General features: G+C 40.1%; 5 protein-coding genes across 26 annotated transcripts in view; 3 read left to right on the top strand and 2 right to left on the bottom strand.

The window, feature by feature from the left end:
• Hmcn1 (hemicentin 1) overlaps nucleotides 1-39,581 on the top strand; it is a 457,385-nt gene extending 417,804 nt beyond the window's left edge. Inside the window, 14 exon segments of one of the 2 annotated variants that reach the window (NM_001271292.2) lie at nucleotides 3,916-4,065; nucleotides 4,645-4,782; nucleotides 5,876-5,997; nucleotides 6,820-7,057; nucleotides 10,917-10,979; nucleotides 12,838-12,957; nucleotides 13,423-13,557; nucleotides 19,696-19,809; nucleotides 20,539-20,664; nucleotides 22,808-22,936; nucleotides 25,506-25,856; nucleotides 29,596-29,715; nucleotides 36,547-36,673; nucleotides 38,194-39,581. In NM_001271292.2, the coding sequence (NP_001258221.1) occupies nucleotides 3,916-4,065; nucleotides 4,645-4,782; nucleotides 5,876-5,997; nucleotides 6,820-7,057; nucleotides 10,917-10,979; nucleotides 12,838-12,957; nucleotides 13,423-13,557; nucleotides 19,696-19,809; nucleotides 20,539-20,664; nucleotides 22,808-22,936; nucleotides 25,506-25,856; nucleotides 29,596-29,715; nucleotides 36,547-36,673; nucleotides 38,194-38,560 (2,300 nt within the window). In that variant the 3' untranslated portion in view covers nucleotides 38,561-39,581. 2 annotated transcript variants of the gene reach the window in all.
• A 100,975-nt stretch (nucleotides 39,582-140,556) lies between these two features.
• On the top strand, nucleotides 140,557-157,682 carry Prg4 (proteoglycan 4). 8 transcript variants are annotated; one of them, XM_087580183.1, is made up of 13 exons: nucleotides 140,557-140,611; nucleotides 141,162-141,264; nucleotides 144,670-144,792; nucleotides 146,202-146,321; nucleotides 148,697-148,840; nucleotides 149,387-149,506; nucleotides 150,665-153,088; nucleotides 153,672-153,749; nucleotides 154,842-154,978; nucleotides 155,240-155,396; nucleotides 155,940-156,140; nucleotides 156,485-156,610; nucleotides 157,295-157,507. In XM_087580183.1, exons 2-13 carry the CDS (start codon nucleotides 141,189-141,191, stop codon nucleotides 157,390-157,392), a joined length of 3,804 nt encoding a protein of 1,267 aa, XP_087436309.1. In that variant the 5' UTR covers nucleotides 140,557-140,611; nucleotides 141,162-141,188; the 3' UTR covers nucleotides 157,393-157,507.
• Tpr (translocated promoter region, nuclear basket protein) lies at nucleotides 157,441-220,766 on the bottom strand. Of its 2 annotated transcripts, NM_001107185.1 has the most exon segments (52): nucleotides 157,443-157,637; nucleotides 158,130-158,225; nucleotides 160,378-160,496; nucleotides 161,473-161,629; nucleotides 161,748-161,843; nucleotides 163,029-163,135; nucleotides 163,999-164,093; nucleotides 164,175-164,243; nucleotides 165,423-165,607; nucleotides 167,146-167,236; nucleotides 167,477-167,608; nucleotides 168,679-168,873; nucleotides 170,361-170,444; nucleotides 170,909-171,057; nucleotides 171,902-172,174; nucleotides 174,060-174,268; nucleotides 175,056-175,117; nucleotides 175,314-175,519; nucleotides 176,736-176,934; nucleotides 177,112-177,255; nucleotides 178,228-178,435; nucleotides 179,565-179,695; nucleotides 181,055-181,186; nucleotides 181,287-181,424; nucleotides 182,296-182,443; nucleotides 183,241-183,425; nucleotides 183,534-183,737; nucleotides 184,095-184,211; nucleotides 184,596-184,748; nucleotides 185,502-185,668; nucleotides 193,638-193,803; nucleotides 195,568-195,708; nucleotides 196,091-196,225; nucleotides 197,330-197,492; nucleotides 198,249-198,397; nucleotides 198,484-198,617; nucleotides 199,223-199,386; nucleotides 199,932-200,158; nucleotides 200,983-201,090; nucleotides 203,624-203,821; nucleotides 204,576-204,667; nucleotides 205,021-205,161; nucleotides 206,342-206,429; nucleotides 206,504-206,584; nucleotides 207,374-207,466; nucleotides 209,876-210,040; nucleotides 210,207-210,310; nucleotides 211,570-211,666; nucleotides 215,622-215,695; nucleotides 218,511-218,615; nucleotides 219,927-220,223; nucleotides 220,556-220,714. In NM_001107185.1, coding segments are annotated over 52 exon segments (7,251 nt in total). In that variant the 5' UTR covers nucleotides 220,578-220,714; the 3' UTR covers nucleotides 157,443-157,581.
• Nucleotides 220,767-220,816: 50 nt separating this feature from the next.
• Odr4 (odr-4 GPCR localization factor homolog) lies at nucleotides 220,817-250,316 on the top strand. Of its 13 annotated transcripts, none has more exons than XM_087580836.1 (15): nucleotides 220,817-220,876; nucleotides 222,927-223,047; nucleotides 223,339-223,550; nucleotides 225,159-225,293; nucleotides 227,249-227,344; nucleotides 229,245-229,351; nucleotides 230,567-230,603; nucleotides 231,236-231,376; nucleotides 232,044-232,139; nucleotides 233,053-233,118; nucleotides 237,647-237,775; nucleotides 238,382-238,472; nucleotides 240,826-240,996; nucleotides 247,590-247,697; nucleotides 248,265-250,316. In XM_087580836.1, the coding sequence occupies exons 3-15, from the start codon at nucleotides 223,542-223,544 to the stop codon at nucleotides 248,330-248,332; spliced, it is 1,254 nt and encodes a 417-aa protein (XP_087436962.1). In that variant the 5' UTR covers nucleotides 220,817-220,876; nucleotides 222,927-223,047; nucleotides 223,339-223,541; the 3' UTR covers nucleotides 248,333-250,316.
• Nucleotides 250,317-273,079: 22,763 nt separating this feature from the next.
• Nucleotides 273,080-286,584, bottom strand: Pdc (phosducin). The gene is given in 4 exon segments (NM_012872.2): nucleotides 273,080-274,057; nucleotides 276,095-276,246; nucleotides 279,452-279,536; nucleotides 286,511-286,584. Coding segments are annotated over 3 exon segments (741 nt in total). The 5' UTR covers nucleotides 279,513-279,536; nucleotides 286,511-286,584; the 3' UTR covers nucleotides 273,080-273,529.
• Nucleotides 286,585-288,358: the final 1,774 nt, after the last annotated feature.

The raw sequence follows: 288,358 nt of genomic DNA, 5'->3' as shown, positions 1-288,358 counted from the left end.
CAGATCAAGGAGCGTGAGCTGATAGTGGGGCTGGCCTCATACCCTAGTCCTTGTAAGGAATGGGATGATTGAGTGACAGGCCATGCCTTAGGCCACCAACTAGAGGAGATAATACTCTTATCAGCCCCTGTATCTAGAATTCCCGTAAAAGTTTTCCCTTCTATATTCAACTCTAAAGAGGGTTTGGAATTAAGGTCCATCATTAAATAAGCAGAATCAGTCCCGGAAGAGCCAAACTTCGCGGTGCCTCTAGGGACCCCGGAAGAAGGAAAATGATCATGTAAGCTTGGAAGAATAATCAACTGAGCAATCCTGTCACCTGAGGAAATGGAAAAAAACGCCTTGAGGGCAAGAGCAGAGAACTTGAAGTTCTCCCGTGTAATCTTGGTCTATTATTCCAGGGTGAACAATAAGTCCCTTTAAGGTTAAGGAGGATCGACCCATAATAAGGCCGACACTTCCCATGGGTAGGGGGCCTTTGTAGTCAGTGGGGACAGGTTGCACAACCATCAGTGGCATTAATATGAATTGGGTGGTGGAACAGAGGTCCACTCCTGCTGAGCCTTTTGTGGCTCTGCGAACCGTGGTGTCCGTCTGTTGTAAGCTGGAGTCCCATATGTTTTGGGGCCCTGAGACTTGGGGCCCAGATACCCGTTTTTTGGAGTGTTTTCACCCCCTTCTGCCTGGGGAGGCCGGGGCTGAATAAGCCTGCCTCTGATATCTTTAACTGAGTGACACTCACTAGCCCAATGATAGCCTTTCCCACACTTAGTACACAGTCCTGGTGCTCTCTTCCTTGTGAGGGCTTGACACTCCTTTTTCAAATGTCCTGGTTTGTCACAGTTATAGCAGACCCTGCGATCACCTGTACCTGAGCACTTTTGGCCCTGTAGGATAGCAGCCGCGAGGCCAGCATTAGTAAGCGGGCCTCCAAGTTCTCGGCAAACTCTCAGCCAGTCCTGTAATCCTTTGCTCTTCCTAGGTGTAATAGCTGCTCTGCATTCCTGTGTGGCTTGCTCATAGACCAACTGTTCCACTAAAGGCATTGCCTGTTCAGGGTCTCCAAAGATCCTGCCTGCTGCCTCTGTCATCCTAGCCACGAAGTCTGAGAATGGCTCCTAGGGACCTTGTATAATTCTTGTTAAGTGTCCCCCGGACTCTCCCTTCTTGGAAAGTGCCTTCCATGCCTTAACGGCGGCCGTGGAAATTTGAGCATATGCTCCCCAGTCATAGTTAGTTTGATTATTGGCATACTGCCCTTGTCCTGTTAGCAGATCAAGCGTCCAGTCTCTCTGATTGCCTTCAGCAATGTCATTGACTTTGGCCTGTGCCTGAGAGGCATCATACCACAAGGCTTTCCATTCCATATATTGTCCCATATTAGGGAGTGCAGCCTTCACTGTTGTCTGCCAGTCTCCTGGAGTCATGGCCAGAGTGGCAAGCCTCTCGACTTGAGCAATAGTAAAATTGGCACTAACTCCATAGTTACGGACCGACTCGGCAAGTTCCTTAATTTGAACATATTCTACTGGTGCGTGAACATGGCCTCCATCGGCGGTCTCAAACACCGGGAATGCCTGCTGTATCTTTTTCTGTTCCTCTTTAGTGAGGAAGGAATCTGAGTGGAATCTCTTCATATAAGATGGAGGGGCGCTGGGGCTTATAGGCTGGGAAACCGCATGGTTTCCGCCTTCCACTTCCTTTTGTTTACCCAAGCTGTTAGCTCGTTGTTCATCTGGGTAGTATCATTCTTTTTCATAGCGAGCTGCCTCATCTTCTAAATCCTCTTCCTCAGAGGAGCTAAGCTCGTCTGTCTCTGAGCTATCAAGCTCTGAAGTCTTTGAATCCTTTACCAGATAAAGACTTCTCCTTTTCAAGACCTTTTTCTCCCTTCTCTGTTTTATCTCTCCCGGGGCATTTTTTTCCCCACTCTCTCGCCTCTGCATTGGAGGGGACTGTCTTGTTATTTTTCCTTGAGCTCTTTAATTTTTTATCCATCCCTGTTTCTGACACGCCACCTTGCCCCTCCTCCCGTGCTCTTTGCTTGCTGTTACAGCTGGGCGGCTCCCATGCGACCTCTGACGCTGCCTGACGGTAGCTAGAAACTCAAAGGCCAATAGAAAAAAACCCGAGGGCTGCCAAAACAATAATAGGGGCTTCCGCCGCATCTAGCAAAGGAGTGAGGTGGAACAGATCAAGGCTAAACATTGTCTCTCAGAGTCTCACCCACGTCCTGCAGCTTCTGGACCCTTTCCGTGAATGGAGGCTCCCCTCGGCGCCGGCGATGGTGAGGCGTTTGTCCCGGGTTCTCGGCACCAAATGTCCCGCGTGACTCTCACCAGCAAGAAAACACGCGGGGACATACGAATTCTTGCTGCAGCCAAAACTTTTATTGAATCTTAAGGAGAGCCCTGCGCACCGGCATGGCGCGGCTTATATACACCCTGGCGCGGCACATCCACACCTGATTGGTCGCTTACCCATGATCTCATTAGGCACGCCCCAGAGTGGGCAAAGACCTGGCACGAAGGCACTCTTGCACATGCGCACACAGTTAACTTCCTGAAAGGAAGTTGGCTGGCGCAGCGGAGGCCAGCGCCATCTTGTCTAGCTCGGCCTTCCACGTGGGGCGCAGTGGAAGCCAGCGCCATCTAGTGGTGGCGAATGTTATTGCGGCCCTCTACATCTAATAAAGAATGCTCTAGCTATAACTCAAAACTGCTAAGACTCTCCCACCTCCAAAGGAAGTAATACATATATACATACATACATACATACATACATACATACATACATACAACACACACATATACATACATACATGCACGCACACACTGATTTAGACTGGACAGTATATCACATTTATGCTGGCAATGATCTGTAACAAGGACCAAATTAAATTTTGTTGGTTGAGATCTTTCCCTGCTTTATAGATGGAAACAGTAGATTAGAGAACACAGGTTTGTATTAACAGTAATGACCAGTTCTACAGTAGATATGCTTAATTGTATTCCTCTTCTCTAAGTTCTAAGCCCTGACCAGCATGCCCCCAAGCCTCTGCCCTCACCCTTGGTCCTGGTGACCTCTGTTCTTCTGTGTCTACTTCCGTGTTGTATTTCCCCATAACTGTACATCATTCTCCAGTGATAACAGAATAGGTTCTAAGTATTGTCCCTACAAAAACAGTAGGCAAGGAGGTGACAGGTAGGCTAACTGGCTATTTTTGCCTTTCCCTTAATGTATATGTATTTTTAAAACAACACATTATCCACATTAAATATACACAATTGTAAGTTAGCAATTTAAGTGGAAAAATAAGTCTCTACTCTAAAACATGTTTTAAAGCCAAGAAGATAGCATGTTTCAGTCCTCTCTCTCTCTCTCTCTCTCTCTCTCTCTCTCTCTCTCTCTCTCTCTCTCTCTCTCTCTCTCTCTCTACCTGTGATGATGGTAAAGTTACATTATTCCTCTGAACTTTGTCTGCCCAGTCTGAAATCTGCCTGTTGGAAGCTACTGCCTAGTACTGTTGGCAGGGTCAAAAGAGTTAATGCATATGAAGTATTTACTGCCACACATGACTTCGTAAATTCACTGTAGTCATGGTCATCACCACCAACAAACACATGCTTTATTTGGGCTGTGCGAATGGACATACTGTATTCTTTGGCTTATGAAACAGTACTAAGATGTGTACAGATTGGAAGGATACTAGATTTATGGGGACGATGGGTGTCATGTAAAAGTGGAATGTTTTAAAAGCCTATTAATTTCACTTTCGAACTTGGATGCCATAGGACTCTTTTGATGGCTGCGAAAAGATTTGTAGCATCTCTGCGTATTGGCTTTCCTTTCCCCTCAAGTAATGTTGATGGAATTGCTGCCTTATCCAGGGTTTATATTTTCTTCCCCCAATAGGTGGACCCCAACGAGCCAGAGGGAGTGTTATTGGGAATATTAATGATATTGAGTTTGGAATCGCTTTCCTTAATGCCACAATAACAGATAGCCCTAACTCTGATACAAGAATAATACAGGCCACGATTACCAATGTGCCTCGCAGTCTGGGTGAGTCACTGTATTTATGAAAATTTTAATAAACAGTTATTACATTTAATTAATGAGTATTTGTTATTCATGTGTGTGCATTCGTGTGCATACATGGAGGTCAGAGGACATCTTATGGGAATCGGTTCTCTCCTCCCACAATGTGGATTCCAGAAATTTAACTCGGTTCATCAACTTGGCAGCAAACAGCTCAGTCCACTGAGCCAACTCGCCAGCCTTCATAAACGTCTTTTTAAAGACATACTTTATTCTCTGCCTTACTATTTTCACCTAATGATTCTAAAAGATGATGTCTCAAGCCATTGATAATATGATGTAATACATGTGATGGGATACATTGTTCATCCTTATCCCAAAGAGAAACTGTTGGGGAGAGCATCAAAATACATCAGTGCATGTATGCCAATGTTATGGTGAAATGCAGTCATTTTAATAGCTAATATATGCTAGTAAAAAAGATACAAGGAGATTTATTGATTTTGCAATTACTCAACTAGCGCTCGCCCTCGTGAATAATATACTGTGACAATAACTGACGAAATATTTTGCTCTGTCGCCCTGTTTCTCCTGCTTCTCTAGGTCCAGCAATGAGAAAGATCATTTCTATCCTAAATCCCATTTACTGGACCACAGCAAAGGAAATAGGGGAAGCAGTCAATGGCTTTACCCTTACTAACGCAGTCTTCAAAAGAGAGACGCAAGTGGAATTTGCAACTGGTTAGTGTCAGATGAACGTAATATTCTACTAGATACATAGTTACAGACATATAGACAGAGAAGTCAGACAGAAAGACAGACCCACAGACACAGCTATAGATAGATTGCCATACAGCTTGGTGACTAAGAAAAATACGGTGCATGCTTTCATGGAAAGTTATTACAAGTATTTGGTATACTCTTACACACATAATGGAAAACGGTTTTATATTTTCCTGTCAGTGAATGCTAGCACAAGGTTTGTAAGAAACCATGTGTCCTCAAGCAGAGCGGTAGTATTTATGCCCCAAAGACTCCTTTCTGTGCCTTCCTTTCTTTAAACCTTAGAGAGCATTTAAAACATGAATAAGGAAGGAAGATAAGTCATTCTTGTTATTAATTAAAGCTTTGTCTTTAACTGTGAATCAACCCATTTGTTTTACGGTGATTCTCTAACAGACGAGAGCAATGCTGACCACACTAACGCTTTCCACTCTTCTTCTGTCCTAATCATTGGGCGTCCCCTCTTTGGGGCCCTTCCAGTGCCCACAAAAGTGCTTACAAAGCTCCATTTCAGCCTCCTTGGGATGAGCCAGCCTTGGTACAATTGACCTTTGACCTTTGGTGAAGAATGATGAGGGAGGGTGTCTCCTTAACCAGTGTTTCATCAGCACAGAAAGCAAGTGGGCCTCTTGCTTTCTGTGCCATGTTCGAAGATGCCCTTTCAATATCGCTGAAGCTCAGGCAGAAACAAAACCCCGTAGCTAAGTCTGTGGGTATCGCCGGTCCCTGGTGAAGTTGCCTGGCCCATCTCACAAGCAGTGATTTTGTAGAAATACTTAATTATTCCTTGAGATTCTAAAATACGGGGTCTTCTGCCTAATCAAATGCTATACTTCCATTCTTCCTATGGCCACATAGAAAGACTTTGGGAAGACAGTTCAATAAGCCTGCCTTTTCTTAACTGGGAATCTTTCTCTGACATATTTATTCACATTTGAAATAGCATTATATTAGATCAGTCTTCTTGATCTAACCTTCCATAAATCATATGCATAACAGTAATAATGGCTTATTATCATCGCTGAGGAAATGAATGCCATGTCGTTCCCAGGAGAGGTCTTGAGGATGACACATGTGGCTCGGGGCTTAGATTCCGACGGCGCATTGCTGCTTGACGTCATTGTGAGTGGCCATGTCCTGCAGCTCCACTCACCTGCTGAAGTTAGTGTGAAGGTAACGTATTACAAGAGCTTCATGGTTAGTCATGTGACAGTGAGGAGGACGAGCAAAATCCCTGTAGACAGAGCCGAAAAATCTGAGGTTCTTACTGTTTGCTCCAGAGATAAATTACTACTCCCACAAGGTCATAAATAACCATCTGGTCTTTACTTAAGAATCTCCAGGGCTGAGTTTTTAAAGCTCTCTGAGTAGTTTTATTACCTGGTGTACTAGAGCCAAAACTGCTGCTGTGCTGATTTAAGCCACTTGTTAAATTTTCCTCTGAAAAAAAACAGAATAGTGATTCCTACAATATGCTTTTGTGCACCATCCATTAAGAGGGGGAGAAAGGAAATGGATGTAATTATATTTTCACTTCAAAATTATTTTTTTTAACTTGAATGAAATGAAAGCAATACTTTGAGAGCTTCGAGTGATGAAAATAGCCCTCCTACAGCTTGCTCAACTCATGGCCCACAACCTCAGTATCTCATTAAATTACAAATTATGACAATAAATTATACACCTGATTCTAATGATGAGGATCAGCCTAAGAGTTGTGTCCAGAACACTACTGTGTAGTTACAGTCTTATCAAGAACTCCATTGTAGGGGTTGGGGATTTAGCTCAGTGGTAGAGCGCTTGCCTAGCAAGTGCAAGGCCCTGGGTTCGGTCCCCAGCTCCAAAAAAAAGAAAAATGAAAAAAAAAAAAAAAAAAAAAGAAAGAAAGAACTCCATTGTTAATCTCTTAGCCCCCCCTCCCCGCCCCACATCATAACTCAAGTACACTGTGAAAAACGCCAGGCGCACTGTTGACCCTCAAATCCTTTTCCTTAGGATTACACAGAGGACTACATTCAAACAGGACCTGGGCAGCTCTACGCCTACTCAACCCGGCTGTTCACCATCGATGGCATCAGTGTCCCCTATACATGGAACCACACCATTTTCTATGATCAGGCCTGGGGGAAAATGCCTTTCTTAGTAGAAACACTTCATGCATCTTCTGTAGAATCTGACTACAACCAACTAGAGGAGACACTGGGTTTCAAAATCCACGCTTCAATCTCCAAAGGTAACGTTATTAAGGAAAGCTCCAAACAGCTGTGCCGTCATCTTCATTCTTCTCAACAAGATAAAGACAGGTGCCAAAGCCATTCAAATTAGGAGTCTGAGTATGGAGGCCCAGAACAAATGTGCGAGAGTTGGGTTTTTATATGTGCTGTATTCTTTGTTTTGGTAAAACTTGTTCAGTTGCATTTAGTTTACTAAGGTGCCTCTTCAGGCCACCTAAGCAATCAGGCAAAGTTCTGTCCTCTTGACCTATGCTTCCACAAACCATCTGCATAACAGTAATAATGACTTGTGAGAGGATTAAATATTATCCACCTGGACGATTTTTTTCTTCAGGTAATAAAGTTCATTTTTAAATACTGTGTTTATTGACGAATTTTCAAAATTCCTGAGATATTTCAAAATTCAAAATTACTGATGTAAAACACATCCCAGCTTAAACTAATCAGAAATTTCTAGATTTTTCAAAGCAGCTTCCTTTTAAGTGCTTTGTTCTCTTTATGGAATATATTGATGTTTTCCATTGGGAAGGCTCAACCAGCATGGATCAGGCAGAGCTATAACACAGAGAAAATGGGGAAACAAAGGAATTCACATTGATACGTCTTAGTAGCCACTTAGGACTTAGTAATGTAGCCGTAAAGTTTATCATCCAAACCAAGACTCCCATGAGAAAAGGGTCAGTCTTGCAATGAATTTTTTTCCAGGAAAAATGAGAAAATCTAGTCATCCTGGGTGAAGGTGGCTATCAGACACTGTGGAGCAATAGTTATAATGCTATCATTCCTTATTCGTGGAAATCATTATGTAATATGTGCCTTCTGAACTGCTCACCATTGTCTAAAGATAGCCCCACATCTCCATCCAGGTGGTGCCTTGTGACATGCACTTGCATGAAGCGTCTGGTCCCCAGATTTCCTTCCCGACCACTGCTGTAGTCAATTCTTTGGCATTTGAACATTTATTGACTTTTTTGGTAACTCAATTTAGTTATATACATATATCTTTTTACCCAGGTAGGATGTTAACTACCTTTTATTTTTCATTTGAGTTAAGCTTAGCTCTTCTCCACTGCATGACCGTAGTAGTAACAGACTACAAAGTAGCTCATTCCTCACAGATTTCACTCAGCAGTGCCCACAATGTGTTTACAACTTTCCTCAAGTGTTACTTTGTAGCGCCAGTACTCAGGTGGGTTGGCTGCAGAGCTCTTGATCACAGGCTTTGTAGAGAAGTAAATCGTGTTGCAGCGTCAGAAGGTTGGACATGCTGTAAGGAACTAAAACCATTGCTGATATGGACTTGTCTGCATATTTCTCCATGTTAGGCTTGCTGACGTTTAAATGCTAAGCCTAAAGCCAAGTGAACATCTTTGTACTGTCTCTGAGATTGTTACCAAGCCATCTACATCCCAGAATATAAGGAAACACATCTAAATTTTGTTGTGGTCCTTGCATGTATGTTTCTAGGATATGTGAGTTACATTTGAAGATGGGCCCTATGAATTTCAAGTTACGTGCCTGCAGTTTCCCAGTAACCACCAGGGGGCAAGCTTGCATTCTTGGTTGGTCAATTTTTTTTTTTTAATGTTCAAACTCTTTTCTAACAAAATCACAGAAATAGCCTGACATGACTATTTTAGAGGTTTCACCTAGTGTTCTTTATAATAGAAAAATAATAAATAGATATCTTAGAAACTAGAAATAATAAATGAAATAGTAAATTATGACACGTGTTTAATAATCTCTTAAAGAATCATTGAAATAATTTTCAAGAAATAGTTAATTCATTTTTTTACAGACAGTGGTTGGGTGCCTGTCATGTACTAGGCACCACTGCAAGCTCACTCAAGGGATAAGGAGTACATTTATGAGTTTGGGTCTCCAGAACCCAGTTAAATGCTAAACACAGAGGCACATGTGTGTGCCCCTGGTAGAGAAGATGCAAGAGAATCCTGGAGGCTCCCCAGTGAACTAATGCAGTAAAAATGGCAAGCTTTTGGTTCAGTAAGAGAGAGACCTTATCTCAGAAAGAAAGAAAAAAAGAAAGAAAGAAAGAAAGAAAGAAAGAAAGAAAGAAAGAAAGAGAGAAAGAAAGAAGGAAGGAAGAAGCTAGCAGAGGTTGACAAAAAACATCATAGCACCAACATCTGGAATCCACACACATAAGCACAGATGAGTATGCCCACATACTTGTCTGTGGAAACACATATATCCACCACACATACACATGAAAAGAAAGGAATAAATACGTGAAAATAATTTGTAACGAAATAAATATCTTGTCTTAATGTGAGAATTGTTGGAAAAAGAAGACTAAACCCAGGCCTAAACTTACCTGTAAAGTCCTGCTTTAAGTGGATGGGTAACTTAAAGTAGTTCTTTGTTACATTCTGAATAAAATAGAGGATAATAAGATACAAATTTGCATGATTTTTGTATTCTAAAAATCGGGTAACGTATTTAAATCACATGAAAGCATTTGCTATGTGGGACATACATTCAAAGCTTTTATAATTGCAACCTCCTTTGTGCATCAAAATCTCTCAGAGGAAGGAGCAAATGGTCAGGTCTTTCCTACGCACCACAGAATTGTTGAAATCTGTCTCCAGGCCTTCCCCCATTCACTGGGCTTGTTTAAAAAATTTTTTTTTCCATTAGAAATTCCCTTTAATGGCCTGGGTTGATCTCAGATAGACAGTTCTGCTTCCTCACCCTCTCAGGGGCTGGCAGTGTGGCATGAGTCACCACACCCAGCTCCATGTACTGAACCATAATAGTCAGTCCTCTGTACATGGTGGCATACAAGAAACCTCCCCCTGCAAAATTCCCCAAAGGCTATCTAATGAGAAATATCTCTCTTGATTAAATCCAAAAATGCAAAGCTTCTATTGATAATTAATTATGTTTCTTTGACATGATTTTTTTTGCAAGTTTATTCCCAACATGGTACCCTACACACATACTGTTTAAGTTTAAAGAGCGTAAGAATGTATGAATAACTGAACATAAGTTGTAATAACCAGTTCAGCAGATGAAAGTCCATAAGGCTGTCCTCTTAGGCCTGCCCACAGGAGCTTTTGTTCTTGAGCACCTTATAAGATGTTACTCTCGGAGTCTTCATCTGAAAACTAGGTATGGTGACAGCAGTAGGGATGGCATGTGTTTGAATAAATGAAGCAGAAGGTGACCTTTAAACCATCACATACTACATGCGGAGAATGCTTTTGCTCCACCCACCTTGTTCCCACTCCTTTCCCAGTGGCTGGAATGCTCCTGGGAAAGAGTCTTTCAATGATCATTTTTCTGCCATCTACTTCATTTGCTCTCGCTCAACCTGCCTGCTGCCCTGGGTTCAATTGCTCAGAACAGTGAAACAGTCACACATAGAATTTTGGCCACGATTCTCAACATGGCAAATGGAGAAGACACAGGGGAAATAAATGGGGACTTCTGCCTAGAATGTTGATTTTCCACTGAAGCAAAGGCCTTAGGGTACTTGCACATTACGTCCTTCCTCCTTCAGTGAAAGTGAGCCAGTGGTTGGAACAATGGTATGCACCTATAGCTGTACCCAACACACAGTTACCTTGGGTTCTCTCTAACTATTACAAAGTAGCTCATTTGGTTTTCTTTTTATTGCTTCAAACAGAAGATGTTTCCAGTCAGCTTGCCAACAATATCTGGACTAGGTTGTTTACCTCTTGGTTGAAAAACATGAAGGTCTCCTTTCTTGCTTGTTTCCAATACTGTATTTTTCATTGTTCCTTCTTTGATATATCTTCCCAGGGAAGGCCATGCTGGAATGACAAGTGCCCGTGTTCTGACTGGTCTAATGGTTAATTTTTCTCTCTTCGGTAGGAGATCGCAGTAACCAGTGCCCCTCTGGTTTTATCTTAGACCCAGCTGGACCCTTCTGTGCTGGTAAGAATAAGAATGGATAAAATATTTTCATAAATGGTGTCAGCAATGGTTCTCTCTCCTTTATATTTATTTATTTACTGGGCAAGAGGGCATGCCATGGCACATGGCTCATGTCAAAGCCAAAGGAAAACTTGCAGTTGTCTCCCTCCACCATTTCGTCCCAGGGATCAAACTTTGGTCATCCGGCAAGCAAGCGCCTTTACCTGCTGAACCATCACCCTGGTTCAAGTAATAATTATCTTTTAATAGACATCTGCTGCCTTTGCCTAGGCATTTAATAATCACACCTGCCTACTTGATAGTTTAGGAACAGAGATGTAGAGACGTTACAGAAAATGCTGAAGATTGCCTACGAGTGGCAGACTGCATTTGAGGTTAAGTGGGATGACAAAGCCCATGTGCCTTCAATTTGGACACAGTCTCTGCGACCAAGTACAGAATAGAGTGAACAGAGACAATTCATCCAGTGGCTCAAAGGGTGGGAACTATCAGTGAACTATCCAACACAAACTTGCCTAACCACAGAATTGCTCCATCCTAGGACAGAACAGGATTGTTGATCCATAAGTAACCGTGAATCCAGCTTTGTCCCAGCAGGCAATCTTGCAAAAGACTCCCTTGTGGTAAACCACAGCTTAGTCAATGGCTGAGGATTTCATGTTGACATTCATAATGCCAAGGTGACCTTTTGGCTCTCCCACTGACCTGTATAACGTGGTGGCTGGTGAGAGGTGGTGTTTAGACTGCATGCAAGTCTCAGCTCTGGCAGTAATGGCATTGGCGACTGAGAGCATTCCCTTTACCTCTGTTCTCCAGATTTGTCATGCAAAAGGAAGATAGTCTCTTAAAAATTCTGTCTTTGCAAAGTGAGTTGCAACTGCATTTAGAGTGCAGTAAATGTACATGTAATTTAGTATCGTTGCTGTTTTGAATAAAGACTAAACATGTTCAGTAGCAACAATAAGTCTGAGACCCCAAGTTAATTTCTTCACAGCAGTTCCATTCTGTGCCACTTAGAGTATTCTCTGTTATATTCGATCCAATTCCTCAGTATCTAGAAATGACTATTTCCATGCTCTTTAACAGCTCCTAGGAAGCAGGAGTTGTGCATACTTGTTGTTGTAAAAATATAAAAAGTAAAAGGGCTGTCTTTTATCCCCCACTAGGTCCATCACCATGGTGCCCAAGATATCTGCTAGATAGCTTAAGTCTCAGTCAGCAAAGCCTCTCACTCGCTTTGCTCCATCCCATATCACACTGCCGAAGGCCTCTCTCTGAGCCTGACAACAATCTCTCTACCTATCTAGTTCCCAAGGCAGGTTTCCATGCCAGACTCACACATCCCAACTCTGTAGCGGCCCAGTGTCTCTAGCCGCCGCACACTTTCTTACACTTAAATCACTACATGAAAGAATACACAAACCTCTGATCCAATTGATAAGATATAATTGCCCACCTAAACATACAAAGCCCAATACACATCCATCCCTTAAGAACTTTCATAACAACCTATAAAGGTACAGTGTGGAATCTTAATGTCAGCTTCATATTGTCCTGCCACAGCTTGTCTCTCTGTCCCTCCTGTCTCTTCCTCCTTTCCATTCCAGTCTTCTCCTCTTCCTTCAAACTTTTCTCCTACTCATCCTTCCTTCTCATGCAATGACAGGCCTCCTTCTATCCTGTACCTGCCCTCACCTATATTTTACAAACTAAATGGGGAGAAGGTTCTGGTGAGGTCACCTGAATCCTGAGTACATGACTAGGCAGCTGTCCTTGGGGCAGTGGAATTAGCATCGAAATACAGATGATTCCAGGCAAACCACAACACATACTGACTGGCCTCTGTTTCTTCTCTCAGATGAGGATGAATGCACAGCTGGGAACCCCTGCTCTCATACCTGCCACAATGCCATAGGAGCCTATTATTGCTCCTGTCCCAAAGGCCTCACCATAGCTGCCGATGGGAGAACCTGTCAAGGTAATATCAAAACTATATCCAATGATGAAGACAACCTTGCCTAGGAAAGACATGGTGGGCCAGTCTTCCTCCAGTATCCTCTGCTTACAGCTTTGCAACAAACAGGGATGTCCTCATTGGGTTGAGAAAGTAAGAAAGAGAACCCTGGCCAGCCATTGCCTTTGAAAGTCATTCAGAAACTCGGGATGCTGGGATAGTTCATTGAAGATCTGAGAGAACTGACTCGTTAAGTTACCTGATAGATATGTTCTCTAATCCAGTGATTGGGTCGTAAATTCATCACATCATGCTGCTGTGAATTCTTCTCCACTCTAACTCATTTTAAATGACTCAACCAAAAAATTCAGTCTTTTTATTCTTTGATATTTTCAGATACCATATAGTTTCTAACCTTCGCTTCACAGCAAGTTCTTGAGTTAGTTATGTTTACAACTCACCTCGATTCCATGGCTCCCTCTGTTGTAGACATTGATGAGTGTGCTTTGGGTGGACATACCTGTCATGCTGGTCAAGACTGTGACAATACCATTGGATCCTATCGCTGTGTGGTCCACTGCGGAACAGGCTTCCGGAGAACCTCTGATGGGCTGAGCTGTCAAGGTAGTTTGTGTGTGTGTGTGTGTGTGTGTGTGTGTGTGTGTGTGTGTGTGTGTCTGTGTCTGTGTCTGTGTGTCTGTGAATGTATCTGTATGTGCCATAAACATCTATGTGTACATGTGCTCACATGTGTGTGGTTATACTGGTGCCTGTGCACATGTGTACACAGATGCATGTGGAGCCCAGTGGTTTACCTTGGGTGTGTTTCACAATTTCTTGACACTTTTTGTTTTACTGAGGCAAAGTCCCTCAGTGAACTTGAGCTCATTAAATTAGTTGGTATAACTAGCTGGCCAGCCCTGGGGACCCTCTGTCTCTACCTTCCCAGCACTAGAATTTCACGTGAATGCCATACCAACCCACACCACATTCACCCAGCTTTTATGTGGGTACTGAAGATCTAAACTCCAGTTCTCAAGCCCTTCTAACCCCAACAGTTAGACCTTCTGAATCTTTTAAAGGAACAGATGCCCCATAAAAGGGGAAAAAACAGGACCTATTAAGATAGGGGGACTCCACTCTCAGAAGAACTTAAATATGCATAGTCACAGTTTGCACGTCTTTTCCATTAACTTTTTTATTCATTCACATACATCTCAATCACAGGCCCCTCTTCCCAGTCCCCCTCACATGCCTCCCCTCATGTCCCCCCCATTCATCTTTGAGACAGGAGGTTCCCCCCTGGGTACCAATTCACTGTTACCTCTAGTCACCGCAGAACGGGGTTCATCCTCTCCCACTGAGGCTAGACAATACAGTCAAGTTGGGGGAACAGAATCCGTAGGAAGACAACAGAGTCAGAGTAAGGCCCTGCTCCAGTTGTTGGGGGAACGGCACGAAGGCCAAGCAGCCATCTGCTACATAGGTTGGGGGGCTAGGTCCAGCCTGTGAATACTCTTGGGTTGGTGGTTCAGTCTCTGGGGGCCCCCAAAGGACCTGGTTAGTTGACTCCGTGGGTCTTCCTGTAGAATCCCTGTCCCCTCTGAGTTCCTCAGACCTTGCCTCAACTCTTCCACAAGACTTCCCATGTTTCCGTGTTTTGTAAGTGGAGATTCTTGACAGGTTCATATGGAGATATGATATTTCATGACTGTTTATGATATTTTTAGCACAGTACTGTTGAGTAACTTGCTTATCACCATTGGGGAGAACAGATTATACAACACAATTTAATAGTATCCATTCCTCAACACCCCGTTGCAAAAGATTCAGTGCAGACTACGCAATGTCCGTTATGTTATTTTTTTTTCTTTTCTTTTTTCAGAGCTGGGGACCAAACCCCAGGGCCTTGTGCTTGCTAGGCAAGCGCTCTACCACCGAGCTAAATCCCCAACCCCTCGTTATGTTATTTTAATAGGCATTTTGTTTTTAAATCATTGTGAAGTTTAAAGGGAAACTTAGTTAAAGACTAAGAGCCATTAAGAGCCCCTACTGACAGGAAATAATCAAACTCAGAGAAGAAATCAACCAAGTAGAAACAAAAAGGACCATAGAAAGAATCAACAGAACCAAAAGTTGGTTCTTTGAGAAAATCAACAAGATAGATAAACCCTTAGCCAGACTAACGAGAGGACCCAGAGAGTGTGTCCAAATTAACAAAATCAGAAATGAAAAGGGAGACATAACTACAGATTCAGAGGAAATTCAAAAAATCATCAGATCTTACTATAAAAGCCTATATTCAACAAAACTTGAAAATCTACAGGAAATGGACAATTTCCTAGACAAATATCAGGTACCGAAGTTAAATCAGGAACAGATAAACCAGTTAAACAACCCCATAACTCCTAAGGAAATAGAAGCAGTCATTAAAGGTCTCCCAACCAAAAAGAGCCCAGGTCCAGACGGGTTTAGTGCAGAATTCTATCAAACCTTCATAGAAGACCTCATACCAATATTATCCAAACTATTCCACAAAATTGAAACAGATGGATAACTCCCGAATTCCTTCTATGAAGCCACAATTACTCTTATACCTAAACCACACAAAGACCCAACAAAGAAAGAGAACTTCAGACCAATTTCCCTTATGAATATCGACGCAAAAATACTCAATAAAATTCTGGCAAACCGAATCCAAGAGCACATCAAAACAATCATCCACCATGATCAAGTAGGCTTCATCCCAGGCATGCAGGGATGGTTTAATATATGGAAAACCATCAACGTGATCCATTATATAAACAAACTGAAAGAACAAAACCACATGATCATTTCATTAGATGCTGAGAAAGCATTTGACAAAATTCAACACCCCTTCATGATAAAAGTCCTGGAAAGAATAGGAATTCAAGGCCCATACCTAAACATAGTAAAAGCCATATACAGCAAACCAGTACATTAAACTAAATGGAGAGAAACTTGAAACAATCCCACTAAAATCAGGGACTAGACAAGGCTGCCCACTCTCTCCCTACTTATTCATTATAGTTCTTGAAGTTCTAGACAGAGCAATCAGACAACAAAAGGAGGTCAAGGGGATACAGATCGGAAAAGAAGAAGTCAAAATATCACTATTTGCAGATGATATGATAGTATATTTAAGTGATCCCAAAAGTTCCACCAGAGAACTACTAAAGCTGATAAACAACTTCAGCAAAGTGGCTGGGTATAAAATTAACTCAAATAAATCAGTAGCCTTCCTCTACACAAAAGAGAAACAAGCCGAGAAAGAAATTAGGGAAACGACACCCTTCATAATAGACCCAAATAATATAAAGTACCTCGGTGTGACTTTAACCAAGCAAGTAAAAGATCTGTACAATAAGAACTTCAAGACACTGAAGAAAGAAATTGAAGAAGACCTCAGAAGATGGAAAGATCTCCCATGCTCATGGATTGGCAGGATTAATATAGTAAAAATGGCCATTTTACCAAAAGCGATCTACAGATTCAATGCAATCCCCATCAAAATACCAATCCAATTCTTCAAAGAGTTAGACAGAACAATTTGCAAATTCATCTGGAATAACAAAAAACCCAGGATAGCTAAAACTATCCTCAACAATAAAAGGACTTCAGGGGGAATCACTATCCCTGAACTCAAGCAGTATTACAAAGCAATAGTGATAAAAACTGCATGGTATTGGTACAGAGACAGACAGATAGACCAATGGAATAGAATTGAAGACACAGAAATGAACCCACACACCTATGGTCACTTGATTTTTGACAAAGGAGCCAAAACCATCCAATGGAAAAAAGATAGCATTTTCAGCAAATGGTGCTGGATCAATTGGAGGTCAATATGTAGAAGAATGCAGATCGATCCATGCTTATCACCCTTTACAAAGCTTAAGTTCAAGTGGATCAAGGACCTCCACATCAAACCTGATACACTCAAACTAATAGAAGAAAAAATAGGGCAGCATCTCGAACACATGGCCACTGGAAAAAATTTCCTGAACAAAACACCAATGGCTTATGCTCTAAGATCAAGAATGGACAAATGGGATCTCATAAAACTGCAAAGCTTCTGTAAGGCAAAGGACACTGTGGTTAGGACAAATCGGCAACCAACAGATTGGGAAAAGATCTTTACCAATCCTACAACAGATAGAGGCCTTATATCCAAAATATACAAAGAATCAAGAAGTTAGACCGCAGGGAGACAAATAACCCTATTAAAAATGGGGTTCAGAGCTAAACAAAGAATTGACAGCTGAGGAATGCCGAATGGCTGAGAAACACCTAAAGAAATGTTCAACATCTTTAGTCATAAGGGAAATGCAAATCAAAACAACCCTGAGATTTCACCTCACACCAGTGAGAATGGCTAAGATCAAAAACTCAGGTGACAGCAGATGCTGGCGAGGATGCGGAGAAAGAGGAATACTCCTCCATTGTTGGTGGGATTGCAGACTGGTACAACCATTCTGGAAATCAGTCTGGAGGTTCCTCAGAAAATTGGACATTGAACTGCCTGAGGATCCAGCTATACCTCTCTTGGGCATATACCCAAAATATGCCCCAACATATAAAAAAGACACGTGCTCCACTATGTTCATCGCAGCCTTATTTATAATAGCCAGAAGCTGGAAAGAACCCAGATGCCCTTCAACAGAGGAATGGATACAGAAAATGTGGTACATCTACACAATGGAATATTACTCAGCTATCAAAAACAACGGCTTTATGAAATTCGTAGGCAAATGGTTGGAACTGGAAAATATCATCCTGAGTGAGCTAACCCAAACACAGAAAGACATACATGGTATGCAATCACTGATAAGTGGCTATTAGCCCAAATGCTTGAATTACCCTAGATGCCTAGAACAAATGAAACTCAAGACGGATGATCAAAATGTGAATGCTTCACTCCTTCTCTAAAAGGGGAACAAGAGTACCCTTGGCAGGGAAGAGAGAGGCAAAGATTAAAACAGAGACTGAAGGAACTCCCATTCAGAGCCTTCCCCACATGTGGCCCATACATATACAGCCACCCAATTAGACAAGATGGATGAAGCAAAGAAGTGCAGACCGACAGGAGCCGGATGTAGATCTCTCCTGAGAGACACAGCCAGAATACAGCAAATACAGAGGCGAATGCCAGCAGCAAACCACTGAACTGAGAATAGGACCCCCGTTGAAGGAATCAGAGAAAGAACTGGAAGAGCTTGAAGGGGCTCGAGACCCCATATGTACAACAATGTCAAGCAACCCGAGCTTCCAGGGACTAAGCCACTACCTAAAGACTATGCATGGACTGACCCTGGACTCTGACCTCATAGGTAGCAATGAATATCCTAGTAAGAGCACCAGTGGAAGGGGAAGCCCTGAGTCCTGCTAAGACTGAACCCCCAGTGAACTAGACTGTTGGGGGGAGGGCAGCAATGGGGGGAGGGTTGGGAGGGGAACACCCATAAGGAAGGGGAGGGGGGAGGGGGATGTTTGCCCGGAAACCAAAGAATTATTATTAAGTATTAAATAAATTTAAAAAAATAGAAAAAAAAGAGCCCCTACTGAGTAATTCAGATGGCTCAGTGGTTAAGAACACTGACTGCTCTTCCACAGTTCAGTTCCCAGCAACCACATAGTGGCTCGCAATCATCTGTAATGGGATCTGATGCCCTCCTCTGGTGTGTCTGAAGACAACTGCAGTCTACTCACATACATAAAATAAACAAATAAATATTTTAAAAAGTATTAAAAAAAAAGCCCCTACTGCTCTCTCAGAGGATCTGAGCTTGGATCCCAGCAATAATGTAGGGCAGCTCATAACCTCCCGAAGCTCTAGCTACAGGGGGACCTGATGATTTTTGGCCTCCCTGTGTACTCACGTGCAGGCATACACTCATAAACATAAGTAAGACTTAAAGTGAATCATTTTTGGCTAGCAGAAAGAGTTTCACATGCTTCCCGAATCCCTCATCACTTCCCTGCACCCGGCTCCACTGTAAGCATCCTGCTGAGCGGTGCTGCGCTGGTTACATTTGATGATTTACACTGATGGTCTTAGACACCACCACTCAAAGTCCGTGCTTTACGTAGGCACTTACTCTCAGCGTTGGCCATTCCAGGAGTCTGCTCAAGTTTGTACTGGCAAATGAGTTTCACGATCCCCCAAACCCTCTGACCTCCATGCGTTCATCTCTGCCCCTCCATCCCTGATTTATTTACTGTCTCCACGGCTTCCCCTTGTCTAGAATGCTATCTTGCTGGAATTCTTCAGTGCGTAGCCTCTGAGACAGGCTTTTTTCTTTTGCTTAGTTATTAAAGACCTCCACAGACCTTTGCACAACTTCATAATGCATTTCTTTTTGGGTAAAGTAATATACCATGGTTTAAATGTATCACACTTTGTTTTTTCCACTTACTAAACAACATGGTTAAACCATGGTTGCCTCGAAGTTTTAGCAATTACTAATGAAGCTAGTGTCAGGATTTTTCACAGAGGCAAAATGAGTAGATCCCAAAGTAAGTGGTAGGAAGAGAAGAGGGATGGTGATTCCTCTATGCCATAAACCGTTATTCAGGAATGAGAAAAACAAGCTTTTAAAAAAATACATGTATAACTTATACAAAATAACATGAATAGAAAACAAAGAATAATCAAAGAAGGTAGAGACATGTGTGCACAGAAGAGATATGTTATTAATTTCTGATTCTTATTGGCATTTGCCTTTGCTGTCAATTAAACAGATATTAATGAATGTCAGGAATCCAGCCCCTGCCACCAGCGGTGTTTCAATGTCATAGGAAGTTTCCACTGTGGCTGTGAAGCTGGCTATCAACTCAAAGGCAGAAAGTGCATCGGTAAGACACTTGCTTTGAATTTACAGTGATGATGTCACTGTAACTCCGTGTGTGTGTGTGTGTGTGTGTGTGTGTGTGTGTGTGTGTGTGTGGTGTGTGTGCACATGCACACACGCATGCACATGTGCGGAGTCCAGAGGAGTCACAGATGACTAGCCTGGTCTACCACTCTCTGCCTTATTCCTTGGGATAGACTCTCATTGAACCTAAAGCTCACTATTTTTCAGCTAAACCAGGCTGCCAACAAGCCACAGCAATCCTCCTGCCTCCACCTCCTTGTGATGATGATGCTGTAGGAACACATTCAGCCATACCCAGGATTTTATGTGGGTTCTGGAAATTCAAATCCCACTCCATATGCTTGGGCAGCAAGTACTCTTGCCCACTGAGCCATACATATATCTATGTATGTATACATATCAAGTTTATATATACACATATGTATCTGTGTGTATGTATATATGATATATGTTATATATCACTTTGTTCTTGCAGGGACAGTTGTAAGCATGGCTAACAGCTCTATGAAACGTCATTGTGATTTAAAGTAAAGCGAGTTAGCTCACCTTGTTAGACTTAAGCACTTTTAGTATATGCAGCAATTGTGCAATACACATATATATTGATTTTTGTAGAATCACCTCAAAATTCTAAAAAAAAAAATCTTTTCTCCGGAGAAGTGGAATCAGTCCTTTACTTTGTCTCTGTTACCTTTATTCTTTTATCAAGATGTGAACGAATGTAGACAGAGCGTGTGCAGACCAGACCAGCACTGTAAGAACACCCGCGGTGGCTACAAGTGCATTGATCTCTGTCCAAGTGGAATGACCAAGGCTGAGAATGGGACCTGCATTGGTGAGTGCCAGGCTCTTTCCCTGACAGGGACCTCTTTACTACCCACAAGTTAAAGAAGGAACCTATTCTAGCATAAGATGGTGATGTTAGACAACAAGAAAATCGCCATCAGTTCTCAGCTTGAGCTCGAGAATCCTAACCTAATGGTACACAAGGAAATAGAAACGCAAATGGAGTTATGACCGTTCTGAGCTCCCATCCATCCTACAGTTTCTGTAAAGTTTAATACCCTCATGAATTAGTATTTGTGAATCATGTCATTTCTAACTTTAAATTTAGTATATCTGCCTAGAAGTTCACAGCAAGGTGGAGAAAGGTATATTTGTAAACATTTATTCAAAATATTTATATTATGTTGTCATATTATAAATTATTATATATTATTATATCATACATAGTCTATAATATGTAATTACAAATCCGTGTGTGTGTGTGTGTGTGTGTGTGTACATGTGTAGAGTCCAGAGGAGGTCATCAGATGACTAACCTGGTCTATCACTCTCTACCTTATTCCTTTGAGGTAGACTTCATCACTAAAAAAGTATAAATATGATATTCTAGAACTGCTTTAAATATTAAATCAAGAAGAAGAGAGTAGGTTAATTATATTTACCTCAACTTTATTCTTTAAAGTCTATTCTGTAGCAGTGTACAAAAGTCACCAGGTGTCATTGGTTGCAACTTAGAACATAAGATAACTTATATTTCTTCTAAGTTTCTCCTTTGTGAATCTTTTCTGTGCCAGCAGACTGCATGAGTTGGTAGGTAGAAACTGCAGACAAATAATTAAAAGACAAAGAGAGTGAGTAAAATGGATCAGCAGATCAAGGCTCCTGCAGCCGAGCCTAACCACCTGAGTTTAATCCCTGGGACTCACATTGTAGAAGGAGAGGTCTGACTCTCAGAAGTTGTCCTCTGACTGCCACATGTGTGGTGGCATGTGAGTGCCCTCCACACAGACAATAAGGAAGTGTAATAATAAATAAAAACAAGGAGTTCATTTGCTTACTCTACTATCAAAAGTAAGGGGAAAACTCTGCTATTCAAGGTAAAAGGAAGCACCGTGAAAGATAAAAATAAAATTGAACAGTGCCAAGAAAGTGCTCATATATAAGAAGCATGGCTATCAAAAACATTGTAGAAATGATCACTTTTAAATTGAGGTGTGACTGGACTGTTAACTGTGTTGATGGCAGGAAGATGAAGGCAAGAAAGTCCTATATTCAGAAGAAATAATTAGACATGGAATATTGACCACTTGCTGATAATTTAAGGTCCCTTAAGGCTTTGTATACTTAAGAACTTCTAGAGGAGAGTATTGGGCTACCACCTTTGAAGTAATTTTTAGCTCCATTTTTCTTGAGTGGAAGAGCACCTAACCTGAGTATCACATGCTGTAGCATGCAGTTGTGTTTGTTTTTTAGGAATATTGACTCTATAATTTGGTCAAAGACAATTAGAAATAGGATGAACTGAAATACTAGAAAAAAAGCAACAGAACTCTACCCAATGACAATGGATACATGTAGATATAGAGATTTATGGCTTCCATTGATGGTTACAGAACTACCCGGTTGCAAAAATAACTCAAAGATAAACCTGGTCTTAGCAGCCACGGTGACTTCCAAGAAGTGACTTAAAGATGAACCTGATCTTAGCAGCCACGTGACTTCGAAGGAGTGCTGTTGCTATAGATAAGGGAGTAAGAGTCAGATCGGCTTCGCAGTGCAGGTCAGAAGATGAAGTGGACAGCAGTCCTATTGGCAGCTGCAACAGTGAAACTGGGGATCAGAAACAGTGTAGCACTCTGGCTGCAAATCTACCTGGGCACTGACCTTTAGGACAGATGAGGTAACAAAAGGAATTGTAGAGAAGAACAGAGAAGAAGCAAAACCAAAAACAAAGATATGAGCAAAATTCTTTCCACAGTAGGAAACAAGCAGGTAGGGAGGGCCAGTTAATAGTGGCAGTGCTGAGATTTGAACCCAAGTTTACAGCCTCCAACTCCTTAATCCTAATTTAATATAATCTCAATGACATGGTGAGAATCTCAAACTTTGGTGACCAGCAGAATGTGGATTTTATGTGTGATGACTTCAGGTTTGAGAAATGTTGCTTTTATTGCCTCCGTGTCTATCTGTAGACATTGATGAGTGCAAAGATGGGACCCACCAATGCAGATATAACCAAATATGTGAGAACACGAGAGGCAGCTACCGGTGTGCATGCCCAAGGGGTTATCGGTCTCAAGGAGTTGGAAGACCCTGCGTTGGTAAGTTACCAGAAACACTGTTAAAGTAGCTGATAGAGTTCCCTAACCTTACCAGAAGCTTGTGGTCATGCTCTCCTGCTACATGTAGAAGATAGATAAGTCTATTAAGAAAGTCATAATACAGTCTGCTTACTTACTACTCTTAGATTTGACAATAAGTTCAATTTATATTGGCATTTCAAGAAATATTCTAGCCATTACCTGAGTGCCTCTTATATAATGCTTATATCAAAGTGAACTTCCAATATAACAGCCATGGCAGCTTGATCCTCATGACTACCTTATGATTTCTCTATGCACAGGACATAAACATCTGCATATGTACATTTTATTTCTTTGCGTATATGCATTAAATATATTTACATGTAGTATGAAATTTATGCATAAGAGTAAAACATGAATCCAATTTAAGTAAACATAATTATTGCATTGTCTACAGTGTTCAGTTCATTCAATTGCCTGGTTGTTTCCATCCTAGTTATGATGGACAATAAAGTAAGGCAGATGGTGGAGATTGTCTGTAAGAAGGGAAATCATGCTGGGGTGATACTCAGTGGGTAAGGGTACTTGTGTGGGCAACCTGGAGATCTGAGTTTGAATCCTCAGCACCCACATTAAAAAAAGAAGAAAAAGAAAGGGAAGAAAACCAACTAGACATGACCATGTTTGCCTCTAACCATAGAACTAGGGAATGGAAACAGGTAGGCACTGGGGGTTCACTGGACAGCCTGCCGAGCCAAAATCATGAGCTTTAGACTTGTCAGGCAATAAGATGGAGTAATAGAAGAAGACACCTCTTAATTTGTTCTGGGTGATGTTCTCGGTTGTGGTAGGTTAACACTAAATAGTGTACGGCAGGCTTCTACCTTTAAGGTGTTTACCTCCCACAGGGAGCAAGGAACTCCCGGAATAAATGTGGGTACAACTTCAGGTCATGATAAACAATGTAATAAAATGAGATAAGGCCAGGGAAGGAATGAGGCAGGCCAGGATGAGAGGCACCTCTCTGGGGATTGGAGTGACAGGCTAGACAGTGTGAAGGTCTGAGCAAGTGCTTCAGGTCAAAACAGGCCCAAGTCCTGCAGACAGCAGCATACTGGCCACGGCTCAGAGATGGCCGCAAGACCTGGGCTGTCAGAGCACAGCAGGGCAGAAGATAAAGAGGCCAGGGGAAAATTCTTAGACCACCTTTAAACTGCAGTGAGAAGACAGGAGGGGTGTGGTGTGAGGCAATTCTCATCTGGAAATGAGCCCTCTTGCAGCCATGGAGGGAGTAAGTGATGGGGGCCATGATCTGGGTGGAAAGACAAAGCTCATGATATAAAAATAAATAAATATTAATTATGTGTAATAATAAAAAGTAAATAACATATTTATTTTTGATCTTTATGGATTCATAAAAACTAGACCTAAACATACTAGTGTTTCCCTCAGTGCCAAGCAACCAGGAAAGCCAGAAATACATCTGAAGGATCAGTTAGTCAAAAGAGAAAAAGAAAGGGACAGAGAGATGGCTCAGCAGTTAAGAGCACTCATTCCCCTTCTAGAGGACCCAAGTTCAGTTTCCATCACCCACATCAAGCCACTTGCAAATGCCTGCAACTCCAGCTCCAGGGGCCCAGCACCCTCTCTTGGCTTCTGAGGGCACCCAGAAACACAAGTGTACACAAGTAAAATTAAGAGTAAAGTAAAATAAATCTTTTTAAAAAGAGAAAATTGTTAAAGTATGCATATATCATTTTATTAGAAGAGACAAATATTTAAATAATTTTTATTCCACTAAAATTACACTAGTTTGGGGGCTGGAGAGATGGCTTGGTGATTAAGAGCACTGGATGCTCTTCCAGAGGACCCAGAGCAGCTCACAACTGTCTGTCACTCCAGTTCTAAGGGATCCTACACCCCCATACAGGCAAAATTCCAATGCACATATAATAAAAATAAATCATTTTTTAAAAAATTACACTAATTTGGATTCTATACCTTCTGCACCTTTACTCTCCAAAGAAGGTGAAACATTTCTAATAATGTAGTAAATCCCTACCTACTTTAGGAAAAGTAGTATTTGGAAAGTTGAGTATATGTGAGTTATAATATTTCCTTAATTAAATCCATTACTGTATATGCTAGCGTAAAATAAGATTAAATATGTAAATGGAAATCTTGTTAAAATGTAAAATGTAAAAATGTGCGTCAGCTTACCCCAACCAGATACACATCCAAGCTTGGTTTTGCTTTGAAGTCAAGGGGACAAGGCTGAAGCATCCCACCAGGCCTCAAGTCCATAACAGGAAAGCAAAGAGCAGATGGATTCCCAGAACTAGTTAGTGTCTTGCTTCCTGGGCCACCTGCTGAAGTGTGAACGTTTAAATGAAACAAATGCAGATGGAGCAGTGCTCAGAAAGGGGCACAGTGTCTCCAGAACTGAGTGGGTCAAGCTTTGGCATCAGCGTCGGAGAGTAATACGATGTCTTGACTTGGTTTCAGCAACTGACTGTTTATCCCTGTTTTGTGTGTGTCTATTTTTTCTCTCCCCCTCTCTCTTTTATGTATCATGGCACACGAGCAGACATTAATGAATGTGACCAAGTACCTAAACCTTGTGCACATCAGTGCTCCAACAGCCCCGGCAGCTTCAAGTGTATCTGTCTGCCAGGACAACATTTATTAGGGGATGGGAAATCTTGCGCTGGATTGGAGAGGCTGTCGAGTTATGGCACTCAGTACAGTAGCTATGACCTTGAGCGGTTCTCCCCTGTGAGAAGTGGCTATCAACCTCGGCAGCATACCAGACAGCAGTCACAGCTCTACAGCTCCTACTCAGAGTATAGGAACAGCAGAGCATCTTTCTCCAGGAGTAGAAGGACTATTAGGAAAACTTGCCCTGAAGGCTCTGAGGCAAACCATGAAACATGTGTAGGTAAATGTCGGCCATATTGCATTTCCTTTCTGTGAGCTCACTTCTTGTCCGGAGTACTAAGCCTTTATACAGCACCTGTGTTTGGTGCACCGAACCACCTCTGATCTCCAGGCTGGACTGACTCAAAGGGTTTTTTGGGTTTTTTTTTGACATTTATTCTGGCACCTAGGGTGATGACAGATTATCCAGATAAATGATGTATTTGCATGTGTGCATTCTAATAATGTTACATTGTTTCTCTTTCTGGGACCTGTTACTGAATTAAATCCTACATAGATATAAAGGTCAGTGCTATCCATGAGGTGAGTTTTTTTAGAGAGATACACACATTGTTGCATAGTATGTATGGTGCAAAAGCTGGGGCTTAGAAATGAGAGTTTTGACCCAGTCAGCTGTTCTTTGTAACAGCCCACATTCTGTCAGCCATTGTCCCCAGTCTTCCCATGAAATTGTCCAGTCAGGTTATTTTGTATGTTTATGGCTAAAGATAATGCGATCCAGAGCAACTTGGACCCATTGCTTCAAAATATGTGTGCTCGGTATCTTTATCTAAACTCATAAGCCAGGAACTTAATTTACAAAACTTATCTATAATTTCCCACCAAAGACTCTAGTCCTTATTTTCAGCTAAGTTGTAAACATTGCCATCTGCCATAGATTTAACTCAGTTTTGGTCGATGTCTACAGTTTGCCTGTCATCGAGCTAGACAAAAAGAGGAATTAGCAAACGACAGTTAGCCCCACTATTTTGTTAGATGGCAAAAGGAAGCAAACAGGAAAGGAGGAAGGCAAGAAAGAACTCTTATTCAAAGGCCATTGGACTGGACCATTCATCCATCCTTAAAGCTCTCTTCAAAGACCATTGGAACATCTCATTCTAACAGTGTCTAACATGTTGTTCATACTAAGTGATATATTCTCTCTCTTTAAGCTGTTTTAGTGTCTTGAGGTTTTCTGTATCCTCTGACTTGATAGTTTTCATTTACTTTCTGACTCGTCCCCATCCTGTTACCTTTTCTGATGCACGTGCCCAGCCAACTGTAGCTGGAGCCAGATCCTCCTATCGTACAGTCTTAGCTGTGTCCACCGGACTTCCTGAAAATTTGAACTTTATACCTTATTATTGCATTCTTATTGATCCAATACTTTTCTTTCTATTTATCCCAGGGTAGCTAATGTGTATCATTATGAATATGTTAACTTTGCTGTGTAATGGGCTCTCCAGAACTACAGACACTGTCAAAGTCTTACGCTTTAAACTTCATGCATTTATTAGCAGGGCCCTGCCTTTGGTCGAGTGTGGACAAATAACACATGGTCACTGCTTCTCTGCATCTCCTGTCACTCTGAGTGATTGACAGCTTTCAATGCCTACAGTTTTGATCTGGCTCTTTGCTTACCTAAATGTTCATGATTCGTTTAGTAATATGTTGTCTTTAAAAGTGTCTTCTGAGTAGTTACTCTGACTACGGAGGGCTTTGTAGCCTGCCATCCTCCCACTTTTGGCTTCATTTTGGACAAACTCATTACTTCTAGCCTTCTTTTATTCTTTTTACCTCAAAGTCATTGCTCGTGCCCATGCTATAACTGAACTAAACCACGCGCTCACACCGGGCATCGCCTGACTGCTGCCCTCTAACGACTGAAGCTGCACACAGCTTTAGAAAGATCCTCTTACCAACAACCCAACTCCCTGCCTTCATCATTGCTTAGGGCTGCAGCTCCACCACGCTAGAGTCTAATGGAGCTTTGCTCTCTTGATGTCTACCATACACCAATACTGTGGTGCATCAAAATTACCTTCTTCCATAGGCATGCATTGTTCAAGACTATTTTACAGTGAGTATCGATCCTGTAAAACCTAAAGTCAGCATTTATAACTCACTGACCTGTGGCCTTCCCATTTATTGGTGAAACAGTGAGGAGTCTTACATATTTCTTAAAATACGGTGAATATTTTATTGGGGCTAATGAAGTTATTCACGCGAAGGTTGCAGACAGCTCTGGAATCGTCAAACAAAAGCAACTTACAACAAACACTGACTGCCTTTAATTAACCATCTGGGGCAGACGCGTTACAAAAGGATTAAATTGACATTGTGGAATCTTGTTAGATTTGGGCAGATTTTTAGTTTTTAAAGAGTCAATCCCAGGGTTTAACAGAAATAATGAACTTTGCTCCGGTTCTGAGAGCAGAAATCACACATTGCCATTTTAAAATTCATATGCTTGGAAGCTCCATGTTAATGACTTCGAGTTCAAAAATCATTTGAATTTCTGTTGTTGTTTTAGATTAAAGCAAATATTTAAAGAGAAAAGACAAAAATAACTCATGCAAATTATGAGATGAGTACTTTGGCTAGCTAAAACGGTGCATAAACATGGGAAGTGAATATTTGCTGGATATTGTCATTAACAGGTTTTGAATCGTTACAATTATGTTTTCAGCATGTGCTGAGCAGATTCATTAGCTGAGTCATCCACCAGAATCACTGTGTCTTCGCTTCATTCTACCCTTCCTCCTCCTGTTCCCCTTCATGGCATATTCCTTGGTGTCCCACTGGTTAGTGTATTCTCAGTGACCATTAGAGATTTGATTAAAAAAAAAAAAAGGCCATCAGAATCCAAAAGCAAAAATCGAGTTTGAATTATCATCTAGTCTCACTGTACTTTACTGTGTATGATTTTTTTCACATTAATGATAGTAGGCAGCCTCCCCACCCCACCCCCTCTGTGGTTTATAAAGTGTTTTCTCACTTACTGCAGTGTATGGATCTCCCAACAAACCCATGAAGTGGAATAGATGGTTTCCATGCTCCCTTTTAGCAGAAGAATTGACTGAGATCTTGAGAAATTAGATGAGTTCCCCAACTTAGCACAGCTATAGACATGTATCTGCCACTAGTAGTTTGATATAAAAAGATTGAGAAATATTTCTCACAAATATGGGAACGCTTTCACTTGAAAATATCTGCATATGTGAAAGCTTTGTATAGATATTGTAGGGGGGAAGAGAAGAGGAGAGAGAGAGAGAGAGAGAGAGAGAGAGAGAGAGAGAGAGAGAGAGGTATCGAAGTTCACATGAAATAAAACTGAGGACTAAAGAGATGGTTCAGTAGTTACTCACACTGGCTGCTTCTCCAAAGGAGCTGTGTTTAATTCCCAGCACCCACACAGTCTGTAACCCCTGTTTCAAGGGACTCAATGCCCTCTTCTGTGCATATGCACTGCACAGCCATGGTATACAAAGGCAAAATACTCATGGACACAAAATAATAAAGTAAAAGTTTTTAAAACAGATACCTCCTTTCCCAATTAATAGCAAAAGAAATTTCCAGGTAAACTTTACCATTTTATCAAAATGTTAGCTTTTTTTTTTTTTGTGGTTTCAGATCTTATGCAGAGCTGCCCCCCCCCCAGTCATTTTAATGTAATTTAGCAACACAGGAAAAAAATGGCAAAGTTGAGACTTCAGGTCATAGATATTCATGTAAAATAATAGAGAAATGCCCGTATATTAAAAAGTAGTATAGTGCATCTTATAATACAGTTAGTATTTATGTTGCTAAAAACAGGCTTGGTGTATAATAGCTCTAAACACTTCTAAGAGCATGAATGTGAAGCCACCATGAATGTTTCTATGTTATGCCCGCCACGTATATTGATAGCAGTGTCACGGATCCTGCTCACATGACTGTCCCTTTGGCATGACTATGTACTCTGTTTTCTTTCTAAACAGATATTGATGAATGTCAAAACAGAGATACTTGCCAACATGAGTGTAAAAACACGATCGGAAGCTACCAGTGCGTCTGCCCACCGGGTTATCGACTCATGCTCAATGGGAAAACATGCCAAGGTGAGAAAAGACACGAGAATATTCATTGTCCCAGTTTGGCATCAAAAACAACATTGAAAGACATAAGAAAATGTTGTAAATAATTATTCCTCTAGCTGCTCCTCTTTTCCCATTCTTATTGGTCAGATGTGTGTCTAAACCAATAGTTCCCAACCTGTGGATTGTGACCTCTTAGGGGTCACATATCAGATACTCTGAATATCACACATTTACATTTATATTACACATATCACATATTACGATTCATAACAGTAGCGAAATTACAATTATAAAGTAGCAATGAAATAATGTTATGGTTGCGGATCACCGCAGCATGAGGAACCGGGTTAAATGATTGAAGCACTAGGAAGCTCGAGAACCATTGATCTAAATGATACTTGTGCAAGTAGGAAAAACAAGAGAGAGGTGGCTCAGTGAAGGAAAATGACCAAGGCACATACTTGGTGTGGTCTTCCTTAAAGAATCATTAACCCCTTTCATATTAAAGACCTTTATAGCTTAAAGGAAACTCTTCTTTTCAAACATTTTTCACCATGTGGTGAAGCTGGAAGGGGAAAAGAGAAAGATGATTAGTATATATACTGACTGCAATGTGAAGGACTACTCTCTTTTCTCTCATTAGATTTATCTCTAGGAGTGTGCCACCATGCCCTGCTTTCTTTCTCTAGTTCTGTTTGTCCTTTTGTTGTTGTTGTTGTTGTTGTTGTTGGCATTATTTTTGTTTGGCCTTCCTTCTTTAAGAACAATGAGTAGAATCAGAGGCCACAACAAAGGATCAGTCTCTAGATGGATGAGAGGAGAAATGGTGATAATCTCTTCACTCTTTGAGTCTGCAAATGAAGACTCTCGACCATATACTAGTTCTGTTGGGGGTAATAGTAGTGCTTCCCCTTAAGAGCCTCCATTCTAATGCAGACAAATGCTAATAAATCAAAAGACTAATGCATAGGTTCTATAGCGAAATGGAAGGCAAAGCACAGTGAAAATAGGAAGGAAAAATACTACCAAAATCACCAGATTTCCTTATTTTGTGTGAAAACCATGAAGAGAATAGCACTTTCTTGGTTATTATGATATACTTAGATTAAAAAGAAATGGCCTGTCAATCTCTTCTGAGAAGAGAATTTTACCAATAAAACCTAAGCATGGTGTATGCCTCTAAAATTTTGTTCTTTTCTGTCATATACAAACTATATCCTTTTGAAACATATGCCAATAAAATCTTTATGAGAACATTTTACAATAGCCATGAAATTGAGATTGAATTTTTCTTTTTCAACTTCACAAAGACTTGTGGAGAATGTAGTCTGTAGGCACTGTATCCTGGAAACCAAGACCAGTAGAGAGGATGGCTTTACCTGATGTATCAAAAGGTAGTCCTTTCCCAACTCTTCTCACTGTCCAAGGGTCCCCATGTACATTTTGGGGGCTGGATAAGAAGCTTGAACTCAGTAGAAACTTTGCTGTCATCCATCAATCACAGAACATTACTAAGAATGTACCTTACATGAATAACTTGGGTCAGAAATATAGATATAATTCCCACTCACGTGAATAAATGAAACTACTACTTGAGGTGACTATATGAACCCCAATGCCCTAGGGTCTCAAGACTGAAGGTAACACTATCTCAAATTGTACATTCTCCAATGGCCTCTCATCTTTCCTAAGATACAGTGAATACTGCAGACAGCACATGCTGGATGGGGGGCGGGGACGGGGGTGGAAGTGCTGACTCTCCGTACTTTAGAACTGACTCAGCCCAAACATCTTTCTAAAAAAGCACCAAGGTCACTAGGGTTGATGGCAAATGCCTTTTCTTCCCAGCACTCTGTAGGCAAAGGCAGATAGACCACTGTGAGTTTGAGGACAGCCAGGGCTTTATAATGAGATCGTGTCTCAAATATGAGAGAGACAGAGACAGAGGCAGAGAGACAGAGACAGACAGAGGCAGAGAGACAGAAAGACAAACAGAGAGAGACAGAGAGACAGACAGAGACAGAGAGAGCACCAATGCCCAAACCTACAACTACCCTTCCTACAGCTGTCTCAGGAACCAAAGAAGGATGCAGGGCAAATACCAAAGCATTTAGAATTATCAACTGAACCACAAAATCTTTTAAGCAAAGTTAAAGGGTTATATGATACACTCATTAGAGAGGTTTTCCTTCCCTTCGAAATCTTGCCAGTTTTCTTTTAATTGCCCTCATTTAGCTCAAAACATTTTTCAGCCTTCACTTGTGCCACAGAGTGGAAAATACTGTGAACAAATCAGAAACAGGTGTCGTGGAAGTGTTTGCAATTTAAATGGGTTACATACTTTTGTGGTTTTAAAAAGACATGAGAGAAAACATTTCTGACTTTTTAAAGAATTCTTTATTCTAAGGAATAGCTTAGAGTCTCTTTATAGCTTTAGAAAGGCTTTGAGGCATTTACAAGGAGCAAGAGACTGTTTTCAGCCCTGTTTTTTTTTTTTTTAAGCTTTCTACATTGCTAATGGCCGTGTCAGTAAGAGCTGGGACGTTACAATGCACAGTGTCATAGGGAACAAAGACAGAGAATCCTGTCAAAAGTGGAAATCACTGGGCTGTAAAATTAAAAACAAAATACAAAAAGTGTGACCAATCAAGATTTGACTGAGAAGCAAAAAGGAGAAACTACAAGAAACTCAGCCTGATTTTATGCTCCACAAATATTTAAAAAAAAAACTCAAATAGAGTTTCATATATGACAAATAATGCATTGTTTGAAAAATACCAGTAAGAGAATAAGCGTTTTAAAGGAAGAAAATTTAATATTGTATAGCATTTGAAAGTTCTGTCTTCTACATTTTTAAACACATGCTGTGTATTTATCAAGAGTCCAGGTTAATTACTTTGTATTTTTTTTTGAATATTTTATCCCAGTCCCCCCTCCTACACTTCTTCACCCCATGTACATTCCCTTTGCCTCTTAGAGGGTGCTCCCCAACATCGTTCATTCCCCTACCCTGGGCATCAAGTCTACAGGATTAGGCTCATCCTCTCCCACTGAGGTCAGACAAGGCAGTCCTCTGCTACACATGTACCAGGGGCCACAGATCAGCCTGTGGGTGCTCTTTGGTTGGTGGCTCAGTCTCTAAGAGCTCTGAGAGGTCCAGGTTAGTTTATACTCTTGGTTTTCCTATGGGGTTGCCATCCCCTTGAGCTCCTTCAGTCCTTCCTCTAACTCTTCCATTGGGGTCCCCGGCCTCAGTCCAATGGTTGGCTGCGAGTATCTGCATCTGTCTCAGCTGCTGGTAGAGCCTCTCAGAGGACAGCCATGCTAGTCATTACATGACTCAGTAATAGTGTCAGGGCATGGTGTCTACAGATGTTCCAAGAGTATTTATCCCGAATTAATTTTAAAGTATCCAGAAGCAATTGCTTAAATCTATCATATTTTCTATTGCTGTTGATGTAAAATCATTTCAGCTCAGTTTGCTCTTCTAACAGGGATATGTATATAATAGCCTGCACTTTGATTTCTCCAATAATGTTTTTATGATGTTTATTAAAAACCGGACATCATCAGTTAATCCATTATAGAAGACAAGAGTATTAGTCCTCTGATTTTTCTTTCTTTGAAATAAGGTCTCATTGTGGACCACTGGCTGGACTGGAACTCACGGTAGTTTGTTCTACCTCCCAAGTGCTGGAATTAGAGGGGTGGGTGTGCCACCATGACCAGCTCTCTTTATTTTTGTTTGTCCTTTTTGGTATTGTTTGTGCTTGGTCTTCCTTTTTTAAGAACAGTGAGTAGAATCAGAGACCACAGACGGAGGAGGACCATCTGCCTACAAGCTTGCCGAGTATTAAGTACTTCCTCTCGGAAAGCAGACGTTTATCATGGACTAAAGACAGAGGCTTTACCTCAACATAGACTACAGTCCTGCAGGCCAATACATAGCTCTCACATTGGCTTGAAGCGTCCAACGACCTTAGCAAAGTACAAATGTTTCTGAGGTAGCGTTAACTTTCGACTGTTTAGACTGAATGTATAATGTGAGGAAATATGAATAATTCTCATGTTTAGGAAATAATTCAATGGGTACTTTATTTTTTTATTAATTTTAGTCTGCAAAACAGTGGGCTTGACTATGATGTTTTCATGAACACATGCCCCTTGCTCATAGTTTCCCCTCATTAGCTGCCCCCACCCCTCTTCCCTTCCCTTAACCGATTCCTCTCCTTTCCCCTGAAAAGTCCCCTCTGCTTTTATGTCACACACATAGGCATTTATAAGCTCTTCTGTACAGACCCGTACTGAACCAATGAACCTATGATAATAACAGCTCTTAGTATACACACACTCTGTCCCGTAACGTGATTCTTGTGGCCCCCATGGTCTTCTAGCCTCCATGCTTCTGGGTAAGATCAGTATACAAAGTTAGAGATAAAGAAAAATTTTGAAGCTGGAAAAAAATTAAGAGAAATGAAGATAAATAAAACTCAGGCTAACCGAATTTCTTTCACATTTTCCTCAAGGTCTTTTCACTCCATCTTTAAGACGATCTCAATTTGTCAGAGATAAAACACATTCCTCTGATTAAAAAATAAATAAAGAATTAGAAATTGGCTCACAGAGATGACAGACAGAACTGCTGCAATGAAAATGTTTTATGCTGGAATTCTGTATCGTAAGAAAACCAGTTGTCAGGAGCACACATGGCCAGTCACTTATATAGCAGAGGTCTGCCTGGTCTGGACCGGGAGAGGGAGGCAATGACTGGAATGTAGATAAATAAAATAATTTTTAAAAAACAAATAAAAAGGAAAATATAACCAAGAAGAAGGAAGAGGAGGAGGAAGGAGAAGGAGAGGAGGAAGAAGAAGAAAAGAAAACCGGTTGTAAAGTAAAACGGGAGCAGAAAACACCACCCCTCATTGTCTGCACAGAGACAGACCATTATTAGAGTCCAGGCACTGGTGACACTTTTGTTGCTGCTGCAGCCTTCTGCCAACACTGCTGTTTTCAAGACAGGGTATCTCTATGTAGCCCTGGCTGTCCTAAAACGCATTCTGTAAACCAGGTTGGCCTCAAACTCAGAGATCTGCCTGCCTCTGCCTCCCAAGTGCTGGGATTAAAGGCACGAACCATCACTATCCAGTTAAATACCTTTTTTAAACTCTATGAATACTATTACTAAATTGTAGATAACTGCATAGAAAACAATGTGGTTGTAATGTAACCTGAACTGCCCACTTGAATACAAGACACAGACAGTAAATAATGCAACTTTGATGGTGGTGGTCTATGACTCACACGCTGCCTCTTGGAATTGCCTCTCAAGAGTTCACAAAACGCACTTCCCAGCTTGAACCCGAGTCCCGTGTAAATGTCATGATGCACTTAGCTGCTATAGAGAGACGGGGCAGGCGGGGGTTACACACGTAGACAGCTGAGTACCACAGCCCTTCATTTGGCTTGCAGAGACCACATCATAGGAAAGCTATGTAGAGTCACTTGCTTGTCATGCCTTCGGCACACCAGGATAGTCTCGGTTATCCTAGAAGGAAGAATGCTGTATCTTCCATGTCCAGGCAGCTGAGAAGGACCAAAACATTGAATATCAAAAAAACACTAAAGCTATTTTTTTGCTAAAATAACTAAACTAAAATCTAATTTTAAATTGCTAACGTTTGTAGCCATAACTTTTTAAAAAGGCATTGGGTTCTTCAATATGTATTATTTCTGTACAGTATATTTATATATTTGCTCTAGGATTCATGTAGCCTTTCTCTGGAAGGTAGATGAAGGGGGTGGCAGACTTCCAGACCATGAATTTCTCAGGCAGATATGGGAAAAGTAAAGTTGGGGGAATGAGGATATGAACATGGATTTTCTGAAACACCTGTCTCCTTCTCTGTACTCAAATCCCCATGTACCCCCGGGCAGGTGAAGGCTACCCATGAGGAGATTAAACAAAATAATAACTTAGATTCTCAAAAATACCTCAAAATATTCATTTAATTCTATGGAATCAATCTCTCCTTCCCCTCTCCCTCTCCCTCTTTCCCTCCTCTCCCCCTCCCCTCCCTCTCCCTCTTCCTCTGTATGCCTGTCTGTCTGCCTGCCTGCCTACCTGACTTCCTCTGGTGCTCAATTAGAAATACAGAATTAAAAAATTATGGCACAAAAGCATCTTCAGAAAGCTTGAAAGTTTTCTTCAGATCTGTGCTACTCTTCTAAAAATCCGATTGCATCAGTGTTTCCATTAAATAACTCTGAGGAAACCACAGAATACAATGTCCTTTACTGGCACCCACCCTGCTCTTGCCGTTGCTCCAGGGAGCATCCCCATGCCACGATGCTGGGGGTCCACTCTGCCAGCAGCACAGTTTGATTCTGCCCCGTTTCTTCAAACTTGAACCGTGGTTTGGGGATAATTGCTCATATTACTAAAGATTCTTCAGTTTGTAAAGTATTCATGGGTGTCCCTTAATTTTTAGCTTGGTCAGTGTGTATCTAAAATCTCATTTGCTTGACAAACTCACATATGCTCTGCTTTTCAAACAGAAGAGACACGTGCGTGCTCTTAAAAGCTGCCCCTCTACTTTTCCAGCTCTTATTTTCCTTTTGACGTTTCACACATATCAAAGAAAGAAATGCCCTCAGAGCAGTCAGGGAAATAAACAGACTAGAAATCATACTCCTCTTTTTTGTGGCTGAAGCGTGGGAATGACAAATAAGCCTATTATGGGACTAAGGACAAAGGACTCTCTCTATATTCCAGGCGAAGGCCAATGACCACTACAGTGACCCTTATTGACCCCAACTAACAATGCTCTGTATTCTTTGTGTGGTCCCTAGATGTCGATGAGTGCTTGGAGCAGAATGTACGCTGTGGGCCGAATCGCATGTGTTTCAACATGAGAGGAAGCTATCAGTGCATCGACACACCCTGTCCACCCAACTACCAACGAGATCCTGTTTTGGGGTATGTTTCTCCTTCTTCTCCCAGACATGCTTCTGGAAACCCTGCCTTTGACCAACATAACCTTATTAACAGTCATGCCTAACTCATAGAACGTCAGTAGCCCTGGGGGGATACGTGCTGATCATGTGTTCCTTCTTCTATGAATGGACAAGAGATAAACTCATTAGGCAGCTGCCACTGTCAACCAAACCATCACTCATGATTGCCAAGCCTTCCTGGATGAGGCTTCCATTATGGAGTCCAAAGCGTAGCATCCAGGGCTCTCCTACACAGCAAGTGTTCTATGGGATACAGAGCCAACCTTTCTTTCTTTAAAAGTTCCTCATTTCTATTTGTACTGTCTCAAGCTGATAAGTCTTGTAAGCAGGTAGACTGAAGTCCCTCTTCTGTTCCTGTGGTGACTCACCATGCATCCAGAGAAGGAGAGAAAGAAGGATGAGTCAATAGTCTGACCATAGGTGGTGTCTTGCTCACATTTCCTGGTGCCTGACAGTCTTCTTGCTTCTGGAAAAACTATTCTAGTTTTTCCCACCCTGTCTAGGTACCAAGGATTCTGGATGTTTGAAAACAAGTGATAATGTTTATCTTTGGTGTCCCTGTTCATCACCAACTGCTCACTGGACTCACACTTTATTTTCCTCTTGGTAATGCCTCCTTAATGTAGCATGGTCGAGTGTGTATTGTCAAGGACCTACCATAAACCTGCTTGTGATGAATCTTGTAAGGATGGAAACAGGAAGAGGGATTTAAATTATGGAGACTTATAAAGTATCTAAAAATGATTTGACTAAAGAATCTATATTTTCATAAAATAGTCCTTTGCGGAGTTTTTTTCCCCCATCTAGATCTCTAGAAAAAATAATTTAACTGTCATTATGATTTAGTGTGGGCTCTGAGAGTGGGAAATCCTTTTAAATGTAAAATAATATAAAGAAAAGTTTAAAAGGAAGTCATCCCCTAGAAATCCCAAGTAGCCTTTATTCTGAAAAGAATAAACGAAATAGCTGTATAGCCTATGTTAACCTTCAACCAGCATTAGGATGTTCTAATGTCGCTTATTGTCCTCTTTCTGGGAAGTATTATTTTCCAAGATACATATGATGCATTTGTTTCTGAAACTGACTTTTTCATTTTAACAACAGCTCTCTTAGGAGTGTTCAGGAGCTGTGAAGCACAAGGCCAGCATCCAATGCTAGCACCCCACCAAAAGAGAAATAAAGCATTAATGTATTCTTGCTTACTTCAGGAACTCCAATCTTCTGATTTTAGTAGAGCAAGAATATTGATACTTGACTGTAGACCAGTTTTTGGTTTTGTTTGTTTGTTTGTTTGTTGTTTGTTTGTTTGTTTGTTTTGCTCCCCGGTATCTCTTTTGAGCCAGTGATTTAGGACATGGGGAGAGCCACATTTGTAGGTTAACAAATGACTAAGAGTCACCGTGGGTCATGATCACTTGTATTGTAGCCTATCTTGTTCCAGGGTGTGTAACTCTGTGCATCTCATTTATTATTTAACCTTAGGTTCTGCCTCAAGAACTGCCCACCCAATGACTTGGAATGCACCTTGAGCCCCTATGCCTTGGAATATAAACTTGTCTCCCTCCCATTTGGAATAGCTGCCAATCAAGATTTAATCCGGCTGGTTGCATACACACAGGATGGAGTGATGCATCCCAGGACAACTTTCCTCATGGTAGATGAGGAACCAGCTGTCCCTTTTGCCTTAAGGGATGAAAACCTGAAAGGAGTCGTGTACACTACACGTCCACTACGAGAGGCAGAGACCTACCGCATGAAGGTGCGGGCTTTATCCTACAGTGCCAACGGGACCATTGAGTATCAGACTACATTCATAGTTTATATAGCTGTGTCTGCCTATCCATACTAGGAAGTACTCCAGAATTGAGTCCAAATATTTAAACTGCATTGATCTAGCAATCAAGGACCTCTACAGTTTACTATCTCTTGAACAGTTGCAATCTTGGCAACTTGAAAATGGTGCTGTGCTGTTATGTATGTGTTCCTTGGTACTGCTGAAGTATCTGTATGATCCCACTGTGGTCATGTATCTTTTAGTACGTTCTAGAAGAGTCCTTTCTTATTGTCTTTATTTATTACACTGGAGCAGTTACTTCCCAAGGATTATTCTGATCAGCTCACAGGACATGTCAGTGATATTGTATAGTAGCATAGTAGCTAAGATCATTTTCTTGGAAACAATATAGAACAAAACAAAACAAAAAACTAGTTCAAATACTTTTTGAACATTTTGGCTATTCTTAAAATGGTAAAAACCAGCTATTATGTGTTTTGATAAAAGCTTATGCCATATTATACATTTTTTAAAATATTGAAATAACACTTATATCTTTCATTTTAAGGTTAAAAATAAGAAACATCACTTTTCTGAAATATAGTGCAGATACAAGAAAGTTTGCTTGATCCGAAATGGATCTTATCTTTATTAAATACTCAAGATACATTACCTGAGGTTCTGCGAAATCATGTGAACTTTGTACTATGTTATCAGAAAATTACTTTCCCTTTAAAGAATTGCCCATGGCCTAGGCCTTTGACATTTTGGTATTCACTCAGCTCCATAACTTTTACATTCCATATCTATCTGTCAAATAAAATTATTTTAATACATAACAATAGAACAGATTTCTTGATTATTGTACTCATGTATGTTCAAGTAACGTGTTAAACGTCAATACACTGTACATGGTGGTAACAGACTCTGTAAGCAATTGTCAAGATGTATTCTATTTTTATGAAATGTATATATTACCTTAGTGTGTATTTTCCATATAATATCTTGATGGACTCTTTTATAAAATTATTTTATAAAAAAATTACAGTAAAATAAGCCTAAATAAAATTTTCACCTTTTTCTTAATAACCTAAAATGTGTTTCCTTGTAGATTATATTAGTTCCTTTTCTGTTGCTTTGATAGATGTTCAGAAGAAAAAATTAGGAGAGAATGGTCTTGCTTTGGCTTACAGCTCTCTAAGGACAAAGTTCATAATGGCAAGGGAAATGTGATGTGACAGAAGTCATGGAAGCTAGTTGATCACATCGTATCCACACTCAGGAAGCAGAGAGAATAATCTGGGTCAGACCATAGAACCTCAGATTCCTTCTTGGTGGCTGGTGCTACCTACAGGTGCTGAGGGTGTCGGGAAGATGACAGTTTTAGAGTGTTAGAAGTGGGTTCATTGGCTTCTGTGGGTGCTAGGGTAGTCAGGCAAGGGAGAAGCAGTAAAGAAAGGATCTGGCCTCCTAGAGTGCAGAACCTCAAGACCAAACCCAGCTTCACTTCATGTGGGCTAGAAGTCACAGGGAGATTCTAATATTAGGGCATCTTAGCTCAGGGCTCAGATATTACAGCTGACAGTGACGGTGATGTCATGTGATGATTTAGTGAGGATTTTTTGACTCTGGGAAGAGGCTAGACAGCTGCATAACCTTATCAAACAGCATCACCAAGTAGGAGCCAAGTGTTCAAACACAGCACATTTCATATTTGAACCACAACACAGCTATTATAGACACTGCAGTTCTAGGAGTAAACATAAATGTATAGGCGTCATGACAGCCCAAGATACATGACCATACCATGCACCCTTCAAAGGATGAGGCACATAGACCACTTGTGCAACCTTGAAGAACTCATCCTTTTGTACTTTATGACTATGAATAAAAGTTCTCACGACCTTAGTTTCTTCATCTATCTATACAGTCTTCTAATATCTCATCTAATCAATAAGTCCCTTAAAGAAATATAGGAAAACAATAACAGTGGAGGAAATGAACAAAACAGTTCAAGACCTGAAAGTGGGAAGAGAATCAATTTTTAAAAATTCAAACCGAAGGACATCTGGAAATGAAAATGTTTAGAACTCCACCATCAGGCCTCTATTTTGCTAGCAAGCCTCACTAACAGAATACAAGAGACAAAAGAGAAAATCTCAGACATTGAAGATACAATTGAAGAAATGGATACCTCAGTAGAGAAAATATTAATCTACAAGAATACTGGCATAGATCATCCAGGAAATCAAGGACACTATGAAAAGCCCAAATCTAAGAATAAGAATAGGGGAAGGAAAAGAAACTCAAGTTGAAGACTCAGAAAATATTTTCCAAAAAATTCATAAAAAGAAATTTCCCTAACCTAAAGAAACAGATACCTATCAAGGTACAAGAAACATTTTAAAAACACACCAAAAAGAGGTTGGATCAGGAAAGCAAGTCTCTCAGCTCATGATAATCAAAACATTAAACAAAATAAAGCAAGAATATTATACACTGCAAGGAAAAAAGACAAAGTAACATATAATGACAGACCTTTAGAATAATGCATGACTTCTTAATGTAGACTCTAATAGCCAGAAGCGCCTAAAGAGATGTTAAAAAGACTTTAAGAGACCAGAGATGCCAGCCCAAACTACAGTACCCAGCAAAACTTAACAAACACAAGAGCTGGAGAAAATAAGACATTTCATAATAAAATCAAATTTAAGTTACCTTTCTTCAAATCCAACCACACTGAAGGTGATAGAAGGAAAACTCAAACCTGAAGAGGTTAACCACACCCAAGAAAACACAGGAAATAAACTATTCCAGACCAGCAAATCAAGAAGGAAAACATACATGCACACGCGCACATACACACACCACAGTAACAAAACAGTATTCAAAAGACACTACTCATTAATACTTCTCATCATTAATGGTCTCGGTTCCACCATAAAAAGACACAGAATGGATGCAAGACCAGAATCCTTCCTTCTGCTCTATCCAAGAAACACATCTAACATTAAGAATAGACATCATGGTATTCCAAGCAAATGAACCTAAGAGGAAAGCTGATGTAGCCATTTTAATATCTGACAAAACAGACCTCAAATGAAACTAATCAGAAGAAATAAGGAAGGATGCATCATACCCATCAAAGAAAAAAATCCACCAATAGGACACTGCAGTTTTTAACACCCATGCTTACATGTGGATATTAGCTGTTTAGTCGATGATTCCCAAGCTACAATCTGTAAAACCATAGAAATTAGGTACAAAGTGAGGTACTAAAGGATACAGATAGATATTCTTTAGGAAAGGGAAATAGAATAGATAGTGATGAGTGGATGGGTCAGAGTTGGAGTGGAAAGATCAAGTGGGAAAAAAAGAGAGGAGAGGAGGATGAGAGAGGGAACAGGAGGAAAGACAGCTAAAATGAAGGGCCATTTTATGAGTAGTACAGAAACCCTATTTAGTAGAAGCTTCGTGTGTGTGTGTATGTGTGTGTGTGTGTGTGTGTGTGTGTGTGTGTGTGTGATCTAAATGAAACTGCCAAATAATAGGAGAGAAAAAGCCTCAACTAGGCATCCCTTGTCACCAAATGAAGTTTTCACTATTAGGATTGGGTTACATCTAGTTAAGTTGTTGGCCAAAGGCATCCCAAGAAAACACCCCCAACAAACCAGGTTGTTGTCAAGACTAGAGGTTGCTCTCTACAAACTGGCAGCAAGGTGCTGTTGCTGAAGACAGCACCTACACGACTCACTGAACATGGAGAATCCAAGCTGGGGCCTACAAAGAACCTTCGCCCCTGTGTGCTAGCATCTTTGATACAGGAGAGTACATACTATACAAGGAAAAACGTAAACACCATCCCAGCTACAAACCCTTTCATCCACCATGGTGTCCTGCCTTACTAGTAAAATGGTGCCACAAAGCTTGTGGGAGAAACTAACCAATATCTAATTTGACTTAATGCCCACTCCACAAGATGGAAGCCATACGTGATGTGTGACCAAGAACCTGAGACTAGATACTCCAACAACCTAAGGTAAAACCAAATACTACTGTTCTGCTAATGACTGTATGGATAAAATTATTCCTGCTGACATTCTGCTGTACTCATAGATCTATGAGTATGATGGTATTTTAGGTACCATCAGAGAAACTTCCTCCTGCAGCAAATAAGAGCAAATACAGGGACCCACAAGCCACACATTATTCAGAGAATGAGAATGTGAAGCATTCTGCCATAAATTTTAATAGTATCTTTTATTCATGTAATATAATTGTTGTCTCAGAGGATTCTTGCCTCCATCTGCAAATCCAGGCCTATTTCTGGAAGTTTCTACTCTCCATACAATATAATCTAGGCCTAGAATGTTCTCAGTCTTTGAGACTTGCTACTGAATAAGCTCACCCTTTCTAATTCTTTCTGAACTCTGTTTGGCTAGTTCAACTCAGCTGTTCTGGCTCCAATCCCTCACCAAGCTGAGTCATTCTATCTGGCTTCTCTCTCAGCCTCTTCTGAATTGTTATGCTTGGCTTCATACTAACTTTGGAATATATTCTAATCTTCTAGCTCCCTCTCATTCTCTGGCTCACTCTCTCTTCAACCTGTCTCTGTAAAACTCTCCAGTTAAAACTCCCTTTTTCTCTTTGTCTGCCTGCTCTCTCTCTCTCTCTCTCTCTCTCTCTCTCTCTCTCTCTCTCTCTCTCTCTATTGAGTATTTCTTATTTACATTTTGAATGTTATTCCCTTTCCCGGTTTCCGGGCAAACATCCCCCTAATCCCTCCCCCTCCCCTTCTCTATAGATGTTCCCCTCCCCATCCTCCCCCCATTGCCGCCCTCCCCCCAACAGTCTAGTTCACTGGGGGTTCAGTCTTAGCAGGACCCAGGGCTTCCCCTTCCACTGGTGCTTTTACTAGAATATTCATTGCTACCTATGAGGTGAGAGTCCAGGGTCAGTCCATGTATAGTCTTTAGGTAGTGGCTTAGTCCCTGGAAGCTCTGGTTGGTTGGCATTGTTGTACATATGAGGTCTTGAGCCCCTTCAAGCTCTTCCAGTTCTTTCTCTGATTCCTTCAACGGGGGGTCCTATTCTCGTTTCAGTGGTTTGCTGCTGGCATTCGCCTCTGTATTTGCTGTATTCTGGCTGTGTCTCTCAGGAGCGATCTACATCCGGCTCCTGTCGGCCTGCACTTCTTTGCTTCATCCATCTTGTCTAATGGGGTGGCTGTATATGCGTGGGCCACTCTTAAGTAGCCTCATTTTCCTCTCTCTTCTCATGAGAGTTGGGCACATCCTATTCTGTCAAATCTTTCCCTGATTCTTCACTTTATCTGCCACTCAATCGCACATCACTTTCAAAAATATGTGCTTCCTTCTACAAACTAACTTTATTGTTTGGGATTAAAGGTGCATACTAAGGGCATTTCTGTATTTGAGCCAAAGGAATTAAAGTTGTGGGCTAAGGGTGAGCCACAGCACAACTCGAACAGGTTTTTTTCCCAGTAAACAACACAACTGGAGGCTGACAATGTGATCAAATATCCCGCAACACTAAATAGAATGTCTCTATCAAATCCACATCCCCACCAGGGCTCAGAAAACCCTGCTAAAGAAAAGCTGGAAAGAGGGAATTGAGGTCACCAAGAAAACAAAATCCTTAGAGTCAGCAGAATTGATTGAATAGGATCTCAGGAGACTGGAGCAGCATGCATGTAGAGCCTGAAGGGCCTGCATCTGATGAGGTTCTAGAGCTAAAGGAGAAGTGGGCACATATACCTACCCAGAAGCAATCTTCAACTGATACCCACTCGCTAATGAAAGTTTGATTTTCCCCAAGATTCTCACCAGAAAAAAACAAACTACTTCAAGGGTAGGTTGCATGCCCAGCACTAGAACCAACAGAAAAATTATCTTTGGAGATTCCTAGTCTCATAATGTTGTGTCAGGTTGTTTTGTCTTTTATCTTATTTTTATTTTATGTATGTTTTGTGATGTGTTTATATGTATTTATGAGACAAAACACTTGATCATGGCAACTTAAGGGAGAAAACCCTTAAATGATGGCCAACTGTTCAAGTCCTAAGTCTACACTCAGTTGCTGAGTTCTGAAGGTTGGCAATGCCCACACTCAGAAGGCTCCACTACAATAACCAACACTAATACCGAATCCAGAGAAAACATCATAGCTGCAGGCAGGACTGTTTTATTATTTTTAGATACAGGGCCTGTCCATTCAGCTTTGATTGCATGATTTAAGATCAATGGTACCATCTTCCATCTGTGTTGTAGTAGTTGGCATTATTTCCAAACCCCAGAAAACCAGCCACTCTACTCATCTTTAGAACACAAATTCTCACTTTCTTCTTTTTGGTTATTGCCATCTATCTAGATCTACTTATGGTACAAGGCATCTAGGTCTTTAAGCAGCCCAAGTCAATCTCATAGTCCAGGATACTAAACAATGACCAAACACCATAACTTATCGAAGTTACCCTAAAAATATCTGCCATTTTTCTTCAACCCTCCCAAAACCCTATCTCTATCAGGATATTCTATGGCCTTCAGAAATCTATTTACATTCAAGCATCATAATTACTGTATGGATATGAACTGCAATTTCCCACCATGGTGTTTTGACAAAGTATCTTGAAGTTCAAGGCCTTGAAATATGGTCTCAGATGCCGAGATTTTTGACCTTGTTAGCATATTCATCCTTGAAAATCACCCACTGGACTCAGATTATGAGTACATATAAGTTGTCTCTTCAGATATCTCACTAGCACTAGCTTATGTCCTCTGAAGGGACTGAAAAGTTGAAACTTGACATCACTAGTGGAATTTAGCTCTACTTTTTTATGCAGAAACTTGAGGTTTTTTAATCAGGAGTAGGTCAATTAAGAAAAAAAGATAATGTAAGTAATTGTTTATGAGAAAAGTCTCAAGACTTAGGACATTCTAAGTTGTCATGAAAGATTAAGCTGTCTTTCCTGTCAAGGAAGACAGAGTTCCTGGTGATTGGATGCACTGGATCCTTTGTGATGTTTATTGTACGTTTTCAGTTTTCCATGCAGTGGTATCACCCACTTTCCGTGGTCATTTGCCACTCTTTTCACCTATTGCTACATTCTTCTTTCCACTCTGACCCTCCTTTGAGCTTTATTTAACTCCAACCTCCCCATAATCCTCCTTGATTTTATTTTAAACAATGAACCACTTTCCACCTCTGAATGCACACAGCCCTCCTCTATACTTGCCCTGAAGTACTTTTCTTCTGCTTTGCAAGATGGCTCTTTAGCACACGCACTCATCTTGTTCCTCTATACTGGATAAAAGAGTGGTGATTCAGGCTATATTTTTCCCTCAGAGATTCCACTTAACATGCACTTTTGAAGATGGAGGGTGATTCTGCTCCATCAGTTTGACCCACAGATTAATAATGCCTTATTCTCTGGAGTAGAAATATATTACACAATAAATTTATAGGGGTGAGTTGGAACTTGGCATACATGGATATATACAAATTAGGTCAAGAAAATAAGACCCCGTTCCTGGTTGCTGCCACCGCGAAGAGCTCTTGGGCAGCACCCCGCGAGCAAACTTGAGCCTCGGGACCACAGGTAAGACCAACTTTTCTGCTGCAAGAGACCTGCCTGGTGAGATCGGGACACACAGGGGCAGAATTCCTCTAGGACCGGGCACCTCCTGTGTTTACTGGGAGTCCCACACCCGCGGATCCCGGCCCGCAGCAGCTCTCTGCTCCCAGAAACCGTGGGAGAGAGACCCCACTGCCTGGTCAGGTGGGCACTCCTGAGGCTGCAGAGCGGAAGAGACCACCAACACTGCTCACCCCTGCCCACATCCCTGGCCCAAGAGGTAACTGTATAAGGCCTCTGGGCTCCCGTGGGGGAGGGCCCAGGAGCGGCAGGACCCCTGCCTGTGACACCGCCGGAACCTGAAGGAAACAGACCGGATAAACAGTTCTCTGCACCCAAATCCCATGGGAGGGAGAGCTAAACCTTCAGAGAGGCAGACACGCCTGGGAAACCAGAATAGACTGCTCTCTGCATATACATCTCGGACGCCAGAGGAAAAAACCAAAGGCCATCTGGAACCCTGGTGCACTGAAGCTCCCGGAAACGGCGGCGCAGATCTTCCTGGTTGCTGCCGCCGCAGAGAGCTCAAGGGCAGCACCCCACGAGCGAACTTGAGCCTCGGGACCACAGGTAAGACCAACTTGTCTGCTGCAAGTGACCTGTCTGGTGAACTCAAGACACAGGCCCACAGGAACAGCTGAAGACCTGTAGAGAGGGAAAACTACACGCCCGAAAGCAGAACACTCTGTCGCCATAACAGGCTGAAAGAAAACAGGAAAACAGGTCTACAGCACTCCTGACACACAGGCTTATACGGCAGTCTAGTCACTGTCAGAAATAGCAGAACAAAGTAACACTAGAGATAATCTGATGGTGAGAAGCAAGCACAGGAACCCAAGCAACAGAAACCAAGACTACATGGCACCATCAGAGCCCAATTCTCCCACCAAAACAAACATGGAATATCCAAACACACCAGAAAAGCAAGATCTAGTTTCAAAATCATATTTGATCATGATGCTGGAGGACTTCAAGAAAGACGTGAAGAACTCCCTTAGAGAACAAGTAGAAGCCTACAGAGAGGAATCACAAAAATGCCTGAAAGAATTCCAGGAAATCATAAATAAACAAGTAGAAGCCCATAGAGAGGAGTCACAAAAATCCCTGAAAGAATTCCAGGAAAACACAATCAAACAGTTGAAGGAATTAAAAATGGAAATAGAAGCAATCAAGAAAGAACACATGGAAACAACCCTGGAAATAGAAAACCAAAAGAAGAGACAAGGAGCTGTAGATACAAGCTTCACCAACAGAATACAGGAGATGGAAGAGAGAAACTCAGGAGCAGAAGATTCCATAGAAATCATTGACTCAACTGTCAAAGATAATGTAAAGCAGAAAAAGCTACTGGTCCAAAACATACAGGAAATTCAGGACTCAATGAGAAGATCAAACCTAAGGATAATAGGTATAGAAGAGAGTGAAGACTCCCAGCTCAAAGGACCAGTAAATATCTTCAACAAAATCATAGAAGAAAACTTCCCTAACCTAAAAAAAGAGATACCCACAGGCATACAAGAAGCCTACAAAACTCCAAATAGATTGGACCAGAAAAGAAACACCTCCCGTCACATAATAGTCAAAACACCAAACGCACAAAATAAAGAAAGAATATTAAAAGCAGTAAGGGAAAAAGGTCAAGTAACATATAGAGGCAGACCTATCAGAATCACACCAGACTTTTCGCCAGAAACTATGAAGGCCAGAAGATCCTGGACTGATGTCATACAGACCCTAAGAGAACACAAATGCCAGCCCAGGTTACTGTATCCTGCAAAACTCTCAATTAACATAGATGGAGAAACCAAGATATTCCATGACAAAACCAAATTTACACAATATCTTTCTACAAATCCAGCACTACAAAGGATAATAAAGGGTAAAGCCCAACATAAGGAGGCAAGCTATACCCTAGAAGAAGCAAGAAACTAATCGTCTTGGCAACAAAACAAAGAGAAGAAAAGCACACAAACATAACCTCACATCCAAATATGAATACAACAGGAAGCAATAATCACTATTCCTTAATATCTCTCAACATCAATTGCCTCAACTCCCCAATAAAAAGACATAGATTAACACACTGGATACGCAACGAGGACCCTGCATTCTGCTGCCTACAGGAAACACACCTCAGAGACAAAGACAGACACTACCTCAGAGTGAAAGGCTGGAAAACAACTTTCCAAGCAAATGGTCAGAAGAAGCAAGCTGGAGTAGCCATTCTAATATCAAATAAAATCAATTTTCAATTAAAAGTCATCAAAAAAGATAAGGAAGGACACTTCATATTCATCAAAGGAAAAATCCACCAAGATGAACTCTCAATCCTAAATATCTATGCCCCAAATACAAGGGCACCTACATACGTAAAAGAAACCTTACTAAAACTCAAAACACATATTGGACCTCACACAATAATAGTAGGAGATTTCAACACCCCACTCTCATCAATGGACAGATCATGGAAACAGAAATTAAACAGAGACGTAGACAGACTAAGAGAAGTCATGAGCCAAATGGACTTAACAGATATTTATAGAACATTCTATCCTAAAGCAAAAGGATATACCTTCTTCTCAGCTCCTCATGGTACTTTCTCCAAAATTGACCATATAATTGGTAAAAAAACGGGCCTGAACAGGTACAGAAAGATAGAAATAATCCCATGCGTGCTATCGGACCACCACGGCCTAAAACTGGTCTTCAATAACAATAAGGGAAGAATGCCCACATATATATGGAAATTGAACAATGCTCTACTCAATGATAACCTGGTCAAGGAAGAAATAAAGAAAGAAATTAAAGACTTTTTAGAATTTAATGAAAATGAAGGTACAACATACCCAAACTTATGGGACACAATGAAAGCTGTGCTAAGAGGAAAACTCATAGCGCTGAGTGCCTGCAGAAAGAAACAGGAAAGAGCATATGTCAGCAGCTTGACAGCACACCTAAAAGCTCTAGAACAAAAAGAAGCAAATACACCCAGGAGGAGTAGAAGGCAGGAAATAATCAAACTCAGAGCTGAAATCAACCAAGTAGAAACAAAAAGGACCATAGAAAGAAACAACAGAACCAAAAGTTGGTTCTTTGAGAAAATCAACAAGATAGATAAACCCTTAGCCAGACTAACGAGAGGACACAGAGAGTGCGTCCAAATTAACAAAATCAGAAATGAAAAGGGAGACATAACTACAGATTCAGAGGAAATTCAAAAAATCATCAGATCTTACTATAAAAGCCTATATTCAACAAAACTTGAAAATCTTCAGGAAATGGACAATTTCCTAGACGGATACCAGGTACTGAAGTTAAATCAGGAACAGATAAACCAGTTAAACAACCCCATAACTCCTAAGGAAATAGAAGCAGTCATTAAAGGTCTCCCAACCAAAAAGAGCCCAGGTCCAGACGGGTTTAGTGCAGAATTCTATCAGACCTTCATAGAAGACCTCATACCAATATTATCCAAAATATTCCACAAAATTGAAGCACATGGAGCACTACCGAATTCCTTCTATGAAGCCACAATTACTCTTATACCTAAACCACACAAAGACCCAACAAAGAAAGAGAACTTCAGACCAATTTCCCTTATGAATATCGACGCAAAAATACTCAATAAAATTCTGGCAAAACGAATCCAAGAGCACATCAAAACAATCATCCACCATGATCAAGTAGGCTTCATCCCAGGCATGCAGGGATGGTTTAATATATGGAAAACCATCAACGTGATCCATTATATAAGCAAACTGAAAGAACAAAACCACATGATCATTTCATTAGATGCAGAGAAAGCACTTGACAAAATTCAACACCCCTTCATGATAAAAGTCCTGGAAAGAATAGGAATTCAAGGCCCATACCTAAACATAGTAAAAGCCATATACAGCAAACCAGTTGCTAACATTAAACTAAATGGAGAGAAACTTGAAGCAATCCCACTAAAATCAGGGACTAGACAAGGCTGCCCACTCTCTCCCTACTTATTCATTATAGTCCTTGCAGTTCTAGACAGAGCAATCAGACAACAAAAGGAGGTCAAGGGGATACAGATCGGAAAAGAAGAAGTCAAAATATCACTATTTGCAGATGATATGATAATATATTTAAGTGATCCCCAAAGTTCCACCAGAGAACTACTAAAGCTGATAAACAACTTCAGCAAAGTGGCTAGGTATAAAATTAACTCAAATAAATCAGTAGCCTTCCTCTACACAAAAGAGAAACAAGCCGAGAAAGAAATTAGGGAAACGACAGCCTTCATGATAGACCCAAATAATATAAAGTACCTCGGTGTGACTTTAACCAAGCAAGTAAAAGATCTGTACAATAAGAACTTCAAGACACTGAGGAAAGAAATTGAAGAAGACCTCAGAAGATGGAAAGATCTCCCATGCTCATGGATTGGCAGGATTAATATAGTAAAAATGGCCATTTTACCAAAAGCAATCTACAGATTCAATGCAATCCCCATCAAAATACCAATCCAATTCTTCAAAGAGTTAGACAGAACAATTTGAAAATTCATCTGGAATAACAAAAAACCCAGGATAGCTAAAACTATCCTCAACAATAAAAGGACTTCAGGGGGAATCACTATCCCTGAACTCAAGCAGTATTACAGAGCAATAGTGATAAAAACTGCATGGTATTGGTACAGAGACAGACAGATAGACCAATGGAATAGAATTGAAGACACAGAAATGAACCCACACACCTATGGTCACTTAATTTTTGACAAAGGAGCCAAAACCATCCAATGGAAAAAGATAGCATTTTCAGCAAATGGTCCTGGATCAATTGGAGGTCAACATGTAGAAGAATGCAGATCGATCCATGCTTATCACCCTGTACAAAGCTTAAGTCCAAGTGGATCAAGGACCTCCACATCAAACCAGACACACTCAAACTAATAGAAGAAAAACTAGGGAAGCATCTGGAACATGTGGGCACTGGAAAAAATTTCCTGAACAAAACACCAATGGCTTATGCTCTAAGATCAAGAATCAACAAATGGGATCTCATAAAACTGCAAAGCTTCTGTAAGGCAAAGGACACTGTGGTTAGGACAAAACGGCAACCAACAGATTGGGAAAAGATCTTTACCAATCCTACAACAGATAGAGGGCTTATATCCAAAATATACAAAGAACTCAAGAAGTTAGACTGCAGGGAGACAAATAACCCTATTAAAAAATGGGGTTCAGAGCTAAACAAAGAATTCACAGCTGAGGAATGCCGAATGGCTGAGAAACACCTAAAGAAATGTTCAACATCTTTAGTCATAAGGGAAATGCAAATCAAAACAGCCCTGAGATTTCACCTCACACCAGTGAGAATGGCTAAGATCAAAAACTCAGGGGACAGCAGATGCTGGCGAGGATGCGGAGAAAGAGGAACACTCCTCCATTGTTGGTGGGATTGCAGACTGGTACAACCATTCTGGAAATCAGTCTGGAGGTTCCTCAGAAAATTGGACATTGAACTGCCTGAGGATCCAGCTATACCTCTCTTGGGCATATACCCAAAAGATGCCCCAACATATAAAAAAGACATGTGCTCCACTATGTTCATCGCAGCCTTATTTATAATAGCCAGAAGCTGGAAAGAACCCAGATGCCCTTCAACAGAGGAATGGATACAGAAAATGTGGTACATCTACACAATGGAATATTACTCAGCTATCAAAAACAACGACTTTATGAAATTCGTAGGCAAATGGTTGGAACTGGAAAATATCATTCTGAGTGAGCTAACCCAATCACAGAAAGACATACGTGGTATGCCCTCATTGATAAGTGGCTATTAGCCCAAATGCTTGAATTACCCTAGATGTCTACAACAAATGAAACTCAAGACGGATGATCAAAATGTGAATGTTTCATGCCTTCTTTAAAAGGGGTACAAGAATACCCTTGGCTGGGAAGAGAGAGGCAAAGATTAAAACAGAGACTGAAGTAACACCCATTCAGAGCCTGCCCCACGTGTGGCCCATACATATACAGCCACCCAATTAGACAAGATTGATGAAGCAAAGAAGTGCAGACCGACAGGAGCCGGATGTAGATCGCTCCTGAGAGACACAGCCAGAATACAGCAAATACAGAGGCGAATGCCAGCAGCAAACCACTGAACTGAGAATAGAACCCCCGTTGAAGGAATCAGAGAAAGAACTGGAAGAGCCTGAAGGGGCTCAAGACCCCATATGAACAACAATGCCAACCAACCAGAGCTTCCAGGGACTAAGCCACTACCCAAAGACTACACATGGACTGACCCTGGACTCTGACCTCATAGGTAGCAATGAATATCCTAGTAAGAGCACCAGTGGAAGGGGAAGCCCTGGGTCCTGCTAAGACTGAACCCCCAGTGAACTAGACTGTTGGGGGGAGGGCGGCAATGGGGGGAGGGTTGGGAGGGGAATACCCATAAAGAAGGGGAGGGGGGGATGTTTGCCCGGAAACCGGGAAAGGGAATAACACTCGAAATGTATATAAGAAATACTCAAGTTAATAAAAAAAACAAAAAAAAAAGAAAATAAGACCCCAAGATGAACTAAACATAGCGTATTAAGGAAAATATGTAGCTCCCTCACCTTCCTTACTGAGCACCTAGTAACAAACTATTTCATGACACAATATGATGAAGGACCAACAGCCAGAGAAGTCCCACTGTTCTAGTGCTTTTGGCTCAGCTTAGATTCCCCTCTGGATTTAGCCAACTTGAATTTCCATTTGCCCATCCTCTGGTTCACCTATATCGATCTATTGTCTATCCATCCAACTGGTTATCTGTACCTGGTCTTGTCTTTTGACTCTGGAGCTGGACTCAATTCTGTAGCCCCTGAAACATTCCAATTCATATGACCCCCCCCCATACTAAATAGAAGTATAATGGTCAATTGGAGGACTAAATTTAGATTAAAAGGAAGCTGTGGCTTACAATAATCAGACCTATGCAAGTCAATCATTCATTCATATACTTATTCATTCATTCAAAAACTATGTGTTAAATTTCTACTGTGTTAGGCTCACTAAAAGACATGAGAAATACAAAAATAAACACATTTAAAGCCCAGAGAGATGTCATTTGAATATAATCATAAATCATTTGATGGTCATTAAAATGTCTATGCAGGGTGCTAAAATACAGGAGAAGATAGTCTTGAGTCCAACTGGAAGAATGAAGAGAAAGCATACACTTCATATAGCAAGAGGAAGAAAGAGTGAAAGGACATACCCCCTCTGTTAGAGGAAAAATTTTCAGACATTCCCACACATTTAAGTCTTACCATCCTGAACTTAATAGCTACAAGGAAAGCAACATATAAATATATTAAAGTGCATAATAAAACCATGAAAAAGAAAATGAAGCAGAAATCTCTTTCACAAGGTACTATGGGAATTAGCAGTAGAAATGGCGAGAACAGGATCTACCTTGTCCTGCACAGCTTATTCTGAAAACTCAACTAGAGGAAGCAGGGGAATAAAGAACAGACACATGTACAGAAAAGGTGGGGTTAAATGGGTTGTGTGTACCCCAACAAAGTGGTACTAACTATGCCACACAAGCCAGAATCTTAATGCTTTTTAATATGTACAGCACAAGGGTAAGTGTTGGCTAACCAAGACAGTTCTCTTTAGGGGAGCAGTCTCAGGCTTGTAAACATGCCAGATAAGGAAGCTGCCGTAGCTAGTGTTTGTACACATAGATCAATCATTCATAAATACTCATACTTGGGCCATAGGAAGACTTTGTCCCTCCCATGCGTTGAGGCATCAGGTGTTTGATATGGCCAAGCCCATGTCAATACTATACATCCACCCAGGACTTCATCCAATCTTAACATATTCACTGAGGAATTCTCTCCCAATCCCCATGGGGATCCTTTTCCCAAAAGTTGTGATAGAAGGGTGGTGTGTTTGGTGACAGAAGAAACACTTATGTGTTACATTCTGCCTGCAACAGGACAAACAGTCAAAAGTCGTCTGTGGGTACAGATAAAGGTAAGAGAACTGGGAAAAGTCAGGAGAGCCTGTGCTGTAGAGCGCAGGATGCATCTAATGCAGTGGTTCTCATCCTTCCTAATGCAGCTGCCTTTAATACAGTTCCTCATGTTATAGTGACCTTCACTCATAAAATTGTTTTTGTTGCTACTTCTTAAATACTTTGATACTGTTGTGAATTGTAATGTCAATACCTGATATGCAAAATGGTCTTAGGCGATCCCCGTAAAAGGGTTGTTGGACCCCCAAAGGGACCATGACCTACAGGTTAAGAATGGCTGACCCAATGGACAGCCTAGGAGAGAATAAACAGATAAGCGAAACTTGTGCTCTCTGTTCCTCTAGGGGGTCCACAATGAAAGACAAAGTGGCTTAAACAACAGAAATGTGTTTCTCACCGTTCTGGAAGCTAAAAGTCCCAAATCAAGGTGCTGGCAAGTCTGGCTTCCCCTGAGTCCTTTCATGGAGTTGTAGGTAGCCATGTTTCTACAGTGTCTTCACTTGACCCTTCTTTTGTAACTATTTCTCAGATGAATCTTCCTCTTCTATGAGAACCCTGGTTTTCTTCAAGTAGAGTCCACCTTTGTAGCCTTATTTAAGCCATATATCATCTTTATAAGCTTTAACTATAAATGTTAGTATACTGGTAGCTGGACTCCAGGATAGAAACTGGTGAGAAGAAAATTCAGTGTACAAGAGTGAAGGGCAAGTAAAATCCATATACAGCAAACCAGTTGCTAACATTAAACTAAATGGAGAGAAACTTGAAGCAATCCCACTAAAATCAGGGACTAGCCAAGGCTGCCCACTCTCCCCCTACTTATTCAATATAGTTCTTGAAGTTCTACCCAGAGCAATCAGACAAGAAAAGGAGATCAAGGAGATACACATTGGAAAAGAAGAAGTCAAAATATCACTATTTGCAGATGATATGATAGTATATTTAAGTGATCCCAAAAGTTCCACTAGAGAACTACTAAAGCTGATAAACAACTTCAGCAAAGTGGCTGGGTATAAAATTAACTCAAATAAATCAGTAGTCTTCCTCTGCACAAAAGAGAAACAAGCCAAGAAAGAAATTAGGGAAATGACACCCTTCATAATAGACCCAAATAATATAAAGTACCTTGGTGTGACTTTAACCAAGCAAGTAAAAGATCTGTACAATAAGAACTTCAAGACTCTGAAGAAAGAAATTGAAGAAGACCTCAGAAGATGGAAAGATCTCCCATGCTCATGGATTGGCAGGATTAATATAGCAAAAATGGCCATTTTACCAAAAGCAATCTATAGATTCAATGCAATCCCCATCAAAATACCAATCCAATTCTTCAAAGAGTTAGACAGAACAATTTGAAAATTCATCTGGAATAACAAAAAACCCAGGATAGCTGAAACTATCCTCAACAATAAAAGGACTTCAGGGGGAATCACTATCCCTGAACTCAAGCAGTATTACAGAGCAATAGTGATAAAAACTGCATGGTATTGGTACAGAGACAGACAGATAGATCAGTGGAATAGAATTGAAGACACAGAAATGAACCCACACACCTATGGTCACTTGATTTTTGACAAAGGAGCCAAAACCATCCAATGGAAAAAAGATAGCATTTTCAGCAAATGGTGCTGGATCAATTGGAGGTCAACATGTAGAAGAATGCAGATCGATCCATGCTTATCACCCTGTACAAAGCTTAAGTTCAAGTGGATCAAACCAGATACAATAGAAGAAAAACTGGGGCAGCATCTTGAACACATGGGCACTGGAAAAAATTTCCTGAACAAAACACCAATGGCTTATGCTCTAAGATCAAGAATTGACAAATGGGATCTCATAAAACTGCAAAGCTTCTGTAAGGCAAAGGACACTATGGTTAGGACAAAACAGCAACCAACAGATTGGGAAAAGATCTTTACCAATCCTTCAACAGATAGAGGGCTTATATCCAAAATATACAAAGAACTCAAGAAGTTAGACTGCAGGGAGACAAATAACCCTATTAAAAATGGGGTTCAGAACTAAACAAAGAATTCACAGCTGAGGAATGCCGAATGGCTGAGAAACACCTAAAGAAATGTTCAACATCTTTAGTCATAAGGGAAATGCAAATCAAAACAGCCCTGAGATTTCACCTCACACCAGTGAGAATGGCTAAGATCAAAACCTCAGGTAACAGCAAATGCTGGCGAGGATGTGGAGAAAGAAGAACACTCCTCCATTGTTGGTGGGATTGCAGACTGGTACAACCATTCTGGAAATCAGTCTGGAGGTTCCTCAGAAAATTGGACATTGAACTACGTGAGGATCCAGCTATACCTCTCTTGGGCATATATCCAAAAGATGCCCCAACATATAAAAAAGACACGTGCTCCACTATGTTCATAGCAGCCTTATTTATAATAGCCAGAAGCTGGAAAGAACCCAGATGCCCTTCAACAGAGGAATGGATACAGAAAATGTGGTACATCTAGACGATGGAATATTACTCAGCTATCAAAAACAATGACTTTATGAAATTCATAGGCAAATGGATGGAACTGGAAAATATCATCCTGAGTGAGGTAACCCAATCACAGAAAAACACACATGGTATGCACTCATTGAGAAGTGGCTATTAGCCCAAATGCTTGAATTACCCTAGATGCACAGAACACATGAAACTCAAGAATGATGACTAAAATGTGAATGCTTCACTCCTTCTTTAAAAGGGGAACAAGAATACCCTTGGTAGGGAATACGGAGGCAAAGTTTAGAACAGAGGCAGAAGGAACATTCATTCAGAGCCTGTCCCACATGTGGCCCATACATATACAGTCACCCAATTAGATAAGATGGATGAAGCAAAGAAGTGCAGGCCGACAGGAACTGGATGTAGATCTCTCCTGAAAGACACAGCCAGAATACAGCAAATACAGAGGCGAATGCCAGGAGCAAACCACTGAACTGAGAATGAGACTCCCATTGAAGGAATCAGAGAAAAGACTGGAAGAGCTTGAAGGGGCTCAAGACCCCATATGAACAACAATGCCAACCAGAGCTTCCATGGACTAAGCCACTCCCCAAAGACTATACATAGACTGACCCTGGACTCTAACCTCATAGGTAGCAATGAATAGCCTAGTAAGGGCATCAGTGGAAGGGGAAGCCCTTGGTCCTGCCATGACTGAACCCCCAGTGAAGGTGATTGTTGGGAGGAGGGTGGTAATGGGGGGAGGATGGGGATCAGAACACCTATATAGAAGGGGAGGGGGAGGGGTTAGGGGGATGTTGGCCTAGAAACCGGGAAGGGGAATAACACTTGAAATGTAAATAAGAAATACTCATCCACATACCATCCTCCCTAGGACGCGCCACCCATGATCTCCAGTGTGCTTTAATTCTCTTCTATAGTGCCTTTTTAGTACCTTTATAAATTCTCCAACTGGGCTGCATGCTAGTTTTACCATCAAAGTCACGTACCTCAATGTGTTCAGTCAAGGTTTCTGAAAGATCAAGGGGACATCTGAAGATGCTATGATACAAAGCTGTCTCAAGCTGTGACCGCCCCCTTGCTACTGACACTCCTTTAGCTCTCAGACTATTGAGACAACCCATCCCAAGGAATTGAAATTTCCCGGGTGCCTTGTGCTTAGAGATGGACAAGCCTGAAAGCTTATTCCAGCTAGGCAAGTAACTTGTGTTCCAGAAAGAGATTCCACACAGTTCACATAACTAGTCTGACCATCTTGTAGGAGTGAGTAGAGTGGAGAGAAGGATAATAAACCATCTGTTGAATGTGACCCTCAAGTCAAGACTGCAAAAATGAACTTGGAGAGCCAATGGACTTTCTTGTTCCTGTTCCCAATTTGGCCATGTTGAATAATAACCTTTTTTCTGCTTTTCGCTAATTTCTTTTCTTTACTTGGCCAACTGAAGATGGGAGACTGAGCCTAGCTTGCCAGGGCTATCAGGGCCCATGTTTTGATCCCACATAATGCAGTTAACAGAATCCCCCTTGTTCTTGTACAATTGGTTTGTGGGCTCCTGCAGTGTCTGTGAATCTTTTAGTCTACAATGTCCTGATGTTTCCAGGCACTTCCACCCCTGAGTCAGACAGTGGGATAGAGACCAGATCATTGTACTCTGGCTCAGGCCCCTACACAAAGTCTTTCCATGTGTACAGGCAGTGCATGACATGACCCGTTGGCCACAGGCTACTTCAACTCTGTAGGGACACTGAACAATGCACCAGCAGATTTGCTTGGGTATCTAAAACACATTTTCAAAATGTCAAGTGACCCTCAGTGACCAGCCTGCTGAGTAACTGCTGTGCTCCAGGGGTCCTTAGTGGGGATGCTGCAGCCAAGTTTTCAGAGTGTGATTACCTCTCCACCTAGTCAGAAAATTCCCTGCCAAGCAAGCAGCAGGAGAGCATGTAACTGCTCGGAGTGACTGTAGTTTTCCAACTACCACATTCTGCCAAGGCTCTGTTTCAAATTTGCTATTCTCAGAGAAGCAGCCCAGGAATCTGTAAGTTCTTCATCATGGATTCTGGGAGAACTCCTCAAGCCCCTTTCTATAACCTCAGCCTTGCTGCTGGTCACTCACCTTAGCTGCATTAGCCTGCAGGCCCCCACCCAACACTCATCTTCTGCCAGGATTTACCAGTCTTTCCTTGGGGCCTGTAGTAGTGCTTATTAAGAACGTAGATATGATACTAAACCAACAACCAACATCTTCGATAAACTGCTTGCCATTTAACCCATTTCTGGGGACAGCGTTAGAAAATTAAGGCAAATTCTTTATTACTAGTTGGGGATTTTGCCTCAGTTACTCATACTCAGTGGTACAACTAATATTCAGAGTTTGTGTAATATCCAAATCCTCCCTAAGATAAGACTAATGGGTCTTTTTTACCTCCTTTTCTAAGCTTTTCTAAGAAAATTACATTGCACAGTTACGTGGAGAATGTGTTTCAGAATTCAAGATAGATTATAATTATAAAGGGAGAATATTCAAAGTATAAAGAGGCCACATCAAGCAGACAAATTTACCTCTTCTCTACATCTCACTAAATATCTCATTGCTTATAATCAAGATCTACTAGCATCTGTGTACTTGACCATCCATATCAGCAATTTCCTCTCATCAGGCTCAGTCAGTAGGAACAGACATAGGATCTCTTAAGAATCAACAAATAGAAAAGATTCAAGAAGAAGAGGGGTGTGGTCCTCTTATTAAGGTCCGGTCTTGATCTCTTTCTACCTGATGCCTGCAGACCAGGATGTAAAACTCTCATCTTTTGCTCCACTGCCTGCCTTCCTGCCTGCCACACATGCTGCCATGATCATAACAGAATCTGAAACTGTTAGCAACCCCCCAGTTAACTGCTTCCTTTAATAAGCTACCTTGGCCATGGTGTCTCTTCACAGAAATAGAACAATAACTAAGATAACAAGCAAATACAATGTATAGACAACACAGTCATCAGGTGGTAATAAAATTTGAGTAGACATAGGAACACAAACCAATGCTAATGAAGGACTCAGCATCAGAACCCATAGGCTGTTTGGGGTCAATATGTAAATGGAAAAACAATGGGGGGGAGGAAGAGACCACAATCCAAACTTTAGAGAAATAGCTGATTTCTAGCAGATATAAAAAGTCACTGGAATTAGAAGATCTCTGCTATTTTTGTTTACTGAACAGCTCGTGTCTCCTTTCAGAAATCTATACACACATGGCCTCTAGAATAATTTATAGCTGCCCTATTGTTCTGTTTAACCCTTTGAATATTATTACTATTCTAACCAGTTTTTCCCAACTCTCATTTCTATGCCACTCTCTCCTTTCAATTGTTCTCAAAACACCTGCCTCTAGGAGCACACTTTACTGCAGTGTCAGACAGCACAGGGCATTGTTGAAACCCTGGATCCAAAGGTCAGTGCCTCTGGCTCTGCTCTTGTTTCTCTCTTTTAAGTCCGTTCTGTAGAATAGGCCAGGTGATCCATAATATCCTACTATAAACCAAGCACATGAAAAGTTCACTTCTTTTTTAAAAATGTTTTTAAGATTTAACTTTATTCATTTTATGTGTGTAAGAGTTTTGTCTACTCATATGTCTGTGTCCTATGTGTGTGCTTGGTGCCTGAAGAGGTTGTCATGATTGCTGGAATTAGAGTTACATATTGCTCTGAGCTACCATATGGGTACTAGGAATCAAAATCATCTAGAAAGCAACCAATTCTCTGATGTTTCTTGTCATTGTTACAGCCTCAAAAGGCCACCTCTGTCGTGAGAGCTGATCCATTCTGAGTAAAGAGGACTCAGTACATGCTGCGTCTTCTTTAACATTTATTTATTCCCCTCTGTCTTCAAATTCCATCTCATTTATTTATTCCCCTCTGTCTGTCTTCAAATTCCATCTCCAGATCAATGCAGTTCAGGTTCTCCTCCTCTGTCCAGGCACAGAAGCCTGACCGTGCGCTCAGCAACCGTTGTATTCTTTGTCTAAATGTGTCAGAGCAAAATGGCACAGGTTGGGTGCCTTAAACATCATAATGTTTTCATATATTCTGGAGGCCATAAGTTAAAGAGGGAGAGGAGACGTGGAGAAGCCATGGTAGGTGATGTTCTGCTCTGTGTATTTACAGGTTGTTATCAATGTTCCTAAGGGATGGATGGTACTGGACTTTGTATGTTTAACTGGGCAATTATATCTTATCAATTGGGTCAAAGATTATTGTGTCGTGTGTTCTTTTATGTGAGGGTTTGAGTGTAGAAAAGTGTGCAGCTGGGATGTGTTTCTGCGGTGCGGACCTAGTGGGGTATAAAAGTCACCATTACTTTTTTATTTTTATATTTTTACAACAACAGGTTCATGCTTCTTTTTCTGGGGCATAAATTTGCATGTATGTTTTACTTTGCGCACACCCAGAAACAATGCAGCAAGTTGACCGTGAAGTGAAACTTGCAAACAATAAGCGAACTGAACCTTTCCTCCTTTGAGTGGCTGATGTAGATGGAATTTGGAGGTGGCTCTGACTAATACAACCCACACATTTCTGAGGTCTTTTAAATGTCCCATGTTTTGAGGACTCCAGTCAGGTTGGAAAAGGCTCACACAAAGACCTTATTGTAACTTACACCTCTTCAAAGCCCTGGCTCCTAAATAGCCACTTTCTGATGATCAGAGATTTGAAATTCAATACACAATGCCCTCAGAGACTGCATCCAGGGAGTGGACACAGGAATATCAGAAGCTTAAGATCATCCTCTGTGATGAAGCAAATCCAAGAAACCCTGTGTCAAAGAAGCAGAAAGAGGAGGGGCTGAATGTTTGGCTTCCTCCTATATTTCTTCTGTATGTTCAGACACAGACCAACATCTTCAAATCTTACCTCCCAGTACATCAAGGGTAAGAGAGGCAGTCAATTACTTGCACCAAAGGATTATAGCTGCTAATATATTTTATGCACAGTCTTTCACATTTCCAATATGTGCTTAATGACGTTAGAAGCAATAGTAAAAGATTATTGTAAGAGAGATGTACCTGTCTAAGTGGTACATACAGCTGACTATAATCACCACTGGACGAAATGGAAAGGGGCCTATGGGAGAGAGAAAAGACTATTATAATGCACTCAGCAAAGCATATATATTTTTGAATAGGAGAAAAGAAGAAAAAGAGGAGGAGGAAGAGGAGGAAGGAAGGAGAGAAAGGATGTAAGAAAGATGAAGAAAGGAAGATGAGGAGGAGGAAGGAAGGAAGGAAGGAAGGAAGGAAGGAAGGAAGGAAGGAAGGAAGAGATGGAGACAGAGGAAGAAGAAGGAGGAGGAGGAGGAGAAAAGGAGGAGAAAAGGAGGAGGAGGAGGAGAAGGAGGAGAAGGAGAAGGAAAGAAATGTGAAAATGTGTTGTGTGTCAGTGTGGAGTATCTCCCATTCATTATAGTGAACTGTGTGGGAAAAGGAGCCCCATTAGCCTGGAAGGGGGAAAACAGAATGTTCCATGAACGTGACTTGTATCTCCTCATTTCAGAACACTTATATGGTATCTTTAAGGGCTACTTATTTAAGGCTTTAAAGAGAATTCTTTAAGTGACTGGGCTGGACTAATCAGTTTAGCAAGTGCTGGGGGGAAGTGATGGACTGTAATTCCTCCTTGACACAGGACTATCCACCTACAAACCAGATCATTCCAGCTCTTGCTGTTGTAGCCTCCTTTCCCAAAAGACAACATTGTGTGATAAGAGACATGATAAGAACACGGTACAATTAGGCCACACAGGGCACTAAACCAGGGCTAATGTGTTTGTGGGGAATATGGCAGCCAAGCTGGCACCCGTATCCTGATAATATTAATTAACCTTCATTGAGCCAGATACAGGCTTTACATGCACAACCTGTGTTAGCTCATGACCTGTCTTTGAAACAGGTACTGCAATTTGTCCCTAGTTTACAGCAAATAAACAGTGATGCAAAACCAGTAATGTAATCTTCTCAAACTTAATAGGGACAATGTCAGTGCCTTAGTATAAAATCAAGTCACCTTTGACTTTTGGTGTTTGTGATCTACAGTGTAATGGATGGTCAACTGGTGCAGAGCAAGCAAGGAAGGGAACAGGCTAAACAAAGAAATCATGGAAACTATCCTTCTCTGAAGAAATAGCTAAACTCATAGGTGAGTGAGTGGTTCCGTATGCCTAAATGCTGGAGAACAAAGCAGATAGAAAACACAAAGCTTCCCATAAATTGTTTTAAGGCGTTGCAACATTTCCAGGGTAATATGAAACAGAATTGCTTTTAAGAGACTGAGAAGGCTGAACTCAATGAGCTCAACCCCTATTGAGTGGTTATAGGAAACTTAGGAATGGGAAGTTTACTGATGTGATAGAGTTTTTTATCTCCTGGTAAAAAGCAAAATGACTGACTGTTGCTATTTTAGGCAGTAAAATCGGATGAGTTTGAGTCTCCTTCTTCCTAAGTATGATTATTATAACAGGAGACTTATCAAGGGGTCTAGGAGAGCAGAAGTGGAATTCCTGGCACCACAAACCTGCACTACATGGCTCAGGAATTTGGATCTACTTAGTACTAGAGATTACCTTGCCACTGCTTCTTGGCAAAAGCCAGAACTTGGCTACTGAAAAGCCAACATGGTCCATGCCCAGTGGATACACAGGATGTTTGCTTTCAATAGAAATTTTTATTTCTCATCAAAGGCCAAAATTGACAACAATTGTAGAAGAATTCTAAAAGGAAAGAAGGTTTGGCAGTATTCAGAAAGTCACCGTTATAGGCAGGTAAAAATCCTACCCTCTCCTAGGAGAGCTTAAAAGCCATTGTAGAACTTCCTTAATTGGCATTATCAAGTTAAGCATGTCCCAGCTTTGAAAAGGAATTACAAGTAGCTTTATCCCTGGATAACAGAGAAGCCGGCTTTTATTCAAAACAGACAATAAGAATGAAGGGACAATCCTTGTAGGCATTCTTTGAGCTCTCTGTCATCAGGGTGTTACTGCTCAGACTAAGGTGAAACATGGAGAGTCTTGAACCTTCCTTAAACCTCAGAGCTTCAATCCCACAAGCCAAGTACCACATGTGGTTTCTAAGCAAAGGAAATGGGTGCTTCTTATCCTCTGCTCAGACAGGCAGGCACATGCCTCCGTTCTCTGCTGACACACACCTAACTCAACCTCTGCAGCTTCCATTGCTCCCTTGACCTTAAAATCACATTCTCCTGGCTCACTGGATCCATTCGATGCAGGAGTGTCTCTGTGTTCTTCAGAACAGCACTTCGTTGTTTCTATCTCCTTGGCAATGTGGCATAGTGATGGAAAATATAGGCACCTTTGAAACCCAGTGGAAACAGTGACCAGATCTGGAGGCTGACCTTGGCTGTGTGCCTGACTATTAAGCTGTGGCTTCTACAGCTCCCCTGCTCTGTGGGAGTTGCTGTAGACACTTGGTTTGAACAGACTGGAAAGTGTGAGCCAGGAGCATGACAGGAAGGTGCTTGGTGTGTCCACTCTAATAGAGAAATAAAGATGCAGCATGGTTTAAGTTCAGGTCCAAGAGTGCCCAATGGTAGAGCATCTGACTGTCCTGCTCTTTGGCCCTCAGCTTCTGCTTCCAAACTGATGGATCCTTTGGTTTAGATAATGTGGTTGTTGATTTTTCAAGCCATGTAGTACAGACATTTTGCACACAAGAAAGCTAAAGTCTGGAAAGAAGGAGTGATTTACAGACAGGCCACCGAGTGTTTAAGTTCTATATTAAGCAGTACACAAATCTTTTATTTTATTTCATCTGTCGATTTCAAATTCTATATTGGGTCATTCACATATGGGAAAGATCATTGTTTCTATTATTACTACTAAAGAAAGATTGGAAGCTATGAGTTAGAGGTAGGGTAATTGTAGAAGAGCAGTATATGAAATGGAGCAGAATCACAACTACATTGTAGGACTGATGAGAAGACTCAGCAGGGAAAAGTTTAATGACTCAAGTTCAATACTCCCTATTCACCTGGTAAAAGAGAACTGACCACTATGAGTGTCCTCTGATGTTCAATAAATAAATGTAATAAAACACTTTAAAATATTTTATTTTTGAAAGTTTCATACATATTCATCTACTACAACCTTGTTCCAAGTCCCCCTTATTGTTCCTACTTTATAGACTTCCCAGATTCATGTCCTCCTTTTATTTCCTTTGTTTGGTTTTTAATACACTGCCCCCAAGCCCAGTTAATGCTGTCCATATGCACATACAGCTGTCTCCTGGGTTGTGAGCAACCTACTAGAGACCACACCTCCCTCTCAGCAGTCATCAGCTCTTGAGAGCTTCTTCAGTAGGCATGAAGCCTAGGAGCCCTTCCCCTGTCCAAGCTAGAATTTTGACTGGCTTGATCTTGTGTGAGTCTTGTGCAAACAGCCACAGCTCCTGAGAGTTAGTTCCTGCAGTAGTCAGTCGTGTTCTGTCCAGAGGTCAGCATTTCCCAGCTCTCCCTACCATCCACCTTTGCTTGCATTGCTTCTGACCCCCTCCTCTGAGAAGTTCCTTGAGCCTTGGATGTTGCAAGACTGAGATAGATGATCCATCCGAGCTGAGAATTCAGTTTCTATGCTGGATACTTTGTTATGTCTCCACAGTCACCACTACTTACTGGGGAGGGGAAAAAGAAGTTTCTGTGGCCAAAGCTGAGAATAGCACAAATCTATGGCATAAATAGAACTATTTAGAATGTAAATTTTAAAGCTTAAAAGAGAAAATAAAAAGAATTAATTATAGAGAAGAAACTAGATACTGTAAAGAACAAATATGGTATTGTTATGCGTGGAAATATGCCCTCTCTCTCTGGCTGCAATCTTAGTCCTTGGCTTAGGGATGTCACCTGATTTGGAAACTGTCTTTTCAGATATAACTTAAATGTTATTGGGGTGGGGGTGCTACCTCAAAATGTGGCTGATGTCTTATAAGAAAAGGAAAACCTATGAATAGAATGAAACATAGTGGGGAATGCCAGTGACAAGAGGCAGGAAGTCGTTCTGCTCTGAGCTGAGAAGTGAAGCCCCTCAAGAAGCTAGAAGATAAAAGTGGCATCTTCTCTGCAGGTTGTCAAGGAAGTGTGGCCTTGTTTGCACTTTGATTTTGAACTTCAAGCCTCCAGAACTGGACAAGGACGGATTTCCATTGTTGCAGGACATCCAGTTCATGGCATCTTATCCTGACAGTCTTGGGAGACTAATATAGGATTAAAAGAAGGAGAATGAACCTGATTTATCCTCTTACCTGATAACAGGTTGAGTTCAGGGGCTTCTTTCTCCATTCAAAGGCCAATACTGTCAGACTCTTCTTTACCTTTTTTTTTTTTTTTGGATATATTTCTTTATTTACATTCCAAATGTTATTTCCTTTCCCAGTTTCCTGTCCATCAGCCCCCATCCCCTTCCCCTTCCCCATAAGGGTGTTACCCCCACTCAGCCCCCTTCCCACCCACCCCCACATTCCCTTGCAATGGGGGTCCAACCTTGGCAGGACCAAGGGCTTCTCCTTCCACTGGTGCCCAACAAGGCCATCCTCTGCTACATATGCAGTTGGAGCTATGGGTCTGTCCATGTGCACTCTTTGGGAGCTCTAAATTGAAGTGATCTTTACTTCTGAGCTGTGTCACAGCTTTCCAGGTCTTTTGCCCAGGTTTCTGAAGCTGACTTGGTGAGTTCACTTCCTAGTTCTGTCAGCATCCCAGGACTGAATCACTGACTTAACCTAGCAAGGTGATCTTAACAGCCATGATATTATCCCTTCAGTTTAACAACACCCTTGGCTCAGAAATGAACCTCAAGTCAATCTGATTAGACTTTAATCAGCTTAGGGTCTACTACACAGCCTCTCCCCTAGTGCATTGTGGGGAGCTATTCTAAAGTGACTTGTCCATACCCTCACTCCAAATGTCAAAGGGATGATAACTCATTTCTAGCCATTTTCCTCTCTGGAAACTTGCACAGAACTCAAGTTACAGAAGCAATGCAAAGGCCCCAGGATTCAGGGAGGATACTGTCCCAGGGTCAGTCACTGAGGTAACCATGTCCTACTACAGCTCCTAAGAAGGGGTGACTACTATTTATCCTCTTTGTTCCTTGTTATTTTTCTCCAACATATGCAGGTCTCACTGAAGCTCTCTTTATATACATCTCTGTCACCTAGATGATTCCTAGATGTAGAATTCATGAGCCTTCTAAGACATATCAACACATTGCTCTAAGAAGTCTGTGCAAACTTAGATATCTAAGAAAGAAGCACTTGATTTTGACAATATCTCAGTAAATTTTCACTCTTATAAAATGATAATGTGTGTATTTTATTATAAATGTACATATTTGTACCTAGAAACTAGAAACTAGGCAAGGATAATTTTGAAGTCAACCTATTTCTTACTAGTAATCTCTGGGACTCTCTTGAAAATAGAGTGAACTTGATTCAACACCATACTGGTACCTCTGTAAGTTCTAACAAATAGATAGATAATAGATATTTCACTATTTGCAGATGATATGATTGTATATTTAAGTGATCCCAAAAGTTCCACCAGAGAACTACTAAACCTGATAAACAATGTCAGCAAAGTGGCTGAGTATAAAATTAACTCAAATAAATCAGTAGCCTTCCTCTACACAAAAGAGAAACAAGCCAAGAAAGAAATTAGGGAATGACACCCTTCATAATAGACCCAAACAATATAAAGTACCTCGGTGTGACTTTAACCAAGCAAGTAAAAGATCTGTACAATAAGAACTTCAAGACTCTGAAGAAAGAAATTGAAGAAGGCCTCAGAAGATGGAAAGATCTCCCATGCTCATGGATTGGCAGGATTAATATAGTAAAAATGGCCATTCTACCAAAAGCGATCTACAGATTCAATGCAATCCCCATCAAAATACCAATCCAATTCTTCAAAGAGTTAGACAGAGCAATTTGCAAATTCATCTGGAATAACAGAAACCCAGGAGAGCTAAAACTATTCTCAACAATAAAAGGACTTCAGGGGGAATCACTATCCCTGAACTCAAGCAGTATTACAGAGCAATAGTGATAAAAACTGTATGGTATTGGTACAGAGACAGACAGATAGACCAATGGAACAGAACTGAAGACCCAGAAATGAACCCACACACCTATGGGCACTTGATTTTTGACAAAGGAGCCAAAACCATCCAATGGAAAAAAAGATAGCATTTTCAGCAAGTGGTGCTGGTTCAATTGGAGCAAATCGATCCATGCTTATCACCCTGTACAAAGCTTAAGTCCAAGTGGATCAAGGACCTCCACATCAAACCAGATACACTCAAACTAATAGAAGAAAAACTAGGGCAGCATCTCGAACACATGGGCACTGGAAAAAAGTTCCTGAACAAAACACCAATGGCTTATGCTCTGAGATCAAGAATCAACAAATGGGATCTCATAAAACTGCAAAGCTTCTGTAAGGCAAAGGACACTGTGGTTAGGACAAAACGGCAACCAACAGATTGGGAAAAGATCTTTACCAATCCTACAACAGATAGAGGCCTTATATCCAAAATATACAAAGAACTCAAGAAGTTAGACTGCAGGGAGACAAATAAACCTATTAAAAATGGGGTTCAGAACTAAACAAAGAATTCACAGCTGAGGAATGCCGAATGGCTGAGAAACACCCAAAGAAATGTTCAACATCTTTAGTCATAAGGGAAATGCAAATCAAAACAACCCTGAGATTTCACCTCACACCAGTGAGAATGGCTAAGATCAAAACCTCAGGTGACAGCAAATGCTGGTGAGGATGTGGAGAAAGAGGAGCACTCCTCCATTGTTGGTGGGATTGTAGATTGGTACAACCATTCTGGAAATCAGTCTGGAGGTTCCTCAGAAAATTGGACATTGAACTACCTGAGGATCCAGCTATACCTCTCTTGGGCATATACCCAAAAGATGCCCCAACATATAAAAAAGACACGTGCTCCACTATGTTCCTAGCAGCCTTATTTATAATAGCCAGAAGCTGGAAAGAACCCAGATGCCCTTCAACAGAGGAATGGATACAGAATATGTGGTACATCTACACAATGGAATATTACTCAGCCATCAAAAACAATGTTTTTATGAAATTCATAGGCAAATGGTTGGAACTGGAAAATACCATCCTGAGTGAGGTAACCCAATCACAGAAAAACACACATGGTATGCCCTCATTGATAAGTGGCTATTAGCCCAAATGCTTGAATTACCCTAGATGCATAGAACACATGAAACTCAAGACAGATGATCAAAATGTGAATGCTTCACTCCTTCTTTAAAAGGGGAACAAGAATACTCTTGGCAGGGAATAGAGAGGCAAAGATTAAAACAGAGACAGAAGGAACACACATTCAGAGCCTGCCCCACATGTGGCCCATACATATACAGCCACCCAATTAGACAAGATGGATGAAGTAAAGAAGTGCAGGCCGACAGGAACCTGGATGTAGATCACTCCTGAGAGACACAGCCAGAATACAGCAAATACAGAGGCGAATGCCAGCAGCAAACCACTGAACTGAGAATAGGACCCCCGTTGAAGGAATCAGAGAAAGAACTGGAAGAGCTTGAAGGGGCTCGAGACCCCATAGGTACAACAATGCCAAGCAACCAGAGCTTCCAGGGACTAAGCCACTACCTAATGACTATACATGGACTGACCCTGGACTCTGACCTCATAGGTAGCAATGAATATCCTAGTAAGATCACCAGTGGAAGGGGAAGCCCTTGGTCCTGCTAAGACTGAACCTCCAGTGAACGTGATTGTTAGGGGGAGGGCGGCAATGGGGAGAGGATGGGGAGGGGAACACCCATAAAAAGGAGAGGGGGAAGGGTTAGGGGGATGTTTTCCTGGAAACCAGGAAAGGGAATAACATTCGAAATGTAAATAAGAAATACCCAAGTTAATAAAAAAAATTAAAAAAATAGAAAAAAGAGATAATAGCTATTCAAATTAATGAATCTGAATTAATGGGTGAAAGACCTTCTGGAGAATAAAATGCAATGGTATTATCATTTTTTTCCAAAAATAAGAATTTCATTAATCAGTAGCAGAACAAGTAATTCAAAGGAAAAATGTTTTTCTAGATTTTGCCAGACAAGGGTTTAATCTCTTCTTTAGAATGGGTTATTTACTAATGAAGAAAAGAAGTAATAAAATGACACATACAAAAGCAAGAAGTCAATATCCTTCCCAATCCTGCTCGACCCCCTGCTTTTCTCCCTAGAGATAACTAGTGCACAGCCAAGCAACATTTTTTAATGATGTTTGAATTCTCTGAGAAGCATGCTCTAAATTCCTTCAATCAAGGACCGCCATCCCCATAGATAAAAGCATGCTTTTTGGAGCTTTCCACAATTGCTTTACACTCTTGGATGCAAATGTAGCCAGCAAAACTCTATGATGAGGAATGTCATCTGGAGACCGACCTCCCTTCACCATCTCCAGGAGAGCAGGGAACATCTGTGGAGTGAGGCCAGGCCTCAGAGGAGTATACCAGAGCAGTTTGTGTGTTCTGATGGCGACATCTACTGGTGATTAACACAACATTGCATATCAGACCTGAGAGCTGCAGATGAGAAATTCTTGAACCTGAACATTTGACTAAACATTGTGTTCATACAGTAACATAATATTTCTATACGTCATAGGCAGATTGCCTATTCTGAATACCAGAAGAGATATTATAGTGAAGACCATACCTAGGTATGCTATATAAGGAAGTGAAACATGCCTCTGGGCATTCATTTAGGCATTTGTGTCACAAATGCTATATTCAGCATGAAGGCCTCACATGACACTCAGAACAATGAAGGCAGATAATAGTACCGCCCTCAAGGACACTTTCAAACAAAAAATGGTGAAAATAGACAGTTAGAACTTGCCAATAGCGGTACATGGGAAATTCTGCTTTTAGGTCTATACTTGTCTGAACTTGATACCTCAAAAATCCAAAGTTCAAAGCCAAACAGTGATGGCACATGCCTTAATTCCAGAATTCTGGAGACAAAAACAGGCAAATCTTTGAGTTCAAGGCCAGCCGGGTGGACAAAGCCAGTTTCAGAACATCCAGGGTTATACAGAAAAACACTGACTCACAGAAACAAAAACAAACAAACTAAACAAAGGCTCAGAGAGACTAAGATACTCATACAGGATTCTGTAACAACTGTCTGGATCCAATTTGGCTTGAATCCAGTGTCCAGGTATTCACTACCACCCAAGGTAACCCAGCAGCGTACCTCGTGGTTTCACAGCAATACATGGTGCTTGTCCAGGTTTTCTAACCCAAGTCTTACTTTGAATTTGGACTTAGAAAGATATCGAAGTCTAGAGAGAGAACTCAGGGGTTAAGAGTACTTGCTGCTCTGCCAGAGAACTGGGTTTGCTTCCCATCACCTACATTGGGCAGCTCCTAACCATTTGTATCCTGAGTTCCAAAGACTCTGAGGTCCCTGAGGGCATCTGTGCATACATGTCGCACAGAGATCATTGGTTATGTGCACACATGAGTCCATGCACATGCACACACACACACACACACACACACACACACAAATTTAACATCATTAATTAGTAAAAATTTAAAAAATATATCTCTATCATGAAAGCATTTGAGAGCCCCTGTTCCTAAAACTGTTCTCAAACAAAAGAACCCTTGAAAGTCACCCAAATTAGTAAAGCGTTGTTTGTTTCTGTTCATATTCTTTTTACTGCCCTGTTGCTTCAGCTAGCAGTGGTCTTGCTCTGTCAGTGTAGACCCTTAGTTGGCACCTTAGGAAGAGGAGTTCTAGCTACAGGCTTGGGCCCCCAAATACATACCAATTGTGTGAACGACACTTTCTTCAGAAAAGTAAATCCAGCAGTGGTTGGGTTTTCCGCTGGAGTGCATTGTAAAGGTTTGATTACATGTAATCGTAGGCACTGGAAAAACAAGGTTAATTTTCTCCAATATCTGTGGCCGTGTCTGAGGTCAGCAGGTAATACACCGGGGAGGGAAAGGGTAGTTGTGCATTTAAAAAAGAGCGGGGATCTAGATTGGTTCTTCCTGTGGAACTTCATCGGTATCGATGGCCTACAGAAGCAGCCCTTACCCTTCATCTTCAAGCTAAAACTGCACTTTGTCTGGGTGTAAAAACCAAGGAAGCCATAGGAGCTGATGTACAGCAGCCATAGCCAAGATGGGCACACAGATCCAGGACCATGTGTGTAAAGCTGCCTGCTGGTCCAAGCAGAGCAACAATAATGTGACTGCTGTTTACGTCCCATCTTCCAAACTGTCTACGAAGTGCCTTTGGTGGCTGACACTAACCTGGAACTATTCATGGAAGAAACTTGGGAAATGTAGTCTAGTTTAAAGAAATTGCTGTAAATACAACACACAAACAGAAACAGTCTTTAAAATGACTCTTTTACTTCCCTTTAAGCTTGATTTACTTAGTTAAACTATTATATTCATTCTAGTCTAGCAGCCAGATAATAGCTAAGGAAGTGAGCTTTCATTTATTCACAACCAAAGAAATATCTTGTTGCATTTTGCCTATTAAAGTTAATCTCCTGGAGAAAGAGACTAATATCTCACGCATTCTAAGAAAATCCCCAAATTCTTTAATAGCTTATGTGTTCACCTGAATTCTTCCTGTGTTATCATAGCCAAGAAGAAGTACTTTTACTCTAGAACTATAGATCAATGCTGGACAACTATTCCCTTTTTAAAATAATCCAGCTATTGCCCACCTGGGATTTAGCAAGCCAGTGAGTCTATGAAGCTGCAAACTGGGGCTACACTTACACGTGGTAAGTACCTGGTGGCGGTGAGCAGGGCTTCGCACCCATCCTGATTTGGTAAGATTGAGGCAACTATTGTAGCCAATGATCTTGAAGGCTTGGGAAGTTAAGGAGATACTCCCAGCAGAGTTTTAGGCAGGACCCTAGCAGCCCAGAAATGTGTCTCTGGTCTTTACAATGCATTCCTTCCCACCCAACCCCTTCGAAATACTTCACAGAGTCAGGGGATCAAATAACGAGCCTTAACTGGTTAATCAAAAACAGCTGGATTTTCATAAAAATGTTCATCTAAGCACAACTTTAATTTCATTTTAGCATAAATCTAGGCACTAGTTATAGAGTGTTCTGGCCACCAAGTATTTAATTAAAAGTCTGAGGTTATCAAATTCTATTCCTGAGTTCAGTGCCAGCTTCCAGAATATATCACATGACAGATTAAAAAATACACTACCAACCATCTGTAACTACGTGACTATTTAAAGTAACAAGATATCATACTCCTTAGTAATTGTATATTGCAGTGGGTGGGGGACCAATGGGAAGCCAAGAAAAAATTCTGTTAAACCCCCACCACATACATTGAAACCCACCATGTGCATCTGTGAATGATCAGGATTTAATTCAGTTGGTGGCTTCATTGCCTTTTGTGTACTCTGAGTTGAAACATTTAAGATAGTCTGCCTTCTAAGTTAATTCTGATTGCTTTGGAATCTAGTCATAGAAAGTCTTATCGGACTTTCTATTTTTAGAATTTGTGCACAGTAATCTATGCTCAGTGTATGAGACTAGGTAAAACATCGATCTTTATTCCACATTGAAACCACTGATGATAGAAAAGGAATCCTGTGCTCCCACTCCTTCTTAAAAGGGGGAAAAATATCCATAGGAGGAGATATGGAAACAAAGTTTAGAGCAGCGACTGAAGGAATGGCCATTCAGAGCCTGCCCCACATGTGGCCCATATATATACAGCCACCAAAACTAGATAAGATTGATGAAGCACACTGAAAGGGACCTGATATAGTTGTCTCCTGAGAGAAAAATCCAGAGCATGTCCAATACAGAGGTCAATGCTAGCAGCAAACCACCGAACTGAGAACAGGACCCCCTTAGGGGAAATCAGAGGAAGGACTGAAAGAGTTGAAGGAGCTTGCAACCCCATAAAAACAGTTGGGGGAGGGTGATAATGGGGGGAGGATGGGGAGGGGAAGCCCATATAGAAGGGGAGGGGATGGGTTAGGGGGATGTTGACCAGGAAACCGGGAAGGGGAATAACAATCGAAATGTAAATAAGAAATACTCAAGTTAATAAAGATAAAAAACAAAACAAAAACAAAAACAAACAAACAAAAAACAAACAAACAAAAAAATGCCAATCAACCAGAGCTTCCAGGGACTAAACCACTACCGAAACTCTATACATGGACTGACCCAGGGCTCCAACTGCATATGTAGCAGAGAATATTCTTGTTGGGGCACCAGGGGAAGGGGAAGCCCTTGGTCCTGCCAAGGTTGGATCCCAGTGTAGGGGAATATGGGGGCAATAAGGGGGATGTATAGGAGGAATACCCGAATGCGGGAGGGGGAGGGGAGGGAATGGGGGCTTATGGACAGGAAACTGTGAAGGGGAATAACGTTTGAAATGCAAGTAAAGAAATATGTCTAATAAAAAAATTAAAAGAAAAGAAAAGGAATCCTGAAAATCAAAATCAATTCTCAGAGATGGTATGCATATTATGAAACTAAATTGCAAACATATACAAAATACTAGAATGAAGGCAATTGATGCGTACAGTACTATTCACTAAGAAAAAAGAAAATTGATTATTATATAATATCCCATTTCTTTTTTTTTCAAATTCTTTTTTTTCTTTTTTTCCATCTTTATTTTTTTCCATCCTTATTAAATTGGGTAGTTCTTATTGACATTTCAAATGTTATTCCCTTTCCCGGTTTCCATGCGAACGTCCCCCTAACCCCTCCCCCTCACTTTCTATATGGGTGTTCCCCTCCCAATCCTCCCCGCATTACCACCCTCCCCCCAAGAATCCCGTTAACTGGGGGTCCATCCTTGGCCAGACCAAGGGCTTCCCCTTCCACTGGTGCCCTTACTAGGCTATTCATTGATACCTATGAGGTCAGAGTCCAGGATCAGTCCATGTATAATCTTTGGGTAGTGGTTTAGTCCCTGGAAGCTCTGGTCAGTTGGCATTGTTGTTCATATGGGGTCTCAAGCCCCTTTACCAATTTCAGTCTTTTCTCTGATTCCTTCAATGGGGGTCCCGTTCTCAGTTCAGTGGTTTGCTGCTGGCATTCGTCTCTGTATTTGCTGTATTCTGGCTGTGTCTCTCAGGAGCGATCTACATCCGGCTCCTGTCAGCCTGCACTTCTTAGCTTCATCCATCTTATCTAATTGTGTGGCTGTATATGTATGGGCCACATGTGAGGGAGGCTCTGAATGGGTGTTCCTTCAGTCTCTGTTCTAAATTTTGCCTCCCTCTCGCCTCCCAAGGGTATTTTTGTTCTCCTTTTAAAGAAGGAGTGAAGCATCCGTATTTTGGTCATCCTTCTTGAGTTTCGTGTGTTCTAAGCATTTAGGATAATTCGAGCATTTGGGCTAATATTCACTTATCAATGAGTGCATACCATGTATGTTTTTCTGTGATTGGGTTACCTCACTCAGGATGATATTTTCCAGTTCCAACCATTTGCCTAAGAATTTCATAAAGTCATTGTTTTTGATAGCTGACTAGTATTCCATAGTGTAGATGTACCACATATTCTGTATCCATTCCTTTGTTGAAGGGCATCTGGGTTCTTTCCAGCTTCTGGCTATTATAAATAAGGCACTATGAACAAAGTGGAGCATGTGTCTTTGTTGTATGTTGGAGCATCTATGGGTATATGCCCAAGAGAGGTATACCTGGGTCCTGAGGTACTGCAATGTCCAATTTTCTGAGGAATGCCAGACTGATTTCCAGAATGGTTGTACTAGTCTAAAATCCCACCAACAATGGAGGAGTGTTCCTCTTTCTCCACATCCTCGCCAGCATTTGCTGTCACCTGAGGTTCTGATCTTAGCCATTCTCACTGGTGTGAGGTGAAATCTCAGGGTTGTTTTGATTTGCATTTCCCTTATGACTAAAGATGTTGAACATTTCTTTAGGTGTTTCTCAGCCATTCGGCATTCCTCAGCTGTGAATTCTTTGTTTAGCTCTGAACCCCATTTTTTAATAGGGTTATTTGTCTCCCTGCAGTCTAACTTCATGAGTTCTTTGTACATTTTGGATATAAGGCCTCTATCTGTTCTAGGGTTGGTAAAGATCTTTTCCCAATCTGTTGGTTGCTGTTTTGTCCTAACAATAGCGTCCTTTGCCTTACAGAAGCTTTGTAGCTTTATGAGATCCCATTTGTTCATTCTTGATCTTAGAGCATAAGCCACTGGTGTTTTGTAAAGGAAATTTTCTCCAGTGCCCATGTGTTCGATATCCTTCCCCACTTCTTCTTCTATTAGTTTGAGTGTGTCTGGTTTGATGTGGAGGTCTTTGATCCACTTGGACTTAAGCTTTGTACAGGGTGATAAGCATGGATCGATCTGCATTCTTCTACATGCTGACCTCCAATTGAACCAGCACCATTTACTGAAAAATGCTATCTTTTTTCCGTTGGATGGCTTTGGCTCCTTTGTCAAAAATCAAGTGACCATAGGTGTGTGGGGTCATTTCTGGGTTTTCAATTCCATTCCCCTGGTATATCTGCTCGTCTCTGTACCAATACCATACATTTTTTATCACTATTGCTCTGTAATACTGCTTGAATTCAGGGATGATGATTCCCCTGGAAGTCCTTTTATTGTTGAGGATAGTTTTAGTTATCCTGGGTTTTTTGTTATTCCAGATAAATTTGCAAATTGTTCTGTCTAACTCTATGAAGAATTGGATTGGAATTTTGATGGGGATTGCATTGAATCTGTAGATCGCTTTTGGTAAAATGGCCATTTTTACTATATTAATCCTGCCAATCCATAAGCATGGGAGATCTTTCCATCTTCTGAGGTCTTCTTCAATTTCTTTCTTCAGAGTCTTGAAGTTCTTATCATACAGATCTTTCACACGCTTGGTTAAAGTCACACCGAGGTATTTTGTATTATTTGGGACTATTATGAAGGTTGTCATTTCCCTAATTTCTTTCTCAGCTTGTTTCTCTTCTGTGTAGAGGAAGGCTATTAATTTATTTAATTTTATACCCAGTTACTTTGCTGAAGATGTTTATCAACTTTAGTAGTTCTCTGGTGGAACTTTTGGGATCACTTAAATATACTATCATATCACCTGCAAATAGTGATATTTTGACTTCTTCTTTTCCAATTTGTTTCCCTTTGATCTCCTTTTGTTGTCTGATTGCTCTGGCTAGGACTTCGAGAACTATATTGAATAAGTAGGGAGAGAGTGGGCAGCCTTGGCTAGTCCCTGATTTTAGTGGGATTGCTTCAAGTTTCTCTCCATTTAGTTTAATGTTAGCTACTGGTTTGCTGTATATGGTTTTTACTATGTTTAGGTATGGACCTTGAATTCCTGTTCTTTCCAGGACTTTTATGATGAAGGGGTGTTGAATTTTGTGAAATGCCTTCTCAGCATCTAATAAAATGATCATGTGGTTTTATCTTTTAGTTTGTTTATATAGTGGATTACATTGATGGTTTTCTGTATATTAAAACATCCCTGCATACCTGGGATGAAGCCTACTAGATCATGGTGGATGATTGTTTTGATGTGTTCTTGGATTCCGTTGCAAGAATTTTATTGAGTATTTTTGTGTCGATATTCATAAGGGAAATTGGTCTGAAGTTCTCTTTCTTTGTTGGGTCTTTGTGTGGTTTAGGTATAAGAGTAATTGTGGCTTCATAGAAGGAATTCGGTAGCGCTGCATCCATTTCAATTTTGTGGAATAGTTTGGATAGTATTGGAATGGAGTCTTCTATGAAGGTCTGATAGAATTCTGCACTGAACCCATCTGGACATGGGCTCCTTTTGGTTGGGAGACTTTTAATGAATGTTTCTATTTGTTGTTTAAACAGTTCCTGATTTAACTACGGTACATGGTACCTGTCTAGGAAATTGTCCATTTCCTCCAGATTTTCAAGTTTTGTTGAACATAGGCTTTTGTAGTAAGATCTGATGATTTTTTTGAATTTCCTCTGATTCTGTAGTTATGTCTACCTTTTCATTTTTGATTTTGCTAATTTGGACATACTCTCTGTGTCCTCTGGTTTGTCTGGCTAAGGGTTTATCTATCTTGTTGATTTTCTCAAAGAACCAACTTTTGGTTCTGTTGATTCTTTGTATAGTCCTTTTTGTTTCTATTTGGTTGATTTCAGCTCTGAGTTTGATTATTTCCTGCCTTCTACTCCTCCTGGGTGTATTTGCTTCTTTTTGTTCTAGAGCTTTTAGGTGTGCTGTCAAGCTGCTGATATGTGCTCTCTCCTGTTTCTTTCTGCAGGCACTCAGCGCTATGAGTTTTCCTCTTAACACAGCTTTCATTGTATCCTGTAAGTTTGGGTATGTTGTACCTTCATTTTCACTAAATTCTAAGAAGTCTTTTATTTCTTTCTTTATTTCTTCCTTGACCAGGTTATCATTGAGTAGAGCATTGTTCAATTTCCACGTATATGTGGGCATTCTTCCCTTATTATTATTGAAGACCAGTTTTAGGCCGTGGTGGTCTGATAGCATGCATGGGATTATTTCTATCTTTCTGTACCTGTTGAGGTCCGTTTTTTGACCAATTATATGGTCAATTTTGGAGAAAGTACCATGAGGAGCTGAGAAGAAGGTATATCCTTTTGCTTTAGGATAGAATGTTCTATAAATATCTGTTAAGTCCATTTGGCTCATGACTTCTCTTAGTCTGTCTACGTCTCTGTTTAATTTCTGTTTCCATGATCTGTCCATTGATGAGAGTGGGGTGTTGAAATCTCCTACTATTATTGTGTGAGGTGCAATGTGTGTTTTGAGCTTTAGTAAGGTTTCTTTTACGTATGTAGGTGCCCTTGTATTTGGGGCATAGATATTTAGGATTGAGAGTTCATCTTGGTGGATTTTTCCTTTGATGAATATGAAGTGTCCTTCCTTATCTTTTTTGATGACTTTTAGTTGAAAATTGATTTTATTTGATATTAGAATGGCTACTCCAGCTTGCTTCTTCTGACCATTTGCTTGGCAAGTTGTTTTCCAGCCTTTCATTCTGAGGTAGTGTCTGTCTTTGTCTCTGAGGTGTGTTTCCTGTAGGCAGCAAAATGTTGGGTCCTCATCACGTATCCAGTTTGTTATTCTGTGTCTTTTTATTGAGGAATTGAGTCCATTGATGTTGAGAGATATTAAGGAATAGTGATTGTTGCTTCTTGTTTTCTTCGTAGTTGGAGATGAGATTACATTTGTGTGCTTGTCTTGTCATTGTTTTGTTGCAAAACAAATAGTTTCTTGCTTTTTCTAGGGTGTAGCTTGCCTCCTTGTGTTGGGCTTTACCATTTATTATCCTTTGTAGGGCTGAATTTGTAGAAAGATATTGTGTAAATTTGGTTTTGTCATTGAATATCTTGGTTTCTCCATCTATGTTAATTGAGAGTTTTGCTGGATATAGTAACCTGGGCTGGCATTTGTGTTCTCTTAGGATCTGTATGACATCTGTTCAGGATCTTCTGGCTTTCATAGTCTCTGGTGAGAAGTCTGGTGAAATTCTGATAGGTCTGCCTTTATATGTTACTTGACATTTTTCCCTTAGTGTTTTTATTATTCTTTCTTTGTTTTGTGCATTTGTGGTTTTGACTATTATGTGACAGGAGGAGTTTCTTTTCTGGTCTAATCTATTTGGAGTTCTGTAGGCTTCTTGTATGTTTATGGGCATCTCTTTCTTTAGGTTAGGGAAGTTTTCTTCTATGACTTTGTTGAAGATATTTACTGGTCCTTTGAGTTGGGAGTCTTCACTCTCTTCTGTACCTATTATCCTTAGGTTTGATCTCATTTTGTCCTGGATTTCCTGTATGTTTTGGGCCAGTAGTTTTGTCTGTTTTACATTTTGTTTGACAGTTGTGTCGATGATTTCTATGGAATCTTCTGTACCTGAGATTCTCTCTTCTACCTCTTGTACTCTGATGGTGATGCATGTTGCCTCTTCCTTTGGTTTTCTATATCCAGGGTTGTCTCCCTTTGTGCTTTCTTTATTGTTTTTATTTCCATTTTCAATTCCTTCACCTGTTTGATTGTGTTTTCCTGTAATTCTTTCAGGGATTTTTTGTGTTTCCTCTCTAAGGGCTTCTACTTGTTTACTTGTGTTTTCCTGCATTTCTCTAAGGGAGTTCTTTATGTCTTTCTTAAAGTTCTCTATCATCATGATCAAATGTGATTTTAAATCTAGTTCTTGCTTTTCTGGTGTGTTTGAATATTCAATGTTTGCTTTGGTTGGAGAATTGGGCTCTGATGATGCCATATAGTCTTGGTTTCTGTTTCTTGGGTTCCTGCACTTGCCTCTTGCCATCAGGTTGTCTCTGGTGTTACTTGTTTTGCTATTTCTGACAGTAGCTTGACCTTCCTATAGGCCTGTGTGTCAAGAGTGCTATAGACCTGTTTTCCTGTTTTGTTTCAGCCACTTATGGGAACAGAGTGTTCTGCTCTCAGATGTGTAGTTGTTCCTGTCCAGTGGCTTTCAGTTGGCCCTGTGGGCGGGAACCAGAAGTGCCTTCCCCTACTACTCCTAGTTCCCTGTGCACAGGGGTCCAAGATGGTGCTAGGTGTTTTCCTCTGTAGTCAGAAACGTGGGCAAAGTGTAGTCTCCTCTGGTTTCCCCTGCATGTCTGCCCCTCTGAATGTCTTACTCTCCCTCCTACAGGATTTGGGTGCAGGGAGCTGTTTGACTGGGTCCTTTCAGATCCGGGTGCAGTCTGGACCGCAGGGCTCCTGCAGCTTGATTACTACAATCTTCCCATGCCCAGAGGCACTATGCAGTTTCCTCTTGGGCCAAGGATGTGGGCAAAAGTGGGCAGAAGTGGCAGTCTTTCCTGCCCTGCAGTCTCAGGATTGCCCACACCTCTTGGGTGATCTGCTCTTTCTTCCACTGGGTTTGGGAGCAGGGAGCTGTGGGCCAGGATCAGCGAGGTCTGAGTGCCAGCTAGAAACTCGAAGTGTCTGGTCCCAGAGGAATTTTGCCTTTGTGTGTCTTGAGTCCACCAGGCAGGTCATTTGGAGCAGAAAAGTTGGTGTTACCTCTGGTCTCAGGCCTAATATCCCATTTCTTATGAGTGGAGTGCCAAGAAGCAGTACTGCTCATGAACATACAAGGCATTGTTCTGATTTAGCCAACAGGATCCTCTGTGCAGACACACTCTGTTTGCACGACACACAGATCAACCTTCCAGTCAAAACCATAATTAAAAAATAAAGAAACAACAAAAAAAATGTTGCATGAACCATACTGAGATTTGACCAAAATTCATGCCTAAAGATCTAAAAAGTGTTGAAAATTGAGGGATATAGAGAATAATAAAAGTCTTAGACAAATAGGCACATGATCCCAGTAGGAATCCCATGAAAGGTACGTCTGGGGGCTGGGCACCAAGAAGACAAAATGCCAGTGTGCTGAGGTGTTTTATGGATTTATTTTTCCAGTAGGCACCTCAGTCTCCTTTGAGGATTGAAAACAAATTTCTTCATACAGAGTCTGGGCCTCAGCAGAGATTCAATGCTTATCTCGGCTGACAAGCCTCTATACCCACAGTAGTTGCCTTTGACATGCCCGACTCGACACAACCAAGCTTATCTGTGTTTAAATTACAGCTTGTATTCTTGACAGAGGGAAACTCATTCTCAGTAAGCGCCTCGTTGTGTATTTTTCTCACAACAAGATTCTTTCTTTATCTCGACCTCTGTCTTGTAAGAAAACTGAAGCTCAGAGGTGAACTGACTCCGTTAGAGCTGACTAATGGGAAGGGAAGAGCGAGTCTCCTCCAAAGTCCCTGCTGTTTGCAGGACTGCATTTCGATCTTGGCACCTGCACTGGACCGACTTCTGGCCTTGGCTTTCCTCAGGTGCTCACTTGGCCCTTGTATACCGGTTCTTGATGTGTAGTCCACTGCAGATACCCTGAGGATGTTGGAATCCTCAGAACACTGTCTCCTCTCCCAGACAGAGCCTTTTACTGTATTTTATTTATCCCCGGGGGCACAATCCATTGCCAAGTTCCCTCACGGACACTCCCCTCCCTGTTCTCAGAACTGCCAGAAGGCCTCACAGAATCTTCTCTATGGGACTTTTGGAAAAATAAAAATCAGAAAGTACCGGGAGCCATGGCACAACCCCCAGCCCCTCCGCCCTGTGAAGCAGGGGAAAGCAGAGCGCTGTTCAAGTGGATTAAAGGAAAAGGAAAAATACATGGAGTAAAAGTCTGAGTTACACACACAACACAGCCGGCTTTGTGCAGGGACCTGCTCCAGTTTGCTTTTTAGGATACCTGCTTTAGTTGCCGCATGGAAACTGTGGAGAAAAAAAATACAAACTCAAGGAGGTCAGTGCAGGGATCCAGGCAAGAGCAGACACATGGCAAGTGCCTTCAAAGGACAGTGACAGTGGGGATAAAGAAGTAGAAAATATACTCAAAGGGGGAAAACCCAAAGGCAGGATTATGACTAGTGAGTGTCTGTCCCAAGTCATCCCCTTACAGCCATCAGAAAGCACTTTTGTTTTTCCCCCACATAAACACAAATCCAGTTGGCAGGGAGAGAATGTATGTATGCTATGGCGATTGTGACACAAAGGACAGGAGAGCTTGTTGCCACCAAAGGATGGAAATTCTCACAGTAAGGAGACCACTGGGAGGCTAAGCCTTACGAGGTTCTTTAGTAAGGGTTATTTTATAGAAAGAACCAGGTGTGAGAAAGTGGGATGCAGGATGGCCTGGGTAGCTAGAGGGCTAGAAAATGTTTTACTCTAAGGCCAACTTATTCTCAGGAAGGATCGACACTGGACTAAATGACGCAAAATTTATGGACCTTGGAGAGAAAAGAGAGCATAGACCAAAATGTAGGTAACAAAAGTACTTCCATCTCACTGGTCAACAAAGGCCAAAGGGAGGTCAGAGACCAGTTCTGAGCTTCCCATGAGTAAACAAGGCAACTATTTCTGAAGGCTCCCAAAGGCATGGGAAGAAAGATAGTTTTTGAGGTAAGTGTGTACAGAGGGGTTAAGGCTTTCTTAACATTCGCTGTTTCAGAAAATGGAGTGAAATTCAACATTATCAATACATTTGACCATGTTTTATCTGGTCACATCTAAATAGCTAATGGATGAGAACAAGGGCAATCATCCCTACGGAAAGAGTAGGTACCAGTTACACGATACCAGGTGAAACTGCCAAAAACTGACAGTCATTCTCCTCACTGGCTCATGGAAATGTCTCTCCTGACAGCCTCTTTTTAAGTGTGCGTATTCTTGGAAAAGGAGCTGAACTAAAAACCTGTGGGTAGTCTTTCATGGGACCTGAGAACGGAAAGCAGCTAATATTTTTATAAGATTCCCTTTGAGTCTAAGCACATTAGTGCTATTCATTCATTTACTTTCTCATACAAACATATTTAATGGTTCCCCACCATGTGCCAAGTGCCCGCTACACTGCACGAATTTAGCCCTGGACTAAAAGCTATAACCTCTCAGATCCTTTAGCCTACCAGGAGAGTCATCGAAACAAGACGGGAAAACAAAGTTACATAATCACTTTCCAGAACGGAGGCTATAAAGAAAATGAAATCAGGTTCAAAAGACAGCAATTGGTGAATATCCCCTGTTATACAGGAGAGTTCAACAAGCCACCCCAAAAGAGGAAGCCATGCAAAGACAGAAGGAAGTCTGCTCCGGGCTAAGTAAAAGGCTCCCCGATACCAGTAGATGGAGCAGTTTGAAGAATTCAGAGATGAGCAGTGATCACGATAGAAAGATGGCAATCGAAAAAAGAATAGACCAGAGCACCAGCCAATGTTCTTTCCCCTTCCTTCTCCCTTTCTTCTTCCTTTCCCTTCCTTCGACCCTCCCTCTCTCACTCCCCTCCTCCCTCCATCCCTCCCTGCCCCCTTTTTCTTCCTTCCTTCCTTCCTTCCTTCCTTCCTTCCTTCCTTCCTTCCTTCCTTCTTGTGTCTTATTTCTTTTAATCATCACAATGACCCATTTCAGTCAGAGGTTAAAAAAAAAGGGTAAGATCTGGAAGGTTCAGTGACCCTTTTAGGGTCACACAGTTAAGAATGAAACTATAATGTAATTACAAGTCAGTGTAGAAGTAAAACTCATGTTAGAAGGAGCACAAAAGGTGCAGGTAGGGCAAGCAGCAGAGTGACTCTTTTAACTACATCTTTGCCTAAAGCCAGTTGCCCTGGGTCTCTAAACTCTTGGGTCATCAGTATGCATTATGATTTGACTGTAGCTTGGGCTCTGGTTTTCACACCCTAAGAAAACACAAGAAGACTCTGACTTCTAAATGCTCAATGCCTCTGTAGGAATCACCTTGGCCCTGCTGAGCTGTCTGCAGGCGAAGTCCTAACAGTAAGATGAATGCTACCCCCATTTTTTGCTTCAAGATCCATCTGTCTGGGTTTTCAAACTTCTAACATCAAAATCGTGATTCTCTGATCTGTTATGACTAAGATTGTGTGTCTATTAAAATGTTGGTGGGATTGCATGAGATTTAAGAATAGCAAAAGGCATATGGATTTCAAAAGGGAAATCATAAAGGCTAAAACCCTGAAGTTGGCTTACACTACCCAATCTCTACATTGAGCTCCCTTGTGAATTACTGATTACAACCCAATTAACCTCTTCCTAAGAGGAGTGACGTAAAATGTCACCATTGTCTCGATCTTGGTTCACGCTGTTCACTCCCCTCGCATGAGATCTCATTTTGCGCCCATGTCATTCTGTAACCTTGGGTAAGCTGGTTGAAATGTTGGCTCTGGTCTTCTAGGCTTCCTCGAGATAACAGTGAGTTATCTGCAGTGTAGGGAGTGGCACATATAGATAAAAGATGGTGCTGACATCTGGTGGTCGTTTGTGGTTAACACCCACAAAGCGCATTTCCTGGCATTTCTCCAGCAGCTATCAGGCTGGAGTGATATTCATGCTAATGAGGTATTTCATGCTCCACCAATCCCTAGAGGACAAGTATATAGCCATAGCCTGTTTTGTATATAAGGCTGGTGCCTTTGTTGCTCGGGGTCCCCGTATCAACAATGAGGTGTTCCTGTAATAAAGGCTGTTGAGAAGAATCCAACGGTGTTGTGTCTTCCTTGCTGGACGAGGTGGGCGTTGCATGCAGTATCAGTGAGCGAGTGGAATTCTGAAAAGATTGCCACCTGTGAGAGAAAACCGACATACGTTTGAAGAGCCATCAGATCGCAATGCGTGTCAAACCTTGGTACCTAAGGAGAGGATGACAACTATGTTAGGAAGGTCAGCATGGCCATGGTCATCCAGGCTCTCCCAGGATGAGGGCTGCCTTGGCATCCCTACTGTACCCAGAGAGGTCTGGGTACATGCAAATGTAGAGCAGGACAGAGAATAATGCTGACCTCTGCTAGAGCTCTGAATAGCACATTCTTGGGGCTCTTGCACTGAACCTCTCTAACTCTCATATCTTTAAAAGGCAGATAATGAAATATCCTCATAAAACTTCATGTTCATGAAATGCCAAGATTTTAATAGCATGCTAAAGATCATTTTAATATAATTATCTGTCTTAGTTACGGTTTTACAGCTGTGAACAGTCACCATGACCAAGGGAAGTCTTATAAGGACAATATTTAATTGGGGCTGGCTTACAGGTTCAGAGGTTCAGTCCGTTATCACCAGGGCAAGAGCATGGCAGCATCCAGGCAGGCACAGTGCAGGCAGAACTGAGGGGTCTACATCTTTATCTGAAGGCTGGTAGTGGAAGACTCGATTCCAGACAGCTAGGAGTAGGGTCTTAAAGCCCATGCCCACAGTGACACACCTACTCCAACAAGGCCACACCTCCAAATAGTACCACTCCCTGGACCAAGCGTATACAAACCACCACACTATCATTTTTAACATGAATAGTTTTATGAGAATTATCTTTTATACAGATAATGAGGTAATTCTCATAATGGCTGTGGTTATTAGATTAGCACGGTGTATTTTCTTTAGCAACAATTATTATAACTTCTTGACAAAACAAGGATTATAAATTCAGAGTATTATCATAGCTAGAGTACGTGATTCCCACTTGGAGTTTCTTCTAAAACAAATCACCTCAGTTTTCTGATGATAAGATCTAGGATAGGTAGAGATTTGGTAATAATGGTTTTGTGTTTATACCTTTAAATTCTTGGAACTATCTGACTGTAAATAGTCTTCAAGGATTTTTTTTCAATTTTCTATTTTTTTATTTTAGTTTTCTTTTATATTTTTACTATTTAAAATAGAAGTTAAGCTTAGTCAGTGTTCTGTATTCTCAAAGCATTAAATCAGCAGCCCAAATAATTTTACAACTCTTGAGGTCCCCATGGCATAATGTTCTACCATTTGAATTCAAATTAAATGTAATCAAGACTTAAATATATTGTGGGTCCAGAGTAATTTATCTCCAACTTATTACATTAATTAAATAAAGTGAGATATGCAAAGTATTTAGAGCCTGACATGGAATAGGCACTTAATTAACAATGGTTATTACTGAACTCAATTTAGGCAGAGAGTAACCAAGGAAAATGCAGCTGTGTCTTCGAAGTTATGTCTCTTGAAAGCGAGTTTAGCTTTGTAGCTAAACATAATTGAAGCTGCATTTAGGTTCTTTCTGGTGTGGCAGAAACTAAGACAGCAGGGGACCAAGTACCATATACGTATGCTAATCAAGGGTGCATATCTTCACAGCAGTCCAGCATTAACATATTTACATTGTTCTTTTGACACCTGCCCCATGATTTAGGATTTTTGAGAAGCAGCTTCATAAAAATGGAGGACTGTTTCACCACAATAAACTCTTATACGCACACAAAAAATAGCAAACCCAAGGTGGCTGCCCACTTCCTGGATCAACCTGTCTTTTGGTGTTTTCTTCTGCATTCGCTATTGGAGTCTTTCTTCAGATGACCAAGAGTCTCTGGGACCTCCCAAGACCAGTAAAACCACAATCATATTTATTCTGTTAGCACTCATCATCCATTCACTGACACTGTTTCACTGGAAGATTTCCAGACAGTCTTTGCTCCCTCTCCTGTTGTTCTGAATCTTGCCTAAAGCCAACACAATTGCTGCCCCTCCATGCAGGCATCTTCTCTCTCTCCCTAAGGTTGCTAGGAAACTTTTGCTCACATTTTTCTCTGCTATTTCACAGTTTTACATCTTATATATTATACTAAATGCGAAGAGTAAACTATTTGAAAGAAGGTATCTTACCTAATTTTTTAATTCCATATCTGGCTGATTAGCACTTTGAAAGAATTTCACCGAATGCCTACTCATTTATTATGATCAAGAGGTCAACATAGCGGATGCCAATGGCAAGCAGGGCCAACAGGAGCAGGGTCAAAGTTCAGTAATAGCTTTGGAGGGAGAAAAAAAATAAAGAAGGTCCTCCTGCAACTTCAGTGAGCTTTCTTCTTCTTTCCCTTTCTCCTTCCTTCCTTCCTTCCTTCCTTCTTTCCTTCCTTCCTTCCTTCCTTTTCTCTTTCCCTTGAGAATTGATTAGGCCAATTGTGTCAATGTGTCAAGATGTTCTATAGAGAAGCAATAACAGTATCTCCCATCTATTGAGCTTCTTTTATGATCCTGGCCATAGTTGTACATAGATATACATAGTTTTATTTAATCTTCATAGCAGCATTTCAAAAAGCCTTACTGAATCATTTACTGGGGAAGCCAAGGATCTGAAAAGTTAGTGAAGAGTTAGGTCATTGGCTACTGGTGATATCACTACCAGACAATGATCAGCCTGGTACTGAAACCTGAGTTTGCCTGAAGTTCCCAGGCACAGTCCTTTTCCTTTCTGTGTTACTCAATGCTTACGTTACAAGCCTACAGTTTCCCTCACCAGCCAATCACACAGTTCCTTATCACAGTAAACTCCAGGCTAAATATGGAAAAGAAACCACTGAATATGCTTCACAGCCCTCTGTGTATTTCTGTAATATGCTTTCCCAGTAAAGGTTGTCTACATTTCCCAATGTGTATTCTCTATCCATCTATCTATCTATCTATCTATCTATCTATCTATCTATCTATCTATCTATCCATCCATCTGTGTATCTATCTCTGGATTATTAAACAGAAACAAATGGCCTCAATACATTTTGACCTTTAAATTTTCTGAAAGTTATGAACTTCACTGTCTTCTGTGGTTTGCATATAGTTGGCCTATAAGAGTGAATCAATGGTTCTCTATGTGCCAGTGTTGACATTGTGGCACCTTTAAGATGGGGCTAGTGGAAGTCAGATAAGTTAAATTCCCACCTTTTCGAATGGATGAACTCTGTCTCCTAGGAGTAGATCAGGACTGGTATGAGTGGATTACATCTTATAAAAAGAATGCTCCTGGTCCATGCTGCCACCAGAGACCGTGTTGATGTGTGTGGTCCATGCTGCCACATGGAGCCAGTTGATGTCCATGCTCTGTGCTATATCCAGAAACCATGTAAAGTCCATTATCCATGTTGCCACTGACTATAAATGTCAAGAAAACTTTGCTTTGCCGTGGCATCAATGACTGTAGAGTCACATTTGAGAACGAGAACTGGGCTCTGACGATGCCAAGTAGTCTTGGTTTCTGTTGCTTAGGTTCCTGTGCTTGCCTCTAGCCATTGGGTTGTCTCTGGCGTTTGCTTGTCTTGCTGTTTCTGAGAGTGACTTGACCCTGCTGTAGGCTGTGTGTCAGCACTCCTGTAGAACTGTTTTCCTGTTTTCTCTCAGCCTCTTCTGAAGACAGGTGCTCTGATTTCAGGTGAGTAGGCACACCTGGAGACTGTCTTCCAGCTCTAGGCCTGGGCAGGAATCAAAGGGTGCTGCCCCTGATTGCTCCAAGGTCCTTGCACCCAGAGGGCACAGTTGCTACTAGGCAATTCCCTCTTGGGTCTGGACTGTGGGCAGAGGGTCGTCTCCTCTGACTTCTCAGGAGTGTCCACACTTCTGATGGTCCAGTTCTCTCCCCCACAAGATTTGGGTGCAGGGAGCTGTTTGACCGGTTCAGTTCTCCTGGGCTCAGACCAGAACTGACGGTACTGGCGACTGACTGTTCCTATATTCCTGTGTCCAGAGGCACTGTGCAGTTTCCCCTTGGACCAGGGATGTGGGCAGAGGTGTGCAGAAGTAGCAGTCTGTCCTGTGGTCTCAGGATGTCTGCACTTCTGGGTGGTCAGCTCTCTTCCCCCACAGGATTTGAGTACAGGTAACTGTGGGATGATATCAGTTCACTTTGGGGCAGAACCAGAAACAGGAAGTGCCCTGACCCAGAGGACTTCTGCCTCTGTGTGTCCTGAATCCACCAGGCAGGTCAGTTGGTAGCAGAAAAGTGGGTCTTACCTCTGCTCTCAGGTGTGTAGGCACTTCTGGAAACTGTCTTCCTGCTCTAGGTGCAGGCAGGAGACATAGATGGTTTCTCTGTCACACACCCACAGTCTAGACAGAAATCCATTGGAAAAACCTCTTAAAAATGTGATAGGAATGCTGAAGGATATCTCTTCACAGTTGATGACTCCTGGCAGGGTTGCAGGGTGGGAAGGACTCAATTTTCTTGAAGGGGTTGACTGCTGGGAGTTTGACCAACGAGTGTATGGGCAACACAGACTGGACTTGGTGGGTTTTTTTTTCTTTTTCTTCTTTTGGTTTGGAGGAGGTCACAAGGGGGAAGGGTGGGCCTAGGAAGACTGGGAAGTGAATGTGACTGGGATGCATTGTGTAAAATTTCCAAATAATCAATAAAAGTATTATGTTTAAAACAATGAGCCTGGCACCCCTGACTCTCTTCCTCACTTTCCCACATAAGTGCTCTATTCACCCACATGAGCCTTTTTGCCTCTTTGCTGACTTTTTGTGATGCGGCCAGCACACCAATCAGAAGTTTTACCCAGTGGAATCATGAGCCACAACCTCAGCATAAACCTCTGCTTACAAAGTACTTAGCCTCTGGCATGTTGTTATAGCAACACACAAACACATAAAGACACTGCAACTCAGAGTCCTAAGTAGAAACTTTGCTCCCAGCTAGAAATACTTCTGGAAACCACTGCTGGCTTTAGTCTGTAATCCCTTCTTATTTAACAAAACTGATGCTTGGGAGCCCAGATGAAATCAAAGTCATGGGGATCTGGGTGTGTTCAGGAAAAAAAAAACATATTTGAAGCAGAGCAGAGATGGTCTTATGGTTTATATCATTGGGTAGGGTCTAACCAAGGGTCAACAACACCTCTCTCTTGCTGGCCAGTGGCTTGGCATTCCAATTCCTGGATGTCTCAGGAAGTGAGACCCTGATAGCAGGGGGGTGGGGTGGAGGAGAATTGAAAAACAGAGCTTTACTATACTATACTAAAAACAAAAGAATACTGAAAAGGGTCAGAGTCCTACAAAGTCAAAAATATTCCTCAACATTCAGAATATATTACCTCAGAATAAATTTCTCATAAAACCAAGCTATATCGGGGAAGGAGAAGATGGGCTACAAAGAGAATAAAAAGCAAGGTGGCTGTACTCCTCTAAAGAGGGACATTGTTATCCTTGTTAGGCAATTGCTGCCTTGCTATTTTCTCATAGCTGAAGGAAATCCATAGGTGACCTACAAGCCTGTCATCTCTGTTCCACTGGAGAACAGAGATCAACCAGTGAATGAAAACATGTCTTGCTGGCACCCCAGCCCTTCTTGTTTAAAGCAAGCTCTTGCTGTGAAACCCAAGACCCTCTTGTCTCTACATCCAATGTTCAGAGATTGTGATGTGCACCACCACATCCAATTTGACTTAACAAATTAGAGCTTTTTAAACATTGTGTAAGAATTGTCTTTGGAACATGAGATAAAGAACCAAAGTATCTTGGGACAGAAAAAAGCCAGAAACTAAATTCTGAATCTGACATTAAGCTGTTGTATCTTGGGTTGGAAAACTCATGTTTTTGCTTTGGAGTTTCTGCAGGTATAGAGTAGTGAGCAAAATGTCTTCTTCCTTCCTTCCTTCCTCCAAGGATGGTAGTAAGAAGTATGGGGATAATGTAGGGGCTGGGGAGACAGCTCCGACGTAAATAAAACACACCTGGGAGGTATTTCCAGAAGAATTTGATCATCAGGGCTCTGACCTAATAATAAATGAATTAACCTCTTCCTTGATTTGTACTTGATGGATTTAGTGAAAGGAAAGGATAGGTGAGAGAGGATGTTTAGTCAGATAGAGTGGGTGATTGGGGTGTGCCCTTGGCAGCTGCATCTTGCCCCACCCCCTCCTTCATACCTCTTTGCTTGTTGTCAAGCTGCCGTGATATGAGCAGCTCTTTTCTACCACATACCCCATACACACACTACCGTGATGTTCTCCAGCACATTGCAATTAGGGCTCATAAAACAACTAATGTTTTGCGTAGAAAAGGCAAATATCTATAAGTCATGTGGGGCAAAACTGAACATGCACATCTGTTCATGTTCATAGGAAGTGACACATATACACAGGAAGTGGAGTATCACAGTACCCACTGTTCTCCATAGCTTTGGTAGCATCCTATTGGTAGGATCAGGACTTCGATAAATGATGTCCTCCCCACTGACTTCAAATCCCATCCTATCCCTTCATGGCCTACTATGACTCAAGAGCATCTTGTGCCCTAGTATATCTGGGTTTCCTCACACCAACCTGGCTGGCCGTGTGCATCACTACAGTGCCAGTATACCAACACTTTATGGTTTGTCTTCGCACAGCCACACAAAACTGAGGGGGAATCTGAGAAGAAAGAAGGTAATATGAAATATGCAATAGATCAGAGGTCAATCTGGCATAGACTTGATTTCATGAATCTAATATTTTTAGAAAATTCCTGTTGTAGGTGAGTCCGTGCAAAGATTATGTCCTAATTCCTGGACCTGGAAATGTGTGCCTTTATATGGGAAGGGGACCTTCGTGAGTGGATTACGTAACAGATTTTGATAATTCAGAATTATCCCAGTGTATTCACTGAAATCATATGGTCCATACGAGGAAGTGAGAAGAATTAGAAATACTAGGATCTCCCAATGTTGATGACTTTGACGATTAACACATAGGTGTAAAACAACTAATACAAGAGACTTCTAGAAGCTGAAAAGGATGAGGGATTAATTCATCCACAAGGCCCTAAAGAGCTGTGTGGACTGACAGCACCTTTGGTTTTATCTCAGCAAAACCCACTTCCAACTTCAAAACTGTAAGAAAATCAAATTATGTTTCAAGCCACTAGACTTGTGGTGACTTCTTACACCCATGACTGGGAGGTATTACAGCCACTATATTTAATATTTGTAACTTGATTTTCTTTTTGGAGAAATGATGTCTATATGGAGTTGATGGATTTAGGAAGCAGAAATAGGAAGCACACACTTACTTAAATTTTAGGTAAATCATAAATATCCATTACTATTAATACATGCCAACTCATATTTGGGGCATCCTAAGAATGCATTAATCTTTTTTATTAATAACTCATTTAACTGAACAGCCTGTGTTTTATCTTGCAACCTGATGTCTATACATTGATTATTATCTGAGTAAAGTACACTTTCCTCTTGGATGAAGTCCGCAATTTTCAAGCTTTGAAATTTCTGCTTAGAAGCAGCATACAGATATTTAGGAAGTCAAACGTTACCTTAGTTGCCCCTCTAGTCACTTTGGGCTAGATGCTTTCTTTCTACATCTTCATAATGAAGTTCCCTTCATATCCATATGTAAAATTCTTGGTCCTTATTGTCTGATTTTTTAGCCCTGGCTTATTGTGTGAGAAGTACATGGGACAGGGCAACTATATGTGAAACACCCTGTACAAAGACTGGGAAGATACAGCATGTAAATACGGTGTGTTCTGTGTGTCTCTATTACACAGTATGCCTCCTCCTGCATCCCAGACAGGATCAAAATAATGTTCACCATTACCCCTTCCTACCTCTACCATAGTCACATCCTTTTCTTCTAACTTTCACCCATTGATCCACCCACCATCCATACAACATCTGTACATCCATACACATACGAACACACATACATACATATATACATACATACATACATACATACATACATACATAGTCTTCCCATCCATCTGCCTATTATCCAAAGTGTTCAGAGCCTCCCCTGTCTTGTCTCACTTCTGTCTTTTACCAAAAAGAGAACATATTGCTTTTCTCTGTTTGTATTCTACATATAACATAGAACCAAGTCCAGCTTAAACCTTCCTGCCCATATGGAAAAGAAAACTAGTTGTGAAAAGACACTGATGTTTTGGATTTGCTATTTTAAAAAAAGTTAAAACATCTTGTAAATAATATTTAACCTTCATCCTGATGGAGTGGGAAAAGACCTATTGTTATTGTTTCCTTTGCAAAGATCATGGAAGTCTTATCTGGGGTCTAGAATATTAGAGTGCTCTCTGATTATCAGCACACAGGAATCACTGCTGATAAATTCCCATGAAAGAATTGCTCTCTAAGTTGATGCTCCAATGCCAAATGTGCACCCTACGGTCTACAGGTTGACCAGCTGGACCAGCTGGAGTCTCATTACTCCTCCCCCCAGACACATGCACCACACTACATCCTTCCTGTACTAAGTCACATGCAGTCATGTGCATTAGTATAAGAAATTGATACACAATCATGGATGCTGGGCAGCCCAAGGTCTACAAAGACCACATCTCAGTTTGAATCTGCTGAAGAACCAGGAAAGCTCAATCAATGTTCCAGTTCTAAGGTCACTAATCAGGAAGTGGCAATATTCAATTCAAAGGCTGACGGGCAAGAGAATTCTCTTACTTGAAGAGTCCCCCATCTTGTCTCTTTTGGCCTTTGGCTGATTAAATGAGATCTATCTACATTCTGGACCACCTGCTTTGCTTAGAGCATTTGTTTAAATGTTAACCTCACCCAAAAAAAGCTTCAGAGAAACACTAAGATTAACATTTGACCAACTATCTAAACCCCCAGTGGCCCAGACAAGGTAACCTATAAAATGATCAGCCTATCATGTAACTGAATCCAAGCCAATATAAAAAATATAGTTGGAAAGGAAATGCACCACTTTCAAACTTAGAATCCCCCCTCACATTATCCTGCAGGTGCTTTACCTATCCAGGGAAAACTGGTGCCAATTAGATGTGATATTCAATATGTCTTCATTTTTTTTTCTCTCTAAAGACAGTCTTTATTTTTTTTTTGTAGGCAAGGTAGTAGAATATTTTATTATTTCATTTATAATTGACGTGATAGGGCTCAGGGTAGGATGGGCAGTATCATCCCTGGTCAGATGGTCTTGAATGGTCTAAGAACTCTGCTAGCAAGTTGTAAGGAGCAAGGCAGTGAGTATTCTGTTTCAGAGCTGTGGTGATCTGATAGCACGCATGGGATTATTTCTATCTTTCTGTACCTGTTGAGGCCCGTTTTTTGACCAACTATATGGTCAATTTTGGAGAAAGTACCATGAGGAGCTGAGAAGAAGGTATATCCTTTTGCTTTAGGATAGAATGTTCTATAAATATCTGTTAAGTCCATTTGGCTCATGACTTCTCTTAGTCTGTCTACGTCTCTGTTTAATTTCTGTTTCCATGATCTATCCATTGATGAGAGTGGGGTGTTGAAATCTCCCACTATTATTGTGTGAGGTGCAATGTGTGTTTTGAGCTTTAGTAAGGTTTCTTTTACGTATGTAGGTGCCCTTGTATTTGGGGCATAGATATTTAGGATTGAGAGTTCATCTTGGTGGATTTTTCCTTTGATGAATATGAAGTGTCCTTCCTTATCTTTTTTGATGACTTTTAGTTGGAAATTGATTTTATTTGATATTAGAATGGCTACTCCAGCTTGCTTCTTCTGACCATTTGCTTGGAAAGTTGTTTTCCAGCCTTTCACTCTGAGGTAGTGTCTGTCTTTGTCTCTGAGGTGTGTTTCCTGTAGGCAGCAGAATGCAGGGTCCTCATTGCGTATCCAGTTTGTTAATCTATGTCTTTTTATTGGGGAGTTGAGGCCATTGATGTTGAGAGATATTAAGGAATAGTGATTATTGCTTCCTGTTATATTCATATTTGGATGTGAGGTTATGTTTGTGTGCTTTCATTCTCTTTGTTTTGTTGCCAAGACGATTAGTTTCTTGCTTCTTCTAGGGTATAGCTTGCCTCCTTATGTTGGGCTTTACCATTTATTATCCTTTGTAGTGCTGGATTTGTAGAAAGATATTGTGTAAATTTGGTTTTGTCATGGAATATCTTGGTTTCTCCATCTATGTTAATTGAGAGTTTTGCAGGATACAGTAATCTGGGCTGGCATTTGTGTTCTCTTAGGGTCTGTATGACATCTGTCCAGGATCTTCTGGCCTTCATAGTTTCTGGCGAAAAGTCTGGTGTGATTCTGATAGGTCTGCCTTTATATGTTACTTGACCTTTTTCCCTTACTGCTTTTAATATTCTTTCTTTATTTTGTGCGTTTGGTGTTTTGACAATTATGTGACGGGAGGTGTTTCTTTTCTGGTCCAATCTATTTGGAGTTCTGTAGGCTTCTTGTATGCCTATGGGTATCTCTTTTTTTAGGTTAGGGAAGTTTTCTTCTATGATTTTGTTGAAGATATTTACTGGTCCTTTGAGCTGGGAGTCTTCACTCTCTTCTATACCTATTATCCTTAGGTTTGATCTTCTCATTGAGTCCTGGATTTCCTGTATGTTTTGGACCAGTAGCTTTTTCCGCTTTACATTATCTTTGACAGTTGAGTCAATGATTTCTATGGAATCTTCTGCTCCCGAGATTCTCTCTTCCATCTCTTGTATTCTGTTGGTGAAGCTTGTATCTACAGCTCCTTGTCTTTTCTTTTGATTTTCTATGTCCAGGGTTGTTTCCATGTGTTCTTTCTTGATTGCTTCTATTTCCATTTTTAATTCCTTCAACTGTTTGATTGTGTTTTCCTGGAATTCTTTCAGGGATTTTTGCGATTCCTCTCTGTAGGCTTCTACTTGTTCTCTAAGGGAGTTCTTTATGTCTTTCTTGAAGTCCTCCAGCATCAAAATCAAATATGATTTTGAAACTAGATCTTGCTTTTCTGGTGTGTTTGGATATTCCGTGTTTGCTTTGGTGGGAGAATTGGGCTCCGATGATGCCATGTAGTCTTGGTTTCTGTTGCTTGGGTTCCTGCGCTTGCCTCTCGCCATCAGATTATCTCTAGTGTTACTTTGTTCTGCTATTTCTGACTGTGGCTAGACTGTCCTATAAGCCTGTGTGTCGGGAGTGCTGTAGACCTGTTTTCCTGTTTTCTTTCAGCCAGTTATGGGGACAGAGTGTTCTGCTTTCGGGCGTGTAGTTTTTCCTCTCTACAGGTCTTCAGCTGTTCCTGTGGGCCTGTGTCTTGAGTTCACCAGGCAGGTTTCTTGCAGGGGAAAAGTTGGTCCTACCTGTGGTTCCAAGGCTCAAGTTTGCTCGTGGGGTACTGCCCAAGTCCTCTCCGCGGCGGCAGCAACTGGGAAGATCTGCGCCGCTCTTTCCGGGAGCCTCCGTGCACCAGGGTTCCAGATGACGTTTGGTGTTTTCCTCTGGCGTCTGGATGTGCACAGAGTGCAGTCTCTTCTGGTTTCCCAGGCGTGTCTGCCTCTCTGAAGGTTTAGCTCTCCCTCCCACGGGATTTGGGTGCAGAGAACTGTTTATCCGGTCTGTTTCCTTCAGGTTCCGGCGGTGTCTCAGGCGCAGGGATCCTGCCGCTCTTGGGCCCTCCCCTACGGGAACCCAGAGGCTTTATACAGTTGCCTCTTGGGCCAGGGATGTGGGCAGGGGTGGGCAGTGTTGGTGGTCTCCTCCGCTCTGCAGCCTCAGGAGTGCCCACCTGATCAGGTGGTGAGGTCTCTCTCCCACGGGGTTTGGGAGCAGAGAGCTGCTGCGGGCCGGGATCAGCGGGTGTGGGACTTCCGGTAAACACAGGAAGTGCCCGGTCCTAGAGGAATTTTGCCTCTGTGTGTCCTGAGTTCTCCAGGCAGGTTTCTTGCAGGGGAAAAGTTGGTCCTACCTGCGGTTCCAAGGCTCAAGTTTGCTCGTGGGGTACTGCCTAAGTCCTCTCCACAGCGTCAGCAACCGGGAAGATCTGCGCCGCTCTTTCCGGGAGCCTCCGTGCACCAGGGTTCCAGATGATGTTTGGTGTTTTCCTCTGGCGTCTGGATGTGCACAGAGTGCAGTCTCTTCTGGTTTCCCAGGCGTGTCTGCCTCTCTGAAGGTTTAGCTCTCCCTCCCACGGGATTTGGGTGCAGAGAACTGTTTATCCGGTCTGTTTCCTTCAGGTTCCGGCGGTGTCTCAGGCGCAGGGGTCCTGCCGCCCCTGGGCCCTCCCCTACGGGAACCCAGAGGCCTTATACAGTTGCCTCTTGGGCCAGGGATGTGGGCAGGGGTGGGCAGTGTTGGTGGTCTCCTCCGCTCTGCAGCCTCAGGAGTGCCCACCTGATCAGGCGGTGAGGTCTCTCTCCCACGGGGTTTGGGAGCAGAGAGAACCAAGCCAACTCTTAGGTCCCTCCATGTTTTTCTTTTGTTGTGGGGGAAGGGGAACAAAGTACTAACTTTTTTATTTGCTTCCACATCATCTTTTAATTCTCTAATCTTTTTTTCCTCATACTAACAAGTCCATAGCCTCCTGTATTCTCCTTTTAATCCTATTTATTCTTAAATCATATATAAATTCCTATTCTTTAGGTCCATGCCTTTTGTTCCTGAAACTACTGTAACTCTCTATCCTTGATGTCCCCAAGTTAACTCTGGCTAATTAATGCAGCAGTCATTGGGCCAGAGGGCACATGTGTTTCTTCGTGATTCCAAATTCAAGGCCAAGACTGGCAATGCACTATTTCTACAAAGGACCATGTAGGCTTTTATAGCCTTTGTGGTTTTATTGTCTAGATCCTTTCCCATGGCTCTACAGGCCAAGCAGAGAGCCTGTTTCTCGTCCTCCACAGTTTTATGACCATCTCCATTCCTGAAAAATGCATCTGTTTCATTTATTATTGCATGATTAGCTCTGAGTAATGGGGGAAAATATATACATTCCCTAGAAAAAAAACATTGAAAGTAAAGTAGTAAAGAAGTCAGATGAACTTCAGGGCAATCGCAACCATCAGCACTCGTGGGAATGATGGGAATCAACAGACAGAAGAAGGGGACTCCGCCACACTGAGCATAGCTTGAGCATAGAAGACATCAAAGCCCACCCCCACAGTGACACACTTCCTCCAAGAAGGCCACACTTCCTAATAGTACCACTCCCTGTGGGCCAAGCATTCAAAAACTTGAGTCTAGGGGGTCACACCTATTTACCCCACCACAGGAAGTATGCTCATTTAGTAAAGTCGCAGTCTAAGGTTTTCCTCCAAGATCAATAATTGTACTAGATCCAGATAGCAGCATAGCCGGATAGCGGCATAGCTTTCCAAAACCAGGCATGTGTTCCCTCTTGTTGAGTGGGCCTTAAGTCCAACTAGAGAGCTGTTAGCTACTTGCAACCCGTAGGGCTGTCTTGCCATGCAGGGCATATCTCAAACATATCATAGGTGGTTAGAGCTCTCAGTTGCCTCCCTCCTTTCAAGGCTTGTACAGTTCTTTTGATACTGGGAAAGCAAGTTCTCTGAGAAGAATTCATCTCAGGTTCTCTGAGCCCTGTGTCCAGAGTATGTAGATTCTTCAGCAATTAGGACTTGCCTCCCACTAGGGGTGGGTGACCACCTGCAACAGCAGTAGCTTAAAATTTTATAGTATTTGTCCTCTTCAGATCCTTTCCTGGGTTCCTATTTTCACACTTTGCCGCTAAACTCACCCCTAATGCTCATCAACAACTCTATTCTCTGTGTAGTCTGTGCATCAATTGAATGAATGAATGAATGAATGAATGAATGAGTGAACGAACAAATGACTTCCTACCCCAAAGACATTCCATAACACCCTTCAAGTCACACCACATTCTTCTGGTTTCTGTAGAAAGCTTATTGCTTGGGGTGAGGGGACTTTAGAAGGAAAAAAATACACAAGATACAGATCATCTGTAATTTTAAAGCCATCTTCCCCTTCAGTAATAAAGTACAAGATGTTCTTCTGTGGTAAAAACCCTCTAGAGACTGGGGAAGAGATGGGAGAGGGAGCTTGTGTTTTCAGAAACAAATCATTAAAATTCATGTTGCTAAGTCAAGAAATCACAAATGACCGATGACTGTATTCTAAATGTTCGATACAATCCTGAAGTCATCTTCCTTATGATTCACGAGGCTTTTAAATTAAAATTGAAAGAGAAGAGATAGAAGGAAGAGAGAAAATGGGAGTTGAGCAAGCCATTGTGACTAAAGGAATTACCTTTTCCCACTCTTGCCTTCATGAGCGAGTGTCTGCCCATGTTCAGCACTGTCCTTTAAAAATACACATGTACAAATACATAAGTATGCAGTGTTTATAAGATATGTCAATTCTACTTATCTAAAATGTCACACCACCACCCAGCCTCTGAATTACTTAATATCATTAAAGTTTCAATCATCCAGTAAGAGCCAATGAACACACACTTTCCTCTAAAATGCCACTTCTATAATCCCAGGGGAATTTCAAGGCCCCCAGGAATAAATTTTCTCTCCATTGCAAATATTTTGCCACATGTTATTGTTATGATTGGCAGAGTGAGCATGTGGTGAGCATGATTTAATTAGGGCAATATTTAATCATCTGAGATGTGCTTCATGTTTTCAAGATCTAGCCATTTGAGAGTGCCCTCCCAACTTTAAAGCAAGAAGGCCATAATTCTCCAGTGACATGACTTCCATTCATGTGAGGAGGGACAATTTCAGTCTTCTCTAGTAGTATATTAGCACAAATCATTTCAAAACTCAGAACATTTATTTTGGAAAATAAAGAAAAATGCCTGTCTTTCTATGATAATATATTTGTGCATTTCCAGCTGACAAGATTGCATCATGGGTATATTTAGCTGTGATTTCTAATTCAGGACATTTGATTAAAACATGTCAAATTAAATTACTCATCATCATTTTCAACGTAATGTGAATTCCCTCTAGAAGTATTTTTATAATCATCTCCATTTGTTTCATTTTGTTCCCCTCAGAATTGTGTTCTTTGCTTTGCACATTCTCTTCGGTTTATAATTCTTCATAAATAAAGAAAGGTCATACCTCCTCATAATGTTTGTGTTGCATGCGGAATAATTAATATCCTCAAAATGGATGCTACCACAAGTATCCTATGCTGTGATTTAATAGAAATCCCAGTGCTTGTGCTGAGACCCACATGGCTGTAAATGCCTTGCATTTACTAACTGAATCCTCACAACAGCCTTGTAGGAGAAGGGACTACAGCGACCCTCACTTTCCAATGAGGAACTTGAGGCGTGGAAAAAGCAATTCACTTTTTCACACATAACACAGTGAGGCATCACTCACAGCGTCTTCCTCTAGATCACAAGTGTAGCTGCTGTTGTCACGATGATGATTTCCAATGCACTGAAGAAGTTACCCGTCATTTTCTTGTGGATCAGGAATCCTAATACCTCCCACTGACCCAAGTATCTACAACTTATACACACTACACATCCTTCACAGAAAGGCATTTATGTTTGTATAAGGGACTGGACTATTTTGTAATCCTGAATTCTGGAAGGGTGAAAGACTATGAACGGGTTTTGTTTGTTTGTTTGTTTGTTTGTTGCTAACAGAACAGAATTTTTCCACTCGTTTTTCACAAACATCCCCACCCCCTCCTAGATCTGCCCCCGCGTTCTCTACCCATCCATCTCTATGTATTTTTTTCACCCAAAAATCTTTATGTTACCCATATATTCTTGGCTATGTGGTCTTCCACTGGGGTGGGGTATGGTCGACTTACCAGGGACAGCATTCTTTTTTAAAGATTTATTTGATTTTATGTGTATCTGTAACACACACACACACACACACACACACTAGTGCCATGGAACGAGAGTTACAGACAGTTGTGAGTTTCCATGTAGGTACTGGGAATTGAACCCGGGTCCTCTAGAGGAGCAGTCAGTGCACTTAACCACTAAGCCTTTTCTCCAGTCGCACAATTCTTAAAGAAAACTCATTCTTCTCCTCTCCGCAGCTACAATTACCAATAGTTCCTTGGCGAGGGGTAGGACTTGATATCTGCCTCCCTTCTCCATGATGAGATTGGGTCTGGCTTGAGATTGGACAGGGTGTTGCATGCTGAGTTCATATAAGCAGTTTCCCTTCCATGTCTGAAGGACAACTCTTTCCTTGTATTCATCCACTGCCTCTGGCTCTGACAGTCTTTCTGACCTCTCTTCCATAATGATCCCTGAGCCTTGGGAGGAAGAGATAAGATACAGGCTTCCCACTAGGGAAAAGCATTCTGGAGTCTCTTATTCTCTGGACCTTGGCCAGTGTGGATCTCTGTACTAATTAGCATCTACTGCAAACAGGAGCTCCTCTGAGGAGAACTGAGAGATTCCTTAATCTATATTATAAACTAATAAGTTATTTGGAGTCAGTTTAACACCATTTCTATTTAGAAGGATAAAAGTAACAGGTTCTCCTCTAGTGACTTAACAGCAGCAAAAAATATTCTTTCAGTTTACAGTAGGCTTCCTTAGCTCTGTGTCCTATAAGTTTGTCATAGGACTCATTAACTCTCTGTGTTCCACTGCAAAGTATTCACTCAGGTACTGTCAGCTGAGCTCTCTGGAGAGGTATGCAGTGTGAGCATGTCAGCCAGCTCAGGAATCACTGAGAAGCAAACATATTTCACCCAGCAGTTGAAGGAATTATTTGCTTGGAAGAAAATCATAACTCACAAGATGCAGTACAGGGCTTGCTCTCCCAAACTGGGTAATGGAGACACATACCATTAATCCCAGAATTCAGGAGGCAGAGGCAAGCAGGTATCCAAGTTCCAGGCTAGCCTGGTCTGTTACAGAACATGGCTACACAGAGAAACTCTGTCTCACAATAAAATAGTTAATTAGTTAATTGATTAATAAATATGAATAATAGCAAGAAAGGTTGTTCCAGTGTTTTGGACATTATTCAGTCCTCTCACAAACTGCCAACTTTGGAAAGACTTTCAAAAGTGACATAAATCAAACCAGACCTTATAGATGAAGCAGCTAAAGACTCATAGAGGTGTAGGGGCAAAGCTTAGTTGTACCCAATGGGTTTGAGAAGGACCAAGTTGAGAGAATCTAGAACGTGGTTCTCTGGACAAGGGAACCCTCCAAACCTCCCCACCCTGCGTCTTCACAGAGCTCAGACTTGGTCCAGTCTGTTCCACCTCTCAGAGTTGGGACTTCCTAGCTTCTTGCTGTTTATCTTTGTCTAAGATTTCGTTGTTCTGTCAGCTACAGCTCTGGTCCATCTGAGGAGAAGACTGAAGTGGGCTTCAGGCAGTGCTGTTTGCTTGCTTGCTTTTGGATTTTTTTTTTTTTTGGTCTTCTTACATTGTTACAGAAAACCCAGGTACTTCCAACAAGAGAGTAGAGTCGAATGGTTGAGCATCGTCTGATTTCATCCTTGGTATGCTGCCCTGCACCCACCACACCCATGAACATTATCCTCTGGCATCCTGATGATTTCCAGGCAAATTATGTCTGTCGTTTTAGCTCTAAAGATCTCAGTATTTCTAAAAACTTAAAAGAAAAGCGGATGACACTTATTTAAAAAATAAAATCCATCATGAATTGGTATTTACATGTGCACACACTCATGAACGTATACATAAAACACACAGAAACATAAAGTACTTAAGATCTTAAGTAACTCCAATCCCAGGAGATCAGACACCCTCTTTGGGCTTCTGTGAGAACTAAGCATGAAGGTGGTACATATACACACATGTAGACAAAACATTCACACAGTATGCTAATAAAATAGGCAAAATACTCACATACATAAGACAATGAAGTAAGCAAATCTTAAAAATGTAACCATTTTACCATACAAGTCAAACAGTGAGCTTCTTGGTATTTTGCCCTAAGTAGCTGAAAATAAAAAGTGCCCCAGAAAAGGCTGGATGTGGCTGTTTATTTCTTATATTTTTGGTTGTGAGCCTAGCCTTTAACGGCTGAGCCATCTCTCCAGCCCAAGTGGCTGTTTATTTCTGTTTTATTCCTAACTATGAAAACTCAAAAGCAACCAAAAGGAAGATGCATTTTAAAAAAATCTTGTATTTCCTTCTCAATTTTCCTGTGGCTTGAATACTCCTCAAAGTAGTCTATTAAGATGTTTATATATTTCTTTCTAATGAGAGACAGGAAAGGAGTGGATCCAGATGGGGGAGGGGTGGGAAGAGACTGGAAGGCATAGAGGGAGGGGAAATTGTATTCAAACTACACTTTGTTAGAAAAGAATCTACGTTTAATAATTGGGGGATTTTTATGTATAAGATTATACATGTATTTAAAATGATATTTCTAATATCTTATTAACTTAATAAATACATGGCTAATACCTACTCTGTCTAGACACTAGGACGTGTTTATACACAGAACTGGGCTGGCTTGATCTCTGCTCTCTCAGAGCTTACATTCAAGGATAGCAGACAGAAAATAAACAAGAAAAAAAAAATCCCCAAGAGTTTGGATTTGGACAGTGACAGGAAGCAAAGATTCAGCCTGGTCTGGCGGCTGAGAGTATGATGTCATTTATTGAAGAAGAAGAACACATTTCGATTGAGGTGGATAAATTGAGAAGTTATTGTTTTAAGTCAGAAATGTGAAACACACACAGGGCAAGTTCTTCTGGTTCATGGCTGAAACAGACAGTAAAGGAAGATTAGTTCCCCATTTCTCTCCAAGCATTGAAAAAGGGAGAATCTTCATGGGGAAAAAAAAAAGAGCTCAATTGGTTATGTATTATTTACCACTCCCCAAAAAAGGACTGAATATTGAAGGATTCTGAAATTCCATGCTCTCTTTCAGCCTCACCTTTGAGTTTCTTCCCATGCCTAGGATGGTAAGAAGCCATGGTGGCTTCTGAGAAGCTCTTGTATATCTCTTGGCCAAGTTCTTTTCCCTGTTTCCATATATTCTAATAAGATTCTCTTTGGAGACTTTTAATTTAACAGATAAGCAAATCATCTCCAAACATTTGGATATCACCCTCATACTGCCAGTTTCTCGAGATTGATCTGATATTATTAAATGACAGTTTATTCTGGCTTATCATCACTAAATTAGCCTGCTGTATTTATACACATGCATGCCTGGGAAAATGACGTGTGTGCCTTTCATTCAAACTGTCAACCGTACTTGTGAGGCTTGATCATAATTTGGTCGCTGTCGTCTGTTGATTTCTTGCACAAGAATGCCTTCCCCATCTGGTTTATTGCTATTTTTCTTCCTATTGACGCTCATATTTCACAGGACATTTCAGGAGCTCCTGTACCTAATAACCCTCACTGATGTCACCATTCCCACTTTAGGTACATCAGCATCTTCCATTTTCTGGTCAAGCCCGCACCATTCACACTCCTCCATCCCTCACTCTTCCTCTAGAATATGCACAGTTGCTTCTGCGCATGTTAGAGCTGAATGTGGCTCTTTCCTATATCCAGTAATTATTTAATAAAATATGCCTTCGACATTTTAACGAATGTCCAACTGTGCTTACTTTTGACAGTGGGGCCAATAGAAAAACGTGCAGGAGGATGCAAAGCCCATGAGAGAAAGATGTGGTGACAGAAGCAGGGGGTGGAGTGATGCAGGAACCAGGCAAGGAATGTAGACCATCTCCAGAAACAAGAAGAGGAAGGAAAGAATTCCCCTGAGGCCTCTAAGATGGATACAGTCAGCTGATACCTTAAGCTGGGCGGACCTACTGCAGATACCCAACCATCAAACTGTGTGCTCTAAGTGTCGCATTAGCCATTTCATTTTAGAACATCTTGTGACAACAATAGTAGGGCCCCCAAAACACCATCTGTGCTATACGAGTAGAGTACTTTCAGTAATTTATGTACCCATCCAAGACGGTGTTAAATTGGTCATCCATGTGGTTTGGGGTGACTGTGAAAGATCACTGACTTGTAGTGAGTACATCCATGACTCAGAGTCAAATGCCTTTTAAGTAAACATGTAATACTAAATGTCAGAGTCCTTACATAAGGCAAAGAAGAATTTTTCATAAATATATAAAAGTGTTAAGAAGCATAAGCATTTTCCTTACTTCTGTTTTGCAAGGCTGATGCAAATTTACTGACATAGACTCACTCCAGAGGTTTAAGGGACTTTTTTGAATATAATGACATTCACAAGGACACTACCACAAATGTCAGTCTTGTAATTCCCCCCACCAGCTTCTTAGGAAAATCCCAAAAGGCTGCCCTTGTCTGCTCCTTGTGTGCTCACCTATAGGGAGGAGAGAACAAAGGACTCCTCTCAGGAAGAGGAGAGAGCAGGGCTAGCAATCTCCAGTGACATGGTCTTTCTGCTGGAACCCACATGTGATTTCTTTTTCTTTCCTTTCTCTCATCAATTAGTACATATAATTTTATGTACTTTTATGATGTCCAGTGTGGTGCACATGTGTATTAAGTATAAAAAGAGAAATTGGCACTTCTTGTGCCTAATTACTTCTTTGAGGATTTAAACCCCCTTCCTCTACTCCTTCATATAATGGAGATCAATGGCTTATCGTGTGCTATAGTTAGTTGCTCTGTTGTGCTAGAGAATGCTAGAACTCAGTCCTCCTACTGAGGAGCATTCTGTTACTTCTTACCTGGCCTTCCACCCACGATCTACTCCATCGCAGCTTCTAGTAGTTACTGTTCACTGTCTTCTACATTGCAATCAACATTTTTCCTTCTGTGCATGAAAGGAGTCCTGTGGGCTTGGTCTGCCTGTGTCTACCTTATTTTTCTTAGTATACTGTCATACGGTTTTATTCTTTCTGCTGCCGGTACTACTAAAGATTTTGTTCTTTCACAGATAAATAATACTCCATTATGTGTATATGCCAGCCTTTTTCATCCATTCATTTCCTGGAGGGTATCAAGGATAGTCTATGTCTTGGCTATTGAACATAACACAGGAAGAAACACAGTCTTGGGTGTGATTTTCTTCCATAAAGTTTAAACCGACAACAGACACACATTTCAAACTTTCTAACATACAAGTCTATCCACTGCTTCTTTCCTGTTTCTCAATTGCTTCTTAAGTAAACACCCATGCTTAACATCCTTAGCTAATATTATCCAGAGCGTGCTGTCCATCCTCATGCTCAGTCAGTAAGTTGGGCTGCGGGCATTCCAATTAATGGCGTGTCTATCCAACACTCGAAAAGGGTGTTTTCTGTCTAAAGAAACATTGTGCTTAGTTCTAACCTTCTGTGCTTTGTCTTTATCAAGAAACAATAACTGGAAAAAAATCACATATTTTCAGGATACCTCCTGATATTGGTCTAGATTCAGAAGTACCCAGTTGGATGAACTTGTGGCGAGAGGAATGATAATTACATTTTTCTGGGAAGTCCTGTTTTGTCATCATGAAATCACTCTATAAAATGCTTTCAGATTGGAAAGATTCCAGCTTTGCTACATCAGTGCTATGGTTCCAAATGACATTTTCCTTCAAACTCTCAACCTTGCTTAGCTTACTCTAAATTTCAATTAAATTCAATGTCCAAATGGTAAAGAAAAGTATTTTCCATCCGAATTTTGGAAGGGTCCGCTGTTGCCCATTTGAGGATTTTGTAATAGGAAAATGACATTGATTCTGTGAACAGCCCTTCTTTTCACAGATGTGCATGGTGGCACGCATGGTTTAGGAAACGGAAACCAATTATGGCCTCACTTCCATTTGTAATGAAGTAATGTCTCCAGAATTACCACTAACACTCTACCTTCCTTGATGACAAGGCTTGGGAAAACAAAGACTAAACGAGTAACTTGGTACTTCAGCTTGGGGTGGTTTATGACTGGCCTTTCTTTCCATGAGGACCCGGATGTCTGATTAATTAAGAAGTGAAGAAGCATATTCTAAATTAAAGAAGACTGACATGGGAGAAACCAGAGCTGGCCAATTGAGTTGTGAAGCCCTGAGTTGGGAGACTATCTGTAAAAGAAATCTGAAGGAGTCTGCTAGAGTTGACGGCTTTGACTTTCCTTCAAGGATCCAGGAGGTGAGACATTGGATGACAACTTGCCCTTATGGATGACAAGCTTGAGGCATACTTAAGTGACTAATGTCATGTGACAACTCTAAAGGTAATAAAATATAGCTAGTTTAAAAAAAATAATGTATGATTTACAACAATGAACTATGTATTTCAGAACAGCTAGTAAAGAGGACTTAATGTTTTCAACACAAAAAAATTACAAGTGGTTTTGTTTGTTTGTTTGTTTCTGAGACAAGATTGCTTTCACTGTATCCCAAGGTTTTTAGAATGTTGTTTTCTTTCTTGTTTGTTTGAGACTGTTTTTTTTTTTTTTCTGGTTGGCCCTTGCCTCGACCTGCAGAGGTGTGGGGAGGTTTAGCAGAGATCTGGGAGGGACAAAAGAATGGGGGACAGGAGGCGCAAAGAAGGAGAGCAAGTCTATTGCCTCAGATCAAGCTCTCAAATTTTATTTCCAGGCAGTGGCTTATAAAAGGCCACAAGGGCCCAAGACCAGTTTCATGACCATCACCACCCTCCCATTGTTCTTTCAGTTCCTGTAACCACTAAACCTCAAATTGCAGGTGTGCTGATAAGAATAGATAACTTGCTAGGTTTCTTAGAGGGTGTAAGTGGGCTTGATATTCCTGAAACCTTCCAGAGACACAGGGAGTGTAAGTGGGTTTGGCTCCCCGCAGGCCCTGGCTGTCTCAGAACTCCATACGTAGAACAGACTGACCTAGAACTCATAGAGATCCACCTGTTTCTGTCTCTCAAGTGCTAAGAATTAAAGGCATACACTACCTTTCCTGGCTCAAAATTCCAAGGGTTGAATATGTCAATTACCTTGTCCTGGTTATGTCATATTGTAGATAAGTATATACGTAAGTACATATGTAGGTACATAATTCCATACCACACTACATACAGTATACATCAATTTAAATTTTTTAAATATTCAAAAAAGTTTATGATACAGATCTGTCCTTTTAGGAATACCAGACCAGGAGTTTCTCTGAAGATAACTGAACTCAAAAACCTCCATAAATTGTAGAAAAATAGAATACCTTGGCCTATTATGATTCAGATGGTGTTTCTATAAAGTGTGGAAAGTCAATTCATGGTCACCAGAATATGAGGGAAATAATGGTTTTCTCCTGTGATTCTTTGTCTCATTAACCCCATAGTTGAGCGAATCTGGCATGGTAACCAGCTGCATCGAGGGGCAGGGGTGCTTTACAGGTAGAAAATATTCCACCAGCCACAAATCTTACAAAAGACTCATGCTTAGAACATACAAAGAATTCTCAAAGCCCTCAAGATAGCCCAGCCAATAAAAGTGCTTATCACCGAGCCCGATAGCATGTGTTTGATTCTGGAAAAACACCTAGAACTTGTCCTCTGGGTTCCATCTGTTACATGTGGGTGCCCTCACACAAACACACAATAGATAAACATATAATAAAAAATTTAAAAAAAATCCAGGAAGTGGTGGCACGCCAGCAGCCAACGAGAGGCAGAGGCAGGGGGAATCTCTGAGTTCAAAACCAATCTGGTCTGCAGAGCAAGTTCCAGAACAGCCAGTTCCAGACAGAGGAAAAAAAATTATTAATGATATAATTAAAATAATTCTCAAAATGCAGCGGCAAACATCAATCCATTAGAAAATAACCAAAAGACAAGAAGATACATTTTCTTGAAGAGGATAAGATGCTGAGCAAAAGCTTACTCCCCAACGTGCACTGAAGTCACACTGTGGGTGTCGTTTGTCTTGTTATTGTTTTAAAGGGTGGAATTGCTAAGCAGCCAGCATGGAGGAGGCAGGGGCTCAAATCCACTTTTCTGATCAGTAGATGGGCTCATCGGGAGCATTTATAGAAACGGAGAGGGAATGGAAGCTGCTTGCTGACATAAAGAGGGAGTTTGATGGGTTTCCCCCACATGTCTGATACTCGTTCTCTCTCGTCCTTCTTTTCAGGGACTTACTTTTTTTCTGTACAGAAATTTGAGCTTGTGACTCCAAAAGGTCATCAGTCATACACGCTGGCTGCTACTGAGCATTCTTTTTATTGAAAATCTGACTTCAAATGATTAGCAAATTCTGCAGGAAATTCTGAGAAATGCCGAAGTCCTTAGTTATATCTTAGCTAGCTTTAGATACATAAAACACAAGCAAACACATGGAAAGATTTTCAACATTATTGGGTATTAGAGAAACACAAAGCCTAGCCATGGTGTGCTATTTCTATATGCCTACCATAAGAGGTAAAAAAATAGTGACAAGCTCAAGTGCTGGTGAAGACACAGAAAAACTGGATTGCTTAGAGAATGTTTGCAAAAAATTAAATCATACAATCGACCTGGAAGATAATTTGACAAATTCTTGAAAAAAGAAACAACTTAATGTAATTTATTATATGAACCAATAAAAATACATTCAGGCATTTGCTCCTGGAAAATGGAAACATCAGAAAACAATCACAATATTGTAATGGGGTGTTTGTTTAAATTGGGGGAAAGGGAAATAAACCAGAAATATTTCAATAATTAATTGAAGAAATAGCAGTACAATCACAGCAAGACAACGTCCCTAGCCTAAAAAGCAAGCAAACAGACAAACATAAATCTTTGAACTTACTGAAAACATCTATGAGTCTTCAGGAAAGCATACTATTGACTCAGTCACATGCTACATAATTTTATTTTTTGCGACCTTTTTGCGACAATAAAATTACAAAAAAAATGAAAGACACATGCTATCTGTTCTATCTCATATGGAGATCCTAACTCCAAATGTCTTGTTCTGTGTGTTTAATTGCAGGAGAAGTGGAAGCCATAAAGGAGCTTTGTGCGTGAGGTGATGAGGGGCAGGGGAGACATGTTAATGGGAAGAGAAAGAATAGATTATCAGTAAAACCAACGTAAAATGGTGGAATACTGGGAATGGAAAGGGTCAATAAAGGAAGGGTGCAGCAGTATGAAGGAACTCTGGGGTGAAAGGGATAAAGAAAGTGTATAAAATTCCACATGGAAGTCTGCAGTGGCACTATTAAAAATACAGCTGTACAGATAGCAGAATACATGTAATATGACGGAGAGGGAACATACAGAGGGTTGAAGAATCAAGGAAGGATGTGGTAGGGGAATTGAGAAAAGGAGGTGATAAAGATGGGTTAACCAAAACTAACGAAGTCTGAAAAAGTCTTATCCACACTGACCAGTTAGTAAGCTAATTTCAAAATATGACTTTTAAAAAATGAAGGGACTCAAACAGAATTGCCCTTCTTTATGGAGAAACAGTGTCGACCAAGACTATGAAGATCATAGAAAATATTGGTTAGGAAGGCCACAGAACAACATTGTCTATTGTCATCACCCTTTGTCACTCACCCTAACTACATGGTGAAACCCTGTTGCTGAAGATACCACAGGCTTTGGCTGCAGAGCATACAAAAGTAAGACTCAAATCTGAAAATTTCGTCTTTAGCCTTCATGGCATAGCAGGTACCATGCAGCTTCTGGTGCCAAAAAGACTTAGTGATCTTAACTAGCTCGGGAATCTGCATGCTACCTTACTGACCTTACAGACAATATCTGCCTACCAGTGAAAAGCATCATGGCTGCTAATGGGGTAACTAACTGCTTCCTGAGTGGATTTGAGGCCTGCTACACAGAAGTGTACTGTGTACCCCGTACTGGAATGCTGGTCAAAAGCCCATGACTAGAGAAGCCATAGACCCCAAAGTAGAACCTATTGTTGCTATTTTGTTCAGTAGTCATGTTTTCAAACTCCCTTATAAGTGTTTGCATTTATACCCATAGACCAGACCTGAGCTGCTCTCAAGCTTGGTCAAAGTAACTACTTTTTGAGGTGGACAGATATCAGTGCAGAAATGGATAGTTGATCAAATGCTTAGAAGACAATAGGAGACTGAATGCTCTGCGGTAGATGGAGTATCTTTATCAAAATGGCCATTCTGGTCTATTATCTCTGCACATTGGCCAGTTGGGAGGTCTGGTGTTAACTGTCATCTTCAGCAGGAAAAAGTTCTCTAACGAGGGCTGAAAGATACCCTGGTCTAAAGTACGGCAAGACGTCCTTAGGAGTCATCCTATTGTGATATCCATTTAGCAAACTAATAGTAGTAGCTTCTCCCCTGGAGCCTTGAGCAATCTGGCCAGAGGTTCTTAGCCCCTTTCATAGTGACAGGTATGGGTCCATCTCAGAGAGCCGTTCTTTGATCAAATAAGAGTGTGGGTGGTTACTCCCATAACAGTTGTACACTCTGGCCTTGTTGGGCATATCTTGTCGGGACAATAACTACTGTAGGTCAAAGGGTGTCGCAGCTGAGCCAGGTGGGTGATTCCATTTATCTTTCACTACCTTCATAGCACCTTCCAACACTATGAAAGCTAGCCAATAGGGATTAAGCTTCCACGTGAGTAACAGCTTGATTTCTTCATGTTTCCCTCATGACTTTGCTTTCTTCATGATTTCTTCAAGCATGCTGTGTCGTTAGCAATAGGGTCTTACTGTCAAATGCTAGAGGGCTCTGAGATCCCACTGGCCAACAATTTAAAAAGCAGTAACCCATTCCTGGTACCAGGGTTTTTATTTGCTAGAATATGATGTCCAGTTGTGATATTGTCTCTTATTATAGGGTAACTCCACTTAAACTCTTCAACATACATACATATATATATATATATATATACATATACATATATATATATTTTGCATATGTGTCTATATTTTTTAAAGAAGTTTCTATAGTAATATATTTTCCACATGACTGTTCAAAAGGTTCTTAGTGTTAGTTATTCCTCCCCATGATATTATCTTAAATTGTCCTTTAAGTCTATAATTTCAAAAGTTGCTCACTGTCATTTGACAATCATTAAATGTGAAGGAGTTTCACTTAGTCATACTCCAGGGATTTGGCATAACCCTCTGGGACAGCTAGTTGAAATTTAAGTGAATTGCCACTAGATGACACCATTGATTGCACAACCAGCCATAAGAACATTCCCCCTAAGACATGGGACTTATTTAGGCCTCTATTGTTTAAAAGTGGGGGGGGGGGACGAATTTTAGAAATATAATCTATGAAACTTATAGCCAGACAAAAATTTTACTTTGATGATCTTAGAAACATGTGCAACTGCTATAAGCCTTATTTTAATTATATCTTTAAAGTTACAGATTTAAAAAGAAAATTTGCCCTCTATCTCTATTCCTGTCCCCCATTTTTTAGACAAAAAAGTAATTTTAAAGAATTCTCTAGAATTGCTGGAGTTTCTTTACACTATGCTAAAATGTATAGGATGAGAGAAACATCATTAAAGAATTCTGACAATTGACATTGAATATTAAACTAACCTTGTTACAAACCAACTCAAAACTAAAAGTAACTGATTGACTTGCTTGCATTGGTCATGGTTTCTTATATATGTTTTTTCATGGTTTTTACATCTTAAAATCTTGATGGATTGAGAGACAGCTCCTCCCAGGGTTAGTCAACTCATAGGAATAGTAAAATTATCTCGATAGAATCAGGTACCAGGAGCATAGAGAAGACCTATTCATAGCCCAGCGCCAGCAGGAGTCAATGACACCTGCCCAATCCTGAGCTTACTCTGCCTCATCTTACATTTCCCGGGAAAACCTAAAGAAAACAGGAGCCTAGACAGCCTCCCTCAGCCCAGTAACATCCTTCTGCAAACCAAATTTACATCAATAAAGAACATTTGCTATTGTTTGTGAATGAAAGGTTCCCTACAGGCTCTTTGGAAGCTGGATGTACAGGTGGCTGGGATGTTTCACGGGTTGGTAGAAGCTTGAGGAAGTGGAGCCTCTCCTGAAGGAAGTCCGGTTTGCTTCTGGCTCCCAGCTGCTCTGAGGTGCAATTCTCTGCTCCACTACTCCTATTCCGCCATGATGCTTCGCCTTAGACCTAAGCAATGGAACCAGATAACTTGTGAACTGATATCTCTGAGGCAATGATGCAGAAGGAATCCTTCCTCCTTTAACTCGTGTCTCTCCAGTGTTTGTCAAGTTGATGAAAAGCCTGATTGACGCGCAGTGAACGTTGGTAAAAGGTTGTTTTGGTTTTGTTTGAGGAGTCTGACCTGACATTTAGAGATTGAGTATTGGGAGGATAAAGGAACGGGTTTACACAGAAGTGTGAGGAAAGGTGACTGTGGTTAAGGAAAGCTAAGGGTGCTCTTCAAATTCAGATATTTTGTGGCTCTTAACAGGACAAGTACTAAAAAAAAAAAAAAAGGAAACATCAGTAGCATTTGCTAAAAGCTGTGACTTTACTTGGCCCAACAGAATAAGAGCTTTGCATTTCTGCCTTAAAATTGCATCTGTCTCCCTTATTACCTTAAACTTCAGGCCACATTCCTCACCATAATGAATGGTATGTTAATCATTTAAGGACTATAAAACTGGGAATAGATTGTTGATGATCCTAAATGTTACATTTTATAATGCAGAATAATGCGATCACAAGGGTGGGAAGTGGGAGTAGGGATACTTTGGCGGGCCCATGCTAAGGTGTCCCCGTCCATCACAGCCATGCTGAGGTATCCTCCTCAATCAGGCCATGCAACAAGCCTTGTATAAAGGGAGTTTGTAGGAGAAAGGGATGAGAACCTGGAAAGGGGTGAAGACAGAGAAAGGGGACAGAAAGAAAGAGAGAAGAAGACAAGAAGAAAGAGAGGAAGAGAGGCCGACTAGGAACACATGGGGACAAAGAAAGAGAGAGTAAAGAAGGGGGAGAGAGTCTATGGTAACCAGTAGTCTTCATATATGCCGGCTGCACCTGGCCACAGGTGGTGATGTAAGCTATGTAAGCTATCAGTAAGTTGCTGTTGCTAGGTTCCTGGCAGGAGTCTAGTGGAATTGTCTGTAAGCCAATACTAAATGTTCTAATCTTCCTCCTCCCACTTCAGGCTAAAGACATTAATGAAAGAGTGTACTGGCTAGTTTTGTGTGTCAGCTTGGCACAAGCTGGAGTTATCACAGAAAAGGAGACTCAGTTGTGGAAATGCCCTCACGAGTCCCAGGTGTAAGGCGTTTTCTCAACTAGTGGTCAAGGTGGGAGGGCCCAACCCATTGTGGGTGGTGCCGTCCCTGGGCTGGTAGTCTTGGGTTCTATAAGAGAGCAAGCTGAGCAAGCCAGGGGAAGCAAGCCAGTAAGTAACATCCCTCCATGGCCTCTGCATCAGCTCCTGCTTCCTGGCCTGCTTGAGTTCCAGTCCTGACTTCCTTTGGTGATGAACAGCAATGTGGAAGTGTAAGCTGAATAAACCCTTTCCTCCCCAACTTGCTTCTTGGTCATGATGTTTATGCAGGAATAGAAACCCTAACTAAGACAAAGAGTAGGATGTTTTTTAAGACTTACAGAAACATTATAAGCACCAGCTTTGAGTCTGTCCTGTTACAGATCAGTGCCGACACCTAGAAGTCCCAGTCACTTGTCATTTCCCTAAGTGAGAGGGAGGACACAGTCATTGTCTGACTCACTCCATTTGCTCTCCCATCCTCCAACTCTGGATCATTTCTCCTCCCCAGCATTTCTCAGATTCTAGGAGTCTGAGCTCTGAATACAGTCATCTCTTGATTGGAACAAAGCTGCCTGTGGATTAACTTCGAGCAATCACCTCACAAGGGGAACCAAATTTCCCTGTCAATCAATGGTTTCCATGGCACCAGCAGAACTCTGTAGAACAAGACAAGATATTGACTAACACACCCTCAGACTGGCCAATACTGTTTCATTCCACATATTCTTGCTTCCTTACTTTAGTGCCGCCATGCTACAGGCCTGTGATTAGGGCTACTACATACACCTCAGAGGCAACTTTTTTTTTTCTCCATCTTTATTAACTTGAGTATTTCTTATTTACATTTCGATTGTTATTCCCCTTCCCGGTTTCCAGGCCAACATCTCCCTAACCCCTCCCCTTCTATATGGGTGTTCCCCTCCACATTCTCCCCCCCATTACCACCCTCCCCCCAACAATCACGTTCACTGGGGATTCAGTCTTGACAGGACCCAGGGCTTCCCCTTCCACTGGTGATCTTACTAGGATATTCAATGCTACCTATGAGGTCTGAGTCCAGGGTCAGTCCATGTATAGTCTTTGGGTAGTGGCTTAGTCCCTGGAAGCTCTGGTTGGTTGGCATTGTTGTACATATGGGGTCTCGAACCCCTTCAAGCTCTTCCAGTCCTTTCTAAGATTCCTTCAACGGGGTTCCCATTCTCAGTTCAGTGGATTGCTGCTGGCATCTGCCTACTTATTTGCTGTATTCTGGCTGTGTCTCTCAGAAGAGATCTATATCCGGTTCCTGTCGGCCTGCACTTCTTTGCTTCATCCATCTTGTCTAATTGGGTGGCTGTATATGTATGGGCCACATGTGGGGCAGGCTCTGAATGGGTGTTCCTTCAGTCTCTGTTCTAAACTTCAGAGGCAACTTTTTAAAGGCAGTCACTAGTTCCACCCCAGCTGTGTGTGGCCAGAGTGCATATTCGATCCTTTTTGATTCATTGCATCTTTTTTCTGATTAGACTAGCAAACTGACAGGCAGCAAATCTTACATGTTGAGAACCCCCACCCCAAGTCAGACTTCTCATCTATGACCCTCTAAAACATTATGGTGGTGATTTGGTCCTCTGACTTGAAAGAGTTGTCTGTTCTGGTCAAGAGAAGCAGTTGGAGGCTTCAACCAGTTTGAGCTAGAGAAAGCTGTCTCCAAATTTCTAAGAAAAACAGCTGATCACTGAGCAGATCAAGTCCTGGAGGTGTTTATTGTAAAACAAGCAAGGGCCCATTACTTCACTGTTTAGTTAAGTAACTTCTAAGAGCAGAGGCGAAGGAAGCTAACTAAAAGCAAGTGAAGCTCGGCATTTCCACTTGCTTTCCTCCGAGTTTCCGTAGAAAGAATAGTCTCTTTGATTTTTACACTTTAAGGGGAATGGCCCAGATCTCTTAGAAGAGAAAATTATTAATTGTATTATAGAGACTTAGTTACATGAACATATACATAATTTAACTTTTTAAAAATCAATCTGTCTTAGGTTCATTTTATTTATAGCCCAGATGCCTCCCCCATTCACCCAAACCCCCAAGAAGCAAAACAAACATCATTATTAAAGACCTGGAAGGACAGAGGGAAGTAATTTTTCCCCAACTTTATCAACAAGCTTGCCTCTAGTATCTTTCCAATCACCTAAATCTATATAAGCAAACCATGACTGCATAAGGCCAATGGCTTACTGATGACTTCTCAACAGATTTTTCTTAAATTTAAGCCAATTGGGTCAGCTTTTAAAATCACATACATCTAAAGGTCAGAAAATACCCAAACAGAGTAATTAATTATAGTGGAACTTATAAATTTAAAGGAGAATTATAACCTTTATTAAAATTTTATATTGCTTTCACTCTGCCAAAAGAAATCCAAGACATTTAGATTTTGGCTTGTTCTTATAAAAGGCAGAAAGTCTCTTACTGTAAAATAAATACATATTAGTGCTGATGTTTTCCTTTCCATGAAGGTAGCATTATAATAAACAGATTTCCTAGTATCAATGCAAAAACATGGGACTTCTGTTTAACTATTTCTCCCTGGTCAATAGCTCCACTGTATGTTGAAGAAGTTATATTTTCACTGGATGATTTTTGTCATCATCTTTATTCAAATCCTGTGTTCACTGAAAAGTAAGTTAGCTAAAGACTATGGTGCCAAGCTGGGCAGTGGTGACTCACACCTTTTATCCCAGCACTCAGGAGGCAGAGGCGGGTGGATCTCAGTTTGAGGCCAACCTGGGCTACAGAGCAAGTTTCAGCATAGTCAAGGTTACACAGAGAAACCCTGTCTTGAAAAGTAAGCACAAAATAAACAAAAAACCAAAAATTCAAGTAATCCCATGAGTGTCTTTCAAAACAAAGCCACAATTCCACAGCTCAAAAAGCACTTGAAAAAGGACAGCTTCTAAGCTTCTATAATCTATAAAGTCTGCCCTGGAAAGTGTTTCTGTAACAGCAGAGGCTCAAAAAACCAGATCCTCTATAAAAGTTGTTAAAATACCGGCCAAAACTGTAAAAGTAGACTTTTCCAGAACTCTGTAAGTTAACTAGAAGGACATTTATGAAAAATGAATCCGAACAAGAGTAATAAAGGCAGATAACTCAATTTCAAAAATGTATAAAACATTGTCCTATTAATGTCTCCTTTCAAGAAGATCACAGAAAAGGAGAGGAAAAATGTCAACAAATCATCCTATTCAGGGAAAGAAAAATTGATACCACAACAAAACCGCACCCAGGTCAGTTTAGTAAGATGAACGCCTACCAACAAGTTGTACCAATGGTGGGAGACCACAGTAGCATACACACTGACACACTGCTGGCACACATGTCAAAAAGGCATAAAGATGCAGCCTTTAGGAAAACATGTTCCAATATCTGAAAACATAAAATAGTACAGGGTGCAACTCTGAGGCAGAGCGCTTGTCCGCCACATTCGAGGCCCTGGGTTCAACTGTTTACACAAAAATTTGTCTTTGATGGTTGGAAAGATGGCTCAGAATAACAAAAGCAAAATCAGCACACTTGATGATAAAAGACCACGAAACCATCGTCCACATCATACTGAATGGAAGAAGTGAGAGCTTTTTATCCAAAATCACAAATAACACCAAGAGATCTACTCTTGTTGCTCTTATCCAATACATCAGTTGACATTTTAATTGAAGTAATAAAGCAAAGGAAAAAAATGAAAGGGATATAAATAGGAAAGGATAGAGTTCGACAACTCCTATTTGCGAATGATATGATCCTATAACTAGAAGATTCTAGGGAACCTACCAAAAGATCCTTAAACCTGGTAAACAAATCCATCAAAGTAGAAGGAAACCAAACCAACACACAAAGGTTAATGATGAACTCTACAAGAAAGAGATTGGGAAAGCAATCTCATGCACAATAGCTCAAAGAGAATAAATGCCTAGGAATAAACCCAGCCCAGAAGGAGAAAGTCCTCTACTGTGAAAACCACTGAACACGGAAGACAGAAGCTGAAGGTCAGGGGAGTGGATAGTCTTACAACAGTCACATGACTGGAAGTGATCCTTCAGTGAAATGCCATCGAAATACCCTTGGCATTTATCATAGAAGTGTAAAACGTCATGAAACCGAACCAGAAAAGAGCTTCATAGCCAAAGCAATCCAAACAGAGTGAGCACCATTGTCCCAAAACCTTATTTCAGATTAAACTAGAGAGTCATGGTAACAGAATAGCATGGGATTGGCAAAAAACCAGATATAGACCAATAGAATACAATAAAGGTCCCAGAAATAAACTCACACAATTACAACCATGTGATTCCTGTCAAGGGTTGCAAGGAAAACAGTTTCTTCAACAAATGCATAGAATTGAGTATTGTTCTTAGGCAAAATAATACAGACTCCGAAAAGCAGAATTGTGTTTCTCTCATGTATGAAATTTTGAAGGGGGGAAAGGGGTTTAGAAGTGAGAAAAGGATGTGACAAAAGATTCCTCACTAACAACACCCATGTATTGGTTCGCCTTGTATTGTGTAGTTGGACTGCATTTGTTGGGACTCCTTAGACAGAAACACACTAAGAAACTTCTGGTGGTGTGCTGCAATTTCTTGCCACTTCTGCAGACTCCGGCTGATTGGAATCACAGGCTAGGGCAAGACCCATGCTGAGGGAAGACCTGTGCTGAAGCGAGGCACATGGTGGACACATGATGATCAGAGGGTATAACTAGGACTCCACAGAGTGACGAAGACAGAGCTTGACTTGCTGGTACAGCCAGCTGTGCAATGCTTGTGGGTCTCAAGTCTTCACTGATCTTCACTTCCCTAAGAGAGGCACAGATGAGAACTTCCCCTGGCGTTCTTGCTGGTCCCTCCTGCTGACTCAAGCCGAGGCTGAGGCCTGGCTGTCTCTACGAAGCCAACTCTAGCAAACTGGACTGCTGATTTCCAGATGAGAGTTGCTCAAAGAACCTTTCTAAACACGTCCACTTCCTCCATATCCTTTCTTCTCCATTACCTCTGGTGTGTAGTGGGTTATAAGGGAGGTTAAAGTGTTTAAGAGCCATTAATAAAACTAAGGTTTGAAAAATTAAAGTTACATAAAAGTGCCAGAGGAGACGCTCTCAGTGAGTGTAATTATATGCTAATATATAATAAAATAAAAAGTACACAGGCATCATGGTGCATGCCTTTAATCTCAGCACTCGGGAGCAGAAGGCAGGTAGATTTATGTGAGTTCAAGGGTAGCCTGGCGTATACAGGACAGTCAGATGTACATAGTGAGACCTTGTCTCCAATAAATAAATAAATAAGCTAAAAAATATAAAGTAAAAATATCAGATGTCCAAGCCCACAGCACATGCAGGAAGAAAACTAAGGCAAAAATCATCAGTGGGACACAATTTGAAGCAATAAAATACTGTAAGTTCACATTTCTCTGTAGTTGGAGATGGGCATCCCATGTCCTTCACATGATTTCTAGAATAAACAACCGCGAGACTAGTCGCTCTTAGTCTATACGTTTGAAAGTGCTAATCGGGGTTAAACAGCAGGGGCAACAATGGACTCAATCATGAAACTTAGAGTGGGACAGCAGTTTGGGCTAAGCCTTCAGGTGACCTGGATGCATGCTAATGTTCGGAAGTGCTTCTGTACCATTCTGCTTTTAGAAAGTCATGCTATCCATGAAGCGGATAGAAAATGCCCGCGTGGCTGCTGTAGAGGGTGACAAGGACGAAGGAATTCAGAGCATCAGCGGGCATCATAACACACCCAAGGCTGCTCATTGCATTCCAGGACATGCAACACCCTTGCTGTGCAGAGGCCCAGTCTGGTTTTTCTTTAAGCAGAGCATTTAACCTTCTAAGGATCATCTGTGATCTCCTTTCGCTTTATAGGATCCTATTGGCCTTGATGTAGGGCACATCTCCCTGCACTACCTTTTGCTATGGTAAAATGCTCTGGTCTTTGGAAAAGCCCAGCTAGCTTGGCAGTCTTTCCCTGTGGAAGGGCTTGATACTAGGCTGTTTGTCATAACGGAAAACCGGAAATGTGAGTGCAACCAGAAAGCAGTTGTACAGGCTGAGAAGTTGGCACAGACATGGGTCATTAGCAGTATTCTAAAAGGGCTGAGGGAAACCAAGAGTGGAAACTTCTATTTCTCTAGTGCCATACTTTCTTTATTACTTATCATTCAACATTTCCACTCCAAATGCATGCACAAAATTAAGAAATCCATTTAGGAGCAAGATTCTGATAATTACAGGGAACTTGCAAAGAAAGAAATAAAGGAAGAAAGAGAGAAAGAAAGAAAGAAAGAGAGAGAGAGAGAGAGAGAGAGAGAGAGAGAGAGAGAGAAAGAAACTTGCTCCTTCAGCCCCAAACTTGAAACTCATCAGAAGCTGATCCTGAAATGAGCAAACCAATTCCATTACTGCACCATAATCATCTTCTATAAACAATTCTCCTTTCTGTCCTCAGCAAAAGTGTAGGTCATAAGTTATACCCTTTGACCACCGACATCATTTCTATGACGTTGTCTACCTTTTGGGGGTTTGTACCACATTCTGCTTTCAATTTATATTATGGTTTTAATTTTTTTAGAACAATCTGGAAAGAAAAGCTGACTCCTATTCTCTACTTCATTCATGTATTCAGATAGCCATGGTCCATTCATTGCTAGGCTGCTATTGGCCTTTACGTAGGGCACATCTATCTGTGTTACTTTACTAGGATATGGGAAAGTGTTCTGGTATCTGAAGAAGCTAGATGACTTGGCAACCTTTCCCTGTGGAAGAGCTTGCTTTTTTCCCACCACGTTTGGCATATTTCACAATATAGCAAATTTTTTTTGAGCTTCTGATATGCTGACCCTCTGGCTATCACTTTGAATGTACAAAATTAAGATACTGATTTTAGCCTCAAGTCAATGGCAATGAGCTTAAAGAGTAATTGATTTTAACATGTCTAATGAACTGTGTCCATAATAAGTAGATACGTGGATAATAGATGGACTACCTCTAGCTGTCCCCTGCCCTCCATCTGCTCATGGCTGCATGTTTATGCATGTCAACACACTCAAGCATGCAAAACATAAATTAGTTGATTATAATTAAGCATGTATCTATATTTTATTGTGCAAGTTAATTTTGAAGAAATGTTTTAGATGACTAAAACAACAACACTAAAAAACCCAAAAGTCATAAAAAATGTAATACTCAGGCTAGAGCAGACTAGGAGAGGGGTGGTGGTTTCAGTATTATTTTGTTGACTGTGGTAGACATACTCCTTCAGCTACTTGGCAAATTCCTGAGCACTAAGACTTGACAGGTTGTAAGGAGGAAGGTTATAAGGATTGAGCTCAGTTGTCAGGAATCTCTGAGTATAGAGTGTGTGTGTGTGTGTGTGTGTGTGTGTGTGTGTGTGTGTGTGTATGTGTGTGTGTGTATTGTGTGAGTGTGTGTGTGAGTGTGTGTGTATGTGTGTGTGAGTGTGTGTGAGTGTGTGTGTGTTAGTATGTATATTAGTGGGTGTGTTAGTATGTGACTTTTTTAGTGTATATTTTAGTGTAAATGTTAGTGTGTTAGTATTCCTGTTTTTTAGTGTGTGTATTAATGTGTGTTAGTGTGTGAGAGTATATGTGTATGTGTGTGTGTGTGTGTGTGTGTGTGTGTGTGAGAGAGAGAGAGAGAGAGAGAGAGAGAGAGAGAGAGAGAGAATGTGTGACTGTGTGTGCTTTTAGTGGGGTATTAGTGTGTGTGTATGTGCTAGTGTGTCTGTGTGTGTTAGTGTGTGTTAGTGTGTCAGTGTGTGTGTGTGTGTGTGTGTGTGTGTGTGTGTGTGTGTTAGTGTGTAGTGTGCTGTGACAGGAACTGGAGCTGGACTTGAGGAGTAAAGTGTAGTAACTGGAAGGTGTTGGCATGGGGCCCTGGCAGCGCATGGGTGAACCAACTCAGCAGATGGCTTCCAGGTGGGCCCGACATCTAAGCAGAGGCTGCAAAGGTCACATTACTTGAATCCTTTCAAAGCACCATTTCCTTCATCAATCAGCTGCCTCATGGAACCTTTACTCAACTAACAAGTCATGAGCAAACAGGAAAAATCCAGCTGTGAGAAGGGAACAACTACAAAGAGAGGTGCCACTGAGAAAGGGTGTGGAGAACTGGAGAAATCAGAGATTCTCAGCACAGAGGGTATGAAAAGGAGAGAGGACACACAAGAGATGAGCCAGAACGTAGAGGGCCTGATATTCTCCACAAGGCATTTGAAAGGCCTTTGGAGGACAAAGGGGGCATGCGGGACTCTTTATAGAGAGCCTTTTGTTTTAGAATTTTAAGGAGTTGACAGTTTTATCTTAGGACTCTGTATGGGAACTATTTCTTTCTCAGCACACAACAGTGACCATCCTGTAGGAGGTAGTAGGGGAAACCATCTGCTGCTGAAGCAACCTGAGGAGATCCCTTCCCTTCCCCCACTCTTCCTAATCCTCAGTTTTCTGGCACAGAAGAATTTCTGGACAAGCTGACTGAAGCAAAAAAATAGTGAGGTTATTAAGAGAAAGGCAAATTCATTTTTAGATGTGAATGTTTACAGAGTGTGAGTAGTTAGGGAGAGAAATGTCCCTAGGTAGCTGTCATTAGTGCAAACTCCCAAGGAAATAGTTTATTTTGAGCACAGATTTAGGGTACCCCAAATGCCACATCTCAATGTATTAACAGATCAGTGTTTCATAGAAATGGAGCAAAGTTGTAAAGCGACACCATGTCAAACGTGTTGGTCAGTTCACCACATAGCTAGATTGCCACACACTGGGAAATCTCTGCTGCAGGCCTCAGATCTTTCTGAAGACATTCTTAGCCATTAGGTTATGGACACTAAGGATCTGTTTACGCATTATAAATAGACTTGCCTACTAGTCACAAGCATGGTAGATAACACACAGTAAGTGGTTAATTTAAGAACTAAGATAGGCCAAGATAATTTGACTCTTAACGTGTAATGTACCAGCCACAATCACTTCATCAATAATCCAGGCCTTGTAGAATGTTTAACACAGGAATTTGTCTTGTCTGGGCTCTTCAGTTCACACATGATATAGTCATAATTTTGTGGCATTTTAAGTCACATTGTACAAAATGTGTGATTTTTAACAAGTTTAGTTAAAAGTTGATAAAGTTTAAAAGATGAGTAGAAAAAAATTCACAAACTGGTTCATTTCTCTTGAGTAGTTTTCTCTTGTAAATTAAATTGTTAGGTAACTTCATGAGGGGGAGAAGGGGTGCCATAAATGGCACATTATTTCCCTCATCTCTGTTTGGAATGCCTTCAGAGAGCCCAGCACTGTCTTTATAGACAATTTCAACTTCCTGCAGTTATGTCAAAGCTATGGACCAGTGGTTTCAACTTTCCTAACGCTGCAATCTTTTAGCACAGTTCCTCATGTTGTGGTGACCCCCCAACCATAACATTATTTCCTTGTTACTTTATAACTGTACTTTTGCTACTGTTATAAGTCATAATGGGAATATCTGCTATGCAAGCCACAGGTTGAGAACCAGTGCTGTAGATTCTTAGTTGGGGGAAAGGGCTTATTTCCCTTACAATGCCCCTTAATTTTCCCTATCTTCCTATCTCCTCCCCTGTCCCAAGTTGCTGAACCATGAGAGAAGCTGACACCTTTTCACATATTCAAGGTGGAGACCAACTGCCTGAAAGACTCTTCCCATAGAACACTAGTGCAAAGAATCTGTCCAATCACTTCTTTCCTCTGTGTTAGAAAGTGGCTTCTGACGCTGAGCCCACAGACATGATAAGCACAGATTTGACTTGATTGATATGACTTGATTGCACCACTCCTCAATAGAAAGGGATTATTGGTCCTAGGAAACAGCGATGTCCATGGCATGCCAACAGTGCGATCTCTCATAGGATCACTGAGATTTCCCAAATGTGGAAGTCTTCGATCAGTTTTGGATGGTGAGGCTGGAGACAGCACTACCCAAACTGATTCAAGAAAAAAGATTTTTCCATTCTTCCTCTATTTTTCCAGTTGCCACAAGCACTTCATAAAATTACTCATCGGAGACGGGAATCCTTTTCAATTTTATCTCAAGGGTGTACTCCACTTCACCAGAAAAGAAACCGTTCACATTCAACTGTTTCGGGATTTTTGGTGGTGGTGGTAGTGTTTTTGTTTTGTTTTGTTTTGTTTTTCTTTTTCTTTTCTGTACTGATCAGACTATGGTAATTGCTCTCAGAAGTAATTGTTGTAGATTTCTGCAATATAATTCAAGTTCGTGTGTATTCATGACATGGCTAACACAGGGACTAATTCTGCATCCTTGTCCTTGTGTTGTCAGTGTTATAGACATAATCCAGTGCACGTGAGGCTAGTGGGGTACCTAGCAGGCCCATTCCAAGGTATCCCCTGAGAACCACACCATGGCATAGGAGAGGTTTGTTTGGGAGAGGGAAGGGAACGAGAACCTGGAGAAGGGGTAGAGGCAGACAGATGGGAGCAGAGCCATGGGGCTAGAGAAGGGAGACAGAGGAGGACAGAAAGGAGAATAGAAAGAGAGGCTGGCAGAGAGAGAGAAAGAGACAGAGAGAGAGAGAGAGAGAGAGAGAGAGAGATCCTTTTTATATGCCACCATGTGCCAACCACACCTAGTGGGAAATGGCATGGCATCAGGTGATAGTCCACCATTTACATTATGGATTCTTCTCTCCCTCTTAGTGCACATACGTAGCCAAACAGTCCTTTAAGCCTATGTGGGGAAACAAATAAACAAACAAGCAAAACACTCACTTTATCTATACTACTTTATTTTTGTATTATTTTGCAAATATGGCAAAATCTTAGACATTGCAGAATACTCATAATTAAGTGACTTATGTGTCTGGGTTTGCCTATAAGCATCATACTACCGTGACTTTACTTTGTGACGTAAATTGATAGTTCAGTCGTCAGGAGTCTACTTTTGCATCAAATTCTTTGTCTTCTGTTGAATAGAAGAGAGAGGGATCTCTTGTCTCCAGAGCTTAGAGCCAAGATGAGAAGGCTGGCTTACCAAGTGCCCTCAGGGATGCTGTGATAAAGGTCGCTCACTCAGCTCAGCTTACAAATTTCCATAGTTCGGGGAATGGAGATGACTTCATATTAGCTGAACATTTGCTGTGCAAAAGTGCAATTAAAGGAAGCAACAGAACAGCAATCAGGTTACACAAGATAAAGAAACTGTCCTGTCCTGAGCTATGATCGGATGTGATTAGCTGCTCCTGCTGGAGAGAAATAAAAATTCTACTTGATAGATTTAAATGGGTTTAAGCCCCTTTGCGCATTGGTCTTTGAAGAAACCCAATAAACTACATCCTTTGGTCCCTCGAAGCATCTGATGATGCTACGTTCTTTTCTCTTGTTACCAAGATCCACTAATAAGAAATGTGTGCTCTTTTATTTTTTTTGTAGCAAATCTTCATTTTGACAGAAGAATTGTTCAATTGATCCTTTCAAGTAACTTTCTTTGCAGCAAGCTTGAAATAAAATTTGACTCCATAGAATACTGTAACTGGGAAAACTATCTGCCAGGAAAACTGTCTAGAGAGTCTTTCAAAAGGAGTTGGGTTTTGTCGATACTCAGATTGGACAGTGGGAGGCAGTACGTAACCTCGTGAGCCACAGTGCTCAGTTTGCTCTTGGTGGGAATGGCAGACCAGCTGTGGAAAGGACAGTTCTGAGAACAGGTCAGAACCTCTTCAGGTTGTTGCCTGAGGGGACAGACCGTGGGTTTTAAGAGGAGAAAGCAGTAGATCTAAAAACAAACAAAAAACCAAAACACACAAAACTCACAATTAGGAAACCCAGAAGGAGTGGATCTTAAAAATAAATAAATAAATAAATAAATAAATAAATAAATAAATAAATAAATAAATAAATAAATAAATCACATTAAAAAATCCAGAATGTAAGTCAGAGTGTGGTAGGGAATGGTCCTTCCTCAGCTCTGTGCTGTTAACACACAGTCAAGGACGAATTGGTACAGTATCTCTCTGCTTCATGGAAGAAGGCCAACTTAACAACGCGACTTCACTTTTAAAAACAGTGTAATTTCCCTCTGTATTGCCATTTCAGAATTTCCCAGGGACCACACGAGGAATTGTTAAAAATAAACTGGCTCTACCTGCTTGCCGAAAGACTGGCACAGTATTCCTTAACATGAATTATACGACTTATATTTTTGAACATACTTATATTTATCTATTTGAAAAACCGTAGAGGTACTCATTAGCTTTACACGTGGTTAATCACTAACCTATAACTCTGAGCACTACCTAGCTTTGACTCACAAAAATCAGTGGAAGGCGGGGAGCTATCGCCAGAAATGATATAAAGTTTAAAATAATAAAAGAAAATTAAATTAAAAACTATTCCACCTTCCATAACTACCTCTTATTTTCCCCAAACACAGACTCTTCCTTTCTCAAGCTTCAGGCTAGCCCTTCCCAGGTGTCCAAGCCGAATTTCCTGGTCGGCTTTGTCCCATCCGTACTCCAAGATCACTACTGTAGTTCTTGGGCTCCCGAAGGAGCTCGGTTGTATCTTCCTCCAGCCAGTCACCATGGGAGACATTTGCTTTCCTAGATGCAAGCCTCAGAGTGGGGATTCAGCTCCTCCTCCTGTATCCTCACTCCGTGATCATCACTGTTTACTATGTTGGGCAATTTCTATGGAGACTCTTTAAAGTTCACAAGTCTACAGTTGACTTCTAGGCAAACTACCCATGTATATTGCAGTTTCTCTTAGGACGGCCCTCTCATGATGTCCATATTTCCCTGATCTTTGGTTTCCACAGGATTTGATCAATAACTCCATCTATACTGGTTGGTCAACACATTGGGCCGTCCCAGCAAGCTGAGCGGCAGCTGGAAATCATTAGCGGCCACAACCTCTAAAAAGAAATCTGAGGAGTGAAGGGCTGCCAGTGGCTGGAAGCCTAGACTAGCAATTAGGTCACCCGTTGAGTCTTTGATTCATTAGTTTGCTTCCTGTAAGAGATTTTTAAAGGCGAGAATGGAGCCCGACTTCCCTTGATCCAGTAAAGTGAGATCAGGATGCCCAGGTGAAATTCTAGAAGGACAGGGAGAAGGCGGGGAGGTATGGCCAGAAGATATAAAGTGACCCATTACCCTAAAGTTGTAGCTTGTTGATGAACTTCCCGTCATCCCTTCAGTGAGTCACTCTGTCCACTAGACATGATCCCATGCATGACAGCGCATCATTTATCAGAATCGCTGACAGAAAACAAGGAACTGGACGCCATTCATGAACACACAGTGTTTTGCTTTAAAGCAGTTTTCATATCTCAACGTATTTTCACCTGTTGGGTTTGCCTATAGATTAGGCTTAAACAGTGTTTCCTTAATGGCGAGATGAGATATAAGCAAATGTTCAAATTGCTCTCTTAGGTTCTTAGCTATCTTAACCCAGGCTCTACAATTGCCTTATGGGATAGAACAAGGGTTGACCCAGCTAAGCCTCTGCCCCAGGTGTGGTCCTGCTGTCCTCCATGTCAGACTTTCTGGAACACTTGCATTACTTCTATTTTCTAAGACATTGAGCCACTGAATGCTTTCAGCCTGACCCTTCCTCTGAAAGCGGAGTATCATCTTCTCCAGTTTGTACATGGTCAATGTAATCTCATTATTCAGTATTTGTAGAGGGTCTCTTGCCCTTGTTTTGTCCCATTGCTAACCATAACCACAAATAAAATGTGTGCCTAAGAATTCACCCTTGAATGTTCATCGCCACCATAGTAAATCTATTGATAACAAAAAGCTTTTGAGAATGTTGAGACTTTTTAAAACCTTTACGATGAATAAGACAGGAAACATTCTCCTGCCTACCCCACAGCTAACAGCTCCCATCCATCAGTGCTACCTATATAAATTTTTCTAAATCTCTTCTTTAGCTTTACTGTGGTTTCATTCCGGATCTTCCCCAACCACTCACAACAAAACCTGCCATCCTCTTCCAGGATCATCTCCTACCTCTCTTTTTTAAAAAGAATTTTTGTGATTATGTATCTATGCATTTATTTGTGCCCTGGGCAGGGGACACCGTTGTCGAGGTTAAAGGACAACTTGCTACAGCTGGTTCTCTCCTTCCTCCCAGTGCATCCCCTCACCTAACTCGGGTTAGGGTTTGTAGCAGACCTTCACTCACTAAACCCTCTCACTGGCCTACACTTTCTTTATTATACAGTCAGTCTCTCCCTGTTGACCAGTTGTTACTTTCCCCAGGGCTCATCAAACTCTTGCTTTAACGGAATCAGTCTTGCTCTGAAAGGCAGCAGAGGGATATAAACTGAGTGGATACTCAGGAAAATAGTTTTCCAGGTCCTTACATTATATTATGAGCATTTTTTAAAATTCTTCTGCTAGTCCAATTTTCTAGGTGCAAAACCAGCCACAAATGGTTCACTTGTTTTTCCAGATGATTCAAACCAAGTTTGGTGAATGTGTGTCTGTATACGTTGTTCTACCTGTCTCCTGAGGGAAGTCCTATGTGCTTTCTACCCAGCTATGACAGAGGGTTGGTTTCGAGGCTGCACGTTTATTCCAGGGCTTATCTTCCTTGGCCTTTCATTTATTTTCTCCTTAAATAGAGAGAAAAGTAGCAGGAAAGAAATTAATTTCTAGCTACCTGCCTAAACTTTGACCTTTGCCTTCATCCGCTCACTCGAATCTCTAACAATACTGTGTAAGAGAAGACAAGGGCAAGCACAGCAGAGGGTCATCGCTGTGACAAGACTGGGAGGCTGAGCCTCCAAAGTCACAGCCATCAGTCTCCTGCCACTAACAGCTGTGTGTGTGTGTGTGTGTTTGTGTGTGTTTGTACATATGTGTGAATGAGTGTGTATGTGTGTGTATGAATGTGTGTGTGTGTGTGTGTGTGTGTGTGTGTGTGTGTGTGTGTGTGTGTGTGTGTGTTGAGATGGAAATCGTGGCTCAGGTCTGGGCAAACCACACCAGTCCAACAAGGTCTCATGTGGAAGAGGTTTATTGGAATAGCAGAGAGGGGGTTGGGCGGTTAAGAGAGGGAGGAGAGAGGGGGGGAAGGGAAGGAAAGGGAAAGGAAGGGAAGGAAAGGGAAGAGAAGAGAAGAGAAGAGAAGAGAAGAGAAGTAGAAGTAGAAGAGTAGAGAAGTAGAAGTAGAAGAGTAGAGAAGTAGAGTAGAAGCCGCCATGAGCACATGGAGAGAAGGGGAAGGGGAATGGGGAGAGAAAGAAAAAAGGGAGAAGAGGGTAAGAACAAGAGAGCAAGAGCTAGAGAGAGTAGGGGGCAAGCAGCCTCTTTTCAGTGTAGAGCATACCCTGCCTATTGCCAGGTAACTGTGGGGTGGAGCTTAGACAGAATTCTAACATTGTGTGTGTGTGTGTCTGTGTGTGTGTGTGTGTGTGTGTGTGTGTGTGTGTGTGTGTGTGTTTCTATTGTTGGGGAAAAAACAAACAAGTTTGGTGATGCTTGTCACCCTAAGGGCAGTCCTTTACTTTCACAAATTCAACCTGATTTCTTATCAAATGATGATCATCTGTCAAGACCTTTGTTACTGGCCTCTGGTGGCCTTGCATTCTAAACACAAAAAACATTTTGATAGTATTTATTAAGAATTATAAAAACCTTACTTCCAATAATTTAAAGGTAATTTTCAGTTCTAATTATGTGAAAAATGAGTTCATGACAGCATTAATTACTAGCCAAAAAGTTTAAATGGCCTTTGGGAGATAAGGCAACGACAAAGCACTCCACCTACAAAATTCAGGGATTTTAATCAAAAAAAGAAAAAAAGAAAGAAATCAAAGCCAACAACAATGAATCATAAAGGCAGAATAGGACAAAAATTATTTTACATTTTTCAATAAGTTACTGTTGGTTTTAATTTATTCATTTTATTTATAAAGGCACCTTTATCTTTATGTATTTTTAAAACAGCTCACAGTTCATTTGCTAATAAAGTCATTTAGGATAAATATGCATGATGTATAGAGTCATGGAGTTTATAGAAGTTAGGCTAAAGAGAAGCCATTTCTTTTCCATAGAATTACATACTAGCAACTCAGAAAGTATATAGTGCTTTTTACAAAAAGGTTTTGAGGAGCAGTTAATTATAAGATGTGTGTTATAAAATTTTGGAGATACTTAGAGCTGACATTTCTGCATAAAATGTCAGGGGGGGTTATTTGTTTTATTTTTTTATGACTCCAGCTTCTAGCCTTAAAACATATAAAGATATAAAAGTTCTCTATGTCTTTTCTACATAAAACCCCTATGTTTTCTTTAATAAGGAAAAAAAAGTAAGTACACATTTTATTTTGAAATAGCCCAAAATTCTCACAGCAGAGAATTCAATGAAATGAAATTATAATTTTGATGATGATGGTGATGATGGTGATGATAGTTCCTCTATTATTAGGAGGAAGGTTTTATTGTCTGTAAGAGAAAGCAACCAGAGGCATCTGGAAGAGTTCAGAACAGAAAAGAAACACAGACTGGTCATGGTCAGGGCTATTGTCAAGAGAAGCAAGAGAGCACAGTGGGGCCACAGTAGAACAGAAAAGTAGAAATGGTGAGATGGCAAGAGGAAGAGAATAGTAAAGAGGGAGAGGGAAAGGAAAAGGAAGGGGTAAGGTCTGGGGGAGGAGGGAGAGGGAGAAAAAAGAGACGGAGTGGTGAACAAATCCTGTTGAGTATAAGGATGATGAGTAGCTGGGAGGGGAATTTAGCATGGACTTTGAAGTGTTTAACAAGTGATACTAGGAAGCCTGGAGATCAGCATGAGTTTTGATATACTGATAAGTGCCTCCTGTCCATTCTCTGCTAGAGCCAGGGAGATTGCCAGATCTCCCTCAGGGTAGCCAGGCCCAGTATGCACCCTGCTGGACTGGAGGGAGGGAAGCTTAGCTCCTCCTGTGATGGGAGCAGTGCAAGGTTGGATGAGTGCAAGGGTGAAAAAGCACATGTGGGAACAGCTTGGGAGAACTGGTCCAGTTCACTGGGGCGGGGGTGGAGGAGTGGGTGCTATGCCCCCTGGCAAGGTGGCCAGGGTCTCTAGGACAAGGTTTGTGTGGCTGTGTACCATTGGCTGGGGCGAGGGTGTTGGAAGATTCTTCATCTGTATACTGAGGAGCTGTAGGGTTTGGGAGAAAAAGGCCTTGTAGGATCAAACAAGGAGTGACCTGATGACCAACCGGGTAATAAACTCTTACTAGGGTTGATGGTGGGAGAGAGCCGACTTTATGGCTCCAGGTTGGGAGGGGGGAGGTAGGCAAACATTTGCCATTCTCATGATTGAGGTATCAGGGTTGAAGATCTCTTGACCCTTCCTCTGTAACCCCGGGTCATTCTGTCCCACAGGAAATGACTCCTTTTGGCAGAAGGAAACCAGTTTCACAAGTTCCGGAGGAATGCTGGATTTTAATCTATCCTCTACCCATCAGAAATCCTTTTATAGTTCAGCTTGCGCTAATTTCTGGGTACATGAGACCTAATAGTCTCATGCAGCTCAGGATGGCCTTTATTCTATGTAGCAAAGATAACCTTGAACTTGAACTGCTCCCACCTGCCAAGAGCTGTTAGTACAAGTATGCTCTCCCACACTTGGTTTATGTGATGGACGGATCCAAGGCTTTATGACTTGTGGCAAGCAATCCATCAAATATAGTCCCGGCCCAACTATATCATTACTGTTATTTTTGAGGCCAGATCTCGTTCTATAATATAGGCTGCCTTGGAACTCACTATCTTGTCCAGTCTGGCCTCAAACTCAAGGCCAGTTTCTTGCCTCAGTCTCCCAAGTACTGAGATTACAGATGGATGCCACCACAGCTGGCTCTACGTCATGGTGTTTCAACTACATGTGGACTTATGAGATAATTAACAAGACAGTTATGGGAACTGAAACCAGTTAACCAATTCAAGAGTGAGAAACGAAAAATGCAAGTCCGGTTTAAGGATAACAAGTAGGTTTAAGGATGAAATTTGGAAGAAAATGTTTGAGTATGGTTTGAGTCATGGTAGTGTCAGGTCCAGAGGAAACTCCAGTTCCTCAGACTCCATAAAGCTGTAGTCCTGTGAGCTCAGCCTGGACTAGAGGAGGATTTCTGGCAGTTAGATAAAAAGCCAGAATTGCTCAGAAACTTATGAAACTGGCTCCCATCTACCAAAATGAGGCATGTCTTTACCTATGACTGAAGGAGCCTATGACTACCTGTGCAGTCTATCAGCATATCAAAGCCCATGATGGCCTCCAGGCTCCCTCAGTATCACAAGTATTATCTGTTGCACAGTTCAAGGGTTTCTCTGTGCAAGCCTGGATGTCCCGGAATCGGTTGGCCAGCCAGCCTGGTCTTGAACCCAGAGCCTGCCCAGTGCTGGAATCACAACCTCCTGGTTCAGGAGAGTGAGATTTTAGATGGACGCTCCTCTTTACGTAGTTTTACAGTTGTTTTTGTTCTACTGGATCATGACAACACAGGGGAAAAGGAGGCGGATATAGCCTCTTTTTAAAGCAAAAAAAATAAACAGAAAGAAAAAAAGTAAATTGCCCCCAAACTTTATTAGGTCTATGTAGTGATTCAGTGTTATCAACTGAAAAACAGCAGTAAGAGAAACATCTTTCGAGATGAATGTGCATTAAAATCTTGTTCCTAGCATCTTCACAGAGAAAGCTATTGAAAGTTTCGGGCATGGGTCTTTACTTGTCAAAAGAGGATAACGGAATTGTTTGAATTTATGCTTACTTTGCATCAGTTAGGGTACCTAGCTGGCCCTCTATTCGTGTTGATTTGAGTGGAAATGTTGTTCAAAACTTAGAACAGGACCCCTTTCTCCTGCTTCAGCACTGGGAATTAAACCACGCCTCAATTGATAAATACCCCACCACCAAGAGAACTGTATCTTGCTCTCTCTTCTATTCACTTTGTCCTATTTATTTTTGGTCATGAGCCTAGCCTTTCATGGCTAAGCCATCTCTCCATCCCTTACTATATATACATAATTTGTTTTATGTGTGAGGTCTGCATGTATACTTGTGCACCACATGGGTGCCTGATATCCACAGTGACCAGACATAGGATCCCCTGGAACTGGAGCTACAGAGAGCTGTGAAACATCATGTGGCTACTGGGAACCCAACCCAGGTCGTCCGAGAGCAGTCAGTGCTCCTAACCACTGCGCAATCTCTCCAGCCCGATCCCTACCTTTTACCTTTCAGACAGGCTCTCAATATAGATTTCAGTTGTGATCTTCCTGCCTCAGACTTCTGAGGCTGGGGCTTCAGGCCTGTGACACAAAGGGCCAGCTGGAATACACTTCTTGAGTGTGTGTTTGTGACCTTGAATTCTCCCCTAGCAAGAACATAGCTTGTCAGATGCTTCTTCGAACTTGAGAAAAGAGAATCTGCCCACTACCAGCAGGTGCCCTTTCTGGAAGGGATCCCCTCACACAAAATGCAGAATGCAAACGAGCAAACAAATAGCCCATGTGTTTTCCCCATTCCTTCAACCTTGAGAACTAAAATGTCACACACAAAGAACCAATTGGTTCACCAATACCAAGGTCCTGATCCTCAGTCCAAGGGAGAGGCGAGGGAAATTCGAGCATTGGCAGTAACGTTTGCTTATGAACTCATTTGGCTCACATTTATTGAGTGGGATACAAACATCCCACTGAGTCCAGTATCCCAAGAAATCCCAAAAAAGGTTAAAGGGAGGGATTGCTGGATATACTTTTTTAAAGTCTTCATAGAGGAGCTTCACTCTGAATGCCCTGCCTTCCAGAGGAATTACCCATCAGTGCAGGGAAAGTGATGTTAAGGTGATCATTATGCAATGCCTAAAATCAGCCAGAATCTTGCTGTCCTCAGTCGCTTTGAAGAGCCTGGTGTTTCAGTCTCAGGATGACTCACCGAGTGCCTCTTGAGAGTCTCTCCTCCTGTCCCACCTAGCTGTGGGCCTTCAACCCTGCCCAGCTTTGCTCCCACCCTCTGAGTTTCCCAGCTCTCGAGTGTGTGTCACTCTGAGTTACAGCACCTCACTCACTTCCATGGCTCTGTGGGAATGACTCATGTCGTGGGCTACTGAGAAATCGGTTTGTGATGTTTTTGTCTGAGCTGTTACACATTTTAGTATGTCTCCTCGATGTGTCTAGAATCCAAGAGATGTGGACTTGAACAGAGCTGGAAGGATATAGAATAGAAAGCAGAGCCAAGACAGTGTAAGGTCTATTAGAAGCTTTGAAAACAAATGTAGAAAATGGACAAAAGATAATCATTCTCCCCGGGCTGGAGAGCTTTAGCAGTAACAGCTCTCACTGCCCTTCCAGTGGACTAGAGTTGGATTGCAACACCATATCAAGCAGCATACAATCTCTGGAAACTCCAGCAGCAGGCCACCCAGTGCCCTCCTCTGGCTTCCTCACACTATACTGGGAAAGATGGAGATTGAGAGATGAGGTACCGTTGTAAAGATCCATAATATAGTTGTGCAGGAGAACAAAGAAGATGGGGCCACATGTTGTAGCATAACGGCAGTAACTTGGTTAAAGTCATAAGCTTTAGGGACACAGGTCTCAGCTAAAATACCATTTCATAGCTTGGCTTCATGAGCTTGAACAAGATATTTAACCTTTCTATACCGCAGCTGAAAATGCAAACTAGATTTAATGGTAGTGATATTGCCTTAAGACCACAAGGCTGCTTAGCGAGATCACAAGCATATGCCGTGGAGCAGTGCAGGTCACTAGGGAGAGCCTCTATGACTGTAAGGCCATTTGTTTCTCATCTCCCAAAGCTGTGTTCCATGAAAAAAGCCAGATTATCATGGAATAAAGAGTGAGAAGAATGAAGGAAGAAGCTATAATTGTCCCTCTTCTTGTGGTGTTTGGCTACTGCGCTTGATCCTAACCTAGGAGCCTTCAGACTTCTACTTACATGTCTGTCGTCTGCAAGGAATTCCTCAGGTGGAGTTCGTACTTGAGTGTCCACAGCCGCTGTGTAAAAGTTCTAGAACAATGCTCACAACCCCAAACATGTTTTATGAAGGATTTCATCAGAGTCAGGGTAATTCTGTCTCATCTTTCACGTGTCTCTACAAAGCCAAACAGTAACGGGAATTATTGCTACCCCTTTACAAAAGATCAGGAAGCTAAGGTCTAGACAAGTCAAAGAATTGTAGGGAACTGAATTTTGTAACTGAGATTCAGACAATGGTTTTTACCTGTGCCAAAGCCCAAAGTCAGCTGTTGATCAAGTGGCCTTGTCCAGCCACAGTATTTGAACTGTTTGTTTATTTCTGACCTGTCTAGGAGATCTTAGAAACCGGAGGTTTTCTCTTGCATGCAAATGTCTCCAGAGACTACTCCTGGGGTCGGTATGTGTAATCACTACTTGATATTTGTTCATCAAAACTGAATAAGTGAAGCCCGATGCTTTTCATCCCAGTGCCCAGAGGCAGCAAGATCACTGCAAGCTAAAACCCAGTCTGAGTTACCTGGTTGATCTAGGTCAGTGTGGGCTACAGAGTGAGATTTCTTCTCACAAAAATAAGACACAAGGGGGCTGGAGAGATGGCTCTGTGGTTATGAGCCCTTGCTGCTTTTATAGAGGATCCAGGTTTACTTTCTAGCACACACGTGAGCTCACAGCCTTCTATAACTCCAGTTCCCGGGGATCTGATGCCCTCTGACCCCCCTGTACCAGGCCTGCTCATGGCGCACAGACATACATGTGAGCAAAGCACCCATACTCATAAAAAGAAAGAAATCGTTTTTGAAACGTGAAAAGAAAAGAGAAAATGATTGAATCAACTAACTCAACGCATAAACTATTTATTCCTAGAAGTTCAATCATTTTTATTCATGCACATGTGTTCATTCATCAGTACGGAAGGCCTCAGCATGGGTCTTGTCCTTATGTTCTGGGCCCTTACTCAGCTCAATCATGAGTTTTGCACCGCTTTTTACGGACTCTTAGCATCTTCTGCAAGCTCAGTCTTGACCTCTGCAGTAAACAGTTTTTAATCTCCATTCTCTGTGTCGGCACATTATCACCAGCCAGTCTTTAACAGCGTTGTGTTGAATACAATTCTAATTTTCGTAAACACTGGGATTTATTATTTCTACATTATAATGTTGTTTTAGAATAGTTTAGAACTTTCATTAAATTTATTCAAATAAAATGGACTTTGCAGAAAAGTAGATAATGGACAACTGAGTGTTTTTTGTTTTTTGTTTTTTTTGGCATGGCCACAGCTGTTCTCTAGTGTCCACCACCCAATGTATAAGAAAGGAGAAAAGGAGGAAACTGGGCAAGTATTTCTTGTTAGGAAACAGACGGAAATTGTGCAAATCATTCCTACTGGTATTTCATCAAGAACACCAACTATGAGGTCACATCTCCTGGAACGGGAAGCTGGGTTGTAGTCCCTAGGCACAGCTAGAAAAGATGAACAGAATTGAGACGACAACCCCAGAACAAATGTAGTAACACCTTTACTGAGCTAATGGTTAGACTTCTGGTCAAATATCCAGGAAAATACACATATGAGTACGTACATGTGCACACACACACATACATACACACATACACGCACCACCACATACACACACCATACTACACACACACACACACACAGACACACAAAAAACATATAACACCATACCAAACATAAACACACACCCTACTACATACACACACAGACACTATGCTACACAAACACCATACTACACACACATAAACACACAAACAAATAACACCACACTACACACACACACATACATACACCATACTATGCACACATATATACACAAACACATAACACCACAGTACACACACAAACCCACCCCCCCACACTACTATACACATACACCACACATGCCGCCACACACACACCATACCACACACACGTACATACACACAAATCACACTACACACATGCACACACACATACACACACATACATCCTATTATACACATACACCACACATGCCACCCCCCCACACCACACATACATACATACATACACACAAATAACAACAACAAGAACACACACACACACCATACCACACATACATACATACACACAAATAACAACAACAAGAACACACACACACACACACACACACACACACGCTCCTTCCTAGTGTGTGACGATGCCTTAACAGAAGAGACAGAAGCAGCCCCCAAGTGTAGATGCTATTCTATCTGAGAGGGAAGGAGTTATTTCGCCTCAAGAAGACACTGATGTAGCACACACACAAAATGTGGCAGTGAAGACAAGCTGGCATCTGTAGTTTTCCCCTGGCATGCTGCGGTTTTTCCTGGGCTACTGCTGGAAGAAAGCACATCAAAGAGGTGGAAAAGTGGAGGAAAGCCACGAGGCACAGACAGGCTGGCTACAGACAAGGTGACAGCTAACAGTTCGAATGAAGACATAACAGACTGAATAGAAGGGGCAGCGTGTTCTGAGATAATCTAACCCTCAGAACCCCCTCTGACTGTCCTCAGAGGGTGTCACTGAATTCCCTCCTGTGACTGTAGAAACTGATGCTCAGAAGGGAACCCATGCGGAAAGCAGCCCTTGGAGGAGGGATATGATCCCGTGTCATATATGTTCTGTCCGTTGCTTTTACTTCCCACTTCCCAGCCCTCCACATCAAAACCAATCCTGAGATAACTGTGTTCCAACGAGATGAGATTGAAATAAACTTTAGAAAAATGCTTTTAGCGAGGGATGACATGTCAAAGGGAAATCTTAAAATGCAGTAGGACAATTGCCGTGTAACAAAGACAGCTATCAAAGCTCACAGAACGTAAAAGCAGAGTCCATAGATGAAATGTTTCCCCACTCTGAGGGAAACTTAACTTAGATAGTCTCGTTATCCAAGAAAATTAGCTGAATCGAAGGCAAATGGAGTGAGAGAAATCTAATCTTGGCATTTAATCATTTCTCATTCTTTCTGACACATCTGGAAAATTAAGGTATCAATAACAATACATTAACGGATATGTTTAAAGTAATAGCTTACACTGGTTATGCATATGTATGTGTATGTGTTTTCTTTGTCAGTTCCAGCAGCTCAGAATTTGAACTTAGAAACAAGGACATGGTATCCAGTTATTTTTTTTTTTTTTTGGTTCTTTTTTTTAGGAGCTGGGGACCGAACCCAGGGCCTTGTGCTTCCTAGGTAAGCGCTCTACCACTGAGCTAAATCCCCAGCCCCTGTATCCAGTTAATTTTAAAACATCATTTGCTGGTGACAGATAGCATAATGGGTAAGAACATTTGCCGTATAAACACAAAGATGCAAGCTGAAATGGCCAATGTCCACGTGAACAGCTGGGCTTCATCGTCTCTAAGCCTGTCACCCGGATTCTACAGGTACCAGAAGCAGAAGAGTCTCCGGGGCTTGCTGACCTCTAGTTAAGCTCAGGTTTAATGAGAGACCTGTCTCAGGGGAATAAAAGACACTGAGCAAAACACATGATGTCTTCCTCTAGCCTTCATGTGAGCGCACAGGCAGGAAGCCCCCCATGTGATTACTCACCAATGTTGAATTCATATGAAGAAGGGAGATTATGAAACAGATAGTTTAAAAGGCCTATACTGAAGCACAATCTAGATCTTACTCTTGTTTCCTTACCAAATACTCTGGTATTTGGTAAGTCTAAGAACCAAGATAGGTTAATTTCATCCAACAAGGTCTTTTATGTACATGATATGAATTTATTAATGATTTAAAGTAGCAAAAACCTTCCTTAACCCCAGCTCCAAAGGAAAAATTTACTGTAAATATACAACAGGAAGTTGAGCCTATAGAACAAGATGTATTCATGTTCTGGAACTCTTTCCCTGTAGCTACTTCAATCATTCACGTCATTTTTGTCTGGAGAACTTTCTTTAGAACATGAGCAGAAATCTACACATCACAGATCTCTATGGGCAGAAGGACCTATCTATAATCTCTGTATCCTAACTCCAAGTCTCCAAGAGAAAGAAACACTGATCCAATGAGGTTCGAATTCTTCCTCTCAGTCTTATCAGCTGCGACTGATTTGCCCAGACCGTCTGTACGGCAGAAGCTAAAGGGAATTAACTGTGGATTCTGAGGTGTTGCCAGAGGGATGAGCAGACAGCCTCTCTCTGTATATATTCATCTGAGAAGTACACATAAGTAAATAAGGATTAAAATATAATACAGTGGTTACCTACTGAAGTGATGCGTTTACTCAAGCACGGGATATTATAGAAAGAGGAGGGGACTCAGATGCAAAGTCATGGGTTCGGATCTTGGTTCTGAGGACAGTCACATTCTTTGTTAGTCATTTTTCTTCTTATTTATAAGATATAGATGATGATATGTCTACTTAAAGGCATTGTGTGATCACTAAATGCAACATCTACTAAATATATTGTAGATGGCAAAATGAAGGCTAGAACAGTTTGCCTCACCAAACATGTCTTGTACACACACACACAATCTTGGTGAAGCACTAGGCCGTATGTTGGCAGTAGACTTCAGATAGATTCTTCAGGAAGTCAATGTCTGCTGGTGTTCAGAGACAAATGGACAGATAATAGCAATATAGTACATTACAGTTGTTGACTGTTATCCTAAATCAGACTTGGATTGACATGAGCAAGTGTTTGGAAGGTCCCAAGACCTAGAAGAGAACAATGTGAACAAGAACATTTCATACAAAAATGGATTAAAACTTCCAGCTGAGCTGAAAGGTTGCTGGTTTACACTTCCTCAGGCAGGGAAACTACACTAGGAACTTAAAAGACCTTTTTTAAACACTGCTGGTTTTAAATAAAAGGACCATGGAAAATGCAGTTTTAATTTTATGTTTTGTTTTTGTTTTTGACACAGAGTCCGACTGTGATGTTCAGTCTGGTCTCCAGTGCCTAGGCTTGTGAGTCTCTTGCCTCAGCCTCCAGAGAGAGTGGATGGGACTACAGGCTGGTGTCCATGTGAAAGCTTTTCAACAGTGTTTTGATGCAAGCTTTTCCATGGTAATGAAGTCTGAACCCCAGTGTGTGGACACCTTACCTTTGGTGAATGGGGAGCACCTTTTTTCTATGTTCTACAGAAATGAGAATTCAAAGAAGGAAGGGAGAGGAGGGGGAGGAGGAGGAAGGGGAGGAGGAAGAGGAGGAGGAAGAGGAGGAGGAAAAGGGGGAGGAAGCAGCAGCTGCATGATCTTACATTATTGCTATAAGTTCTTGATCTTTCTCATCCCATGCTATCATTTAGAGATGGATCTGAAGCACCTTACTGGATTTAACTGCCAAGAAGGAAGACACAGGGCGAGCTTCAGGAGCTTCGAGTTGCTGCTTTGCACGCTACTCAAAGGCTTCCAGAATGGTTTACCATCTCAGAACAATTTGTTCACTTCACTTAGAAATTAGAAATGTGTTTTGGCCAATAAATCTAACTTTATTTTGTAGTAGTCATTTTTCTTAATGGAAGTGTTTTCCAGATGTTGCCTAAGTCTAGTCGTCTGGGCCCCCAGCCAACAAATGAGGAAAGCTTGATTTCATAGGTTGTCACTGTTGATTTTGCCTAACCTTTGGACTAATTGGTTCATCCCAACCCATTTGCACTGCTATATAAGACTTCCAGCACGCTGGGCAAACTCATCTCTCCTTTGACAGGTAAGTGAGTTAATCTGCTTTTTGTAGAGTTAAGCGTGGCTTCATTAAGTGTGCTTGACAAAGAACAGTAGTTAGAAAGTTTTGAAAAGAATCATACTTACATGAGATGCCTGTTGGAAGCCTATTAATTTATACTGAGCTAAGTTGGAAAGTTGGAAAGACAACTCCACCGCTATCACTAAACTCGATTTTATTGAAGCTGCACATTTTTCTCTCCAGGACATGATTTAAGCCTCGCCCTGTGAGTACAGACTACTCTACATGTTCTAAAATAAGCCGGTTTTCTGCTATTATTCCGCGGTATTATAGTGGTTGGTAATTTAATTGAGGTGGCTTGTTTTTTGTTTTTTGTTTTATTTTTTTTAATTATAGTAAACAGAGCAACGGCTTTCTCAGGAATTCAAGCTGAATGCCCATAGCTTTTGTTCTAAGAACGGAGTGGCTGGTTACTGAATTACATTTTGATCGTTTCTGACTGCTGTGCACAACAGACGCATTATTTAGTGGTGAGATTAAAGGGCAGGTTTCTGGTGCTTTTATTTTATCTCAGGCAAGGGCGTTGCATCCAAGAACAACCATGGGGTGGAAAATACTTCCCATCTGCTTGTCGATGCTGCTTCCTGTTTTCCTGATTCAACAAGTTTCATCTCAAGGTAACTTCAGCATCAAAAACGCCTCTATTCAATCATTGCTGTTAAGCACCCAGTTGGCTTAGGGCAGCAAAAACAATATATTCCTAAGCATATGCATTTCAATTTGCAGCCTCTAAACTTGAAATGCCTGCAGTGCATTTGTGTGTTTTGGAATACTCATCTTTCCCTTTGTGTTGTGAGAGCTTTGAAGGAGTTCCGAGTTTTGAGGAAAAAAAAAATGTCCCTCCTCTGTTCCCTTAGATTTTTGCCTGAATTAAAAAATAAAATACAGACATTTACATAATAAAATTATGCTGGAGATACACGACACCATCAAAAGAAATGAAAAAAATTAATATTTAAATAACAGGTTTTGGTGGTATGTTGACAAATTTTTTAAAATAGAAAATGTTTTATGAGCGTTTTAAGTTAGCATACAAAGTGATTTCATTATGATAGTATCTTTGTATGTATTTTGCCTGTAAAATATGGATTGGCTCACAAGTTAGCATGTCATGTCTGTGGAGGGAGGGGCAGACAGACATATGTTCTCTGTATCATTCTATATTTAGGCATGAGCTACTGAAGCAATCACAAGAGATAAGATTTAACAAGCCACAAGCATTCCTTTGATAGGATAAGGAAATATTTATATGTTGACCCAGGAAGTTTATAAAGAAAAGGTTCACATTTTATAAGCCTATATATATTACTACCATATCTTTAATATTACTAGGCATGTTGACAAATTTAACCGTTTCATCAAATAAATCATTTTAAAGCATTATAAAGTAATAAATCATTACTTTAGCATCCTGTTGACATAGATAGCATCTTATAACACACATTTATTTCAAATGGAATTTTATTAGCCTGAAGTGCTCTCTCTTCCTTGCAGGGAATACTCACCCTATTCTGGGCTTTAAATATCTGAATGCCATTCTCATATTGCAAAGTGCAGTCCCTCCGAGCCAGTCCTGGGTAAACTGCTATTTAGAGAGCCTGCTGTACACTCAGCCAGCCGTGGTGGAGAGCGCGGACAGTGTGAGGCTTAAGTTACTTAGCATAGCATTGTGTGTCTTTAGTTCACTGTGATGTCTTCCTTTTGGCAAACTCACATGAGAGAAGGAAGATGAATATCCTTAATTATTACAGTGATGTTTTATTTTTAAAATATATATTTATTTCTGGTAAAATGTCTAAAGTTCTCATAGAATCAGAGCACAGCAGATGACAGCTTGCTTGATCATGGTTTCAGGAGCACGCAGATAAAACAAGGTGGAGAACCACAGAACCCAAACATAAAGGCCAAGTTAGGAATGATGGCCACAGTCCCCTGTCTCAGACCCTTCTTGTGTGGTATAAGATTCTCGACATGGCTGTTTCCTAAGAAATGCTTTCTTTGTGAAACAATGCTTATTTGTTGAAGGTTAATGAAAGTTAATATGACAATCCGTGGGGCTGGGAGATGATGGTTTGGGGGTAAACTGTCCAACACACAAGCAGGAGGACTGGAGTTCAGATCCCCAGCACCCAGTGAAAAGCTAGGTGCAGCAGTACTGTCTGCAGCCCGAGCTCTGGAAGCCACAACAGGCGATCCTGGAGCTCACTGATCAAGCAGACTAACTCCAATGGCAGGCTCCAGAATCAGTGAGACATCCTCGCCCAGGAAAAGGTGGAGCACGAACACAGAGGAAAGCAGACACAGTCCTCTGGCCTCCACATATGCATGTACACATGCATGTAACACACACACACACATACACACACACATGCACACACAGACACACACACATGCATGCACACAGACAGACAGACACACACATGCATGCACACAGACACACACACATGCATGCACACATGCACACATGCACACACACACACACACACACACACATGCTTGCTCCCTTGCTCATCTAGTGGTTTAAGAAATAGCAATAAACTTAAGGCTATAACAGACCCACCTATGGAAAATAAGTGGATTGTTCTAGACATTTGCTAAGTGTAAAGGCATAATCTTTTGATGTTGTTTTGTCTGCTTCTCCTGCTCTCTCAACCTCATTCTTTCCCCTTTATATATAATATATGTATTTATATACATACACTATATATGCATTTTTGTATGTATTGTGCACATATGTATGTAAGCAGTCATCCTGAAAGTTATCCTGCTCTCTATTGTGTGTGTATGTATTAAGACTTAAACCTTCCTGCATTCTCTTGAGACTTTTTCAGTGCATTTCAACATCTACCTGTGGACTGGAACATTCCAGAGGTGGAATCCTTTGCTACAGTCCTGTTGTTATCTTTTGGGGAGGGCATTTTGCAGTGTTATCTGCCAAGTGGTGTTTAGAAATATTTCAGGGTAATTATTCCATCCCACCATTATTGTTTGCTTGTCCCAAAACACTAAGTTCATGACCTTTATATCCACACCCAGATTCTATTTCAAGAGGTCTTTCTCAGTCTTCCCGAAAGACAACGCTTAGGTCTGTGCTGGGCACTGGTTCTGGGCTGGCCCAGTTAGCCTGCTATAACTTCATGATTGAGAGTGAGAGGAATTAGTGAAGGATCCTGCTTCAAATTCAGATATGTGAGTTCGAGGTCAAAATGGGCTATTTGTTTAGGATAATTATATAATTGATTATCCTGTGAGGCACTTATGAGAGTAAATGGGATGCACAAATAATGGATACATATTAGTCGATATCTACTAATTGATAATAGTCGATATGTATATCTATATGCATATACATATATCTATATGCATAATCACACAAATATACACATTCAGTAACTTATTGTGTCATTGGAGAACTTATTAAAATTTATCTTATCTTTTTTTTTCCCAAGACAGGGTTTCTCTGTGTAGCTCTGACTATTCTGGAATTTGATCTATAGATCAGATTGGCCCCAAAGTCACAGAGATCCGTAACCTCTGCCTGCCGAGTGCTAGCATTAAAGGCATGTGATAGCATTAAAGGCATGTGCTACCATGGCTGGCCTGTGCCATTGTTTTTACCTTAGCTAGGGCTAGCCATACATTTTAGAAACATTTTCGTAAGTCTTGGAGAGAACATATGACTCAGTACCTGGCATACTGTGGTACAAAATATGGCCACTAGTGATCACGAGAGCGATCTCCACAGCTATAACTGCCGCTCTTCCCTCAGAGTTACCACTCTGCACGCAAGCACTACTTAGCTTGACTTTCAAAGGTGTCTCCCAGCTCAGTGGAGACTAAAACGGCATCACTAAGGCCACATAAAGGCTCGCCCAAACACCAGCTATGTCCGCCACTGTGCACTGTCCCCAGCACTGCCCAGTGGGTAAAGCTCCCCTTCTCTGGTGGCTTTGTCCTCCTTACTAGGTGTCTCCTGTTCTCAATGGTTTGGTTGTCTTTACCCTAGTATTGTATGGTTTTAGATATATCAAGTTGTGCAGGGAGATGTGGGGAAGGGTATTCTAGAGACGCCACCTGCAACTGTGATTATAACTGCCAACACTACATGGAGTGCTGTCCTGATTTCAAGAGAGTCTGCACTACAGGTATGTTCCAAGAGCTGGGCGTGGTCTGTCGAGTCCGCTGTCCTGAGCCTGCTTTTGTACCTCTTTGCAGCTCTGTTCTTCCTCCCTCCGGCCTCCTCTGTTTAAGTGCCTTTCCTTTCCTTGCATAAATGTTGAAGTTCACTGTACATACCTACGGATGGTTTCAAGGCTTCTGATTACTGGGGTAGTGAATGGAAGCCTGGGCATTTGTCATTTGCACATATGTGTTGACTGCATTGGAAATGTCTGAAGTAAAGATGTAGTACTGTGACTAGGTAGGTATCAAGTAAAAAGGAAGGTGTACTTCTCCATTGAATGTTGAGTTTTGGTTGCTTAGAGATGAGCCTTTCAAAAGGTTTCATCAAAAGGATCAATAAGCATAGAACTTTGACGTACGCTATTTAAACTTTTGGTAGTAAATGTGTTTCTAAATTACCTAAAGAGAATATTTTAAAGATCAAGAGAATACCAGGCCTAAATGATTAATTTCAAAGCCCCAAAGTTCTATATTATGAGTGGTATTACTATTGAACAAAATCTAAGCCATTTCTTGTAATAGATTCAGACAAGTATACTATTCAATGTATAAAAGCTATAACTAAAATCTGCAAAAGTTCTATTTGCATTATAATTTGCATATGGAGATGGTAACCCTAGTGTGGTACAGTGTATATGTTGGGGGGTTCAGGCAGGCTTTGGGAACCATCACGCTCCTCACCAAGGTTCTTTCTGTAACAAGCAGGCCTCGCATCACCACAGTTCACACCATGGGATTAACTGCAATCTTTCAATCTTTTTCTATGCCAAAGTTATCGTTTTTTAAGAGTCTCTGCATTGTTAAGTGATTTTTGACCTGAGTACTGGTCTGCTCAACTAGTTTCTTGGGATATGTTGTTTTAAGATATGAAGATTCAATTAGCACAAATTTATTACAAAGAAATGGATCAGAGGTGTAGATAAAGGTATAGATAAATGGTATAGATAAAATGGGGAGAATAAAGGACCTCGGGGCGGTTTGCCATACAACTATCTTCTAGTTTCCTATAGTGTCTACACATGTATGAGACTCAGGCAGCCCCGGGCTCAAACTTCTTCCCTGACTTAGGCTGTCTCTATTTGGACATCATCCTTTATAAGTTTTTTTTTTTTTTTCGGAGCTGGGGACCGAACCCAGGGCCTTGCGCTTGCTAGGCAAGTGCTCTACCACTGAGCTAAATCCCCAACCCCGGACATCATCCTTTAAAGTTAGTCTTTCGCAGTTGATGATGTGTGTGCTCCAAATTCCAAATAGGAGACTTAGAAGTGCCCCAGCCTTGGGACTCTGTCATCTGTCAGATGAGAAGTGCTACAAGATCTGTAAGCATTGCTTTGTGACTAAGAATCCACGATATCTGTTTTGCCCCGGGCAGAGCTCTCCTGCAAAGGACGCTGCTTCGAGTCCTTCGCACGAGGGAGGGAGTGTGACTGTGACTCCCAGTGTAAACAGTATGGCAAATGCTGTGCAGACTACAACAGCTTCTGCGAAGAAGGTAAGAACCAGGACACGGAGGCGGCGCTGCTCAGTGTAGCCAGTCCAGTCCATGCCTTGGCTCCACAGACGGCTAACACACACCTGAGTTCTTGATTTTACTAATGGACAAGCAGCTTTGTAATACTTTTGTTTCACAAAGACCAATTAAAGAAAACATCTTCCGACAGGAGCCTCACAAAGGCTCTAGAAGCACCAAGACCTCTGGTTCACTAGCATGGGGCACATGGGCTGGGTGTACATCCTTTTATCTCCAAGGTGACCCCTTTACAGTAGAAAGCTTGTCCCCACATAATGGGACTGACTTCCCCAAATCAGCTGTCCTTAGAGCTCTGTGCTTTGAGCTTTAATGTATGAGTATATATTTAAAGGCTTCTAGCATCTTCCTATAAACTAGTCACAAGCTTTGCAGGTGATGCTGCTAAAAAGTTGGCACCTGAGTTAATTAGTCATATGCTCCTTCCTGTCCCTCCTGTCCCTTCAGCAGTCTCTACACAAAGCTGGTGAATGACCAAGTCAATCAAAGGGACAGGGGCCATCTTATTTAAACCATCGCTGGCCATTAAACCTTGAAAAAATACTCTCACAGTATAACTCCCCTCTCCCCGCTTTTTTTTTTTTTTTAAATAAAGGGATAGAATGCCTTCTTCTCCAGTGTTTGTTCTTAACCATTCTTTGTCAAAATATGAGTATCCGTGGAGGCAAAACTGAGGTAGTAAGATTGCTTGCATAATTTGACCATTTTTTTTTTTTTAAAGTTAGGTTGTGCCTCCTAGATTTTTTTTATTTTTAGAACAGTGGAAACTTAATCAGCGGAGTTGAGGGCGGTTTCCTAGCTGCTCAATATTTTAGCAGGAAGTAATCTAAAAATACTAGAGACAACACCCTTATTTCAAAACTCCAGAGTGCAGCGCTCCTGCAGCTTTCAGAAGGCACCATGATGGGGATTTATATTTCCTCACTCCCTTGACAATTATTTTGGCCATGAGACAAGTCAAAAGCAAACCAAACCAAACAACACCCTACCTCCCAAATATCCGAAGAAGTTATTCTGGCAGAGGATGGGTCGGGAAGAAGATTGGGTGACGCCGCACAGAGAGACCGTCACCCTAAATACTCCCGGTACCCTGTGCTTCTGAAGTATAACCGAGCTGAGGTAGGACTTGGGGGAACCGAGGCCGTGTAAGTCAGCTTCATTCAGACTTCATGAAGATAGTCAGGGTCCCGAGTGGAAATGAAAGAATTCTCCAGAGCTTCAGAACTTCATTTAAACTAGCTAAGTTACTGCTAAGTTGTTTCAGGGCTGCTGCAGGTTCTCGTTATTGGGATCTATCTAAAAATCACAACGCTTCGAGAACTGGCAGGAGTCAGAGCAATCCAATCGCTTCCCAGCGTGGGTACAGAGAGAAGCCTAAAAGGTTATCTGTTTTGGCCACAGTCATGAACTAGTACCCGGCAGAGCTGTTACTCAACTTGGCGTTTTGTGAAGGGGGAGGAGAAAGAGGGCGAGGTACAGTGTCCAGTTCCTGGAAACAGGAAGGCTTCTGAAGGGAAGGCGGGGCATCAGGGTGTATCTATGTACCGACCGTCCGTATCCGTTCCTCTTTCCCATCTCCACTGCTGTTTTCTTCTCTTTCAAGTCCCTCTCCTTTTTTCTGATTCCAAGGGCTGCCCCAGGCTTCCTCTTAGAAGCTGAGGAGTTGGGGAGGGGGAAAGGAGGGAGAAATAAAAGGCAAAGAAGACTGAGGTCAAACCACTAGTATGTGTTAACTTGGGTAACACATCTGTGGAAAAGCATAATGTCTGGGAGTGTGAAATCTTCAAAACATGCCCACATACCTTTTATAATAACCAAGGCAAACTGGCATTGTGTGACCTAAGTTCACACGAAACAGGAAAAATATAATCATTATGATGGACTAGTGCATGATTTTTCCCGTCATCCCCATGCAGCATTGTTTTTGTAATTGTGGCACAGTGGCAAGATAGATGAAGCTCACAGAATTACAGCTTGTTTCCGGTGGGCATTCCTCTTTAGAAATGTTGGATACCCATCTCACTTAAAGCCGGGAAAATGTTCAATAGTTTGGCCTCTATTCCAAGGTCAAAGAGGTAGACACCCAGAAGCCTACAACTAGCATTTAGAGTGTTGACCTCGTAGGACTCTTTTCTATCGTAATTTTCCAGTTTGAGAATCACTAGTTTAGAGCAATGTGTCCCCAGAATTATTGGATACTTGCGTTGGGCTACAGCTGCTCTATATGAACATTTATCAGTATGGCCTCTTGATTGAAGCCACATGAATCCATCCTTTTCAGTTAGCACTGCTGATGACTCTAAACTGGATGCTAATCAGTCTGTCTTGCTTGGCCTCAGTGCATAATCCCACATCACCACCTCCAAAGACTGCACCCCCGCCTCCAGGAGCGTCTCGCACCATCAAATCAACCACCAAACGTTCACCCAAATCACCAAAAAAGAAGACTAAGAAAGTTGTAGAGTCTGAGGAAATAACAGAAGGTAGGAAGATGACAGCCATCACTACAGGAGATTTCATAACTGAAATAACCTGTAGGTGGACTATTCGTAAGAATATCCTCAAAGAGTCATCTTTTGAGTCATGAAGCCCTCCTCATATTTTTTTGTTTACTTGCTTTAAGTTAAAAAATCTAAGCCAAAATAGAATCCCTTGGGATATTTATAGCCCTTATTTATCAAACCCAGCATGGAACTTCTTCTCAGAAGAGGCAAATCTCATTGAAAAAATGAAAACTTAGTTTTTTTTTTCCCTCTGTTTTTCACAGAATTAGATTGTGTAAACTTTAGCAGGTGTTGCAAAGTCAGGAGAAAGTTCTGCTGTTAGCATGTGATGAATTAAGATGCCTTGCTCTTAGCTGACAGCTTTACAAAGCAAGGAGTTGCGTTACCCATAAAGTGACAGCATGCTCCAATGCTCGAAGACCAGCTTTCAGCATTCCTTGTTGTATGTGGACCAGCAGTTCTTTTTTTGCTTTGTTTTGCTCTAAATCACAGTTGGTGTGATCAAACTTTTTATTTGATTTATAGAACATTCTGTTTCTGAAAATCAAGAGTCCTCCTCCTCCTCCTCTTCCTCCTCTTCAACTATTCGGAAAATCAAGTCTTCCAAAAATTCAGCTAATAGAGAATTACAGAAGAACCCAAAAGGTTTGAGCATTGATAAAGATCAAAGACTCTATCAATGCCATGTTAACAAGAATTTTTCAAAAAGTAATGTGTGTTCACGGAACAACTTGAGATTTCAATATTTGGGGAGTCTGTAACTATGGAAACACTCAGGTTAAAAAGTGCCCAAAAGACCTTACAGAGAATCAGTCAGTGGTAAGCAGCCAAGTAACTCTTCGCAGCAAGGGAGTCGAGGATGCTGTAACTGTAGAAACACAGGGCAGTACTGGCGAGCTTATGATAGTCCTGCTGCCATTCCTGTCTATCTGATCACTGTCTCCTTCTCTTCCCTCTCTGCCCACAGCTTTTGCTTTTCCTTCTATGATTTTATTTAACATAAACTTATACAGTGCCTTCCCAACATTAATCTTTGACAGTCTCTTAAGCCTCCAGACAAAGGAAAGATTATCATTCCTGTTACTTTGCTCTTTATTATTTTCCTATTTTAAAATCATATCTGTTGCACTTCTCTCTGCAAGTTAAAGAATATGCTATTTTTTTTCCTGAAAAGAGATTCTGTATGATCTGTTATTTGTATTTCCTGAAATTCTAAAACATATTATTGCTCTAGTAAGTACTAGAATTTTGAGGAACATTTCCCTTGAGATAGTAGTTTCTCTGAAATATTCTTCAGTCTACTAGCCAAACAGTCAAACTTCAAGTCACTGCAAGAATCCTGCTTTTGATGGAATTGCAATACAAATTTGCTAAACAGAATTTCTATCAGTGAAAGGCACTTTGAGTTTACCTTAAAGGGTAGTTTTTAGGGGATTTTAAATAGAATCTACTGCCTTGACATTCTGATTGCCTATGTCCTGAGAACTATTGAGTTTAACCACGTGGTTGAAAAGGAGCAACTCATAGCCCTATAGATTGCAACTAGGTTCAGCAGAAACTAGTCAGTTGCAAAGACTCGAAGCAAGTCCTCAGTAGAAGCCTTTGTAGGAGTTAGTGTAAGGAAGCTGTCAGAGGTCGGAGTTATGTTTCTAGGAAAGGGGGACAACACTGATTATAGAACGGGGGTGGGTGGCATGTGTGGACCAAGTGAGAGGAAAAGATAGACAGACATTCATGTCACTGACCACATTGATGACTTCAAGCTGACACTTCAAAATAACAAGATTTTATTTTTTTCTCTAGTAAAAGATAACAAGAAAAACACCCCGAAAAAGAAACCTAATCCAGAACCACCAGTCGTGGATGAAGCTGGAAGTGGTCTGGACAATGGTGAGCCCAAGCTTACCCCACCTCCTGACCCTCCTACTCCACACAACAAAGTCACCGCATCTCCCAAGACTACAGCGGCAAAACCAGTAACTCCTAAACCCAGTCTTGCACCTAATTCTGAGACTTCCAAAGAGGCATCTTCAACTTCCAATAAAGAGACAACAGTTGAAACAAAGGAGACCACTGAAACAAATAAACAGTCTTCCGCCAGTAAAAAAGAGAAGACTACTTCAGCTAAAGAGACACGGAGTGCAGAGAACACATCTGCTAAAGACGTTGAACCCACATCTACAACTCCCAAGAACTCAGCTCCCACTACCACCAAGAAGCCTGTAACTACAACCAAGGAACCTGTTCCTACCACTACCAAGGGGCCTGAACCCACCTCCAAGGAGCCAGCTCCCACCACCCCTAAGGAGCCTGAACTCACCACTCCCAAAGAACCAGCTCCCACCACCAAGAAGCCAGCTCCCACCACCCCCAAGGAGCCAGCTCCCACCACCCCCAAGGAGCCTGAACCCACCACCCCTAAGGAGTCAGCTCCCACCACCCCTAAGGAGCCAGCTCCCACCACCCCTAAGGAGCCAGCTCCTACCACCCCCAAGGAGCCAGCTCCCACCACCCCTAAGGAGCCAGCTCCCACCACCCCCAAGGAGCCAGCTCCCACCACCAAGAAGCCTGAACCCACCACACCTAAGGAGCCAGCTCCCACCACCCCCAAGGAGCCAGCTCCCACCACCCCCAAGGAGCCAGCTCCCAATACCCCTAAGGAGCCAGCTCCCACCACCCCCAAGGAGCCAGCTCCCACCACCCCTAAGGAGCCTGAATCCACCACCCCCAAGGAACCAGCTCCCACCACCCCCAAGGAGCCAGCTCCCACCACCCCCAAGGAGCCAGTTCCCACCACCCCTAAGGAGCCAGCTCCCACCACCCCTAAGGAGCCAGCTCCCACCACCCCCAAGGAGCCTGCTCCTACTACCCCTAAGGAGCCAGCTCCCACCACCCCCAAGGAGCCAGCTCCCACCACCCCCAAGGAGCCAGTTCCCACCACCCCCAAGGAGCCAGCTTCCACTACCCCCAAGGAGCCAGCTCCCACTACCCCCAAGGAGCCAGCTCCCACTACCCCCAAGGAGCCAGCTCCCACCACCCCCAAGGAGCCTGCTCCCACTACCCCTAAGGAGCCAGCTCCCACCACCCCCAAGGAGCCAGCTCTTACTACCCCTAAGGAGCCAGCTCCCACCCCCAAAGAGCCTGAACCCACCACCCCTAAGGAGCCAGCTCCCACCACCCCTAAGGAGCCAGCTCCCACCACCAAGAAGCCTGAACTCACCATCCCCAAGGAGCCAGTTCCTACCACCCCCAAAGAACCAGCTCCTACCACTCCCAAAGAGCCTGCACCCACCACCACCAAGAAGCCTGAACTCACCACCCCTAAGGAGCCCACATCTACTAACCCCAAGGAACCTGAACCCACCCTCCCCAAGGAGCCTGAACTCACCCTCCCCGAGGAGCCTGAACCCAGCAACCCCGAGACATCCGATGAATTAATAGCTGAGCTTGCTGAGGCACCCACACCAAAGGCTCTTGAAAATAATCCCAAGGAACCCACTGTACCAACTGAGACTCCTGAGGTAAGCAAGCCTGAAATGACAACTGCTAAAGAGAAGACAACAGAAAAAGACACAACCCAAACTACAACAACAGTAACCCCTAAGACAACAACAGAGACAACAATCATACCGGAAGAGACTACTGAACCAAGAGCAAGTACCACCACTCGAATAACGTCTACAGCTCAAGATACCACATCACCCCAAATGACTACTCTGAAAGCTACAACTCTTGCAGCCAAAGTAACTGCTCCAACAGAAGAGATTCAGAGCAAACCAGAAGAAACAACTTTAACAACTCCTGCATTGGAAGGTTCTGATGCTTCTAAGACAACCCTAAAACCTCAGAAACCAACCAAAGCGCCCAAGAAGCCCGCCTCTACCAAAAAGCCAACCAAAGCGCCCAAGAAGCCCACCTCTACCAAAAAGCCAAAGACACCAAAAGGGAGAAAACCAAAAACCACACCATCTCCTCTTAAGACTTCAACAATGTCTGAACAGAATACCACTCCTCTAGAAGTCATGCTGCCAACCACCACCGTCCCTAAACAAACTCCAAACTCTGAAACAGCTGAAGTGAATCCAGCTCATGAAGATGCAGATGGAGGTGAAGGAGAAAAACCTCTGATTCCCAGGCCCCCTGTGCTATCCCCCACTGCTGTTCCAGGAACCGATCTCTTGGTTGAGAGACTCAATCCAGGCATTAACATCCATCCCATGTTTTCAGGTGAGAGTCAGTTACGTTCCTGTTCTGGTATCTCTACTGAGATTCATTATCGCTAACTCGTGAACTTACTAAGCTTGATTATAGCTTCCTTACAGGTATGTAGATTAAGAGTAATCGTAGAATACTGACTATCTAGGAGACTGAGTAGTAATTAGCATCAGAAATTTACTGTTGGCTAACTCCAGACATGCCTGTTGGGAGCAGAAATGGGGTAGAGAATGTCAAGGTAATTTAGGTAGGACTTTATCCTTTAGAGAGTAAAATGCAAAGAGAATTTCCTTTTCTCAGTGACTGAAGACATCAGTGTCTAATACCTTATATACATGAAGATCATATAACCTGGCTTCTTCCAGTTCACTATAATTTCTATGTAACATTCCTGAGTGGTATTATGTTAGGTAAGCGAAACTATTTAACTAAGGACTCATTTCCTTTTCTCCTTACTAGATCTTAAAAGGGTAGCCAGGAAACTGAATTCTACAAGGATCTGAAAAGAACAAATTGCTTTTCTCCTTCTGTTCTATATTAAGTCTTTCGTTGATTTCTTCCTCCTGTTTTATATCCATTTTTTGGTTGATTTTAGATGAGACCAATATATGCAATGGTAAGCCAGTGGATGGACTGACCACTCTGCGCAACGGGACGTTAGTTGCATTTCGAGGTGAGTTATGACTATATAAACCTGCTTCTCCTTGCCTTGTGTTGGCATTTCCTGAGAACAAAGTCAGAAGGTACTAACTGAACTGTGTGATCCTACAGTGAATGAGAGCTTGATTTGTTATCTCTTAAGGTTTCCTTGTGCATGTGTGTATGGCCTGTGTGTGAGTGTGTGCATGTGTGTTGATAGGATTTCAAAGTTTCAATTTCAAGTTAAATTTGATTTCAAAGTTCAATTTCAAGTATTAGAGATTTGCATTCCCTGACCAATTTTCTTAGAAAATTATCCCTCCACTGTGAGGTAAGAAAAGTTGCTGTACTTTTTTTGATTCAGAGTTCCAGAGTATTAAGTAAATTTCCCAGGGACTTAGTTATTTTAGTCTTCTTAGAACATATATTCAAAATGAACAACAAAAAATTATACACAGTAAAGGTTCAATAGATTGTACTAGTCATTAAGTTATAACTACAATTTTATGTAGCAAAAACACTGAAACCCAGAGAGCTCTAAGTCACAAAGGCAAAAAGATCTTTTTAGGAAAGGTGGGAAATGAACTGACTCAAGGGGACAGCGGAGTGACTGTCAAGTCTGGTGGCCTGTATTGACCTTTGATACCTACACCACAGCAGGAGAAACTGACTCCCACTGAGACCTACACTTAGGGAGGAGAGAACCAACTCCCACAAGCTGTCCCATGACCCTGCAAACCCAGATACGAATAAATAAAAAAAAATCAAATTAAAATCAAGGTGGGTGTGGTAGCACTCCCTTAATCCCACCACCCAGGAGGTGGAGGTAGGTGGATCCGAGTTCAAGGCTGGCCTGGTATACGGATGGTCTCAAAACCTCAAAAGTTCAATTAAAAAAATTAAAACTAGAAACTAAACTATCTCAAAATATCTCTTGCTATCTTCTGAATCTAAGAAATATCTTAGGAATACACAATTTTCTCTTTTTCACCTGGCTCCACATCCAGGCATTTCTTTACACATTGACTCCATTTTTTTTTATAACCCTTACGTTTGTTTTCCTTCTCTGTGGGGACATAGATACTAGTATTCAGACTGCAGACTGACAAGCCTCTTTAATTTCTAGGTCATTATTTCTGGATGCTGAACCCATTCAGACCACCATCTCCACCACGCAGAATCACTGAAGTCTGGGGTATTCCCTCTCCCATTGACACGGTTTTTACTAGATGTAACTGTGAAGGAAAAACTTTCTTCTTTAAGGTAACACAAATACTGTTTAGGAAAAAAAAAACAAACAAAAAATCAAAAACCCACGCACTTGCACTCATCATAGCATCATCTAAACCTTCAACTCAGAAATGACAGCTTGTTCTCCTGAAAAATGACAGTTTGATACTATTTATGATCTGCTTATTCAAATTCAACCAACTTATTTTGTTCTCCCTACATTTAAATATGAGAATGAATTCCAGAAACATGCTTACAAAAACTTTAACATCATTTTCTCCTTTAAACAACCAGGATTCTCAGTACTGGCGCTTTACCAACGATGTAATGGATGCTGGGTATCCTAAACTAATTGTCAAAGGCTTTGGAGGACTAACAGGGAAGATAGTGGCTGCTCTTTCAATAGCCAAGTACAAGGACAGACCTGAATCTGTGTACTTCTTCAAGAGAGGTATGTATTACACGATTGTCAATGTGACACTATTTTTTAAGTCTTTTAAAAAAGCTATTTATTTATGAGTACACTGTAGCTGTCTTCACCCACACCAGAAGAGGGCATCAGATCCCACTACAGATGGTTGTGAGCCACCATGTGGTTGCTGGGAATTGAACCACTGAGCCATCTCTCCAGCCCCACTCCGCACTGCCCCTTTTTAATTGCTAGGTTTACTATCAAAAAGGTATTCTTAATGGCAAGAATTGAATAGCTTTAATGACTAAATATCGCACACCATATGAAATATTTAGATCTCCTGCAATGTGAACCATAAAACATCTGGACTTTCAGATCACGAACATAAAGAATGCAGTTTGTTGGGTTTATTTGTTTCAACACATATTTCAGGTCTTAGTTATTACTATATTTCAAGGACAGCATTAACAATAGTCATTATTAAACATATATTTGTGAACAACCAAAGATAAACAATTGAAGGCAATTGTGGTGCATTCCTTTCCAGGGGGATTAACGTGGGCCTTTTCTCCTGTGTAACAGGTGGCAACATCCAGCAGTACACTTACAAACAGGAGCCCGTGAGGAAGTGCACAGGGAGGCAGCCTGCCATCAACTACTCAGTGTATGGGCAGGCAGCACAGGTCAGGAGGCGCCGCTTTGAGCGTGCTGTTGGACCTTTCCAGACACACACCTTCAGGATCCATTACTCGGTGCCCATCAAAGCCTCTTATCAAGACAAAGGTAATTTTCCCCATGTCAAGAATGCGATCACGAAGATTAATAATTTCTTACGAAGTCACCCTTATTAAATGTAAATATCGGCCATAAAAGTACTAACACTTTACTCTTATTGAGGTAAAACAAATCCACTGGCCTTACTGAGTAATAAACAAGATCAATTCTTTGTTGGTAAAGAAAGCAGATTATTCAAGCCTGCTAATTATAGCAGACAACAAGCACAATACACAAACCTGTATCCCTCAGGACAGCCCTAAAAGTGAGGTGTGAGTTCTTGGCAGAGAACAAACTCAAAACCTAGGTTTGTGTAGCTCTAAGGTTGTAAACTCAAACCTTTCTGCCCGCAGGCTTCCTCCACAATGAAGTCAAAGTGAGCACACTGTGGAGAGGGTTCCCAAATGTCGTTACTTCCGCGATAACACTGCCCAACATTAGAAAACCTGACGGCTATGATTACTACGCCTTTTCCAAAGGTAAGTTAATTAATTGGACAGTTTTGTGAACTTCAAGTTGATCATACCTGAGGGAGCACAGATGTAATTTAAGTGCAAACAGCAGTTGTAAAATAATGACTGCAAGTAAGAAACCCAACTTCAGTGCTTACTCACTGAAGGGAGAGACCGCTGCACTGACTTTATTTAACTGGAGGGAGTGCAGACCAGTTCTACTGCATCGTTAGGACATCAGAGGAAACTGTATGGAGAGACAGTATTTGCTGCTATCCCAGGTGACTCTAAAGATGGCAAGTATTATTACAGTCTACAAGGTGTTCGTGACGTTCACAGAACCCAGTTTTATTAAGTAAAGTTTACTGCCCAGGATACTTAACTTTGGAAAGACCAGTTATCTAAATTATTCTGCCCATGATTCATTCTATAATAGGAATTCCTAAGAATATTTTAAAAATGGTTAAAGCCAAAATGAATCATCTTTTAAATTAACTATTTTTTAAAAAATACTTATTTCAAAAAGTTGAACCTAATATTACCTGAAGGATGCTGAAAGATTATTCACTCCATCACTCAAATCAATTTTTGTCAGAAAATTAATGAAATCCATTTTTGATATTGAAATACTGACTTTGAATACAGTACTCAATATAAACTTCAATGTTTTACTTTCTTTTTAATGACAAGGACGTTTTCTTTTCTGTTTAGATCAATACTATAACATCGATGTGCCTACTAGAACAGCAAGAGCAATCACCACGCGCTCAGGGCAGACCCTCTCCAGAGTCTGGTACAACTGTCCTTAACCTGACTGGCAAAGAAGAATGAAATGAAATGAAGAAAACAGTGATACCTTTTGACATTGAAATACATTTTATTAATAAAGAATGTTGAAATGAGCATACCTATTTAAATACAAAACACTTCTCAACTTGACAATTATATTAAAACAGATTCGCCAATCTTATTCACAAGTGTCACAGTTCATAGATCCCTTAATTAATATTCCCTCTATTTATTCCTCCTCTTCCTCCCATTGCATGGCTTATACCTGTAGAAGGAAATAATAAAATTCATGTTCAGAAGAAATATCTAAGATATGGCTATAAAAAGATATTCTCCATGTTGACTGATAATTATTGTAAATGCGATACTACATTTACGATGTTAATACAATCTAATGAGTTATTTTGGAGAATGTGAAAATACTAAAATCTTCTATTTCTTTACTATCTAGAACAGTCACAAAACTTTTATTGCAGGGGAAAATATACCTAACACCGTAAGAATACAGGGAGAGTTACTATGCATACACAGCATGCGAACACTTGATTTTCCAGGTTTTTTTTTTAATCTAAGGAAATAAATACCAATTTAAAGAACACATTCATTTTCTAACTATGAAAAACTGCCTAAAAGAAGCTTTCTAGTTAAGTATCACACGATCAACACGTAATTATAAATCAACACTTAGATTTACCTTAGAAACTTGATATATATGTTATTATCCACGTATCAAGTGAACAGTATGTCAGAAACTTACCTCTTTGTCGGTTAAACTGACGACCACGAACACCCTGTCTCAAGGTTGTCTGAAGTCTTACTCGTCTGAAAGGCTTTGGCTGACTACTACTGGTATCTAAAGAAAGCATCAAGACATATGGAAAGCAAGTTAAAAAACCAGGAAGGCGGCTCCAATTCCACACAGACAAATACAGATCTAACCCTAACCCCTAACCTTGCCATTTGTTTTCAACATTCAAGTTTGCTTCTAAGAGTGAAGGAAGCTAAGCACTGCACAAGCTCATACACAAAAACATCTCAGAAATTTATTTGGAGAGAAAAATCGAGTTTATTTAAGGCAACTACTCAGGTATACATGGTGTATACCTGAGTATACTACACATGGTGTCAGAGACAAGGGAATACATATGGCAATGAAGAATCAGGTCCCTGAGAAGACAGAATATTGTAACACATCTGATTTGTAGCTTATAGCAAACCCTGCCACCAGTTCAAATTTAAGTAAACTTGCCATAGCCACATAATCTATATCTTGTTCAAGTCACTGTCCTTACTCGGTATGGCAAAAATTTCCAAATTTGGTTATAAATTTTAGTGTCTTATGCATCATGGCCAAACCAACTGCAGTGTCAAGTCATTCGTGTGAAGATTTCAGTTGGTTTCTATCTCCATGAAACAAAGCAATTATGAAGATCTAGGAGACTGTTCTTTGTCCTCCTCTCATACACTCCTGAATCTCACTCCTCAGTCTGCTCCAGTCACATGACCTCCTTGCTGACTTTGAATGTCTTAAGCACATCCTATCGGCTTATGGGACTTTATATAGACCACATAGCTTTAATCCTTTTCCAAATGTCATTTTCTCAGACATGCTTTCTATGAAATTCCCTGCTACATTAGACATTCAAATTTGCTGAATGAATACCCAGTAACCCACAATGAAATTAACGTAAAGACATTCTATTTCCTAGGAACAACCAGCCACATTTCTCACTGAAGGGATAGTTTGGTAACTAGTATTAATTCTAGTACAGAGGACAGACAATTCTCAGAGAATATCAACAGGACTAATAATTATCATACTCTAACTTCTGGTCCTTTGTACATAAGTTATAATTTATATATATTATTTGTAATTCTGACTTAAGGTTCATATGGAATGTGGCTATGCAATGACGCTGGCTATTGAAACATGGGGGTGGAGCTGAACCTAGAGATGCTGACCACTTGACTGACATGCAAAGTAAGACTGAAAAGCAAGTAAGAGGAACAGGAAGACATTTTGGGATGCAAAGCTATGTGACTATGAACTATAACAAAGGAAGTCTATTACAACACTGAATGCTCTACAGGAATTTCAGAATAACCATCATAAAGGAAAATGATAACGATCAGAATGGATGAGGGACCATTTCCTCAGAACCGCAGGTGACTGCCTGCACATTCTGAGATAAAGGCCTCGGGTAAAATTTTACTGAGCAGAGTTTCTAGAGCCAAACTGGCATGCTTGCCTGAAGCTTATGAGACACATGACCTTTAAGAGTTATTTAACCTTTCAATGTTTTAGTCTCAAACTTAAAATATGGGAATGGATTCCTACTAAACTGTGCTTTTGTGAGAATCAAATAATATAAGCAAAAGGCTTGAGAACAGCCTCTAACATTCAGTACTCAACAGATGCTGTTATTAGAAAAAAAAAAGCCTATAGAAGTAACTTTTATTATAGGAAAGGCATAAATTAAACAAGCTAGAAGATGAGTCTTTATATCAGTAAATTTCCAACATGGTTTTGAAAGAAATGAAGTCCCATCTTTCTGGATCAAATCTGCTCTGGTTCAAATGGAAGGAAACATGTGGGGAAATATCCTTAGACTCCTTCCTAATACAACCATCCCCATCATTCAAGTAGCATCTTTATAAAGGTGAACGGTTCACATGATCTGAGAAGAAACCAGACTATAAGCAGCACATTTAAGAGAACCAAGTATTTCTCAGGATCTGCACTGACACCACTGACCTAGACAAAATACAAGTCAATTCTTCTTTTGGTATGAACTGAACCCACCTTCTGCATGGTCCTGATTATCAGTGCCAGAGCACTTGTGCAATAATGATGTAAACACAAACCAAGTTCTTTTTCATGATAAAACATCCCCTTTAAGTAATGGGTTTTAAAATCGAGGAGCATGGATTGGAGGCTCAGTCTCCAGTAAGCATCTGCACAGGCAGAGGCAAGAAAGCACAAGGTGCATGGAAACAGTGCTTACCTACGGAGGAGCTGGAAGGGGGGTCTTGGCTGGTTGAGGGGAGGTCTGATTCATCAGATGCCTGGACAGGCTCCTCTTCCTGCTGGCTGTCAATTTCTAGGCCTGCCTCTGAACTAATACTAAAAAATAAAGATTGATTAGAAAATGTAAAACGGATTCTAGAAATTATTTAAATGTTCCTAAGTTCATTTTGATTTATTTTATAACTACTTTCAGAGTTCTAGTGTAACTAAGAATTAGACTCTGTTACAGGTTGTCAAGTGTGTTTATTTTTTTAGTCATAAGATCGGGTTAAGCAGGGGATGGGATGAGTTGTCCCCCCTTCTTACTAGGATACTCTCCAACATTACTTTTTATTTTACCACTGTTTCAACATTCCTTCTTTTTCCATTTGACGAGCATGTTTATAATCTTAACACTCACAGGAATATATATGCCTTTGAGAAACTCCCAAACATAACTAGTAATAGCAGATTGGTAAGTCACCCTGAGTACTAACCCAGACCTAACAAGCTATGGGCATGAGAGTTCCTAGCTCAGTGGCTGTTTTTCTCATCTTTCTCCTTTTAAGAAGCAAGGGAGAGCAAATAGTAAAAAATCTGAATCTAGCCTAACCCTTTTCTTTTTTTTTAATCCTCTGCAAACATTAGTGCAGCTATTGGTAACAACTTACCTGAGACACCCCAGGTTGCAAGATGGGGACATGTAAATAGAATGGGGCTGAAGTTAAGGTTCTTAATATCCACTGAGCTGGTTACCAGTAGAACAGTCTAAGCAAATTATTGCTAACATACTCTGACCTTATATTTCTATGATGGGAAGTAACATGTTTTAGGAATAGTGTGTGGGTTAGAAGGACAAATGTAAAGTGAATGTTTTTTAAAACTGCCTCTCTCATAGTAATCCCAAATTCTGAAGCTGATTAGTTTGGAATGCAAGGCAGTTTTCCTGTTTTCTAAATATGTGCTTTGGCTTTTCCATGGGGTAGGCAGGATAGCACTGAAAACAGATTTTGATGTATTTGCTTGCTAAAACAAACAATTTTGACAACAGAATGAACCCACAGCAAACAAAAACTATACAGTAAAATCATACCCTTCAGACTCCGTCTCTACAAATACTTCATCTCCGTCATCACCGGCTGGGGTTTCATTTGTCGTGGATAAGGTGCCTGTAGATGTTGTCACCATTGGAACAGACTGAGAGGCATGTTCTGAAGCATCAGAGGTGGTACTCTCAGTAAACACGGTCACTTAAAAAGAAGAACAAATGACTTTACCCTTGTGGTTCATTAATTCTGAGCCAGAACAGGTTTCAAGGTGTTCTATGTCACCAATGAAACAAAATGACCTCATCGGTCTGGCACCCACCTGGGGCTGCTACTTGGAGAGGCGTAGTGGGAACACTGCGGCCACCAGACTCTTCTTCATGAGCCAGGAAGAGGGGTGTTTCATACATTCCCAAACCTAGAGAAAAATTTAAGTCCCAGTGAATGATGAAAGAACATAAAGATGCCAAAGAAAAGAACTAGAATAAAGTGCACACTTCTTGTGAAGCTCATAATGTAGTTCTTCCATCAAGTAAAAAATCAAGTTGCTCAATACTTATTCAACACATCTTTTAAATTCTTTAACACTATTAAAGAATCCCTAAAGTAACTGCTAATTTTATGGAATATCCAAATATGAACAAGCACCATGTCAAAATCTATTCCTTACTTAACTGCCAAGGTTATTAACCCTTTTTGCTAGTGAAACTTAATTAAACTTCTCCTATGGTTACAAAGCAAGAAGCAGTGGCTTATTAGCCTTCTCTAACCACTTGCAAAAATGCTAGTTTCCCAGACATATAGCAAATTCCACCTGTGAACTAAATGGTACTCCATTCCACAAATAGCATAACTCACACACAAGTATCATCTACCACTACTACTTACATTTATATCTCAAACTTTATTTTTAAAATGAAAATTGCTAGGGAAAGTCTAATTGGTCATATATTTAACTAGGTATGTCACGGCTCTCCTAAATTTGAAGGGAGCTAGCACTTTTTAGCAGTATTTCTTAGTTCAACATACATTATGTGGAGATTTGAATGAGAATGGCCCCCATAGGCTCCTATGTTTGAGTGTGTGGTGCGCAGTTAGTTGAACTGTCCAGGAAAGGTTAGGAGGTATAGCCTGGTAGGACATAAGGACCTTGTGAGGAGGGGTGTGACCGGGGCTGGGCTTTGATGTTTCAAAAGCACACGCCAAGCCTAGTGTCCCCGACTCCCTTGTAGAATAGGATGTAAAGTTCTCAACTGCTTCTCCAGTGCCAGGGCTGCCTGTGTGCCACCATACCCCATGCCACAATAATGGACTAATTATCTAAAACTGTAAGCAAGCCAATTATATGCTTTAACAAAAATTAGTTGCCTTTGTCACAGTGTTTCACTACTGCAGTAAAACAGTAACTAAGACAATATAAGAACCAGTCTATAGGCTAAAGGAACTAGAATCTTGCTGAAGAGATATTTATTAGAAAAGGCAATGCTATGTCAGTAGCTTTATAAATTACCACAAGGGTTATATTGATAGTAGCTGAAGAAAATCAGAGCATACCAACTTCTACCCAGTACACACTTAAGCCTCTGGCTTTTGGCTATTTTACCTCCTTGAGAAGCAAGTTGGCCAAGATCAGAGTGACTGGAACTTGTCTGTGGCATGTCTTCAGGTGGCCCAAACCGGAATCTAGGAACACCGGCAACCTGTGGAGAACTAAATGGACAAAACTTAATTTGATGAATTAAGAATTTAATGCTATCTGTTTAAACCATAAGAAAAAGAGGTTGTTTAAAAATAAAGAAACATCAATAAACAGGGGAGGAAAACAATGAAAATAATGCGTCAATAAAGGGTTTCTTGCAAAGATATTGTCAACAAATTTAGTAATATGAATAACTTATAACTTAACTTTTAGCTTCCCTGAATTATGCTGATTTTTCAACTTGTTTGAAACAGACATGTGCAAAAGGAAGCATAACAACAAAAGGAAGTTCTTCTTTTTTGTAAATTTCAGTTTTCACTTTTTAGTGATATAAAATAAGTCCCTCTAGCCTATTCTAAGTTCCAAATCTAGCTCTAAGATTTAGGAAGTTTAAGAGTGCTCGCTTATTAGTTGTTGGAATAATTATTTCATTTGGCTTAATGGAGATCATCAGTTACACTGTCACGCTCCTAGCCTGTTGTTACATCTGGTTACTCAGACCCTGAGCTTCTACAATAAACCACATATCTCGATCACTTCAATAACCAACATCACCCAGCACCAATACAGCATTTACTTACATGTGTCAGGTAGTGTCTAAACATGTAAGTACAAACTGTAAAATGAGGTCACTCAGCAAGAAGCCTGCTCTTGTGAGGAAACATACTGACTGCAGAAACCACCTTCTTAAGCGCTATAATACTGTCTTGTTAGAAGCAGGTATATTTTATTCACCCTCTAGTCTTCCTCAACACTACTTTTTCATGATCCTCCTATACATGTACAGATTAGTGGACAAGTACGACGAGACTCTACAAATAACAATTTCTGAGGTAAAGAGAAAGTCACCAAACATTCTCATTCATCAACTTACTGAATAGCTTCAGCAAACCCATCAGTGCGATGTGGCACCACAAGGGTTGGGGTACTCGGAACTGTTCTGTCTTCGTCATCGAAAAAGTGTTGTTGCTGAAACACAGACAGAACTCGGTACGTAACAGGCCTAACCACATACACCTGAATTACATTACAGGAAGGGTAGATACTAACCATGCCACCTATTCCTGGGGTTAACTGAAGACCACGCCCTACAGACTGCCTCCGGGTCATCTGAATTCTCTGTGTGGGAAAAAGAATTACATTTGCTTTAAAGAATTAGGCAATAAAACAAACACCAAAGATACAGTTTATTAATTTCGTGATAAAATAACTAATTTTAGAAGATTTGTAATGAACAGGACACTTCTAAATTGCTAATATTTATCTATTAGAAATATCAGTGAGAAAATTTAAATTATATTAATGAAGATATGTATAAACTAAAGGCATGATAATACTTAATTCAAACATGTACATACATTTAGATCCTATATCCTTGACTGAAAATAATAACAAGTGAGTTTATCACTGGATTCTTTCTTCACAGCTAAAACAATCTTGAACTGTCAAACTGAATGCTTTATGACACCTATACACGGTTCCTTAGACTATTTTCAAATATTAAGTAATTTCCACTACTTTTATTTTAGCTTGATCTACATATAATGGTTCTCAATACACTCACCATGCCAGGAGTAAGAACCAAGCTACATTAATGAACCTACTCCATGCTGAATACAAAGGGTCATTAATTAAGTAGAAATACTTGATTATAAATGTTGAAAAAAGGTTAGATTAATAAATATAAAAAGAGTTGGGGATTTAGCTCAGTGGTAGAGTCCTTGCCTAGCAAGCACAAGGCCCTGGGTTCGGTCCCCAGCTCCGAAAAAAAAAGAAAAAAAAAAAGAAAAAAAAATAAATATAAAAAGAAAACCTAGGGGCTGGGGACTTAGCTCAGTGGTAGAGCGCTTGCCTAGGAAGCGCAAGGCCCTGGGTTCGGTCCCCAGCTCCGAAAAAAAGAACCAAAAAAAAAAAAAAAAAAAAAAAAAAAAGAAATGTAAAAAAGAAAACCTATGTACCTTAAGAAATGTTCAAAACACATGTCACTAACCTAGCAAAATGCATTTTACATTAAATAAAATTTAAGAAATTTAAGTATATTATAACAGCAAGCAGCATTTTATTTGCTGACTATAACCACTGTAATGAATACACAATTTTTAGAAAGCTGTGTTCTCAAATGCCAACTCATTTATATTTAGCAACTGGAGATTAGTTTCAATTAAAATATCTTACAATATGCCAAAACATTAAAATTTCTTCTAAAATTCGGAAAGAAGAAAGGAAGGAAGAAAAGACCATGTAATAGAAAAGAGGTTTCACAAGGTGCTCTTTTCAGAAGCTGGGTTCTTTTAATACCTGAACTGGTGGCCCCAACTCCTGAGGCGGGGCATGGATGGTCAGGCGTGGGGGAAGAGGATGTGGTGGGCGCCTTGGTGACTGTGGCGCTTGGGGGGTCTGTCTCTCAGAAGCTGACGTGGGCTGCTGTTCTCTGGCAACCTCCTGAGAGAAAGAAGACTCTGCTGCACTTGTATTTCCTTCACCTATGGAAGAAAGACTTCAGTTTGGAAACCAAACCCAGACTATGAAATCTCATGGCCTCCACATCCGATTTGTTTTTCTTGTGATGTGACACAGGGTCTCAGAGTCCAGGCTGTTTTCAAACTAGCTATGTAGTAGGCTGGCCTTGAACTCCACCTCCTCCTACCTGCCAAGTACTGGGACTATAGACTTGTACCTCTGTCCCACTCACAAACAACAGGCAAATAAGTACTCTTCCTTCAAGACTCAAACTACAGATTTAAGTACTTTGCCCAGCATATGATCAATATTTACTACATTTTAGCCTATGCTATCTTTCCCTAATGTTTAAGTGTGCTTATGTGTGTCTGTGTGCCTATGGAAGCTGGAAGAGAATGGATCCCCTGGAACATGTGTTACAGGTGGCTATATACTACCTAATAGAGGAACCAAACTCAGGTCTATGTGTTCCTAAACACTGAACTATCTCCCTAGTCCAATATTATCCTTAATCAGTGTACAAACTACTTAACTCTTTCTAGAGAAACAGAATGTCAATCAATCAAAGTGACTTAAGGAAAAGCCTCACTAATAATATTTTTATATTTTGGCTCTCCCAAACTTCAAATTGCAATTGCTACTTAGGTGCTTAGATCTTCTGTTGTCTTCTACTATGAAATGTAGGATACCAGAGAAAGGTTTATAAATCTGATCTAGAATCAGAACCTTGTCCTGACATTTGGTATGGAAAACACTTTACTTTTCTACAATTTAAATTAACTTAAATTTAGTTTAAGAATTCGGGACAAATAAAACTAGTCACAGGAGTAGTACCTTAACAGAAAGAAATTATTTTTATTTCATGTGTTTGAGTTTTCTTGCCTGCATGCATGTCTGTGTACTACTATATGCATGCCTGGTGTCCACAGACTGTAAGAGGGTGCCAGGTCACCTACAAGTGAAGTTACTGTGGGCCTCCACTTGCCTGCTGGGATCTAATCTGGTGCCTTTTCAAGAGCAGCCAAGTGTTCTTAAATACTGAACTATCCCTCTAGCCCCGTAAATAACTTGAAAATGGACCAACTCTAATCTAGTTTTACTTAGACTACTAGACTTAATTTTGACTACAAAAATACCCACTTCCCTCCAAAAGAAGTCTTACAGAACATTTTTATGTGTTATATTTGGGGGAAATGGCTAAGAATATCTTTTCCTAAAAAACTTTTAGTGACAGTAGCTAAAGACACATCTGCACACAAACTTTAAACCATGGTTTGGTTGTACTGACCTCTTCCAGCTGTAAGCTGCTACCCATCCCTACTTTAATTATCCCAAATGGCTTTGTGCTACCTTAGAGAGTACGAGATATTGACTTTTACAATAGTTCAATGAGGTAGACATACAGTATAATGGCATCTGATAGGCCACGTCAGGAAGGCAGAAAACTGTTGATAAGACCCTACCCTGTTACCAATTTACTAGAGTTGTACTACATCAGAAGTAGAGCTCTAGTTTAAAAAACATTATCAGGCTACTCTAACTGAGAGACTGATGCTCTTACCACTGTTCTGAGAATCAGCAGCTCTCTGATTACTTTCAGCTCCACCCATACTTTCTTCTGTCTCTGTGCCTGGATCAGTTCCATCACCACCCTAAGAACAAAATGTAATGACTGAAGCAAATCAAATGACTAGGTGAAACAAAAAGACACACCAAATGATTAAAAGCAAACAAACCAGAGGAAAACCAAACCAAGCAAGCCAAACAAACAAAACTCCAACGATATGAAGACTTTTATTATCCTGGTAACACAAGCTTTTCTCTATGACAGGAAGACAGTGAGCGCTGTAGGCGCAGTTGGTAAGGAGGCAGCCCCAACTCTAAGCAGTTACCTCGGCGTCATCAGCTTCGTATCCATCATTACCATCTGCACTGCCAGTTCCCTCATTGCTGTCTTCACCCTCATCTCCCATCCCCGTGTCATCTTCCTCATCGTCGTCCTCATCCTCATCTTCCTCATAATCCTGCAAGAAGATGTCCTTTAAGTGACTTATTACTGATTAGCATACAGGAGTGTTTCAAGAGTTTTGACAGCTTAAGTTCCGCAGCAAAGAAAAAAAAAACCTGTAACATTTGAAAGAATAAAACAGTGATTGACTCTGAACTGTTTCCATGAAATTGTGTAAAGGTAATCGTCTACCAAACATCAAGTATTTAACTTTATTTCTATCCAAACCTGAGATTAAAGAATAAAATCAAACCATACTAGTTTTAAAAATGTATTTTGACAAAAGAATCTGAAGGAATATAGAAATGAATCCAAAAGTTAAAAAAAAAAAATCAAATTCTCCCTAAAACTCCCTAAAATGTATTTTGACAAAAGAATCTGAAGGAATATAGAAATGAATCCAAAAGTTAAAAAAAAAATCAAATTCTCCCTAAAATTAGGTGATGACCTAATTACTTTGGAAATGGTACAGGCTGCCAAAAGGAGAAACTAACAAATAAAACAACTACTAACTCCTGTTTCTTCTCTTATTTCCACAAACAAGAGTATGGATCATCAGATTCATATAGCTATTTTTATTGAGACTAAAGAGGAAATCTGAAAACAAATCTTAACCGGCATAGCAATCATTTACAAACAAACATGCAGGGCAGGCCATACATTTCTATAATCCCAGCATTCAAGAGACTGAAGCAGAATTTTTGGGACCTCCTAGCAAGCTTGGGCTATAACAAGATCCTACCTCCAGTAAAATAGTGCTACCAAAACAAGATAAACAAAATGTTTAAAAATGATTGTCCACCATTGGCCTTTTACTTCTAATACACAACTCTACACTCCTGAACTAATTTGCATAAAAGAAGAACTTGATAATCTACTAAAACTGACTGGGAATGGAATTCATTACTTGTTATATCAGAAGTACTAAAGACTTAAAGCACTGTGGTTGAAACCAGCACACAGGTAAAGTAAGAAGTTCCAGAGCTCAAGGCCAACAAGTATAGTGCAAGGGCTTTGAGCTCTAGCTCTGGAAGGGAAGCAGAAGGAAGGCTGATAAGTACTTGATCTTTTCAATACTAAACGCACTTCATGTTCTCCATCATTTTCTTCATCATCATCTTCATCATCACTGTCAATTACAATTACATCATCTCCTTTGCCTTGACCATCCTGAGAGGAAGTTGTCTGCTGATCTGATTGAAGTGGCCCAAGATCAATTTGTAGAGATTGTGATGTTTCTTCACTGTCTTCCATTGGTGTATAATCTCCCTGGGTGACTCCCTTTAAAAGTTAAAAAGGTCCTTTACCCAATCTAGAAATAGTCTGGATATGTAATGAATAGAGTAAAATATTTTTATTGTCTTAAAATCAAAAACAAATAAAAAAACTAACCTTACCCCATTACACTGATTATGTCTCAAAACGCTGCAATACACACATAAGCAGACTGTCCTCAACCTGAAAACTGGAACCTGGAACTTTCTGAGCACTCACTTAACACTTGAAAGAAGTGGAGGTGGAGTGGGAGCGGGTTATGGAGCAGGAATATATGGCAATAAATCAATAAGTAAGTAAGTAAGTAGTAAAAAAAGAGTATCTCACAGGGTCACACCTATGGGAAATAAAACTACAGGCAAGTGATCACAGCTGAGAGGTAGAGACTAGTCTACTCCAGGGATGGACCCACAACTGGATGTCCACTATACATAAAATCTTGACGCCATACACACATAAAAAATGAAAACAGGACCCAGTGGGTTTTATTTATGTATTTGTGCATGCATACATGCATATATATACATATAACACACAATAGTAATAACAGGGAAGAAATTATCAATTTGATAGGGTAGGGAGCATATGAAAAGAGTTGGAGGGAGGGGACTTGTGACGGGCTGAAGAAAGGGAAGGGTGATATAATTATGTTTTAATTAAAAATATAAGAGAATTAAAAATAAAAGGTAATTTATAGATGATTAAACCTTTGGTAAAGACTGGCATAAATCAAAGCTCTGCACTCTACAGATCAGGTCCTTTCTCAGACCATCCCCCAAAAGGAGCATATCAAGAACTGGGAGGCCGGAGGACAGCTCAGTATGTAAGCCAAGGCACCCAAAGTGCTCAGGGCATGAAGTACTCAAGCCCTAATTCCTTAGAACTTCAGCCTAAATCGACATTAACAAGTGACAGTGACTCAAATGGCACTCTTTGCTGCTCTCCAGACAAATACTTATGCAGACAAAGTCTGCATAAAATGTTGATATTGAATACGGGATACTCAACACTCAACATATGCTAGAAACTAAAACAATTGTTTCGCTCAATTACTTTACAAATTTGCTTGCTATCAAAATAAATTTGTATTAACAAAAATTTCTGACACAGATTTAAAAATGTACCATTTGGCCTAAGTACTCAGTAAATCTATTTTTTCAAATGAGTAAGAAACATCTATGAGTTAAGAAATTTATGAACGACAACAACAATCAATACAAAACAAAACATATACAATAATAAAGAATAAAATCAAAGAAATTTAAGAATTTAAATTTAAAGCACAGTGTCAAACATGGTATATGCATGCAATTCCAACACTTCAAGGGTTGTGGCAGGACTGTCTGAATTTAAGGGTAGCCTAGGTTACATGGTAAGAACTTGCCTCAAAAAGCAAAACAAAACAAACTTAAAACAAATAATGTTTCGATAGGTCCAAGTCAACTCTACTTATTAGAATCACTTTATTTTTAATAGTCTATGTTCTTACTCACTTCTCCAATGGAATCTTGAGAATCCTGATTATAGGTCTGAGTTTCTGCCTCTCCATCAGTACTTTCTTCCGCCATAACTTCTTCCTAAATCATAGTAGGTTATTTTTTATTGAATCAGTAAACTACACAAATGATCACCATTCTGCCAGTGTTTCTCTAAAATGATTAAGTCTACAATTCTATGAAGCTATGCCAAAATGTTTATATAAAGACAGAGGAAAATGGCATACCTCTTCTACGAGCATTAATGAATATGTACACACAGCATTTAGTATCACTACTGTTGTTATACAACCTAACACAGCGCATGGCAAGTAACGCCAACGTGTGAACTGTCATTGACCAAACGTCCTTACAAAACACAATTCAATTCACTTCTGCTTTTATTAAATGGGAAGCAATTCATGAAAAGATACGCAAAGACTCTAAAACAATAAGTGCAAACTATAGTTCAGGAATTTTTAAGATAATCTCCCAAAATTTAATTTGACATTGAGTGTGACTGACAGCTAGCCTTTGCAATGGTGACACACAGGAGTGTGACAGACCTCAGTTCCTACAGGTGTGACCGTCTTCAGCTTCTTTGGGAGAGGCATTTCCACTGTGTCATCAGAGACTTGGTCTCCTGCTTCTATTGTGCTGTCCTCCTCTTCCTCCCGAGCGCGCTTTGGCAAGGAGGAGCTTGGGGTAGCTGAAACTTTCAGAGCATACAATTTAAACCTCAAAAGTCAGATCATGGTAACTGCATTTAGACAAAGATAATATTAGAACCAAGTCTTAAAACTAGAACTTTGTATGACACACCTGCCTCATTATAAGTGTACTGATAAACTGTTATTTATAAAGTGTATATAGGACTTTCTATCAAATCCAAAACTCCTTAAAAGAAAAATCATACTGTATATGCTAAATAATATCAACAGCTTCAGATTTCAGGATTTACATCAAGTTACGTAATAGGTTGGCTATTTTCCCTTTTAAAGACAGCCCAAAATATCTGGGGAAGGAGGGGCTTTTACTAAATGATAAAAAGTGACTGAAACTGAACTAATAGTAAATATGAATGTTGTTTTCTAATAATCTAAATTATAATAGATATACTTTTTAAGCTATATCAAATGCACATTTGAAACTATTCTTGTATCTATTGATTAAATATGATTAAAACTATAAAAGTATTGGCTTTCTTCACAGTAACACTGGATAGAAAGCAAATTGTTATAGGCAATAGTCAAGATATGTTGCATCTAAGAAATTTGAAGTACACAGTTCTACTGCAGCTTCATTTTAAAAAGTCTTACCAGTCTAGAAGATGGCTTAGCCATCTTAAACAGCCAGTTAAGAGTACTGGTTGCTCTTCAAAAGGACCCAGGCTCAATCTCCAATATCCACATGGGAGCACACAACTGTTACTCCAGTTCCAGGGGATATGATGCCCTCCTTTGACCATTGTGGACACCAGGCACACTCATGGCACCCAAATATACAGACAGAGCATCCATAGATATAAAACAAAAGGTAATATGAAAATGAAATCTTACCAGTGCCAAATACTGCTGTGGAGGTAGATGGTCGTTCCACTGGTGAACTCTGTACCACCTCAACTATGTTTGGGGACAACTCTTGATTTGCAGGTTCAATCTGAGGGTGACTCTGCTGAGTGGGCTGTACAAAAGCTGTAGCCTGTGTTTGCTGCTGTACAGTCAGGAGGGGTTGAGAAATGGAGGGCTGGACGTTAGGACTAGTAGAACGGACAGATCCACTTGTGCTTCCGAACACTGGAACGTGCTCCACAGGCCCTTCTGACTGCATAGCTGGAAATGATGACAGAATTTACTATGTATGCCGTCTGAGCTACCAAAACCAAGTTATTTTACCCTATTCTTTGACATACATTGTATTAACTGGTTTTTCTATATCTCTTACCATTTAATACACAAAAATAATGTGGGCAAAAGTTATATATTCCGTATTGTACTGCTTATGTGTCTAATACAATAAAATGTAATATTTGGTGGGTAAGGACATATTTGAAAGTTGTAGCATTTATTGGTCCAATAAAATTATAACCAGATGTAATTATCATTAAAAAGCTGAAAATGGTGAGAAATCTTCCTTACATATCATTTATTTTAAACTGGTATCATAATGACACCATGAAATCAGGAAATGGGTACAGAGCTGATTGGTACAGTGCTTGCAAAACATGTGTAAGGCCTGGGGTTTGATCCTAACACCACACAAAAAACAAACAAAACAGAATTTCTCAGTCCTAAAAAACAAGAGTTTAGTTTGGTAATCTATCTAATGAAGGATATATATTTATTTTTGGAGTGTTTATATTATAAATTGTGTACTGGCTGCGTTTGTGTGTCAACTTGACACAAGCTGGAGTTGTCACAGAGACAGAAACCTCCCTTGAGGACATGCCTCCATGAGACCCAGCTGTAAGGCATTTTCTCAATTAGTGATCAAGGTGGGAGGACCCAGTCCATTGTGGGTGGTGCCATCCTGGGTTCTGTAAGAAAGTAAGCTGAGCAAGCCAGGGGAAGCAAGCCAGTAAGTAACATTCCTCCATGGCCTCTGCATCAGCTCCTGCTTCCTGACCTGCTTGAGTTCCAGTCCTGACTTCCTTTGGTGATGGACAGCAATGTGGAAGTGTAAGCTGAATAAACCCTTTCCTCCCCAACTTGCTTCTTGGTCATGATGTTTGCGCAGGAATAGAAACCCTGACTCAGACACATTGTTTGGAGATATGATCTTACTATAGAACTTTGGTTGGCCTTGAACTAGATCCAAACCTGCCCACGTCTGCTTCTGATTGATGAGATAAAAGGTGTATGACACCAACAGCCGGCTATGCTATACATTTACTCAATTCTAACACGTCAAAGCAGTTTAAGATCTTGCAAACCTTTTATTGAACATCTCCTTTAGAGTTAAGGAAAGAGACTGAACAATTAAGAAAATGCAACTCTGTGATTCCCAATCTAGTAGATTAAAAAGACACATGTAAAATCAGTGCAGTGGTCGAACTACCACAATTACAATGGGAGCAGAGTAGGGAAAGCACCAGTGCAGGGAGTTTCAGTGAAGGAATGATACTTGGTTTGAAAGAGCAGTTTTATACTATGGCTTTTCAACATGGATTTCACAGCAAGTCTGTTGGTCATTAGAAAGGAGCATGTGCTTCCAGAAAGCAAAGCAATGGGTCTTAGGAATATATACCCCTTTTCATTAGCTTAAAGAAAAGGAGAGCAGAAGGGAAGGACAGAAGTATTTACAACATGTATCTTGCAGTCATGATGGCACATGCCTATGAGGCAGAAAGATCATGAGGTGAAGACCAGCCTGGATTTAAAATAAACAAATAAGCAGGGCTGGGAATACAGGACCGCTTACCCGAGCTTGATGACTACTGGGATAAAAAAATCAAGCACTAGTGCCTGGGAAGCATATACTTCAAAATATTAACTACTTTTGTCATGATATCAACTTAAACTTTCTATCTACAATTATTCTTACAGCTACTCTTTTTTTTTTTTTTTGGTTCTTTTTTTCGGAGCTGGGGACCGAACCCAGGGCCTTGCGCTTCCTAGGTAAGCGCTCTACCACTGAGCTAAATCCCCGGCCCCTCTTACAGCTACTCTTATCCTCTCTATGAGCAGTCAGTCCAGTCAGATGTGTTATTTCACTCACCTTCCTGTGACTCCACCTGTGTAGTAGGCATTACGGTTGCTGTTGGGGTAGTGGTTGGGTTTGTGACAGTTGCAGGTGTAACCATTGGGCGGATACTTGCCCTGGGTGTCGACTTATTCCCAGCCATAGCTGCAGCTGTCACTTTACTTGGAGTAGAAACAACAGGAGTTGGCTTGATATTGGCTGTTGGTGGGTCTGATGTACTGGCACTTAATTGGAAAAAAAAAAAAAATCCAATAACCCAGTGAGCATTACACTGATGAGCCCTTGTAAAATCTATGTATCCCATGAAAAGCCAAGACATGCCCTTTTTAGGGTGACTGTTCAGTATGTATTACCCACAGTCCAAACCTTACTCTTTTTCTGAACTCTATTCTGGATATATCTGTAGATTTAAACAGGCAGTTTTAGAGACAATGAATATAGCTTTCTATTTTTTAGCCATGGAATCCTAAACCCTTTGCTAAAAAAAGGTTTTGAATTTAAGCACTAGAAAGTGTAAGGTGTGCCCCAGAGTGGTATAATCTGCCAATATAGAAAAAGCACTAAATGCTGAGTTACTGTTTCAACGCACACCTTAAGTTTTAAAGTGTTTCCTGACTTACGTGTATGGATGTTTGTCTGCATGAATGTCTAGGCATCACGGGTGTGCCTGGTGCCCAGAGGGACCAGAGCGGGTTGGATCCTCTGGAACTGGGCCTTCTGGATGGTTGTGAGATGATATGTAGGTGCTGGGAATGACATGCAGCCAGTGCTCTGACCTGGAGAGCCGTCATCTCTCCAACCCCAGCCTAGACTTTCATAGCTGTCATGAACATGGCGAGGAGTGAGGAGGAGCTTATCTTATAGACCAATCACAAACTAAGTCACAAGGTGTTTCTGGTCACTAAAGCTTTAGACATAGGAATGAAAGCATACTGAAAACTAGATTTAAAAACTACATTACACAAGTTTTTTGGAACTTTAAAGGCAGACTATAAAAGAACTAAAACTCACATTCCTCTTTCACCAGAAGCTGGAGTGGTTTTCAGTGTGATTTGTCTCTGCTGTTCTGGAGCCTATAAAGAGGAAATGCATTAACTTCTGTGTTTACCATACCGAAAAGTCCACTGAACAAAAATGTCCAACTATTTATTATCAACTCTCTGTATACTTGAAATTTTAGTCCAAATTCGAACAGACTCCTAAGTAACCAGGCATTTTCAAATGAAACATGTGCACGTGGTTTGTCACATAAGCACACCAGCTAGTCACCTTATTAGTGGGTTCCTGAGGTTCATCTCTCTGCTCAAGGTGTCTCTCTTGATGCTCTCTGAGCTCTCTCTCTAAGCGACTGATGCGACCTTCATACTGGGACTTCAGAGCAGTCATTCGGACATCGAGTTCATCTTTCTGCTGATCTAAAGCTCCATTCCTTTGTTTAAGCTCTTCATTTTCTTTAGTTAACTGATCTTTCACACCTAAAACAAGCATAACTACAATCACATATCAGAAACAGTATGCACTTAAATGAAATACAGTTAGGATTAGATTTTGCCCTATGCTGTATGTTTTGATACACTCACTACCTATATCTCAATTAGCAAATCTCTAAACATATCTATGTTTATTACTTACTCCAGCATAAGACATATATAAATTATCCTAAAAAATTCAAATTAATATGAATTAACTTTAACAGGAGCTTGTTTATATATGAATATTATTCATCACTAGGAATTAGAAAACATTCACATCATATAATTTATATAGTAAATATTAAAAAAAATAGACGAGTGAAGCCAGGAGTAGCGCTGCATACCTTTATCCCAATACTCAGGCGTCTTAGGCAGGCAGGTCTCTGTGAGTTGGAGGCCAGCCTGGTCCTCAAAGCAATTTCCAGGACAATCAAGGCTGTTACACAGAGAGACAATTGGTCTCAAAGCAATCCCCACCAAAAAAAAAAAAAAAAAAAAAAGTATTTTTTTTTGAAGTGCTGTGAAATAATGTGAGAAAGTGTGAAAAATAAACAGACAGTAACAGCAGAGCGAGCTGCCGCTTAACTGGGAAGCTCATGACTGTGACATACTCCTCTCCTGGAGTACGCCACCAAAAGTAAAGAAAAATCCTCAGACTGCTACGAAAACGTGCTGTGCTATTTGCAGAGCAGGTAGACAGCAATCTGGACCTAAAAGAATGTCACAGGTAGAACCGTTCCGTATGTCCAAAACAGGGGAACAGTACTCCAAGCTAATTACCAGTGTTCTTTATAAGCAAAGCAAACACATCATTTGAGATTTCATTTTCTGAGGTTACAGATTTGATTCCCAACACCTATATATGATTAAAGGTGTGCAGCGCTGCACCTGGCTTCACTCGTCTATTTTTTTATATATACTATATAAATTATGTGATGTGAATGTTTTATAATTCCTAGTGATGAATAATATTCATATATAAACAAGCTCCTGCTAAAGTTAATTCATATTAATTTAAAATTTTTAATATATATTTATGCAGGCAAGAAATTATACATATAAACTGAAACACCAAAAACTTCTCTGTCCTAAATAAACATAACAAGTCCAAACACATACATTTAGAATACTGCCTTCTCTTTCACGTTTAATTTTAAGTGTGTATTGCCTAACCAGGTTTCACTGTACAGTTTAAGTTGTGGAATAAACACAAAATTACCAGATAGGTGTGCAATTTTTGATCTGGCCACTGTAATGGCCTTCCATGTTTTCTCATCCTTTTCATTCATTTGCTGTCGGAGCTGCTCCTCCTTTGTGGTTTTATCCTGGAGTTCCTGGCGGAGGCGGGACAGCTCAGACTGAAGCTGCGCTGTCTGCTCCTGGAGGCTTCTTGCTTCTGTCTCTTTTTCAGATAAGGTCTTTAAGGAAAAGAAGTATCATGTAACTCAACCAAACCAGTTCAAGTAAGTATTTTATAAAGTATTGGAACACTTGTGTAAGCTCTACAGGAAACGGAGTGTCAGTGTTTAAACCTACTACCTGAGGCGTACAGGGAGAGTTAGAACATTCACCTTCCACAGCCCTCAGAATCATACCTTCTGCAGATTCTCTACTTGACCCTCAAGTGACTTTGTCTTTGTTTCAGATTGGCTGAGGTTATCTTTGAGCTCTTGCATTTCCTGGACAGAGATGTGCTGTTCCTGATGGTCTCCTGAAGACTGAGTGGAAGTCTCCATGGCCTACGATGGTGTAGTAACAACAAATTTTTATTTACTGCTGTAAGTAGAGACAATCCTACATGTAAGAGCACTCAAAAGTGAATTTCCACAAAACAGTCTCAGTGTTGAGAATGAGGAAATGAGTTATGGTTAGCCACACAAACAGACATCAGAGATGGCACTTTGTAAATGCACTGACACAGAACACACCCCTCAGGATTCAGACGGAAATGAGTGACAGGATAGCATTCGTAAATGACAAGAAAAACACACTAAAGTGCTAACAAATACAAAAGGATTAAACAGTGTTGATAGTTATCATACACAACTTATTTAAAATGATATAAAAACTATTAGTTGTAAAAACATATCACTTTGTTCATATCCTTAACTTTAATTAACAATGAGCCACCATGACGGTGAATTCTGGACTGTCAGCTGGATATGGTAACAACACCTGAGTGAGACACTGTATGCCCACCTAGGGTCAATCTGTGAGGGCTTCTCAGAAAGAATTAATAACCGAGGGAACACCATGAGCTAAATAAGAAAGGAAAAAGGAGGAAAGCCACATGGGCTGGAACTCCCCCTTCTCTACTTCATGCAGGAGCATGTTCCCACGTTCCTGCCACACTCTCAAAAGTCATGCCTTCCCAGCAGTGATGGACTGAATCCCCTAAATACAATGATACTGGGTCACAAGAGCAAGAGAACGTAATACAGTTCCGATCTCAGCTTTGCAAAGAAACAGTAGTAGAAATATGAAAAGGCCAGGCATGGTAGGCTCTTTAATCCCAGCACTTGGGAGGCAACAGCAGGCTGTTTCAGGCCAGTCTTCCCTACACAGAAAAACACTCTACGCCCACCCCTCCCGCCCCCCAAAAGTTAGTAGTAACTTGAAACCAAAAAATATCTCACTGTACTTTTATGAGTTTAGACTAAAAGCCATTAATAGTCAAAATTAGGGGTGAGGACCACATTTCCTCAGCGTACCTTCTGCTGTGCTTTAAGTTCTTCAAACTGAGTCTTGTACCTGCGTCCGATCTTCTTGACTTGAGTGATTGTTTTCACTTTTTCCTGTATATCAATTATTTTGGCATCTAAATCTTTCTGAATGCTTTCCTTTTCAGTTCTTACTTTACTTAAATCTTCCTTTAGACTCTGGATTAAATTCTGGTTGTTAGTCAAGGATGCATTTGATCTTTGAAAAAAAATGAGAAGAGGTTTCTTAAAAGAACAAAATACACAATGTTTTGCAAATTTTCAGCTTAAAAGTTTACATTGTACTGCATTAATACTAGCTTTCTAATTAAAAATACTTTCACCTCAAAGAAATGTACTTTATGATTTTGGCCTTTTATTGGACTTTATTACACAGGTCTAATACCTGTTCTGAAGTTAAGAAACACTGTAGTACTAAGTATTCAAGTAACAATGTTACAAAGTCCTCAAGTGATGTCACTAGACCTGTGTGACCAAGGGTTCTCTGTAGGTCAGATATTATCCAAGTTTCTCATAAGGGGCAGAGGAACTTTGTCAGCTGGGGCTTAAAGCCTAGACGGTTTCCGTCACATGTCCTTCCTGATGCATATCTGTTGATGCTTAATGCAGTTTGCCCTCCTGTGCATGATGTCATGAACTGAACTTTCATAGTAAGACAAAACCTAAAAGAAGAGCAGTAGCTAATTTCAAGTATGAACTCAAGTTTTTTGAATTTTAGTTTATTTTTTAAAAGAAATAGAATATCTCTTACTGAGCATGCCAAAATATTGTTTAGAATAAAGAAAAAATATATGACAGAGATTTTTTAAGCTATAAAGTGTTCTGTAAGACACAGGATAAGCATAATTAAAAACCAATAAAAAGCTTTATAGATTTACATAAAAGGGCTATTAACAGAAAGACAAAAACAGAAATTGTACGTTATTGACTATTAACTGTTAGAAAAGAAATGAGCTTTAGAGTTACAACATGTAGCTTTTAAATACTTGAGAAAAAAACTGATAACATGGACACAAAGAATTAAATGTTTTGTTTCCTGACTCAAAGGGAAAAGACGCAAAGAGCCACAGACAAGGACTTTACCACTTCCTATTAAACAGGAACACATCAGGATCATAGAAAGAGCAGAAATAGACTTAGATTTTCCTTTAAGCCTTTATGGTACACACCTACAATCTCAGCACTTGGGAGGGGAACACTCAGTTCCAGCCCACCCTGGGTTATACACAGAATCAACTCAGGACAGTCTGGGCTACATGGTGAGCACTCTTGTCTCATGGAAAAAAACGTGCGCATTGCATATATTTTAAATCTTTTATTCCTAATACCTTGCAATTTCAGCCTTAAGTCTTCCAACTTCTTCATTTAGCTGCTGAATTCTCTTAGTGTGAATTTCCTTTTCAGAAAGCAACTTTCGATATTCTTCTGTATCTGGATCTTTCTGCTGATTTATTAGATGCTAGAATAATAGAAGTGCATACTCTGTCAGGTTCTATAAACACAAAGCGCTATAATAAAGTGGTCAAAACTCTATAGTTTTTTCAAATTAACTGTCTTGCATACAGAGTAGGAAGTATCAAAACAGTATGTTTGAAGCTTTAAATAGGATAGCAAAAGCCAGCCAAGATAGATGAGCTAGAAAACATCAAATTTTATTGTTTATCATTTTTTTCAGAGCTGTGAATGAACTTCAATGAATCTTAAGTTCCTCTTTTTTCTTTTAACATTTAGTATGTTATTGTGAGTGTGTGTGTATGTGTGTGTGGGGGTACATGCCATGAAACACATGTGGAAGTCAGAAGTCAATTTGTGAACATTAGTTCTCACTGTCTGTTTTGTTCGTTCTGAAGACTAAGTTCAGTTCTGGACTAGCTATAACGGATTTAATTTCACTGAAGTAACATTTATTAAGAAAAATAATGTTTTATAGTCTAAACACGTGAGATCATTCTAAATGAAACTTATTCCATTAATCATGAAAGTCAGGCCAAAATAACAAAGTGCTTGTAGGTCTGCTTAGCTTAACTTCCTTTGAGGACTTTTCTCTGTGTCTACAAAGAACAAAATGAAGAATAAAAGTGCTCTGAAATTCTAAAATGTTTCTTTATTCTACAGCATTTCTAGGTATCAGAGAAACTGAGTTTAATTTTTGTCACCCAAACACTGCTTTAATAACCATATTCTGCAAATGAGGAAAACTAATCTAGTGAAGTTAAGAAACTCACATGCAAGTCATATGCTAGGTAACACGCTAGTATCATCAAGGCAGACTTCTCACTAAATGCTCTATGCTATATGGTCTCATCTGCAAAGGCCCGGTGAACATGTTTTCTGAACGTGCTGCAATAAGATATACATGTATTTTCACACATAAATGTATTTTAGAACTAAAACTAATACTTAGCTACTTAGAATGATATGAATTTGGGGTTGGAGAGATGGCTTAGCAGTTAAGGGCACTGACTGTTCTTCCAGAGGTCCTAAGTTCAATTCCCAGCAACCACATGGTGGCTCACAACCATCTGTAATGAGATCTGATGCCCTCTTCTAGTGTATCTGAAGACAGCTACAGTGTACTCAAATAAATAAAATAAATAAATCTTAAAAAAAAAAAGAATGACAAGAACTTTAAACAATATAGAAAATTTAAGTAATTTTTAAAAAATGGGCTCTAACATGCCATATACTTGTGTGTGTAATGTATTGTGTCTTCTAATGGTAAATGCAATTTTCACTGGTTTCCCAACTATTTTTACATCTCTAACTCTTACATTACTGATAATAATTTCTGTGTTAGTAAATGGCTAACTGTCCTTACCTGGTTCCGCGCTTTCCAACGTTTGACATCCTCTTCTAGTAGCTTCTTTTCTGCCTGGAGCATGCCACTTTTCTCACTCAGCTCAGCATTGGCTTCTTGTAAGGGTAAAATGTCCAATTCCAGTTTCCTCACCTGAAAAGAGCCCCAAGTATTTTTTATAATGAATGGTAAGTTCATCTGTGTCTTTACAAATAACAAGAGCTTCCACTCTCAGCTGCTAAGGCACACACACCTTGGCTTGCATTTGTTGTAGGTTCTGTTCGAGCCTTTCCTTTTCCTCCCTTAGCATCTTATTGGTCTCCATAACTACATTCATTGTTTCGGTTTTCTTCATCAGTTCTTCATGTTGAGCCATTGTTTTTGCAGTTACCTGAAACAGTCACAAACACATAGAGTAACAACCAGCATTTAGACATGCCTTTGTCCTAAAAGTTCTAATCTACCCAATAAAAAAGTAAAGAGAATTTAAATCTCAAGTTTATCTGAGACTCTGAAAGCTTGCGGGTTGTTTTTCTGAGACATTCGTTAAGGTCATACGAGTTTAAATAAATGTAAGAGTCTTTAAGATAAAGGACTACGAATGCTGCCAACAGAGAAGGAACAGCACGGAACACAGGCATGTGTCTGTATTCTTCCTTGTTCTGTGGTATGAGCTCTAAAGGACTGTTATTTTGATTCTTGGCTCGTCCCCATTTCCACACCTCCTGCTCAGAAGTCTCTTAGCGCTTGGTTCGGTGAGTGAACTCATGAACCCAGCAGGGAGTTGTGAGCCACCGGGGCTATGAACTACAATGGTGAGCTCACTACAGAAATCTCACAAAGGACCTCATTTCCTTTCTCTACTTGTTACTTTTCACTTGTTTTCTTTTTGCTCATTTGATGAAAAAAATATTCTTTAGTAGTTTCAAGCTATTCTAGAAAGACTCTAGAATTTTATTTTAGAATGGCTCTCAAAGTATTTATACATAGCAGCTGCAAAAGATTAGAAAGTTGGAATTTTATCTGTTGTACACTACTGTCTAGATGATTCGTGTGCACACTCTCAATCCTCTCATCTACACGGTACAGATAGGGAGACTAAGATCAGGGAAGTTGAGCAAGGTACAGCATACAGAGCCTCTACTCACCACAATCAGGCACACTGGGTAGATGTAAATTTACAAGTTTAGGAGTGCTCACATTAATGTAGCATGGTGGAAACACGTGAGCTTTCCTTCTTTAAGCATGGTATAAATACATACCTGCACCTTTTCCCTTTCTGCGTTCAGGCTATCCTGCAGTTCCTGCAACTCCCGTTCCAGAAGTTCAACTCTTTGTCGATATCGCAGACTTTCAACCTGAGCCACCTCAAACCTAGTTTCAGCAATTTCTTTTTCTCGTCGAATAAATCTACAAAAAGACATGTTAAAATTTTAGAAAACTAAAAGTGTTTTAAAACTTGGGGGATTATCAAGATGACAAAATGCATCCATCACTTTAGTATCACTTCCATATTTCAATGGCACATTGGCTTAGATAGTAGCATTAGAAACATAATTCTGGGCCTGCAAAACAGCTAAGGAGGGGCTGGGGATTTAGCTCAGTGGTAGAGCGCTTACCTAGGAAGCGCAAAGCCCTGGGTTCGGTCCCCAGCTCCGAAAAAAAGAACCAAAAAAAAAAAAAAAAAACCAGCTAAGGAAGTAAAGGCACCTGTGCACAACACGCGCACACTCAAACACTCAATAATATATAAATGAACAATTAAAGGTAAACTATCTTTAGGTTGTGTGCAATGACACACCCATAATCATTCCTAACACCTGGGAGGGAGAAGCAGCTGGGATTAGTGAGAAAAAGAATATATCTTTAAAGTGATTTATGAGACATCCAGTTTTCCTTTCCTCTCTTGAAATGGGATCTTGTTATGTAGCCCAGGCTGTCCTGGAATGGCCAGTTCCCACCTGGACCTTCTGGGTGCCAGGATTACAGATGTGTCCTGTATCACCACACATAGCTGGTCTTTAGTTTCTCAGAAAAAAAATCAGCTCTAGTTCTATCAGATTCAACCTTAAAACCACTGATTTACTGTATTTAAGTATCAACAATGAGCACTAGGTTCCTTGGCCAATTGAGACCAAATGAGTTGTATAGTGCTGTGTTTGTGCCTTTCTTATTGTTGATTCTACATAAGAATGTAGTTGACTTACCTAAGAATTTCTAAAATTTGTTCTTGAGATTTTCCTTCTTCATTGAGAGATATATTTAATGGTGATTGCACAACCTCCTTCATAGAGGTGACCACCTTGTCACTTAACTTTTCGATCTGATCATGAAGTAGTCTGTTTTGTTTCTCTAGATCTTCACAGCGAGACACACTCTTGGAAACTTCATCCTATAAGCCAAGGATCCGCTATAATAGTTTCCCAAATGTACAGGAAAAAACAAACACAAAAACTCTTTTCATTTCTCCAAAACATTCTACTGCAGCCTACAACATTACCTTCAACACTCTCTCTCTTTCTTCCCAAGAAGCTTTACATTCCAACAACTGTGATTCTGCTTTCTGAGTTGTTTCTTCCAAATGCTGACGGACTGATGCCATTTTTGAAACCTGTTCCTTGGCAGCTTGCAGAGCTTCGACATCAGCAGCATGTAGCATCAATTCTCGCTCATACTTATTCTGAGCTTCCACCGCTATTTTAGCCTACAATTAACAATTTCCCATTGACAAAGATTAAAATCCATAAATAATACTTTTACACACACACACGCACACACACACACACACACACACACACACACACACACACACACACAATTTCTGGGTATGTACATGTGGTGTACACTCATGTGTGAAGGCCAAAAAACTTTAGGTGTCCTACTTTAGAGCCCTCCACCTTATTTCTTTCCAGACAGGGTCTTTCACTGCACCTTTCTGGGTGTAACCCTAGCAACCTTAGCAATCTTCCACTTTCCACAGCACTGGGGTTTACATGTCTGGGAGCTGGAATCCAAGCAAGCTTAAAACTCACTGCATAGAAACTGTGAGAAGAGTACTTACTTGTTCCTGACAGTCACGCCTGGCTTGCTGTTCATTACTTAAAGCTGTGCTTGCTCTCTGAAGAGCTTCTTGTACTTCACTCTGAACACTAGACAGTGTTTTCTTCAATTCAGTTAACTAAACAAGAGTAAGCCACAGTTAATTACAAACTGGGAAAATACTTAAGACAGACATTAAACAATCCACTTAACTGAACTGAATACAGCTTCAGTCTGATGTAATCTACAGTTTCTACTCATCTACATCCTCTGCCTACTATTTGCAAAATCCCAGGCAGAGCTTCTAAAATGTAGCACTAATAAGCAGTTTTGTCAAGTGGTCTATATTTTTCAAAAGGAAATTTAAACAGGTGCATAGAATTAAGTGAAACATAAGATTAAAATTCATGGGTATGCATTCAAGCACATTTCTGATGAGATAAATCAAAGTATAACTTATGCACTAATGAAGGGAACTCAAATTCTTAAGACAGTAAGCTACTACGCAGCCTAGTGAACTCACTTGCTGTTCCATGCTTTCGATGGCTTTCCTCTTGTCATCCTGAAGTTCTTGCTTCTCCTTCTCTACTTCCATCAGCTTTTTCTCCAACTGTGTCTGAAACTCTGCTGACTCTTTCAAACGCACTTCAATGTTCTTATGTACCTCCTCAGTCACCTTCATCACAAGCAGCCAGAAACAAAAGTACAAATGATAGGCAATGCTTTTTCCAATGTAAACTAAACTGGAACCAAACTAAAGTTGCTACTTGTTTCCCTAAACAAGATTCCCTAAAATGCTGGTCAGCCAAGCAGATATAACCACATAAATGTAGAAGCCTAATAGCTTCTCTTTTAACCTGGGTTTTTCATATTGAAAATGGAGTCTTTTATTTCCCCTTCCATCCTCAGGGCCATGTGCCCAAATCTACTTAGTCTATCACTAAAAGGTGTGTTCCTCACATATTGATATGGATTGATGCCAATCACAACAGGATTTTAAAAAAATGGTGGCCTCCTTGTTGTACTATCTACTACTCTTTGAAGAGAATTTCCTAACTATGACACATTAAGAACCAACGGTTCCATGTAAGCACACAGAAATAATCTGACATACTTACCTGAAGACTCTCTCTTGACTCAGGCTTGACTGCCTTCTACTATCTTTGATGACCCACATGCCTCTATTCAAATATACCCAATTGTCAACTGTTATGTGCAGCCGTGCGCATGCCGCAGATAACTCAAACTCATCCTCCCAATGTCTGATCTCTACCTATTCTGTGCTTCCTAAATTGTGTGGCTTTTGTTTTATTTATTAGACTCAAGAACTTCCCAAAAGTAAGAGCAATGGTGTCAGCCCAATCCGTACATAGCACAGGCTTTATATATGAGTAAGTTCTTAATGAAGAACAGTGTGAATTGTACATACCTGTTTCTCCTTGTTCAGGGAGTCTTCTAAGCTGGTCACCATGGCTCTATACTGCTCTACGTTACTAGCACTTGTCTTGAGTCTCTCCTTCAAGTCATTGACCTGTTCTTCAGCCTGCCTTAGCTGACTTTTAAGATCATCAACATCATCTCTGTCACCAGGCTGACCTGCAAAAAATAAAATGCTCTAGTAAAATACATACTTTCAATTAATGCTTTAAATAATAATAAAGATGACTCCTATTAAGAGTACATGAAATAAGGGTTAAAGCTAAAATTATCTATAAAGTATATTTTAATCCATAATCCAAGTTGAATACCAGAATAAAAACTAAGCCAGGCATGGTGGCACATGCCCTTACTTCCAGCACTTGGGGGGCAGTGGGAGACAGACTGCTGACTCAGGTTGGCATTGTCTACATATAAGTCCTAGGCTGGCCAGAGCCATGGAAGCTAGGGTCTGAGAAAGGAAGGTAGGAAAGAACGAAAAAGGAGAGAAAGAAGAAAGGAATAAAAGAATGAGAGAAAGAAGGAAGGAAAATCTAAAACTCTTCTGTTGTCTCAATGCTTCCAAAAATTGAACTGTTTGAAATCTCATCACGAAACGCCATCTGGAACCCTGGTGCACGGAGGCTCCCAGAAAGAGCGGCGCAGATCTTCCCGGTTGCTGCCGCCGCGGAGAGGACTTAGGCAGTACCCACGAGCAAACTTGAGCCTTGGAACCACAGGGGAGGGCCCAGGAGCGGCAGGACCCCTACGCCTGAGACACCACCGGAACCTGAAGGAAACAGACCCGATAAACAGTTCTCTGCACCCAAATCCCGTGGGAGGGAGAGCTAAACCTTCAGAGAGGCAGACACGCCTGGGAAACCAGAAGAGACTGCACTCTGCGCACATCCAGACGCCAGAGGAAAACACCAAATGCCATCTGGAACCCTGGTGCACGGAGGCTCCCGGAAAGAGCGGCGCAGATCTTCCCGGTTGCTGCCGCCACGGAGAGGACTTAGGCAGTACCCCACGAGCAAACTTGAGCCTTGGAACCACAGGTAGGACCAACTTTTCCCCTGCAAGAAACCTGCCTGGTGAACTCCAGACACAGGCCCACAGGAACAGCTGAAGACCTGTAGATAGGAAAAACTACATGCCCGAAAGCAGAACACTCTGTCCCCATAACTGGCTGAAAGAAAACAGGAAAACAGGTCTACAGCACTTCTGACACACAGGCTTATAGGACAGTCTAGCCACTGTCAGAAATAGCAGAACAAAGTAACACTAGAGATAATCTGATGGCGAGAGGCAAGCGCAGGAACCCAAGCAACAGAAACCAAGACTACATGGCATCATCAGAGCCCAATTCTCCCACCAAAATAAACATGGAATATCCAAACACACCAGAAAAGCAAGATCTAGTTTCAAAATCATATTTGATCATGATGCTGGAGGACTTCAAGAAAGACGTGAAGAACTCCCTTAGAGAACAAGTAGAAGCCTACAGAGAGGAATCGCAAAAATGCCTGAAAGAATTCCAGGAAAACATAAATAAACAAGTAGAAACCCATAGAGAGGAGACACAAAAATCCCTGAAAGAATTCCAGGAAAACACAATCAAACAGTTGAAGGAATTAAAAATGGAAATAGAAGCAATCAAGACAGAACACATGGAAACAACCCTGGATATAGAAAACCAAAAGAAGAGACAAGGAGCTGTAGATACGAGCTTCACCAACAGAATACAAGAGATGGAAGAGAGAATCTCGGGAGCAGAAGATTCCATAGAAATCATTGACTCAACTGTCAAAGATAATGTAAAGCAGAAAAAGCTACTGGTCCAAAACATACAGGAAATCCAGGACTCAATGAGAAGATCAAACCTAAGGATAATAGGTATAGAAGAGAGTGAAGACTCCCAGCTCAAAGGACCAGTAAATATCTTCAACAAAATCATAGAAGAAAACTTCTCTAACCTAAAAAAAGAGATACCCATAGGCATACAAGAAGCCTACAGAACTCCAAATAGATTGGACCAGAAAAGAAACACCTCCCGTCACATAATAGTCAAAACACCAAACGCACAAAATAAAGAAAGAATATTAAAAGCAGTAAGGGAAAAAGGTCAAGTAACATATAAAGGCAGACCTATCAGAATCACACCAGACTTTTCGCCAGAAATTATGAAGGCCAGAAGATCCTGGACAGATGTCATACAGACCCTAAGAGAACACAAATGCCAGTCCAGGTTACTGTATCCTGCAAAACTCTCAATTAACATAGATGGAGAAACCAAGATATTCCATGACAAAACCAAATTGACACAATATCTTTCTACAAATCCAGCACTACAAAGGATAATAAAGGGTAAAGCCCAACATAAGTAGGCAAGCTATACCCTAGAAGAAGCAAGAAACTAATCGCCTTGGCAACAAAACAAAGAGAAGAAAAGCACACAAACATAACCTCACATCCAAATATGAATATAACAGGAAGCAATAATCACTATTCCTTAATATCTCTCAACATCAATGGCCTCAACTCCCTAATAAAAAGACATAGATTAACAAACTGGATACGCAACGAGGACCCTGCATTCTGCTGCCTACAGGAAACACACCTCAGAGACAAAGACAGACACTACCTCAGAGTGAAAGGCTGGAAAACAACTTTCCAAGCAAATGGTCAGAAGAAGCAAGCTGGAGTAGCCATTCTAATATCAAATAAAATCAATTTTCAATTAAAAGTCATCAAAAAAGATAAGGAAGGACACTTCATATTCATCAAAGGAAAAATCCACCAAGATGAACTCTCAATCCTAAATATCTATGCCCCAAATACAAGGGCACCTACATACGTAAAAGAAACCTTACTGAAGCTCAAAACACACATTGCACCTCACACAATAATAGTGGGAGATTTCAACACCCCACTCTCATCAATGGACAGATCAGGGAAACAGAAATTAAACAGAGACTTAGACAGACTAAGAGAAGTCATGAGCCAAATGGACTTAACAGATATTTATAGAACATTCTATCCTAAAGCAAAAGGATATACCTTCTTCTCAGCTCCTCATGGTACTTTCTCCAAAATTGACCATATAATTGGTCAAAAAACGGGCCTCAACAGGTACAGAAAGATAGAAATAATCCCATGCGTGCTATCAGACCACCACGGCCTAAAACTGGTCTTCAATAACAATAAGGGAAGAATGCCCACATATACGTGGAAATTGAACAATGCTCTACTCAATGATAACCTAGTCAAGGAAGAAATAAAGAAAGAAATTAAAAACTTTTTAGAATTTAATGAAAATGAAGGTACAACATACCCAAACTTATGGGACACAATGAAAGCTGTGCTAAGAGGAAAACTCATAGAGCTGTGTGCCTGCAGAAAGAAACAGGAAAGAGCATATGTCAGCAGCTTGAAGCACACCTAAAAGCTCTAGAACAAAAAGAAGCAAATACACCCAGGAGGAGTAGAAGGCAGGAAATAATCAAACTCAGAGCTGAAATCAACCAAGTAGAAACAAAAAGGACCATAGAAAGAATCAACAGAACCAAAAGTTGGTTCTTTGAGAAAATCAACAAGATAGACAAACCCTTAGCCAGACTAATGAGAGGACACAGAGAGTGTGTCCAAATTAACAAAATCAGAAATGAAAAGGGAGACATAACTACAGATTGAGAGGAAATTAAAAAAATCATCAGATCTTACTATAAAAGCCTATATTCAACAAAACTTGAAAATCTACAGGAAATGGACAATTTCCTAGACAAATACCAGGTACCGAAGTTAAATCAGGAACAGATAAACCAGTTAAACAACCCCATAACTCCTAAGGAAATAGAAGCAGTCATTAAAGGTCTCCCAACCAAAAAGAGCCCAGGTCCAGACGGGTTTAGTGCAGAATTCTATCAGACCTTCATAGAAGACCTCATACCAATATTATCCAAAATATTCCACAAAATTGAAGCACATGGAGCACTACCGAATTCCTTCTATGAAGCCACAATTACTCTTATACCTAAACCACACAAAGACCCAACAAAGAAAGAGAACTTCAGACCAATTTCCCTTATGAATATCGACGCAAAAATACTCAATAAAATTCTGGCAAACCGAATCCAAGAGCACATCAAAACAATCATCCACCATGATCAAGTAGGCTTCATCCCAGGCATGCAGGGATGGTTTAATATACGGAAAAGCATCAATGTGATCCATTATATAAACAAACTGAAAGAACAAAACCACATGATCATTTCATTAGATGCCGAGAAAGCATTTGACAAAATTCAACACCCCTTCATGATAAAAGTCCTGGAAAGAATAGGAATTCAAGGCCCATATCTAAACATAGTAAAAGCCATATACAGCAAACCAGTTGCTAACATTAAACTAAATGGAGAGAAACTTGAAGCAATCCCACTAAAATCAGGGACTAGACAAGGCTGCCCACTCTCTCCCTACTTATTCAATATAGTTCTTGAAGTTCTAGACAGAGCAATCAGACAACAAAAGGAGGTAAAGGGGATACAGATCGGAAAAGAAGAAGTCAAAATATCACTATTTGCAGATGATATGATAGTATATTTAAGTGATCCCAAAAGTTCCACCAGAGAACTACTAAAGCTGATAAACAACTTCAGCAAAGTGGCTGGGTATAAAATTAACTCAAATAAATCAGTTGCCTTCCTCTATACAAAAGAGAAACAAGCCGAGAGAGAAATTAGGGAAACGACACCCTTCATAATAGACCCAAATAATATAAAGTACCTCGGTGTGATTTTAACCAAGCAAGTAAAAGATCGGTACAATAAGAACTTCAAGACACTGAGGAAAGAAATTGAAGAAGACCTCAGAAGATGGAAAGATCTCCCATGCTCATGGATTGGCAGGATTAATATAGTAAAAATGGCCATTTTACCAAAAGCGATCTACAGATTCAATGCAATCCCCATCAAAATACCAATCCAATTCTTCAAAGAGTTAGACAGAACAATTTGCAAATTCATCTGGAATAACAAAAAACCCAGGATAGCTAAAACTATCCTCAACAATAAAAGGACTTCAGGGGGAATCACTATCCCTGAACTCAAGCAGTATTACAGAGCAATAGTGATAAAAACTGCATGGTATTGGTACAGAGACAGACAGATAGACCAATGGAATAGAATTGAAGACCCAGAAATGAACCCACATACCTATGGGCACTTGATTTTTGACAAAGGAGCCAAAACCATCCAATGGAAAAAGGATAGCATTTTCAGCAAATGGTGCTGGTTCAACTGGAGGTCAACATGTAGAAGAATGCAGATTGATCCATGCTTATCACCCTGTACAAAGCTTAAGTCCAAGTGGATCAAGGACCTCTACATCAAACCTGACACACTCAAACTAATAGAAGAAAAACTAGGGCAGCATCTCGAACACATGGGCACTGGAAAAAATTTCCTGAACAAAACACCAATGGCTTATGCTCTAAGATCAAGAATCGACAAATGGGATCTCATAAAACTGCAAAGCTTCTGTAAGGCAAAGGACACTGTGGTTAGGACAAATCGGCAACCAACAGATTGGGAAAAGATCTTTACCAATCCTACAACAGATAGAGGGCTTATATCCAAAATATACAAAGAACTCAAGAAGTTAGACCGCAGGGAGACAAATAACCCTATTAAAAATGGGGTTCAGAGCTAAACAAAGAATTCACAGCTGAGGAATGACGAATGGCTGAGAAACACCTAAAGAAATGTTCAACATCTTTAGTCATAAGGGAAATGCAAATCAAAACAGCCCTAAGATTTCACCTCACACCAGTGAGAATGGCTAAGTTCAAAAACTCAGGTGACAGCAGATGCTGGCGAGGATGCGGAGAAAGAGGAACACTCCTCCATTGTTGGTGGGATTGTAGGCTGGTACAACCATTCTGGAAATCAGTCTGGCATTCCTCAGAAAATTGGACATTGCAGTACCTGAGGACCCAGGTATACCTCTCTTGGGCATATACCCATAGATGCTCCAACATACAACAAAGACACATGCTCCACTTTGTTCATAGTGCCTTATTTATAATAGCCAGAAGCTGGAAAGAACCCAGATGCCCTTCAACAGAGGAATGGATACAGAAAATGTGGTACATCTACACAATGGAATATTACTCAGCTATCAAAAACAACGGCCTTATGAAATTCGTAGGCAAATGGTTGGAACTGGAAAATATCATCCTGAGTGAGCTAACCCAATCACAGAAAGACATACATGGTATGGGTATGCACTCACTGATAAGTGGCTATTAGCCCAAATGCTTGAATTACCCTAGATGCCTAGAACAAATGAAACTCAAGACGGATGATCAAAATGTGAATACTTCACTCCTTCTCTAAAAGGGGAACAAGAATACCCTTGGCAGAGAAGAGAGAGGCAAAGATTAAAACAGAGACTGAAGGAACACCCATTCAGAGCCTGCCCCACAGGTGGCCCATACATATACAGCCACCCAATTAGACAAGATGGATGAAGCAAAGAAGTGCAGACCGACAGGAACCGGATGTAGATCGCTCCTGAGAGACACAGCCAGAATACAGCAAATACAGAGGCGAATGCCAGCAGCAAACCACTGAACTGAGAATAGGACCCCCGTTGAAGGAATCAGAGAAAGAACTGGAAGAGCTTGAAGGGGCTCGAGACCCCATATGTACAACAATGTCAAGCAACCAGAGCTTCCAGGGACTAAGCCACTACCTAAAGACTATACATGGACTGACCCTGGACTCTGACCCCATATGTAGCAATGAATATCCTAGTAAGAGCACCAGTGGAAGGGGAAGCCCTGGGTCCTGCTAAGACTGAACCCCCAGTGAACTAGACTGTTGGGGGGAGGGCGGCAATGGGGAGAGGGTTGGGAGGGAAAAAAAAAAAAAGAAATCTCATCACGAAAATTAAGACTATTTGAAAGAATATTGAACCAAATCCACAAACTACAATTTATCTCACTTTGTTTTTGCTAAAACTAATGGAAAATGAGCAAACTGAAAGTGGAAATACTTTAATAAAATATCAATAAGAGATTATTAGTAAAACATCTATTAAACATATATCAGGCATCTTCACTTAATATATAAATATTATACACATATAACCTTGCTTTCCTATTATTAGTAAATCTATGTAGAAAGATAATATGGAAACAAAGGTTTTAAATTTGAAATGGCACATCTGTATAAAACACCCTAATCAAATGAAGTATTTAATCCAAGAATACTAGTCAACATAAATTGAAAACCAGAATCAAAACTAAACAGACATAGTGACACATGTCTTTAATTCCAGCACTCGGGGTCAGTGGTAGGTAGATCACTGATTCACGATTAGCATGGTCTACATATAAGTCCTAGGCTGGACCTTATCACAGATTTAGTAAAACCCTGTGGTGGTTTAAATGAGACTGATCACTCACAGGCTCCAATATTTGTATGCTTGGTTCCCAGTTGGCAGACTGTCTGGAGGAATTAGGGGGTGTGATCTTCTTGGAGTAGGTGTGCCACTGGGGGTAGGTTTTGAAGTTTCAAAAGCCAGTGCCAGGCCCAGGGTCCCTCTCTCTACCCAGGATCAAACTAGGATGTAGCTCTCAGCTACTGTTCTAACACTGTGTCTGCCTATATGCCACCACGCTCCCTGTCATGATAATGGACTAATAGTCTGGACCTGAAGGTAGGCCTCCAATCATTTTCCTTTGTAAGAGTTGGTCATGGTGTCTCTTCACAGCAATAACAACTCTAAGACAAGTTCAATAAACAATCTTAAGTATCGATAAATGGTTTTAGTGTTGTGGAGAACATGTCCTACATATGTGATGCTCTGGGTTTGATCCACAGAAAAATATATCACTTTATACCCAGAGATAGCTTCAAAGATCAGAAAACTCAGAACACAGCTTAGCCTGGTGGCAAACAATTGTTTGAATTCCCGAGTCTTCCAAATTTATTATGAGCCCCAACTGACCATTCCTATTTGAAAGGTAAAATGGTTTCTCCAGCCTTCATTAGCATGCATGAAGAGGGGATTTATTTTCAAGACAGAGTGTAAACTCAAAGATTTATCTGTTTTACTTAATGCTACATCAAGCTACTCTCTTTACCTTTACCGGTTCTCTGTGTGGACTGAGAAGCAAGCTGGGCTTCCATATTATTAAGGTGCTGTTTCAGTGTAGCAATATCCTTCTGAGCATTTTTTAACAGCTCTTTTGTGTTAAGATGAAGATTTATTTCTGTATCTAGCTGTCTCTTGGTATCTAGTAGTTGAACCTGTAAGAAACAAATGCATTAACACTATAAAGACGATCTATTGGTTCTTATGTAACTAGACATTCAAAGTGATATCCTAAGGATCCTAGAACCCTTGCTACAGTAGAATAGAACACCTGAAATTCTTAACGAGACAAAGCACATTACAATCATGGCTTCTGCTGTAAGAAAGAGAAGTATACCCTAGCTTACTGAAATAAGGTAATGGAATATGTCTCAAGAAAATGAAGAGATTTCAGCAGATTCCCTGAATTGAGAACACAGACCTAGAAAGTTCCAAAGCATCTCTAGTTCATGCTAGAGTGAAAGAACACTGAAAGCATGGTGTGGACAAACATGGCATCTCTTCAATGTCCAGTACATCAGTGCTAAGCATGTTTGTAAAATTGTCACATATCACCAAAGGCTCAGCATGAAGAGTACCTAATACTGAAAGTTAAGAGTAGCCAAAAAAAATTCCCTGCACCACAGAACCAGTGCTTTACAAAAGTCTTCCATTAGTGTGGAGTCAAACCAAGCACCATTCTGTGCCTGCTTAAATGTATCATCAAAAGCAACACAAACTATTTTTAGCTTTATTACCTTCCAGAGGAAACTAGGGAAAACTCAAAAGACTACAAAACATCCATTATCTAAATCCATGGTCAGAAACTCCTGGGCCTACTGCTATTTGTTGTCCAACTAAATTAGATAGTTAGGATCCTACTCATGTTTAACATCACTCATTTTGGCTGCAGGATGGAGAAGTTAACCTTGAACTGAACAGAAAACCGTTTCCCTGGATGATAGTTTCCACAATATACCAGATGGTACTATGTGGGCTGCTGGGAAAGAAAAGACATCAATGGGCTTACCCAGTGCTAGACCCTCCGTGGTGTAATACTGATTTTGGCAAGAAGTGTCTACCAGTGCAACAATGGCAAGACGGTTATGGGGCAACAAACTGCTCTCTGACTTAACAAGGTCTGCTCTACAGTAGGTATTTCAGGCCTGGTACCGTAAAACCCAGTCAAAAGCCCAGGACTGGGAAGTTCATAGACCCCCAACTTACTGTTGCTGTTTAGCTAAATGGTCATGCTATCAGACGGCACTCTAAATTACCCGCTGTACACACTGCTTTGTGCTGTTCTTGACTTTGGCCAGAGAAGCTTCTTTCTTGCAGTGTGCAGTGGTTAGTGCACACCTGTAAGTGTTGAGTCATGAACAGGCCACCTGTATCTACTCCCTACTGTCAGAGGCTCTAGGATTTCTTGGAAGTGGAGGCAGAAAGAACAGAAGAGCAGGTGGATGGGAGGGAAGCTGTGAAATGCAGAGTCTGGTCACGCCATGGCTATTGCACACGTTGACTTGAAGGAGCTGAGATTACCTATTAGACAATACCTGTCCGAGATCAAGCCAGTTAAACTCTAACAGAGATGAGGAAGAAGTTACTGGCAGCTGCTAGCTGCTAAAGGAGGGAGGATTGTTCTCCTTTGGGGATGTGGCTGCAGGTAGGTTGCTGTAATGGGCTTATGGGGATCACGAATTGGACTCAGGAGTTATTAATAAAATTAATAAAAGAAAATGAAAACAGAAAATTGGGAGGCGGGTGAGGGAGGAGCAATAGTAGACGTTGGAAGACAGCTGTGAATAGATATGACTATATGTATTATATAAATGCACAGAGCTTTCAAAGAATAAAAACATTAAAAATTGTCAGGCATATTTAAGATTCTGTAAAGTACAGTAACTACAAATTACACACACCCAGAAGCAGATACTCACATCTAGATTCCTCGTAAGTGTATGTCTTTGTTCCACCTCGTTTTCCAACTTCTTCTTCAGGTGAGAGATCTCATGCTCCAATTTTTCTATTTGGCTACTCAGCCTTTGTTTGGTTTCAGTCTCAGATCGCTCTAGTATGCCCTAATGTAAGAAGTAAAGGATGGTTAACAATAAAGAAATTAGGAGACTACAATCCATGATGAAGTTAGAACTGAGAAGACTGTAGATATACAAGGGAAGTGTGGCCACTTTTCATATTAAGTTTATTAAATATTTGTTTAGTGGTATGGGAGCGGGGGCAAAAACATTAGAGTAGTTATATAGTACATAATTCTAAGACTCTAACATGTTAATTACTTTGTTTCAATTAATTCTCTTTTTGAGTTTCCTTTAAAGTATTTTTTAGCACATCACCAATTTAAAATCATCACTATAATGGATGAAAAAAGTAACATAACATTTTTAGTTAGGAAAATTAAGAAGATACAAAAGGTACTAACACGTCATGCATTTATCTGTTTACCTGGATGGTTTGCAGATTAGTCAGCAACAAGTTCTGTCCCCTCTGTTCAGCTAACAAAGACTCTCTTTGCTGAGACAGACGGACTTCAGACAATTTAAGCATTTCTTTTTCCTTCTTCAAATTTTCTGCTCTTACCTTAAAATGAATGTAAGAGGAAAAAAAAATGTTGGGAAATAATGTGTCAAAAGTAATACACTTACAAAATTAAAATGTTTTCTTTACTATGTATTTCTTAATATGATTTAGACTACAACTCCTGATCAAGTAAGTAAATATAGTTTCCGGTTTCATGAACTGGGATATAAAGTTAAAATGATTGGGCTTACCACTAATATTTTCGCTCTAGCAAACTGTTATTTAAAAATAATATAATGCAAGCTGGAGAAACAGCTCAGTGGTTAAAAGCATTTGGTTCTTCCAGATGTCCCAGCACCCACAGCAGGCAGCTCCTGACTGTCCAGCTCAAGGAGATCTAATGCCTTTGAACTCCTCAAGCATCTGAACTTAACATGGAGATACACATCTACACAGTAAAAAAAAGGCAAAACCCAGAGTAAAATCTAAAACACCAGAACAAATAAGTGTGTAACTATGTCGTAGTCAAATTAATACACTATCAATGATGTTAAGTTTTATAGGCCAAAATAGTTTCTAAGGGCTTCTTTAATAACCCATCTAGTCAGAATTTCTTTCTTCCTAAAAGACTGCACTCTGTCTCAGGAGAGATGCAAGAGTGAGTTGAAATGCAGTATTTTCACAGTATTCAGGTCTAGTCCTGAGTCATATTAATTATCAATAATAACACTTAAAACCAACAGTTTGGAAAAATGTTCCTATTTCCCATCAAGAAGTAGAGCAAGAAAAATGCAGTAACAAATAAACAAAAAGTGTCTTCAAGTCCTAACCTGTTTCTCATGACTGTCAAAAAGAGGCAAATGACTTTCTAGCCTCTAAACCCTTTTCTCATAAAAGAGAGGACAAATAGTACCTAGCTTGCAAGTAAAAGCCAAAAACGATGGGCGTTAGCTTTATCATAATCTTGTTTGATACTTACTTGGGAGCATTCTTTTTTTGTGAATGCTTAACTAAGGTTTTATTTGAAGTCTTGCCTAGAGATATGTAAGCTATTTGGAAAATACGTATGGTGGTCCATACAACGCTTTACTATGCTATTTCAACCAATAAAATTAAAGAAATAATTAGCAATATCATATGTCAGCAAGGGGGTGTTGGTCTCACTTCTGCAACAGCTAGCTTCTCATTGGCTCCTCTCAAGTCTTGTGTCATCGTGTTGATGATCTGTTCCTGCTTCTGCGTAGTTGCAGTGAGTTTCTGATTTCTCTCTTGTAGAGATGTTATTTCTCGGCGATATCCTTCTACATTATCTTGAAGCATTTCGTAACTGGTAATAAAGATGACCAGTTCTTAGGTCTTTGAAGACTTTCATAGAAACTTAATTTCACATGATTAAAATTAGAAAGTGGCTTGTATAATAATATGCAACCTTCTATACTCCCCTTATTTACCAGTTAAAATTGAAATTATAAATAAGGAAATATTTCACATTGAATAACTTACTAAAAATTCATACTAAAATATTGTCAATATACTGTAAATACCTAAGATAACAATCACATGAAGCGAAGGTTCCAGAAATGACAGCCATGGTAGCATACACTCACAATACTAGTACTGGGAGGCTGAGGCAGAACTGTCATAGGTTTGAGGCTAGACCAGTCTACTGATTACCAGGCCACCCAGGGGTATGTAGTGAGAGATACAAACCCCCAATATCAGCTCTGGGAGGCTGAGGCAGGACTGCCACCAGTTTGAGCCTTACCCTAGTATACTGATTGAGTACCAAGCTACCCAGATCTATATAGTGGGATCCTGTCTCAAAAAATTCACACTTCCCACGTCTTTAGAAAGCATCAGAAACAATGTCTCTCAACCTGAGGAAAGGAAACCAGTAGCACTGTCTTAAGTTCCCTCCTGACCAGGAGAATCGCAGTCAATGTTACAGAATGAAGCATTAGTTTCCCATGTTTACACATTACATAGAAAAGGAACACCATTGTAAACTAATTCTGGGGCCTGACTGGTTAGAATGCTGGGAGTGTAACATTTAATGGCATTAATTCCCAACAAAAGAATTTACCGTTTAGAAGCGAAATCTAGCTGAGTAGAAATTTTGGTGTTTTGTGAGCGCAGGTCTGTGACTTGCTCTTGAAGTTTCTCTAGCTGCTCATTCTGCAGTTTCTCACTGTCCATTTTTTCTTTTTTATAGTTCTCAAAGATTTCCTGCAACTAAACGTTGGAGATCATTAGACACTTCCTTCACCAAAAACCCAACTTGGAACTAACCCATGACTTTAACCAGGTATAGTCTTTACCTGCTTAAGGGCAGCCTTTGCTTCTATGGTCTCTGTAGACTCAATGATGGGTTCCGGAGCAGGAGTAGAAACAGTCTGTGATGTACTTGAACGTTTTGGAGTTGACACAAGAGAAATATCATCTAAACTTGAAGCTTCAGAAAAATAAAAAAGACTGATAAGGTTTTTTGCTTGCTTTCATAAATCAGTCTTAAGGATTATTTTCAAAAGCATTATTACTATATTAAGAAGTGGAAAGTAAAGTATTACTAGACCTCTCAGGGAATGGATATATTAAAAACTATTAAAGATTGATGGCTCAGTGGGAAAAGCTGCCCAATAAACTTGAGTCTGATCCTTGGACCCATATGCTGTCAGGAGAAAACCACCAACTCCCACTAATTATCTTGACCTCACACACACAGTAGCCTTCATGAATGCACATACACAAGCATGCAAAGAGATAAAATGTAAAAAAAAAAAAAGAAAAATTGTTCCTCACTTTTTATTCGATATAATTTATTACAAATTAAAATAGTAAAACAAGAAAAACAAACCCTGTAATTCACTAAGTATAAAGTATGTTTTAATAATATTGTTTTTTTAAGTAGTGTCAAAATGACACCTAAAAATTAATGTTATAACATTACACACAATACCTGAAGTCAACTTCTATATTAGAATAGCAATTGTTTTTGTCACAAAACTGATTTTCCAGTTCACTTCCAAAATATTGTCCTGTAATTACATAAAAATCTACCTTGTAATGGAATGGCCATTCCCGTTGTTTGTGACAACAAAATTCGGTACATGTCACGCTGACGAACTATGGAATCAACAAGCTGCATCTGATGCTGTCGTGACTCACGGAGCTGTTCCAGTTCAGTGAGAGAGTTCTCCAGTTTATTCTGAAGTTCAGCAATTCTGCAGAAAACAAAGTCTTTGTAGGTCCATGCTCAGAGCGAGTGCTTTCGATTCTAAATCCTCCAAACACGGTCTACCTTCATGCTTACTATTTTCACATTCTTTACCTTTTACTCTGTTGCTGTTGTAAGAATTCCTTCTTAAACTTCCCACCACAGAAGACTTAAGTACTTGAACTCATCGATAGCATCTGAAAACCTTTCTCAGCATTAGGTCTACTGAAACTTCAACCTTCCTGCTCTTAGCGCCGTCCTTCCTTCCCTAACATAGCATCTTTATAAAACCTCAGTACTCTACCTGAGTCATGCTCAGACATCTTTTCCATGACGACTTCTTTCTTGAAACTGGAATGAAGTCTGCCAAGTTTACCTATTTTAGTACTCGTCACATTAAACTTAAGTTTACCTCCTTATTAAAAACAATCCCATAGTACTTTTGCTCAGTATCGCTTTTTCTAAGTCTCAACACCTCAAGTATCCAGCACCTCTAAGGCCTCACTAAGCTGAATAACTATTGTTTAACACACCTACACAGTTGCTGCTTACTTAGAGGAAGTTGTCTCTTGTTCTTCTCGTTCCCTGGTTTCCCCAAGTTCTCGAAGAGCAAACAGCAGACGCTGATTCTGCTGCTGAAGCTCTTCAATGTTCCTGTAAGATACTAGATGCTGCGATATTACTTCAGATGAACTACTTATGTCAGCAGAGCTGACCTCCTCATCCCGAATTACATGGTTACCCCTTGCTTCTTCAAGTTCCATCAAGAGCACTCTTATCTAGAAACAAAAATTTAATGTTATAAAATAGTATTAATAGCTTTGGTTACAGGAATATCTGGAAGAAACCAAAATTTTAAATGACAGCATCACTTATCAAAAAAAAAAATAGTATCTTAAAAAACAAAGCATCATAATCTATCACTTTTGATGTTAAAAAAATCTAAGAACATTTTTTTAATAAAATAGTTATTTTTAATATAAAGAAAACTTACATAAAGTAGAAAAGTATAGTTTCAGATTCATGGCTGCTACTTTAACACGAAACTACAAGTAACTTATTTAGTGCTTGTTTTATATGGTAGGGGACAGGAGGAGCAGACATGGTGGTATGCACCAGAAATCCCAGCACTCAGGAAGATGAGGAAGGAGGATTAGAATTCAGGGTTGAAGTATGAACAAGTCCCCTTTTCAAGAAACAGTAGTAATGAGAACACACAGTATAGTTGAATTTTAGCAAAAATGCACGTATACGTTCAGATATGCACTTATTGAGACATGAATGGCATGAAATATATACGCCAACCTGCTAACACTGGTTACTCTGAGTCACAGCAAGCTAGGAAGAAGGGGGATAGAAAACAACAACAAAACGTTCTGTTTCAGTTGTCTGTGTACTCATCACAAATGTCCCCAGTAATGTGAAAATCAATCAAACATCCTGAGAAGACAATGAGACTATAAGTGCTAGAGCATTCCTACTAATGGACTAGAAAATGTGTACACCTTTCCTAAAAGGCACTTCCTTAGACATTAAAATTCAGACTCAAGCATTTGGCACTCAGCATTATAAAGAACCTGGAAATCACACAATATATTCTAACCTGTTGTGAAAGATCTTTTATTTGTATTTCCATCCTCTGATTATCCCTTTCAAGTACTGATGAATGTTTGTTGGCTTTATCAGTGTCCTCCTGCAATCGCTGAATCTCCTTTAAAATATAAATGCAAGGGAAAGCTCAGTGTCACCAAGGATATATATAACAATAGAACTTTATAAAATGACAATTAAGCATCTTCTGCCCTTAACAAGTTGTCTAGTACAACTTTGCAAATAAGTATTCAAATTCACATTTCATTACCAAATGACCCCAGAATCAACAGCAGTAATCATGGTTAGACTAAACACTTCTGATGTCAAAATGAAATATGCTGGGGAAGACACACAAGACTTGAGGAAAAGTATGCAGTAATTTGCAAAGAAGCAGCAACCAAAACAGTAGGAAGGCTCTGCAGTTTCCTACTGCAGCATCAGTAGTTGGAGGGGAAGTTTTGAGAGCCTTCCATTCACACAAGGTCAGATGGATTAAAGGGAAATCTGTGCTCAAGTTCCAATTTATGCATATTTAGGTTCAGTTATTTTCACATAATTTTAAATGTATCCTGGTAGTTCATACACCTTTAAGAAGCTATGCATAAGTGCAAGAGGAAAAATGTGAAATAGAAATACAGAAATAGTCAAAAAAGACAGTACTCATAAACCTACTAAGTACAAAACAAGGTGAATTAAGATGCAAAGTATATGCACTTGGGTTGCAATGAGAACCCTACAAATAAGAGCTGAAGATTTACATTAGAAAACACATGATTCATATTATGGATAGAAAATGCCAGTTATTAAAAAATACAGAAATGACCGTTAAGCCTGTCTGTATGATAGTGAGGAATGAACTGTTTTGTAAGGCAAAAGCTGCTATTCCAATTGATAAGTCTATCTGTCATTTAACTACCCACATGCACTTCGCATACCAAGATCAATGAGCAAATACTCAGCTATCAAAAACAGTGATTTCATGAAATCCACAGGCAAATGGATAGAACTAGAAAATATCATCCTGAGTAAGGTAACCAAATCACAGAAAAACACACATGGTATGCACTCACTGATAAATGGATATTAGTTCAAAACTTGAATAACCCCAAATACTATCCATAGACCACATGAAGCTCAAGAAGGACGACCAGAGTGCAGATGCTTCAGTCCTCTTAAAAGGGGGAACAAAAATATTCATAGGAGGGGATATGGAGATAAAGTTTGGAGCAGAGACAGAAGGAATGGCTATTCAGAGCCTTCTCCACCTGGGTATACAGCCCATATATATACACCCACCAAAACTAGATAGTATCTATGAAGCCAAGAAGTACATGCTGACAGGAGCCTGGTATAGCTGCCTCCTGAGAGGCTCAGCCAGAGCATGACAAATACAGAGGCGAATGCTAGCAGCAAACCATTGAACTGAGAACAGGGTCCTAGTTGGAGGAATTAGAGAAAGGATTGAAGGGGCTGAATGGGGCTTGCAACCCCATAAGAACAATGCCAACCAACTAGAGCTCCTAGGAACTAAACCATTACCCAAAGACTACACATGGACAGACCCTGGGCTCCAACTGCATAGGTAGCAGAGGATGGCCTTGTTGGGTACCAATGGGAGGAGAAGCCCTTGGTCCTGCCAAGCCCCACCCCAGTCCCCAGTGTAGGGGAATGTTAGGGCAGGGAGATGGGAAAGGGGACTGGTTGGGGAGTGGGGGGAACACCCTTATAAAAGAAGGGGAAGGGAGATGGGATGGGGGCTTATGGATGGGAAACGGGGAAAGGGAATAACATTCGAAATGTAAATAACCCCCCCGCCCCAAAATACCAATGCAATATCCTATTAACAGAGAAACTTAAAGATCTAATTGGTCCCAAGAGACCTCTCTGAAAATAGAAATACAAGGTTAATTTGTCAGACTTCCAACAGTCCCTTAGGGCAAAATGAGTAGTTACTTTGATGCAAAACACTTTATTAGCTACTTCTGAATGTCAGTGGCTTCTAAATTATAACCGAAGATTTAATTTGAATTAAGGATACAATTTACTCATATTCTCCAAGAAAAAAACAAATCAATTAAGTATAGAAGATATAAATTTATCTACATTTCCTCAATAAAGTTCTCTTAAATCTTCAACAGTTCTTTGTAAAAAGCTACACTGTAAAGGTAAAGTAGAGAGCATAAACTCTTTTCTATCATTAAGTAAAATATACCCTCCAGTAGCAAAAGTGTATTTACGAACTTGCAACTTTTAACATGGCAAAGGAGCTGTTATAAAATAATACATAGTAAGGCAGGCTAAAGTTTGAACTGATATAAATATCTGTGACCTAATATCAAACTATGATTATTTCTAGTCAGGCTTATCAAAACCCTCTGAAAAAAAAAAATGGTTACGCTAAATTAGCCAATGTTCTAATGCATCATTAGAACATTTGAAGAGTAGTCCAAGGTGGTCTCTGTCTCTATTGCCTCAACATATATAAAAGCCTCTCATAATTTTTCTGAGTCAAAGTAAAAATTTGTCATGGTGGGGGTGTAGTGTAAAGCCTTAAGCTTTTCTAGTGCAAAGACTGTTATGAAAAAAGTACCCAGTACACAATGCTTCATTAGTAGCTGTGCCTAAAGCTGGAGTTCAGAAATGGAACCAACCTTCATGGCTTGCTCAAGCTTTGCAGACAGACTGGCCACAGCTTTCTGCGCACGCTCATACTCTTCACGCTGGCGTTTCAAAATCGGTGCTTTGGCTTCCACTTCTTTTACTATCTCATCCAGATACTTATTAATCCTTTTATTTTCTAGTTTTTCCAACAGCAACTGATCCTGAGTTTCCACATAAGCATTATATAGCTGGAAACAGAAAAGGTGGTCATTTCACTAAGTGGAAGTGTAACACCAGGAGTATGTAGCCTATGGGGGCTCATAATGAACATCCCTTACCCCTTACATAAAAGGAAGTATTTGTTATTTGCCACATACAACTACAAACCAAATGGTTACAAAGTTCACTTCTTGTTTAGACTTAATTTTAATTATGTGTATGTGTTCGTGTGTTGGGGGGGCATGACTACGTTATATGAGGTAATGAGGAGGCCAGAAGGTGACAGATGCCCTGGAGCTGGGGAAGGCTGTTGTGAACTGCTGGATGTAGGTACTGGGAGCTGCACTGAGGACCTCCAAAGAATAGTAGGTACTTTTAACCACTGAAGCACCCCTTTGGCTCGGCACCCCCTCCTTCATTTTTAAAACGTGTGTGTGTGTGTGTGTGTGTGTGTGTGTGTGTGTGTGTGTGTGTGCGTGTGTGTGTGTGTGTGTATGAAAAGATGCCTCTCTGAGTGCAGGTGCATGCCCCTGTGTATATGTGGAGGTCAGATGACAACTTGTGTGAGCTGCTTCTCTCAGCCCAGGTTGTGAGGACAGAAATAAGTGTGTGAGAACGACAGTTTACTCATGGAAGTAACTCACTGGCCGAAGAAAACCTCTTTAAAAATCACCTGCTAATTATCAGGGAATTGGATAAACTGGGGAGGGGGCAGGTAAGTTTCAGAGACCCCTGAGCACTTCTGTAATAATGAAGCATGATCTGCCATCATGATCTACTCACCTCAGTTAGTTTCATGCCGGGCTTTACAATTTTAGCGACGGCTGCTGCGGTAGGAGACATGGCTGCAAGCTCTTCTTCAGATAATATAGCTCCTGTGCAAACACAGTATTTTTTTCCTTTTTGCAAAATTGTAAAACTGAAAACCACTAATGAATTTTTAAAGTAAAGGAATAGTAACATTAAATGTATTTTTTACTTACTATATTTCAAATGTTACACAAATATGGTAACCACACAACAATTACAAATAACTGTTCTAGGAATTAACATTGTGATCAAATGGCATTTCTATCTGATGATGCTGTAAAGACATAGTGTTCTATTTTTCAAATAATTAACCTTTCTATATTGCAGCATACAACAGAAATGCTGTCAGTTTAATTGAAACTACCATACAGATATGTTCTAGCAGCTCTGGGAACCAAAAAGTGTCTCTTAGCCACACCTTTACGTTTTGTAGCGGAAAGCAGGTCATTTGCATTCTCTAATTCCTTTTCCAATTTTCCTATTTTCTCAAGCATTTCTTTTTCCATTTGGTCTTTAGATTCTTCCACTTGTAGAAGATGATCTTGTATTGTTTTGTTGGCTAAACATTTTAAAAAACAGAATATTGAAAACCATCATTAAAACACTGCAGTTTATTAACTAAAACACAGTAAGAATCTTTCCTTCTGGAGACAACATTAAATTCTCGAGGCTACCCTTGCTGATTCTTATCCACTCAAAGCCTGGCTCTACTTGTTGGCCTTGAAATGTTTCAGTCTGATGAGTCTAGTCGAGTTTCTTTTTAATATTTCTCACCAACAAAACAAGAGAGTATGAACAGCAGAGAAGGGCCATGATGTACATATTTGGAATCAATTTTGGCCTTTAGTTTAAGACAGAAACAATGAATAGAAAAGATGAACATTAAGATAAAGATCACAGACACGGTTGGCCTCCATTTCCCTGCATTCCATCTCTTGGATGCAGCTGTGGCTTGACAATAATCAGAAAAAAAAGTTGTATCTGTACTGAAAATGCATTTTCTCACCGGGCTGAAAACAATAAAGCAGGCACTAACTCGCACTGCAACCAGTCCTGTGAGTAACCTCAAGCTGAGGTGAGAAAGACAGGCTGGGGTGGGCAGGCCATAAGCAAGTCCATTCCACTTTAAATAAGAGAACTGAGGATCTTTAAGTATTCTTGATGGGTCCTGGTACCAATTCTTGAGATGCAAGTTTATCTACATATGCTTAAAATGATATTTTCCTTAAGCCCTCTTCAGTTTTTGGCACAATTTAACTGCAAAACTGCAGTTTTTGCTAGTTTGAAATTTCAACAAGGAATCTTTGCTGAATCGAGCCTACAACCTACCTGAAGCCTAAAGCTTGTGAAGCTCCAGGCCTGTGACTTGGAATATCTGAGGTTTGTCATTTGATGAAGGTCAGTATCTAAGATTACATATGGATTTCTATTTAACACAACCTATCTACTATGGGATGACTGACTGAACACACGCACGCACAGTCAGACAGTCTAAAAGAGTGGCCAAAATGTCTACGATGAAGAAGGAAATCAAAGTACCACATTAGCATCTACGTTTTCAATATATTACTTGATTAAAAATATAATTCCAATCTTCTTAGCCTAGACTTTCTTCTACGTGAAATTTTGTCCCAGTTAAAGCCAATCCTTATTTTAGATTAAATCAGCTACACAAATTTAAGAAATGTACAACAACAACAACAACAACACAAACCACCTTCTCACACTCCCAGTCTCACCTTCTCCAGCTTCTTTGAGCAGTTTGTGCAGCTCATCCACTGCCCGAGTTAGTTCATTACTCTTCGCCTCTGAGTCGTCAGCAGCGCTCTGAAAGGTAGTCATAGTCACCAACAGTCAAGAATCCAACACCAGGGTACTAATGGGCATGCTGGAGGGTTTACCTTGTATAGGTTAGAGAGCTTTATGTGAGCATTTAACTCATTGTGGAATTTCTCTTCCATACTGGCCTGCTGTTCTTTGGCCTAAAAACAAAGCAAAGTCCCAATTTTATATGCAGATACTAGCAAGTACAGCTCAAAGATTTAAGGTGTTTATGAACTATCAACACGGAAAGTTCCATTTGTAGAGACTACAAATGAAACTGATTTCTGACAGTACATTACTCTGAGAATCAAATAGTACTTTCCAAGCAAAATAAAATTAAAATGAACTTGCACTGGTTCTGTACCTAGTACTTAGTCTAAAACATGTAACTGCTATTTATGACTCTATCAGCCTAGAAAATATCTGGAGCCATTCTGGTTATGTTATGGGTGTTGGAGAAAGATGAGAATGTTCTCATGTGGTCTTCAACAGGTATGGTAGTACAGGCTTATAATCCTATCATTAACTAACTGAGAAGGATTATGAATGTGAAGCCAGTTTGAGGGCTATAGAAGTCTATTCTAGAAAACAAAGTAAGATATTATCTAAAAATAACAAACCCTACAAATATCTGACAATATTTTGTCAAATAACACAAATATACATGCTTTCATAATTTTGTAAATAAAACTTATTTTAGGGATTGGCACATAGCTTCACTGGTAGAATCCTGACTAGTGTGCTGACCAGTATAAAAACCAGTGTGATAGGAGTACACCTCTAATCCCAGAACTCTGTAGGTGGAAATAGGTTTAAGAGTTCAAGGCTATCCTTGGCTACACTGCAAGCCTTAAGGCCAGCCCAGGGAGATCAGACTAAACCAAACCACCACCACCACCACAACAAAATCAAAACAACAAAAATATTTTTAAGTGGTCACCATATACCTCTTTCAATTTTGTCAACAAATCCTCTACATGTTTCTGAAGATGCTCATTTGATGTTTTCAAGCCATTCATCTGTTCTTCCAGTCTCAAAACCTATAAACAAATGGGGAAAGTCATGACAACTGAGATGTGATTTGATATGAAGTTTATACTGTCAAAAGTAAAATATATCCCCCCCCAAAAAAAATTTACGATACATAGGTATGACTAATAAAATGTAGTTATTATTAATAAAAGACCATATTCCTCTGTCATCAGCATGCAATGTGGTGAAATCCCTTTAGCATACATTCAGCTTCCACGATGGTCCTGCTGTCCACTGTGTCTACCAAGTATGCAGTTTAAAAGTCCAGTGCAAGCTGAAGTCTGCCTACAACAATGTCTGAAAGAACGAGAGGAGCCAGAAAATGCCCTTGACTGCATCACTGTGCCCATTACCACCGGAGGACAGTGCTCTAGCTCCATACGGGCAACACCACCGACAGTGCTTGCTCCTCAGCAGCGGGAGGGAGACCACCTCTAGTTCAGAGCCGACATACTTTTGATGAAAGCCACTGAAAAGATTGTCGTAAGAGTCTAAGGTTCAGATAACATTAAGATCAGATACTGTATTTGGTGAAAGAAGGCAAACAGAATCCATCACCTCATGATGGCAGCCAGTCCTTACACAGTGTCTGACCTGGACACAGTCTTGAAAATCATCTCAGAGAAGACTCCTGAACCTTGTTGGAGGCCCACACCAAGTTCCTTACCACCTACACTGCGGAAAAATCGCAGGGTTTCTCTTTAGAGAGTTGTTCCAGACGTCTGGAGTGTTTGTCCACTATATAACCTCAAAGTAAACCTCGCAATCTTCCCCAGAAGAAGTAACATTTTGGGCCCCGGAAATGATGCAACAAGAATTCTCTGCCATAAAACCTTTGTTCTTCCTCTTTTCCATAGGCCCTATCTCTGTCCATGCATGACAAGATTTTATAATTGACACTGTCTTCAGCCAGCGTAGGTGAACACTGTATATGCTATGTCAAATACAAATCCTTGTATGGTCTTAGAGATAACTTTGGTTTACCACATGACAGATATTCCAAATGATTATCCACTCGTGTTCAAATTACATTCTTGGACCTTTGGACAGGTTTCTATTCAGGCTTTTAGATTCACTCATAAATTCCTTGTTTAAATTTCAAACTAGCAAAAACTGTAGACAACAGTTCAGTTAAAATATGTCCAAAATTGAAGAAAACTCAAGTGAAAGATAATTTTAAACATGAACAGATAAACTTTTAACTATAACTCTGTCATTAGCGTAAAAGCATACAATCACTTAATATTAGAGTACAGGGCTGATACTAAATAGGCTTCCATATCAATCATCCTGTAGTGAATAAGGATTCCACAGAGATTTACCTGGTTTGGGCCCTTAGGATGTATTTTTATCGAAGAAGGAATTACCAATAATCAATCCTATCCAGGCAACTCGATGATGAGAAAATAAAGTTACTGTTGTTGATAAATTTTAATGGTACTAGTGTTGTTGCAGTCACAAATCTGACATTGTTATAGTTTTCCAGCAGGTGCACATGCTTTTAAATGGCTCCACTGTAGAACACTTCCCTTGCCACAATTATAAATTAAGTTACAATCAGAACTGTGCTGAACATTAACTGTTGTAACTAACTCTACTCCTAGTCAACATCCTTTTAGGTAAGATGCATCCTGTGGACTCTGATCTACACAGCGAGAAGAGTGTTTAACTGTAGCTCCTGACAGATACCCCAGGGTAAACATAGGTGGTACTGTAAAAACTACAAGGCCTAGTGTAAGAAATCAACAAATGGGTTAAAACATGGACACTCTTCTTACAGGTCAACCTTACATGATGCTCATTTCTTTATTTGACTTTAAATCGCCTTGTCATGAAACATATTTTAGTCTTTTGGAATTACCACAGTAACCCATGTATTACATTCTCTTAATGTTTGCAAGCAACCATTCACTACACCAAATATCTTACTTCCATAAGACTAACAAGAAGAAAACAGACCATTCAGCTGAACTTATATCACCATGGTAACAAATAGAGGAGCAAAGGCTCTGGGTTTACTGTCACCCCAAATTGACAAGACTGACCAAAAAAGGAAATTAAATAAACAGGAGTTCTTTAGCCTGATGCTGTCTTTGTACTTTAAATTTCCATTGTCATACAATGTAAATTAACAATGTACTGTAAGTCGGAATAGAGAAAATCAACTGATGGAACAATGTGTTTGAACATAATTCAACAAAAAGGGGCTACTTCTTAAGCGTATCTTTGGAAAGAAAGGTTTGTCATTAGAGTGGGTGGTATAAAATGTCATTATGAAATCCTCTAAACATTCCCCTAGGTTAAAGTTGAGCTTTGCTGTCACAGGTAACACAAGTTTTGTAACTGAGGAGTGTGACCGTCACTTACTGATGTACGAAGGTCAGCTCTAACATAAGCGAGGTAATTTCACTACTCACCTCTTCCTTTTTGTTTTCAAGAGTACACTTAAGTTCCAGAATTTCATTTCCCTTTTCTCTTCCTAGAGCCAATAGCTCATCAGTTTTGGTTTTCAACTCTGTGTTTAGCCATGAATTTTGATTGTGTAGCAATTCCTTTTCTTGTTCTAAGCGTTTTTCTCGGTACTAAAAAGAAAAATTTAAAGCAATATTTAACTATTTTAAATAAATGTAGCTCAGGGACACATAATCTTTATTTCAGAGCAGAAATTAGCTTATTCATTAGGATAACAGAAAATACAGTAACAAATAGATCCTAGGCATGAATTTATTGGGCATCAGTATTACTTGCCTTCACAGTGACATCAGAAGCTTGAAGTTCATCCAGCTTTAACTGAAGTTCACCCTTCGTTGTATTGCTTTCTTTAAGTTTTTCGTTTAGACGTTTAACATCCTCTAGAAAGGAGGAGAGTGAGCATTTGAAAATAGTGATTAGTTAACACTTGTAGAAACAAAGTAATAAAATATATTAGAAATACAAACCTTTAACACAAAGTAAGTGCTTTTCAACTCCTCATTTTAGCTTGTTTCTGTCATAATTACAAACTAAATTTCTATTTAAAACCTTTTTATTTTATTATAACCATTTAAGTTAAAAGGTAACAAGAAATATAAAAATTGCCTATTAAAAAGTACACATTCTTCAATAACCATGTTTTTATGAAACTAATTCATTTAATCCTAATTACCACCAACTAGTTAATCAACACAATCGGCAAACACTCGAAAGTCACTCTGTTCTAAAAATCAAGTGTCAAGCTGAGTATTACTACACAACATAAACATGTGAACGTTTTTCCTAACAGAAATTGAATTAAAAAAAAAAGCCCAAAGGCAAGTATCAGTAACTTTAAAAAACTCATTTTTGACAAATATATCAAACATCGTACGGTGATACATTTTATTTTCCTATCTCCTAAATTCAGTATTTTTTCTGTTTAAAAAAATTCTTAGACCATTTTATGCCCGTCTCATGAACTCTAGTAAGTAGTTTTTGTCCAGTGCTCCCCCCATCTCCTTCCTTTTTCTGCTACTAGCCTTCTTCATAGCAAGTCTAGGTCTATACTCTGACCTCTGCCAACCTTCTCATGGCTTTGTTTCATGGTCCACCGAGTTTAATTATAGTTGCTCCCACTCATGAACTCACTGTAACACGAACATGTGCTACCTGGGCCACACTTGCAACATGGGCTACACTGGGCCTGCCAATCTCATCATGGAAGGGTGTGGGCCCATGAGGCTCACCCCTCCCTGAAGTACTGGCAGTTAATGGTTGCTGAAGGAGACTGTGTTTTTTTTTTTTGTTTGTTTTTGTTTTTAAATTTTCAGTGTACAGTCAGGTAAGTTGTCCATTCTCTAGTTTGCTTTATTCTTTAATTTATTTATTTATTTTCAAGACAGGGTTTCTCTATGTAGTCCAAGCTGCCCTAACTCAGATATGTTGTCACTGAATCCTGAGTGCTTTGACTGAACAGCAGGTGACATGACTCCTGGCCAGCATCTTGATAATGGCTAGACATTATGTACATGGGAAGAACAACAGTATTTTTAAACTGAACGTCCACACTGAAGAGACAGAAATATAACATCAGAAGTAACTCCTAGCACCAACAATAATAAAGAATGCAATTGAAAGCACGAATATTTTTTCATACCTGTTAAATATTCAACTTCCTGAGATAACCTCTCATTGGTTCTGATTAAATCTCTTTTTTCAGCTTCTAACTCTTCCTTTGCTCTTGTAAACTGGCTCTGTCATATCAAGAAACAGCAAGTTCAAGAACAGAAGTTAAACAACCAGTACAGGTACTTGAATCATCAACTCAACTAACATTAGCAGTTACTTAAAATGCTTTCTTTCCATATAACTTAGGTATCAACGAATTAAAAAATACTCTAACACCTCTATTTCTGAGTTTTAAATTCATTTTCCTAGGCTTATGAATGCATGTCACTCATTACACCAAAGTGTCCTAATTATTTATATACCCTTTATGTTTACATATGTAATAAATAATTTGCATGTCTTCAAAAATCAATTGTGGGAACTATTATGCATTTGTACTTGGGTTCAAATTACTTCTTGAGAGGTAGGTTCCTTACGAGGCTTTTAGTTATAAGCAACAGCTCCAATCACTTAACAACAACTGAGCACTTAGATCGGGCAGGGTCGAACATGCCAACACATGGATGTGAAACATAATTACCTTACTATTGCTTTACCCGCCTTTTCCTGTTACTACAAACATTCGTTACTTATGCAACATACTTCCTTGGCATGTAACATATTTTTATGTAGAGAATGTTAAACTTCAAATGCCAAGTTTTACATTTTCTGTTATAAGCTGAGAAACATTTATGTTCCTACTAATCATTTATACATCTTTCCTTTGCTTCCATCTCTAACATTTTATAAAGATTTATTTACTTAGAAAGAGACTCTAACTTGAAAAGATTAAGACCACTCTCAAAACAAGGGCCAGAACCGTGGCTCAGGGAACAAAGGCCCCGCTGCTAATTCTTGATTGGTCTCTATCCATTGAGGTAATGCTTCAACTGAACCTAGAGCTCATCAAGACAGAGTCCATGTTGTTTCTATCATCTAGTTCAGGGATCACTTAGTCCTTCCTGCCCTGAAATTACAAAACGGCAGCTATCCCCAGCAAGCACTTGTGGGGCTTCTCAAGCCTGATGCATGTGACTTAAGTGCTGAGCCATCTCCAGAGCCCCACTCTAAATCCTTAAAATGTGTTCACACTTAGAAACCTTTTAAATGAAACTTTATATATAAAGTGTATAACACATACAGATAAAACCATACCAAATGATCATTACAGTTAAGTGAATGAATCTCATTTGTTTTATCAGAGTAGCTAAAAAAATCTATTTCACCAAGACATAACATACTACAATTTTATTAGCTAGAACCCTCACATACATTCAATTATAAGACTTTTTCATTCTACTTATTCATTCTTTCAACCTACATTCTCTTCACCTTGCCAATCAGCTTTATCTCCGTCTCCGTGTAGCTGACTAATTTCTTTGAGGACTCTAGATAAGCCACGTCATTTTTCTGTGTATGGCTTATTCACATGTTTTCTATATTTGCCCATTTTGTGGGCACATAACATATTTTTTAAAAGACCAAATCTTATACTGTGTGTACACATAGATTTTCTTTATCCATTTGTCTGTGACTAACTACATGTTGTTTCCAAACTTTTGGCTTCTTTAACCACGCAGCAATGAAAATGGACGAGTAAGCCTCCCTTTACAATGTAGATTCCTCTGACTAGTGTACCCAGAAGGACTGCTGGGCTACAGGGTAGTTCTATTTAGTTTGTGAACCTCCAGACTGTTTTTCACATTGGTTGTATCAAGCTCCACATACATCAGCAACATACAATCAACAGTAAAGAGAACTGTCCCCTGCCATCCTATCTTTGATAGTGACCATGAGTTACTACCAAACTGTGTGCTCATGTGTTTTTTTACTTCTTTTATAATTCACAAATAAGACCTCTTTTATATACCTGATCATTTCTGTCTTCTTTGAAAATAAGTCAAGTCTTTCGTCCATTTTCAAAGAAAATTACTTGTTTCTACTACTACTTCTTTATAACACTTGGATATTAGGCCTCATCTGATAAGTGGTTTATAGCTATTCCCCTGCCTCCTCTTCCCGGTAGCTACTGCTCTGCTTTCCTTTGTAGCACACAAGGTCTTCCGTTTGCTATGGTCATAATTATTTTTGTTCTTATGGCTTAAACACTTGGTGTGATTCTCAGAGACATTGTCAAATTCAAGGGTTGACAGTTTTGCCCCTGTTGTCTTCCACGTTTATAGTTCCAAGAAAATAAATAAATATACAAACAAACAAATGAATAGATTAAAAAATAAAGCCAAACCGACCACCACCAAACCAATTTTCTGTTGATGGTACTCTATATTCATTCTGTTGTATTTTGTGTTTCTAAGCAACACTATTTATTCAATAGAACAATAATTTCCATATTTTGTTCTCTAGAGTCCTTGTAAAACATTGACAGGGATCATATATTTACTAATTCTCAGCCCTAACTCTGTTGGTCCATGTTCCACTTTTATGTCAACCTAAGACCAAATTATTGGGATAATATGCTGTGTATTATAAACCTGAAATCAAGAAGTCTCATACATTCAACTTTGTTATTTCTCAACACTGCTTTGCCTACTCAGGGTTATTGTTTGGTTCTATGTAAACTTTAGAATTATTCCTTCCTCTTCATTAAAGAATGCTACTGGAATCTGGCTCGAGCCTGAAATACCAGACCCCAGGAGGCTCTGACAGGATTATGGATAGAGTGCCAGGCCAGCTCTGAGCAGGAGTCACTGTTCCTCCACACTGTGAGGGTCTTTCTTCATCTGTGTCTTCCTCACTTTATTTCAGCAACCTCTTACAGTTATTACAAGTCTCCACCTTCTTTAAACTTGCTTCTAAATACACCTAAAAATGTTTTCACAAATGGAATTTTTACTTATTTTCAATAGAAATCTGCTGTTTCAAAGGCCATCTAAGGACCTTAGTTTGGGTTCTAGTCTGTGGCATTATTGCTAAGTGATAGTAACCTCATAAGGTTTTGAGGTCACTCAGGGTGTGCCTTTGAAAGAAAAAGTGGGACACCAGACCCCCTGCTACCTGTTCTTTGCATCCTATTCTGAGGTGAAGTTTCCTTCACCAAGTTCTCTCTACCACGGTGTGTGGCTTGTCATTGGTCCAAAACGATACAGCAAACTGATCTTGGACAGAAATCTATAAACTGTCAATGAAAATAAACCTCTATGTTAATACAGTTAAATAAGTCTGTTCTGTGTGGTGTTTTATTACAGTGTCTAACAGAAACCTGGCCTACAAGGCAGTTAAACACATAATTGTCTAACTCTTACCAGTTTTGTTTTGTTAAATTTTATCTATTTATTTTATCTAAATTTTATCCAGTTTCTTCTGGATTATAGACTTCACTCTTGCTGTTTCATCAAACTTAGATGTGTATCAGGACCATGCATTAAAGCCTATATTAATTTGGAAACCTTCCTCACCCAAGAACATGCCATTACTCTTCTATTTAACTAAGTATTCTGAAAACTAACGTTTTCTTAATACTGAGGCAAACAAAACAAAACCCAAACAACAAACTAAAAATTTTAAAGGGCTTAAAGCACTATATATTTCTTGCAATTTAATTTACCAAAATATTTTGGGTATATTATGATTCTATACAGAATCTGAAAGCATGCTTTTCTTACACAGTTTTGAAAACCAAATCTGAGTCTCAAATCAAATGTAATTTTAAAAGTATAGTTCAATATGGTTAAAGAAAGACTGGGTGTCACTCCTCTATTAAAAGAGCATAGTAGCAATCCTTATTATCTCATTTAATCTGTTACTCTTCTCATGGCTCTAGAGAAATAGTCACAATGTAAAGTGATCCAACTCCCAAGTGTATCAAAATACCATGAAAGCTGGGCTATAGTTGCTATTCAATAGATAATACATAAAAAACCAACTGAGAGAAACTGAATGTATGCACATATTTCTAAATATTTGTTGACAGCTTCTAGTAGAATGTTTCATCTTCCATTGGCTGGTATCAAATACATAAAAGCAGAACAGAAAACAAGCATCAGAATTTCAATCAGCTTTATTTACTGGACATATTTTTACCTGAATGCCTAGATTGCGGTCTTGAGCAGTTTCAAGTTCTTTGTTTTTCTCAGTTAATACTTTTACTTGGTTATCTAGACAAAAGAGATGTAATGAACACAGATACGTTAACTTAAAATTTTTATTTTTACCCATCTAGCCCCATCACACATTTTTAAAATGATGAATTAGAGTCCATAATGATCTATGATCATATTTCAAATTTGCAAATACATTCTGATCTTACTACATTTTATACTAAAAGTTTTAGGTATGCTATAATCACATGTAAATATTTTATTCCCAATTTGAAGTAAAATTAGGAATGTCAATTTTTAAATTCCATTTTCTAGGAAAATTTGTATAAAATAGAGGAAGCAGGTCAGAACTAATAAACATAATGTAATTTGAACTACATAAAATGCATTTATTATATACTATAATAAACACCTGTAGTTCCATTTCTTTAATCATTAAGAATCATGCCTTTCACATAGAAAAAATGCTTGTGCTTTGTGTTATACTCACGATACATTTATCTTCCCGTATACAACTCTAATCATTATAATAATAGTTATATAAAAAATACACGTTTGAAAATTTCTTTCATGAAAGCACCCAAATAAAGCCAGGCATAGTAGTTCACACTTATAATTCCAGCACTTGGAAAACAGGGTAGCTATAAGGATAGCTACAGCCTAGTCTATAAAGTTGAGTTTGGCCTCCTCAAGTCAACCTAGTAAGATCTTGCTTTAAAGAGGAAACAAGCAAACCCTACATTATGTACAGGCAATTTTAAAAGATTTATTTTTATTTATGTGCACACACGCGTGCCTGTGTCAAATAGATGCCATGTGTGCATGAGCAGCCAAGGGAATCATACAGTTTAAATGCCGGGGAGCTAGAATTTTAGAAGGGTGTGGGCTTGTCAGTTATGTGATCTAAGAGCTGGGAACCGAACTTGGGTCCTTTAGAGCAGCAAGTGCTCTTAATCACTTGAGCCAACTCCCTAGTTCCTATGCACAGGTAATTTAACAAGATTTTAAAAACTGTACCATTATAAAAGGGAAAAACCTGTTACTCTAGATTTTCTATTTTGTTTTATTTACTATTTTCTGAAATCGTGTACACAAACACACACACTTCAAATACAATTGTCCACCCTAAGAAAGAACCTATTTCTGTCTACATTCATCCCTACCTTCACTTAGACCTCATAAAAGAAGTAATCAGAGCCATTCTAATACTCTTCAGCACCATTTTTGGGCAAGCCATATTATGCTGTGATGAAGAAAAGTAATGTACAGGCTGCGAACCACAGATGTGTGTGTGTGTGGATGTGTAATATACAGATCTTTTTAAATGTTAGTGCATCAAAAGTAGTTGAAGGGATTATAAACCAAACAGCTAGAGAAAAGTTGAAGTTTATTTAATTCCTTGATTATGAGTTTCTTGTGTTCTTTTGATGAAATCAAATCAAATAAAAATTAAGCTATGTTTAAAAGCCTTTCTTTCCCTTAAGTTTTCTTCTGTCATAAGCAAAGTAGAGAAGGTAGCATCCTCCTATGAAAGTCACAGACTTTACCTAAACTCTCAGGAGTCAGGCTACATAGGAGAAATATGCTGGAGTCAGGCTTTATAGGAGAAATATGCTGGACTCACAGTTATAAAAAATTTTAACAAGATATAATGAAATTAGTAGGTTTTAAATTTAATATGAAAACAAATCACTATTTAAATCTTTAAGTACACATTTTAGCTATCGAGATCACTATCAAAAGTATCTTTGATGTGTAAAGCTATGTGAACACATGTGTTTCTAACAACTTTTATCCTTTTTAAAAAAGCCTAGCCATCTACATATGGCACGGGTGGCAAGAACCCGTTTATTATCAGTCAGAATTAGAAGCCAGGTCTTCAGACTTCGACAGCCCATGTCCTTACCACGCCTTACTGAGTGAAGACCAAACGATAGGGACAGAAACTACCTCCCCTCCTATGCTGTAAGTAGATGCTTACAGAGAGAGAACGAAGTGTGACTCTGAGGGAGAGAGAGGGCATTAGAAGGCACAGGGCTAGTGAGGGAAAGCTTAGGTTCTCTCAGGGAGAGCCGTGTGTTGTTCTAAGTTCCTGTGAAGAAGTGGTGAGCAGGAAGTGTGGGCCCGAGGTCTGTTGATACCATCAAATTAAGACTAAAACCACTATGTTTCCGTGGTTTGGGTTGAGGAAGGTGTTTGGAGGTCCCAAGGACATTTAGGATGAGGAAATTATACAATTTAAGAGATGTGACAACGGTTAGTGTTTTTATTAACAAAAATCTCAATTGTTCCATTTTACCAATGAAGACTTGGGAGTCAGATGCTGGGGTGAAAGTCTGTAAGTTCACAGAAGCGGAGAAAGTCCCAGAACAAATGCCCCTCTCTTACCATATCTCAAAAAAACCTGCTTCAAACCAAATGTTCCTCCCTTCTACTTCCTGCATGACTCTCTCTGTCCTGACTCCCTCTTACTCTCTGTTTTTTTTCTTAATAATCCTATGTTTACTTCCAGTCAACTGGTTGCTTGCTCTTCCTCTTGACCAATGGTTGACTTTATTTACTCCTGTTTACAATATTCAAGCAGAAAGCTTCTTACACTAAAAGTGTGTGCCATGGATGAGCCACACCACAAGTAAAAACAGGTTTTCCAGTAAACAACACAACCTTGGAGTCCACACCGTGATCAGTCTGCCTCTGGACCTGAGGCAGGGGAGCTAAGTGTTTCTTACCTTGTTTGTATCCCTGTGTAGGGCCTGTTTCTAGGAGGGGCGGGCTCCCTGCCTATGTGATTTTCACAACAGTGTAACTGGGCATCCAAGAACAGCTAACTGGGTATCCATTAACAGTTATAAAGATAGAATCAAATACTTACTTAGCTTCTCAAGCTCCAGCCTCAAGTTCTGACACTCCCGGGTTTCATTAACAAGCCTCTCCTGACTCTGGGATAGTCTCTTCTCTATCTCAAAGTATTGTTGCTCTACAAAAGACAAGTCCAACTTGAGAATAACAGCACACACACCTGCCCTTGAAAGCAATATTAATACCACTGTTTATTTCTTCTAATACTGACTGCAAAACTGAAGATACAATATTGGAAAATCTAATCTCAATAAACAGATTAAACACCAAAAAGGACTTTCCCATTATTCTCAACTGGCATATAACAAAAGACAACATTGCCTAAAAGGGGATTCATAAACTAATTTCATTTAGGCAAGCAGCAATGTTGTATCTTGGGATTTTCTCCAGACTTCAGGAGATAAACATTTAAATATAAGTTATTTAACAAATAAAAAAATATTTAGTCAAAATGCATTGTTTTAAAAGGTTAAATGTAAAAATATTTTAAATGATACCTTCTTAAATTTCTGTAAAAATAAACCTGCAGACTTCCCACAAAAAGTAACTGCATTTGCTACTTCATCCAGTACAGAGACATATAAATCATTAAGTATTGACTGTATGTAAGTTAATAAACAGAATACAGTATATTATACAAAATTCTAAGAGTCACAAAATAACTGGATATTTTTACTTTGCTTGATAACTACACATTATTGAAGAAAAGAATTAAATCAGGTGGAAATTTCTAATCAACCTACCAAAATACAGACCCCATTCTCTCAACTAATGATAAACCAAAACATGTAACAAAAATTCTGTTACTTAAATTACTATTTTCTTTCTTCCAAGGATATTCAAGCTACCAAGTGCATAACTTTCATATACAAAAGCAACTACAAGAACTTACAAGCATATCTTTTTATTATATATTTTCTATCAAGTCTCAACGCTCTGAGAGAAACATATCAATTCATCTTTAAGACCATCTACAAGGTGCTATACACGCTAAGAACAAGGCATCAAAGAGTCGAAATGGGTAAAGACTTATAAATCCAGGTAAGTAAAAACTAGGGAGAATTACTGTCATTTAAAGTACAACAAAACGGAATTAGATTAGGGTTGCATAGTCCTAAAAACCTGGTGCAAACTGGCTTACATTGTCCAGTTTCTGTCCGTGGGCCCACGTTACGAGTTCCCACATAAGACGGCGCTAAGTAAAAGGAAAACGAGATGATCGAAGGTGGATTTAGATTTGGGAGGATCCCTCCCCTCTCCCCCATTTAAAAAAAAAAAAGTCACTCAGCGAGGAGAAAAGCGAAGGCCTACACTGCTTATGGAGCCTGAGAAGATGCTACCTGTACACCTCACAGGGGAGAGTGCAAGCGTGCAAAGTGGAAGGTCGAGCCACAGCTCCAAAGGAGAGCACGGAGAGCTTCTTACTTACCACTCTCCACCTTAAATTTCTCGTGCCGCCCCTTCAGGCAGTCGATTTCGGACTGCTGTTCAGCCAGGAACTTCTCAAGTTTGTTCTGGGTCGACTTAGGCAGCTTGTTCAGCTCCGGGCGCTCCAGCACTTGCTGCAACACCGCCGCCATGTCGGCCGGGGTCGTGGCAGCAGCGGCTGAAGGAGAAGCGAAGGAGCAAGGAGATGCGCGGAGCCCAGACGCCTGAGCCGCCCCGTCGGCCGCCTCGCTCGCAGTCTCCCGCGCGCCTGCCCGCCGGAGACTCCCGCGACGGGACCCTGGGAAATATAGTCCCGCGTTAAACGCAGCAAGGGCCGCGCCACCGCGCCCTCTATGCGCACGCAGCCGCCGGAAGCTATGCACGCTGGGAATGCGAGTTCACAGTAGCCTCTGCCCCAGTTTGTCTTTTTTTTTTTGGGTTCACCAGTTTCAAGACCCAAAGGCTCTTGGGAAATGTAGTGTATTTCTCACCCGCTGCCCGCCTCCATTCCACTTCCTCCTTTCTCCCCGCCCCCGGCTCCCCTCCTATGGCTGTGAGAAGTGTCCGCGCGGTGGCGCTAATTAGTACTCAGCAACCCTCGTCCATCCCCGAGGAGCAAGACGACCTTACCGTCAAAACCCCGGGAAGTCATGGGTACTCCTCTGGCCACTTCTAGAAACCGAGCCACTAGAGGGCACGGATCACGGCAGGGCGTCCCGAAAGGCTCTGGGCTACCGCCACGATCCCAAGGGTGCCCCGAAAGGGGCGGGGTGCAGGCCTCACTCTCTTTGGTAGAAGAGCTGCGGAGATGGGTGCGGGACGGCTCGCGTCATCAGTCTGCGCCCGTTGGTGCTGAGACCCTGGTTTGGAGTAGGAAGTGTGTCTACTGTCGCTTTCTGATGAGATCATTGGCCGTGGCAGTGGGACCTGAGTGGCACCTGGCCTTTGAAGGTAGCTACTTGTACCCTAACTCGAGTTCTTTTGCTGACAGAAGGTTCGAGGGACTTATTTGCCACATGTGCACATTCTGAGAACAAGTGAGTCGGCCAAGGAATGTGTGTGCACTCGGGCACCAACAGCTTCCTTTTCAGGGGGAGAAAAGAAAGGTTATAGGGAACATATGGACAGTCACTCTGCGCACACTGAAGCCCTGTTCTGAGGAGATTAGCCTATGTCAAACCTCGTACCTACATGCTTTTGTGGCTGTGAAGTACTGAATGATTTAGTGCGAATTAAAGTAGTCTGGTTAATATTTTAAACAGAAAGAAATCAAGATTTTTGTTATTTATGTAGTAAGATGACATTGCAGACAAATGTCTGATGACGTTTTTAATTGGAAAACATTTTTTGACAGTTTTATTGGGACACTTTGTCATTTTGCCACAGTAACAGAACTATGTTTCCAGATCACGACCCACGAAGTATCAGTTCGTACTTTGTTTCATGGCTGGTTACTTTTCTGGAAGAACTTGTTGATTCTTGATTGAAAATAAGGATAGGGGTTGGGGATTTAGCTCAGTGGTAGAGCGCTTGCCTAGCAAACGCAAGGCCCTGGGTTCGGCCCCCAGCTCCGAAAAAAAGAAAAAAGAAAAAAAAGAAAAAAGAAAATAAGGATAGCACATTCCTGTGACCTCAGCTGCCAGGATTAAGATGTGGGAGGTAGTAGTCAGGCTCTGTCTTAATGAAAGGGGTGGGAGGGATTAAGTTAGTAGGGATATTATATTAGTTTCCATTCACAAGCTGAAGAGAACAGGAGCTGCTCTTTGCAACGATTTAATTGAAGGACTGAGTATTTGTTGCCAGCCTGAGCAAAACAGATGGAGAGAACGTAAATCCCACCTTTCTCACAGTAGTATAGTCATTTGGAGGAGTTATTTGGCATTTCCTTTTGAATTCTTTATGTATAAAACGGAGGTGACAATAATAGTGTTTACCTTGCGGGGATTAGTATTTATCAGTGCGTGTGAAGTACTTAGAATGCCCCATGTAGAACAGAAGCTATATAGATAACTGTCATTGCATGACTGCTTACCTAAGTGGCTGTTATTATGAGTTGTCTCATGGCAGCAATCACACTACTCACATTCGTGCCTTCCCACCTTGCACAATTTGTAGCAAATAGTGATTTTACAGTAGATACTGGGTCAGCAAGTTTGAGTCTTTCTCATTTTAATGATCTCATCAGAAATTCAGCTTCCATATTTTAGAAATGAGAATATTGAAGTTCACCAATAAATTGTCCTAGAGAATGCAGATAAGGAGTAGGTCTAAGATAGGAAATGAAATGTATTGATTAACGGTTTCATTATTTCCTTATCTCCAGAGTGAGAAATAACTTTGCTTTCTCGTGGCTAATTGGTAATTATGACATTCGTTATTGTTGTTTTGTTTTCTTTCTGTGTCTTTTGAGGCAGGGTTACACTATTTAGAATCAGATTGTCCCGGAACTCACTATATAGCTTTGGCTAGCTTCCAACTCAAGGCATCAAGTCTGCTTCAGTCTCTGGGGTGCTGGAATTCCTTGCTTACACCACCATATCTGTCTGGGACTCTTGTTCCTTCATTCCTTTCTTTTCTAAAAGGATTTTTAGATTTATTATTTGGTGTGTATATCTGTGTGAGTGTGCTACATGTGTACAGACTTGAGAAGTGGGAGCCAGATTTCCCAGAACTGCAACTAAAGGCATGTGTGCACCACCGGACTTGGATGCTGGGAACTGCACTCAAGGTCTGTGGAAAAGCAGCAAGCACTCCTAACCGTTAAGCCCCCAGGGAGTTGTTTCTTACAGCACTGTACTAAGAATTCCAAAGCTGCATTTCAGTTGTACAAAAAAGAATGCCCTATTTAGTAAATGATCACTGCAAGACATAGGACAGTCTTGGAATTGGGCCACTGTTTTTCTTTTTTTGTTCTAGCCTGTCCACCAATGCTAAAGCATCAAAAATCGCTCCCCCCACACAAAAAAAAAAAAAGAATGCTAAGTAATTTCTTGTAATTTAGGCTGTTGAATCGGCTGTCAATAATGGGAAGAACCTACATTGTAGAAGAGACTGTTGGCCAGTATCTTTCAAGCATCAACCTCCAGGGAAAACCTTTTGTCTCTGGTCTTTTGATAGGACAGGTATGTATATGTCTGCTACTCTGCAGATTGATAAAAATAAAATTACTCATTAGTTTAAGTTAAATATACCATTTACCATTCAAAGTTGTTATGTGGAAGAAACATAATCTTAAGAAGTTAACCTAAAGTGGATCTTTGAGTTAACATTGGAAAGAGTAGGAAACCTGGCCGAAGCTTGAATAAATGTGATCATTCTTTTTCCTTTGGTACTTTGAAAAGGTCACAATTTAAGTCTTCGCTGACCAGATGACTCATATTTTGCTTTCTTTGTGTTTTGGACTGGATACACAGCTCAGCTGGTACTTGCCCAACATACATAAATAACGCCCTAAGTTTCATCCCTGTGTTACTGGTGGTTATTGGAGTGGTCAAAGTCATTTTCAGCTCTTTCCAAGTTCTTGGCCTCTTATTTAAATAATTGAAAATAAGGACTCACGTCTGCAAATGGGGCAAGATAACTTTGTAAGGAGCCAAGCAGATGTGCTGCAGGCCACATGAGGGAGGTAAGTGACCAAATTATGTTTGTGGCTTAGTTTTATGGGGTTTAAGAGATGGGCATTCTGACCTCTCAGAATGTAGGTTGAGTGGTTGTTCATTTTGGTTGCTAGGTTAGATAAAGTCTGATATTCATTTTTTCCCAATGTACATGCCCTTCCCCCTAATCCACCTGATTAATTCTGTTTAATGCATAGGTATAAGTTTTTTTTTTCCTGAAATGCTCACTTGATGGACAGTATCTCTAACTGCACATGCACTTAAAACCGTCTTAAGCTCAATGGACATTTCTGTACTTACCAGAAATGTTGGGGATACACTTCAATAGAAACCGACTAATGCAATTCTTACCAAGGACAAGGGAATCTATATTGTTCCATAGAGATGGAAGAAATAAGTAGCTTGATACAAATAGGTGTCCCGTCCTGCAGGACAGTCAACTAGGGTCCAGAGGGTAGCTGGAAGAGAATGGGGGACAAGAGACACGAAGGACGCCAAGACAAGAGTCTGATCAAGGCGACAAGTTTAATGCTTGCAGGCTCTGGTTATATACAGTAGCAAGGCAGGGGGAGGAGGATGTCTTCAGGAGGCCGGGAGACCTTCATGTACTAGCCAGTAGACTTCCATGGGTCTGTAGGAAATTGGCTTTCAGCAACAGATCACAAGCCCTGATTCCGTAGGGGTCTGTAGGAAGCGGCTCTTTTGCAAAGGTTATGAGCCCTAGGTCAGTATGAAGTTAGCTCCCAACAAAAGGTCAGGAGTCTCCACTCAGCAAACCTGTTGGACCACCAGATTTGGGTCAGCGCTTCTGACAAGCCTTGTTACTGAGCACTACTGACCACCAGATTGGTGTCGGCACTTAACTAGGACATTGGGTTTTTCCACTGAGCGTGTCCTTTAGGTGAACTTTCATATGTTCTATTTCTGTCCTAATTAACTCAATGTTAGGGTTGCAGGCAAGTCTGCTCCCCACAGATAGGTGCCTGAGAGTGTGAGGCCTAGGAGAGAACCTGTACATGGTTCCTGCAGGTTAAGGGGCTAGGCTACAAAGTGATTATGAAAAGGGACAGGTTTGCAATGGCCCAATGGCCCTATTTCAATAGGGTCCCAGGCTAAGCTATCTTCCATGCTTGCCTGCCTCACTCAGCACCTCTTAAACCAGGCATTTTGGGCCATAGCTCACACTGACTTTGAACTTAAAAGCTGTGAACCACCCTAACTAGCTTCATACTGTCTTTATTTTTTCATTTTTGGCATTCTTTCTCTTTCAGCCTGGGCTATGTAAAACCCAGTTCAAAAACCAAAGACTGCTACTGGGGCCTCTGCATGCTAGGTGATCATTGTACCCACTGAGCTGCACCCCTATTCTAGAGTCATTTCTAAAGACCACTCTGTTATTTATATTGAGGATATCCAAGTAAACGGTTGCTATTACATACATTAAAGGTGAACAGCATACATACGAGAGACAATGTTGCAAGGCTATTCACTAAAATCACTAATAGGATGAGTATTAACAATTTAAATTGCTGTAAATACTATTTAGTTCTTGCATGACATATGTAATTCTTTCATCAGATATAACTGTAATGAGCTTTTACAATTTATTTTTAAAGTGTTCATCACAAAAGGATTATGTGATTCTTGCCACTAGAACACCACCCAAAGAGGAACAAAATGACAACCTCAAACATCCGAAATCTAAGTTGGATAATTTGGATGAAGAATGGGCCACAGAACATGCTAACCAGGTAATATTATCTCATTATAAACAAAAGAAAAAATGTTTCCTGGGTCACAAGACTAGAATGTTAAGAATTTTTTTTTCCTTAAATGCATGCCAGCGGTTGTACTTAAAACAGTTTTACAGAAGGCTCTGAACATGAATGGTTCTTAGTAGGACTTTGTTAATTGAAGACGTCAGAGAATACATTCAGTACGTCGAGAGCAGTACTATGTGAGTAAGTAACATAATACTAGGAAAAGAAGCAGTTGGGGCAGTTTGGTAGTTGAAACAGAGAGCATGTAGGACAATGTAATTAAATACAAGGCTGATTTATGGGTGACTTTGGAATGTAATCCTAAGAAGTACACTTGGTAGACAAAAGCCCAGGGGCAGGGCAGGGTCATGGTTTTTAGGGCTGTAGCCTTCAAAAAGTACATGTATGTGGCCACCAGTAAATCTGTCAAGCTCCATTGTATGACCCCACAGCTGTGAGTATATGGGCAGTACAAAAGGATTCACTGGGTTATTTAAAAGAAAAAATCTATATATGTATATATATATATGAAAGAAGAGATTGTCTTAGGGTATTATTGCTGTGATGAAACACTATGACCAAGGCAACTCTTATAAAGGAAAGCCTTTAATTGGGGTTGGCTTACATTTCAGAAGTTTATCCCATTATCATTACGGTGGAAATCATGGTAGGTGTGGTGCTGAAGAAGAAGCTGAAAGTTCTACCTCTGGATCTTCAAGAGTTTGTGTGTCACACTGGGCAGAGCTTGAGCAAGAGACCTCAAAGCCTACCCCCTCGGTGACACACTTCCTCCAAGAAAGCCATACCTACTTCAACAAGACCACACTTCCTAATAGTGCCACTCCCCATGCATAAGTCAACGATTCAAACACATGAGTCTATGGGGGCCGTGCTTTAACCACTGAGGCCCCCCACCTTCCTTATGATATCTGATATATTCTGTATAATTTATATGCAAATACATGAAGAGTGACTATACATGAATATATAATACTACATGTAATTGATATTTTTGTCTCTAGAAAGTTAACTTTGTATTGATTTTTTTTACAGCTATATTGTTCCCCATGATAAATATGAGAATTTTGTTATACCTGTCAATCTGATTAAATAGAATTTATGAGCTGACGTAGTGCTGATATAGTAGATATTATCTAATTTTCTAAGGTTTAACTTTGTGATCGTTCGCTTATACCACAAGTCTATGAAAGCTAGTGAAAGTACTCATTACTGAATGTGACTGGCAGAGAAAAATGTGGAGTTTTAAAACTAGCTACAATTATGTGAAAGGAAAAAATAGAGGACAGATTAGTATATGCATATCAAAGATTGTATGACTCTGCAGGGCAGTCCTGTGGAAGTTCATTGATCAAAGTACCAGGGAAGACATCTCCTTCACGTTGACTTTAGTTACCTCACGGAACTCAGATGTGAGAGTGTAAAAGAAGTCAATTTAGGCTGAGGAACGGCCTAGAATTAGGAAGCCTAAGGCCTAAGTGGAGAGGAGGGATTACTTTTGAAGGATGCTTGAATGTTTCAGGGAAAGTAGATTAGCAGTGTCTCTGAACATCACACTGGCCAGATTCTGGGAAGATTAAAATCTCAGTCTAAAATATTTATTTTGCAGAGAGTTGGAAGCCCATTGAAAAAAATCTCAGAAGCTAACTTTGCAGATCTTGGGAGAAAGGAGTCTCTATATTGATGCACCTAAGCAAGTTATCAAATTGTTTCATTTGTAAAGTGATTTAAGCTGTAGAGTTGAGGGTGCTCAGGGAAGGGTTATGCATATAGTATACTCCAGTTTTTCAACCACCTCTGCATGAATTCTGTATGTATAATTGGTCCTGCATAGGTATTTGCTGATTTAAAGTTTACTGTGTCAAATAGAAAAGACTGGCATGTTTATGATAGCTAATACTGTCTTAATACTGTCTTTTAATCTTCAGGTGTCCAGAATGCTCCCTGGAGGACTTGTGGTTCTTGGAGTATTTATTATCACAACTTTAGAACTAGCAGATGATTTTCAAAATGCCATGCGCAGAGTGAGTACAGTGTAGCAAAAGCACTTAATGACATCAAAGTTCCATATTTTACTTAATTATATGCATATGTATTGACCTTAAGCCTATGTATATAGGTGTTCCATAATTCTTTATGCTAGAATTATGCTTAAATAGCTTGTTTTGTCCACTTGCTTGTAGATCTTGTGTGTAATCTAAATATTTTTTAGTCAAAGCTATACATTTTTAAATAATTTTTAAGGTTTATATATATTATACATGTACATATGGCGAGGGGAAGGTCATGCACCCACCATGGTGATCTTGTGGAGGTCCGAGGATGACAACTTTTCAGATTCAATGCTCTCCCATCTTTTCATGGATCTCAGGGATTGAACTCAGGGTGTCTGGCTTCCATGGCAAATGCCTGCTGAGCCATCCTACTGGCCCTTCAAACAGTCTTTCAAAGATGATATCATAACATTATATAATGAGTCAGAATGGTTTTACCGTTTTTCTTGTGCAATAACTTTTTTTTGTAGACCTTCCACTGACTAGGAAGTAATTGCAGTAATATGAAGTTGTGCTAGTCACATCTTTTTAAGTTCTGTTATTAATATATAAATAACAATCACACACTTCATTCTTACTCCTGGGCAGGGTACATATCCTGAATCGCTTATATTATTTTGTTTTGCTACTATATAAGAAAATCAGGTAGTGTAATCCAGGAGTTAAAAATCCCAAGCTGTTTTCTCTTAAACTTAAACTTAAAGCAGTCTTCAGAAAGCGCTCACCTCTTTATATACTCAAGAGCCACACATGCTTTCCTTGTGAGCAAGAGGGACCTTATACCATTCTGAGGCACAAAACTGGCTGAGGGTAAATTTGAAAACCATGCAACTACAACCGCAGGTGCTGTGGAAGCCTCCACCTTCGTAACCTCCACTTCAGATATCTCACTCTTGTCTTTAGCAGTTTTTGCCTTGGAAGAAAAGCATGTATTTTCTCCCTGACATGTTTTCAGACTTTTGTACTCTTCCATTTTAAGTAAATTTGCCTTTTCTGATATTCATCATTTTTGACGGTTTGGAATACGTTTTGAATATGCTGCTTAGTTTTCTCCCTCAACCTAGAATCACCGAACCAGTGTTTAGATCAGATTCTCCCATGGGCGTGGCTGTGGGAGGCCATCTTGATTGTTAATTGATGTGCAGTCTCAGCCCATTGTGAGTGGCACATTCCCAAGGAGGTTTCCTGTGTGCTGTCTTCACTCTCTTCAGACAGATGGTTTTGTCTGCAATTAAGCTAGACTCTCTCAATTAAAAATACAAGTAGAAAAGAAATGATGTATCTCTCAAGATACTGCAAGAAGTAACTTTATAAAATGTATTGCTTATTTTCCACGATTTTGGTCATTACATAATACTTTGCTTTATGGAGCAATTTCTTTGACATCAGTGGGTCTCTTGAGTGGTTGTTTTCAGACTATAGACAATAAGATGACAAATTAGACCCCTCCACACAGTATTGTAAGACTGCCACATTCATGACCTTCTAGCCTCCAGTTAGTTAGTATTTCTGACACAAATTAGGTAACTATTCTGATTTTTTTTTCTAATTTTTACTACTTTCATGGTTTGTAAAATTTAAATAAGAAATGCTAACTGGGCATGTTGTTAAACTGTCACTTATTCCATTTATAACAAAAATCAAGTTTGTATTCTGTATTTCATATAAACAGTAGTTGCTCAAAATTAATTTATCATGTCCAGTTAACTACTAATTATAGGAAATTATGTTTTTTACTTAAAACTCAATTTTGTGTGAATCGTTTTATGAAGTCACAAATGGTTAATATATCAAATAGTCCATGAACTTATTGTCTTTTTCCACATTTTTCATTTTACAATGAATTCATGTGTATTTTTCTGTCTTTCAGCTAATATTTTCTATGGAAAAATCTATGAGTAGAAAAAGACTATGGAATGTCACAGAGGACGAGGTCTCAGAACGAGTGACACTTCACATTTGCTCTTCTACAAAAAAGTATCTTTTATTTAGGTGTTTATGGTTAGTGTGTAGTTCTGACTGGCAGTACTAGTGCTGTCGATGAGCCCACAGCACCCACAGTGTACCCTGTAATGAACCAGCTTTCCCCTCCTCCCCACAGAATCATGTGGTATGCAAAGCACACACTGACAGTTCTTCCCTTAAGTTTATGGTAGTCATTCTTGTGAAGAAAAGACTCAGTTTGTCTTTAAAGAACACATCGTTGCCAGTCATTGGTGGCCCCTGTCCTTAGTCAGTGCCTGAGAGGTAGAGGCAGGCAGACCTCTAAGTTTGAGGCTGGGAGTGAGTTCCAGGACAGCCATGGCTACATGGTGATACCCTACTTCCAACAACAAGAAACTCACATTGCTATGATCAGGTCTGCCAATAATGATGTTAATAGTAACAATGGCTATTAATTTTATGCTGAGTTAGGAAAAGTCTGCTAAAGGATTCTGAATCCCTTGTCAGCTCCCTGTCCGTGTATATTTTGCACCATAGGTTCTTGTCAGAGACAAACTTAAGCAACTAAGGTTTTTGATGTTTTAATATAATCTTCACCTTCATTTCTTAAAGATAAAATGCACCACTCGAAGCATCCAGAACTGAGCTGGGTCGTGTAGAAATTCTTATGCCTTTGTATGTCAAGTGGCTTCCTTAGACTCTGTCCTCTGTAGCTCCCCAGGACAGACAGTCACTAAATAAAAGACACAACCTTAGGATCCTCTACATTAGAACTGGGAAAAGACAAAATTCAAAAAGAAACTTTTACTGCATAAGATGTGTGTTTAATATATGTGACACTTGCCTGGAAGGTATCACAACCCAGTAAATCAGTAAATGTTCTTTATGCATTTAAGTACAAATGTTCTTGGGCTTGCTCCTGTCCAGATAGCACTCCTGTATGCTGTGGAGAGCATGTCGGAGCAAGACCCCAAAGGTGCTTTCTTTCCATTTATTCTGACAGTAATATTTATAAACAGAAGGGAATTTGTGTTTTGTTTCCTTTTCTAAGCACCATGAGTACTATAGTCAGCAATTAATATCCATATACTTATTTACATAAATGTATAGTTACAGATCTATATATGCCTTTAGTATATGAAGTACTGTAATTTGTAGGCACTTGGATGTAGGTACCCTTTTTAGTTTTTGGATTATATTTATTACCAAGAATTCTTGTGTAGTCATTTGTGACCTTAATTAGTAAAGAATATCTTGTCGAACTTACGATGTCCACGATCCAAAGGTAAGAAAAAACACTCTTAAAAGATTCTTTTTCTGTTTTAAAAGTAAAGATTCATCTTTGTATTTAGTTTTAATAATTTCCAGTGCCATCATTTCTTTTCAGTGTGTATGAACTCTTGCAGTTTTTTCTTTTGTTTTGTTAATCCCCTGGTTTGTATTTGAGAAGCTGGTGGTAAAGGTGACTGAGGAGTTTGTGTAGCAGCAGTGTGCAGTCAGCCAGCTCCCAGTGTGGTACAGAGAGCAGACCAGCATGTGCCTAGGAGCAGTGTGAAAATAACTGAGCACGGAGAGCACAGCCATCTGAGGGCTACTTGGGGAGCACTTGCTGTTAACCAGTGTGTTACAGTGGGCTGTTGAGGCCACTGGGAAGCTCGTACCTAGAGCACCAGTTAGATCCTGCACAGCTCTCTGATCCTTTTTCTACCACATGAAGGTTGCCAAGATTGTTGAGCAAAAAATTACTAAAATTAATGCACGATCACTTTTTTACTTGTTTCCCTTAAATCCGGAAATTTGGTCAACAGTTCAGGATTTTAGCTTGTTTGAGTTACCAATTTTATATATTATTTTCTTAATGCATGTGTTTTACCTAAGCCATATCATGTTTTGTTTTCCACCTCTTTCCTGATAAAGAGTTCAGCAAGACCTGCAGATTGGAAGTATCAGAGTAGAGTGTCTGCCTCATGGCTGTCTCTAGACTGTACTATTCACGTTAACATTCACATCCCACTGTCGGCTACTTCTGTCACTTACACTCTGGAAAAAAACACAAAGGTATCAATGTAAAATATGTTTTCTTCAGTGGTGGCTGAGTGGGCGCTCTGCTGTTAATAAGGTTCTGACATTTAGAATCCTCAAAACTTGTAATCTATTTTAAATGATTGTTATATGGATAAAGAACTTGTTACTCTGGCTGGATTTGGAAAATTTTGAACATAAATAATATCATAATACTAATATACTTAGCATAGCAGGAACTTAATAAATATTTATGAATTAGCATATGTGGAGTTTGATTGTGTCCATAGATCTAATGATGACCTTCTGTTGACCCTGATTTGTTTTGCCTTTCTGTTTTCATTCCTTTGTTTTTCTTCATTGCTCTTTCGTTTGTATTTAATTTTTCTTCTTTAATATTGCTTTATACTACTCAAGGCTCATATTTTTACTTTTTAAAAGATCAAAGGCACTATTGGATTTTATTTCTATGCTCATACATGACTTTGGAATTTGTGGCATACATTTTAGGAAAATATCAGAAAAGTTATTTAATATGGATAAGGTGCTAAAAGATTAGGACTGTGCTTTAATTTATGATACTGGATTTAGACATTGTGTTATTGACACTTGGACATTTTCAAGATTTCAGTGTTGTAGGTGGAGAAGTAAGAGACTTGTTTAGGATAACTTGATATCTAAAAGATTTTGTGTTGTTTTTAAGAGTGGACTTACACGGTGGGCCAAGCAAATAGAAAATGGTGTTTATCTGATTAATGGACAAGTTAAAGGCAACGATTGTGACCTATTAGAAGGACAGGTGAGTTAAGAAAAAAGTTGTCTTATTTATGAATTTTTTTAAGGAAAAATAGATTTATCTTTAGTCCTTGTTTTCATTAAAATCAGTCTCCCTTACTCATTTCTAGGTTCTCTTGTTTTTTAATGTATTTATTTTCCTGCAAGTCTCTCTGTAGCCCTGGCCTCAAACTCACAAAGATCTGCTTGCCTCTGCCTCCTAAGTTCTGGGATTACAGGTGAGCGCTGCCTTCCTGAGCTCTACTGTCTTTTACAGAAAAGGACAAGTGTTTTTCTCAGAAATTGGTAGGAAAATGCTATTTCTGGTGTACTTAAGATACTGAATCCTGGAATTAGAAATTCCTGCACATCTGCACCTAAAGTCTATCTAATCTCTAAATTCTAAAAGCTTATTCACAACTAAATAGCTGGTGTTCTACCCTCTGTAGTTCTGTGTGGAAGGCTCTGCAAGGGTCTCTCAAATACCTTTGACCTAAACGAAGATAGTCTTCCCTGTAAAGCAGGGGTCTGCAACCTGGAAAAGACAAATGGCCAGGCCTCTGGTTTTAGAAGACAGGCTACTGTAGTGCAGCCATTCATCTCTGCTGTCCCATTAATGAACCTTAGATAAAAGTACAGAGGGATGATCTTGACAGTTCCAATAAATCTTGATTTACAGAGAAGGCTGGGAATGGGAGTTTGACCTGCAGAAAATACTTTACTAATCTCAAATCTAGAAAAGTTGAAGTAGGGAATAATTTCAAGACAATAATTGATTGATATAGATTATATAATGCAATGTGTCTGAAAAAAAAGCAATGTAAAATTATTAAGACATATTTTCTTTGTGCTATTTAGAAAATGCAGAATGGTTCCTAAATTGTTCTTTGGCTTTTGTACACAACCGTAACAGTCTGGCTTTCACTTGTATTTTTTAGAAAAAAAATAGAGGAAATACGCAAGCAGCTGCTCATTCCTTTGATGTCCGAGTGCTAACACAGTTGGTAAATATTTTTAAATCCACTTATTTAAAATAAATTATTTCATCAAACATAATGAAATAGTAGGAATATAATTATATGAATTTAAAAATCTAGAAAGATGTGAAACTATGTAAAACATTCAATTATAACAAAGTTACTCCCAAGATGCATTGCTTGGACTAAACTATTTTGAGCCTTTTGGTATCAAGGCTGTTATTAAAGCAGGTAGGTAACAATTTTAAGAGCATGTACAGAATCACATGAATGTGTCTGTATGTATTTACATTTTTGAGTTCTTGATTTGATAATTAAAGTTAAAATCCTTAGAAACTTAAAAGATAATGTATGTTGATGTACTGAGAGTTGTCATATATTTAATTTAAAGTGTATCTTTATCTTATACTCTAATTTGATAAAAAAAAAAAAAAAACCCTCTCCAAAGTGGGCTAGAACAATGGCTCAGTGTTTCAGACCATTTGTTATTTGTTATTTTTGCGGAGAGCGTGGGTCTGATTCCCAACCCCCCCTCATGGTGGCTCATAATTGTCCATAACTCCAGGGAATCCAGTGCCCCGTGACCTCTGTGTGTACTAGGCACACACATGGTCCATAGACATACATGTAGACAAGGAAACTATACTCAAGAAATAAAGTAAATCTGAAAATGCTCCAAAGTTATTAATTACAAATTTCATTTTTTTTCTGCATGACGTTTTAAAATTGTATACCTATTTGGAAATTTAAAGTTGGATATATTGAAGAAACTGAATTAAATAAAATTCACTTAAATTAAAACTAATTTTTTAAAGGTTTATTTATGTATTTTATGTATGAGTACACTGTCACTGTCTTCAAACACACCAGAAGAGGGCATTAGATCCCTCAGATGGTTGTGAGCTACCATGTGGTTGCTGGCAATTGAACTTAGGACCTCTGGAAGAGCAGTCAGTGTTCTTTATGGCTGAGCCATCTCTCCAGCCCTATTAGTTATTTTTTAAATGCTGTTCATTTTAATACTGCCTCAAGCTATCCTGGAGAACAGACCATGATTATAGGAAGTATAAGAAACTTCATTTCAGTGTTACTCTAAACTTTGAAATCCAGAAATACTGCCAGAACTTTCAGCTTTTATAATTAAATTGAGAAAATGGAGACAGTTGGATTCGTGATGTGTCTCTGTGTCTAGCTGTATAATATTGTCAAGTGGGCATTGGATCTCCACATAGTTTCTAGTGTATTCTTCATAGTACTTAACAGGACACTTTTGTCTTGTATTCTACCTGACTTTAGGTTTTAGAGCTGCCCTTCTTCTCAAGACATGCTAGTCTTTACAAAATGGCCCTTTACTGGGTTGACTAACTTCTTGATACTGCCTAGTTAAAATGTCTAAGTCAGGGGACTTTATATTAGTGCACTGTTTTCTTTCCTATTTTCTAACCTGATCTAGATGTCTGCTATGGTGTCTTTAATTCTTCAACTATGTTTCTTACCCAGGCCATCTGTGTCCTGCGGCCTTTAGTCAGAATCCCGCCTGTACATCAACATCTAGCTGGTTCACTAACAAAATAACAGCATGAGGTTAGGAGGCTGAAGGCACTGGAGGATTTGGAAAGAGTCATGATAGATGTATTGCTTAATGTATGGAATATTCAAAGAATAAAAAATAATTATTAAAAAAAAACTTAACTCCCAAATGCTAGTACTTTCATTGAGTTTCGTTTGGTCAGCAAAGCCTGAGGGATCATTTTTTTCCTAAACTGTTAATGTTAGTACCAAAACCTCTTTTTCTTATGAATGCATTAGATTCTTCTTTTATTAATTAATTTATTAATTCACTTTACATCCTGATCACAGTCCTCCCTTTCCTGATTTCCCTCACCTGGGATATCAACCACCCTGGTTTATCAACTCACTGCAAGATTAGGTGCATCCTCTCTCACTGAGGCCAGGTAGTGAGGCCTGGTTATGGGATTGGGATTCACAGGCAGGCAACAGAGTTAGGGTCAGCTTCTGCGCGAGTTGTTGGGAGACCTGCATTACGACCAAGCTACATATCTATTACATATGTGTGTGTTTGCGGGAACTAAGACCTGTCTGTGCTTGCTCTTTGGTTGATGATTGAGTCTCTGGGAGTCCAAGGGCCCAGGTTGGTTGACTGTGTTGATCTTCTTGTGGAGTCCTAGCCCCTTTGGGTCACTCAGTCCTTCCCCCATTAGATTCTTTTTTTTTTTTTTTTTTTTTTTTCGGAGCTGGGGACCGAACCCAGGGCCTTGCGCTTCCTAGGTAAGCGCTCTACCACTGAGCTAAATCCCCAGCCCCAGCCCCCATTAGATTCTTAAAGGCTGTTTGTAAGACAGTTTGTGACATTTGTAGAACTCAGCAAAGTATTTACCAAAAAGGCACCAGATCAGTCCTTATAGCCTTTAAAACTCTTTCCTTTGTGTGTATGAAGTATTTTTCATAGGATAGTCTATTTTAGAAAGTGCCTAATACATGTGTAGTGTAACTATTAAAATATGATAAAACACATCTTCCATTTTATATTACACATGTAAAGTGTATTTTCCCAGAATGGAGTGAATTCACCTACAGCAAGGGTCTGTGAGCCGTGTGAGGAGAGCCCATGGTTCGCTCCTTCATTAGCTTCTCAGTGTGCTCCGTGACCAGGGGAAGCGCACACAGACACTGGCTCAGCATCCTCGTCCTGCCACTTCATTTGCTGACATTTTCAAAATCTTATCGTCACTTTGTGTGTGAGGTTTTGCCTGCATGAATGTATGTGTACCACGTGTGTGCCAAATACCTGGAGAGACCGTAAGAGGGCGCTGGATTCCTTGAATTGAAAGTACAGACGTTATGAGTTGTGTAGGTGCTTGGAACTGAGCTTGGGTCCTCTCCAAGAACAGCAAGTTCTATTAACCCTGAGTGACCTCTCTAGCTCCAAGAGATCTTGTTTGTTTTCTTAATAAGAACTTCATAATGATTAAATATGAATTAAATACCTTTAAAGGCTGCAAAGATAGCTCAGCTATTAAATCACTTGTTGCTCTTGTACATGCTACCAGAGGAGAAAAATAATCATGTTTCACTCTGCCATAAATCACAGGAGCTACAATAATAACTTGCCTGTGAGATATGCCTACTTGTTCAGCCACTTCTTTTCTTAATTGGATATATAAGGCCTCCTTCAAGAGATAGAACCATACCTGACACTGTTGGTGAGGTCAGGAACCTGAAACTAGATAGGTCGAGGGCCCTCAGGGACAACCTGCCATTGTTATTCTGCTAAATCAGCATAGCAGTAGTCATTTTACAAGCCTAGTAACATATTTCCACACCCTCATCAGAGGAGCTTCTCAAGTAGATGGTAACCAGCTACAGTCGTGCAGTGTTAAGAGAGCCAGCCTTTGGAGCACTGGGCCGTAGTAAATGAGGTTCTTTACCACACCCTTCTCAAGGCTCTGATCTCTGCAGAGGAGGATATGGAAAGACTACGAGAGCAGAGGTGGTAGATGACTCCGGGAAGCAGCATTTCCCAGGCAGCAGGGCGGATCTGAACTCAGAGACTGGGACTAACACTTGGATTTGTTTTAATCTTTTTTCCCCTTTCCCTTCTGATGCTAGGCCTTGAGAAGCACTTTCATTGTTACCATGCTGCCTTTGTTTGAGCACTTCAGACAATCAGACTGAAAGTGTCTGAGGTAGGGCTGCAGTGATGGCACTCACTAGATGTTCTTGCTGAGGACTCAGCTGGTTCCTGCCATTCACATGACAGCTAACAGTCATGCATTTATAACTGTGACACCATCTTCTGCCTCCTCAGTCCTGCAGAAGCATGCACACGGGCGTATGTTCCAGGCAAAACATTTGTTTGCATATAGTAATAATAATAATAATAATAATAATAATAATAGTAATAATAATCTGGAAACCAAAAGGCACTGAATAGAGCTTAGACTGAAGACAGTAGGACTTGTGATGTGGAAACAGCCATGTCATCCCTCTGAAACCATTAATAGCATTTTCTGCTGGCAGTTCCAGCTGGTGCTAGGTTCTTACCTGAGGGAAGTGTAGGTTGCCTTTAGCATATAAAAGTTACATATTAAGAGCACAGAAATGTGTGGCTGTTTGTTGTTTAGAATTTTACCATATTTGTGGTATTCTAATTTGTATACTGTTGTGGTTTCCTGTGTTCCAACCCTGTGTCTCCTACTGCAGCATGGCTTCTTTATGCAACTTTTTATCTTTATAACATTTAGCTGAGGAACCTACAAGTAGTGGATTTTTAGGAGATATACTAAGTATTAGTATTTTAAATAGTCATGTTCATGAGAAACCATTGCGGTTTCTATCTATATTAAGAATGCCTAGAAAATAATACGCAACTTATAAAAAGACCTATAAAGAACTTTTAATAACTTATAGAGAATATTTTCAAGAACTTAGGCAAAAAGGTTTTTTTGGTATAAAATGATTTCATGATAGTTAAATGTTTCATATAATTAATAATGTTAAAACTGTTAGAACTAAAATGGGTTTTATCTTTCAGCTCCTGAATTCAGACCACAGATCCACAGCCACAGTCCAGATCTGCAGCGGGTCTGTCAACCTTCGGGGAAATGTGAGGTGCAGAGCTTATATCCATAGCAACAGACCCAAGGTTAAAGATGCTGTGCAGGTACAGAAGAGCGCCTTAGAGATCGGGAGCAATTTATCCAGTATTAAAAAGTCCTAGGCGTTTACTTTCTTTCTATCTTAATTTTATGGTTATTAATTTGACTTTAATTAATAACGGTTCAATCTGTTTTTAGATTTTTATGTGTAGACTATGTGGATTTAGTAAGTGTTCCACCCTTGTAATATATCAGTAATTTTAAAATATTTCTTCTAAGGGAAGCTCAGATTCTTAACAAGAGAAGTATTCAAAGGAAGAATTGTTAGGTACTGTTTCAGAGTGCAGAAATGCAAAGATGACCAACTTTTACCTCATAGTACATTTCTTAATTGGAATATTGGGAAGACTTGTTTAGATGAAAAATTTAATTCTTTATTTGGTTCTAATTTACTATTTAAATATAAGCTATATAAATTTATCATTAAGTTACAAATGTGTTAAAAATAATGGTAATGGGTATGCTAAGTAGATAATAATAAGAAATAGAAAGATATGTCATTTATTGAGTGGACATTCTTAGCCTGAAAGCAAACTATGGGTTTTATTCTAATGAAATAATTCAAATTTGAAGCATTTTATTTCTTCCTGTGTTTTTGCATTCCCCCATAGGCAGTGAAGAGAGATATTTTGAACACAGTTGCTGATCGCTGTGAAATACTATTTGAGGACCTGCTTTTGAATGAAACTCCAGAAAAAAAAAGTATGACTATAAATAAGTTTTTTTTGTGTTTGTTTGAACAGTTTCTTACAGTAAGATGTCACGATCTAACATGTATGTCATACTCTATAACATGTTTTATAACAGTAAGTTGTCTTTTACGTTTGTGCTGAATAAAATCTTTTCCATTGCTCCCTCTTCCACCATTTTCTAAACATTTTCTATTAGCAAAGGGTCAATATTTGTCAGTTCCAAGGGAGAGTCTTTTCATGTTCTGGAACCCATTTTTTTTTCATTTTTAAAATTAGTTATTTGAGAAGTTTTTTTTTCAATTTTTCTTGCATTTTCTTCAATAATTTATTTATTTATTCAGTGTATGAGTGCTCTGACTTCCTGTACATCTGTGTGCCCTAAGAGGGCAGCAGGTCACATTGCAGATGGTTGTGAGCCACCTGTGAGGGTTCTTACAGTGTGTTTGCTTATACTCCCTCCCTCCATCACCCCTTCCCACATCCTCCTCCCCCACTCACATCTGTGCGTTTTAAAACACAGCCCATGTAGCTGCACTGAGCGTGTGGTTTTGGACATGCTGCCTTCCACTGGAGCATGCTTGACTGTATGGCTTGAGTTGAGCAGATCGCATGCCTGCTGTCACAGGTGTTGTGTGTTCATCTGTGCAGTGGCTCCGCGTGTCTGGGAACACTGTTATGGTCATCCATCACGTCTGACTCTTACAGTCTCAGTGCCCCTCTTCATAACCCCGGGGCCTTGGGAAGGCCCCATTTAGCGCTGAGCATTCTCTCATTCTCTGCACCATGACCAGTTGTGGGTCTCTGCACCAATTGCCATTTACTGGAAAGAGACTTCCCTGGTTAAGAGATTCACTCATCCAAGAGTATAACAATAAGTCATTAGCAGTGAGTCAGTTTAATATGATGCCCATTTTCTAGCATAATAGTATCTGACCTAGGGCCTATGACCTAGCCAGCCATGTGTTCTCACCCTAGCACGGCACTTGATGTGGCCCTTAGTCCAGTGGGAAACTCTCATGGCATTCATGCCTGTTTCACTGGTAGACATGTCGTACCAGGCCGTTGTTACCGTGGCCAGCAGGCTTCCCTGCACGGTGCACAGCACCTTTTAGTTCAAATTAACATAAGTTTATACGCACTATATAGTAATATTAAGTATGCTTTTTGAAACTACACCCTTGTGCCTCCATCCCTACTATTCTGTTGGTGAGTGAGTTTCTTATTCTAAGTAGTTTCTTTCCCCTTTCTGTTTTAATGAGTCATTAAATGTATTGCAACCAATTCTTTGGCATTCAGTTTTATAACAGTCTTTCTTCAGTCAAATCTACAATCCAAATTTTAAGTGTTCTTAAAATTTTGTACATCAATTATCCAAACATATTAAAGCCGTCTTTGAATTTTTAACTTAAGATTCAACTATGTTTGGTTGAATAATGTCCTTTATCCTTTTGCATGCTGTCCTACAAACTGCAGTTATAGAATGCTAACACTAGGGGGCGGTATGGTCAAAGAGTAAAATTCTTCAGTTGTACACAAATGGGATCATACAGGGACACTGGAAGAATCATCTAGTTTATGTCTCTGTGCTCCCCATGTACTTAGGGAGTCCTCAGCATCTTCTGTTTGTAGTTATACAAAGGAACCCCAGTCTCTTGAAGAGGAAGTGTAGATTGGTAACAGAATGACCCCAGTTTTCTACTTGACCTTTATATTGATAGCTTTTTAATCATATGTGATGCAGACAACGTAGTTATTCTTTACAAAGACGTCTACTGTTGTGTTAATTTGTTAGATGTGCATCTTGAGATTAATAGCAGTTATATTTATGTAGTAAGTTTTTTAGACATTTGGAGACGTATAATCTAATTCGCAAGTATCCAAAGAAAGGTGAAACCTGGCGGTTAGGGAGATGGCTCACTGGATACAGGTGCTTGCACCCAAGCACGAGTACCAGACAAAGCCAAGGTGGCATAGACGTCTATTCCCAGTGTAAGGGAGGCAGAGGCAGGGAAGACCCTTGTTTTGATTTCACACATGCATAAATGAAGAAAAAGTTAGCAATAAAATCCACAGTACTTATAAGATTAAAACAAAAGGGTGGCTATTTATCGGGGAGTTATAAAATTGATGGGGAATTCCGTCATAGGACAGAGTGGGTCCTAAAAGGGCATGTGATTAGCAGTGTCTCCTCATTAAAGGCAAGGAGAGTGTATATTCACAGGCTTATTGCTTAGAGCCCTTTGAAGAAGCCAGGGCAATCGATGGAGGAAAGAAATCAATAAAAGCAGTTTTGTCATTTAGAAGTAAGACATTACTGTCATTTCAAACATTTTTTTTAAATAAATACTATATTTTCTTTTCAGATTATGAACTTCCTCAGCGAGTTTTTGTCCCCCTTCCTGGATCTACTGTAATGTTGTGTGACTATAAATTTGGTGATGAATCAGCTGAAGAAATCAGAGACCACTTTTCAGATATGTTAGATCATGAGATTCAAATAGAAGACGTGGAAATTGCAGAGGAAGTAAACACAGGTAATTAAAGTGTGCGTGAACCACACCTAAACTCACTATGCCTTCCTGTTTTTTAAAGCTAATTCTGTTTAATACTTTGAAATATTCACTGAGGTATGTATAAACACACACACACATGACAAATCTTTACACATAAAAAAACCAACCAACCAGTCAACCAACCAAACACTCCCTCCCCCCCAAAAAAACAAAAAACAGTGTTTTCTTTGAAAACTTTGCCCAAACTTAAAACACATCAAATATTTTTTTTTTTTTTTTTTTGGTTCTTTTTTTCGGAGCTGGGGACCGAACCCAGGGCCTTGCGCTTCCTAGGTAAGTGCTCTACCACTGAGCCAAATCCCCAACCCCAATTTTTTGAGTCTAGCAAGTCAATCTCCATGACACAAATTCAGCCTTAAATATATAAAACTATTTAGCTTCCAAATATTTATTTCAGTGTGAGAAAAGTTTTTCTGAAACTTTTATAAAATTCTCCCTGCGTAATTCGTCATTTTATTTGTGTCCTCATTTTATAAGGAGGACACGAGAGTCAGGTGGGCAGTTCCAGAAGTCAGATGAAGGCGATTTGGACAGAGCGTAGACCTTCGATATATCTGGTTGTGTAGCCCAGCCAATGCCTCAAGCTGTTGTTTGCACATTTGATCTTAACCTTTGGAAGGTTTCATTTGATTTGCTTTTTTATCTGTAGTAAGTCCAAGATATAAAAATGCATATATAAAGAAATGTGCAATTTTATTTCTAAATGTTATATAATAAGATTAATTATTTGCAAATATCAATAGGTACTGAGTAAAAACAGCTTATTTTAGAAATTTGTGGTTTGGTAGAAAAATTTTGGATTACTTTCAAATATGAATGCTTATTAAATTTGAATATAGCCATTTTAAAAGTTCCTTTTCTGATTTCTTACTCAATTCTGTTAATTCCTAGTCCCCATCAGAGAACAGTACAGTGTTACTATTGTTAGTCATAGGTAAAAATCTAATATGCAGGATTTCATATATGACCGCCCCCACAGGTTGAGAACTGCTGGGTACTAAAGGGCTCTTAGAAATGTTGATGTGATCTTTAGAGTTTATGTGATTCATCTTTTTTCTTTTAGTATAGAAATCTGTACCCCAAGATGAATATACACTATTCTTCCTGATTCCGAGTAGCAGTCATCCTTCCTGTCACCTATCCTTCATTCAAGAATATGAACCAATAAAATGCTTGCCCTGCTTCCTAACGGTTCATGCTTTAAAGTTGAAGCTAACCGTTCTAAATATTTTAGAGCCAAAGAGCCCCACAGACTTTATTCTCTATGTTAAAGTTTCCAAACAACATTTTTTTTGCCTTCCCTTCTTTTGCCTTCCTCTGGCTTGGGAATTTCTAATCTGTGATACCAAAACTCTTAGGGTCTGAATTGGCTTCAGAAGGCCTACAAGCCTCTTGAAAATATTTATGTATTTGCTAGGAAATGTCTTGTATCTTTCAATGGGTTAGTGATTTAAAGAAATAAAAGAAAAACTACTTTTTAAAGTGTACTCTGATTTGCCATTCTTAAAATAGTTCACCAAATTAACTTTGCATTCATGTACTTTTAATAGTGAAATGTCTAAATCAGTGTGAACATAATAAGGAGACTGTACTTAACACATACTAATTGGTATAGGTCAGTCACTCAACATGATGTCATCTTGGTGCAGTAAAGAGAAGGCAAACGCTGAGACACTGGTGGAACCGGACATACCTTTTGGAGATGAACTGGGAGCCTCATTCATTTTATGCAAATGCAACTGAGTTGTCATTAGCTCAGGACTTCCTGTTCTATAGTAAGATTTTAAAAATGTTTAGACAGATTCTCCATTATGTAGCCCTGATTGGCCATGAACTTCCTATGTAGACAAGCCTGGCTTCAAGAATCAACCTGCCTAGGTGTGTACCATCGCATGTGGCCTAACTTATCTTTACATGTAGGAGCACACTCTAAAATAGTTATGAAAGTATACCATCATGCAATGTATTCATAAGACAAGTCATTTATTACCATTACCAAATACTATGTATTAGACCATACCAAGAACTAATTGGCAGAATGGGTAGAATTATATTCCCATCCTCACCAATATGCTGATGCTTTAACTTCAAGTGCTTTAGTCTATGACTGTTTTTGAAGATACTTTTGTAGCAGTAAAAATAAAATAGCGGCGAACCGGTCCCTGCAAATATCCTGGTAGTCACACTCTCTCGCTATTTCTGGCTCTGGCAGGCCTTTGGAACTAGCGCTGCCCTCACTCACAGCTCTCTTGGCAGGGTTCCACCATGCTAGGCATACACATCCCAATTCTGTGGCGACCCGGTGCATCCGGCCACCACACATTCTCTTGAACTCAATTAGGTCACCACATGAAAGAACATTTCACACAATAACCTCTGATACAATCGATAAGATATAATTTGCTCATCTAGACAACATAAAATTCTGTACACACCCATCCCTTAAGAATAGTCATAACAACCTGTCATATGTGCAAAGAGGAATCTTAATATCTGCCGTCATGTTCTGTCGTCTGCCTCCTTGCTCTGGCCTCCTCTGCCTCTCTAAAACTTTTCTCCTGCCCATCCTTCCTTCTCACCCAATGTCAGGCCCTGTTCTATCCTGTCCCTACCTTCACTTGCATAGTGACATCAACCTACTCTTATCTAGGTGGGCGGTTTATATCCTTATCAATTGGTTGTGTTGTGGATTGAGAATTTAGCATATAAATCTGATTGTTGGGTTACAGTTTGTTGAGTCTTGATTTTACCGGGTAGTTGGGAGTTTGTACTTTACCAGAGGGTGGTTGCTGAGAGTGTGGGCAGAGCCCGTGGCAGGGAGCCTCAATAGGCCAGCTGCTGCTGGACTCCTTTTACTGGGTAGCTAGAACCAGAGAGTTCATAGCTAGCAGAGAGCCTCCAGGAGAGATACTAATCTGAGATGAATTAGTGCTAGTTGTTGGAACTGGAATGAACAATCGCCAAGGTACTCGAGGGAACCAGTTCCACAGCTTTTTATTTTACTGAAATGTATTTAAGAGATGATTTTGTTAAATGATATCATTAGCATAGGCTCTAATCACACTGTGCTAGCATTCTTATAACAAGAGGAAATTTACATGTATAAAGGGGCACAAGGAAAGATTACATAGCAAGGAAAGGCCATTGAGGACAAAGGGAAGTAGTAGATATTTGTAAGCCAAGGAGGGTGTACTTGGAAGAAACCAAAAATGTTACTACCGAGATCTTCAGCTTGCAGAACTGTGAGGAAAAAAAGATTTCTGTTGTCTAAACAAACAAGTTAAAATACAATAATATTCTATAATCTGATTTTAAAGATAGACTGATGTCAGAGAATACAGTACAGTACTAACTACAGGAACAAAGGGGACAGATAGGTAGTTTGGCAGTTAGATATGGATACCTATATGTATAATATGTTATATAGAAACCACACTGATAGGAAGCCATAACTTTGTAGATTGTACATATTTTTCTGTTTCTGGGATTGAGTCATGCACTGACAATATTACCTTTCACATTAGTAAGTGTAACCCTTTTAGACTCTACCCAGGTTTTGAAACATGAATCAATTATAACCAAGCTAATAAAATTCATTATTATGTATTGATTTCCTGTAATATATTGAACATTAGGACTCTAAAGGTACCATATAGTGATACTTCTCAAGAGTCTTGCAACACAGTAGAATGTACAGAAAAATAGATTGTTGTGAGCCAGGTAATTAGGTCTATAATAGAAAAGTGGACAGAGTGCCAGATATGCAATAGGGGCACCATCTCAGGGATGCTTCTTGACTTCAAGTTGATATTGAAGGAAGAATTAAGTAAAAATGACCAGGCATTTTAGAAGCTGAACACTGGTTTGAGATGTAGCCAAGAATAAAAATTATCTAGAACTATGTTAGCTTTGCTTCACTCAGAATTTGTTAAATTGGAAGGGATATTTTAATAATTATATATAGTTTTAATAGTGACTGTAGTCTTTATTATTAGGTGGTAAGGTATAAAACCACAAGTTTGATGAATATATTAAGGGTCTTTAGCTAAACTTCCTATTTGTTTGGGGTTATATGCATTTGTCTATTCATTTATTCAGTTTACCCAGACACATTGGGCGTATAGTTTTATTTTTTCTTTTAGATGCACAATGAAAGCCTTGTGATGTGATATGAGTCTAGGCTTGCCGCTAATAGCTGTATGACCTGTGTAAAACCTTTCTAAGCTCCAACTCCTTTGGGGTATTTCTAAAAAGAAATACATAATAAATGCTTCAGTACTTTATCACATAATTAGTTTCTTCTCCATGAACTTCTTTAACATTAACACAAATATCAGTGGTAAAGTATGAACATAGAATTTAGTAATGTACTCAGATTTACATAAATATATCAGGGTTTCTATGTACAATAAATCCCAGAAAATTATTGAGATTCAGAAATTTAGGGCAAGTAAACTTTCTAAATATTTGGTATTATTTCTAAAGTTTTGAAATTATTTTCTTGACTATTACTATTATTTTTGTTCTATAATGTAGTTGTCAAATAGTTGCTATGTTTAAAAATACATATTTTACCATGTAAATATCTTCAAATCACATACCTTTAAAGGATAAAGGGATAAAATGCAATTTGTCTGTCAGACTGACTCACTAATGGTGAAGGATAAGCATGGCTTTAAAATTGGATGCGTTAGTCATCTAGACACTAATTTAGTAATTCCACTGTCCCTCGTCCACAATCCCAGGTGAGAGTAAACTGAGGACACACCTTTAAAGGATGCTTTGTCAGCTTTGCCTTGCTGTCAGAGCCAGTTACTCTTTGTCCCTAAATATTCATATTTACTCCTTTATTGTTTTCCATGCTCTGGTGGAGTCCATGACTTTGTGCATGGTAGGCAAGCTTCCTACTACTAGGCTGGTTACCCATGCCTTAGTCTTCTGAGACATGACTTGTTATGTGATTCAGGCAGGCCTTGCACTCCTTTTTCCTGATTCCATGCATATTCATATGCTTGAGAACCATTAGTGATTTAAAGGAAAAATTAATAATACTGATTCATTATTGTGGTGCTGGGAATGAAACTTGGCTTTGTGCATGAAGAAAGGCACGCGCCCATTCAGTTATATCTCAAGCTACTGTCCTTCCCTTTTAAGTCATGATCTGCTTCTGTATCCCAGGTTTTCTTCAAATATGCTATCTTTCCGCCTCAGACTCCTGAGTACTGAAACTGCAGGTGTGTGACACCACTATGGCCAATTAATTGTGTATATCTATGAATAAATTCTGACTATAGTTCTGCAGGGATAGGGAACTCATCTGTTTAAAGAATTCAAGTTCTGCATGACTGGTGAAATGGCACTTGCTGTCAATACTGATGACTTCAGTCATAGATACCTTTTTCAATAGTTTAATGTGTCATCCTTAATGCCGCTTTACTAGTGATTCTAATGTTCTCTCTCTCTCTCCACACACACACACACACACACACACACACACACACACACACACACATACACACACACACGCAACTATATTCTTCGTTGTTAAGGGATCAATCTGAAATACTTATTTTCAAACATAGTTCTCTAGAATTCTGAAACAGTTACTGCATTGCCACTTTTGGGATATCAAGCAAGTCTCCAGGGCTCTCTATTAAAGATAAGTAAATTCACATAGGCAGATGTATATAAATTATTGTCAGCATAATGAAGTAAAAACTTACATTCAGGGGTTGGGCATTTAGCTCAGTGGTAGAGCGCTTGCCTAGGAAGCGCAAGGCCCTGGGTTCGGTCCCCAGCTCCGGAAAAAAAAAAACAAACAAAAAACAGAAAAACAAAAAAACAAAAAAAAAAAAAAAAAAACTTACATTCAGGCTGTAGGGGTAGGTCAGGAAAAGTCTGATGACCAGAGTTCATCTCAGGTACCCTTGGATAAGGGAGAGAACAAACTCCTAAAAGTTGTCCTCAGACCTCACATGCCTGCCAACCATACGCATAGCATTCATATACTCACATCCATTCAACAATAAAGCTACATCACGTGTTCTGAGGACTATGTCACTTTGATATATAGTCCATGAAATTTAGTTCACCTATAAGGAGTAATGAACAAATCCATGTTATATAAAAGACGATCAGAAATCAGGAAAGACGACTAAGTGGATAGGAGCACTTGACTGCCCTCGTACAGGACCCAGGTTCAGTTCCCAGCACCCCTGTGGCAGTTCACAACCGTCGTTATGTCCAGTCAAAGAGGATTTGATACCCTCTTCCGATCTCTGCAGGCACAAGCCTTGTAGCACAGACATCCATGCAGACAGACAGACAGACAGACAGACAGACAGACACACACACACACACACACACACACACAGATACACATGCTGACACAGGCACATGGAGACACATAAAATAAACAAGTTTTAAAATAAAAATAAAGAGATCCTTTAAAATAGGAAAGGGGAAGGAAAATGCTGTTGGTTGTGTATATTCTTTATTGTTATATTAAAATGGCACTTTTGAGTTTATAAAGAGCTTGTCCTGATTTCTTGCAGCTTGTATGCCTTCCTGTGTGAATAGTGAGGCTTCACTGACCAACACAAATGATGAACAGCCAGAGCAACCAAACAAAACCATAGGAGTGAAAATTCAGCAAAACATAGGTATTTGCTTCCTTAATGACTTTGAAAGTGAACTGATTGTCAGTTTTCTTTTTATCTTAAAATTAATTTCAATTAACCAAAATGTTAGATTAGGACAGTATTTACTGAGTATGATCGAAGTTAAGGTTAGCCACACAATAAATGTGCATTATGGTGATTGAGAAGCCTACCCACTGAGCTGTGTTTCCACGTAATCTGAGTATGAAACAGCTGGCATACTGGGTGTGTGTATGTCCCTGTGTACCTATATGTATGCATGTATCCGTACATACATACATATATTTACAGAAGCTTTTAAAAATACTTCTTCTGTTTTAGTGTGCATTTGTGTACGAGAGATATTTTGCCCATTCTTTATGACTTAGCTTTTCAACTCACTATCATGTTTCTAAGACATCACTGGATTTTAGTCCGTACATACCTGTGTATTTGGTAGTGTGTACATACATTGTTCATCTCTGTGTGTAGTCGTATAGGCATGTTCCCTGTCTCAGAACCTAAGGGTCGGTCACGCCTTCCTTTCTTTTGCTCATCCCACTTGCATTGTTTTGTTCGTCTCCCTTTTAGGTGTGATCGCAGCACTAGCAGTTGCAGCATTTGCTGCGGGCATCTCCTTCCATTACTTCAGTGACTAGGGGAAGGCCCAAAGAGCTCCCTGACCATCCAGAAATCACTGGTCCACAGCTACGAAAGCTAAGATATAAATGCCCACCCCACAGAAGCCGGCACCGAGCTCTGCCTCGATCAGGTCGTCTGTTAGATGATGTGTTTCTGACGACGCACATGAATCACCAGCTGCCCTGTTAGCCCTGCTTTTACTATCTGGTCAGGCTCCCAAAAGTAAACTGCGCATCTAAGTGGAGTTGCATGTAACAAACCACTGTTCTGTATTTTCAGAAGGGTCAAATGTGAGCTATTTTAAGAGCTCAGTGCTATTGAACTAGATCACACATTGATCAGAATAGTGAAGCTTCAGGCAGTCAGTAGCAACCATAGCAGACGTATCATCAGTAGTTTTCTGGTAAGTTCATCTAGAGGACTTTTCTAATATGTACCCAGTTGCAGTATGTTATAGACATTGATTAAATTGGAGGCCATGAATACTATTCTAAGCATACACATGGACCATGGTTTTCTTTTTTCTTTCTTTTTCTTTTTTCTTTTTTCTTTTTTTAATAATTTTATTTTTCTTGAATATTTTATGTATTTACATTTCAAATATTATCCCCCTTCCTCCTTTTCCATACCCTCTCCCCCTACCCCCTGCTTTTATGAGGATGCTCCCATTCCCATCTACCCACTCCAACCTCAACACCTGGCATTACCCTACAATGGGGAAACAAGCTTTCACAGGACCTAGGGCTTTTCCACCCATTGATGCTCGACAATGCCATTCTCTGCTATGTATGTGGCTGGAGTCATGGGTCCTTCCATGTGTCTCTTTGGTTGGTAGTTTAGTCCCTAGGAGCTCGGGCGGGGGGGGGGGGGGGGAGGTTTGGTTGGTTGGTATTGTTGTTCTTCCTATGGTGTTGCAAACCCCTTCAGCTCCTTCAGCCTTTTCTCTAGCTCCTCCATTGGGGTTCCCTTGTTCAGTCCAATGGTTAGCTGCAAGCATCTGGCAGAGGCCAGTAGCAGCACTGAGGTGTACTGTTTGCCTCCAACCAGAAACAAAGAGGAATGTAAACCTGAGATGCTATCCTAATTAGGGCAGTTACTATTCAGCACCTCTCCCTTGTAGTTCTATGTAGCTCCTGGCAGAATAAACTAGAAATATTTCTAACTTAGACCCAAGACTCCCATCAATTATGACCAAGCAATATTTTTTCCTGATTTTATATCATGAGGTACAAATGCAGTGAAATGGGGAGAGATAAACTATAGGAAAAAAATTAAAGTCATTTCCTGAGGTTTACATCAACAGTGTAGAGAATAACGGTAGAGCCATAGTGTGGATGAAAGCCAAGTAGTGTTCCTCGGAATAACGAGGACGCTCTTTAAAGGAAGAGAGGAAACTGCAGATTATTTAGTGGGAGTAGACTCAGCTGAAGAGATCAGAGAAATGGAAGGTGGAGCAGCAGGAAGGCTGTAGGGAGGGAGGAGTGACACAGTCTAGGAGCACCCTGAGGGAGAATGGAAGAGAGGCAGCCCTTGGCAACGGGTTTCTGACACTCATTAGCAAAACAGACTTAGTGAACAAACAAACAAGCAAATCCACAAGTAAACCACAAGTCTGAAACAAGGTTCCTAAAAAAGCCAAAGTGGCTATAAAGATGGTCAGGTAAGCCGTCAGTCACATGCACAGTGCACCGCCAGTAGCAACAGTATATCCAGGAAGTGGTAAAACACCTTCATTGTTGTGAGGGGAACTGTGGGAACTGGAAACTGGTGCAAGGTGAAACTCAAACAAACTCTCATTAAAGAAACTGAAGAAGGATGGTCTTTGATAAGAAAAATTACTCAAGAAGCAAGATTTGGAATTGAAGTGTTCATGAACAGACAAAATCAATATTGTAAATTTAAAGTGTTATTTGTATAAAGCAATCATAATGAAGTATTTAAAGAAATTGTAGAAATTGTAAACACATTTAACACTGAATAAATATTGTTATGCAACATTAATGCGGAATTTTAAGATAACGATGTAACTGGGAAAATCTGCTTTGGGAGATAGGAGGGTGGTGAGGATTCAGGAGCCAAGCCAAGGTAAGGTTTGAATGTGATTGTTTCACATGAATTACTTTCAGGGCTACCTTCTCAAAGAATACTCAGGTGGTGAAACATCCCAGCGACACAATACAAATAAAGGGGGACATTAGAGGGCCACTGAAAGGTGGAGTAATACTGACTGCACACCTCACAGCTACGAGGCTCTGGGCCTTGCCTCAGCATAGAACAAAGACTAGTGCGGCCTAGCTCAGGAAAAGAAAATGAACGGACAGAGTGCATCAAACAGACTGAATTCCGCAAAGCTAAACTTTAGTTGAATTGCAGAAGTTAAGTAGACCTGCTCAGTAGAGTTGAATAGTAAAAAAATTAAGATTATTTTTTTTGTCAACACTAGCTTCAGCCTTTCCCCTCTTTTAAAAACAATACCACTATTAAATATCTCACTCAAACTTTCAAAGTACATGTGATAAGGGAAGATTGTGTGAGACTCCTATAACTTTTCAAAATCAGGACTAGCCAGAGAAAAGAAAACTACAGGCTAATAACACTTCCTAACACATGTGAAAGTCAGATTCACTGCTTGGTTAGCTCAGCATTATATTAAAAGATGTATGCATTAATTACCAAGAGCATGAGCTCACTAACTTTGTTCATGATCCTTAGAAAAGTGATAAAAATAGATACAAAAAACAAAAACCCCAAGGCATTTAAAAAACACGTGGTTAGACATATGGAAATATTTACCTGCATAATAGATTGATTAAGGCTATAACCAATACTGTTTTACCTTCACTTGGTTGAAAGCTAAGCCATGGATATGTTAATAAAAATGGTGTGATAAAACTCACCTCACACTGTAGATGCTCAGAAAGCCATCTGGCCTTGTAGCATTAAATAACCGTATTCTCTACATGTACACACTTAGGTAAATTCTTGCATGGATACTATAAGAGAACGTAGTAATGATTATGGCTCTCACCCAAATATTTATTAATTAAAAATAAGCACGTTTTAGGGGGTGTAATTTTATTTAGCAGGGAGAAGGATGTACATGGGAACACGGGTAGAATTTAATTCAGGCTTCATGGTTCCAACCTGTAATTTCAGCTTCAGTGGTTGGAGCAGGAAGGAAGATTTCAAGTTCAATGACAGTATGCACTACATAGTGAGACTTTGTCTTAAATAAATAAATAATAAAACTTTTATTTAGAAATGATTAGGTAAATGCCAACTCCACACACAGTATGGTACTGTTTGTAAAGGTGAGCAAGTTTAAGCTGCATTACAGACTTTTGTGATGATTTTTTTTTTTTGTTATTTTTTTGTGGGTCCAAGTCTAGGTTTCGCTGAGATGGTTTTCCCAGCTGTGCTCAGGCTTCTCTCTCTCTCTCTCTTTCCCTCTCTCTCTCTCTTCTCCTTCCCTCCCTTTCCTTCTCTCCCCTCTTTCTGTTTTGCTCCAATCTAGACAGCTTTTTCTTGCTATTCTAAAAACTCTGGTTGAAACAGCTCTTTCTGCTAGGTAAAAATCTGAAAGCTGTCTGGAAAGCTCATGTGTTTTCTGACCAAAGTCAGAAAAACAGCTATAAAAAATTATTGGATTGTCTGACCAAGTCAGAAATACTATTCAGAAAAAATTCTGGAAGAGCTGTTTTCGCCCTCCAGTGATCTCCTGAGAGCTCAGGCTCTCCCTAGAAATATCTCATCTCATGCAGGCCAAAGCCCAGCTTCTTACTTACATATGTATTCCATGTTCCCTTTTAGATTATCCTAAGAATCAGCATACAGTGACCAAAGAGCCTTAATTCTTAGGGGACAGCAAGCATGTTTATTTTTGTTTTTTAACATTGCAAAAGAATTCAGAGGTCTTCCTTGCCTCTGTTAAACACAGATGATAAACCAGCTGGATGGGACCCTGTCCTGAAATTACCACTTCTATCACTCTTGGGCCCTAACTTGCTGCATCCCAGGCTGACCTGGAACTCAGGAATCTGTCTGCCTTCGAATCGTTCTGATCAGCTGTGTTCATGGAGCTTCCTCTGTCCCTTTAGATTTGCAAAGCCCCTCCCTTTTTTTTTTTTTTTAACTTAGTGAAATTCTTCTTATGGTACAAAAATAAAGGACGATGGTGGAAGAATGACGCAATGTGTCATAAATCCATTGAAAATGGCACTGCAATGCTTTGCTTTCTATGCAGTAATACACAACTTTTGTTTCCTATTGCTAACACAGCATCTCCACTTACATCAGTAATGGTTTTTCTTACAGTTCTCGGGGTGGACTAAAGTCACTTTCGTTCTTTATGTGATGGTTGCTGGAACGTCTGTTATATTAGGGCCAGATAAGGCTTTAAACATAGTTCTTCCACCTGGTTGACAGTTGATGGTAGCTCTCAGCTGGGAACCCAACTGTCGCGTCTCAGTTCCGTGTAAGGCTTGCATCTGGCTTGGAGTTCTTCCTTCCTAATGGCTGAGTTTCTTCATATGTTATGATGCTTGGGTTCAAAGAAGTAACACAGCATGAACATTCTAACAAGAGAGCATTAGAGACAGACTTCTCTTAAAACCCTGGCTTGGAAATTCATGAATATGATATTTACTATCCGTATTGGCCAATTTAATTTCCAGGATAAACCTAAATCAAAACACAAGGGGAAGAAAGTCTTTATTTAGATGGGGAATATGATGTATACACTGATCACAGCTTGCCTTCCTCTGGTGTGCTACTCCTGTGGACCCATAAAATGTCTCTTCCTTTTACATGAGCCCTAAGGTGTTGTAGCCATCAGTAATTCACTATGTTCTTACCAATACATGGGGATTAACCCAAGCTCCGTGACAAGCTCATAAGCTTGTTGATTCTTACTTTAGGGGTTTGTCTAAACATAGATTAGCCACTGTACAACAAATACCCAGGAAATTGTTCTTGATTTCTGATTTTAGCCCGATGAGCAAATGTATTGGAAAGAATTCACACTGTAGTAAAGGTATATTAATGTTAATAGGTTTTGATCTATTTGTCATTAAGGACAAACAATAAAAGTGACTGCTTTGTTTCTGCTTCATCATTTTGAAAGCACATTTGCATTCATTGTCTCATTGATTTATATAAAATATTTGTGCTGTAAGTGAGACAGAGGCTTGTTGACAGGACCCTAACTTGATGAAGGATTGTTCATGTTTAGGAAGGATAAACATTTGAGTAATGTATGGGCTAGTTTTCATGTCAACTTGACAAAAGCTAGGTTCACCTATGTCAACTTGAACCTCCATTGAAAACTCCATGAGACTGACCTGTAGGCAAGCTTATGGGCCATTTTCTTGACCACTGTCAGTAGTGCCATCTATGGGCAGGTGGCACTGGGCTGTATAAGAAAGCATCCTGAGTGAGCCAGTAAGCAGCATATTCCTGTATGGCCTCAGCATCAGTCTCTGTCTTCAGGTTTCAGCTTGGAGAGTTTTGGTCCCAACTCGCCTTGATTACAGACTATAAGCTATCAGATGAAGTAAACCATTTCCCCTCCAAATTGCTTTTCATCTCGTGTTTTAAATCACAGCAGTAGAAACCCTAAGACAGGTAATGCATGTTTTGTCTCAGTGATCAAAAATAGATTACTCCTGGTTTTCATCTTTGTAAAAATGTTTTTAAATGATTTAAATACTTAGCATCATCAGAAGAAGCTGGATGTTTATATTGTGCTATGGAAATTCGGAAATTATGATTCTCATAGAGCCTTATTTAAAAATTCTAAATTAAGATGACATTTTGGAAAAGATCCTTCGCTTAGTTCAGTTCGTTAAGATATTTTGTTTATGGGATTGGGAAAAGAACTTAATAATTAAGATGAAGATACTTTAATCAGGTCTAGGATTCTATTTTAGTCAAATCCAGTCTGGTTGTGGGTATACCAGATGTCTAACCCCATGATAAGCTTATAGAATATCAATTAACTGAGATGCTAGGTTGCTTTTGTCTGAATAAAAATCACATGGATTTTTAACATTTTAATGTACTTTCAAGTTAGTACTGTTGAAAAGGCATGCTGTTGCTCAATAGCCAATAATAATAAATAACTACAACTAGCTAAGAACTAGAAAAATGTATGGTTTATATATCAAGGAGAAGACACTGATGAAAGGGAGTGACTGAGAATTTAGAATCAAGAAAACATGCATTTACGCTTCCTCAGGAAGGGAGGAAGGGTGACCTAAAAACGAATAAATACTGGCTTTAAGAGAAGGAATGCTGTTTTTGACACAGTAGTTCAGAAGCAGAAGAAAGTTGATGCTGATGTTTATGGGCTGTTAGGCTTGGTGATGATAAGTTGAAGGTAATATCATCTGGTACCTTCAGATGTTGACCAGGTTGCCAAAGGCATCTGAGAATGAAAAAAAGGGCATTTGCAAAACTTGTTGCAAAGAATGGGTCACCAAGATGACTGACTAAGCAGTGGGATTGCAAGATGAGGTTATTTATTATAAATGAATGAAATTGTGTCCTTTCCCTCAAGAGTCTGTCTTCTCGGCTTCAAATGTAGAAATCAAGAATGGTATTTAAAATGGTAGTTGATATACTGTAAATCCACTGTAGCAAAATCAGTGACAATGACTACATAGCAGTATTTGGGAGCCTGGTTTAATAAATAATTTAAAAACGAACATGTGTTTAGAGTTTGGGGGTAAAATGATGAGTGTTAATGCCAGCGAGGCTGAAGAAGGAGTGAAAAGGTGTAAGGGTCTAACCTCTGGCACAAATGACAGCAGAAGCACGAGCCCGCTAGTCCCATTGCATCTCAGTAACAGAGCGGTGTGGACAGGACATGGGTCCGAGTACCTCCAGCATGAACCCACTCCTAAAAGCTTCTCCACTCCAATAGCACCACCAGCCTGGGACCAAGTGTTCAAACTCGAGCATGTAGAGACCTTTCACATTCAAACTATAACATCTTACCTATATCCCCCATGAGTTCATTGCCATCTCGTTGGGAAATGTATTCATCCCAACTTCTGAAGTCCCTTTAATGAGCAAGACTGACACTATTTAGATGCCCAAAGTCTCTTCTGAGAACCAAAGCAAACTGAGAACCCTTATGTGTGAGTCCCTATGAAATCAAAGGACAGACTACATTCTTCCAACATAAAATGGCCAAAGTAAACATTCCTGTTCTAAACAAGAGAATAGGAGTAGAGCAAAAAGATCGGACCGAGGCAGGATGGAAAGGCAGAAGAAATACCAAATCATCTAGCTCCACTTTTCACTATAGATGACATCATATAATCTCCAAAGGGCTTAGGTAGCCCCTGCTTCCTCACCCCCAGCTCTGCCCACACCATAACACATGATTCTTGTTGAACTGGCTCTGTTCCATGTATGCAGATTTCTTTGGTGGATGCCATGCGTCTGGTCTCTCAAACATCCTGGAACCCTCTTGCCATCTTAGACTTTACCTTCACTCTCAGGGACTCCTGCAGTCTCTTTTGCCTTGTCACTGTGTAGCTTGACCTCATAAGATTTCTGGAACCATGGGGCCACACTAATGTAGCATTTTTCATGCTTATGGAGCCAGAACCATGCAGACAACACTGTCAAATTCTACTGCCAGCTCGAGATATACTGTGGCTGACTTGGACCACAGCTGTAGCAGCTCTTGGGTGCTGACCCTGGGGAAACACTTGCTAGGCAGTTGTTTTCTAAGAGTAAGAGCCCTTTGGTGTTCTGAGTTCAGGCTCTTTTCTTTCAAGTAAGTTGGCAATTTCACAAGTTGGAGCCTTTGTTGGGTGGACTCCTGCCCTCCAGGCACCTTTCCTATGCCTCTACAGAGCAGGAGGTTTCTGTTAAAAAAAAAAAAAAATCACAGTTTCTTTTCGGCACATCCCTTGACTGCAACTTTAAATTTGCACCAGTCCCTAAACCACTACCAAAAGACTATACATGGACTGACCCAGGGCTCCAACTTCATCGGTAGCAGAGAATAGCCTTGTTGGGGCACCAGTGGAGGGGAAGTCCTTGGTCCTGCCAAGGTTGGACCCCCAGTGCAGGGGAATGTTGGAGGGGGGCGGTTAAGGGAGATGGATGGGGGGAATACCCATATGGTGGAGGGGGAGGGAATGGGGACTTATGGACAGGAAACTGGGAAAGGGAATAACATTCAAAATGTAAGTAAAGAAATATATCTAATAAAAAAATTTGTCAGTCTCTTTCTTAGAAAAACTGCATCTTCTGTTATTCTACAATAGTTTTTAACTCTTCTTCACCCAGGTAAGATTGGCAATCAATAACCATGCCTCATCCTGGATGCTGTCCTGTCTTGAAATGCCTTTCACTGAAGACATCAGTCCATTAAGTTTGGCCTCCCTTCAGTCTCAGGACACAGGCAGAACATAGCTAGATTCTTTGCTAGAATGTAGCTCTAACCTGGTACCTGAGAGAGTGCTTGTTCCTCTCTGAAACCTAATGAACCAGGCCTCCACAGTCCACATTTATTTCAGTCTGTGGTATTCCAAAACCTCTTCTGTCGCGCGCCCAATGTCCCGCCAGCAAGAACGACGTGCGGCAACAGGATTCTTCTGCGAGCAAGCCTTTACTGTGTTACAGCTCTTCTTAGTGTTACAGCTCTTCTCAGTGTTACAGCTCTTCTTAGTGTTACAGCTCTTCTGAACAGGGACTCCGAGCAGCAAAATCGCTCGGCTTATATAGACAACAGTATGCTAATTATCTCTCAGGGATTGGTGGGACTTGGATCACCCCACTACTTGTCCTCCAGGGATTGGCGGAGAATGAATCACCTCATTAGCATATTAACGGTCAACTGACACCTGGTGCATAAACCGCACATGTGCAGTACCGCTGTTCACCACTAGAGGGAGCCCTAGCAAGGGGACAAGCCTGCACATGCGCAGTAAGTCGTTTATATCCAGACAAGGCTGGATGTCGGCGCCATCTTTGTTTCGCCGCGCCGCTCTCTACATCTCCCCCTTTTTTGTTTAATAAAATGACTGGTCTAGATCTGGGTGTCACGTCAATCTTGTCATTGCTCCTGTCTTAGGTCGTTCTCATCCAAACTCGGCCTTACCCGTCATAGAGTTACCCTATCGCCACCGGGCCCCGTGTCTTAGGTTGGTCTGAGTTCGAGGAAAGTTGCCCGTCCCTGGATACAATGACTCCACATGACTGTGACAAAAATGATCTAGGGCGAACTCTTGATCTTTCAAAGAGGCCAGCCATATGTTGGGAGAAGCACCCTTTTTTTTTTTTTGGTTCTTTTTTTCGGAGCTGGGGACCGAACCCAGGGCCTTGCGCTTCCTAGGTAAGCGCTCTACCACTGAGCTAAATCCCCAGCCCCCAGAAGCACCCTTTTTAATGGTGGTCATAGCCTGGTAAACAACCACTTTGTGTCTGGCATGTTCTCTTTTTAAACGGCCAATAAGCCAGAGACCTACTCCGCATCCCAGGAGGACAATAGCTCCCCAGGACAAACATGCCCGCCCACTCCTTAACAAGGGAGAAAGCATTGGTAATCCATGAGGTAAAGTCTTCAACTGTGATGGGGTCCAGCCTAGTGCTGTTGAGGACAGCAATCTGCATCAGCAATTGTCTTGATAGTTGCTCTGCTTTCATGGACCAGTTTCCTTTCAGATAATTCGAGATTTCTTTGTTCTGTTGAAAATTCTGAGAAAAGTTAGCTCGCAAAAGAATAATGCATAAACCTCGAAGGGAAGAAACACAAGACACATCATATGATACAGTGCTTCAATTTGTTCTTGAACTAAATCTATCCTTTGATTGGCTAATAGAAGGCCAGATGCCAAATGGGTATTAAATCCTTCTTGTATCTCTAGCCCCACTGCAGTTCTTTCTACAATCTGATTGACAGTCTCAGCCATCTGTATTTGATTGGTCATAGCGATTGCAGCTGTGGTAGCTGCGGCAGCAGGCAGAACAATGGCTGAAATTATGGCTGCCATAATTCCAAAATCTCTTTTGGCTCTCAGCAAATTAAGAATAGGAAAGCTATCTGGGTTTGCCTCCACTGGGATTGGCACAAAGGAGCGAATCTTAACCATCACTGCGGTGTCATTAGTGCCATCCCAGCATTCAGCTAAATAGCAGACTACATCAGAGATATTACAATTTAAAGCACCACTGCTTACATTAGTGCTTATCAGAAAAAAGGTGATCTAGCACATACTGAAGTACTAGTGGCAGTATTATTTACCAAGAGGTTATTATATTGAATATTGATCAACCTGGTATCACCTTTTTCTGGTAGCTGAAACATTATACAGCACGAAGTTCTCTCCCATCAACCTAGCAAAGGGGGTCAGGGATATATATGACCCTTGCTCATTGGACAGCACCCATAGAAACCAAGGCCAGAGATTATGTTTGTCAGTCTTATTCTCAAAACAGTAGAATTGCTATGAACTGGCATGGGTACTGGCCAGGATCTGGCAATAGCCCACAGGGTGAGCGAATTAACCTGTATTACCATTCCCAGTAGTAATAGTAGGGTTCGTAGTCTCATCTTCAGGAAGAGCAGAAGGCAATCTTCGAGTCAAACGCTCAGGTACCCAAATTGGATTTTCTTGATTCTGCGGAAAAACACAAATCGCTCCCCTAGATCTCGAAATCATGGGATCTGGGCCACGCCATTCATCAGTTAAGACATCCTTCCACTTTACTTCTACATTAGTTATAGGTATAGTAGCAGCATGGCGATCCGCGGCAGAGCGATCATGCACATCCAAAATTAAGAAATTTAGAGTAAAAAGAGCTAAAGAAAGTTGTTCTTTTGGTGTTTGGCCGCTGGCAATTCTCTCTTTTTGTTTTTTTATAAGCTCTTTTAAGATACGATGTACCCTTTCCACAATTCCTTGACCTTGGGGATTGTATGGCAATCCTGTAGTATGTTTGACTGCATTGTCTGGCAAAATGCCTGAAAGGACTTTGCAGTGTAGGCAGGCCCGTTGTCTGTCTTGAGACTATCAGACTTTCCCCAGGCTGCCCATGCCTCTAAGCAATGACTAATGGCATTACGAGCTTTTTCACCAGTCATCAGAGTAGCGTGTATAATACCAGAACAGGTATCAACAGAAACATGAGCATATTTTAAATTTCCAAATTGAGATATGTGTGTGACATCCATCTGCCAAAGTTTTAGCCGGATCAGACCACGAGGGTTAATCCCAACATGAGGAGGGTGGTGAAATTGAACACAATTTTGGCAACGTAACACCACATCACAAGATGCAGCTCTAGAGATTTTTAAATTTTTGTTGAAGAGTGAAAGCAGGTACATGAAACTTTTGATGAAATCCTCTAGTGAGATCAACCAGAGTGGCATGAAAAATAAACTCTCTATGAGTACTAGCATCCACCAGGGTGTTATTACTGGTCATGGGACCAGGCAAATTAGTATGGGCTCGAATATGTTGTATAAAAATTTTATTTTTTCTGGCCCAAATCAAATTTTGTAATTCTAAAAGAATTTGACATACAGTACTAGTTGACCGAATTGGCCCTGCAATTTCAAGTGAGCGCACCGCATTAACTACATAAGCAGAGTCATTAAAAAAATCATGAAATCTTTTGAAAACTTACAATACAATTTTACGTTCTGTAATTTGGGGGGTGCCTGGTCTATATTGAATTAATACTGGTTCTTGAGAATCAACCATATAGGCACCTACACCTATATGGAGCCATCTGTATAAATATTTAACGCTCCAGACAAAGGCTCTGAGGCAGTGACCTTTGGAAAAATCACTGGATGTTCAGTAAAAAATTGTAGCAAAGGCATCCCAATTTAGACCTGTTTCACTAGATTGGCTCATGCCACATGTTATCTAGAATGACTCCATCCAAATTTTCCAGTTTTATGTCAACTTTCTGTTACCAATGTTACATTTTTTAACCATATCCAATAACTTAAAAGCCAATAGTCCATAACCAAGGCATGTAGAGAATATTTATACATTTAAAACCAATCAGAAAACAAAATTGAAGTGGTTACACATATCTTAGCTACAGGTGCAAGGCTCCAAGGGCCGATTGAAACTGCTTTTTTAAGAGAAGCACCTTGTCACTTGCTAAATCTCCTTGAGACCAGGAATCCAAGTAGGCACACTCAAGTTTATCTTTTTGTTTGATTCTCCTGAATAAATTTTCAGGCGGTCTACCTCTATCAAATCTGATCAGTATGACTCTGTGAGGTTTCCACAGCCTAATCACATACCTAGCAATAGCCTCAACTTGAGCCACAACAAAAGCTGCACTGACCCCATTTTTTATCTCTGCCTTCTCTCTGTTCCTTTTATCTCCTTTTCTTTTCTTTTTTTCTTTCGAGACCTTTTCTCCCTCTGACATACTTTCTTGTTGTTCTGCAAGGACCCTCTGACCTGTCCTAACAGCTTCCTCACATCGTTTATCCTCTAAGCAGGCAGGGACCATTTGCCAAAGAGGTTTTGGTCCGGGCTTAAGCTTGCTGTCTGTGGCTTCTCTATCCCACACAAAGAAAAAAAGAAACAAAATTACCAGCCTTGCCCACAAAGGATCCATAACTTTAGGTTTCTTCACAGTGGCTCTCCACCTAGGCCCATATCTTTCTTCCTCATATATGGCTGCCTCTTCCTCTAATTCCTCTTCCTCCCACTCTGACAACTCTTGCTCAGAGTCACTACCAGTCAGTTCTAAGGCTTCTGATTCTTTTAATGGATACAAAGTATCCTCTCCGGATGACTTGTACTTCATCCTCCGGGGTATACCTATTTTTTCCTCCAGCGGCATTTCTTCCGCCTTTTGTATCTCTTTCACTTTTGTTTTAGTAACCTTTTTCTTTTTGTGCGCTCCTAATTTCTCACTCTGCTCCGTTTCTGACATGCTCTCTTGAATGTTCTGTCCTGCCTTGACTATGTCCTCACATTTTAACACAACTAGTAAGAAGACAACAGTCACTATAAAAACGAGCAACAATCCCTCCACGGCAAGACTAAATCCAAAAAGGGGCATGCCTCTCGGAGCCTGCCTTTTAATTTACCTTCTCGCAGTTCTGAATCCTCTTCAGCATACTGAAGGGTCCCCTCGGCACCGGCGATGTTGGTTTCTGGGTCTCGGCACCACTTGTCGAGCGCCCAATGTCCCACCAGCAAGAACGACCTGAGGCAACAGGATTCTTCTGCGAGCAAGCCTTTACTGTGTTACAGCTCTTCTTAGTGTTACAGCTCTTCTCAGTGTTACAGCTCTTCTTAGTGTTACAGCTCTTCTGAACAGGGACTCCGAGCAGCAAAATCGCTCGGCTTATATAGACAACAGTATGCTAATTATCTCTCAGGGATTGGTGGGACTTGGATCACCCCACTACTTGTCCTCCAGGGATTGGCAGAGAATGAATCACCTCATTAGCATATTAACGGTCAACTGACACCTGGTGCATAAACCGCACATGTGCAGTACCGCTGTTCACCACTAGAGGGAGCCCTAGCAAGGGGACAAGCCTGCACATGCGCAGTAAGTCGTTTATATCCAGACAAGGCTGGATGTCGGCGCCATCTTTGTTTCGCCGCGCCGCTCTCTACACTCTTCCAGAATAGCCCACTGAGCTCTGTGCACTGGTTAATTTCTCTTGTCTAGGTGACACAACCTAGAGTCATGTGGGAAATTGATTAATTGCAAAATCACTTCCTTCAGATTGGACTGAATTATCTTCATTGTTTATTGATGTGAGCAGCCCAAACCCACAGTGGCACCATGCCCAGGCAGGTGGCTGCGAGTTTCATAAGAAAGCTTGAAGGGACTTCAGCCAGCTCACAAACATGGCTTTGGCAGGCCTTGCCCTTCTCTTTGACCCCCTATGCTTTGTTAAAGAAAGCATTAGATTATATTTTAAAGCTAGCTCCCAAGATTCATTCCCTTATTTGGTCACTTCTTCCTCCTGAAGCTGACTACCAAGGTCCAGCTTATCAAATACTGAGATTCAGGAATCAAAGGCCCCCTTTAGCTCACCTGATTAGTATGCCCAATTGAAATTAAACACCTCATCTTAACACAGACTTTCCCATTTTTCCCTTTATAAATTGTCATTTGCCTATGGGCCAGGCCTATCTTCTCCTATCCCAGGAGTGGTATAGCTGGGTTCTCAGGTCCAATCTCGGGTCTATGTCCAATTTTCTGAGTAGCCACCAGACTGATTTCCAGAGTGGTTGTACCAGCTTGCAATCCCACCAACAGTGGAAGCGTGTTCCTATTTCTCCACATCCTCGCCAGCATCTGCTGTCACCTGAGTTTTTTATCTTAGCCATTCTGACTGGTGGGAGGTGGTATCTCAGGGTAGTTTTGATTTGTATTTCCCTGATGACTAAGGATATTGAACATTTCTTTAGGTGCTTCTTGGCCATTCAGTATTCCTCAGTTGAGAATTCTTTGTTCAGCTCTGTGCCCCATTTTTAATAGGGTTATTTGATTCTCTGGAGTCTAACTTCTTGAGTTCTTTGTATAAATTGGATATTAGCCCTCTATTGGATGTAGAACTGGTAAAGATTTTTTCCCAATCTGTTTGTTGCCCTTTTATCCTAATGACAGTGTCCTTTGCCTTACAGAAGCTTTGCAATTTTATGAAGGCCCATTTGTCTATCGATGATCTTAGAGCATAAGCCATTGGTGTTCTGTTCAGGAAATTTTCACCTGTGCCTATGTGTTCAAGGCTCTTCCATAGTATCTCTGTTAAGAACAACAATACTAACCAACCAGAGCTCCCAGGGACTAAACCACTACCCAAAGAGTACACATGGACAGACCCATGGCTCCAGCTGCATATGTAGCAGAGGATGGCCTTGTTGGGCACCAATGGGTGGAGAACCTCTTGGTCCTGCCAATGCTGGACCCCCCCAGTGTAAGGGAATGTCAGGGTTGGGAGGTGGGAAGGAGGATGGATAGAAAGGGGAAACACCCTTTTAGAAGAAGGGGAGAGGGATGGGATGGGGGTTTGTGTCCGGGAAACCAGGAAAGAGAATAACATTTGAAATGTAAATAAAAAATATCCAATAAAAAAAAATCCTCCCTCAAAAGGTAGAGCCTTGATGTGGCCATGACTGAATGACTTATGCATAACAAAGAGAATAAAAAAAAATAAATATGGAGCAAAAATAAAAAAAAACACTAAAATAAATAAATAAATAGATAAATAAACAAACAAAAAAAAACCCAAAAACTAAAGAACTAATTGGGGAACACAACCTTCAGTGCTCTTTCCCCCGATCAAAGCATCAGAGCCGTCCCTTATACCTCTGTGCTAAGAACTTGTTCTTGAGGTGTCTTGAACCTGGAGTTTCCCTACAAATCTGGCTAAGTTAGAGAGAGCCAGAGGGAGCAAGCCAGTCAGTGAATCCTTTGGTTTACGCTTCAGTTCCTTCTTGAGCTCCTGCTATGACTTCCCACAAAGATGGGTTGTGGTAATCTAGAAGTGTAAGCCAGATAAACCCTTTCCTTCCAAGTTGCTTTTCAACGTGGCATTTATCACCACAGCAAGCAAACTGGGACACTCCACTTACAACATTTAAGGACTTTTCTAACCCAAGATCCAAACTCTTTCATTGTTGCTCTTGGTAAACAGTTGCAAAGGCCTAAGTGCTGTGTGTTTTTTTACTACACATAGCAACAGCTCCACGTCCCAGCACTAACTTATGTGTTATTTACTTTCCCTGTTGCTATGATTAAAATACCCCACAACAAACAATTCAAGGAAGGAAGGGCTTGTAGTTTGAGGGAAGGCGTGGTGGAAAGACCATGCATCGTGAAAGGTCAGGTTGCATCAAAACAGTCAAAAATTAAAGGTCAGGCAATTACTACTGCATAAATTCTATAACATTTCATTGGGTACATGCATGTATGAAATTGTATCCAAGGTTTCATGTATCATGTTATCATTTATAACAGTCGTTATCATTAGTCATCCTCTATCCTCTCTATACTTAAGAATATGTCTTTCTCTTTAAGGTTGTTTATCTTAGCTTAGTGATAATTACCTTTTAAATTTGCTATTGGCTTTATATACATTTTGTTTTATGTCCCACTTTTCTGTATCATTAAGCTTTGAGTTAATTTCTTTTGTATAGAAGCACCTGGGATCTTTATAAAGTCTGATTAGTCATTACTAACCAGAGCTTCAAAGTAGTGAACTAAATCTTAAATCATGTATGTTTTTGTACTGTTAATCTGATTAGAATTATTTCTACTTAAGGCTTTTACTTAGAAGTGATAATAGTAGTAAAACAACTTGTTTCAAACAGACAAAAATGCACTTCCCTTCTTTCAAGAAGAACAAAATAGAGTTTAAAAGTTCTCCTGGTCTTGTACTGCCACCATTCAAGCTAACAACTTTATAAAGCCTCTGTCTCTTGAAATACTTGAAGAAAGAAATTAAAGAAAGACTTATTGATAAAAATGATATCTGTAGTGTGTATATCTGTGTGAATGTAAGCACGTCCAGGTGCTTACATTACGTAAGAGACGCCCAGGTGCAAGTGACTGTGGGGTCCATGTAGTTAGAACTATAGGTATGGGTTACAGGAACCAGGACACAGACACGGGCGCTCAGAACTGAACTCAGATCCTATGCAAGAACAGTTGACTCTTAACTACTGAACTGTGTCTCTCCAGTCCCTTTTAAGGGAAGCTAGAGAAACAGTATTTGAGGATGTGTATCCAAAGAACTGAGATCCTGCCCTGTAGATGAAAGCTGAGTCTCTAATAACCAAACTATCTCTGATACTAGGATTTGCAATTATAATATTTAAATAAGATTGTTTTAATTTTTATTCTTATTGTATGTATATAAGTTTTGGACAGTATGCATGTATGTGTACTGTGTTTGTGCTAGCAGAGACCAGAAAAAGGTACCATTTTAATGGAATTAGGATTATGATGGTTGTGACCTATCAAGTGGGTACTAGGAACCAAACTCCAAGGCCTTTGCAAGAGCATTGAGTACTCTTCGCTGCTGAACCATCTCTCTAAGACTTGGAACAGATGATTAGTAAAAGTGAAATATAATGCAGAGTCACAGCCTTTTTCTTTGGGAACTTACACAGTTTATTCCGTAAGTCTCTGGAATTCAAGTAACTCAGCAGGTTTAATTTCACGTGTGATAATCGTTAGCTACTAGGAATGAGCCCAGTTCGTTACAGCAGAAGCCCCACAGGAGTGCTAATTATGTGTTGTCAACACTGAATAAATAAGGGAGTTGTCATTCTCAAAATAACTTGCTTAAAATTAAGCTTCTATGTCTTCAAGAATTGAGACTGAAGAATAGGTACTGTGAAAAATAATACGGCCAGAATAAACATACCTGACTTTATGAAAAACGTACTTTCGGAGCATTTTCTCACATAGTATGGCAAAACAAACAAACCAAAAACCCAAAGCCTGAAAGATAAAGAGACTTTAACAGCTTGCTCAGCCATGAGTCTCAAGTATTCATAGATTTTCTTCCCCTAATACTATTGTTAGAATAATGAAAATATGTAATTGAAGGCTTAGATTGGATTTTCTTCTGTTTTTCTCTTTCAGAACTATACCCACTAGATTAGTTATTAGCTTTCTGGACTGAAGCTTTCTCCAGATTTCAGGTAACTTTGTTTTCTTCTGTTCACCCAGTCCTCCTCTTCTTTCTCGTTTTCTCAGAACCGAGACATAGAGCCTAACTGCATTAAGACAGATCGTAGAGAAATCTGAATTTGGTTGGTAACCTATTGTTTGTGTTGGTAACTTTCCGGGAAATAGTATTACCTAATGGAAATAGTGTTGGAGCTAACATTGATAGGCCCAAGGTTAGGATTAAGCTTTGTATCTTATTAACTATATGAGTTTGAGAAAGCCAGCTAACATCTTACTCTTCCATGCCTTCATTCTTGAACAGGATATGTTATAAACAACACTCTACCTCATATATTCTTATAAGTCTTTATATACCATGATGATTGTGAAGTTCTGTAGAGTATTTTTGCTTACTGATACTTGGACATATATTGAATTTTACTTTTCGGATTATAGTGGTGCAGAAGTGACATATATTCACTAGAATCGATTCCTTGAACTTTTGGATTTGACTTTTCCAATCTTGGCTAGCACTATGCAGCATCGTACTCCCTTAGCATATTAGGTGAACTTCCATTCAGCCACTTATTGTCAGGGCTGAACGAAAACATTCTATGTTACATTATGTTCCCAAGCTGCAGTTTTTATTAGGTTAGATGTACTAAGTGCATTTCATTAGGATAGCTGATGATTTGTGTGAGTATGTTGTCCATAGGCGAGGATATTGGAACCCTTGGTCTCTGATTGGCGGTACTGTTTGGGTAGATTTAGGAGGTGTGACCTTGATGGAGCTTTGAAGTATGCCACTGCAGAAAGGTGATATTTCAAAGCCTCCTCCATTTCCCATTTAATCTCTCCGCTTCTTGCTTGTAGATCAAGATGTAAACACTCAGCATCTAGCCCCGGCTGCCATTCTTCTGTTCTGCCATCATGGACTCTGATCCCTCTGGAACTGTAAGCTCAAATAAACTCTATATTCTATAGGTTGGCTTGGTCTCAGTGTTTTATCACTGCAATAGAAAATGAACTAATGCAGGATATGGGTTTTGATGTGTTTGTGGAGAATTATTACATGGTATGTTCAGGAGCATCTTTCTGTGATAACATATAACAAAATTGACTTCGCTATCTGGGCCTCCAAAGCTACTAGCATTCCACAGGATGGATGGCATTGCCTTTATACGACTTCCTTAGAAATCATGAATTTACATATTAGTCAGCTATTATGTTTCAGGAATTTAATATCTTACTTTTCACAAAATGTTTTATCTTCATAAAAGGACAATCAATTTCTTGGGACAAATGTATTTATTCTTAAGTTCAGAGTTTTCTTCTTTAAAGAATCAAGAGTTATTGAAAGAGTGATCTTGAAAACTAAAACGATTAACTACATTTGTCTATTCAACTGTTTTATATACATTAAAATTTGACTATGTCAAGCTTTCCTTAAGTTTAGTGCTATAAAAATAACAAAATTTGGGGTTATTTGTTGTTGTTTGAAACATAGAAACACTATATCTCTATCTCTATATCTATCTATCTCTATATCTATCTATCTATCTATCTATCTATCTATCTATCTATCTATCTATCTTAGGATAGTCTTGACCTCGTGCTCCCCTTCCTTCAGCTCTACAACCCTGTTAAAGTCATTATTTGAGTACCTCTTACCTCTGCTACCCAAGTTCTGGGCTTATAGACACAAACCACAATATGCCTTTGTTATAAAACTTGCATGTCTTTATGGAAATATTATTCTACTTTAACTGTATTTGTATTTTCTTATTTATTTACTTAGCACACACGTGATGTGTATGTAATGGCATGTGAATGCATGTAGATCTACTTTTGGTACTTGGTACTTTGGCATTTAGTCCTCTCCTTCTACACTGTTGAGATCAGGTCTCTCCTGCCAATTCTGTAATTCTGTTGCATACTTGAAGCTAGCTGGCCCAAAGGAGACCACTTCTTCCCTTCTACTAAGTCTCCTCCCTACCTCTTGTCTCATCATAGGCATTCTGGGATTATATAGGTGCACCACTGTATCTGGATTTTTAATGTGTATTCTGAGGACCACAATCAGATCATTAGGTATCTTCCATGGCAAGATAATAAAAACTCAGAGCTATCTTGATGTTTCCCCCAGCCCCAATGTGCCTCTAATACTTGGGTCAAGTTTCAAGGATTTAGTTAAAGATGACAGTCATAAAAATTACCTTGAGAAATGTTGCTGTTGAGTTTTCATTTAAAAAGCTACTAGTTTCATTAATGGAAGGTACACTGTACATAGCTACTTCACTTTTAGAATTTATAGGTCATCAAGAAAACATTTATATTCCACTATGTTTCAGAATATAATTTAAAGCACCTCACAAACCCAATTCTTTTCTTTTGTTTCACAGATATCCTGAGAAAACCTTCAGCAGTATGATCCAACAGCCTTGGGATTTTCTCTGCCACCAAATCTTTTTGTGAGACAGTCTGGTATCCACTTGATGGTTGGTAGTGTAGTTAGGGAATGATTGCAGTGGTTCTAGTGACAAATTATGGTGTGTTAAATCTCCAGCAATTTAGAAAGCAGGAGGTAGAAGTATGCTTTCTATGTCATGGTAAGTGATCATCAAATGGGCATGACTTTTGCCTTCTAGAGAGCACTGGACAATGTCTAAAGAAAGTTTTTTGTTGTTAGAGGAGGGATGTTACTAGCATCTGTTTGACAAAGGTCAGGGATGCTGCTAACTGTTTTTTAGTATGCAGGACAAATCTTCACAGAAACGCCAATAATAGTGAATTTCAGAAATCTTGACATAGGCACAGCCATCAGGATCAATAATGGCATCCAAAGAGACAATGAAGAGTTATCAAGGAGGAAAAGTCACAAGATAAGACTGGGAAGGTATAATTCGTGAAAGAAAGAATTTCAGTTTGAGAATAGTCAGTCATCAGCATTCAGTGTGCCCCAAAGCTGTAGAATCTAATATGTACAGTGGTTGGGCCATTTTGTCGTAGTTCCGTATCTGCCTTTCAGTACTCTGGAATTTTTTAAAGGACTTCTCTCTTTTGATCTAAATATTGTATGTAAGGCGTTCAGTAAGTTTGAAGGACCCTAAGTGCTTTTGCTAGTCTTACACTCACCTAACTTGGGTAAGGTTAGGCCAAGTTCCATTCTCCACCCACAGGAACATTCCTGTAGAAAATTCTCAGAATGTACTGACTGATGCTTGCTAGCTAATAGATTTAAAGGTCAATATGCTTAGCCAACAAGTTTGTAACCTTGTTGAGGTAACCTGTGTCCCTAAAAAGTATAAAAACTGCTTGTAATAGCCATTCAGGGTTGCCTTCTAGTCACTCACCATGAGGGGCTGATTGAGGGTCGACCCCCCTACCTCACCCCCCAACTTGCTGGTAAATAAACCTCTTGCATTTGCATCGAACTCTGTTCTCATGTCTCACTTGGGAGGTCTCCCAGTAGTTAAAACTCACGTACAGTCTTACAAGTCCATTTCTAGAAGGATGTGAGTGCTGTGTTTGCTATAGATGTATCCAACATCTTTATGAATTAGCCTCATATATATATATATATATATATATGAATTGTGCATATATATGCACAATTTATGCCTTTAAATCTATGTAGTATATGGATCCTTTTACTTGGTGTTTATCTATTAATAATGACAAGGAATGTTTAAGTAGTATTTGTATGTTAGGCACTCTTATAGTAACTTTGTGAAGAAGTGAAGTCATCTGTGTTTGACAGGTTTTTAAAAGGTGCAGAAAGATTAATTAGCAAGTACAAATTCACAGATGAATGGATGGATTCAGATCAAGAACTTTGCTCCTGGTGCCCATTACAGTCACCAGCTTCACAATAGAGACATGGAGATACAAAGGTATAAGCAATTATCCTCTGTTTCTTACACAAAGGCTTGTTTTCTTTACCTTGTTCCTTGCTCTCTAGAACTCTGCATGGATATTGCATATTATCAGTAATGTCTTCTGAACGAATGAATAAATTAGCTTTTCAGTTTACAATTCAAATCTACTATTCATTACAAAATTTTCTAGTATTAGATAACAAACAAGTTATCCTTCAGGTCTATTACAACTATTACTTGAATAATTATGTGGCATGATATAACATTTTAAACTTTTTAACTTAAAACTCTTACTTTGGTAAATCAAAAAGACCTCTGAGGTAGATCTGGGAGAAGTTAAGGGTGGAGTTGGGGTGAATGTGATCAAATACATTGTTGAAATTCTCAAAGAATTAATAAATATATTTTTAAATGATCTCTTCTATGGAATTAGTCAACAGATTAAGTGTTTACATGAAGGCGTTTGTAAAGCAGCCTTTTTGCAACAGCAGACTTCAGGCATTCTAGTCAAATCCTGTCTTTTGTGTGACTCCCCTGATGAGTATTCTGTGATCAAAGCTTGCCCTGGCATCCATTAGTCACCTAGTGCTTATGTCGAGAATGGTTGCTGTCATCACTCACTTTCTAAGTTGGTACCACCTAGTTACTTTTGTTTTGACAATGATGGGTTAAATACATTCCTGGGCTTAGTGTGGCTTAAGCTTGCAAGCTGTTTATTCAAAATTAAAACATGGTGGTTTGTTTCCTACAGAGAGGAGCTTTCTTTGGATAGGAATATTTCAAAGCAGTAATTTTGATCTATTGTATCTATTTACCATCAGTCTGTCTGTCTGCTTGCCCGTCTGTCCATCCATCCATCCATCCATCCATCCATCCATCCATCCATCTATCTATCTATTTATCCACCTTTCTATTTATGCTTACAATTGATGGATGTTTTCCGTCCATGGTTAGCCTTTCTTGCCTCCCTCTGGCCTGCTACCCTGCTTCATTCTGCCGTTGAGAATGAATGACTAGATAGCTAATTGCTGGATAAAATGAATAACGGAATCACTAAAAACGGATCCTGCATCTTGTTCTTACACTACTGTTGTATTTTGGGGGTATCTGACCGTCCTTCACCATCTCGCCACCACCCTTTGAAGGTCTCCTTCCAGTCCATGGAATTAATGCCAATCTATAACTAGTCTATTGAGATTTTAGATTTATAAACGTCTCATTTGAGGATCCATGGCTTTTTTTTTCAATTTTTTTGATTTTGCTCTTCCTTTTGTTTTGTAGCCAACAGTGTCATTGAACCCCTAACCCTCTCGTCTTGTGTTAGCCTCCTGAGTGCAGGACATGGTACCACATCTGACTTACTTTGCTATATTTGTAAGACCAGTACTTTCTTAGTAGAGAATTCTGTAAGAGATGAATACCTTTTCAGCCTCTACTTGATACAAAATATGTTGACCTGTTTTTAAAGCTTCTTGCTTACATGTAAACATCATACATGGCCCTTCTTGTTCTTCCTCCACTTGATATCCCTATTGTTTAGAAACCTAGAAGCAAGCCATATGGTGTTGAAAATGCTTTCCCCAATGTATAATGAGGAACTAATATTCAGGATTTTAGATTCATGAACAAAAATATTCCTTTACAGACAAAACTATGTTGGAGGCCAGTCAGCATAAACTGGTCATTGCAAGTAATTCCTACGCATCTGTTCATCGTGAATACATACGCCAGTGGCAGACTTTCTGCCTTCTTTTCCTTTCCTATTCTTCGTTTCCTTTTTTCTTTTCTTTCTCTACTTGATATAAAAGATTCTAGAGTCTAAAGAAAGACAGAGGTGGAGACGTCAATCTAAGAGTTAACTGAAGGAGATGACCTAGACTGCGTATTTAGAGAAGTCAAGGAAGGGCTTTGAAGGAAGTGACAGTTGGAGAGGAGGGGTGTGTCAGTATGTTGCCAGAAGCCAGGGGAAGTAACTCACAGAGAGTAGTTTATGTGTTTATGGGAATTTGAATAAAATATGGACTAAAAGTTGCCCCGTAAACTTGATAAGAGATTTCAATTGTAGTAAAATTACTTGTCAGAGTCCCACCAGTAAGATATGAGAGAGAGAGAGAGAGAGAGAGAGAGAGAGAGAGAGAGAGAGAGAGAGAGAGAGAGAGAAACAAGCATTGTAGGACGTCTTCTCCTTTAAGAGTTGTAACATTCAAGGAAACCAGAGATATGGGTAATAGGTTAAAATTTTAAACTGTAGATGGACATACTTTAAATAGTGGGTACTATGTCAATATTTCAAAGCTAATATTACTGATGCACAGAGAAAAGGGGCAGAGAGTGCAGAGGAGAGAGGCATAACTACAGAAGAGAACTTGTGGTGCCCGTGGGAATGAGCGCGTACTGCACAGCCGGATCCACTTGCTGGAGACACCTGGGTAGGCGCTCCATCCATGACACAGTAGACCAGGTTTACGTGAGGTTGTGATGGTAGAAAGATGAAGTACTCAGCAGATAACGTCCGAGAAATGATTGGAGTCCTGGATGAGTGAAACAGTTTAAGGGACAAGGAAAGCTGTAAGCTAGTTGCTAAAATGGCTAGAGACCAAAGCTTCAAATACTTGCGTGTTTAACCCATGGGCTGCCAGGCATTAACGTGCTCCAAACACCTCACAAAGACTCTGTGTCTGGATGCGTTCAAAGCACCGTTTCTTCCGTTGTTCACCATGTTGCTTTAGCCCTCGCTCACCATTATCTTTTTATTCTGAGTTAGACACCGTTCATCTCTCTCTTTCCAGGTAACTTATGCTAATTTCTGGCTTCTTATACTTTACTGCTGTATTTTATTTTGCACTTCCGCGTCTGTGTGAGGGAAGTCAATTTTCCAAAAACTTTTTTGTTTTGTTTTTATTTTGTTTTTGCTTTTTGAGACGGGGTTTCTCTGTGTAGCTCTGGCTCTCCCTAGAACTCACTTGCTACATCAGACTGGCCTCGAACTTACAGAGATCCACTCACCTCTGCTTCCAGAGCATTGGGTTTTAAAAAGAAGGTGCGCTCCACCACTACCGGCATTTTTTGTTTGTTTGTTTGTTTGTCTGTGTTTTGGACAAGCTCCCAAATACTTTCAAGAAAACTAAAAGCTAAAATCCTACTCTTTTTTCCTCTTCATCTTGTTATATTGTTTTAAAAATGAAAACAATACTTTTCAGATGCAAATTGGTAGTTATTGGACACTAATAAATGAAACCATTTTAATTTTTTAAAGCTTTATGAAGTTTTTAAGTCCTTGACTCACGGCAGACTTTAGACAGACTATTTGTTTCTTCATAGGACTTTATTCTTATCATACAAACCAATTTATAAGTAGCATTCAGCCTCAAAAGCCCAAAAATAAATGCCAAGGGGAAAAGGAGGAGTAAAAAGCTAACACGGAACTGGAAAGGGATTTTTACAATGACCTAACGTTGACATCACCCACCTCCTCTGTTCAGTAGTTATTTGCTCAGAACCACAATATTTTTTGCAGTAAAATATTATCTCAATTTGAATAATTAGTACTAAAAATGCTATTTACATAATTTTAGTGTCCCCTCCCCAATTTGAGTTGGCCTGACTGTATTTAGTGTTTGCTAAAGGAATATAGATACTACCAAAAAAACCATCGATGTTCACTGTGCAAAGGATAGTCACGAGATACTGCACCGTGCGTGCTTACTCGATATCTTCATCTTCCGTGTTGGTCTGCCCTAGGTCATGTATCTCTCTTTCTGGTAGTAAGCCATATTCATTTAGGAAAGACTCCACATCCGCAGCGAAAAAATCTTCGGCAAATTGTTCAGCGACACTAATAAAATTGCTTATGAGCTCCCCACCTTTGTATACGAGCAATGTCGGGAGTACGTCTGAGGAAAAGCGGTCCCCAGCTCCAGTATTCGAAGCTCTTATTTTACAGAACTTGACCATTGGGTACTCTGCTGCAAGGCATTCTAAACTGCTGTTGAGTGCGTCACAGCCCCTGACACCATCCTCGTAAATGTTAACCACGATGGTGGTGACCTTCTGCTCCTTTTCGATGGTTTCCAGGAATTGCTCCCCTGTTTCCAGCTCATACACAAACCCATACCTAGGCCCAAAGCTCAGCTTCTGATGCATATCCTGCATGCACTGTCTGCGGTATTTGCGAAGGCAACCTTCATCTTCTTTGTCCTGATGAATTAGTTCATATTCTTGAATGCTCATCTGAGAACGCATGAAAGAAATAACAGAGATAATTCGGTGAGGAAAAGTTTCATCTTTAGGTACATCAAACGCAATCTCAAGTCTAGAAGCTTTTACTTGTTGACCTCTCTGCTTAGACCACGCCTTACCTGCTTCTAACACAACCTTTTCGTTTAAGCACTGGCTCAAAGGCCACTTCCAGGACCCATACCCTACACTTCATTCTGTTTTTATTTTCATCGAAATAAGTACCGTGGGAGCTTGTGTTAAATAGTTGATTAACTAATTAATTAATTAATGTTCAGTGTCAGCATTTTTTTTTTCTGAGTATGGGCACTACCCAGATTTGCTGACTCAGAACCTGTAAGGGTGAGGCTGAATTGTCTGTGTTTTAACAAGTCCTCTGGGTTATTCTTTACCACTGGGCTACATTTTATTGTGGTTAGAACACCAAATTACCTTAATACCCTTTCATAATATGGACTCCATTATTAATATATTCGATAGACAATTAATCACCTCTTACTCTCAACCAAGATAAAAATAGACATAAAGGAGTGATGCAGTCTAGTGTCATGCGGCTTGCTCAAAGGTGTGGAGCAGCCCAGAAACTTGGAAGCTGGCATCCTGGAACTCTTGACTGACTGTTTTATGTTACTTGTTTCTGCATCTTAATTTCCCAATTCTTTTTCCCTGCCAATATACCCTCTCACCCTCTTTTCTTCCTTTGTGTCTCATCTCTCTTTCTTTTGATATGGTCTTGCTCTGTAGCCCACGCTAGACTAGACCTCAAAGGTCCTCCTACCTCAACCTCCCAAGTACCACCATGTGCCATCATTCCAAGGTCTCTTTCCTATACAATAATTTCTCTACGTTAATATCATTTAAATTTCACTCTTTCAGTCCTAATATTATTAAATGTTCTGTGTAATTCTTAAGTTGCCATTGTAGTTTTGCTAGCTCAAGCAACCAAGCCGCATGAATAGTGGTTTGGAGACACATCTGAGCATTCCTGTCAGAAGTTGTTCTGTTTATACATGGAGGCATGGATACTTAGGCATACAGACACATTTCTGAAGTTTAACCAGTACAAAATCTTCAAAGCTAACAACTCGGGTTTAATACTATTTTTGTTTTTAAATGCTTTTAAAATTTATTTTTCCCTTCATAATCTCCTTAAAACAAATGAAGTCATTCTTAGGATTCTTCAGTTTGGAAAATGTAATTGTCTCATCCACACTACATGAGTACTCAGAGAAAGAACCAACTTCCGTCTCATACCCTTAAACTAAAGATCACTACCATGGTCTGAAGCCATGGGCCAGGGTACATTTCCGTTCATAGTCTCTTAACTCAGAACACTCCCAATATAAACTGATTTGGTGGTGAATAATCACTAGAGTGATTCCCTACACATGAAAATCTCTTAATTGCTTCCTTTATTATCACCATTAATCTTGTCATATAAATATCTCTATGCTATTTATGGAGATTTAAAAATGAACTAAATTTTTAAAGGAAATAAAAATACTGATATTCTACCAATTTAATATTTGATAATCTCCATCAACATGTTTTAGAGATGATCTTTGATTCTATCTCTTTATGACACAGACACACACATTGATAACTAAAACTCTCGCAAAGTTGTTTTTTCTTCTGCCTATCTCCTTCCCTCTTTTCCCAGGCAATCCTATTCTATTAATCTGTTAACATCCTCAACCCAGTGAACGTCTCTCCTTCTCTGTACATGGATTCGCCTATAATCATGCAGGAGCAAAGCACACAACAGTGTCGTTTGTTGCCCTAAAGAATGGAATAGTTCATATAATTTAAAGTTCTATATTTTGTTTTCTCACTTTTCTACACTTCCTGTACAACAGTTCATATATTCATAATCCATTTTTTGATGCCTATGTGTTTCTTAGTACAGAATACCTCAGTCATTGTATTCACTTTATACTACAAGGAAAGCATTTCATAATGCTTTAATGTGATTCTCTTGAGTCACTTAGACTAGAAAAGACAAAATTTATAATTAGTCTTCCCTCCTCTTACCTTTCTGCTCATTCTTTCTTTCGAGTCTTTGTCATCTCTGCTCTGAGGAGAGGACATTTGTCTGAGGATCTCCTTCTTGCTGGGTGGAATTGAATCACCATCTTCACTTTCTAATTTAAACTTTCTCCAGTCATTTATTACTCCTTTGGGTCCTGAAATAAAATTTTAAACATTTTTTTTCTCTAAATTCTCAAAAATACTGCTTACATAGGCCGGAGAGATGGCTCAGAGGAATTGGCTGTTCTTTCAGAAGTCCTCAGTTCAATTCCCAGAAACCTCATGGAGCCTCACAACCACCTATAATGAGATCTGGTGCCCTCTTCTGGCATGCAGGCATACATGAGGGTAGAATTTATGTATATAAACATATATATATATTCATATATGTTATACTTTATTAATGTTATATGCTATATATATAATATTATGTTATATTAATAGAGCTACCCATTCTAAAGCTTAGTCTTGTCTCTCATTAATATAGTATTCTACATTTGTGTATTCTTTCTCATACTGTATATCATATTGTATATGAATTTATGTTTATATATTATATATATGAATCTTTAAAAATACTGTTTACACAATTGAAATTTGTGTAAGTGTTGACATGAGAAAACTTGTCATCCTCTGCACCAGAAACAAAAACAGTTGTTTAGGCTTAAAATATTATTTTCCAGACTTCATAAAAAATGATTTCCAAGATTAGCTTTATTAGATGGCCAAGACTGTGGTACAGAATCATTTTGAAACATCTGTAAAAGTAAAAATAAAAATGATGTGCTTTGAACCATTCACAAAGGTTTAGAGGTAAAAATATTTAAAAATTGGAATATAAAAAAGCAACCAGAACTTTAGAAAACCAGCACTCACTACCTAAGAAAGATGCTTTTGTAGTAGATGATCATGGGCTCTATGTTGTTAAAGGAGGCTGGAGTTACTGGAGGAGCAACACCAGCAATGGCACTGAACCCAACCTGTGGGAAACAGCATCTGAGTTCAGCTGATGAAACTAAAGTGGCAGCTGTTATTACACAACCAGTCAGTCCCTGCTGAGAGCCCAGGACTCACTCAGAAATACAAAAGGAAAAATTCAAGTAGAGGCCCAGGGATATCACGCAATTGTTGCGTGCTTTCCTTATATGTATGAGGTTCTGCCATACCACATGGAAAAAAAATCAGTGAAATCACATATTTGGAGTTGCAACATTTGGTTCTTGAGCAATAATGCTTTGACAAAAGTCTTAAATTCTTGGAACCATGCAATATTAATAGAGCTACCCATACTAAAGCCCAGTCTTGTCTCTCATTAATATGATATTGTACATTTGGGTGTATTCTTTCTCTCTCACATGTATGTCATATTGTATATTACTTTATAATAAGGATTGTATAAATAAAATAAATAAAATAAATAAAAATAAAATAAATTTAAACAAAGTCTTTACAGCTGATTTTATTATTTCAGGCAACATTTATTTTTATTTTTATTTTTATTTTTGTACTGTCCTTGGGAAGAGCAGCAAGTGCTCTTAACCACTGAGCCACCTCTCCACCCCAAGAGTCATCATCCCTTCCTCTTCCTTTTCTTTTCAATATGGAGCACAGTAAATTATTATGAATGTCCATACAATCTAGTTAGTTATTACTGATAGGTCGTATTGTTTCCTCATTTTTTTCTATCACATATGATGTTGAATGAGGCAGCTTATAATCAATTTTTATCCTATCTGTCAAGTGAAAAGCAAAATGCCTCATTGAAGGATGTGCCTCTTCCTGGGGGGTGATGGTACCAACTGCCTTTGCAGAGGTCAAACCACTTTGATTTGCACTCCTCCCATTGCTTCATTCAGAGGATGTGTTAAGCTTACAGGTTTCTACTGTGGAAGAAAAATGCATCTCTCAAAGTTATGTCTGTGTCTCTTTTTAGGTTATTTTTCTCTGCAAATCTTTGGGTCACTCTGATGGTTAATATTGACCATCAATTTGCTATGATCTATAATCATTTAAGAGATAGGCCACTAAGCATGTCTGTAAGGGTTTTAGTTGAGTTAATTGAGGTGGGAAGACAAATCTTAACTATGGGCGTCACCATTCCATGGTCTGAGGTCCTGGAGGAAGGTGATAAAGCATTACCATTCCTTTGGCTCTGCCTCTTGTGTGTGGATACAATGGACCAGTTGCCTCAAGTGCCTGGTCTTGACGACCCCGCCATAATGGATTGTACCTAGAACTGTGAGCAAACATGAACCCTACCTCCCTTAAGTTGTTTATATCTGGATATTTTATCACAGTAACACAAAAGCATACCAAGTATCTAGTACATCCACTATTGTATTTGGTTGCTGTTTGGTTTCTTATTATTTGTAGAAACTCTCAATTTGTTGCCTATTGGATTGTACATGATTCTCCTAAGCATGTTAAGTTTTTCCCTTGATATTTTCTTCTGATAACTTTTTCCAGACAATGGGTGTTTCCTTTGTTTCTTTCCCTTTCCTTTTCTGTGCATCTGCTTCTTCTCTTCCTCCATTTACTTCCTTCGCTCTGTCCCTCCTCCTGTAACCCCTGCTTCCTTCCAGCCACCCAACCTATCTTTTCTCTTACAATTTCTTTGATTGTTTCATACTTAGAAAGATGCTTTTACCATAGCTGTTATTAAATAGATTCCCATATACTTATTCTAGTACTGGTGTGGATTCATTCAAACCCGTGACTGAATTCAAAGGTTCCAATCCATGCCTGCAGATATGGGACGGAAGAGTGACATAGATTCTGCCAAGTCAAAAGGCTTCTCAATGTAAAACTTAAGTCATCGTACCTAACACCTTAGCTCTTGATATATATATATATATCCAAATACAATTCAACAAGTTAAGAATAGCTCCTTAATTAAATGATGTTTTAGATATATATTCTGGGTTCAGATTGATTCAAGCATTGTTTATTAGACTCTTGCTTTTTTCACATTCAAAATGCTAAAATTAAGTATTACTTTTGATCACTAATATATATTAATGTAGAGTGTACTAAGGATGGCTCTAGTGGGCACAGACAGGAGGATTGGCAGAATAGAACGGACCTTATTAAATTGTAGATAGAGGAGTCTTATGATACCACGGTAGCAGGAAATTATCAACAATTGTTTTTTTTTTAAAAACTCTTTGATACTGAATTAACAGATAACTGATCTTGAGCCATTTCATTTTAAGCTAATTTATTTAGTCAAATGTTTTAAAATGATTCTTCCTGATTAGATGAAGATATTACTTAAACTCAGTAATTTTCTCTGTAAGAACAGGACATATTTCTAGATTTAATATTACTTCAATAGTTATGTTTTCTCTGTACTTCAGTTACCTGTGTGTGTGGCCTGTCCTTCAAAATCTTCCTCTAAGCTTTGGCTTGCGGCTTCTTCCATTTTATGGGTTGTGTTCGGTGTAGTCTGTATGATGAAAAAAGAATCAGTAAGGCTGATAAGTCATGGAATACACATGCAAGCACATACACATCCTTAATACTTGTGCATGTATTTATAATCCCCTGATGTCACCCTTGAGGATTAAGGGTTTTCACTATGGGACAGAGTGCTTTAAATGTTTCTGTCTGCAGTATAAGAGGACATTGACCTAGCAAGTACTACTAAAAATATTTGTATCATTTGTGGTTTGTATTTTGAAGGTTTATGTTTTCATTTTGGGTTTAGGCACTTTGATGAACACTATTGATTAATAAATTCCTTAATTTTATTACTTCTTGTCAAAAGATTTCATAAGGCTCTACACCAAAATCTCATACAATGAAATATTCGAATTGGTCGCATGTTTGCTGTCTTAGTGTTCTGTTGCTGTGAATAGACACAATGGCCAAGGCAACACTTATGAAACGAAAGCATTTAATTGGGGGGGGTTGCTTACAGTTCCAGATGTTTAGCCCATTATCATCATGGCTGAAACGTGCAGACAGGTACTGGAACAATAGCCGAGAGCTACATCATGATCCATTGGCAGAACGATAAAGAACCTTGGCCTGCCATGGGCTTTTGAAACCTCAAGGCCCACTCCTAGTGACACACTTCTTCCAACAAAGCCACACCCACTTCAACAAGACCACACCTCCTAATTATTCTAATCTTCCTCAAATAGTGACACGCCCCTTTGATGCCTAGGCATTCAAATATATGAGCATTGGGGAGCATTCTTATTCAAAGCACCACACTTACTATAGGACATGCATTTTCCAAGTACCTCATGTGACAAATTTATTTAATGCTCTCCTAGCTCAATGTTGTAGGACATAAGTAATTCTGTTTTAACAATGTGGAAGCTTGAGGAATTTGATTATTTGTCAAGCATGGTTAGTACAGGATTTTAGCCTAGACTATTTGACTTTGGGGCCTACTGTTATCCATCACACTATTAAAGTAACCAATATAGATTCTTTCCCCCCATAATTTGAAGAGTACAGTGTACTTAAAGGGGGAAAAAGATATCCTAAGAAACATTGCTAATCAATACTTAACATCTTTCAATGCTAAAGAGTGAGTTTTGATGAAATGATTGCCCACCAAACAAAGGAAAGTAGATAGTTAATGTATGTATGTATGGTTTCTCATTTGAACAAGGAAGGCTTTTAAATAAGCTATTACAATTCTGGGATATTTATGTAGTTATGAGTATAATTAAGACTGGCGAATTTGTAATAATATACAGAGAAGTAGTTGGTGTTCAAACTCCATGAGGTTGTGCAATTTCTGTACATTTGCAATTAGAAATATTAGATTTATTTAGCTATTTAAAAAGTGAATTTCAATATTTTCATTAATTAAACAGAACTTCAGAAAAAGAAAAAATAAAAGGGAAATAAGTAAATACTGTTGGTTTAAGAAAAATATAATGACTAAAATTAATTAAAACCATTTTTATTTCTAAAGGATAATGAACTGGTTTTGCCTCAAAGTAAAAGCAAAGAATAAAGAACTTGAAACATAGTTTCTTATATCAATAGCCCCTTAATTTCTAGAAAAAGTGGCAATTAACCTTTACTTCTACAAGAGTAGATTATTAATTTGGCTAGCTACAATTCTAAATACACATGTATAAATATAAGAATATTTAAAATAATTGTACTTCAAATGGTGAAGAGACAGAACTATAGCTCCCTTCTTGTTTTATTTTCTAATAGCTTGTCAATCTAGTAGAGAAGATTATTCATTTTAAGTTAATTGATTGGATTGGTGTATACATAGACTAGACTGTTGGACAGTTCTCTGGGGTCTGGATTCTGTTAAAAACAAAAATATTTTAGTAAGTTGTCATCAACGCTAACATGTAAGTCAACTGGACTGCCTTTCTTTGAGTTAGAATATAAAAATTAACAAATTTTTCTATGTTTTACTGCCAGAAAAGTGTAAACAAATTAGAAGAAAAATATTGAAACATGGAAATGTTTGTTTCTAGTGTTCACGGCCTCTGTAGAAGACAGCATGAAGAGAATATTACTCATTATTGATGGGTTTATCTATATTCATAGTAATTTCCCCTCTAACTGCCTCCTCTAGGACTTGCTAGTTATCCCAAATAATCTATCACATTTTATTTACATTGCCACCATATAAGCAGTTACATTGATATTCAAAAATAATGTATCCTGGCATACAGAAAATAAATATTTTCTAAACAAGACATGAACAATGACAATACCAGTTACCGTATCAATTGTAAAATGGGGGAATATCATAAGGCCCCACCCCTAGATGAAGAGCTACAGGCAATTAATGACGGCTAAGACAGGAAAAAATTAGTCTTTTACAGGGACAAGTCCCCTGATACATATCACTAAATTGATTTAGTAGGTTCTAGGTATCTATCTCTTTGTGACCTGTCTGTCTATCTATCTGTCTGTCTGTCTGTCTGTCTGTCTGTCTGTCTGTCTGTCATCTATATCTATCTATCTATCTATCTATCTATCTATCTATCTATCTATCTATCTATCTATCTATTTATCTATTACAATTAAATAATAAGAGCCCATGAAGCTGAGAGGAAATGAGGAAACATAGGAACCAAAAAGGGGAGAGTACAGGGTTAAAATGATGTAAATGCAATAATTATGCATGAAATTCTAAAAAAAAATGTATTTAAAAGAAAATAAACGTCTTATTTTCCTGTTGTATAAAATAAAATGTATTTTAAGTATTTTTAATTAAAAAAATCAGCTTTTGAGCCAAGCGGTGATAGTGGATGCCTTTAGTCCTAGCACTCAAGAGGCAGAGGCAAAGGGATCTATGGGTTCTCAGTCAGCCTGATCTACAGAGTGAGTTCTAAGACAGCTAGGGCTATACAGAGATGCCATATTTGAAAAAAAAAACCAGACCAAACCAAAACAACAACAGCAAAATCAACATTTGGCATGAAATGATGTTATGAGTAATGGTTGATTTCTAAGTAACTGATATTATTACAAGCTTTTGGATGGCAATGAGAATGTTTTTATGTGGCTGGAAATTGATGTTAAAATGGAGCAAGAAGACAGAAAACACATGTTGACTTCATCAACATTTGCTGTCTGAATTACTGTGGTTTTCATCTTAGGGGACAGAAGGGTTATTGCATTTTTCATCTTACCAAGATGTAAAAGTCAGTGACCCGGCTTCTCTTTAATGTTGGGCTGTTAGAAAGTGTTTCTTCGCTTACTGCTTCCTTGTTTGTTGGTTTTGAGTTAGGATCTTAGGCATCCCAGGTTAGCCTGGAACTTAGCCTGTATCCGAGAATTATCTTGAACATTTGATCTTCCTGTCTTTAACTCCCCTTGAGTGCTGTGATTTCAAGCTGGGCTAGTACACTTGGCATATAAATTGAGACCAGGGCTTCTTGTATACTAGGCAAGCCCTCTTCTGACTGAACTATAACTCCTATTACACTTATTTAATTAATAAAAAATTTATTAACTAACTGTGATAGAACCAAAGAACTACTTCCATTGGTCCACCTTTTTGTATATGTGCAAGTTTGTAGGGTGTGTGTGTGTGTGTGTGTGTGTGTGTGCGCACATCAAAGGGTGTGCACTTGCTTGTGAGGGTACCTTTGTGGAGGCGCAAGTTGACATGAGACTGTTTTTCTTTTATTTCAGTTGCTTAAGTATCCGTATGCTTGGCCTTTCTCTGCCCAATCTCCCTCACACTGCTGACATTAGATGTCTACCACCACTGCTAGCTTTTTGATTAAGTGTGCTCCAGGGATTCGAACTCATGTCATCAGACTTGTGCAGCAAGCAAGCATGGATTCATCTCTCCAATCTGTGAGGAGCTGTTATTTAGTAAGGTGGCTGAAACTAGCAAGTGTGAGGTGGATAAAATCCATAATTTCCTGTTTGCTCTTTACTGGTGCAAGAAAGCTGGATTTCATACCATGCCCTGTGTTCCATGGGAGTCACAGTGCATCCAATCATCCTTGTCGCTCCTCCTGCTCTCCCTTTTCTTCCATTTTTTTTGTCATATGTCTCCTACGTGTCTACTTTGGTGTTCCAAGGTGACTGTGAGCTAATCTGATCAACTAAGCCAGGCTAATGTTCTCACCAATATTAATGTGTTCATTGAGATATTTAACCCCTGCCACAAATATCTTCCCCAGTGTCATACTGGGCTCCTGTAAGAAAGCATTTTGTATTTCTCAATGAAACAAGCAACTGGTTGATTTCATGTGAAATAGGCCTGACAACACCATGTCAGGTCGTGTGAGAACTACTAGGAACTCTTCTTTCAAATCAGAAAGACAGAGGTAATTATTCCCCAAAGCCATATTCTCCTCTGTTTGCCAGTCCAGCGCACTGTTCTGACCTTAGACTTGGAGGAGACAGCGGTAGTGGAAAGTGTGCTCTTAGGCCAGTAGCATCACACAGGAGAGTTTATGCCTCATCGCTGTGAATCTCTAAAATCACCCTCTAATCTATTTGCATGTATCTTTTCCTCAAAAGAAGAATGTGATTTCCTGTGGACCACGTATCTAAATGCTTTGAATGGGAGTGTACGTAGTGTGTTAGCACTTGAACACAGATTGAAGTCTAGCTCTGCTAACCCTTAGCTATACGACCTTGGGCAAATCACTAAAACTATTTGCTTTAGTGTTTCATTCCTAAAACTGAGAGTAATAACTGTATCTATTTCAGAAAGTGTATGGTGAATAAATGCAAGGAATTATGTAAAGTGTATAGTATTTATTATTGGTCACTTAAAACGTTTTAAATAAAAACCAGTTTGTTAATTAGTGAATAAAAAATGAAGCCTAAATAAAAATAATAATTTATATAGTCAACTAAATCTAAATTTTAAGAGTCAATACATATATGTTCTGCTTATATATAATTGTCTTTCCTAGCAAAGATCATGTATGCATACGTATGTACATGCACACATACATCTTTCCCCTCTGCTATTTTGTACATTCCTATTCCATTGCTGACTGGGGGCTTTGTAACAGTACTTTGATTTTTATTTCATAAGAATATTTGCTGCAAGGCATTTGAGAACATACAAAATGAAACATCAAAATCTTGAATTGGGGAATATAGCAGAGTAAAATGAACATGGAATGGAGAAGAGGAAATAGGAATGTTGATTTAGGTGGGATGTGACACGATTATTCTCTCATGAGAATTTATGGTTTTGCTAATTGTCAAGTGATTGGTTTCCCTTTCTGGGTTAATGCCACAGTGCCTCATACAGCTGGCACTCATACTCCTCCCTGCATTTCAGCTCACGAATGAACTAGGCCTTTACTCAGAGCAAAGACACCCAGTATTTCTGTTGCTACCATTAGTTATCCTAGTCATTAATTTGGCGATGCGTGAGCCTTTACAGTTCATAGTTACCATAATGAGAGTTTTCTTTAAAGACAAATGACTACAAGCACGACTGGAATATAAGGCAGTTTAAAACAGCAACAATCAATACGAACACTGAGCCTAGCGAGTGGTGGAAACTCCACAATTGCTACTGTACTCTTCTTTGCATGTAAAGCACACCCTTAGCTCATACACTACCGCTCTCCCGCAGACCCTAGACAGTTCCTGACACCTGATGGAAGGCGTGTGATGGAAACTTAGACATCGGATGCTGTGAGGATGTTCCTAGCTTCTTCCCCACTCTGTACATAGTGTCGCCTTTTGAATGCATGAGCCTGGGCAGGAGGAAGGAGTGGGATGACTTTTGGATGCCAGGAACACATGGGCAATAGCAGATTTATATCTGTCAACCTGTTGTATTAGCAAAACTTTTACTAAATATGAGCTTTCAGAGTTAAGATGGGATTCAATATGAGCTTCGCTCTCATGGTCTTTAGACATTCTCTTATTCTGGAGAGGATAGAAGTATCACAGCCATCCAAGAAGTCTACGGCAGCTGTCTTTCCTGGTTATACATTTTTAGTAAACCCATTTAGCTTCAGGATATATTGCTTAACTCTATTATGAATATTACAGTCCTCCAGACACTTTGATAATAATGTAGCATAAAATCTACTTGCTAAGCAAAATATTTGGTCAGAAATGGACAATTCTCAATTTGATGAATTAGATGATCTGTGGAGTAAATTATACAATAATGTGATTTCATGTATCATGTATAATGGATATATTTGCATATATTCTCTTAAAATGAATGCTAGTTAAAAGCTGTTTGTAGTTAATAAAATAACTTCATTTTTAAAGCAACGGGGAAAACACACTAAACTCATTTTCATTACCCAAACAGCAAAATTGGGGCAAAGTAGAAAGAAAATGAAATTAATCAAAAGAAAATTTTCACATAACTTAGCAAATCCCATCAAGTTCTCAATATTTGTTTAAAGAAACATCACTTCAATCTCTTCAAGGTTTTAGAAATTTGAAGTAGATATTTTTATCTCTATTTTAATGTTTAAAAAAGAAACAACAGCCTGAAATATGTTGGGTTATCAAAAAGCCTTAAAGCACACTTTTGACTGTGTTACTCAGTGGTCTGCAATGCCTTAGTATTAAGTGAAAAGGCTTTAGTATTGAGTGACATGCTGCTTTCTGTGTGCTGAGAGCCAAATTCTCAAACACAAAGTGAAAGGCATGGCCATTTCTTCCCTTCAGTTCTTCTCGCATTCAAAGGAAAACTGAAGAATTTAAAGTTTCAGAATTAATTCCTCATTTGAGGATTTATATCAAGTACGCAGGACATCAGACTCACACTTTGTCTGAACTTTGATTAACAGAGGTTGATAATGCAAATGGCTTTAAGAGGGAAATAAATACAGTATGTAATTGTCTTTAGAGCATACTTGATGTTAGTTGGAAATATTTGAAAATAACACAATAACCTATGAACACCGAAGTCATTTCCCCCAAGACAAATTTCTTTTAAAAATGTATTATCAAAAACATTACTTGTAGACTCACAGTTTGGGGTCTCTGTTCCTGGAGTCCTAGATTATGTCCAGTGGGTGAGAATCTCTGTCCACTGAACTCCTTTGAACTTGGACAGTTTTAAGCTCAGATTTAAGATCCCTGGATACTGATGACCCTTGCAGAAATAGCTCTGAGCTCGTAATAGGATTGCCGTAAGAGAATTAACAAAGCACACTGCAATAATAGCAGGGCAAAACCAACCAGGACGCCCAGAGCTGGCAGCCCCGTGCTTAGTACAGTCTTTATCCACCTCTTTCTCTGTCATTTGAGAGAATGCCTTTCTTCACTTCTGGCATCTATTTTTAGAAATTTCTTGCCATTTTCTAAAAGACAAAGAAGCCATTTTCCTGATTATTAAAGTTCCCTTAGCATGTAATATGTATTCTCGATATCATCTGCCACAGTACATTTCTTTCCTCTTGAATTTGCCAGCCAGCTAATTTCTTTTCCTTTTGTTCTTTGAAATGTTCTCTTCACCGAAATCTTTTACTTCTTGCAGCAAAATCCACAAAAGCTTGATTGGTCTTCAGTAACACTAATGTAGCCATCTGATTGTGTCTTCTTTGCAACTTATCAGTCTTTCTGAGTTCTTTCTTTCTTCCACTGTTTTGAGCATTCCAGTATTCTTTCATGTAGCATTTTTTAAAAAAACTGAACATTTAGTAAATGGCAATTTACTAACTACTTGCCTTTCACAGGAGAATACTTATGAGACGGTCACATTGCCTTTAAAAATTAGATGGTTGATTTCAGAGTTGTCAGTTTATAGTTTACAGTTCTCAACAGGTATCCTGCATATCAGATATTTACATTACAAATAATTCATAGCCCACACTGTAGCACAATTACAGCTATGAAATAGTAATGAAATAATTTTATGGCCAGGGCACACTGCAATATGAGGAACTATATTAAAGGGTCACATCATTAGGAAGGTCGAAGACCACTGCTTTATAGGGTGCACTTGAATGTGTAGGAGACAGCAGTCATTTTTCCTTTCTAAAATATTATGATAAATATGCATCCATTATTTGTCCAATAGGCACATTCAGAGTAGATAACTGTTAAGCACGCTATTGGTAGGCAATAGAAAAAAAATGGACCAATGCCATTATCTCTAGAGGTCTAATGGTGAAAAGGGCAGTAAAAAGATAATCATGACCCCCGAAGAATGACTTCAGGACCAAGACCAGAGTTAAGACAAACTTTTCTGCTCCAAGTGACCTGCCTGTTGGACTCAGGACACACAAAGGCAAAATTCCTCTGGGACCGGACACTTCTGGTTTCTAGCTGGAGCCCAAACCTCACTGATTCTGGTCCACAGCTCCCTGCTCCCAAACCCTCTGGGAAAGAGAGCTCATCGCCGAGACAGGTGGGCACTCCTGAGACTACAGGGCAGGAGAGACCACCAGTACTGCCACCCTGGCCCACATCCCTGGCCAAGAGGAAACTGTATAGGGCCTCTGGGAACTGAAAGATAGGGGCACTCAAGCTGCAGGTCCCCTGCAGTCCAGACTGTGCCCAGATGTGAAGGGACCCAGTCAAACAGCTCCCTGCACCCAAATCCCGTGGGAGGGAAAGCTAAACCTTCAGCGGGGTAGACACGCCTGGGAAGCCAAAGAAGACTACACTCTGCCCACATTTCTGACTCTAGAGGAAAACGCCTAGGGCCATCTGGGCCTCCTCTGCACAGGGACCCAAGAGAAGGCTGGGCAGGCCCTTCTGGTTGCTGCCCTCACAGAGAGCCGAAAGGCAGTCCCAGAGGAGCGACTTCAGGCCCAAGACCAGAAATAAGACCAAATTTTCTGCTCCAAGTGACCTGCCTGGTTGACTCAGGAC

The sequence above is a fragment of the Rattus norvegicus genome, chromosome 13 (genome assembly GCF_021556685.1).
Source record: "Rattus norvegicus strain SHRSP/BbbUtx chromosome 13, alternate assembly SHRSP_T2T, whole genome shotgun sequence".
Classification (NCBI taxonomy): Eukaryota; Metazoa; Chordata; class Mammalia; order Rodentia; family Muridae; genus Rattus; species Rattus norvegicus.
This window is presented reverse-complemented; position numbering and strand designations above follow the sequence as displayed.

What these genes read in the sequence shown, in the direction of transcription:
- Tpr (XM_087580833.1), bottom strand. Translation starts at nt 220,577, where the DNA reads ATGACTTCCCGGGGTTTTGACG. An exon ending in TTCCGCTACAAAACGTAAAG is followed by an intron (nt 204,668 to 205,020) that starts GTGTGGCTAAGA and finishes GTGTTTGCACAG; the next exon opens with GAGCTATATTATCTGAAGAA. An exon ending in GGGTTTGCTGAAGCTATTCA is followed by an intron (nt 163,136 to 163,998) that starts GTAAGTTGATGA and finishes TTGTCCATTTAG; the next exon opens with TTCTCCACAGGTTGCCGGTG.
- Odr4 (XM_087580834.1), top strand. Translation starts at nt 222,949, where the DNA reads ATGGGAAGAACCTACATTGTAGAAGAGACTGTTGGCCAGTATCTTTCA. An exon ending in CTCTGGAAAAAAACACAAAG is followed by an intron (nt 231,377 to 232,043) that starts GTATCAATGTAA and finishes GTTGTTTTTAAG; the next exon opens with AGTGGACTTACACGGTGGGC. An exon ending in TGCAGAGGAAGTAAACACAG is followed by an intron (nt 240,997 to 247,589) that starts GTAATTAAAGTG and finishes GATTTCTTGCAG; the next exon opens with CTTGTATGCCTTCCTGTGTG.
- Prg4 (XM_087580183.1), top strand. Translation starts at nt 141,189, where the DNA reads ATGGGGTGGAAAATACTTCCCATCTGCTTGTCGATGCTGCTTCCTGTT. An exon ending in CAAGAGAGTCTGCACTACAG is followed by an intron (nt 144,793 to 146,201) that starts GTATGTTCCAAG and finishes TGCCCCGGGCAG; the next exon opens with AGCTCTCCTGCAAAGGACGC. An exon ending in CAACAGCTTCTGCGAAGAAG is followed by an intron (nt 146,322 to 148,696) that starts GTAAGAACCAGG and finishes GCTTGGCCTCAG; the next exon opens with TGCATAATCCCACATCACCA.